Source organism: Equus quagga, chromosome 7 (genome assembly GCF_021613505.1).
Source record: "Equus quagga isolate Etosha38 chromosome 7, UCLA_HA_Equagga_1.0, whole genome shotgun sequence".
NCBI classification, from domain to species: domain Eukaryota; kingdom Metazoa; phylum Chordata; class Mammalia; order Perissodactyla; family Equidae; genus Equus; species Equus quagga.
The window spans coordinates 59,183,274-59,471,631 of NC_060273.1; positions in this window are offsets into that span (position 1 = coordinate 59,183,274).

Below are 288,358 nucleotides of genomic sequence, written 5' to 3' on the forward strand. Positions count from 1 at the left end.
GAAACTGAATTAGCCAACCTGGAAAAGCTGAAACTAAAGGCTGCATGGATGATGCCAATGTGAGAAAAGAAACATTACATCCTAGAATCTAGAAAGGCTTAGGAATTGGAGATACTAGAGAGCTTTAAAATTGGAGCGGGGCATGAGGTGAAAAACCAGGATTTGTTAGATTTTTGTATAAAAAGCACTTAGAGCCCCAACTCACCTCTCTCACCCTTCCTAACCTGGAAACTGTTCCTGGTCTCTCCTGGTAGCAACTGGGAGGATCACACTGGAGATATTTGACAGCTGGAGATCACAGGGAGATGCTGAATGTCTGCAACTCGAATGTGAGATCCTCTGTCCCTATTCTCCTAAAATGCTTTCAGAATACTGACAGTCAGGCTCATACCCCGAGACAGGAGGGATCCACAAATGCTGACAGTTGGACGCTCCCCAACCAAATGGCCCTGTCTCTACCAAACCATCTGATTGTGACTTTAAAGCCACGTGGATGTATTACTTTGCTAAAATTAGGAAAATGTTAAGTAAAAAAGAATAACTCATAGCTTGTTAAACCATCTGCTTCTAACAAGAAGAAAAAAATTGAGGAGGGAGTGGGGGCTCTAAGGCCCATAGAAAGGATTTTTCCCAGGGTATCCCATAACAGATGGGAATCCCTGGGTTACAAATATGTACGTAAAGAGAGCCATTACAGAGATTGACTACTGTACCTCAGAGAATGGTCTGATTAATTAGACTGGGGGAAATGCAGTCAGCTGCATAGATACCTTAGTTGAGATTTTTCAAAACAAATGCCATAAGAGACAAAAGTCTGTGCTTGTCAGAGTCTTTCTCACTGCTTCTTTGTTACTTTGTCCATTCTTTCCCCAGGTTGCAGTGGCACTTCTAAAAGCTACATATACATGGCATATATTTGTTCATTCGTTCATTCATTCATTTATTCAAGAAATACTTTCTGTGCTGTTATATTGCGTTGGGCACTATTTTGGCAGTGAGAATACAAAACAAAGTCCCTAACCACATGTTGCTTACGTTCAAGAGGAAGAGATTCACATAAGCAAACACTAGACTTTTTCTTTCTTTCCTTTTATGGATTGACATTCCTCCTCTTTCAGGGTCAAAAGCAGAGAAGGGAGAGATTTATATTTTAACATTTTTCTTTTGATTGGGACATTGGATTAGAAATCAAAATAAGAAATACAGACGGGATCTTTTCTACAGAAGAATTAGCCCTGAGGTGATAGTGGAAAACTAAGTGTTAGGGGAAACAGGGAAATTGGAGGATCTAGATAAACCAATGGGCCAGCGGGGTTTAATGTAAGCTACGAGCAAACAGCTCTGAAAGAAAAGCACATAAATGTCATTAATATATGCACAACTCTTCTTTGAAGTCATTTTGTTCAATTTCTGGGAGATTTACTCACTTTCTTCATTCATCTATTCCATTGAGTTACACCCCCCACACACCCATATACACGTATATATCCACATACGCATAAGTGTATGTATGTATATTGTTATTGTTCCCAATAGCTCTTTTTTGTTCTGTTCTTTCTTTCTTTTCTTTTTCCCCTCCCTCTGCCTTCTCCTCTTCCTCCTTCTCCTTTTAAGAGTACCTGTTCTTATTTCATGTATATTAGGGCTTGTCTAATCTTTTGAGTACAGCAGAGATAGATCGTTTGAAGTTTTATTCTCTTTGCAAAGACCTGTGTCCTCCAAGTTGCTTTTATTTCTTTCAAACCCTATTGTTCATGTTTGAGGCTTTTTTTTTTCTGATGTTGGTGATCCTTTAAGAGTGGGGCAATAAACAGTTGACAGGAAGCTCCTGAGAGCATGTTTGGGGCTTCTGGACTGTGGGCTCCATTGGAATTTGATCTCAGTGGGTCCTTTCATTGAGCAAATTACTGCTGGAGAATCCATTTTTTCCATATATTATAATATATGGAAAAATATGTAATATAATAATTATATACAATATATGTATATTATTCCATGTATATTATATCTCCACTCTTAACTGTGTCTTTTGTTCTCCTATCTAGAGAGTGAAGAGTAAATCTATCTTATTTCCTCTGGAGTAAAAGCCTCTTTTATCTTCTTGGGACAGAGGAGATACATAGACTGGCTGTATGGGGTGGGGAAGGGGTAGAGATGTAACTGAGTCTAAAAATTCTCTGACTACTTCTTTAATAGTCTTTCAAACAATCCTCTTGTTTTTAATTTCACTTCCAGATCTATTCCCAGAGGACCTGATGTTGCCAATTTCAGAGCCATTGTAGATTCTGCCAAGCATGTTGGATTTCTTCTTGGCTTCTTCCACTGCTGGTTTAAGATTGAGCTTTCTTTAGATTCTTTTACTTTCGACTCTACCACTCATCCAGCTTTCATAATTTTGCTGTAGTTGTCTGTTTTCCTTTGTCCTTGGGGTTTTGTGCCCTCTAAAAAATTCTTTCCTGATGTTTTAGTGTAGTTTTCGGAGGGAGTAAAATAAATGGAAATTTACCCCAAAATCTCCATTGTTTTCTTCAGTATTTTAAGAATTACAACAATTCAAAAATACATGAATTTAGGATTCAAACAATCCATCACTACAGCAAATAAAATGTGGCCATTTGCCTTCTTCCCCCCATTCCATTCACTTCTCCCGAGGTGAATGATGTTAATTATGATGATTATCTTTCCAGTCCTTTCCCTACACATTTGTATATACTTACTTACGCATGTACACAATTCAAAAGATAATGGGCATCGTACCAAACGTATGGTTATATGAGTCATTTTGTTTGCCTGTTTTTTTAACTTGGTGATCTTTCCACAAGAGTGCATGCAATTCTTTCCCTTTCTTTCAAAGCTGTATAGTATTGTAGAATAGTGATGCCATGTTTTATTTAATCTCTTTTCTGTTTAGGAACATTTAGTTTGTTTTCAGTTTTTCTGTATTATAACAATACTGCAGTGAACATATTTGAACAAACATTTCTTTTGCACATGTACAAGTATTTATTTAAGAAAATGTTTAGTGCCTCCTAGCCTAGGCCTGTGTTTTCCAAACAGAATTCATTTGCATTCCGTTTCTTGATTTTTGCTGTATATGCATTACACATGTACTATTATATACTTAATAATTTTCCCTTAAATTGACTAATTTTAATTTTATTTTAAATAGAAGCTTTAGATTATTTCTACTTATTTATATAAATAGGAAATGAGTATCACGTGCCATAAATAGATGGTAACTATAAAAGTAAATGTAAATTTAATAAAAACAATGTCATCGAATTCTAAGTGGATATGATTGCCTGCTCTCTTTGTTAAAAGGGATATTAACAAAGTGTTAGAGAGCTGTTAAAGTCATGTTAGTACCAAACCGAAAGCTTTCTCCTTCAAGTCTTCCAAAAATTGAAATTAAAATAGTATATATATTTCACAGCATAATTCAATATTATTTAATCCCATATAAAATAGTATATATATTTCACAGCATAATTCAATATTATTTAATCCCATATTCATGCACCATCTCAAATCATTTCATACACCATCAGTGGATAAACTCTCTTTCTAGTCCAATGTATATACCACAGTGTTAAATTACAATATGTATAGACAGTATTATCTTCCCTCAGTGTTTCACCATGTCACCTCTCTGCCTAAAGATTGTTTAGATCTTCATTTCCTGGAGAATAAATATCTTAAGACTTCAGACGTATCACCAGATCTCAACCAGCCTCAGTATGTGCTGTTCCTGTGTCTTTTTGCTCTTTGCGTTTCTAAGGATTACTAGGTACACACGTTTGCTTTGTTGTGACATTCCAGCTTTATATCTCCTCTTGCAATCTGGTTGTTGTGGTTTCTTTAATATACTATTACCTCTTTTGGGCAAGACCTGTGTGTTTCATCTTACACTTTTTTTATGTCCTTCCTGGTGCCTAACACAGTGCCCTATACATGGTCGATGCTCCATTGATGTAGGGTAATTATTTACTTCTAGGCTTTATTTGTTACCACAGTTAAAGATTCATTACACAAAAGCTTGGTAGAGATAATTCAGTTATCAAGCCATCTAAATTCTCATGATAACACAATTATGAGATTCTTCTTTATAATACTACAACATTAGAAAACACAATAGAAGGAGGACATTCTAGTGGCAACACTTTTCTACATCATACTTGTTTCATTAATTTGAAAGCCTTAAGCTCCCATAACTTTTTAGGAACTAGCTGATTTCCATGTTTCTGAGTCGCTCTTGGAGCACATTTTATCTTAATAAGAATAACCCATCAAGCAAGAAAGTCGGCAGGTTCCTCATTATCATGCTCTGTCTATGGGAGTTTATCTTTTGGCTGCCAAAGCTGAATTCCACACTGTCCGACTTTAGAAAATGGATTGTTTTCAATGGGTGAGTTTGAGTGACAAAGGCAGACAGCAAGCCAGTGGCCTCTCCTCTCAGTTGATAGGATTAGGTCTGAATGAATAAAGACATGTGATGGGCTGCAGACTCTAGGGGAAAGTCTGCAGTGCACACTGGCACTTCTGAGCAGCATTAGCATTCTCCGTGTACTCACTCTTTAAAATGCATTTGCATTAACGATGGTATAATTGACATTGCTCTCTGAGGAGCTCAGAGGATTGTGGGGAGGTGGAATCAAAGGAAATTTATCTCTTCTGAAGGTTCTCCTCTAGCCATAAAATGCAGAGAGACAAGGACTCTTGTTACTGGGTGGTGTCATATTAACAAAAAACAAACACACATAAAAATCTATGCATCATCACAATTTTCCTGGTAGCCTTTTTATCTCATTCTACATTATCTTTCTAACTGGCATTCATCAGCATTTGTCTGCTTGGTATTCTTTTTTTTGCACTAAATACGTTAAGATTCTTTAGGATACATTTTCTCCCATTGATCTCTCTTTAAAAAGTTAATTTTTGTAGTTCCAGCAATAGCTTCATGCCTCAAACACCATGAACCTGTCTGAGAGAGGAGGCTTGGCCAGGAGACTCAGTATTCAGCCTCTACTATGACTGAACAGGGTTGAAATCACTGTGAATGAACATGACCTTTGGGGGGGTTAAAGAACAACTATAGCATGTGGAAACCATAATAGAGAAAGACACATACATAGATAGGAATAAGGGTTTAAATGAAACTGCCAGACTTTCAACAAGGTCAGCTATGATGTATTTTTTTTCTTTCTGCTTTTTCTTCCCCAAATCCCACAGTACATAGTTGTATATATTTTAGTTGTGGGTCGCTTTAGTTGTGGCATGTAGGACTCCACCTCACTGTGGCCTGATGAGCGGTGCCAGGTCTGCGCCCAGTGAAACCGTCAGCTGCTGAAGCAGAGCGTGCAAACTTAACCACTCGGCCATGGGGCTGGCCCCCTAGTTGTGATGTATTACTTCCTAGATTTGGGCTGGATCAGTGTATATTAGCAAAATTTTGATAAGTGTTTTGTGAACAATAGGTTAAGTAGAGGAAATGAATGATTTCTAGCTATCATTTTATAAGACTTATGTTAGAAATAAGTGATGTCTTATAGCACTTTATGAAAGTTAAATCAGACAAAAGACCATAGGTAACCAAAGTGGAACGCAATCTATAGTCCTAATAATGGCTTCTCACTCAGCAAAGGATAGTTTTTTCTGTTTGTTTGTTTGTTTTGGGAAAAATGCTAGTAAAATCTATTTTTCTCCCTTTAATATTTATACCAAATGGAAAATATCTTATAATAATATGTGGCGTTAGAAAACATAACCCAAAAGCATTGGATCGTTCTGAAGGGCCTTCTCAAACGTCCAGGAAAGATGGAAGTATGTTTGGTCATATTTTGAGATTATTCCCTGAATTGTATTATAATTTTGAATTGTTAGTCCGTATGTATTCTATATATCTTAGAGCATATTTGATTGCAAGGAAAAGAGAGCTATTCAAATTGGCATCAGGAATTACTGTAAATAATATAGGGGAATCACAGAGAAGTCAGTTTTTGGTGGTACAGCTAGACCTCAAGGTGAGTATAAGAGGCAGAAACTCAACTCAAGCTGGCTAAAGCAAAAGAAGGATTGTTTCAGAAACCTAAAAAGTGTGAGTAAGGGGCCGGCCTGGTGGCATAGTGGTTAAGTTCACACGCTCCGCTTTGGTGGCCTGGGGTTTGTGGGTTTGGATCTTGGGTGCAGAACTATACACTGTTCATCAAGCCATGTTGTGGCAGCATCCCACCTACAAAATAGAGGAAGATTGGCAATAGATGTTAGCTCAGGGCCAATCTTCCCCACCAAAAAAAAGAAAAAAAAAAACTGAAAAAAGAAAAAGCATGGGTAAATCAGTATGTTTGTATCCAGGTGCAGAGACAATGTCAGGAATTTGTCACTGTTCCTAAACTGAGTTGACTCCATTCTTAGGTAGGCTTCTTCCTCTTGGCGGTAAAGTTGCAACTTCACTATAGATCTTAGCAACCCTGGTGAGACAGATATTTCCTCTCCTAGTACTTCTTGCAAATTTTCTGGATCTGGCCCTCACTGTTCCACATTGGGTCATGAGCTGGTGCCTAAATCCATAATTACGATACTATTTGAGGAGGCCTGTCTCATGTCGATTGATCACTGGAGTAGGAGTGGAGGGAATAGAGTCAACCCCACCGGAACAAGTTGAGAGTAGGGGAGGAGTGGTTCCCTAAATGAATACTATGGTTGGTTAGCAGAAGAAGAAGGTAGATGCTGATGGTGCCCCTCCCAGATCCTTTACCAAGCTGGGGTATCCATCACTGAGTTGCTGTGAGTGTTCGCTGCTAACAGCTCAAAGCTGCTCCCTTCTCCAGATAATTACCTTCAGCCAAAGGTAGCTTATGGGAAAGTAACCCACCCCTTCCTCCAGCAGCTTCCATCTAGTGACTGATTCAATGGGACAAAGGGCTGCCCCTTGTCTCCAGGAGGGAATAAGTTAATGTACATCATGCTTCAAAGCTGAGGAGAGACCACATCCTTGATTAGCTTTTTCCTCTGCCTCATCCTTCTTCCCTTGCTCCCCTTTTCTTGATAGCACAGCCTCAATAAATAACCCCTTCTCAGGCTCTGCCTCTAGGGAGCCTAAGCTAAGACATTAGGAATGGATGTTGGACAGGGAAAATAATTAATGTCCTTTCTAGACAAGAAACTGAGATCTTTTTCTCCATTTCTCAAGGGGTCCTTCAATCTTTCCTTTCTCTGAAAGTCTGTCTCTCTATTCTCTTGGAAGACAGCTCCCTTAACTTGTACAGCCTCTGGTTCTCAGTTTTCTTGCTGATTCCTCTGCCTTTTCCTGACCTGTAAATATCGAGATACTGGAATGCTCAGTTAGTCCTCTTCTTTTTAATCTATCCTCATATCCTACATAATTCACTTAGTTGCATGGTTTCAAATAGCCATCACTGATAATTTCTAAATTTACATCTTCAATGCCATCTGTCCCAGACTAATATGTCCAACTGCCTCCTTGACCTTTCTACCTAGATATCGAACAAGTATCTCACACTTAATACAAATCTTGATCCCACTCTCCAAACCCATCTCTCTCTGAGTCTTTCCCATGAATAGAGGCAAAGTTTCCAGCTGATCAAATATTCTGGCTGTTAGAGTGACTCATATCACAGCAAATCTGGTGGCCCCAATCTGCCTTCCCATCTTCTGTGAGACTCAAACTGTCACGTTCAAAGCCGTATTGGTACCACATGTACAAACAGGACCTCCTGCTTCTCATGCAGATAAAACTTACCAGTGCAAGTTAAGGTGGAAAATTTAAGAAGATCCTGCCTGATTTTCTTATTTCATGAGATGGGAAGTAGAACTAAGCAAGAGGAAGGAAGAACATGTGGCAGGGCTATGCAGAAGCAGAGTTCTCCATCTGGTGTAGCAATCTGGGCATTATTAACATTTTGGGTTGGATAGTTCTTTGTTGTGGGAGGCTGTCCTATGTGTTGTAGGGTGCTTAGCAGCATCCCTGGCCTCTACCCATTAGGTGCCGGTAGTACCCTCCCCCCACCAAAGTCATGGCAATAAAATAAAACGTCTCCACACATTGCCAAATGTCCCCTGGCAGTCAAAATTGCCCCTAATTGAGAGCTTCAGGATAGGAAAGTAAATATATGGATATCAGACTGTCACCAAACTCTCCATTTTTGGCACTTCTTCCTGTGGTAACAATCCAATTAGGAGTGAGAGAAGTGTGGAAGTCTTTTGTCCAGCTTTTCCTAGAGAAAGCTGAAGTTCTGATCAAAGTTTCTTTTTTATGAGACAAGTTGAGACTGCAAGGGGCAAAGAGTGTAAGAAGATGATCCCAAGAGACTTTAATGTATACCATCTTTTCACAGCACGTTGAGGAATCGTTGATCCATTTACGTCTACATTACATTAAATATGTGTTCAGTTAGGCTCATCTTTCCAAAGCGACTTGTTAAAAAATTTAGATCTAAAACCCTATGCTATTCTTTTAAAGTATCAGGTAAATATGGCAAACAAGCTGTCAGTTAATATGACAGTTTTTAGTGTTTCAGGAAACAAAATAATTCTTTTTTTATTCACCTGATTTTTTCTTTAGTTGTAGAAGACGTCTCTGTCTGTTAAGAGATGCAGGGTACATGTGGAATTTAGGAGTAGTAACCAGCTCTGCTCAATATTCCTTCCTTGTTTTGCTTTGTTCGCATTTTGGCGTGGTAGGTATTTACCTTTGGTTCAAAGAAAAGCCAAGCCAAACCTAACATAGCTCCTTGCCCAGTTTTCACAATATTGTCAATTCTCTTCTTTAATACTTTCATTGATTCTTTTAATCTTCAATTGAACTTTAATTTCATTGATTTATTTTAGTCAATTATATTTGCACATCATTGTGCTGTTTTTTCTTCTCAGTCTACCTCACATTTGATTTTCTGCTCTTCTTTCATGAAGGCTAGATGCTGTGGCATAGTGCTGAGCAGTGCTGTAAAATATGTAATGTTTTTTCCTTTATTTCTGCTAATAAATCACCTTCAGAGTCATGATCTTCTTCTTATGATTCTTCAGTGTGATAGTCCCTTCTTAATGTTCTGCATATATCAATCATTCTTTGAGGATCTCTGTCTATCAATCTATCTGTCTGCCTATCTATCTATCTATCTATCTATCTATCATCCCCAAATTAGGAGAGATTTACCCAGATTTAATGTTAGACACAGAACACTTCCCCTGTGTTCATTTCTCATGGTTCTTCCCTGCTTGTTAAATTCTTGTATTAAACCAACCATAAAAAAGCATCCGTTTCCCAATGTGTTACCGATTTAAATACAGGGATTTTTAAATCCTGCTTCCTGGAACCTTAACAGTTTGAACTGATTCCACAGACCTACTCCAGTATATACTTCTTTTAGGCTCTTCCTTTCTTAGCTTTTCTAAGACCACATTCTTTTCTTGCAGAGACTACACCTTCTAGAGAAGATATAGCTCTGCTCCCCCTCCTTCTATTTCTCCTATTTATATTTTTGAGAGTTGTCCTTCCCAAATAATAAACACTGATTCTGGCTATCTTAAGCCAAAAGGGATTTAATATTTTGGAAGAAATTACAGAATTGCACAAGTATTGGGATACTAGAGGGGCATCATTGCTGCATTTGGGAATGAAATTTCAATGTCTTTCACCTTTGTGTCACTTGTATCTGGAGTGGGAGCATCCAGTTGACTGGAATCAGGTCATGTGCCTAGTTGGAAAGAGGGATAATTTGACATCTTCTCCTGCAGTACAGGGCAGCAGGACACTGTTTTGTACTAGAACACATGTGTTGTAGGTTGAATTGTGTCCCCTCAAAAGATACATTGAAGCCCTAGCCCTCAGAATCTGTGGTGACCTTATTTGGAAATAGGGTCTGATGTAATCCAGTTAAAGGGAGGTCAAACTGGGTTAGAGTAGACCCTAATCCAATGACTGGTGTCCTGATGAGAAGAGGGAAATTTGGACACAGATCCACAGGGAGAACACCATGTGAAGAGGGAGGCAGGGGTTGGAGTGTCGTAGCTGCAAACCAGGTAACATCATGGATTGCCAGCATCTACCAGAAGCCAGGAAAAGGTAAGAAAGATTCTCCCTCTAGAGCCTTCAGACAGAGCATGGTCTTGCCGACACCTTGATTTCAGACTCCAGAAGAGAGTTATTCTAAACTACCTGGTTTGTTTTAATTTGTTATTGCAGTCCTAGGAAATGAATACAACACACAATGGAATTCTTCTGGAATTGTAAAGGGGGCAGATGGGCAATAGCAGAAATCCAATGATCATGTCGAGAGAGGGTGGAAGGAGACAGTATTCTGTCCTTCTCCAAGGAGCATTCTCTTAGTAGATGAATGCCCATCCCGTTTCCTTATTGGTACAGATCCTGGAACTCTTAGGTATTGGATTAGAGTAGAAGAGTAATAAAATGTCTTCCTATCTTCTCTCTGGGTTGCTGTTTCTGATGAACCAAAACATAGGTAAGAGACTTTTTTTTTTTTTCTGAAGTAGATTTACCCTGAGTTAATAGCTGCTGTCAATCCTCCTGTTTTTTTTGCTTGAGGAAGATTAGCCCTGAGCTAACATCTGCACCAATCCTCTGCTATTTTTTTGTATGTGGGATGCCTCCTCTTTAAATCTCTTCGTTACTTTTTCTATCTTTTAAATTAAAGCTTAAATGAAGAAGGTTAGGGAATAAGGGCAAAATTGGCATCAAGCAAGACATCATGTCACATTATGGTATCTAAAATTTTGTCAGCTTTTTGTTTTCTTTCTCCTATAATATGGGACAATTTCCCTATTTCTAGAGACTTCTACCTTATCTAGAGCTATCTTATGTGAGTACTACAGTCTTAGTTAACAAATTTGAGAACTGGAGATTTTCCCTTCCATAATGTCTTGGTTTGTTAGTCTTTGAATTATGTAATATGTACATAGCATTAAGCCAATTTGAAGAAGTTTAAAAGTAAAATTATGCATTAAAATACCAAGCCACCAGAACCAGTTAAGAGTCAAAAGAATGTAGTTGCTTTTGAATAATAATTTAGATGATTTGATGGAGATAAACTCCTAAACAAGTGTAAGAGGATAAAGACAGGTGCCGGCCCCATGGCCGAGTGGTTGAGTTCGCGCACTCCGCTTTGGCGGCCCAGGGTTTTGCCGGTTCGGATCCTGGGTGCGGACATGGCACTGCTCATCAGGCCATGCTGAGGCGGCATCCCACATGCCACGACCAGAGGCACTCACAACTAGAATATACAAGTATGGACTGGGGGGCTTTGGGGAGAAGAAGAAGAAGAAAAGAAAAAAGGTTGGCAACACTTGTTAGCTCAGATGCCAATCTTTAAAAAAAAAGAGGATAAAGACATAATCTTGGACTTTGAAACACTTCTGAGAGCATTTTGACCAGTAATTTGTTAGCTTGACGTTTATTTCAAATGTCTATCCCAAGAACGTAATTGAAGAAAACCTGTCTAGTCTAATTTAGAACTTTATCTTCTATTTTAAACTTTGAATAAGTTTTAAAAAAATAAGCTTTTCAGGGACATAAAGAAAGATTTTCAAAAATCTCAAATCTTCCCCTATTTTACTTATGTTGAAGTTATGTTTTTTGATTAAAAAGCAGAGAAAGCTACGCTTTTCTTTAGCAAATTTCAAGGCATCTGTTCTCATAGTAGGGTATTTACAAATAAAGACTATCCAAGATAATTTAAAAAGCAGTGAGAGTTGATGAGGGGAAATGGGTATTTTATTTTTGTACTTTTGGTACTGTCAATCAACTCTGCAGAGAAAAACAGAGAAGAAAGAAACAGCAAAAGGACAAAGTCATGTACCTTTAAATGCTGAAAAGGTGCAGGTGGTATCTGTGCGATGGTTTGCAAATGAAAGGATTTTTCTTCTTCCTACTCGTTTTTTTTAGACCTGCCTGAACAAGGGGAAAAAAGTAATTTAGATAGAAAATTCAGAGTCAATGAAAATTGGTTTGTGTGGGAGCTTGTAAAATTAATTTTAGTTGCTAGGCCTTTTCATATCAGGGTGTGTCCTATGCCCTGTGCCCTCTTAAATAATCCTTTTATGTGGCTCAGGGCTGATATATTTTGAAAGTGGAACCTCTATTAACCTTAGCTGTGTACCTCTCAGAGAAGAAAATTACTGGAATTGTGTTTTGAATGCTACCCATGCTGAACAATTGCCACAGAACATTAGCTTGAAATCTCAATGGAGTCTTGACTATTCTTCTCAGGGAGGAGAGAAACAGGCAGTGAAGAAAAACAAAAATGCTTCTCCCTCTGAATTTCTATTATGATATTGTGATGGTACATAAGAGGATCTAGAGAAAAAAAGGATCAAAACAAGAAATTTTTAAGGCGGAGAGAATTATCTATAGAAGTCACAGTGCCAGGCCACTAGATGACAGTAACTGTTTATTGAGTGCTTATGGATCAGCACAGCACTAAATGCATCACATTCTTTAGCTCGTATTTCCTCCCAACAACTCTTACATTATCACCTTCATTTTATAGGTAAGAAAACTGAGGCATAGAGAAGTTTGAAACTTGGCTGAATTCTCACTACTACGAAATGGCAGAACTAAGATTTGATCCTGCAGTTTACCTCCCTAGGTCTTGCTCTCCTGCCTCCCTTGTAATATCTCTTCCATCTCATCCCATTTATATGTGTACAGGGTGTAGATTTTGTTGAATACGTGGAGTGATTATTTATAAATTTCCAAATGTGTGATATTGTTTCAGCAAAATGATGATGGACTCTGGTGGCCTTTGTTGATTTTCTCTGCTCAGCATCTCCTCTCTCTTATGTCAGTATCAGGGTCCTGATACTGTTTAGGGAAGCTATCCTTCCCTCATCATTTTGTTTTGGTGCCCTGCCTTCCCTTGGCTAAGGAGTAGATAAGGGATGTAAGCTACTGGGATCAGATGCTCTGTCCCTAGATTTTGAATCTTAAGGGGAATGAGAAAGACAGAAAATGTTTGCCATTCCTTCATCCTGATGAGAGCATCTGGAGGAGATTGATGGGAGTTCTTGCAGTGAATCATGATTCCTGAAGCTGCTCTAGCTGGACCCTCTCAGAAGTCGGGCCTGTTAGCTTTTCCTTCAATTCTGTGAGCTCTCCCGTGTCCCTCCGAGACATTTCTTTCTGGCTTAAGATAACCAGATTCTATTTATTTTGTTTCGAACCAAAGAACCTTAATGTCTCCACTGGCAGCTGTGCCTTTTTCATCAGACTGATGTAGCGGCGTCGTGGGAGGGCCGCCCTCAGTTCAGATTGGAGCACCATGACTGGTGTTGGCGGCTTGAAGGAAAGGTGGAAAGGAGTTTCAGGCCTGTTGCTTTCTTGCTGTCTGAATTGATGGGGACTTTGTTCTTCCTTGTGAACAGACATTTGCCATTTTGTGTCAGAATAGCTAAAATTTTTTGGTAGAGATGAATTTTTGGTAGAAATGAATTCTGTTTTCACTCAGAAGCTTCTGTTGTCCCGTAGAATGTGTTGTAAGCAAAAGACAATTGAGTTCTCGTATTCACTTGCTGAGATAAAAACTCTATTATATTAAATTCTTCTTATCACATTTGATTTATCTTTTAAATGAAGACAAAATAGTCTTTGTTGACAGATGTGAAAGAGCTTAAAAATGGTTAGAATTATTATTACGTCCTAGGGGAGAGCAAGTAGACCCAAATCAGCCCCTGCTTCCTTCTCTCCTCTGCTTGCCTCTTAATAACCAGCAACGCTCATTGCCCCACAGTTTCTTGAAATGACTCGACTCTTTCAAATATCTCATGTGATTCCCTTGCTCAGAATGCCCTTCTCCAATCTGGCCATCCAGCAAATATCTGTTGGTCTTCCAAGACCGAACTCTAGCACCTTCTCTGTGATATAGCCTTCCTCTACTCTTCTGTGTTTGGTTAGTCCCTTCATTCCATCGTGCTAATCTATGTGATCTTATCTTATTAAAACATGTACTACACATCGTTTCAATTATTTAACTCTTATGTTTGTTTCCACCGTTAGACTGTGAACTTCCATAGGGCAGCCCCTTGTGTTTTTGCATCTCTGGTATATTTTGTGATATTGAAAATGCTTAGTAAATATTGAGCACGCCTTGAAAAAATTCCCAAGAAAACGTTCCACTTAAAGGAACTCTGTTACTGAGGCTCTGTACATTTGAAACTTCTTGGAAAATGCTAAATCATCCCACAGATGGTACATTTTATAAGTCATTTTTTTCTTCATTATTAATACATTTTTGGATTATGTTACTAAGTGTCTTACTCCATTCGGGCTGTGATGACAAAAATACTGCTGACTGGGTGACTCATAAACAACAGAAATTTGTGTCTCATAGTTCTGGAGACTGGAAGTCCAAGAGAGGGTGCCAGCACGGTCAGGTTCTGGTGAACACCCACTTCTGGGTTGCAGACTGCTGTCTTCTTATTGCTCTGACATGGCGGAGAGCAGAGAGAGGAAGCCAACTCTCTCATGACACTTACAGGGGCATTCACCCCATTTATGAGGGCTCCTCTCATGACCTCACCTAATCCTAATCGCCTCCCAAAGGCCCCCTCTCCTAATACAATCACTTTGTGGGATAGGGTTCAACATATGAGTTTTGCGGGGACACACATTCAGTCCTTAAGACTAAGTTTTTAAAAGTTGCAGCTCAATCTTGGGAAACCGTGTCTGCTTCCTGCACAGCTCATGTCTAGAGGTCTTAATGACTGTAACTTTTCCTATGGGCCTTTCTGTATCTCTTACCTCTGAATCCTCAGAAACGTCATTAGCCGCATGTTTGAAATAGACAATGCCGTATCAAGTCAGAGTAGCAAGGGGGAAGAAGAAATTCTCAGCACATTTTGTACAAAGCATCTGAAAAACGGACTAGAGGTTGCTGGGGGCTATGTATCTATTAAAAGATGTGATTGACAATGGCAACTGTATTATTAAAGCTGTTGGAATTTCTAACTTCATATCAAACTAACTTTATTCCATTTTGGGGGACCACGATCATCCTCTACAGTCCTTATAGTCTAACTTACCTTGATTTTAGGAGACACAGGAATATCTCAAGTAGCAGAATGGAAGACAGTAATGAGAGAGTGCTTTTGTGGAAAAGCTTTACATTTACATGTGGTTAGAGACCTGCCAGTAAGTATCTACTCTTGGAATAGATTTTCCCTTTTATCCATTCCCTGCCTCCCACTATATACACAAATATTTTCCATTTTGGGAAACATTACTTTCTGTAAGTATTAATTGGTGCTAAAGGGAGGAGAAAAAAGTTTGTTGAAGTTAAATAAATTTGGAAAGCAGTGGGTTAAACAGGTGGAACCAGTTTCTTCACTGTCACACATGTTAATTGCAGAGGAAGATGAGGCATTTAGCCCAAACCTACTAGCTCGTGGAACCCTCTCAGAGAATGTTCCATGGAGTACGCATAGGCAAACACTGCTGGGATAAAATGGCCTGATTCTTTCTGCTAAAAGAACAAACTCAGGCTCATGGTTGTTGAATATTTTGTAGGATTGCTAGCACATATTTACTTGGTTTGTTGTTTTAGCCCCCAGAGAGCCTGAGAATTAATTTGTTGTTTTCTGTTCTTCTGTGATGAATAGGTTTTGCTCAGTTTTTTGCTTGATTACCTTTTTCTAGGTACTTAGGATCCTCTGCCTTTATGTCTTTGCTATTTTTTTTTTTAATGGCTGACACTAATGCCAAAGCATTTTCCTCTACAGAACCAAACAAAATAAAACAAAGAAACAAAATATAAATGCTAATAGTTCTTAATGTCTGCCATAGGAAATTAGCCAAATTCCGTGGGATGAGTTCCAGAGTTATAACTCAGGCCTGGTGAGTTGTGGACCTAGTGCTGCTCTAAATTTGCTGACTAGGTGAATCTCATTGTCTTTGTAAAATGATGGAGGCTCGTAGGCCTCCTGAGTGAGTTTTTCACGAATTCAACACAATAATTAATTCAACCCATATTTATTAAGCATCTTCTCTTGGTCCCAGGGGCACGATGAATGAACCATGTGTGACCCTTCCATGGAGGTTTCTATCTGATGGGCTTGAGAGAAGAAAAGAGACAGCTACAATATGGGTTGATGGGTAACAGCATCATGTGAAATTTTGAGGAAATATACAGAAAGGCCATCTATTTATCTGAAAGATAAGTTGTCCACAAAAAAAGAAGTGAGAGGGGAAGGGTATTGCAGGCATGGAAGAAACGTATGAATACAGTTTTTTATTGAGCATCTAATTTGTGTCCCACTGATCTAGGCATTGAAGATAACACAGTCCCAGTTTATGTGGGCGCATACATAGATAAGTGGGTATTTACAATGAAGCTTGTGAAGTTTTAAAAGAGATTTAGGAACGTGTTTCTCTTGGGAGGACAGAAGAGGGAAATATCTTGTGGCTAGGATATTACAAGATTGACACATGATGGCTGAGAATTATTTAGTTATCCGGTGCTACTTTCAAGCGTCCCTAAAATAGGTTGAGATATATTTACAAGGCAGGAATTCTCTGGGACACAATTGTTTTCCCAAAGTAGCTGTGACGTTCACCACCTACAGCTCAATTCTGTGCAAGAAACCTGTTACTACTGTGCTGTCTCAAAGATTCTGTGCTCCCTTGTTCATTGTCTCATTGAGTAATTCAAAGACTAGGCAGTGGTTTTTGTCATGCTCCTTCTGTGGTTCAAATTTGACCCACTTGTTCTTTATAGTCATGCCCCACATAATGATGTCCACATATGTGATGGTGATCCCATAAGATTGGTACCAGATAGCCCAGGTTTGTAATATGCTATACCATCTGGGTTTGTGTAAGTACACTCTGTGATGTTCACACAACCACGAAATCACTAATGACACATTTCTCAGAATGTATCCCCATCGTTAAGCGACATGTATCTATATATGTTTAACAGTGACCCTCTTTCTCCTGAACATTCTGCTTCTGTGGACATTCTGTCTCTGGTCCTCGAATGTGCCAAATATTTTGCACTTTCTGGCCTTCTCACACATTGTTCTGTCCTCTTGAGATGCTTCCTGCTCTCTTTGGTTGAATAACTCATCCTATTCATTGTTTAGGTCTCAGCTTGAAGGAGCTTTTCTTAGTTTTTTTCCCCTTCCCTAGAATGTGTTAGGCCCTTCTGTACTTTTTCTTCATGCACTTATTACCATAAATGAACAGCATATATAGTTATTCATTTGATGTATATTTTTTACTTGACTAAAGGATTGATGAGGGCAGGCACTGTGTTTGTATCTCTCTTGCTCCTTGCTGCATCTCCACTGCCTGCCACAGAGGCTGATATCCTAGTAGGCATCCAGTAAAATAATTTTTGAATGAATGAATTAATGAAGAATAAGACAGACTTTTTTTTTTTTTTTGGCTTGCTTCTACAGAGGATCAGAGATGGTAGAATACCAGGATGGAATGAAATGTCAAGTCTGAAACTCAGATAATAATAATAACTATAATTTTTGAGCATATGTGATGTGCCAATGAGTCAGGCTTTAAAAATTATTGTAAATCTAGACAATAACTCTACCAGAATAACACTGAAACTCAGAGGTGAAGCAACTTGCTGAGAGTCATACAGCAGTTTGTGGAGGAGCAGACATGGACCCAGGTCTGTCTGACTCTAAAACTTTCTTCCACCGTGTCATGTACTCAGTTACTTAATTTTTCTTTTACTTTCCACTTGATATAAATGTGTACTGCCCATTTGTCTTTTCAGTCGTAAATTGGCTAAATTTCTTTTCCTGTTGGAGAAATGGCAAGCCCAATTTTAAATGCCTCACATTGTTTTAATAAAACATATGAGTGCTGTGCTTAGTCTTGCTTCTATTTTACAGAGGGTCTTCTTAGAGTATTTATATATATTTACATATGACATTTACATATTAGATTGTGAATATATGTAAATATTTACATATGTACATCTTAGAATTCTTCTTAGAATATATTTGTATATATATATGTGTGTCTATCTATCTATCTATAGTCATGTGTTGCTTAATGATGGGGATCCGTTCTGAGAAACGTATTGTTAGGCAATTTTGTTGTGTGACCATCATAGAGTGTACTTACACAAACCTACATTGTATAGCCTCCTACACACCTAGGCTATATAGTACAAATCTTATGGGATCACTGTCACATATATGGTCTGTCATTGATTGAAAAGTCGTTATGTGTTGCATGACTGTTTATATACACATATATGTGTGTGTTTATGTATTTTTTACATAGCTTGTTAGTTGTCATAAATTGATCCATATGGAGTTTTTCCAGATGCATGTTTGATTTACTGTCAATTTATTTTTCTATGTTTTTGTGTTATTTGAAAAAAATAGTTTTCCAATGAGATTGCCGTATATCTGAAAATAAAAATCAGTGCCATCTGATTTGTTTGTTGGTTTTTCTCACATAGGCAAGTTGGTTGCCCTTGGGATGTGGCCTTCTGGTTTATTTTCTGCCCTGGAGTGTTTGGAACATTCCTGCCTGCTTTTCCAGAGTTTCCTGCCACATCTTGTCCTAGGCTCACAGGGATCTGGGTGCAGTGAAGGCTTCCTGGATCACTGGTTACACTTCAGTGTTTCTTTCTGTGACTCTCAAGCTGATCACCTCAAATAGAGTCTTATTTTAATTTGCTCAAAAGCAGAGACATCGTAGGATGATGCTCTATAGTGAAAATAACCAAAAGTAAGACAAAACAAATAATAACAACAAACACCATCTCAAATTAGAAATCATAAAATAAAACAATTTGGAAAATTTTGCATCTGCAGTGTTTTCTGTGCAAGGACAGTTATGTCTTGCTTACAACTTTTTTTCAGTTAAAAATGGACATTGGATGATGTTTTAATTTCCCTATAGCTCTTCAGCACTTTTTTAGAGATAATAAAAAGCTGCAGAATATTATTTTTTCATAAGTGTGAAAAATATTTTGTACTTTGGAAAGACTGTGTGTGAATCTTTCAAGTCAATTCTCCTTCATCAGCCTTCTTCTCTTTAGAGTGTTTGTATTTATAACCTTAATATGTTACTATCTTTATTACCATCATCGTCATCATCACCATCTGTTTTTTTTTTTGGTGAGGAAGATTGTCCCTGAGCTAACATCTATTACCAATCTTCTTCTTTTTTTGCTTGAAGAAGATTGTCCCTGAGCTAACATCTGTGCCAATCTTCCTCCACTTTGTATGTGGGATGCCACCACAGCATGGCACTGGGCCAGCCTCCATCATCATCATTCATTTTGTTCTTTTAACCAAAGGCAGCTATAGTTTGTAAAAGATTATCATCCCTACATTTTATAGTTAATTTCTCTTTACAAGAGAAGTCCCATTCTTTAACTTAATTTACATTTACAGGAAGTCTCCCAAATAAATTTATGTGCTTGCAGAGATCAGCTCTCAAAAATTGACCATGTAATGTAGTGAAAAGAGCAGAAGACTAATAATTCAGAGTCACAGAATATGATCCAAGCTCTCGCACTAACTATCCTTTGATTATTTTGGGTGACTTCCTTCCTTTCTTCCTTCCTTCCTTCCTTCCTTCCTAATTTCTTGAGTGAGAATGAATGGAAGATTTCTGTGGAAACCTCTCAGCTTGAGCGACGAAGTGGTAGTCACTGCAAGAACAAGCCCACTCAGGAAGCTCTCCACTTCTCTGAGCTCATCAGCTAGTAAGTGAGTATTACTGAGTCTCTGTAATGTGCCCAGTGCTGTGTGGGTGAAAAGGATGTGTTAAAAGAACAATTAGAAGGGAAATGGCTCCTAAGGGCCTTAGCCTCTACTCGGAGAGACAGTATATAAATCTAAACAAAAATAAATGAATATCTCAGTGCCTGGTTAACATGCTCTATCACAAAATGAAACAATTTCAAAACAACTGCAACAGATAATATTGGATATTCATGGGGCAGGTCTGGCAGTGTGTGCAAAAGGAGTGCGAGATCGCTATGGCTGGAGTCATCAGGGAGTAGCCTTATGACTTTTTCCATATCTTTCTTATCATCTTTCCCTCATACATTTATTTAACCTTTGTTGGGCACTCAGTGGGTACCAGGAGCTGTACTAGGTGCTATGGGTAAAAAATGAGTAAGACACGGTTTCTAGAAGAGGTGTGTTGCTTTACCAAAACTTCAGCAGTTCCTTCTCATTTGTTTCCAGAAAACTTTGCATTCCTACTTTTCTGAACACCATTAAGTATTTTTCTGTTTGCCATGTCCTAGGAATAAGCCCTAAGAAAAGGCAATAACCAAGGCACAGGAGTCTTCTAAGAAATGGCTCTCCCCCACGTCATCGCCAGGCAGTGCATGTGCCAGAGCTTTATTTTAGAGCATCTTAGGGGAAGCAAGCAATTTGCGGGGGAGGAGGGCAGTAGGGATTTGTCTTAAAACTATGTTTGCATAGCAAGCACACTGATTTTAGTTAGATCTTGTATTTGAATTGGTTTGGGGGAAGAGGGAGAGAAGATGGAGAATACTGGGAAAAACTGAAGATTTCCCCAAGCCACCCGTTGGTGCTGGCATTGTTGGTAGGACTGTGGTAGTTTGTGGTAGTTTCTATAGCTGAGTGTCTTAAAAGCTGCGAGAGCCACCTTGCAAACTTAAGAAAAAGCAGTTTCTATAGCAACATTCAAATCATTTGAAGGAAGACTAAAGAATCTTTTCTTATAACCAAGGAAGCAGAGATGGAGATTTATTAAAGGTATATTTCTGACTAATACATATTCAGGGTAAGTATATTCCTTCCATGTCATGTCATACATCTGACTTAAATCACAGAATATTAAGTACTGTTGTATCTCAATGGCTTAATTAGTTTTCCAGGACATATTTAGACTGCTAGGAGCGTTAACATCGTAATTAAGGACACATTGTGGAGCCTGACTGCCTAGGTATGTATCCTGGCTTGGACGGTTATTATACTCTCAATTTTAGTTTATTGCCATATCTGCTTCTTGGTTTCTCATCTTTAAAGTGGAAACAAACATCATATCTACTTATAGAGTTTTTGTAAGCTTTAAAGAAATGAATTAGATATAGGCAGCTTAGACCAGTGCCTGGTAAATAATAACAGTTAAACAAATATTAACTATTATAATTAAGAAGTTTTTCAGAGACCACGTAGCTTTCTCTGTTCACAGGTACAATTGAAATTCATAGTACATGTAAATAAATTCAAGTAAATTCAATTAACATTTTCTGGCCACCTACTTTACATAAGGCATCGTACTTGACACTGTGGGTAATGAGAAATGAATACTATATGATTTCTGCCCTTAAGTTGTTTGTTATTCAGTGGGAGAAGGGGAAGGAGACATACAACTCTTTATAACCTAGATTCCACTGGCAGAAGGGCTTCATAGAGGCTCGTATTCTCAGGCTCTCTCCTCTTCTCCAGACACTGTAGTCTACTTTTGGTTTCTGGAATACATCAAGCTTATTCCTGCCTCAGGACCTTTGCACTTGCTGTTCATTTGCTGAAATGTTCTGTCTTAGTTCTTAGAAGGGCTGGTTCCTTCTGGTCATTCAGGAATCGCTGCCTATGTCACCTTCTTGGACAGGTCGTCTTGGAACACTCTTTCAAAAGTTGGCTCCTCCTGGTCATTTTCTATCAGAGCAGACTGTTTTGTTTCTTTATGTTTATCCCTAGCAGTTTAACAGTTTATAATTATTCATTTTAATTAATTTGTTTAATTGCCTGTCTCATTGACTAGATTGAATTTTCATGAGAGAAAGGACTATTTGTTTTATTCAAAGGTCTATCCCCAGTTCCTTTCACAGTGTCCAGTGTCTAGTAGGTACCTATTGAATGAATGAATGAATGAAGGAATGAATGAATATAGTGAATGGGAACATGGAGGGGGAATTAATAGTTTTGACTAGGCACTCCACCAAGTGTTTAAGGGAAAGGTGGAAGATGTAGGCTAGGCATTGTAGAGCTTAAGAGCACCATGAGCAAAGACATGGAGAATTTTTATGCCCTCAGTTGCCTTTTATGGAGAATCCACGTGACCTTTAACACATAACTGCAAGGTCAGGTTTCACGTTTCCTGTGTATCCTCAGAAGCTTCTGCTCCTTACCGCACCCCTGTTATTGTGTAACTTTTCCTTTCACAGTCTTCTCTTTCCAATCTTGTTATCCATCTACTTAAAGGAATGTACCAGAATAGAGTGCCATCTTGTTGCTCTGAAGCAGGAGATTTTGCTAAAACGTTCACACCCACGCTCATATTATGCATTCACCAGGGACTGCATAGATAGTGCACTCATGTATATGCAGCTGAGAGCAAGAGGAGATCAGGTGACTGGTGGACATCGCTTAGCTAAGAGCCCTGGGCTTCCATTAACTGTGATAACCACAGACTAATTTCACTGCTGAACGAGGGCTGTAAGATAATTAGGAAAAGTGTGTGCCAGAATGCCAGTGCATATTTCTTCTAAATTAATAGAGCCTCGTCAAATAAGTTATATTAAAAACAGATACCATATGCTACAAGATCATTGATTGGCTTAATTAATAAGAGTCAACAGGCAGAGTCAAGGCCTGTGTTAACCTCGGCAGCAGTTGGGGATTTGGGGAAGGTAAGTGAACAAGAGTTATTTGTAGGGGAATCAATCCGTGCTTATGAAACAGCTTCTGAAATGGAGTCTGGCTGTGCGCTGACGCAGCTGCTGTGATCCGCACATGGGTCTTTCTCCCAAAGGATCTCTGCTGGGAGGACCCACTAGGGTGGCATTCCAGAGCAAGACATGGAACCTTCCCGTCGAGAGACAGATGTGGAAAGCTACGAGATGAGTCAATAACATACAAAACTTCAAGACTTTTTAATTCTGCTAGCAAAAAGGACTCCAGAAATTAATGCACAGGGACACAGTGATTATGTGCAAAAAGATAAAGACTTGGAAGTAACATTGTCCACACTGTTCAGTAATACAGGAATCTCTTCTCCAGCATTCCTGAGAAAGTGGCTTATCTGGTGAGCTGTTAGCTGAAAAGGCCTGCATTCCATTTGTGGAGATTTTGGCGACTCTTACCTCCTAGATCAGGGAGAAACTTTTTCTCTGGTTTGAGTGATATTCTAGGAAATCTCCAGTTACTTCTACTGAATTCATTTTCAGGATGCCAGATTTAGGAAATAAAAATAGGAGACCTCCAGTTAAATTTGAATTTCAGATAAACACGCAGTATTTGGGACATACTTATTCCTAAAAAACTTTGTTTTCTGAAATCCAAATTTAACTCGGTGTCCTGTATTTTATCTGACAACCACACGTTGTTTAAATTCATTTTATTTTTAAGCGAAATATCTCTGCCTCTGTAGGGAGGAAGGAGATCAAAATATGTTTCAAAAAAATCAGCATATCTGTACCTAGCATCTTCTGAGTTAACTGGTGGGAATATAAAAATGCGTAAGATTGATTCCTGCCTTCAAAGTGTTCAGTATATACTAGGAGAAACAGAATTCAAATATCATCCTACAATTGTTTAATATGTGCTATATTATGTATTAGTAAATCCAAGATAAAGTGAGGTCACAAAGGAAGGAATGACACCAAAATAGACACCCAACTAAGGGATAATACCATCTCATATTAATCAGATACTTTGTGCTCTTCTCTCACTACCAGTTTATCTTCACAAAGATAAGTTCTTAAGAGAATACAGGAGAATGAATTAATTTGTGGGAATCAACATTTAAGTAATAATAATAACATTTTCACTGATCTTTTTTGAACGTTCAGAAAGCAAGCTTAAAATTTGTAAAATTTGGTGGTTTGGTAGAAATGGTTAAATAATTGCAGACTATTAGATAATTGTAGCACTGATCCAGCGTTGAGGCTGTCTTAACGTATATGGATCACCCGTGTACTGAGTGAGACAAATAGGACAGCTCTGACAAGCTAATTTTGAAGCTGCTGAAAGACACTTCACATTATTTAAGAAAAAGGATATGCTAGAAAGTGAATCAGCATGTTCCCTGTGTTCTTAATATGTGATGATTTTACTCTTGACTTTTAAAGAATTTTTTGGGGACTTGACCTTGCATCAGCAGTGCCCCCTTGAGACCAACTTTTCTTGTCCCATTGAAGCCAAAGAAATGCATATTTTCAAAATTTGTCCTTCAAGATTGACTGTTATTGATTATATTTAGAATTGGCAGGGGTTCAGAGAAAATAGTACTTCCACATATTGGTGGTGCCTAGTTTATATTAAATGTTCAAGAAATATTTGTTGACTGAATATTGGTTGAATGAATACCCTCTTATGTAGCAATTTTATTTTTAGAAATATAAACGAAGAAAATAATGATGTGACAATGATTTAGCAATAAGTCCAGAATTTTTATAATAGTTAAAAAAGAGGGAAAAAAACTAAATAAGCAGTGGTAGGTTACTGAACAATAAATTTATGGCTACATAATTCAGTGATATTAACCAGACATTAAAAATTATTATACAGATGCACATTTATTGAAATATACAGACATTCATAATGTATTATTAAAGGAAAAAACATTTTTACCAGCAGCAGGCACTCCAGTATCCTATGTAGTGTGTGTGCGTGTGTGTGTGTGTGTGTGTGTGTGTGTGTTTATGTAAATGGAAAAAAGCCTAGAAGAGTCCACATCAACTTGATTATCTCTGGATGGCAGGATTCTTGATGATATTTTCTGCAGCAATTTCTTTTTCCTCTCTTTCTGGAACTCCAGTCACATGTTAGGTCTTTTGATATTGTCCCACAGGTTGGAGGCTCTGTTTATTTATTTTTCCAGGCTTTTTCTTTCTGTTCTTTAGATTGCATCCTTTTTATTTCTCTACCATCCATTTCCTTGGCTCTTTCCTCTTTCATCTCCATCTGCTAGTGAGCCCATCCAATGAATTTTTAAAATTTAAGTTATTCTATTTTTCAGTTCTAAAATTTACATTTGGTCCCTTTTTTTTTACAGGTTTAATTTTGCTTGTGAGAATTTTCATCTTTCCGTTAATTTCAATAGTGTTCACCTTTACCTCCTGCAAGATTGTTGTAATAGCTACTTTAAAGTCTTCATCTGATAATTCCAACATCTGGGTCATCTCAGGCTTGCTATCTGTTGATTATCTATTCTCTTAAGTATTGGTCAGATAATTTGTGTTCTTCGTATGTTGAATAATTTTGTATTGTATCCTGAGTGTTTTGAATATTATGTTGATAGATTCTGAGTCCTGTTAAATCCTCTGCAGAATGTTATTTTTTGTTTAAGCGAGCAACCAACCTAATTAAATTCACACCAAGAGTTGTGATTCTCCTTCTGAGGGTGATGTTTCCTATGTCAGTTCAGTTACCAAACCTTTTCTCTGCTGTTTGGATCAGCCCGGCACGTGAGCCTCTCTGGGGTTAGTCCTGGACCCGGGCAGTGGTTGATACGATAGTTCACTTTTGAAGACTTTGCTCTTTCCTTTGGGTCTGCTCTGTGTGCACACAGCTTAGAGAGAAGCCCAGGATTTATGTCATTTCATATGCAAAATTAGAAAACTCCTCTTCTGTGGCTCTCTCCTCTCTGGAATTTTCTCCATACTCTCCAGCTCCCAAGGGTCTCTTTTCCCAGTACCTCTGGTCGAAAAGATTTATTTCCCTCAGGCCTTTAGTGTCCTCTACTGTTAGGAAGTTCCTCCTGACTGGATCCTCCCACTTTGCTGGTCGTTATTTAAATTCTGATTTTAGTTCTCAGTCTACCTGCTATTTTTTTTTACTTTTCAGAATCCTCAAGTAATGCATTTTGCATTCTGTTCAGATTTTTGGTTGTAATCAGTGGAAGAGAGAACATGTATCAGCTTCTCCATCTTGGCTGTCTCTGGAAGTCCCTTAATATTTTATTTTCCCATAAGTATTTATTTATTTTCTAAATCTTCTACCATGAACATATACTATTTGTAAGGGTAAATATTTTTTTAATTTTTAAATGTAAAAGGAATAATTATTGTGAGGAATACCATGATTTTTTGGTAAACATTGTAATGATTAATTGTTTTTCGTTGATCAGATAATTAAACATGAAAATGATTGATAACCAATTTGAATGCAGGTATGGGATAATAGGCAGTCTCCCATTATGACAGTGGTATGCAAATCAGTACAGTCTTTTTCATAGTCAATATGGCTATCTTGGTAAATTTAAAATGTACATTTCCTTTGACCTAGAACTTCAAATTTCAGGAGTTCGTTCTATGGAAACACACAAATACATTAAATAAGTAAATGTGTGTTCTTTATAGCATCATTAAATGTGTGAAAATTGAAAAGACCTTAAACTCTCACCAACATGGCAATAGTTTAGTATATTACAGTACTTTCATCCAATAAACTCTTGTGTAGCCTCTAAAAAGAACATGACATCTATATTTATTTACAGAAAAAGGTATCTACAATTAATACTTGAGTGAACAAGTGAGTTACAGAAGATTATACATATAAAAACTTCCATTTATGTTTATATATGTGTTAATAAATAATTACAGGATTAGTAGACAAGAATACACATGAAACTTGTAAGAATAATTTGCTATTTCATTGTCTCTATTGCTTAAAGTTTTTGGAAATTAGTAAATATTAATATAATTTTTAAAATTGAAAAAATATTTAAAAATGTTCCCAGAAAGGAATTTCAGACTGTTTGAGAAGTCTAGATTTTTATTTTCTCCATAGACGATAATTAAATAATCTCTGCTAAACCTGGGGTATGTGGTGTGATGGCAGATATGACTTAACTTCAGGCTGCTTTCCTGGAAATTGCATAGTGGTGCTCTAAGTGGGAATGAAGAAAATCTTCTGGACAACTAATTAGAAAGAGATAGTATTTACCATATGGAAAGCACCATGTGACATGAGGGAGCCCAGAGGGACACTAACTTTGAGACAGTGAACACACAGATTCATCCGGAAAATCTTCCCTTGTAGAATATTTGAAGATTCGGTTACAGAGCAACAAAGGGTAGAGTGACTGGGGTGCTAGGAATCCTGTAGAAATCTGGAGCAGAGTTTACGTGCACCTGATTTCTACTTGCTGGGTTGACAATCTCAGCAGAGTAGCTGTTTCTTCTCAAGTACCAGGTCTTTGAATCAAGACTTTTGCAGAATCATGAAATGATGGCGTTGCTAGATCAAAGTTCAAGGCTAAACGGAGCCTTTGGGAGAGTATCTCTGAGTTCTACTGTCCTAAGTGTCCAGACAGCTCACACTGGCACCTAGTCACCTACTGTCTTAAAGGATTTGCAGAATTTTTTCATGCCTGTGAGACATTTCTAGACTGTATGTTTCTTGAGGGAGTGGCTCCTTACTATGCTTTATTTTTCTCGAGGACTTATACTACTTGATATTTTTCTATGACATTTTAATTGTTTTGTTGTTTATCATCTGTTTCCTCCACTACAGTATCGGCTCTCTGGTGGATTTGCTCCCCTTGTTCTGTGCTCTAGGCCCAGTACTGAAACGGCGCCCATCCCGGGATGGAGATGTAATAAATATTGTTGACGAAAGAATGGTGCCTAAGCGCCAGACATAGGCTTTCTACTTTTGCTCTCTCTTTCCTCATATTCTCTTCCCACCTCAATTTCCCCTATTTCTGTGCCTAGTAGTGTTAGGACTTTGACATCAATCAAATGGAGTATTTGAAAACCAAGAGAGGATTTAAAATTGCCCTTTCTATCCATCTTTGAAGCATTCTTGGCCGCATGGGTAGAGTGGGTTTTAAAACAGAAATTCCACAGTGTTCATCTTCCTACTTCAAACCTTACAGGGAGTGCTTCTGAAACAGGGACCACAATTAATACATTTCAACTTGCCCTGTTCCAGATTCAGTTAATCCCTTACATTACTATTTTCACTGTTTCAGATTTTATTTTATTTTACTTTTTAATATATCTGAAATATGAATGTCTCTTACTATCATTGGCATCTTAGCAATGTGTCATAGTTCAATTTATAATGTTTGATGTATCATATAAATGATGGATTTTGGATTTTGTGAAATATGGTATTTGGGTTTCTCATACTTCCATTTCAGCCCTTTATGGAATTAAATGGAAATTAGTGTGGTATAAAGTGGACTTGAGCTGTAAACAAAAGAACTGAATTTAGTTCTGCTAATTATGTGTGCGACGTTGCGCAGGAACTTCGCCCTTGAGGGTCTCTCTCTGTTCTATAAAATAGTATTGGAATACGGTACTGGTCTAATATTTTAGTGAGGGATTATTTGGTTGTTAGAAACCATACTTTAAAGGTGAAAGAAGTGACCATAAAGAATCATGTGTAGGCGTGGAAACTAAAAGCATAAGATAGAGTTGGTTTCATGAATTACTAATACCTGGAACTGGAAAGTGATCAGGGTCTGAGGAAGCTTCCTTTTTTCTCTCTTCCTATCCTCTCTCATTCCACGTGTTTTCCTAAATTTTCTGTCTGTTTTCTTTTTCTCTAATACTGTAAACTCCTTTCCCCAAGCACGTGATCCAAGATGTTTTTTCCAGCTTCTAGTTTAACTCCAGAGGCTATTAGCATGTTTGAGGCTCAAGTCTAATCTGATTCTCCCACCTTTGTTCAGGAATCCATACTTGGGACCAGGTAGGGAAGAGTCATTTGTTACAAATATGCCTTGAGATCTACTCCAGTACTTAGAAGGAATTAATTCTCAGAGAAGCAGGAACCAAAAGCTAGGCAGATTCTGCAGTAGCTAGATAATCTCTGTGTCTCTTCTCTCTCTAAAATTGGATGAGCCATGATGTGGGGAGAAATTGCGTTTTTAATGTAATCCAGAACTTTTCTGCTAAAGAATAATCTTGGTGAGGGATTTCAGGAAGTGACTAGCACTTCCTTTATATTGTCTCAGTAATGAACATCTTACTTATAACTCCTGGACTATGTTCTTATTTTATAAAAGGGCCTATGTAGATGTGGCTGTTTTCCAAATATGACATGAAGCCAGAGAGGAGAGGACTTTAAAAGGCATTTATATCATAACTTTTAATTTTTTCAATTGACATAATTAGCCCAAGGGTAATTATTTGTCATTGTGAGGTATTGTTTTATCATCAAAGAGATAGCAACAGTCAAGCATCTTTCAGTAGAGTTTATATTTATTCTCTTATTTCTGTTGAGTGGAACACTTTAATCTTATCCATGGCTATACTTCCAGTTGCAAAACTGTGTGTGTGTGTGTGTGTGTGTGTGAGAAAGAGAGAGAGAGTGTATGTGTGTGTGTGAGAGAGAGAGAGAAGGAAGATGAAAGCTAGAGCAAGGAAGAGTTTGGCATTTATTGTTACTTTTCCACCTACAGCAATACTTCCATTAGATTCTTGGAGATAACCATGCTCCAGGCTCATTCTTCTAGGATGGTAAATTTCTCATGTTTGGGGCAAGTGGAAAAACCAATTTACTAAAAGTTGAGATGACTGGGGATGATTAATCATGGTGGGAAAATGGCCTAAGAGATCTAGTTTCCTTGGAAGGAAAGCTAGTACTACATGCACGTATGCTTTGTACTAGATTCTTTTTATGTAGTAACATTAATACTCATGACAGTTTGGAAAACTATTATTATCCCCAACTCATTGAAGAGAAAACTGAGGTATAGCAATGATGGGTAACTTGATCTAGGTTATGTGTGTTGGAGCTGGGGTTTGAATGTGGACATGTCTGATTCCAGATTCTGTGCTCTTTCACCATATCTTCCTGTTTACTCTTCAGGAATGGGATTCAATGCACGAGTTCTAGTTCTAGCACTTGTGAGGTTGCTCTGAGATCTTAGGCAAGTCCCTTAACATTTCTATGCTTCGTTTTCATCAGGCATAATGTCTGTCAAATAGAAATTGCTCAAAACATATTTGTTGAATTGGGTTGAATACTCATCTACATACAGGGTTATTGTGAGGGTTGCTGGGGGTGACATGTGTGTAGTACAGAGGGGTTAAAAGTTTGGGCTTGCTGGTCCACCTATGTGACTCTGGGCTTATTTAGTTTCTTTAAGCTTTGTTTTTCTCAATGATTAAACTAAGAAAACTAAATCATATGGTTATTATGAGGATTAGAAAATATTAAAAAATATTTATCAGGAAGATAGGCACATAGCAATTGTTTTATAAATTTCAGCTATTCAGTACTATAAAGGAAATTTTAACTGGAAAAGGACTTGGAAACATTGGGTCTTGAAAAAACAGAAATTTGGACTTCTTTTAGTCCTTCCTCTGGTACCATGGTAATCCCATTTCAGGGTCTTTGGGACACACAAAACTCACATTTCTCTGTGGCAACTTCTGATTCCAGGATTGTAAACAGCCTAAAGGTAAAAAGATAAGAATTCTGGGCATCATTAGAAGGCATGTAGAAACTTTCTAGGGTATAACACATACGTTTAATTTTTTGATTTTCCTACCCTAGACACAGTTCTGTACCCCTGAATATCCATGACTTCCTTTCACTAAGACTCAGACATCTGAGAATTTGGTTGAGCCAAGAAGAAAACAACAGGGAGAAAATTAGCAACAAATTTACTCTTACGATTGGATTTTGAAAGATTCAGTATCTGTATATGTATTTGCTTATAATCCACATCTACTGATATCTTTTAATGGAGAAAAATGACTGATTTCCCTCCTACATGCCATAATTTGTAAAGAAGTGGGTGCTTTGTACTTTCCTTAATGGATTGTTATAAAATATGTGGTGGAAGAAAGATTATTCCACTCTGTTATGTAATTATATAAACTGCTTTAGAATTCAACCTAGATTTGGGGGTTTCATTCTGAGACATTATGGGCATATCTTTTGGTAGTTTGCTTTTCATTTTTGTTTTTAGAGACTAATATTCCTTACCACTACCCATTGGTAGATATTAATCTTCAAGGCCTATCTAGTGTCCCTTCGTAGAATTGAATTTTACTTTCCTTTGTTCAGATGAAATTTCCTCCAAAAACTGGCTTATGTTTACTGGGACATTCAGAAACTGCTGGCAATTTGTGAATAGTTCTTCTGGGTAAGAATTAACCTTTTCATTTATTACAAGACCATAAGTTCAATAGAGTGACACCATAGAAGAATTGGAATGAAAAAGCTTATCAGACTCTGCTGCTACCATAAAGAAAATGACATCAAGACATGCTTCCCGAAGAATTTAAAGAAAATATAATACATCTTTTATCTTGTCTATTTAATACCAATATAGCACATCATAAGACTCTTACCTTTCATTTTGCCTATGGACAGTAGATAAATATTCTGGACTGACATATTTAAAAGTGAAAGGTTGTATCGTTTAAATTTTATGAGAAGAGATTATATTCCAGATCTGCTTTTTGAGGACTCAGACAGCAGCATTTTGGAAAAATTCCTCTTCCATCTGAGAGCTGAAGGTGGAGCCCTTGTGCTGTGTCCAAGAGATGTTCTCGGCATTAAGGCTTTGCAACTTGTTTATGCGGTTCTAGAAAGGACACAGTTTAGCAAAAAATATTGTGGCTGTTTTTTTAACACCTGGATTGCCGCCTTGGATAGTTTGTGGAGGAGACTAGATTAACTGGATTTTGTGGGACTTGGGAAAACCAGCAAAAAGCTCTGTTGAGGTTTGGAGTATGAGGTTTTTCAAGACTTGTGGTTTTGACAGTTTCAGGAGGATGGGAGGAAACTGTCATTGTTCATCCTCGTCTTCTTGGGATGTTCCTCTGGCAACGTCCCTGAAGAGCCTCAGTTTACTATTTTTTAAACAAATGGGTTCTATTAGCTATTTCCTGTGCTCCTTTCCCCTCACAACATTCTGCCAGTTTAAGGTGTTTTTAAAGTATTTCCCATCCAGATCCGCTTGCCCTTGGAAGAAACGTAAGTGCCCACACTCCAGGCGTGAGGGCAAGAAGAAGAGAGAGACAAAAAGGTCATATCTGTCAGATCTCTACTCTGGGCCCAGGACTTCACAAATGTTGTCTCATTTTCTTTCTAACAAGCACCCTGTTAGGAGATATTACTAGCATTTTTTTACAGATGGAGATGCTCAAGCTGGGTAATGTTAAGTAATTTATGCAGAAACATATTGAAGAACAGGCAGAACTGAATTTTGGACCCAGCTCAGTTCAACTCCAATTTTGGGGATATTTCCACTGTAATCAAAGCTTTGATTTGATACCTGCAACAGAAAATATGGAAAGTAGTCTTTTTTTTCTTGAAGTGAATACAGAGAGTTTGAATTAAAAATAAATTGTGTGAAAGTATTATTTTTCATCTATCAGTATGGCAGAAAAAACTAGCATATTGTTTTGACAAAGGTGTTATAGAAGAGGCACTCTCATGCTGTGGGCAGACTCTTCCTATATTTCACATATTTGAAAAATTTAGACATTATGTATAATATTAGTTGTAAATATCTTTTCCTAGTTTGTCTCTTATCCAGTTTTCCTTTTAGATGTTGTGTCATAGTTAGATATATCTTCCCCACTTTGAGGTTCTAAAATAATTTGCAATGGTTTCATTTAACACTTTTATGTGTCGTAAAATCCTTCATCTTTTCTGTAATTTATTTAGGTATAAGATGGATTCAATTTTCCAATGGCTATCCAGTTGTCCTTATTGCATAAGCTACCTTTTTCTTAATGATTTAAGATGCTCTTTAACATATACTAAATTTTTATATGTATTTGGGTCCATTTTTGCACTTTCCTTTCTAGACCATGGATGATCTCTTCATGTGCTGCTACACACGGCTTTAGTTATTATGGCTTTATCGTGTTGGAAGGCCTCTTTGGGCCAATTCCTTTTAATTCTCTGATTTTTATCTTGACTATTCTTGTTTGATTGTTGTTCCATATAAATTTTGGAGTTAAGATTACCTTACGTTTATAGATTAATTTAAGGAAAAATAACACTTCTATAATGTTTAATCTTCCTGTCTAAGAACATAGTATGCTTTTATTTGTTTACTTTTTAGATCCCTCAACAGCATTTAAAATTTTTCTTCATTTAGATCTTGTGAATTTCTTGCAATATTTATTCTTAGATATTGTATATTTTGTTGCTATTGCTTTTACAATATTTTATCCCATTATTCTTTCCAAGCAGTTATTATTTGCAAATATGAAAGCCATCAACTTTTGTACATAAATGTTATTCAAGCCTACTTCTTTGTATTTTATCTTTTTGGTGATAGTTTTTCAGTTGAAATCAGACTTTTCTGGTATACATTCATATCATCTTTAAATACAGTCATGTGCCACATAATGACATTTTGGTCAATGACGGACTCCATATGCAATGGTGGTTTCATAAAATTACAAGGGAGCTGAAGAATTCCCGTGGCCTAGTGATGTTGTAGCTGTCATAACATCATAATGCAGTGTGTAGCTTGCGTGTTTGTGATGCTGGTGTAAACAAACCTACTGTGCTACCAGTCATATAAAAGTATAGCACATACAATTATGTACAGTATGTAATACTTGATAATGATAATAAACGACTATGTTACTGGTTTATGTATTTACTGTACTACACTTTTTATTGTTATTTTAGAGTGTGCTCTTTCTATTTATTGAAAAAAGTTTACTGTAAAACAGTATGCCATGTTACGCTGGCGGTAGCCTCATACATCTTGTGTTTACTACATCTCTTGATTGCATCATTTTCTCTTGTGCTTGATTTAATCCTGTGTTGTTTCCTGCAGCATGGCCCTTAAGCATACAAAATTCACTGCTAATGTTGCCAGTAAGAGGGCATGTCGAGTGATTGACCTGTAAATTAAATTAAAAGTGATTAAGGACTACGAAGGTAGAAAATCAGTGATGGTTATTACTTGCCAGTCAGGCATGTCCCATTCCACCATAGCTACCTTCTTGAAGAACAAGAACAAAGTGATGGAAGCTGTTAAAAGATCTGCTTTATTGAAAGCAGCAGACTGACAAAAATTTGAGAAAGGTCTATATCATACATAGAAAAACTTTTAATAACATAGATTGAAGACTAGACCCAGAAGCAGACCCCTCTCAGCACCATGATCATTGTGGCCAAGGCAAAAAAATTGCAATATTGAAAGAGAAAAGACTGGATCCAATTACAACGTTGAATTTACTGCTAGCTCTCAGTGGTTTAAACAAGTCAAGAATTCTTATTCATTGCATAATGTGAAAGTGAGTGGTGAGTCTGTGAGTGCTGATGTGAAAGCTGCTGAAGAATTTTTGGAAACTCTAGATCAGCTGACTGTGGAGGAAAATTACTTGCTAGGGCAAATATTCAATATGGATGAAACCTGCCTATTCTTGAAACAGATGCATGAAAGGATTTTCATCCATAAGGAGGCCAAGCCAATGCCAGGTTTCAAAGCTTTTAAAGAAAGGATAACAGCCTTTCGTGGGAGCAGTGTTGCGGGCTGCAAATTGAAACCCTTTGTGATCTGGCACGGTGAGAACCCCAGGACCTTCAAGCATATCAATAAGTAAACACTGCCAGTGTATTACAGGAGCAAGAAGAAGTCATGGATGACCCAACTCTTCTTCCAAGATGCTTTCCTGAATTGCTATGCCTGTGAAATGGAGAAGTAGTATTTGGAGAATAGCCCACTTTGGAAGATTTTGCTTATTGTTGATAATGCTCCCAGACTTCTTCTTTTACTGGTGATCTTCATCCAAATATCAAAGCAATGTTTCTCCCTCCAAACACCACCTTTTTGATCCAACCAATGGATCAAAGAGTTATAGCAGCTCTTAAGGCTTACTACCTGAGGAGGACCCTTGCCCAGGCTATTGCTGCAACTGAGGAAGACACTGAGAAGACACTGATGCAATTCTGGAAGGATTACAACATCAATGACTACCTCAAGAACCTTGCTTGGGCTTAAGGTGATGTCACCAAGGAGTTTATAAATGGTATCTGGAAGAAGACATTCAAGAGGTTTATCGATGACTTCAAAGGATTTGCCAAGGATGAGGATGTTGGAAAAATCAATGAGACTTGGTTGAGATGGCAAACAACTTGAACCTGAGAATGGATGAGGATGACATCGAGGAGCTTCTAGAGATGGTTACTGAGGAATTAACTAATGAGGAGTTGTTGGAACTGGAACAGGAATGCTGAAGAAGAGGCAGGAGAAAAGGAAACTACAACAGCAGAAAAAGGAGAACTTCCAAGAAAATTCACAGTGAAGGGTTTAGCAAAAGCTTTTGCAGACCTCAACAGGCTCCTTAAAAAGTTTGAAAACATGAACCCCAACACTGAAAGGTTTTCATTAATAGAGAGGAACGTTCATGGTGCATTATCTGCTTACAAGCAAATCTATGAGAAAAAAGGAAACGAACCAAGCAAACCACCATGGATATGTTTCTGGAAAGAGTGACACCTCCTCAAGAAGAGCCTCAGGCATGTCCTTCAGGAGGCATTCCAGAAGAAGGCACTGTTATCATAGGAATGATGGCTCCATGTGTTATTGCCCCTGAAGACCTTCTAGTGGGACAAGATGTGGAGGTGGAAGACGGTGGTATTGATGATCTCGACCCTGTGTTGGCCTAGGCTAATGTCTGTGTTTGTGTCTCAGCTTTTCACCAAGAAGTTTAAAAAGTAAAAAAGAATAAAAAATTTTGAAAATAGAAAAAAGCTTATAGAATAAGGATGTAAAGAAAGAAAATATTTTTATACAACTGTACAATGGGTTTTGTTTTAAGTTGTGTTATTACAAAAGAATCAAAAAGTTAAAAAAATTAATAAGTTTATAAAGTAAAAATGTTACAGTAAGCTAAGATTAATTTATTACTGAAAAAAGGAAAATATTATTTTATAAATTAAGTGTAGACTAAGTGTACAGTGTTTATAAAGTCCACCAGCAGTATACAGTAGTGTCCTAGGCATTCACATTCAATCACCACTCACTCACTGACTCACCCAGAGCAACTTCAGTCCTACAAGCTCCATTTGTGGTAAGTGGCCAATACAGGTGTACCATTTTTTATCTTTCATCCCATATTTTTACTGTACTTTTTCTATGTTTAGATATGTTTAGATGCACAAATACTTACCATTGTCTTATAGTTGCCTACGGTATTCAGTACAGTAACATGCCGTAGGGGCTGGTAGCCTAGGAGCAATAGGCTGTACTGTATAGCTTGGTGTGTAGTAGGCTATACCATCTAGGTTTGTGTAAGTACACTCCATCATGTTTGCACAATGGCAAAATTGCCTAATGATGCATTTCTCAGAACGTATCCCTGTCATTAAGCAATGCATGACTGTGTTAAAAAACTTTACATTTTATTTGTACTAACTAGAATCTCCAGAACAATATTAAATAATTGAAATGAGAGAGAATATCCTTCTTTTTTTTATATAAATAATTTTCTAATGTTCAACCACCTCTGCATTTCTGGATGTATTCCAATTGGTTATTTTAAACTATTTTAAAATATTGCTGGATTTTTTGCTAATGATTTTTTTATCCTCACGGTGAAACTGGTTTATAATTTTCTTTTTATTACAGTTTTATTGGGTTTCATATCAAAATGATTATTGCTTCATTAAATGAACTGTGAAGTTTTTCATCTTTTTCTGTGGTCTGAAACTGTTTATAACAAAGGAATTATCTGTTCCCTGAAGGTTTGGGAAAATGTGTCCCTATATCATGGGGGTTTCATTAATTACTTTTTCAATTTCCTGTATGGTAATTAGTCTATGAAAGTTTCTTACTTATTTAAGACTCAATTTTTAAAATACGTGTTCCAAGAGAACAGTTCATTTTATTTAGAGTTGTTGATTTATTGGTATAAGGCTGTACAGAATATTCTCTGATGATTTTTTGATGATAGAATATCACCATTTTTCATCCCTAATGAATTAACTGATCTAGGCAATGATTATCAATGGCTCGTCTATCACAAAAAACAGAGAATCAGATCTTTATGGAAGTATACAATGTCACCTATGAAGTAAGTTGTCTTATCAAATAATGGAACAGATTTGTCTTATAATCTTATGAAGATTATCAAATAAATCTTATGAAGCTTGTGGATCTGACTGCCAATTTTCAGCAAATGAGGAGTACAAAGGAGTGTATTAAATGATACCACAGGATGTAATCCAGACAAAATCCAGGCTGTAGGCAAACCACAGACAAAAGAGAGTTTCTTCAACAAAAAAATTACAGGGAAAAGGAGAGAGATAAAAAGAGAAGGGGAACATGCGTTAAAAATACAGAAAAGATGTATCAACCAATAGCAATATATGGATCTCATTTGCATTCTGGTTCAAACAAACTACAAAAATTATAAGATGACTGGGAAATAGGCAAACTGAAATATGAATATGGAAAGTATGATGATGATATAGTGGCTGCCTTTAAACAGAGATACTACCTTTTAGTGATACATACTGAATATTTACAGATGAAATCATTTGATGTCTAAGATTTGCTTTAAAGTCGTCTGGGCTGAGGGGCGTGGGCAGGGGATACAGATGAAACAAAACTAGCCATGAGTTAGTAATTGCAGAAGTGGCTGATGGGTACATTGAGATTCATTATTCTGTTTTTTCTACCTTTGAACCTATTTGAAATCTTCCAGAACCTGAAAAATGTCTTTGTATTTCTATGTATGTTCTCCTTTTCATGACTAATATTGGCTATTTGAAGTTTTTCTTTATTTTTTCCTGAAAGCTTTCCAGAAGTTTGTCTATTTTATTAATCTTTCCAAAGAGCTAGTCTTTTTTTGGATTATCAGTCTACATCTTTAAAATTGGCTTTATTTTCTAATAATTTCTAATTCATCCCATTTTTCTGCTTTCTTCAGCTTTATTCTAGCCGTATCCCTAGATGCTGCCTGAGAGAGGAGTGGGGTTTGAATGGTTTTCCTGAAGCATTCTGGTCCATAGCTTTAGGCTGGACTGTGTGGATTAGTCCCATCATGCCAACATCCCTGTTTACCTCAGTCTCCACTAGATGATAAAGTCTTCCTGAGCATTCACGATCACTCCCATTTTTGTGATTTGTGTACTGCCCTGTACATCGCCAGCTCCGCGTTCCTGGACTCACAAAGCCTCTGCTGTGTCCTCTGGGACCTGCAGTGTTGATTAATAAACTGCCCTGTCTCTCCTCCCCTCTCTGCATCGTGTTCTCTTCTTATTGTAACTGGAACTTAGGTGTCTTCAATGGGTTCCATGCTCTCAAAAAGGCTGTATTTTTTGTTTCCTTGTGCCCTGTGTACCTTAAGGGCAGATCCTAGGGTAGGTATTCTTGTTTTCTATTGCCTCTTCTAGACCAGAACTCTCTCCTTGAAAAAACTCTGCTCCTTCTAGAATTATCTAATCCCGTTCTCCATAATGTCCCTACAACGTCACATAGTCTTCCTTGTGCCTTCAATGCTGATTATCATTCTTGGGAAATCCAGTTGCCACCCTTCAACATCTGGCTGCTTCATTCCTGGAACTTATTATTAATGATTTTTTCCTTTACTCCACCAGCCTTTCAGTTCATGGACACACTCAGAATGACTTAAAAAGTGGTATGTCATCTGTAATCTCAAATGTCAACATGCGAACTTGGACACAACCTGCTATCTCAATCTACAACCGTTCTCCCGTTTCTCAAGTACTTTCTCCCAGTAAAACACTTTGACTCCGTCATCACCTAAAACTATCATTACCATAAATTTAACCTTATCCTATAGTTTTTGATATTTGGCATAGTTTACTTCTAAATTTTCCTTAATTTCAGTTTTTCTAATGTTTTATTAGGAACCTTCAGCAATTATGAAACAATTTTGGAGGGAAGACCCATATACCCACCACCTAGATTCTACCATTACTCTATTATTCTCCTGTTTACCACATATCTATTCACCTACCCATTGCTCTATCTATGCATTAATTCATTCTATTCTTTTGGATACATTTCGATGTAAATTGTGGACTTCAAAGTAAATTGTGAACCCTGGGCCGCCGAAGCAGAGCGTGTGGACTTAACCATTGCACCACTGGGCCAGCCCCGAGATCAAGTTTTTTTGCAGACTGTCTCTCAATTTGGGTTTATTTGAAGTTTTTCTCCTGATTAGCACATGGTGGTGGAAGGAAGATCACAGCGGTGAACTGCTATTTCATTATATCATACCAAGAGAATACACCATCAACATAACTTATCACTGATCGTGTTAACCTTGATCACCTGGCCGAGGTAATGCTTGTCAGGATCTCCACTGTAGAGTTCCATTTTTCCTTCTTCCATACTCTTACTCTTTGGAAGCAAGTCACTAAGCACAGCTCATACTCAGGGGTGGAGAGTTAAGCTCCCCCTCCTTGAGGGGGCAGTATCTACATAAATTATTTGAAATTCTTGTGTATGGGAGATCTATCTTTTTTATGGGATTTTTTTCTTTACTATACTGTAAAAAGTTTTGATTTCTAATTGTATTATAGTGTCATCAGTTACATGGCCAAGTGGTCTCTACTTCTTGCCCTCTCTCTCTCTTTCTCTCCAGTGCAAATCGGAAGTTCAGTTATACTGGTGAGCAAACTTTCTCTAATCAGTTTTGTTGGTTGATATAAACACTGTGGTATTTGGGAGAACTCGTTGCCATTTGTTTCCTTCTCAATGTGAGGCTACTGGTCACTAAATTAAAAGATAACTTATTAGCATGTGTCTCTGGAAGGACATCAATTCTTCCGAATTCCAGTACAGAAGTTACAAGGCTGTACAGTGTACAATATCATAATGCCTCTTACTCATAAGACATTCTGAGATGGGGATATTGAGTGTTCATGATGTTCAAACATTTATTGAGCTTGTAGAGTGTCGTGATCATACTGTATTTGATGTGGGTGGAAGAGAGTAATACTACCTTTGAATCATAGTATAACAATAAGGCTTTTAAAGAGAAGGAATGAGAACAGTGGGTGCTATTTTGGCTCTGAACAAAAATACCCAGTGAACTCTGTCTGTTTCCGTCACAAAGGCATCTGGTGAGAAACACCTGCTGCTCCTCTTTTCTGTCGTTAAGGAACTTGATGTCAGGAAATAAAACTCTTCCAATGGCTCATTCTGAAAAGAGGGTACAAAATCTTATATACTTAAGAAGCTTGTAATGATTTTGAGATGAAGGCTTATATCAACTGTGCTTTGCCTCAGGATAATAATGGTGTGGATATTTCTAATGATGTAGTTCGTGAAGTATGCTTTCATGTGAACTCCCTGCCACCCTTCAGAAATAAATAGTATTAATATTTTGGTTGATACTCTTTCAAAATATTTTCCATGCCTATACACAAGTATATGTGTACTTTCACAAAGCTATAATCATACTAAACATATTATTTTAGGACATGTAAATACCATGAAGATTTCTTCATGTTATTAAATATTCTTTCACAACATCACTTTTAGTGACTGCAGCGTTCCAATGATTGGATGCGCTGTAATTTAATGAGCCGTATATTATTAAACTGTCACAAACACTGCTGTGGTGAACACATCTGGATAGTCATCTTTGACGTATCACTGATTATTTCCTTAGAGCACAATTTCTCAAACTTGGCATTATAGAAATTTTGGGAAGGATCATTTTTTTGTTGTACAAGTCTGTCCTGTTGACTTTAGGCTGTTTAGCAGCATCCCTGGCATCTACTTACTAGATCCCAGTAGTATCCTCACTCCCAGTGTGACAACCCCAACTCTCCAGACATTGCCAAATGTCCCCCGGGAGCCAAAATTTCTACCCCGTTGAGAATCACTACCCCAGAGTAAATTCTTTGAAGTAGAATTCGTCACATAAATTGTATGCATAATTTAAAGTTTTAAGAAAAATTTATGTGAGGTTTTCTTTACAATTTGAAGAAAGTAATATGAAGATATAAAGAAACAAAAATTTTGAAAAAAAATTTCTCGTAAACCTTTCCTGCCAAAATTCTTAGAGTTTAGTGTGCCTGGTGAAAAATACAGTGGGGTCCTATTTCATCTTTAGTTACAGGAGAATCTCTCTGTGTAGCAGTAGAGTACTATAGCTCAGAGGCTGGAAGAGAAGACCTAAATCTCAAATTGCTTTTCATCTTTTTGACTATATAACATTTTGTGATTTCACATTCTATACCCACATTTACACATTTTTAACCCCTAATGTTCTCCTTTTCTGTGCACTAAATAGAAGTGATTAAGTGTTTATCTTACCACTTTCTAACTAGCTGATCTGGGGCCACTTTAATCCTCCGTTTCTGTATTTGTAAAATGGGCATAACAAGATCTACCATAAAGTGTTGTTGGGAAAATTAAACATGTTTTAAGGCTCTTAGCAGTGCTTGGGACCAGAAAACACTCATTAAATATTACCCACCCCCTCACCGAAAGAAAAATAGTTTATTTTCTCAATTTTTTCTTTTGAGGAAGATTAGGCCTGAGCTAACATCTGCCGCTAATCCTCCTCTTTTTGCTGAGGAAGACTGGCCCTGAGCTAACATCCGTGCCCTTCTTCCTCTACTTTATACGTGGGACTCCTGCCACAGCATGGCTTGACAGGTGGTGCTAGGTCCATACCCGGAATCCGAACCAGAGAACAACGGGCCACGGAAGCAGAATGTGCAAACTTAACCACTGTACCACCGGGCCGGTCCCCTATTTTCTCGATTTAATTCTATACCCCTAGGCTGTGTAAGGAGGCATTTCAGCAGCAAGAGTTGTCCTGAAACTGTTTTTGGCATAATAACTCAAGTTGTGATATTTTAGGGATGTAAATTTTATAATTGTATGTGAGACACCGTGATAGTTGCTATTTGAGTTATTTGGAACTGTGTCCGATCGGGTGAGTGTGGGAAGAAAATCTTAGAAGCTTGATTTTCCATATATTTTAAATCTCATCCATTTTAATTTCTATTTTTATATTTGCTAATTTTCATAAGATATTAGTACAATGGTGATGTATATGATTTGTAAAGAAATAAAAATATGTTAAGGATGTTTGCTCAAAATTTCTTTACTGCCGGGGTGTGACATCAGCATCTCTTTTGGAGATCATTGACCTGGAGGGTAGCTTATTACTTGTTCTGTGATTTGGGATGGAGGAAAGGAGTCGTAAATCTCACTTCTTGTCAGAATCCACACTATCTAATGAGTATTATTTCAACATCAGTATGCATGAAGTTTCATCATTCTTGTGGTTTTCAATAACAGCAAAAGTATATTTTACGTGTTTGCACCCCAGTGTTTGTCTCAAGGTTGATTGAAGCAGGGAGCCAGAGAAAGCGTTCTCCTGTGTCACTGATAGTACCTGGGGAGATTTTATTTCCCTCTGTTTGGGAAATGGAAAATAAAATATAGAAGCCTAAATTTCTCTTTTGAAAAGCCTAAGCTAGGTGTTAGGGGACAACAATGTCTGAATTAACTCTTCTTCTGGCCCCTTCCTTTAATCCTCCCCAGAAATAAGGATATCTAGAAGATAATGAAGACACACCATGAGGACGGAGGCATGTAAAATGATGTCAGGGTTCAGAATGTGTTGGAAGTGTGTGTGTGTGTGTGTGTGTGTGTGCGCATGTGCACGCTCATGTTTAAATAGGAGAACCAGCACTCACTGGATTCCTAGTGTCTGACAGGTTCCTTGCACTGGACATTTATACCATCCTTTTTCACCCTCAGACAGGCAAGATAAGGAAGAAGAGACTTTCTTACCCCTCTCATGGCAAAGTTTTTTTTTTTTTTTTAAAGGAAGATCAGCCCTGAGCTAACGTCTTCTGCCAATCCTCCTCTTTTTGCTGAGGAAGGCTGGCCCTGAGCTAAATCCGTGCCCATATTCCTCTACTTTATATGTGGGATGCCTACCACAGCATGGCTTGCCAAGCGGTGCCATGTCCACACCCGGGATCCAAACTGGCAAATCCCAGGCTGCCGAAGCGGAACGGGCGCACTTAACTGCTGCACCACCGGGCGGCCCCTCATTTTTGTAAAGTTTTTTAACAAGCAAAAAAAAAGATAAAGTGCAAAGTTAAGGTCCTATTGTATCCCATGTTGGCCCTTCTCCGACTCCTCAGATTATCAGTATTTTGTGAGAAGTTCCAGAAATTTCTATGTATACAAGGAAAAAATATATACACGCTCTTTTCACAAATGAGAATTATAACGTGCAAAGGGGAATCATATTATAGATATTGTTATCCAAACTGCTTTTCTTCGCTTTGCAATATAAATGAGATATTTTCCATGTCGGTATGTATATATATATATAGACTTACCTTATTCTTTCTAGAGGCTTCATGGCATGCCGTTGCATGGATTTACTGTACTAAATTTAGCTACTTCCTTATTCAGCACTGTAATACCTTCTGTACGTATCTTTGAACACGTTTCTAGGGATACATTTATAGCAATGGAATTACTGGTTTTACATGTTGAAAATTTAAATCCAAGAAAAGTGCATCAATTTATCCTCCCACAAGTGAGAAATTTTCATTTTTTTAAAAAATTTATATTGTTTTAGTTTTATGGGCAAAAAAGGGATTAATTTTCAATTTTTTCTTTTAAATAATAATGATATTGCTCATCTTAAAGAGGTTTTTTTTTTCTTTTTTTTGAGGAAGATCAGCCCTGAGCTAACATCTGCTGCCAATCTTCCTCTTCTTGCTGAGGAAGACTGGCCCTGAGCTAACATCCATGCCCATCTTCCTCTACTTTATATGTAGGACGCCTACCACAGCATGGCTTGCCAAGCGATGCCATGTCCACACTCGGGATCTGAATCAGCAAACCCTGGGCCGCCAAAGCGGAAGGTGTGCTCTTAACCGCTACACCACTGGGCCGGCCCCAAGAGGTTGTTTTATACACATTACTGAGGTTAGGGCTCTTTGCATTGTATTGGTTGCATCCTAAACTGTTTCCATACTTAGGGTCGCCAAAGAAGCCAGACTGGAGACGGCAGAGAGTATGGGTTTGCATGAACTGTGGCTGCTCCATCAAGCAGGCTGATTACTGAGGAAACATCATCACAAACTTCGCCCGGGTGACTCATCACCCAGATCCCACAGAGGTAATATAGTAACTTACATTACACAGCCTTTTGGCTATTTAGTCGGCTGTGCGAGATCAATGGTGCCCACTTTCTTTGCTGGATTTTGCTTTGGGAAAGAGATTTATTGGTTAGACCTCACATTACAATGCAGTCAGGGGCTTTGGGACTTGATTCTCAATACTCAGAAGCCTAGAGAAAAATTATTTAACATCTTGGCCTCAGGTAACAATATCTACTTCACGGAGTTGGATCAGGCATCAAATTCTATGGGGATATACTACTGTCCACTGCTTTAACTATCCTTCATGTCATTTATTTATTTTCTGAGGCTTTACTTGGTATTGGATGGTGAAAAGCTTGTGGCTGGAGATAAACCAAAGTGGCAATTTTAAGAGGCATGTGAAATGTAAATGTAACTGATCATGCATGTGGATTATTAGATGTAAAATGTATAATATAGCTTTATATATGTACTGTTACCTGGATTGGGCTCATGTGCTATAATTAGGATTTTAAAATTTATTACTATCATATTCATGAACTTCAGATAGTCTGACTAGTTTATATTCTCTAAACAGTTCTTGTTTTACTCTTTTATCAGATTCCACTCTTAAAATTCACTGCATGGTCTCTGCAGACAAGAAGCAAAGGTTCTGTACTGCCACAGCCTTTCAGTGAAAACACAGAGAATCTACATTTTGCCTCATTTTTCTCTTAGACTGCCAGTATGTTTTATAGTCTCCCACAGACTTTTCTTCTTCAAAGATATTTTCAAGTTTAATAATTTATTTTTAAGAAGTCAGATAATTTTCAGGTAATAAAATTCTGGATTCCTACAGACTTTAAAAGAAATACAAATAATTTGAAACAAATCTCATATGTAGAGCCATTTACCACATCTATCTAAAAATTACAGCTACCCATTTGCTGGTTGCATTATTATGGAATTGCTAATATTACCTACTTTTCAAAAGCATTAAGACAGTCTTGTTTGGACTTGATGTTATTTGCTAAAAAACAATAGGGCATGTATCTCGTTATGGTGGTTTAAAAATGAAGTATATTTTATGGAAAATGGGGCATTTTAAAAATTAATCTTAACAGAGAAGTCATTTCTCATATAAATATCTTATAACTTCACACTGTGTAGTGTTGGAGTTTTTCCTGGTAATTTATGGTTTTGAGATCTATAAGTCTTAGTTAAATGCACTGATCTGAAGATTTCTTAGCTTTCATTATAAGGATACACAGACCAAAAAATATCACGTGTCTTATGGTATTCTATGTAGTGCATTTAGTCTGGTCAAATGGAATCATCTACTTCAAAAGCCATTGTGAAAGAAAACTAAAAAAGAATAAATTGCATGTAATTGTGGTAAAGAATACGATTTTACTGATCAGTTAGAAAATACCAAAGGGATACTTACTCTCTGTGCCTGTGTAATCAATGGTGGGTTAGTAATATTATCTTGTATAAGAAAGAATATTTTAAAAATGTATTAAATTGTTCTTTACAGAAGGGCGTAAGATCATTGTGTAACATCTCTTAATTCCTGCTGGAGAGAGACTGTTCCTGGGCAGAACCATTTCTATAGTCTATGCATGTATTCAGCCAGCATTTGTTGAAGCTGTGTTCTTCATATGCTCTCTGCTAGGTAGAATTTGAGGTGGACCATGTTAGTGGTAAAAAGATCAGTAAAGCTTAAGGATTTTACAAGCTTGAGGATGAGAAATAACAGAGAGGCAATCGTGTAAGCAATATGTGACAATACAGAGAAGAATGAGAAGCAGTCATCAAAGGTAAAAATGACACAATAATAAGTGCTAATATTAGCATAGCATTTCTGATTCCCCCTTATTAGCTAAGGAATTGTCTCCCAGTGGGTGTTAGGTCATCTCCCCAACATCCATTACCCTCTCGTTTCCCATCTCACACTTACTGTGCAGTTTATGGATAGAAAGTGGTTTTCCAGGGTTGGTAATTCCCTCTCCTGTGCTCTAGTGATTGGTTCATTTGAGCAGGTCCGAGCCGATGAGGAATTCCTCTGCTCCAGGCAATGGTTCGGGTACGGGCTTGTTATCCATATCTGGACAATGGGGCATGAGAGGTTTTCTGATAATGTCTGGAAAAGTTCTCCTTCACTATTCTGGGAGAGATTTTTGAAGCAATCATTTTGTCCCCTCTTTGTCTTGGTTAAGGAAACCTATAACCCAATGATAGCTTCTCATAACCATGAGGGAAAACCAGCTTAAACTGAATCTGACACCTTAGAAGGCAGAGCTGAAGGAGAGGGAAAGAAATTAGATCCTTGATCCTGTGGTTGAACTACTGAATCAAACCAAGCCTGAAGCCTACTTTTCCTCTGGACTTCGAGATAAGTGAGCCAATAAAACACTTTTGTTTTATATGTCAGAAGAAGTTGGCTTTTCTCTTACCTTCAACCAGTCTAAATTGTACCCAGGAGTTATCTTTTTAAATCTTCATAGCAACTCTATGAAATAGATTATATTGTTGTCGTCATTTTATGGATGAGGAGGCTGAGGCCTAGAATAGGTAAATCGTTTGACCTGAACCACAAAAGCAGTAAGTGGTAAAGCCAGGACTTTACCTAAGTAGTTCAATCCAGAAACCTTATTCCTAAGCACTATATCCTACTGCATGCTGTGCAGTGGGGATGCAGAGAGAATGTCACTCAAGTTGTAGGAAAATTATCACAATGCTGGGAGAGTTGGATCTGGGCCTGTAGGTGGAACACAAATCAACGATAGAGGGAAATGAAGCAACAGCTTTGGAGTGGAGGAGATAAAGTACCTGTGGCTGAGGTCTAGTTCCTGTGTAGTCCCTCAGGGGGATACGGGGAGACTGGACCAATAGGAAAGCTTGGGGGTCTCCCAGAGTTTAGAAGACAAAGAGCAAGATCAGAAGAGAATGGCATAACCAGACAGAGGAAGTTAAAGGAGGGAGGAGTCCTGGAAAGGAAATGGTGAAACAGTGGAAGAAGCAGAAATATTGCGATTGATACAGACCTACCTCTAGTTCCTAAAATATTGGGATGATGGGACTACAAATGGGTTATGGGGGAACAAAAGAGATGACATCACCAGGATCTGTGTACCCATAAGACTTCAGTATTGTCATTATCAGGGAAAGCTAGGTTTCAGCTTAGGACAGAAACTAGAGGAAGTATTGCCAGAAAGCTTGAGTGAGAATGTGTCCCCAGGTGTTCAGAAGACCACAGCGAAGGATTGCTAGGGGAAGGGAGGGGGGACGGGGAGCATGATCGAGCTGGGAAGAACGCAAGTTGGAGAGGGCCGGTGGGCTGGAAGCAGGTGCGTTTTGGTCAATGCATCAAAATGAACTAGATGGGGAATTGTGGGATGGAAGAGGCTGTTTCCACATTGAACTGCTTCCCAGCTTGCATTTATATAGGTGGACTCCTTTACAGTTCTGACTGCCAGTGCATCACGGCCTGCTGGCAGAAGGGAACTAAGTGGCTATGGCAACCTGACAAACCTCAAACAGTATTAATATTCACAAACATATGGAGGCTGCAATCCTTTAAAGACAGCAATAACATCAGCAGTGGCAGCAGCAATAACAACCACCACAGTAATTTGTAACTCTCACCTCTGGAGAAGCACAGAGCTGCGTATATTATTTTTTAATAATCAATCACAAATTAACCAATTGCTACAATCCTTAAACCTGTTTTTCCCTGTAGCTTGTCATTATCTGTAGACGTCAAAACAAGTAAAATAAATGGACTAGATTTACTGAAGATGTTTGTTGATAATAATTGTTCCCCTAAAAAAATTAAAAACTGTATGAGTCTGACAGCAAAAGCTCTTTTCTAGGCTGTTACTTTAAAATATCTTTTTTATCTTTGAATATCGGTAGAGATTTTTAAACTCTGCCTTGCTCCTTTTCTGATTCATCAAATTCAGTGCTTCACCTGGAGAACTGGTTAAAATTTGCTGGGGGGGGGGGGGTGGTGCAAGTAAAAATGCATATTCCCGGGTCCTACCTTAGAGATGTGGATTCCTCAGGGCTGGAGTAGGGCCCAGGAATCTGCAGGTTAAGTGATCTACCCAAGTGATTCTGATGCTGGGGTGCTAGGTAAGGCTGTGACAAATAGCTCAAGTCTTCTTGGTAGCCTGGAGGCTGGAGCTTAGGATAGGGAGGTGTATATCTATGCTCTGAAAGTTGTTTTAGTTCTTTTCTCTAACCCTCATTTCTTTCCTCTTCATCACAAACCTTTAGTCCTTGAGATAGAATGTTATGGAAAGAATGCAGGGAACTGGAATGAGATCTGGATTTACTAAAGGTGAACTCTTGACAGAGGCAGGTAAATTCGTTGTGAGTCTCAGTTTCTCCATCTGTGAAATGGCCCTAGGAATCTTCCTCAGAATTCTGGAGATGATGTTCAGAGAGTGCTGTATTTAAAACCTAGTACATGGTAAATGCTTAAACATTACTTTTATGATGACCTTGATTTCTACTTTGCACTAACTTGTTGTACCTGCCTGTGGGGTTGCCAGCTCCGAAGTGTTTGTTTATGGAGGATTGCGTGGGCTTGTATGCACACTAGGGGAATTTTTCTGTTCTTTTACTCCCCGTTTTCCCTTTCCCTTTGGCTCTGAATTAAGGCACATCAGTGAGGAGCTAAGCCCCGTCATGAGTGTAGAAAGGGCAGTGTTATTAGACTGACAGCCCAGCGAAGACCAGGCAGGCAGTGAGATTCTTGGAAACCCCTGATCCTGTGCAGGGTGCTAAGCAGGAAGAGCAAATGGCAGAATAAGGGTATGGTGTCTGTCTGCATTTGTGTTGTCTGTTGGGGGCACTCAGCAGGAGAAGCAGACACTGTTAGCTGTTTCATATCTGCCTTTCCTTCCTGAAAGTCAGCAAGGTGGGGTCCGGTTAGGGACAGAGGTTAGAAAAGGGTTTTCCTGTTACGTTGTCCTTTCTGTGCTCTGTGTCCCCTCTGTGTACTATAGACACAGAGACTTGGTGAAATGCTGGAGAGTTAAGTCACGCTCTAAGTTCTGTATGTACTGCGGTGAATTCTACAAAACCTGTTACCTATCCAGTGTTTTGTCATGGTGGGGGCTTCTAGTTTCAGAATTATCATTGAACAGGGATCCCTGGTTCGGAGTAGATACTTGAACTCTTGGCTTGTGTTGGAGGAGGTCACTGAGAGGACGTGACTGCCGGTTGACCCACGAGCTGGACCAGGCAACTGGAGGCTCCTCGCTTCCTCCTCTGTCCTTGCGATGTGCATTGCGCCCACCGTTCCCACAGCTGGAGCTGTTCCAAGGACAGTAATGTGTTGTTGAGACCATTTGGATGATATACGTGACTGAACCCGGTTAAGTTCTCTTTATCAACCTTTCAGTGTCTGGCGGGCAGGTATGGAGTGCTACTCATCTTGCAGCTGCCTGAACAAGCCTCGTATGTAAGTTCCCTTGCTTATTAAACTGGCCACCTACAATCTGGAGTGGTCTCCATCTTTCTTTGGTCTCTCCTTGCCCTCCCTGTGTGGGGGCCAGTTTGTGAACCAACAGCTCGGATCATGGATCCCCAAAAGAGAATTTCTTGGAAATTCTTAGTGTATTTCTTAATGCAGCAATGCCAAGGGGCTTTAACTGTTTTGCCAGAGATTGCAAACTGGCAGCTATGGGCCAAATTCATTCTTTTAAAATGTTTACTTCTTAGCAGCACTGTATTTAGAAAAAGGAATGTCACCAATGCAACCAAACAAACAAAACAACCAGGATATTTCACCTAAAAGTCCATATTTATGGCTTTTCTTGAAAAATCGAAACACAGGGCAATATTGGCCAAGAAGCAGGGAGCAAATGCACCAATTTGGCACAGCTCCTATCTGGCCATTCCTGCTTGGCCTGGACTTCAGCGGCGTTGGGGTTTATGACCTCAGACTTAAGAACACAGCTCTAGACTCAGACTGCCTGGGTGTGAGTACTCACTCTTCCTGTTATCCCGTGTAACTCTCGGTGAGCTAGTTAATCCTCTTTGTGTTGTTTTCTCCCCTGCAAAATAGAGATGATGATAATAATATCTACATTATTGGATTGTTAAGAGAGTTACCTTAAAAGAGGTGAGAGTGTTAAGGTACACATAAAGACTGTAGAACATGGTTAGTGCCAAGGTAGTTAGCTCCTATCATCATCATCATTGTTATTGTTACATCACTGGGTTAGTCAGTTGCTTCGTTAACAGCCTGGCTGATATCTGTGGAGTGATCTCAGACACGCATAGAGAGGATAAATTTTCACCAATTAAATGATTAAAGATTTTATGACTATTTTTTTCTGCTACATAGGAGGATATTCAAAAAATATTCCTACTGAGTGTTACTGCTTATTGAATGAAGAAAAGAGTGAAATGAAAGAGAATAAAGTAGTATATTAGTGCTTTTATTATGAAAAACTTCAAAAATCCAAAAGATTAAAAAAATACTCAGACATTTGTATAACCTCAACCTAGATTCACCAATTAACATTATATTACATTTACTTTCTTTCTCTCTCTTTCAGTGTTTTTCTATTATTTAACTTGCAGGAATCAACTCTTCACCCAAAATTCTTTTGTGTACATCTAAGAAAAAATTTCCCTATAATACTGTTGTTATACCTATGGAAAAAATTCCCAAAATTGCACATATCTTATGTAATTTGTATGTAAATTTCTTCAGTTGTCTTAAAATAATCTTATGTGATTTTTTAAAGAAAAGTCCAATGAATGATCACACATTGTAATGATGGTTAGTCTTTTTTAATCTAGAGGAGTCTATTTCTCTTTTTTTTTTTTTTGCTGAGGAAGATCAACCCTAAGCTAACATCTGTTGTCAATCTTCCTCTATTTTGTATTGGGTCACCACCACAGCGTGGCTGCTGACAAGTGGTGTAGGTCCAGGCCTGGGAACTGAACCCCAGGCCATTGAAGCTGAGTGCCAAACTCAACCACTAGGCCACAGGCCCAGCCCCATAGAGGAATCTATTTTTTTAACATTAAGGTATAATTGACATAAAACTACATGTATTTAATATGTGCAATTTGATAAGTATACAATTTGACATGTATACACTGTGAAACTGTCACCACAATCAAGACAATGAACACATACATCACCCCCAAAAGTTCTTTGTTCCTCTTTCTAATCTTTCCCTTCTTTCCCCTTGCTACTTGCCTCCCCCATCCCCAGGCAACTACTGATTTTCCCGTCTCTGGAGATGTTTTCCTTTTCTAGAATTTCATATACATGGAATCATGCACTATGTACTATTTTGTGTCTGACTTCTTTCCTTCTGCATTGTTATTTTGAGATTCCTTGTTTTTTGTGCATATCAATAGTGCGTTGTTGTATTGCTGTGTAGTATTCCATTTTGTGTATATACCACCATTTGTTTACCCATTTACCTGTTCATGGACATCTGGGTTGTTTCTATTTTTTGGCTATTACAATTAAAGCTGCTTTGCATATTTGTGTGCAAATATATATACGCTTTTGTTTATCTTGAGTATACTTCTAGGATTGGAATGGTGGATTCATATAGTAAGTCTATGTTTAACCTTTTAAGAAATTGCAGAACTGTTTTCCAAAGTGGTTATATTATTTTTCTTTTGCGATAGCAGTGTGAGAATTCCAGTTCCTTCTTGCTAAAAGTTGGTAAAATAAGCTTTTATAAATTTTAGCCCTTTTAATAGTTGTGCTCCTATTTTATTTATTTAAATTTTTTTGGACGTGTGTGTTTGTTTATGTTTCTCGTGACATTGACTGATGAAGAGTTCAAAAAAGTCATCCTGTAGAACACTCCACCTTCAGGAGTTTTTGAAAGTGCTTTCTAGGGTACTACATTGGGCCCTTTTATTTCAGAACCTTTGGTGGCAGTCACTTTATTAGTTCTCTGGTTGTTAACTCCAGGTGAGAATGGATATAAGGTATGAAATATTTTCCCATGGCATGATACTGGGAATTTGTCTTATGAACTTTTATTCTGGGAAAATCCATAGTAAATCCTTTTTTGTTCTGATCCTTAGGAAAGCTCAGATTCCATCCAGCCTTAGACTTCAGTGAGGAATTGAAATATCTTGACTATCATGCCAACTTTGCTTGAGTTGTGTTTTTGTGTGATGGCCTTTACTCCTTTAAGCTAGTATAACAACGATTAATTTCTATAGCAAAAATAATTGTTTTCTTGTCTTAAGACTTCTCTCTCCTTTCCAAAGAAAATTAACAAAACAGAAAAATATTTAAAAGGGCTGGAGTTTCATTTGCTTAATTCCTTACAGTTTGGGTCCTGATTGGGGGAAAAAAAGTGAATTGTGAAATGTTTGCGTGAACTTTCCTGCTTTTGACTAGTTCATTCAGAAAGGATGACCAACTATGTGGTATGAACGCACTTCAGAAACATTGCCTCGTGTGGTAGGCTGTTTAGGAGTATGCCCCCTGCTCATTTAAAAATATGCTTTGGAGTTATGAAAGAAATACCTATCATAAAACTCAGAAACCTCAAAACATGAATAAGAATTTCTTCATTTGTTCACTTTTTACTTTATCTTTCTTTAAAGTTATAAACTCCACAGTTAAAATGAATCCTTGAAGCAAATTAGTAGATATTTAGAGTTCAATATTTAAAACCTGATCTCCAGTCTCTTTAAGCTATTTAGGGTAAAATTCACCCTAATTTTATATATTCTAGACAGTGATGAGTCAGAAATCAGAAAAAGCTTTTTTGCTTAGTGGTATGGAAGTATTTAATAAGCCAGTTATCTTTATGAGCAAACCCACATGGGGTAACCTTGAAAACTGAAAACTGTCAAATCTTTTTGGGATACAACTGTTTACAGGAAAGCTGTAAACTAAAAGAGTGGTCATATAGCAATAAGAATAACCCCTTTCTGTTGTAGGATGAGCCAAATTTTCTAAATGGCAATGGTCATAATATTCTACAACTAGAATGGATATCAGATATCATAATAATAGACTAACGATGATGAGTGCTCCTCTATGTATCAGGATCTAAGCTTTGCTTCCCTTGTTTCATTTAATTCTCTCAGCAGCCCTCGCCCTATGTACTATGATTTCCCCCATTTTAATGAGGAATCTAAAAACGAGAGAGGTTAAGGAACTTGATCAAGGTCATATAACTCATTTGTTTAACATTCTCGTCTTGGAAATATGGGCTGATTAGGTATCTTTCAAGGTCATGTGTAAGTAGCAATTTATTAGAAATTATTTTTTTTTTTCCTTGTTGTTTTTTTTTTAATTGAGATATTTTTGACAAGAAAAACATTATATTAATTTCAGGTGTACAGTATAATAATTCGATATTTGTGTATATTGCAAAATGATCACCACAATAAGTCTAGTTAACATCCATCACTACACAGTTATAAATTTTTTGGCTGTGATAAGAACTTTTAAGATCTACTCTCTTAACTTTGTAATGTGCCGTAAAGTATTAACTATAGTCACCATGCTGTACATGACATCCCCATGACTTATTTATTTTATAACTGGAAGTTTGTACTTTTTTACCACCTTCACCCATTTTGCCCACCCCCAAGCCTTCACCTCTGGCAGCCACCAATTTGTTGTCTGTATCTATGAGTTCAGTTTTTTGTTATTTTAAGTTCCACATATAAGTGAGATCATACAGTATTTATCTTTCTCTGTCTGACTTACTTCACTTAGCGTAATGCCCCCGAGATCCATCCAATTTTCGCAAATGGCAAGATTTCCTTCTTTTTTATGACTAAATAATATTCCACTTTTATTTATATACCACTTTTATTAGAAATTATTTTTGGACATTGGATTTAAAAAGCTAAAGATTCCTGTTGCATAACCTTGTTGCATAAATTGTTGGTTTTCAGACTTTTCATGATTTAATCTGCCTGCTGAGAAATCCTTTTCCTATTGCAAAGGCTTATAATATGTGTAGACTTCAGAGCCTGGCTTGACTACCCTGTAAGATGATTATTGACTGAGCCATAGAAAATTCTGTGTTATTAAAGAAAAATTAAGTGATGTGTTGTGTGAATAACTCTTATGTTGTTGCTGAGGTAGGAGCTAATGCTTGTTAGTATTTTTCTGGTCTCTGTATAGGTCACGTCTATGTCTGATGTGGCAGCAGGCAAGAAAAGGGATAAAGAGAGAATGTACAGGCAGAACAAATAATTTGTCAAACAACTTCCTCTAAGCATAAAAAAGTAATTAATTAAAGTAAATTATCTCAAGTGTCTTGCATTTAATATGAGAACTTCATTAATGGTAATAAGGCTTTGATTAGCTTCCCCTCTAAAGAGACTATTCTGTAGGCAAATGCAGGATGCCTCCTGGCCTTAGTTCATGGTTGCTTTTGGAGCCTGTTGATGTGTACTAATCCCTTCTTTTTAATGTAAAAATCCCATAGGCTATGCAGGTTGTGAGGACTAGCATCCATGGATATGCTCAAGTATTAAAAAGCTTCCCAAAATGCAATATCACAAAAGGATTTTTGGTAAGAGAGTAATAGTAATAATTAATAGTAACAGTAATAGGTTTCTCGTTTTACTCTGGGCTGTTACGGCAATCCTGTAGTGACTTCACTGGTTATAAAGCAAATGGTGTTTCTTATTTGACAGGTGAGGAACATGAACATTAGCGAAGCGACTTGGCCTGGTGACTCTGCTGCCGTGTGCAGAGATGGGATTAAACCCCAGGTCTGCCTCAACCTCCAGGCCCATTCTCTAAATGATTATGCTATACTGTGTCTTCTTCTTCACAATAAAACATAAATGGTAGATTTACCTAAAAATTTTGCCTTTTTAAACAAAAGTTTGTTCTAATTTTCTAAGTTGTAATTAAACTGTCATGCATGCAGGAAATTATAAGTTGGAGAGAAATTATAGGTGCAAACTAATGTGAATTAAAAATACATATTTTGCATTAGTAAGGACCTCAGCAGGAAAGAGATGGCATACTTCTATTGAGTAATTAGAGAAGAGTTTAATAAGGGATTATTATAAGAGTAGAGGTGAGTGTCTTAGTTTGCCCAGGCTGCTGTAACAAAACACCATAGACTGAGTGGCTTAAACAGCAGAAATTTATTTTCTCCCAGTTCTGGAGGCTGGAAGTCTGAGGGCAGGGTGCCAGCATAGTCAGGTTGTGGTGAGGGCTCTCTTCTCGGCTTGCAGAGGACTGCCTTCTCACTATGTCCTCACAGTTGACTTTTAGAGAGACTCAATTCAGTCCTTAGCATTTAGGGAAACCACAGCGGATAGTGAGTGCCCCGAGGCTAGAAACATTGGGGAGTTACCCCTCTTAGGCCTGAAGAAACTGGGGAAGATTTGGCCACTGCTCTGGAGAGAGAGAATGCATCTGGTGAGGGCTACCTGACAGGAGCTCTAAGCATCGTTGGGGAATGCAGCCAGCCAGCAGCAATCCTCTCCCAGAAGGATGCAGGACTTCACTCTTATGCTTCCCTCTGATTTCACCCTATGCTTCCCAGTAACGGAAATAACTGGAAGCTGGAGGGAAAGGAAGTCCATTGATGGAGTCCATACATGTGTAGGGAAGGAAAAATAATTTTTCCTCTACTCTTCTGATTTTTTAGCTGAGACCCTTGTAGTAAAAGACAGATTTACAAGGGAAAAACAAACTGAAGTTTGTTGATGTATATACCTCACGTATACAGGGGAGACACCCAGGGAAAAATGGGGAGCTCCCTGAGGCGGCTTGGAATTCAGACTTAAATACCATCTTAATAGAGAAAAGGGAGGGCAGGTGATAGGCCTCTGAGGGGAGAGTAAATGATTTTTAGGAAAGATGGCTGGGCCCTTAGAAGAAGAGATGGGAGGTATGATTGTTTGTGACAGTTTGTCTGGGTGTGGTATCCACGTCTAGTCTCTTCTCCTGTGGTAAGAGTCAATCTCCTCTAGTTGATGAAACTCCAGGGAGGGGATTTCTGACAATTGAGCTCCTTTTGGAGGATCTGTCTCTAGGCAGTTAAGGGGAGTTCAGAGAAAACCTTTCCCTATATTTGCTGTTTTTGAAGTACCTACAGCTCAAAATAATATACCAAAGTGGCATATTTTGGGGTGGCGTGTCCTGAACTCCTACAGTCAGATTTTGAGGAAGCATATTTTGCTACCCTTCCCATGTCAACTTCTCAAGGCACAGAGCAGAGTGGAAGAGGAAGGAGAGTGGACCTGGAAGGGCAGAGCGAAGATAGCAGGATGTACCTATGGTCTACCTTATCTTCTTATAATTAACCACCTTATCTATGAAACAGACCTTTTTATTCATCAGTCTTCCCTCACATTACTCTCTATGATGTCATTTGTTAATTCCTCCATCTCACTTACTACATGGGAAATTACCTCTTTTATTTATTGTATATGTTGTATTTGTATGACTCCTTTCACTAAGAAGTTTCTAAGGGCAGGGACTGTTGATGTTGTGATCACTGCTCTGGTAGTCATCTTCTTTTCCTTCAGGTCCCAGGGGAGATTGCATTTCCTTGCTTATTGTAGTTGAGTGGGGTTATATGGCTTGTTTCAGCCAATGAGTTATGAGAGAAGTGAGGGAGTCACTTCTAGGCAGAAACAGTTAATCTCTGGTGCAACACACTCTAGAGCTACTTTTTCTCCGTTGTCAGAGTGACCAGCAATGTTTTGGCTGATTGCTGCTCCGTCAGCTGTCACCAGGAGTGAAAAGACCTGAACGGCAGCTATGTGGTATGAAGGAGAAATAGACCTTTGTTTTAACAAGTTAGTAACATTTTGGGATTGTTTGTTAGCAGAATGTAACATAGCCCTATTCTGACAGATCTTTGATTGTGGAAAGAATGAATAAACTTGTCCTTTTAATTTGATCATAAGATTTGTAGAGCCTATGATTTTCCAAGTAGCTAATTTACATAGTTTAGAAACTTTAACTTGTCAATATGTCCTTGTCATGACCTTAAAATTCACAAGTTTAATATTATAGCCTATCTCACAGTAGAAGGATTTCTAAATATAACTCTCATTAGTGTCAACGCTCCTTTGCATATTGGAATGACACTCTAGCCCTTGAAAGTGTAAGTTTGAATGAGAAATACACATGAAAGACAGATCAGAATCAGGCAGGCAGTCTCTCCTGGGAGGACAGGAACTAATTTGAGTTTTGAATTTCTCCTTTTGATGTTCTATTATTCGTAACAACAGTCAGTAATTTGAAGATGGAGAATTGAAGCTGCCTAGGCTTGTTCTATTCTCTTATGTCTGGTCCACTCTTGTTATTCAAATGTGACTTTCATTCATTACTTTTATTTCTTGACAAATAGGTCTATAGACGTGTGCATTGCTTCGTCCTGAATGTTAAGCAGGAAAAAGGTTCTTAGCACAGCAAATTTACAGAAAGTGTGAAAAATTTGAAGTTGAGTCGTGAAAAGCCAAGACCATGCTTTAATTGCTTATTTTACTTCATCTTGCTTTGGGTAAGGTTATTTTTTATTTTATGGATTTAAAGTCGAATCACACTAATAAAAATAGGAACCAACTACAGCTGTTAACCAATGTCTTTTGGAGGGAGAGGGAGGGGATTCTTTATTCATAATAAAGGTACATCCTTCATCTGTCAGTTTCAGTGAAAAACTTACAAACCCACACTTATTCCAGAGATGGGAAAAGTGGGTACAGACATGAGTATGGACTGATAATTTCTCTATTTTGTCCAATGTGTCCAAAGACCACTGTTTAAGTACCCAGCTCAAGAATCATATATACAAGTAGCCAGTGCTTTTCAGAATAAGCTCTATGATATATGAAATATCAAAAGAATTTTCTAAGTGAAGTATTACTGAAGATTAGTGGATATATGCCCCCAAAAGGATTAATAGTAATTAGAATCATATGCATTCCTGGGAATAAGATAATCAAATGAAATTGGGGTGGAAGAGTTGTCAATCATGTAAGGAGAAGTCTGGGTGCTGCATAAAAGATGGACTCATGGTCTAGTAAAGAGAAAGACTTCAGATTTGTTTTGTTTGGTGAAGTTAGGGGAAGAGGCCTTTGAAGGAGGTGTTGTTGTAAGGGTTTCATACATTGGAAACTCAATCCAGTAGGTTCCTGTGAATTAACTTCCATTACATCCAAACCTGGCTGGTTAGACTCCATATATTCTTATTCCTGCTTCACAGAAAGTCACCCCAACTTTTTCTTTTCTACCTCAGTCCCAGCCATCCTTGCAGATGCTCTATTAGGAAGATGGAGCCAGTTATTACGTTAGCACAGATGAATGGGCCAGGGACTAGGAACTGTAAATGCGATGATTATGACGGGAATCTGTTACTTTGCAGGTAGCTCTGGATTAGAAGTGAGTAGATAGGTAGGGGGTTTGATACAAACTTTTCATATTGAAAGACATCAATCAAATCCTCACTATTGCGAAGTACAAATGCTGGGCAAAGGAAGATAATTAAGGTCTTTTAGTTCAAGTTTGTCACGTCTTTCCAGACCAGACAGCTATTTGCAATTATTACTAAAGCATACTGAATATCCTGTAGCCGGGAGGACCAAAGCCAGCATGACTATACTATAACAAGTAATTTCACCTACTTTATCATATTATGAATATGTGTAATAAGATTTGTTATTCCAGGTAACAGAGAGATGTTTCTCTTCGTGACCTGAAGCACCTGATTGGCTGGACTTGTACATGTTCTTTATCAATATGTATTACATCCATTTAATGGAGGACTCAATTTTTCCATCTCTTTTTTTAATTTCCTGGGCACTTTTTCTTGTCTTTTCTTTTCAATTGTTTTATTGAGGTCATAATTGTTTATAACATTGTGTAATTTCAAGTGTACATTATTATTTATCAGTTTCTATATAGACTGCATTGTGCTCACCACCAATAGTCTAAATTTTTATCCATCACCATATACATACATGCCCCTTTATCGTTTTTGTCCATCCCCCAACCCCCTTCCCCTCTGGTAACCACTAAACTGTTCTTATTTTCCATGTGTTTGTTTATCTTCCAAGTATGAATTAAGTCATTTGGTGTTTGTCTTTCTCTGTCTGGTTTATTTCACTTAACATAATTCCCTCAAGGTCCATCCATGTTGCAAATGGGACCATTTTGTATTTTTTTATAGCTGAGTAGTATTCCATTGTATATATATACCATACCTTCTTTATCCAATCATCATTGGATGGGCCCTTAGGTGCTTCCACATCTTGGTGATTGTGAATAATGCTGCGTCGAACACAGGAGTGCATAAATCTCTTTGAATTGTTGATTTCAAGTTCTTTGGATAAATACCCAGTAGTGGGATAGCTGGATTGTATGGTATTTCTATTTTTAATTTTTTTAGAAATCTCCATACTGTTTTCCATAGTTGCTGCACCAGTTTGCATTCCTGCCAGCAGTGTATGAGGGTTCCCTTTCCTCCACATCCTTTCCAACACACGTTATCTCTTATCTTCTTGATTATAGCCATTATGACAGGTGTAAGGTGGTATCTCATGGTAGTTTTGATTTGCATTTCCCTAATAATTAGTGATGTTGAACATCTTCTCATGTATCTGTTGGCCATCTGTATATCTTCTCTGGAAGAATGGCTATTCATTTCCTCTGTGTGTTTTTTGCTTAGGTTGTTTGTTTTCCTGTTGTTGAGTTGTATGAGATCTTTGTATATTTTGGAAATTAACCCCTTGTCAGATATATGATTTGCAAATATATTCTCCCAGTTGGTAGGTTGTCTTTTCATTTTGTCCATGGTTTCTTTTGCCTTGTAGAAGCTTTCTAGTCTGATGCAATCCCATTTGTTTACTTTTTCTTGTATTTTGCTTTCCCGAGTAGACATTATTTTCAAAAAGATGCTGCTAAGATTGATGTCAAAGAGTGTACTGCCTATATTTTCTTCTAGGAGTTTTATGGTTTCAGGTCTTACTTTCAAGTCTTTAATCCATTTTGAGTTAATTTTTGTGCCTAGTGTAAGATAATGGTTTACTATTACTCTTTTGCTTGTGGCTGTCCAGTTTTCCCAGCACCATTTATTGAAGAGACTTTTGCTTCTCCGTTGTATGTTCTTGGCTCTTTGTTGAAGATTAGCTGTCCATAGATATGTGGTTTTATTTCTGGCCTTTCAGTTCTGTTGCCTTGATCTACGTGTCTATTTTTGTGGCAGTACCATGCTGTTTTGATTATTATAATTTTGTAGCATATTTTGAAGTCAGGCATTGTGATTACTCCAGCTTTGTTCTTTTTTCTCAGGATTGCTTTGGCTATTTGAGGTCTTTTATTGTTCTATATAAATTTTAGGATTCTTTATTCTATTTCTGTGAAGAATGTACCTAGGATTCTGATTGGGATTGCGTTGAATCTGCAGATTGCTTTGCTTAACATGGACATTTTAACTATGTTTATTCATCCAATCCATGAGCATGGAATATCTTTCTATTTCTTTATGTCATTATAGATTTCTTTCAATAATGTTTTATAGTTTTCAATGTATAGGTCTTTCATCTCCTTGGTTAAATTTATTCCTAGATATTTTGTTCTTTTTGTTACGATTATAAATGAGATTGTATTCTTGACTTCTCTTTCTGCTAGTTCATTGTTAGTGTATAGTAATGCAACTGATTTTTGTAAGTTGATTTTGTACCTTGAAACTTTGATGTAGTTGTTAGTTATTTCTAATAGTTTTCTGGTGTATTCTTTAGGATTTTCTATATATAGGATCACTTCATCCACAAACAGTGAGAGTTTCACTTCTTCCTTTTCAATTTGGATACCTTTTATTTCTTTTTCTTGCCTAATTGCTCTGGCCAAACCCTCCAGTATTATGCTGAATAGGAGTGGTGAGTGTGGGCACCCTTGTCTTGTTTCTGTTCTCAGTGGGATGGCTTTCAATTTTTCACCATTAAGTATGATGTTGGCTGTGGATTTGTCAGATATGGCCTTGATTATGTTGAGCCACTTTCTTTCTATACCCATTTTATTGAGAGCGTTTATCATAAATGGATGTTGGATCTTGTCTAATGCTTTCTCTGCATCTATTGAGATGATCATGTGATTTTTTATTCCTCATTTTGTTAATGTGGTATATCACATTGATTGATTTGCAGATGTTGAACCATCTCCCTGTGTCCCTGGTATAAATCCATCTCTCTCTTTTTTTTGGTGAGGAAGAGAGGCCCTGAGCTAACATCTGTCACCAGTCTTCCTCTGTTTTGTACCTGAGACTCCTCCACAGCATGGCTTAGTGAGTGGTGTATAGGTACGTCCCTGGGACTTGAACCCACAAACACCAAGCTGCCAAAGCACAGCATGCAAATCCAACCACTACACCACTAGGCTGGCCCCTCTATCTCCTATTTAGAAGATGAAAAATATGCAGATCTACTCTCTGATTTGCACAAGACAGACTAACATTTACCACCTCCATTTATAGTATAATATTATTATTGCTGATCAAAATCTTCTGAAAGTCTTATAAGACCCTGAGGCACTAAGAAAGATTAACTTAAATATAAATATTTAACTCTGCAGCTATAGATAGATAGATAAAGATATAGTATGTGTGTATTCAGAAATTGTTGAATTAAAGGATCTTCTGCCTTAATATTTAGCTAACTAGACCATTCAATTAACCATAGGTTCTCAATATTTGAGCTTCCTGTAAAATGTGAAATGTTTAGATTAGCTGATAAAATATCCACTTAAAATACGAAATGAAATTCAAGACTGTAGCACAAAAAGTGTTTATCTAACCAATTAATTATCATTAAAACTGTATTTAAAAATAGTTGTTAAAATATACTTTCCTGATCAATTTTAATTCTTGTGTAATGAGACAGCTAATGTAGCCATTTATTTAATATAGTGAAAACAGCCTTGAAATATTGACCAAAAAAGAACATAATCTTGAATCTCTGAGTGTGTTAGTGTTATAGGCTGAATGTTTATGTCCCCCCCCCCCCCCCCCCCACTGCCCAATTCATGTATTGAAGCTATGTCTCCCAATGTGATGGTATTTGGAGGCAGGGCCTTTGACAGGTAACTAGTTTTAGATGAGGTCATGAGGGTGGGGTCCCCATCATGGGATTAGTGTCCATTTAAGAAGAGGAAGAGAGACCAAAGCTCTCTCATTATCTCATCATCTCCCCCTCCCCCAAGAAAGTGAGGCAGTAGTGGTATTTTTAAAAATTATGTAGCTCATGGAACTCTAAGAATAGAAGTGAAATTAACTGTTTTTTGTTTTCCTTTTTGCTCCTTTTGTGGTAGATCTATGGTGTGGCACCTAAATTCCCTACCTGCCCTCCCCTCTCTCCCCAGCATCCTCTACCTTTAGTATTCAAGGCACCCATTCACTCAGCTGTTATTTTAGAAGTTAAGGTTTATAGTACACATGTTTAATTTGTTATAGTCTACCTTATTGACAGCTCACAGCTGAGTGCCTACCAAGGCATTACTTTCAGCAAAGGAGAATCTTCTTGCCCGAGATTATACCCTTCCATAGAAAAAGCTCACCTGCAAACATGTGGGGCATAAGGGCTTTGTCCTCTTGCTTGTTTTGGGGACATCCCAGCTTCAGAGCTCCCCTTGAGATCATCTGAGGCCTCTGTTGCAACTACATCAAGTTCAAGTTCTGCCATTCAGTCCTATATCCCTCTTTTTACTCATATAGGATTTTATCTTGAAAGAATCTTCTCATAAACTGCTTGAATGCAAATCCCAATCTCAGAGTTTGTTTCCTAGGGAGCCTGACTTGAGGCAGTTGGAACCAGCAGACTCTAAATAAGAAGCAGACTCTAAAATGAGATTTTGGTGCTGATTGCCTGCTGGTTGGCTGGCAATAAGGATTCTATCATTGGTGGTAGGTGGAGTATAGATATCCCATGGTATTATGTATCAGTGCAATTATTCAAACATCTATTGGTGTTGAACCAAGATCAGATGCTGGTGGAAGGAAATACAGTAGAAGATTCAATATTTCAGATATTTGAAAGGCTTAGGGAAAGGAGTAGTCATAAGGTCTATGGAATTGGTTATCTCTTGCTGAGTACCATGGATGCATTGAAGACAGATGATGAAAGGCTGCAGGAGACTGATCACTGACTTAAATATGAAAGTAAAAGAACCTCATTAGTCAGATATAAAGAAATTCATCTCTCAAAGCCAGAGAAAAGAAAACACTGATATTAGGATCAGAACTGGGATCCCTAAGAGCAAAGCAGTAGAGAATTTGAATTCTCAAGGCCAGCAATTCTGCTCTGTAAGGTAAAGATCCTAGTTGGGAAGGGGTGGAATGCTGAGTCATGGGATGAGGACATTTAAGGTAAGATACCTGAGAAACTTGAAACTTATGATCTCCCTGAATCCTCTGGGCCTGTGAAAGTGAGCACTCCATCATATTAAAAGCTAGATGTGCAAAAATTAATATACTTAACACGGATTCCTTTTGATTAGTGTTAGCAAAGTATATCTTTTTCCATCTATTTAATTTTCATGTATTTGTGTTTATGTATTTAAAGTTCATTTCTTGTAAGCAGCATATAGTTGGGTCTTGCTTCCCCCCCCCCCCCCAAATCTCTGCCTTCTTAGCATTTTAGATCATTTACATTTAATGTGATTGTTTATGATTAGGGTAAGTCTGTCCTCTTGTTATTCATTGCCTACATGCCCCATCTGTTCTTTGTTTGCTTCTCCTCTTTTTAGGGCTTCACTTGAATTAATTGTAGTTTTTATGATTCCTTTTTACCTCTTTTGTTAGTTTATTATCTATAATTTTCTGTTCTTTTAGTGGTTGATTAAGAATTTGAATTACACTTGTTTAACTTATCACAGTCTACATTCAAGTGGTATTATACCACTTCATCTATAGTGTAAATCATGTGAGAACCTTATGATAGTATCCTTCAGTTTTTCTCCTTCCAACTTTATACTATTGTTTCATACTTTTTACTTATACTTATGTTACGAATCCCACAATACATTGGTATTCTTTTTGTGCAGTCAATTATTTTAATGATATTTAGATGACAAGGACAAAATCACATATATTTACCCACATAGTTACCATTTCTGCTGGCCATAATTCCTTTGTGTGGATCCATGTTTTCATCTGTTGTCATTTTTCTGCTGCCTCAAGGACTTCCTTTACCACTTCTTGTAGTGCAGATCTGCTGTTGATGAATTCTTTCAGCTTTTGTATGTCTGAAAATGCCTTTATTTCATCTTGAGTTTTGAAAGATATTGTCACTGGGTATATAATTTTGAGTTTGTAATCAAAAGTTTGGTCCCTGAACCTGATGCCAATCCAAATAACGAGAACAGAGTCTTGAGTGGAAAAGGAAAGTTTTTGCTATGCCAGGCACAAGGAGCAAAGCAAGGGCTCATGCCTCAAAATTGCTAGCTCCCCGATAAGGAACGGGTAGGGGTTTTTATTTGGGGTTTTGAGTAGAGGAGGGAGCGCACATAGCTGTGCAGGCTGGCGTTTTCCCATCAGCCTGCGTTTGGCCTTTAGAGGCTGCTTGTAGTAAGGGCAGGTGGGGGGAGTGGGGGAGTGGTGGATGGTGAGATAGGCCTCCTGAGTGCTGGGAGTCAGGAGTCCAGGAGTTGAGGTTTGGGAAGCCTCTGCTCTTTGATATTCTTGAGACAGCAGCTTTCCTGGCAAACTTCAAGGACAGATGATTAGCTAAACTTTAGAGTGCCTCCAACTCCAGGCCACCTGGGCTTTTAACAATTTGTAACTTCTATTTAGTTGTAGAGCTCAAGGAGTCAAAGGTTAAGGAAACAGGTATTTACATATGAGTGGAGCCAGAGAAGCAGGAAAGCGGGTGGTGGGTTTTAGTTTTAACCCCATATATACTGGGTTCAATGTAGGGAACTGATATCAGGGCTGTAAGAGCCTGTAACAGGTTGACAGCTTCCTTTTCTACATATGTTAAAGATGGACTCTAAACTGCATCTCCTTAGCCCAAGGTATCAATGTCCTTTGTTGCCTGATGTCTACTGTATTGAAACTGTGGTTTCATATATTTTATCTGTTTTTTTCAGTTGTTTCAGGTGAGAGTGTAAACTCATTCTCTAACTTCTTTCTTGTCTGAAAGATTTTGTATTATATATTAATATCCACCAGAAAACACGTGTAGAGAAGTGGCTCTAAACAACTAAGTAGATAACAGTGATTTGACCAGTCTTGGTTATCAGCCATCGCAGTTCTGGGAGTAGCCATAGTGGCAAGGATAGGGGCTATTCCTAAGCCCAAGCTTGGGCTTTAAATCGCCAAGGTTAATCCAACTCTGCTGCTGTTTAGTGTCTAAACTGCCAGCAACAGAGATGCTGCTGAGCCCTTGATATGGTACCATTCCTTGAGGAGAACAACTAGCTACTTGGTAATCTTTACAATAAATTGATTATATTGGACCCCTTCCACTTTGGAATGAGAAGAGATTAATATTGACTGGGATCAGAATATAGTTTGGGTATGATTTTGATTTTCCTGCCCACCAGGTTTCAGCGGTCTCCATTATCCAAGAGTTTAGTAGTGTTTGATCTATGGATATAGGGTTCCACATAAATTACACCAGATCAAGGGACATACTTTACAGCAAAGGAGGTGCAACTGTGCGCATATGGCCATGTTATTCACTGTTTTATCCTATACAGCAACACCCAAAACATGCTAGTCTGCCAGAAAATGAAATGATGAATGAACAGCTTTTAAAGGGACACCTTTAACAGAATAGAACACTGTATACACTCTTAATCAATAACCATTATATGATGCTGTGTCTCCAGTAAGTAGACGATGTAGCTCTGGGAACCAAGCAGTGGTAGTAGGAGTTGACCAGCTTCCTATTACTCCCAATGACCCTGGAATTTGTTTTTCTTATTCCCACAACTCTGGGCTCTGTGAATCTAGAGATCATGGTTCTCAGAGGGAGAATCCTTCCACCAGGGGACACAGCAAGAGTCCTATTAAATTCTAAGGTATGGATAAGGGTCCAGTCACTTTGGTATCCTTGTGCCAAGAAGCTAGAAGGCAGGTAAAGGAGGCACCATCCTGGCAAGTATTATTGATGCTCATCATCAGGAGAAGGTAGGATTGCTGTTATACAATGAACAGACCCAGATAATCCACTGGGTGTCTCTTGGTACCCCTGTCCAATTTTGACCATAAATGGACAAATACAGCAACCACAGTCTGAGAAAGTCATAATCAACAGAGCCTTAAAGCCTGGGGCTTAGAATGGCAGAAGTGCTAGCTGAGGGGGAGGGGCATCTAGAATTGGTAGCAGAGGAAGGAGATGATGGATATCAGTTAAGGCTTTGAGAACAATTGCAGTGGTGAAGGGGTTATAGCTCATCCCATTAACTTTCCACTTGCAGATTTCTCCAGGAAAAGACACCAACCAGAATCCTGGAGGAAGTGTTTTCAAATGAGGTGAACTTATTTACTACCAATGAATCTGGGTAGCCCAAGTGGGAAACCCATAAATGTTTTGGTGTGCCGCTTAGATCACCATCATCAGTGTCAAGGCACTTGTTCCTCCAGCTTTTGGTAGTGTTATTTGCTGAGAGGGCACAGCTGAGGCTCTCCAAGGAACTGCCCTCAGTGGAAAGCCATTGTCTCACCCAAGGTTATGTGCCCTCCCCAGGAGCAGCCTACATCCAATTACTGGACAATATGGGAGTACAAAGACCTGGTCCCTCTGCCTCAATTCAGGGCAACTCTGAAGACCATACCAGCTTCAGAGTTCCCTGTGGGGTTGGCTGAGATCAACTTTTTCAGAATTCAACTTTTTCCACTTCTCAATACTGCTTCCTTCACTCACTTACAGGTGTTGATGAATGCATGTCCCAAAGAACTTCATGCATGCAATCTTCCTTTCAGTCTGCTTCCCAGGTAACCTGATCTATAGCAGCTTTCCTTACCTTTATGTAGCTTTATGGCATAAAACCAACACTCAGCCTTCAGGTGATATAAAATTGAGCTTGGGGTTTAATATAAGACCTGTATGGAACTGTCATGAATGACTATTGTTTCTGACTTTCAGAATCTTTTAAGCTTTCTTTTGGCAACTGTATACTGATTTTCCTGTGGGAATACACTTTATTCCTTCTCATTCTGTTTGCTTTGCATGACATTGACTCACCCCCAGCTTAAGGGATTAATTTGAGATTTACATCTAATCATTCAAAGTATCACTTTTCTCTGGTCAAAGTTCAGGAATAAGTATGTCATTCAATGAGAGCCAATGAGGGAAAACAAAACTTAATTGAGCCCCTAAGGAAAAGGTGTGTGCACTTTTCCTGCTTGATTTGAACCTGGAAGCCTGTGGTCTGGAACTGCTGGTGATTATTTTTCCCCCTGAGACTGAAGCTAACATTGAGGAGAGCAGAACCAGTAGAAGGAAAGAGTCTGGGTCCTTAAGTCATTATTTGAGCCCCTGGATCAAGACTTACCTGAAGCAGAAATATTTGGAATTTACATGATTTGATTCCAATACCTTTTCTTTTTAAAATAAACTATTTTGCTCTGAAGTTCCTGAAAGCCTCATGGTTGATGTAGTATCTTAGTGACCTAAGTCATGGAAATGGAAAATTAAATGACTAAAAGTGCTTGGTATGGAAGCAACAACTGCATGGAGGGAACCTAGATCTGAAAAGAATATGGTGCCATTTTCAGCATTTCTAGAAGTTCTGAGGAAAGTTTAGACTGATATTTTCCTCTTTTATTACAGTATGTTCTATTCTTGTTACCATGATAATTACTGTAATCATATCAGCATGGTATAAAAAGGGCCTGCTGTTAATTATGGAGAAAACAGGAGCGCTTTGTTATATTTTCTCTAATTATTGTATTTGCAAATCCAGAATCTTCCTCTGGATAAAGAAAAATACCCCAATTTTTTGCAAAATGTCATCTGGCTATGGCCAGTATTATAACTTCTGTAAACCTCCATTCTCTAATCTGTACAATGGCAAAATTCCTCCCCCCAACACTGAAATTGTAAGGATGAAATGAAATGATGTCCATGTAGGTACTTTGTAAACTATAAATGACTTAATAATTACCCATGGCTATTATTGGTAGGAACACGGCAAGAAATAAATAATTGATATAACCCTGAATCTTTGAATTTGTTCGTAGTAAGCTAAAATGTAGCATGGTGTTGACATGCATATTTTCTTTTCTACTCCTTAGGTTAAATAATGTACTGAAAAGATTAAGGCCGCTGTGGCCTATTCAGTGTGTTGTTCTTGTTTTTTAAAATTGGGCTTATTTGCAATCAGATGGATAAGGGTCTGAGTTCCTAGAGATTAATTGCTTGGAGTCTAGCAACAAACATTATCTAGACTTCCTTTCTGGGACTCCTCATTACTGTTCTTATAGCCTCTCAATGCTTCAATCACTGTGTTTATCTCAGGATATTGAAAGAATCTGCCTCTGTGCCAAAGTAAACTGAGAACTCCTTGAGACCAGGGCCTTTATCTGTTTTAACAATCTCTGAGTGCCAAGCAACTCACAGTGATTGACACATTGCTAGTACTAAATGATTGTTTGTTGAATTTAAATTGAGGCTATTCATTTCTTGCTCCTTATATTTTCTTAACATATTTATTGTTCTTTCCTTTCCTTTTGAAAGTTAGCACTGATTTTTCTACCTAATTTATTTTGATAGAAGTCTTGATTATTAAATCAAGCTTCTAGGTCTGTATCTGGATTAAATTAAAACGAAAGATATCAAATCTATTAGTAATGATTCAAAATACTTTCAGTCACAAAAGTAATATATAGTTGATGGAAATTTCAAATAATTTAAAAATAATTAGTAAGTACAGTGTAAAAACTGTTAACTCCCCTTACCCATCTTCTCCCAACCCCATTTCTTTTCCCAGAGAGAACCCCTATAATCTATTTGGTATACATCTTTCTACATATTTTTCTTTGCATTTGGAATCATGTGTGTGCATATGTGTACACAGATGCATCCTATCTACATGAAAAATATTTACATAAATAATATCACACTATGAAGATTGTTCTGGAATTTGCTTTTTTTCACCCTTTTCGATTAACAGTATATCTGGAACCACTTTCCAAATCAGCATATAGAAATTGTTTCACATCATTGACAACAATGGATATGTATTATTTGTTTTTACTTTTTACCAACTGATGTGTGAAAAATGTTATCTCGTTATTTTATTTGCATTTCCTTAATTACCAGTGAAATTTTCTTGAAGGATGAAAATTCTTTTAACTTTATCAACAAGCCTATGTGCTCTGATCCTTCTATTAATATTTGAGTCATAATTTTAAAAAATGCAGGCATTATCAAATTGCATTATTTTTCTAGTAGAGGATGGTAAGAAGAGTGACTTTTTAGTCATTTAAATCTTTGAATTGACTCCGTAACTTACTGAACATCTAAAAGATATTCCTAAGCACTTTCTCCATTTTCAAGCCAATTTCCATCTTCTAGACGTTCTGCTCTCTGGGACTCTGGTTGGCCATTATGGTATGGTGCATTTAAAGCAAGGTGGTTCTTTCTGCTAGAAGATTTTGAGAGCTGGATGTAAAAGTAGGGGAAATTAATAAGCATGATCATTTATTGAGCTCCTGTTAAATTGTAAACACTTAGCAATCATTATTGCGTTTTAGTTTCCCAAAGTCTCATAATTAGTAGGTGTCTGACTCCGGAGCTTTGAGGATTCTGTGGTTTCTTTATAATCTCTCATCCTAGTCTATCTGTCTCTAATCCACGTCCCATAGACATTTCTTAATGGTCAAAGCTTAGGACAGAGTGCAGGGTATTTATAGGTCTTGTCAAGAAAATGTGACTAAATTATAGTCCCTCTACATCCCAGCTTTTGTCTACTAGGATTCTATGAGAAAATTAAGGCATATAGAACATAATTGAGCTGCTCTTTCCTCGATTCTCCCAAGGATAGTACACTAGAGCCATTCTAGATGCAAAGGAGACAAGTTAATTTATTATATATGATGGATGTCTTGGGCCATCAGGTCTTAATGCTCTTACAGCATCCTGGTTGAGAGAGGCTGATAGACTGTCATCTTCCATGAGTCTCTGTCACTTAAGCAGAGACTTGAGTTAATTGTTTAAACTTTAAAAACAGACACACATGAAAAATGACTCAGTGCCCATGAGATAACATTTCTGTGACTTTTTGGTACCTAGCTGGCACTCAGCTAACAAGTCTACTTAGGAATAAACTTGCTCTTCTACAAATTGTCAGAGTGTTGACAATTTCAGATGGCAAATATGTTAAGAAAGCTTTATTTTACTTTCAACTCCCCTTCCCTGAGTCAGAATGTAGGATTTCTGAGAAACTCCACTGGACTATAACGATGCCATATGCTTCTGAAATTTTTGTCAGAGACTGGGTAGTTAATAGCCAGAGCTTACTTATTTGGTTTTTTCCCTACTCATAATTTCTTTTCTTAGTTGATTAAGTTTGAATGATTACGCTTGAAATGACCTACAATTTATATGGGTTCTGATATTGGTTTTGCTGTATGCGCCTGTATAACGTGCTCTAGTATTAGGAGTTGTAGGTAAACTTTCTCTGTAAAGGGCCAGATAGTAAATATTTTTGCCTTTACGGGCCATCCAGTTTCTGTCACAGCTACCTGCCTCTGCCTTTGCGGAGCAGAAGCAGCCACAGACAAATGTCTGTGACTGGATATGCTGCCTCCTAATAAGACTTTATTTACAGACTCAGGTGGTAGACTGGTTGTCCTCTGGGCAATAGTTTGCTGACCCGTGCTTCGGTAGAAGAGACATTAAGAACTGGAAAATTCTCAAAGTGATGCAGTTTTCTACAGCTTTAATTTTTCCATAACACATAAACTGAATTTCAGGAGCCAGGCCATCCCTAAGATTAAATACTCAGATTTGATATTGAAAATGTCCCCTTATTTGTCTTATCGAATGTACCCCCTCAGTCAGGCTCTATCATAAATAGTTTATATATACCATTTCTTTAAACCATCTCTCCAGCCCTCTAGATAAGCATTGTTGTCACTATCCTCCAGAGACTCAGAGAGATTAAGGAAATTGCCCAGTGTTCATAGCTGGTTAGTGACAAAGTCTAGACTTCTATTTGTCTATTGACCTCAAAGCTCTTGCACTAGAACCTTTTTTTTTCCCTAAGTAGCCAAAAAGATAAAGACAAATGTGAATACTTTATTGTCTTTTTAATGATGGCTAGCTTTATGTTTTGAGAAGGAACCACTCGAAAGCAATAATCACATCAACATCTAAAAAGTAAATAAATGAAAACACCAGGCTGTAATCTGCTATAGTGAAAAAAATAAGTAAATCATTTCCGAATGTTCCTGAAAATACAGACTTGATGTAGTCTAGAAAAGCACTCAGTGAACAGGGAGGTTTGCACCTCTTGTGATAAGAGGAGACACTCTTATTGAGAGATATGAAGTCTTTATAAGAGAGGCCCACGGATGCTCCCTCCAAGCTTTTGGCTGCTTATGTCATTGATGATGCAGCTTTGAGCTCTGTACCTTTAAGATGTAGAACAGCAAATCAGGAGGGTTTGTTTTACTCCATTTTTAGAGTTATTTTAAAAGTTTACTCTGTGCTGGCAGCCCCATTTATTTTGAACTTGATGATAACAACAGGAGATCAGGCTGGTTTTAGGCATAATTCAGAGAAGAAAGGTTTTATAAAGAGTTTGTAGATGAGCTCCTGCCCATTATGACAATATTTCCCAGTCTCCTAATTTTCCTCATCCTTCCTCTAGTTTCCATAACAACCCACAAACCATGAGCAACAGGAGTTGCTAATAAGGAGGCAGTTTCCACTGGCTTCTATTTATTTTTCAGGGAACATTTGCTCCTGTTGATATTCTGTCATCTACAACACTGCCAATTAAATTTTAGTGTCCAAGCATAATAATATAATAATATTTAAAGTTTTTGTGGTTGTAACTCCAGTATCAATAAATATCAATCAGTAAAAACATCCTTATTTTCTTTGAATGCATGTAGAGTATAAGAGAAACATACTTTCTTCAGCTTTCTTCAGTCCTTAGGAAGAAGAAAAAAATTCATATTTTTCTTCTTGAGGTAAGACATTATTGCAAATGTGGGAAAGGCATTCCTGTAGTACTTTACCTGGGAAAACAACGATTTCAAAAGCCTCACAGTTTGTCAGTTTTTTGGTTGGAACAGAGAGAAAGATGCAAAGTGTGAATATTTAAGTTTTCTGATTTTAGAACCTTTCACTCAAGATTCTTTTTAGTGTTAACATTAGGACTTGAAGATATCAGCATTCATGGTTTCATCCATTTATCATCTGCTTTACATGTTATTTATATGGTGTGACATGAAGTTTAATACTCGGTGACCTATCTGTGATCTTTATCTTCTTATTACATCATACATTGTGACATAGTTTTTCAGTTACTCTTTAAAACTTCTTACCTCACTTGTCTTATTTATTCGGTTCAGCTCCCAAATCGCCTCCAAGTCATGAATTAAAATTGACAGAGGACTGATTGAACCTTCTCTTACTGTCAAGAATATCAAGGAATGATAGAAATTGTTTTAGCTTCCTGTATGTAATTTCAATGCATATTATTTGCAAGTGGCATGAATTCTACTTCCAGGCACTTAATTTTTTTTGTTTGTCTCTCCATTCATTTCAGTTTCATTTAAGTAGAATTTACATACCATAAAATTCACGTGTTTTAAGTGTAAAATTTAATGGTTTTAATAAATTTATTGAGTTGTGCAGTCATCACTAGAATTCAGTTTTAGAATGTTTTTATCACCTCAAAAAGATCCCTCATGCCTGTTTTTTTAATTTTAATTTTTATAGCAGTAACATTGGATTATAACATTATATAGCTTTAAGATGCACTTCATAATATATTCCAAATTCTGTGTAGATTACATCATGTTCACCACCCAAAGACTAATTATAATCCATCACCACACATGTGTGCCTAATCACCCCCTTTTCCCTCCTCCTTTCCCCCTTCTCCTCTGGTAACCATCAATCCAGTCTCTGTTTCTATGTGTTTGTTTGCCGTTGTTTTTATCTTCTACTTATGAGTGAGATCATACGGTATTTGACTTTCTCCATCTGACTTATTTCACTCAGCATAATACCCTCAAGGTCTATCCATGTTGTCACAAATGGCCGGATTTCATCATTTCTTATGGCTGAGTAGTATTCCATTGTGTATATATACCACATCTTCTTTATCCGTTCGTCCCCTGATGGGCACCTGGGTTGCTTCCAAGTCTTGGCTATTGTGTATAATGCTGCAATGAACCTCATGCCAGTTTGCAGTCAATTTCTGCTCCCATCTCCAGTATCAGGCAACCACTTATCTATTTCTGCAATTTTCCTCTTCTGAACATTTTATATAAATGGACTTGTACAATAGGTAATCTTTTTTTTTTGAGGAAGATTAGCCCTGAGCTAACATCTGCTGCCAATCCTCCTCTTTTTGCTGAGGAAGATTGGCCTGAGCTAACATCCGTGCCCATCTTCCTCTACTTTATATGTGGGACGCCTGCCACAGCATGGCCTGATGAGCGGTGCGTAGGTCTCCACCTGGGATCTGAACCAGCAAACCCCAGGCCCCCGAAGAGGAAGGTGTAAATTTAACCACTGCGGCACTGGGCTGGCTCCTACAATACATAATCTTTTGCATAATGTTTTTGAGGTTCATCCATATTGTAGCATGTATGAGTAGTTAGCTCCTTTTTGTCACTGAATAGTGTTCCACTGAGGAGATATGCTGCAGTTTCTTTATCCCTTCTCCAGGTGCTAGGCATTTGGACTGTTTCCGGTTTTTGGCTACTGTGAATAATACTGCTCTGAACATCTGTGTATAAGTCTTTGTGTGGACATGTTTTTGTTTCTCATAGGTAGGAATAAAATTGTTGGGTCATATGGTAATTTTATTGTTTAACTTTTCAGAAAACTTCCAAACTGTTTCGAAAGTGGCTGTATCATTCTCCATTCTCACCAGCAATGCATCAGAGTTCCAGTTTCTCTACATATTTGCCAACACTTTGATTGTCTACTTCGGAGTATAGTCGTTCTAGTGCTTATAAAGTGGTATCTTGCAGTTTTAATTTGCATTTCCATAATGATTAGCAATATTGAGCACATTTTCATGTAATTATTAGCCATTTGTATGTCTTGTTAGTGAAATATCTATTCAAATCTTTTGCCCAGTTTTTGTTTGGTTGTTTGCATTTTTGAGTTGTAAGAGTTTTTTTTCTCTTTTTTAACATAGTCCAGATACAAAAGCTTAATCAGATATATGAATATTTTTTCTCAGTTGGTGGCTTTTTTAAAAACAATTTTCTTAATGATGTCTTTTTTTTTTTTTTTAAAGATTTTATTATTTTCCTTTTTCTCCCCAAAGCCCCCAGGTACATAGCTGTGTATTCTTAGTTGTGGGTCCTTCTAGTTGGGGCATGTGGGATGCCACCTCAGCATGGCTCAATGAGTGGTGCCATGTCTGTGCCCAGGATTCGATCCGACGAAACCCTGGGCCATCTGCAGCGGAGTGCGCAAACTTAACCACTCAGCCATGGGGCCGGCCCCTTAATGATGTCTTTTGAAGTGCAAAAGTTTTACATTTTGATGAAATCTAATTAATTTTTTCTTTTATGGATCATGCTTTTGGTGTTGTATCTGAGAACATTTTGCTGAAACTGATGTCACAATGATTTTCTCCTGTGCTTTGTAATGTAAGTTTTACAATTTTAGCTGCTACATTTAGATCTATGATCCATTCTGAGTTAATTTTTTTTTTTTTAAAGATTGGCACCTGGGCTAACAACTGTTGCCAATCTTTTTTTTTTTTCTTCTTTATCTCCCCAAATCCCCCCTGTACACAGTTGTATAGCTTAATTGCACGTCCTTCCAGTTGTGGGATGTAGGACGCCGCCTCAGTGTGGCCTAATGAGCGGTGCCATGTCCGTGCCCAGGATCCGAACCCTGGGCTGCTGCAGCAGAGCGTGCAAACTTAACCACTCGGCCACGGAGCTGGCCCCCTGAGTTAATTTTTGTGTTTGGTATGATAAAGGTTCTAAATTCATCATTTTGCTTATTGATATCCAGTTGTGCCAGCATTATCCTTTCCTAATTCTTGACACCATTATTGAAAATCAATTTGCCATAAATGTAAAAGTTTGTTTCTTGACTCTCAATTCTATCCCTTTGATCTATGTGTCTGTCCTTCCGTCAGTACCACACAGTCTTGATTGCTATAGTTTTATTGTATGTTTTGAAATTAGAGTGAGTTAGTCCTCCAACTTACATTCCTTTTCCAGATTGTTTTGGCTCTTCTGGGTCCATTGCTTTTCCCTAAATTTTTGGGGTCAACTTGTCAATTTCTGCAAAAAACCCCTGCTGAAATGTTGATAGGGATTGCTTTAAATCTAAAGATCAATTTGGGAGAAATTACCATCTTAACACAATTGAATCTTTCAATCCATTCAAGTAGAATGTCTCTCCATTTATTTCAATCTTTAATTTTCCCAGCATTGTTTTGTAGTTTTCACTATAGTGGTCTTACACTTCTTTTGTTAAATTTATTCCTGAGTATTTTATCTTCTTTGATGCTCTTGTGAGTAGAATTTCTGTCTTAGTTTCCTTTTCTTATTGCTCATTATTAATGTATAAGCCGCAATAAATGTTTACATATCAATCTTGTATTCTGTGAGCTTGCTGACCTTGTTTATTTGTTCTGGCAGTGTTTTTAGGATTCTTTAGGATTTTTTATTTTATTGTATACAGATGAAGAAAGTTTTATAGTTTTACTTCTTTCTTCTTTACTTCTTCCTTTCCAATCTATTATCAGTATTATTGTTATTATTGTTATTTGCCTACTGCACCGGCTAGAACCTGCAGGACAGTGTTGAATAGAAGTGGTGACAGCAGAGTAGACAGTGGCAGTCTTGCCTGTTCCCAAACTTAGGGGGAACGCAAAGTCTAGTTTGTTGTTAGCTGTAGATTTTCTTAAATGCTTCTGATCAGGTTGAGGAAGGTTCCCTTCTTTTCCTACTTTGTTGAGAGTTTAAATCATGAAATAGGTGTTGAATTCTTGTCAGATGCCTTTTCTGCATTTATTGAGATAGTCATAGGATTTTTGTCCTTTGTTCTAACAAGCATATTACATTAATTGATCTTCAGATGTTAAACCAACTTTACATGTCTGGAATAAATCCCACTTGGTCATGGTGTATAATTATTATTATTATACATTACTGGATTTGGTTTGATAATATTTTGTTGAGGAATTTTTGCATCTATGTTCATGAGGGATATAGGTCCGTAATTTATTTTCTTGTTATGTCTTTAGTCTGGCTTTGGTAATACTGGCCTCATGGGATAAATTTTATGGAGAAGTTAATGAAAGAATATTATTTCCCTTTTATATTGAGTAAGCCTTAGTACTTAAGTCAGTTATTGTCTTTGCAACTCCAGAATTTTCATGTGTTCTATAAATTTCTTTCTATTGAGATTTCTATTTAATATGTCATTGTCATCGTAATTTCCTTTAATTCTTTAAACGTGGTTCTTTTTATACTGGGAACATATTTATGATAGTTGTTTTGTAGTCTTTCTCTGCCAAGTCCAACATCTGGGAAGCCTCAACAGTTACAATTGCCCCTCTCCCCTCACAGGAATCAAACTTTCCTATTTCTTTTCATGTCTCATTTTGTTGTTGTTGTTGAAAACTGGACATTTTTTACATATTGTAGCAACTCTGGCTTCTGATTTTTCCCTTATGGGTTTTTTTTTGCTGCTGTTTTGTTTGTTTGTAAGTTGCCTGGACTAATTCTGTGGAGTCTATATCCCCCGTGATGTGTAGCCACTGATGTCTCTGTTCAGTGTTTTGGTTGTTTTGTTCTTAATTCTTGTTTTTATTTTAAAATCTGGCTTCCTAGGGCTTACCCTTGAGTCAGTGTAACTTGGACTTCAGGGAATGATTGCTCAGACATTGTGTTTGTAGAGGAGGAAAAACTTTCCCTCTATCCATCTTAGGTTCTTCGCTGGGGTTCTCTAAAAACAGATTAACAAGAGAAAAACAAGCGGAAATTTATTAACATCATGTACTTGATGTATATATGTGGAACGCAGGAAAGAGTAACTCAAAGAGGTGGCTTAGAATTCAGGCTTATCTAGTATCTTCAACAGAGAACAATAAATTTATAGAGAAATGACAGGAAAAAGGAAAGCGATTTTAGGCTACTGAGAGCAGCAAACCATGGGAAGGTAAATATGATGGAAACTAATGGTAGATAGAGGCTACCAGACTGATGGGTCTAGTCTTGTCTCCAGCGATTTTTTTCCTTCTTAGTAGAGAGTGGAGGAGGGATGCCTTTGAAACTTTATGTCCTGCTTTTAGGCAATAGGGAAAAGGCAGAGAGCTTTTCTTGTATCTGCTTCTCAATTGCTTTCAGCTAAAAATAATCTTTATGCCGAAGTGGCATATTTGGGGGTGATGTATTCTGATTTCCTTCATATTCAAACATCTCAAGCTGGTAATGTGTCCACCGTTTGCCAAGGGATGTATGTGTGGTTTGGGGAATGCATTCAAAGTTCCATTAGTTTACAAGTCTTCCCTGACTTTTCCTTTCTGCTCAGTCCTCTTATTTCACCTCTGCATGTGCGCGTGGCCTCATATTCAGCCAGGGATGTGTGAATTGCTCTCTAGTTTCGCTTGGTGCTTATGTGCAGCATCTCAGACTACCAGGGATATGTAGTTGCTTATCGAGGTCCAATATGTATGTCTCATTCTGTGGATCTCCCTGTTAAATTTCTAGCTGCCAGTTTGTCACTAGACCCAACCACCATCATCACCTCAGGCCAGCTGTGACCTTAGTTTCCTCATTCTTTTAACATCAAGATGGCTACTGTTTCTGACAGTGCCCAGGAGCATGGGCTTTTTCTGACCTTTCCTCCAGATCAAGACATCCCTCTCAGGCAATAAAACTGCTGGTTTTCACAGCTTGCCTGCCTTGGTAGAGCTAAGAAGCTGATGGTGCTGGCTAGGGGGTTGAAAACAGCTCCAGGCTAAAAACCCAAGGAATTCCACTGTCATTACTCAAGATTTAGGATTTACTTCTTGAACAAACATGTCTCAATTTGTTGTATGTCTTTGGTCCATTTCCAAAGAAACTGTACCTTTGGTTCATTCCAAAATTCTGACATGTTAGTTTTTTACAATTTTGTTCAGTTTTATCATTGCTTTTAAGAGAGGATCTATTGAGCTCCTTACTCGATTATTCCAAAAGTCCGGCTTAATCCAGTCTATCATTTAACACAATTGGTTTATTAACTTTCTAGGCATTTGTCACATAATTGCCTACTAATAATCATTTTGTCTTTGTTTACAATTTGCTTGCAGTTACTCAAAACAGTTGTGTGGTGTGATGACAATTTATTTCACGTTTTCCTTATCAACTGCTAACTTAGAAACCTTACATTGGTTAGTAAACTGAGCATTTCCATTGAATTCTAGTATTTCGTTCTCCCTCTGACATACATCTACCCCACTCTTTACTTTGTAGATAATTTCATGCTGCCCTTCTGGGACTCAGAGGTTATTAAGCGAACGTTCTCTGCGACTCTCTTTTGCTTTTCCACTCATCTCTGTGGTTAATGGCTTTCCTGAGTCTCCTATCTCAACGACATCTTTTCAACCAGTTTCAGACTCCGATCTGGACACCTGTGTTCAGTCCTGCCTCTTACATCTTCTTTTTTCTTATGTGTATTCTTCTCCTCTCTGTGGTTGAGAGAACTAATACTGTCTTGAAAATAACTTTTAAATCTTTAAAAATCTCTTGTGTAAGTGGAATGGTAGAATAGAAGTTGAGGCTTAGAAAGGATGGCCTCTGATTCTGCTCATCTGTAAAATGAAGGTGCTGGACTAGTTTAATTCTAGGATTACCTCTGGCTCTATAGCTCTGTGATTCTGTGGATTTGAATTCCTCTATTAACCATGAAATATGCCTATTTGATAGAGTCATTCTTACACATTAAAACCCAGTTAACATATCTGTGCAACTAATAAGAAAGCGAGGTATGTATTAATTAATTGCTCATTTAATAAAATTGTCCTGGGAGGTGAGGTGAAATTTAAGGATTGAAATAAACCTTCTTCCTGTTTCGTGCTATGTTCTCAAGCACAAATTATCTTTTGGAGGTGATTTGGGCCCAGCAACGTCCTCTTTTGCAGATGAGGAGAGCATCGAGAAGTTAATGGACTGACAGGCAAAGTCACAGAGGAGGTTGGTGTGAGAGCCAGAAATAGGATTTCAAACCTTAAATAACCTTCCATTCCCTAATCATCCACAAGCCTTTATGCCGCTTTCTCCTAGTTCTGTTTTTAGAAACACATTTAGCCCATTTTGAGTTGTGCTAATTATTCACTGTGTATTAAATATCAATGTGAATATTGAGACTGAAAAAGTTTGCCACCTATTTATTGCAACTACACACTCTGAGCACATGCTTGGTTTGTAAATGAGTCACTGTAATACTTCACCATATAACAATACATTGATACTTATGTAAATATAATTGCTCTTTTATAAGTTTATGCTAATTTCTATTTGAAATATTTCAAAGCAAATATGGTCATTTATTTACTTTCTGTTGTCTCTTTTCAACTCTCTGCCTCTTTCTGGTTGAGATTTAGAATTAATCTTGGCTGCTTTGTGTGACCCAAATAATAAGAACTATTCTTTCCTGAACATCTAGTATATGGCAGGCCCCATGCTAGGTGCTTTGCAAAGAGGATATCTAATTCTTGAAGTAATCTACAAGTTAGGACTTGCCTTGCAGGTGAGAAGACAGGCTTAGAGAGGCGAGTGACTCATGCACTCACTGCTTGTAGGTGGTAGGAACAGTTTGCAAAGACAGAACTCTGGCTCCAAAGCTTGCATCCTTTTCATTACCCACACAGATCCTCCCTGCCTACCACTCCTATTGGCTCTTTTAAGGGATATTTGTAGATGTTGGCCATTTTATTTTATTCTATCTATTTTTTTGTCTGTTCTGCATCTGTTCTTTTGGGGAAGGCTTTTTTTCCATACCCTGAAATCCTGAAAGGGTTCTTAATTATTTGGCCCCGAGTGCCCTGCCAAAAGCATGGGTGTATAACCTCCATAGGGGTGGCACAATCAAGAGGCTGACAGACACTCAGGGGTGCTCTTTTTGCTGAGTTTGCAGCCTCTGAGGACCACATACGTTATTTCTGCCTTAATACAGTGAAGGTTATCTGGGAGAGCAGAGATTAGGGAAGGAGCAAGAGATGTGATGGCGTTGCTTGAACTCCTCAGCCATCTGTGCCTGACGCCAGTCCACTCGCCTGTAATTTCCAGGTTAACGATACATTTCTGCTGTTCCTTAAACCAGCTTCGGTTGGGTTTCTGATACTTGCAACCAACACTCCTAATTGAGAATTCCTGACACATACTGACACTTAGAGGACTTGAATAGTATTGTGAGGCTTGCCGCTGATAACCTTATCCCATATATACTGACTATTTGGTGGTTGCATGGCTGTTACAGGTGGCAGGCCCAAGCTCCTCAGCCTGAAGCCCCAGAGAAGGCAACCATTTGCCTCCCACTCAGGTGAGTGAAATTCATGCTGACTGGGTAGAGATGCCCAGTCATCTTCCGCTATCGGGAAGGGAAGTCTCGGGGGAAAAGATGCAAAAGACTTACAAATGATAAGCTCTTCTTAAGGTTATGTTTAATTCGATGTGCTCAAGCTTCTGTTCTTGGTGCTGAATATTCATGTTTAGTGAGGAGTCCCAGAGGCTTCCCAACAGTGTCATTTTCTGCAATTTCAAAGTGAAGAGAAATGTGCTTTTTGCTGATAATGTACCTGAGGAGTGATGAAGGTGAGCTGCGGAATCTTTTTAACCATTTACGTTCTGACAAGTCATTTTTATAAAAAGGTCACAGTTCAGAAAATATTAAGAGTACTATGAGGGCTTTTGCTCGATTCCTGGTACACTTGTTTTTAAATGAGGATACGTGAAGGGCAAAAAGGCATAAGTGACCCATCTTTTAATAAACCCTGATTAAACTCAGTATGAGGTGCATGCATTATTTCAAAGTTAACTTCTCGCCTCAGTTTGAATTGCCATAAATTATATCTATGCCAGCAACTCAGCCACCCTCTCTCCCAAGTAGTGCAAAATGTCTTGGGATGATAACAGAGTTAGAAGTAAATTGAAGCCAGAATGAAATCTTAATTCATGCAAGTTGCTAGGATTCCTTATCACTACTCACTGTTAGAATGAAAAGACCTATTGTCTTTTTACTTGCCAGGAGTTTTAGTCATGCTATAGAGAGATTTCTTAATAAACACTATTCTGAGGGGTTTGCCTTGGGGAAAGCAGAGTGAGTAACTGGAGAAAGATATGTGATTAGATTAGAAAAATAGAAGCAGGCCTCTTACCTGAGGCAGTTAGGAACAATGGGTGGTGGGTTAATTGAAAAATTCATTTAGAGAGGGAATCATAAAAAGATGAAACACATGCACTTAAGTTAAATATTTTATTTTAACGTAAAACATTTAAATATACGTTCATTTGCCAATCTCACTAACACAGTCTGAGGCCTTCCTTTGAGAGGAGCTCCACTGCTTGGAGATCTGTATCTTTTTTCTTGACTAAACTACACCATGGGGCTGTGTCTCTCATATTCTCTTTTCAGGTTCCATTTCTTTAAAAAGAGTCAGAGTTTAAAAATATTTGTGAAGCTCTCTACTTCTAGACTCCATCTAGATGTTTATGATTCCCCCATCTCATTCACACCTAATTCAATAGTAACTTTTGATAATGGTCCTATTTAGAACAACTTTTCAAAACATTCAACTTGATTTTCATAGAAAAACACCTTTTGTTCTTTTTGAACTCATAGCTCAGTGGTTTTCACAATAGTTCATTAAATGCTTTAATTACATTAACAAGTTCAGCTGGTATAAACAGGGTAGGAACAAACAAACGCAGTTGATTCTTGGTGAAAGTACAGCCAGCTGGGGGCCCGTAACTGGGTAGAGTACTAGAAAGATGTCTATAAGTTTATCACCCTGTGGATAGTAGTCAGTCTGTTGAGTTCATCAGAGCGAATGGACACAAGTGTGTTAATCTAGCAAATAGTTTCAATGAAGGTTAATTAGAGACTTTCTGTAGTAAAATGTTCTCACAGAAGGAACTGGATTGGACCTTGAACTCATTAACATATATATTTTTTTAAATTGCTGAGCTTCACCTTAATGAGCAGGGAAAAACCAAACAAACAAACAAAGAACTTGTACTATTGAAAGTGGACTCTTTCTATGTGTTTCTCTCAGAGTGAAGAAGCCAACTAGATATGCCCTCTGGTTTCCAGTGTAGCCACCCTCAGTGGCATGGGAAGGTGGTAGGTGGATCTCTGCTTCTGCTGAGACAAATGCAGGTAACAGACTATCAAAAGGCTGGGATGGCTAAGACTCCTCTAATACACACTCCTCTAAATTCTGCTTTTGATGCTGGCCTCGTATCAGTTCTCCTACATTAAACCCAGCATATATGGGGTTAAAACCAAACGACTCTTTCCCTGCTTACTCCCTGGTTCCAGAGTCCACTGTCTGCCATGGAGACTGACATAGCCAAGGACAGCCACCTGGATTCCTTATCATCTCCTCCTCCTCCCAAGGCCGAATGCAGGCTAGTGGGAAAGTTCCGACCAGCAAGGCCACTGACTCCCCTGCCTCTCTACAAGCAGCCACATTCCTCACAAACCTTTAAAACCCCTTGCCTCCCCTCTTTTGGGGAGACGAGATGAAATGAGACAAATTTGAGGGCTTACTCTCGTCTCCCGGCTGATATCATCCAAAATAAAACTCCTTTCCTTGCCATAAAACTGGCATTCCAGTTTTTATTTGGCCCCTCTTGTGTGGCAGGTAAAGAACCTATGTTTGCAGGCAGTAACACTTTGAGACCTGAATCAATCCCAAATACCGTCTCCAGTGAACTTGTTATCTCACAGATGTCATTGCCTTACTCCCTGTGGCCTTATGGGGAGGAATGTTGCAGTGATAGACTGGAAAGCGCCTGCTGCCCTTGACCGTCTACTGTAAACATGTATCCAGCATTCTCTCATCAATCAAAATCCTGTAGCACTTGTAATAGGGTTCCATACCCGTATTCTAGCAAGGGAACCTGAAAAATGACAGGATTGCAATCATAAATGTTTGGTGGCTTGGAGTAGGCTATAGATCTTCAATCATAAGGGCTTTTTCCTACTAAACTACGTTGCCATTAAAATTTATAAAAAGCAGTTTTTAATGCATTACTGACTAGTGGGGGATAATACAGTTATACTTTATCATGAAAAATACTGTCTGGGTGTACCTGGGTCTACAGAATTATTGAATATGTTACCTATTGAATATCTGTAGGCTATAACCTTACTGGAGTGTAGAGAAGAAAGCAAGAGGAGAAAGAATTATGTTCACATTTTGGTAGATGCTAAGCAGCATCTTGTTCCTGCTTTTTCTGCCACGTGTGAACCATCACCAGGGCTCACTACAATTGACACTACAAGCTGCTGTCGGTACTCATACTGCAAATGGAAGCTCAAAAGCATTTTCATTTATCCTGCTTTTTGAATGTTGCCTTAATAGGAACACAAATCATAAATAATGAAATGTAAGCCGTGCAGTCCTCAGGAGCTGTGGGATGGAGTCCTCCAGATGGAAAAGGCATATTCCAGATAAAAGCGCGCTGTTCTGATGTGTGATCAGTGCTGAGCACCCTCCATGCACGCCCCAACCACAGACAGGATGTGAGGAATAAAGTGGGTCTGAACCCAGAAGAAATGCTTCTGGAATTAGTGAAAGGCTTTTGACTTAAGCTATGAGCTTTACATGTACAGTATTAGGTGACATTATGGAGACAGAATTGTTTTCTATTAATGTGGATAAGAAAATTAGGTACTTTTCTTTCAGTAACTTTTTTCAAAGACTTGCTGACTCATTTCCCTCCTCACTGTCTTTTGAGTTCTAGCTCTGACTCACCTATGAAATTTCCAGTTAGGAAAAAAGTGGAAAACAGCTAGATTTGGTCCCATGGGTGGAAAACTATGGTTAGAAACATTTACGTATTTGTATTACTAAATTTTACATGTGGAATTATATATCAGCTAATTATAGTGGGCATTAATATATTTTCAGTTATTTCTGCTGCAGTTCCTTATGACACAAGTATTTAAAAATGCTAAGATGTTCTTTTCTGACCTCTATGGAGATTAATAAAAATAAACTGGTTAATGTTACTAAACCTACTTTGCTGTGCACTTGGTCTTTAGCATTGAAACGTGGTTGTGGGCACATACATAAAATGAGATATTCTAATTTAGGTAAACAGAAGTGGTATTGTAACCACTAAAAAGACTATTATAAATCTTCTCACGATGCCTTCAGTGGAAAATAAAAATTGTGTCCTAAATAATTGAAGAAATAATGATTCGTACAGGTTAGATCACTTGAAATTCTTAACTTGTTCTTTAAGACACCATCTCTCCTGATTGTCAGGTGCTTATTTCTTTCAAATATCTCCTGTGCTTTTCCAGCGACATGTACCTTGTGCAGATTTGTGTATTTGTTAAGAACTCAGCAAGTAATGTACCAAAAGGTGACAATATTGCATATTACGTAATGGCATTTCTCCTTTTCGGAGCTAAGTATGTTATATTCTCATTTAACCATGGTAAAGGATAGGTAACTACATAGGTAAAGTTAGGTCCAATTTATAAGAGCTTCCAATATTTGACAGTTAAACAATTTAATTGTTTATTGCCAAAAGGAAGAATTGGTCTGATTTTAGGGTGACTCTGAGACTGCTAATTTGGAAAGAGACAGAAGTGATATAACACTGAGATCAGAGGCAGAAGAATGACTGATTCCCAACAACTAATGGAAATAAAGTGATTGTAGGCTTTGGCTCAGCCACAATTTTTGGATCAAATGTGAAAAATTTCTGGTGCTATATGTAAATATCAGATATTCTCAAATAGAGCAAAGATGTGTTTGCATTTCGCAGTGCTATTATTAAGCTACTGAATATTGAAAATATGCTGCACATACTGGTGGTCTGTGGAAAAATCAGCTTAAAGTTTACGACAGTGCAGTTTCACTATTCTGTTTTTTTGTTGGCTCATCAGGATGAGAAATGCAAACCTCAATTGTTCTCAAGAACTTAAGGGCCAATCTTGTTCAACTTTTCCTATGTCATTGATTTATTTTGGATGTTGATCAAGTCCGACCCTGATCCAAGAACTGATGCTTCAGCATTCCAGGGACTTTGGCCTGAAGTAGGGTAGCAGACAAAGCTAATCACCTTTTGGAGCCTATCCAAATGTGCATCATTTCAGTGTATTATATATTTCTACAGGCTTTTATAATATCATCTCAATATCAAATTTACCATAATCCAGGGACTCCTAAGTCAAATTGTATGGGAAAGTTGAAATCATTGACTAAGTCAGGCCACAATTGATTCCCTCATCCTATAGCAACCATAAAGACTATCAATCATAGTCAGGACGACCAATCATAGTCAGACGGAAATGACACATTATTGAGCTATGTTATTATTAGTCATATGATTAACATTAAAAATAGTAAGAGAAGCATAGTTAAGTAGAAGAAAGCTTTCAAACTTTGCTCCCTCCTTCATTTATTATTTGGAGACAAGATATTTTCAATTGACTATACCTCTGAATATTGCTTTTTGGTACTTTTCTATTTCAGCTAATTGAGTTAGAACACCTCTGTAAACCTACCTTCATTCAGAATTTGGATCTAATTAAAATCTTCTAATAAAGACTATTGGTGGAAAAACAGAATAGTGACCCATCTTTCCTTCTTGTCAAATGAAAAGTGGATTTTGGGGATGTTTGAGGTCTGGTATAGAGTATGAGTCGATGCTACCACATGTATGAGCCTGTATGTGTTTGTATCCACTTATCCTGCCTTCCTTTCTGTTACTATGGAAAAACTATCTGTTCTACTTATGACCAACGCTTCCCCTGGTCCACGGGATCCCATTTTCCTGTGCTTTTTCAAGAACATCATGCCAGCAATTCTCCTTTTTCCTGTAATCAATTTTCTCACTCTAATTTTTCATCAGCATAATAGTATGATGGAATATTATTTGCTAAAAAAAAACATCTTGGTTATACTTCCTCTTCTAGCTCCCATCCCATTCCTTAGCTCTTCCAAAGCAAAACTTCTAGAAAAACTGTCTGTATCACATGTGACCAGTTTCTCTCCTTTCATTTTCTCTTGGCGTTTTTCCTCTCATTCCATCAGAATTGTGCATGTCAAAGTCATTAGTGACTTTCCTTTTGCTCATCTAATGACCAATCTTATCTTATTTGACCTTTCAGATTATTTCACACAGGTGCTCATTCCCTAATTTTCAACTTGCCTTTGAGGACACCATTCTTTCTTGATTCTTCTACCTCACTGGGCACTTTTTCTCGGTCTTTGCTAGTTCCTTCCCATCTCCCTCACTTCTGTGAGTTGCCTCAGGGCTACATCCTTAGGGATGTGTTTTTCTTTATCCATACTCCCTCACTTTGTGATTTCATCAGCTCTCATGGCCTTAATACCTCCTAAATATTAACAACTCCAAAATTTCTGTCTCCAACCTTGACCCTCTTCCCTCAACTCCAAACTCATAGATTCAAATACCTACTTGTCATTTCCACTTCATTGTTGCATCAAACTTAATATTGTATGTCCCAAACCATACTCTGACTTCTGCCCTTTTCTCCCCAACATTGCTCTTGCAAGAATCTTCCCTATATTATAAACAGAAACTCCTTCCTCGCAGCTGCTCAGACAAAAACTAAAAAAAAAAGCTAAACAAAAGAACAAAAACCAAAACCATGGAGTTATCCTTCATTCTTCTATTTTCCCCCAACCCCATTTCTAATCCTTCAGGAAATCCTGTTGGCTCTGCTGTCAAAACACATACAGAATTGATCCATTTTTTATCATGTTCATTATGATCACCATAGTTCAACCTGCCAAATATTTTGCCCACATTACTTCCTTGGTCATCTAACAGGTCTCTCTTCTTCCACACTTGCACCTCCTGTGGTCTACAGTCAACACAACAGGCAGGGTAATTTTTTTAAAACGTAAGTTAGATTATGCCCTTCTCCTCAAAATCATCAACTGGCCTCCCATTTCATTCAATATAAATACCAAACACTTTTTAATGGCCGAATGGGCTTTCAAGGTTGGCCCCTCCACTACTTCTCTAGCCTCATTTCCTACTCTTTTCCCTAAAGCTCAACTTCCCAGTCACACTGGTCTCCGCTGAAGCCCCCTCTCCAGGGCCTTGCCTTATCCCTCATCCCTCATCCTGGAACACTCTTTTCCCAGGTGTCCCCGTGACTCCCTCCCTCCCTTTCTTCAGATCTTGTGCAAATGCCACTTTATTAGTGGGACTTTCCTGGTTACTGGATATAAAATAGCACCACCTGCTCTAAATTGGTACTACCGTGATTCATTTTTCTGTACAACACTTAGCGTTGTTTGTCATACTATGTTTATTTGTTAATTTATTTGTTAATTTGTTTATTGTCTACCTTCTCCCACCTGGAAAATATATGTTCCAAGAGGGCAACGTTAATGAACATATGACTAAATATCCGTGTAACACAGATCGGTGCTTCCTAGACCTGAGGGATCATCACAGTCATCTGAATAGCCTGTTAAAAACGAAAACTTCCAGATGTTTTTGCTTAGTCACTGCAGTATCCAAAAGGCTGGTAGAATAATATTTGCTGCATAGCAAATGCTCAATAAATATTTGTTAAATGAATGAAGGACAGAATGTGTGAATGATCATAGAGATTCACTCCTCACTCTTCAGGGGGTGAAATGTTTGATTTTATTTCGCTTTTTATAATGCATTTCTTACTATGTGTAACATTTGGTATGAGACAGCAAAACAAATAGAAGGTAGATTGTCATTCAAATTTTTTTTCTAGTTAATTAAAGGGAATGTTGTCATGGCTGATAAAATTCAGACTGTCTATTTACCACAATGCCACAGAGCAATCTTCCCCAATCTTCAACCATTTGAGTTCCACCTCTACCCTTTTGCGATAGTATTTTTGTCTAAATTAACATTATGTATAGTAAATAGAAGGTAAATATAAAAATAAGTTCCAAGGAATTCTTGGTGTCTAATGGAACAAAGTGATTCTCACAGAGCTCTTTTCTTTTATTTAATTTTCTATAGATGATTTTACCCCCAGTACCTCTGAAAGCCTGCTTTGAAATTAGATTTCAGGCTGTATCTTTAAGATAAGCATACCATATTCATTCATTTCATATACTGTGCCACCTAAAATAATCTCTAGACCTGCCATGGACTTGGGCTGTGCTTTAAGTAGTACTACCTCAGAAAAAGACAGAAGATATACCAGAAAAATGAAAATGTATCACTTAAGGCTAAGTTTCTGCCCTCTAGAACCTTACGAATCTATCTGGTTCTGGGATTAGATAATGAACTAACTATCAATGCAGTGTGGACCACTGCTTCCTGAATTTAGAGGATTACGACAATTATTCGAGTGGCTTATTAAAAATGCAAATTTCCACATTTCTTTCTTTCAGAGATTTATTTAGTATATCTGAAGTAGAGGTTGGGAAGCTGAATGTTGCAGAAGTTCCACAAATGATTCTGATGGCAGCGAGCTGTTTGAACCACTGCTGTAGACAATAAAGGTTAGTGAACTAGAGCAGGGTTGTCATTCCCTGGAATGAGATTGTCAAGTGTTGAAAATTTCATTGAACTTTGAATAATATAGGTCAGCCTCTGGTAGACAAACGTAAGTTGGAGTGGAGAAGAGCAAATTTATGCAATGGTATAATTAGATGTAACAGTTCTGGTGCTCTCCTCTCTAAGTAACAATACACAACTAAAAGAATCTGAAGCCGTAAGGATGTTTATTAGCCATTTAACAAGAATTCTGGATGTGGGGCGTATTTTAGGCTTAGCTAATTCAGGAGCTTGATGATGCCATCAAAGGAGGATGCTTTTCTAGACTTGAGCGAACCACCATTCTTGATGGTTTGACTTTCACTGTTAGGATTACCCTGTCATGGTTGCTGCATGGCTGCTGAGCTCCAGACATCATGTGCTCATACAGTTACATCCATGAAATATATGTAAGAGGAAATATGAGGAGTTTCCCCTTACACGTCTTTTGATTAGGAAGGAAAACTATTCCCAAAGCCTCTTAGCAGAATTCCCCAGGACTGTGTCACATGTCCAAGTCTGATATTCAAAATTGTCTGATGAGATAAAGTATCTGATGCTTTCAGCTTTTATAATGCAGGGTAAACTGTGCCAGAAAATAAGAAAACAGGGATAATTCCTGGTTAGATGGGCAGCCAAAAGTGTCAGAATAAAAATGGTGATTCCTTAGTGTAAAGCTACAGGAGCGCACATTTTAAATTTAAAGTTGTGAACACTGCTCTCCCCTTCACCTTTCTTGCCAAGACAAAGCCTTTTTCTGGCCCTCAGGAGTATAGTGAAACATTTTTGTGAGTAAAAGAATGAAGATAAGAAAGTGGATTTGAGGAGTAGTTGCTTTAGTATCACTATCTTTATATGAATTTTACTCACCTTTTTCTTTCATACCTATTTGGAAGTGTTGTAGAGGGAGGGTTTTGATGATATATGTAGGATCTTATTCATGAGTGGCCACTGAAAATGTTTAGTTCTTTTTGAAATAAACTTTTAGCTTTAGAATAGTTTCAGATTTACAGGAAGATTGTGAAGATAGTATAGAGTTCCTGTACACCCTACACTGTTTCTCCTGATGTTAATATCTTGTATATTTAACCCATTTAAGTATATAATTATAGTCACGTGTCACATAAGTCATATAAGACATATTTGTCACAATTCATGAGTTAGTACTTTATTCAAATTTCCTTCATTTTGACCTAATGTCTTTTTTGTTGTCGTTGTCCCAGGATCCCATCCAGGGTCCTACATGAGTTGTTATGTCCCCTCAGGTACTTCTGTCTGTTAAAGTTTCTCAGACTTTCCTTGCTTTGAATGTTCTTGACAGTTGTGAGGAGTACTTGTCAGGTGCTTTGTAGAAATCCCTCAAGTGGGATCTGTCTGATGTTTTTCTCATGATTAGCCTGGAATAATGTGTTTTTGGGAGGACGACCATAGAGGTAAAGTTTGCTTCTCATCACATCCTATCAAGGGAGCACACTAGCAACATGAGTTATCATTGTTGATATTGACCTTGATTACCTGGCAGAGTCAGTGTCTGTCAGGTCTCTCCCTGTAAAGTTACTCTTTTTCCCTCTTCTCATACTCTGCTCTTTGGGAAAAGGCCACTAGGAGCAGCCGATTCTTAAGGAGTGGGGAGTTATGCTCCATCTCCTTGAGGGAGGATCTATATAAACTATCTGGAATTCTTTTGGACAGATTAGCCTGCGCTCCCCCATTTATTTATTCAATCACTTATTAATATCAGTCTGAACTGATGAATATGCATTTTATACTTTGAGTTATAGTCCACTATTACTTTATTCTCTTGCTCAAATTGTTCGAGCTTTGGCCACTGGGAGCTCTTTCAGTTGGTTATCTTCTCTTTGACATAACCCCATTATTGTGTATGTGTGTGTGTGTCTATGTGGATGTTTTAAAACTTGCTTCCTGGCACTACAAGGTGCTTCGGGCTCATCTTGTATATTTCTTGCCATATTCCTAAAGTGAGCCGTTCCTTCAAGGAGCCTTGGTTCCTGTCATTGGCGAATGGTGTTAGCAAGATCTGGGTGCTAGGTGCCATGGCCTCCAGGCCCTCTCAGCTGACAAACCAAGGAAATACACGTCTGTATGTGATTGGCCCTCTGTATCCATGGGTTCTGCATCTGTGGATTCAACCAACTGCAGATCCAAAGGCCTCCGATGCTTGTGTCTGTACTGAATGTGTACAGGCTTTTTTTTTTGTCATTATTCACTAAACAATACAGTATAACAACTATTTACATAGCATTTATGTTGTATTAGTTATTCTAAGTAATCTAGAGATGATTTAAAGTACACGGGAAGATGTGTATAGGTTATATGGAAACACTATACCATTTTATATAAGGGACTAGAGTGTCCTCAGATTTTGGTGTCTATGGGGGATCCTGGAACCAATCCCCAGCAGATACCAAGGGACAACTGTATACACACAGCTATAAATATTTATATATTGTATATATCTGTATCTCTATTAAGCTAAATGTGAGTTCATATGATATCTCCAACTCTAGTCCATCACTACATGGATCATTCTAACCTGTCTCTTTGCTTGTCTCTAACATCCCATTCCAACAATGAGAAACCTGGCTCCTACCGTCCACCATCCATTTACTTAATTTTTCAGTTACAGTATCATTTCAAAATTGTTAACCTATACCCTTGACCCTTGTAGGCAGCTACTTTATCAGCTGGGGTACAGTGCTTATGTACAGTTCCCTGTGCCTTTAGTATTTCAAATTCCACTTATTTCTAAAGTTCTAGAGTCAGCATCTTTTACCCAATCCCTTTTGTGAAGTTGTTTCATATATTTGTATAATTGTTGGATTCTTTTGTCACGTTCTGCTTTCCATCCTGTGATCCCTGACCTCCTAAATGATTTTTTTTGTTTGCATATGTTAAGGTTCATACTTGGTGCTGCAAAGTTCTGTGGGTTCTGACAAATGCGTTGAGTCATATATCTACCTTTACAGTATCATACAGAATAGTTCCACTGCCCTAACAATACTCCATGCCCCGCCCATTCATTTCTCCCTCCTCCCTCCCCTCAAAACCTCTGGCAACTATTGATTTTTTTTTTTAACTGCTATTTTTTTTTTTTTACTGTACCTATAGTTTTGCCTTTACCAGGATGTCACATAGTTGGAATCATATAGCATGTAGCCTTTTCAGACTGGCTTCTTTCAATGAGAAGTATGCATTTAAGATCTATCCATGTCTTCTCATGTCTTGATAGTTCATTCTTTTTTATTGCCTGAAAGTGTTCTGTTGTATGGGTGGGATAACAAATAGTTTTGCTTATTCATTCACCTTTTGAAAACATCTCGGTTGCTTCAAGTTTTGGCAATTAATGAATAAAGTTGCTATATATATTTATGTACTATTTTTGATGTGTGGACATATGTTTTCAAATCAGTTGGATAGATACCTAGAAGTGTGTTTGCTGGATTGTATTATTCAGCTGAGTATATGTTCGGCTTTATAAGAAACTGGCAAACCATCTTCCAAAGTGGCTAACCATTTTGCATTTCCACCAACAGTGAATAAAAGTTCCTGTTACTCTGTGATTGGGTTTATCAGGTTTTTGGATTTGGGCTATGTAGTGGTACATCATTGTTTTAATTTGTATTTTCCAAAGTAGAGTATCTTTTCATATGTTTATTTGCTTATGTGTATATCTTCTTTGGTGAGGTGCATGATCAGATCATTTGTGTTTTAAAAATTTGGATTGTTTTTCTCTTATTGGTGATTTTAAAAGTTCTTTGTATATTTTGGGTATAAGTCCTTTATGTGTCTTTTTTCCCCAACATTTTAAGTATTTCATTCCACTCTCTTCATGCTTATATGATTTCTGATGAGAAGTCTGCTGCAATTCCTATTTTTGTTACCTCTACAGGTAAGATATTTTTTCCCCTCTAGCTTCTTTCAAGATTTTGTTTGCCTCTGCCTTTCTGTAGTTTGAATACAACATGCCTAAGTATGGATATTTTATTTTCTGTCTTTGTTTATTTTTGTTTTTATTTTATTTTCATTTTTTTATTTTGATACTTATCCTGCTCATTATTCTGTGAGTTTCCTGGATATGCAGTTTGGTGTCTGTCATTAATTTTGGAAAATTCTTGGTCATTATTATTTCAATATTTTGAATATTGAATATTCAGAATTTTCTTTAGGTTTTTTCTTGAGTTTTCGTCTCTCTCTTACATTCCCCATCTTTTCTTATGTGTGCTCTATTCTTCCATTAAACCCTTAATATATTAATCATAGTTATTTTAAACTCTCTGTCTGATAATTCCAACAGTTCTGTCCTATCTGGGTCTGGCTCAGATGAGTGCTTTGTCTCTTCAGTCTGTGTTTTTTCTAGCTTAAGCATGCTTGCAATATTTTGTTGAAAGCTATTGTGTTAGGCAATAGAAACTGAGGTAAATAGGCCTTTGGTATAAGGATTTATAGTAGTCTGCCTAGGGCTTGGGCTGTGTTTATTGATTGCTATAGCTGTAGGTTCCAGAGACTTCCAGTTCCTCTGGGTCTTTGCTGTTGTCTCCTCTCTTGACTTTGAGCTTCTTTAAGTACTCCTTCTCAAAGAGAGTCTGTCATGTAGCTCTTTCAGCTGTAATCCGTGGTTAGTATACCAGAGCTTTTTTTTATGTAGTGGTAAGGTATGGGGATATTCTAACTAAATTTCAGTTTTTTAGTGGCCCTGTGTCTTGGAGCGATGACCTTCACAATTGTTACTCCACTGGTATACCTTTTATCCTCCTTGTCTCCTACTTTTTTTCCCTGGCTGCAGCCTTCCCAATTAATTTCCTTGAAGCCTTGAGCCCTGTTGACTATGATTTCTTTCCCCCTTAGGTGAGACAAGAAGGCTTGAGGGGACTGGAGAAGGAGGAATGCCCAACTAGGATAAGGCTCTGGAAAAGTCTTTTTCTCTGGAGAGAAGGTCTATGTTATGGAGAAGGCTCTGGGTGTATTTCACATCGATTACTCTTCCTCTTCTGTGCCAGAGCCAAGAGGGGATCTTTCTTAGATCTTCACAGTGAGCACCTGGTGGGATTCCTGGAGATAAAGCCTATGAAAGCATCTTGTTCCCTTAAGACTGTAGCCTTAGGTGTTTCTCACTGTTACACCAGACCACACTCAGTCTCCAGCAACTTGTCAAAATTACCGTATGTAGCAGATTGAATTGTGTCCCTGCAAAAAGATATGTTCAATTTCTTGAGGAGTCCACCTCCTGGCCAAAAGCCTATGTGTGATTTTTCAGGCCCAACCGTAGGCTTTATTTGCCAAGCCTCACCAGGAAAAGCTGACCTACACCAGACTTGGTGGGACAGTCAATGAACTATCTCTGAAGGAAGCCACAGTCAAGGTCTCAGACCCTTTTGGTCAACCATCCTGCTACACATATCTGCATTCTTAACCTAGGCACCTGCATTTGAAAGCCTTTTTACTGGGGCCTTCCACTGGCACATCTGTCAAGGCCTCCTCACTTGGGGGAAGGTCCTTTGAAAACATTTTTTCTCCACTCTGACTCAGTACTCAGTACTTTTCCACTTCTAGTCCTTCCGCTCATCTTCCTTCCGTCTCCTAGGTCCAAAAAAAACACAGGTGCTTTTTGTTGGGGCCGTCCTCGGCAGTGAGAAAACTTCCTATATCTGTGCTGACCCATCTAGCCCTCTACAAGCACCATTCCATGGGGAAAAATAGGGCAGAGGAGGGTCGGTGCTCTCTGTGGTTTAGGCCTTTGCTTTTACTATGGCAGTAAGTGAGTAAAGGCTTGACTGTTACTTTGATTGGCCTGTTGTTTAATTGATTACTCTAAAACTTGGCAACTCAGCTGTCTCCTGCCCACCTCACCTTTTTCGAGTCCTAAGCCCTGTAGTTGTGAATGAGACTTTATTTGGAAATAAGGTCTTTGCATATGTAATCGAGTTAAGATGAGATCATACTCAATGAGGGTAGGCCATAAACCCAATTACTAGTGTCTTTTTCAGAGAAAGGAGAGGGAGATTTGAACACAGAGACACAAACACACACAAAGGGAAGACAGCCATGTGATGATAGAGGCAAAAATTGGAGTGATGCAGCTACATGCTAAAAAATGCCAAGAATTTCCTGCAACTACCAGAAAGTAGGAAGAGAAAAGGAAAGAATCATTTCCAGAGCTTTCAGAGGGAATATGGGCCTGCCTACACCTTGAATTTGGATTTCTAGCCTCCAGAACTGTAAGAGAATAAATCTTTGTTGTTTTACGCTACCAGTTTATAATAATTTTTTATGGCAGCCATAGGAAGCTAGTACAGATTTTGGTACTGGTGAGTGGGGTGCTGCTGTAACAAATATGTGAAAATGTGGAAGTGGCTTTGGGATTTGGTAGTGGTAGACGCTGGAAGAATTTTGAGGCACGTGATAGAAAAAGCCTATTGTACCTTGAAGAGATTGTTGATGGAAACATGGAGGTTAAAGGTGTTTCTACTGGGGTCTCAGGTGGAAATGAGGAACATGGTATTGGAAACTGGAGGAAAAGTAATCCTTATTGTAAAATAGTAGGAAACTTGGATGAACTGTGTTCTACTGTTTGTGGAAAATAGAACGTGTAAGCAATGAGTTGGGATATTTTGCCTAGGAGATTTCCACACAAAGTATTGAAGGCCTGGTCTGATTTATCCTTGATGATTATAGTAAAATGTGAGAAGAAAGAGATAAATTAAGGAGGGAATTTTTAATCAACAGCAGAACTTGATGATTTAGAAAAATCTCAGCCTACCTATATTCCAAAACATGCTAAAACATATTCTGCAGTGAGCACCAAGGATGTAGCTGGGCCACCTTCTGCTGGAGAGATTAGGTGTGTGATTCATGGTTCCAATCAACCATCTCAGCAAAAGTGAGGAATAGAGATGTGGTTATCCAGGAGGACCTGTGGAGAACCCTCATGTCTAACGGTGGGGATGTCCTTGAAATCCTTGGAAGACCCATAGGGTTTTGAGAATGTTGTGCTACCAAAACCACTGCCAGTTTGGATTAAAAGGGAGAAAGATGGGATGAAATGAAGGAAGACTGTCAGATTTCTGGGATTCTCCAGGCAGGAAGAGGGCCAGTGAAGCTACTTAATTACAAAAAGGTGTTTTCCTTCAAGAAATGGAAAGAATGACTCAAATGACAGTGCTGCCAGCTGAGAGAGAGGGGGCACCCCTGCAGAGGCAGGAGAGGATGGGGCCACTGCCATGGGCCATGAGCACAGAGGATAGAGCATAGAGCCACAGAAGATTGTTCTCAGACCTTGAAACTTGATGGAATTTGTCCTGGTGGGTTTCAGACTTGGGACCTGTGACCCCTCTCTTCCGTCCAGCTTCTCCCTTTTGGAATGGGAATGACTTTCTTATTCCTATCCCACCAGTGTATTTTGGAGGCAGATAATTTGTGTTCTAATTTCACATGTCCGCAGATAGAGAGGAATTTTGCCCCAGGGGGAAATATTCCCAGAGTCTCACACATGCCTGATTTAGATGATGAAATTTGGGACTTTTGGAGTTGATCATATTTAAAAGAGATTTTGGACTTACAGTTAATATTGAAATGGGTTAAGTCTTTTGGGGTTATTGGAATGGGGTAAATGTATTTGCCTGTAGGAAGAACATGAATTTTGGGGGTCAGAGGGCAGTTTGTAGTGGGTTGAATCGTGTTCTCCCAAAAAGATACGTTCACGTCCTAACCCCCAGGACATGTGAAAGTGATCTTATTTGGAAATAGGATCTTTGCAGATGTAATCAAGTTAGATGAGGTTATACTGGATCAGAATGACTGGTGTCTTTATCAGAGAAAGGAGAGGGAGATTTCTGATTATAATAAAATGTGAGAGAAAAGAGATAAATTGAGAAAGGAATGATTAAGCAAAATGGAACTGGAATTTGATGATTTGGAAAAATATCAGCCTATTTATATTGCACAGAGAGGCAAGACACAGAGGGAAGACCCAGAGATACACAGAGAGGAAACAGCACATGAAGGCAGAGGCAGAAATTGGAATGATGTGGCTACAAGTCAAGGAATGTCAAGATTTGCGGGCACCCACCAGAAAGTAGGAAGAGGCAAGAAAGGATTCTTCTCTAGAGCCTTCACAGGGAGAATGGCCCTGGCCACACCTTGATTTTGAACTTCTGACCTCCAGAACTGTGAGAGAGTAAATTTCTGTTATTTTGAGCCACCCAATTTGTGGTAATTTATTATGGCAGTCTTAGGAAAGAATACACCGTTTAAATTTGGGCTCTAGCAGCTTCTATCCAGAAGACAAAGCAAATCTTAGCTTTGTCTCTCCAGATGAGCCTATCTCTCCAGATTTCAGGCTGGTAGTTTACTCTGCAAACTCAGTTCTCTGATAAGTCCAAGAAAAGTCATTGATTTTTGTTTATGCATATGTCCATTGTTTTTTGCAAGGTTGGGAATGATGATTTCTGAACTCTTTATATGTCAGAGCTGAAACTGAAGCTTTCTCTAATAGGTTATTTTTGAACTATATTCCTATTTTTTCCCATTTGACATTTCTTTCTACCTTTTGACAAATGTTCTATGCAATATGTGAGTTTGTTTACTGAAAGGTCTCTATCATGGAATGCTTTCTTACTCTTTCAGCTTCTGACAATATTATACTTATTTGTCAAGTCCCAGGTCAGAATGTCAGCTACTCCATGAAATTTTAGGGACATTCCTTTATTATAGTGCACATTAAATTATATTTCATCATTCAAAAATAAATGTCCTTTGTATCTTTTATGTATTGGATGCTCTTATCTCAGTTATAATTGAACAATTGTTTTTTAATTTGTTGTTTAATATTTGTTTTTCACTTTAGAATGCTATTTTCATAAGTGAAAGAGATGTGTTCTTATTGTTCAACATGTATCTCCATTCATTCATTGAGCAAATTTTTTTTTAAAGATTGGCACCTGAGCTAACATCTGTTGCCAATCTTCTTTTTTTTCCTTCTCCCCAAAGCCCCCAGTACATAGTTGTATATTCTAGTTATGAGTGCCTCTGGTTGTGCTATGTGGGGCGCTGCCTCAACATGACCTGATGAGCAGTGCCATGTCCGCGCCCAGGATCTGAACCAGCAAAACCCTGGGCTGCCGAAGTGGAGACCACTTAACCACTCAGCCATGGGGCGGGCCCCTGAACAAATATTTTTGAGTGTTTACTAAGTGCTAGGCATTAGACTAGGAACCGGGGATATTAGTAACAGGAAAATTGTATTCCCAGACCTCTTTCAGTGAAGTAGTGGAGGAAATAAACACACACACACACACAAACACACATACTCTCTCTCCTTCTCTCTCTAAATGACTATGTAAATAGTAATAAGCACCATGAAGGAAATAAATGGGATGCTGGGAATTAAGACTAACTGTATGTGTCATGGGCCAGTCAGGACAGGCTTCTCTTCAGAGGTGACATTTAGGCTGAGATCTGAAGGATGAGAAGGAATGAGACACCAGAGAATTGTAGAATTGTGTCCAGCTTTCCAGACTGAGAAATCACATGTATGGCACTAGGTGGAAAGGAATTGGACTTTTTTTCATGCTATGAACTCCTGAGTCAACAACTATACCCCACATCTTTGTGTTCATAACAGATAGCAGCACATGGTAGGAGAGTTTGGCACCAGGGAAGGAAGAGGAGTTGGTGAGTAGGTTGACATTTGTTAGTTGCCTGGTAGCTGTAAACACTATATTGGACTCACATGTTATTTAATTTAATTTCACAATATCCTTGAAAGGCATTATCATTTTTTATGTGGAAGAGGAAACAGAGCCTCAGAAGAGCCAAGTTTCTAATCCAAGACCATAGAAATAGTAAGTGGGAAAAGGCAGGATATGAACCCAGGAGTATATGATACCCAATTTCTTACCCTATTCACCGTATTTTGTTGCTTCCTGACAACAAATGACTGTTGAGTAAATTAATAAATTAAGGCTGGAAAACCTTCTGAATACAGACGTTTAAATCATCATCATGCTATAGTGGATTTAAAATTTTATCTTAAATATTCTTGATTGGATATTTAAGTTATCTAAATTCCATGTGGATATATTGTTCTATCCTGGTTTTGTAATACACTGCTTATTGCTATGACAACCATTTGTAATGAACCAATGTTTACTAGGCCTCCATAGAAGCTCAGGTTTCCAATCTGGATATTTATGTCTTAGAAGCAGGAGTGAAAATGTCAACTTGTGGACAATCATTAAGCAGTGGGGTTTATAACCTCACCCAATATAGAATGTGTAGCATTCAAATGAACAAAACAAATGCATTTTGGGCAAAGTTTGGAGACATTTTGTATTCAGTGGGTTCTAACATTTAAGACCCTTTTCACCTATAGCCTCTGCAGCTGATAGCCTTCTGTTCACCAGCGTGGAAAAATATGTTTCGTATTAAGTGGTGGCAGAAGCATCTGTTTCTGTCATTTCAACTGCACATCAACTTCATTGCACATATGCAGATGATGTAAGCTGTTAAAAATGAGCCCTGTGGTGTAATTGACTTTCCATTAAGGATCGTGAAACTTGTTACTCTCCTAGACCTCCGTTTAGCCCGTGGGTAAGCTTTGAGTGCAGTTCATGGCCAGAGCCTTGGAATATCTGAACTCTTTAGGGAAGGCCAACGCCAGGTTGCAGGTGTGTAGGAAGATCCTAGGTATATTTTTGACGTCAGTTGGGAGAGAGAGTTAATTAAGTGGACAGAGCCCTGGGCGACAGTCAGAGAATCTGATTCCAAGTGTTAGTCTGCCCTGAACAGCTGTGTGAACCTGGGCAAACTGATTTTATTCCTCATAGAGTGAGATGTGTGAAGGGCTTAGCCATCTAGTGGGATAGACATTGGGCATCGCAATGTGTGAAAAAACAACTGCTCTGATGGTTTTAAGTAGTATGATGACATGGTATTTAACAACTTGGAATCTTGAAAGCAAAAAAGTTTTTTCTCATTTTAGTTTTCTCTTGATTAGTTTAATTTCCTCAGAAGAAAGTCTGGGCTTGGTGCTGATGAGTCCCTATGACCTCTCTAATACTTTGTAATCTCCTTTTTTCACAGAGGGAGGCCCAAATTCAGTCTTTGACTATAAATAGCTAACTGAAATGCAATAATGCTATTTTGTTTTCAATATATCCATTTTTCTGATTACTTTCTATTTGTGGCAAATGCTACTGTTAGTTACTTTCAACTTTTTTCATCGGAAATACCTCCACATGGGTAACAAAGGCATTGAGTTTAAGTAAAACAATAGGAAAGGTGGTATATAAACATGGCAAGTATCCTTCATTCATTCAAGTATTGAGTATCTGCTGATTCCAGTCTCTGTGCTAGACATCGGAGGACATAGTAGAAATGATCCCCTTTTGCAACTGTACAACTTAGAGGGAGAAGCAAATAATAAAAAAATAAATTAATGAGTATAAAATATATCATGTTGTGATAAATTTTATGAAAACAAAGCAGAGTAAGGGGATGGAAAGTGAAAGTGTGTATGTGTGTGTGAGTGTGTGTGATATTTTAAATATAGGATACTCAGGAAGGAAATGTTTTAAGAGGACTGGAGTAAATTGAAGTAATAAACTATGCAAAGATCTCCTAGATGGCTTAGGTAGAAAGAGCGGCAACTATAAAGTCCTGAGGCAGAATAAGTTTTGTGTGCTAGAGAAACAGCAAGAAAACCACATGGTTAGGCGAGAGTGAGTATGGCAGATAATACAAAGAGACAAAGTAAAGGAGGAGGAGGAGTGATATTATGCAGGGACTTGTTGGCCATGGTTATGAGTTCGCGTTGTATTCTGGGTGTGACGGGCAGTCACTGGAGATCTTAGGTCAGAGTGTGCCAAGATCTGCTATGTTAAAGAAAAATTCTTCATGCTACTTGTTAAAGATGATAAGGAAGGCTTTATTCAAGAAGGGGTTTTGCCGTAGGGGGAGAGATCAAGCTCAACTCCCAAATGACAAGGACAAGTAAGGATTTATAGCCAAGGAGTAGGATGGGAGCCAGGGGATGGAAAATTACTAAGAGGAAACATCAGAGGTAAGGGAGTTTCTGGCTAATCTGACTTGACAAGATTCTTGCTTAAGGCAGGCCAGAGTGATAATATATCAAGGATGATCAGATACCAAAGGTGGGGGGTGAGGAATTTGATAAGATATCGAGGGTGGGGGATTCTGACTAAACTGACCCAGGAGGATTCTTGGTAAAAATGGACTCAGCAGGTCAAGGACAGACCTGAGCCTGGGTCTCATGGAAAAGAGAGCTCAGAGGAACTGGACTCAAGTTTGGTCCAGGAGAAAATCCTTATCAGATTTACAATTTAGAAATGCCACTGTGGAAGTTTTATGTAGAAATGAATGTAGTGGGACGCCAGTTGAAGTGCGGAGGTGAATATGAAGTGATTGCAGTGTTCTAGGTGAGAGACACAGATAGCTTGGACTCAGGGCCACCAAGTACAGTCATGCAGGTTGAGGATCAAGTAAGGGCTGAAATACATTTAGAGCTCCACTTTTTGAGGTTTGTGCGCTGGCACAGGATTGTTTTTACCTAAAGGAAGGAGAGCCTTTTTCTAATCCTTGCAAAATCACCTCCTGCCAAACTATGTGCCCACAGAAGGGACATATTTTTCTAAATCTCACAGATGCTCCGTTTTGCCATCCAGCTGTTTCCCTGTCCAAAGTGGGTAGATTTAAAAACCTAGCACAGTGACAGATTTAGGTCAGTAGATCCTTGCTTCAACTAGGGTTGTGATGATGGAGGTGGTGAGAAGAGAATAGATTCAGGATAAGTGTCAAAACTTAATCTATAGGATTTGCAAATGGATTGGATATGTGGGTTGAAAAGAGAGAAGTCAGGGATGTCTCCAATGCTTTTCACCTGAATGACTGGGTGAGAGGTGTTGCCATTTACTGAGATGGGAAAGCGTAAAGGAAGAGGAAATTTGGAGATTTTAAAGAGGGCGGATTTTGTTAAAGGGCTTTGTTTTGGACATGTTAAAGCTGAGATGCCCCTTAGACTTCCAAGTGGCGATGTTTAATAAGAAGTAGTGTATACGAACCTGGAGTGCAAATTAAAGGTTACCTATGGATATATGCATGAGGGTCTATGTATAGATGACGTTTAAAGTTGAATATGTGACTCGTGAATGAATGTAGATTGAAAGAAATGGGCTGAGGATTGAGCCCTGGAGCACTCCAACTTTTAGAGTTCAGAAAAAGAAGAAACCAGCAAGAAGACTGTGAAGGAGCAGCCAGTGATGTAGGAGACAAACTCGAATAGTGTGGTATCCTAGAAGTCAGGTTAAGTATGTATTTCAAGAAGGAGAATGTGATCAACTATGTTAAATGCTGCTAATGGGGTCAGTCAAATGAGAACTAAGAATTAGGCATTAGATTTGGTAAAATGGTGATGATTTATTACCTTGACAAACATAGTTTACTAGGGTGCAGGAAACAAACTGTCTGATTAGAATGGGTTAAGCAAAAACATGGAAGTAAAGAAATGGATTCAGAGAGAAAGGAAAAAACTTTTTGAGCAGCCTTGCCATAAAGGGTATCAGAAAAATGGAGTGATCGTGAAAGGTGACGTGACATCTAGCTGATGGTGGTATTACTATTTATTTATATGCTGAGGGAATGATTCAGTAGGTGAATCATGAAGACGGGACGTGAACAAGTGTTGAGGGATTTTTTCCTATTCTAATATTCCTCTATTTGTAGATAGAAATCTTGCATTCCAGGAGCTTAAATGAGTTATCCAAGATCACACAAATAGGGATAAGCTTTCTGATTCCTGGTCCAGCACTACCCTTGTCACCTACATTGTCTGAGTGTGTCTAATCTCTGGGCTAGGATTCTTGGGAAAGGATATAGAATTCACATGATCTATTTCCATATTGTCTTTAAGGAGCTTAAAGATGGGATAATTTTGAGAAAACCACTAAAGCACCATGCCAAAATGTTGAAACTTTTGGAATAGACATGAAGTTTTGTAGGCATACAAAGAAAAGAATAGTGATGACTGAGACATTGGTGGAAAGTATTTTAGGTAAAAAGTAAAACATAAAAGGCAGACATTCAAGAATGATCCTCATATCTTCACAAGACAGTAAAGTGGGCAAATTGATGAGAAACAGGACAAAGGGTCAGTAGCAATTGAAAATGAAGTTGGTAGATAAGACGATTCCAACCTGTTTTTAAAGGATGCTAAAGGAGTAGCATTTTCAGACAGTTGTGGTAGGAAATGGGGAGTTATTGAAGATTTATGAGGAGGGGAGTTGAATGACATCCCACTAATTTTATTTGTGGAAAGGGATGGGAGAATCCCTAAAAATCTGAAAGTTTTCAAGTCAGAGTGGGCTACCTAGGTGATAGCAACAGGAATTAGTGAAAGAGAAAAAGATCGTATAAGATGTTAAGTTCAGTCTGAATTATGGCCAAATATACAACAAGAAATGGTCAAGAGACATTTGGAATCACAACTTGGAGCCTGGATAAATGGGAGGAATTAAAAATAGAATTTTCTGAGGCCATCGCATAAAGTTGAGTGTTGAATCTATGATGATATAGTAAAGACTTCTCTTGGGTAATGGAAGAACAGGGGCTCAAGACAGTGTTATTGAGACTGTTCACATCTAAGGTCTTTGTGCCTCCATTTCTCTTACTCTGAACCATGGTTAATATTACCCCCCCCAACATATCATATTCACAGTGGTTGTGAGGCTTTCATGAAGTGAGAGATGTGAACATTCTTTGAAAAAATGTGGTGTTATTTCAGATTAGTGAAATTTCAATGACAAATGATATAAGCATATCAAAAAGGATGGAATTTTAAGTTATTTTAAAAAATAATGAAACTGAGAAAAGGTGAAATTCTGTATCTGTCAAAGTGGCGTTAGTATGTTTAGTTGAGACTGGCTGTTGGATCTTTCTGGACATATGAGTATGAGTTCCCAATGTTCAATTCAAAACTTGAATTTGAAAATGCAACTGTTAAAGAACATTTTTTTTTTTTAAATTCAAGTTGAGAGAAAGCAAGTCCTGTAATGTTGCTTTAAGGAAGCAGCTGGTAGTGTACATCAGGACAATTTGCAGCTATCACCTCTTTAAGGTACTGAGAAAATTGAATTGCTGACTAATGTAGTTGGGGTGAAGGTCACCTTTCAAGCACCCAGTGAATGCAGTATGATCCTACATTAAAAATCCATCTTGCAAAGTTGCATTTAGAAAAGAGCTTTCCACTTACAACAAGTTACATTTTACATTAAAGACACACTATGTAAATATGTATGTGTATATATATATATATATATACACACACATATATCTACATGGTATAAATTTGTATAAGTGGAAGAAAAGCCCGTCCTCCTCACCCTCTTCTGTTCCCCTTCTGCCTATAGAAACCAGTGGGGGGATGTGGGGGGTGGGGGGAGGGCAATTTGGACAATGGTAAAAGGGAAAAAAATATAATTTCAAGATTTTGTTTTTAAGTCATTTTGTTCCTAGAAGTGGAGATGTGAGGCAGGTGCTTCTGTTGTTTGTACAAGCTCTGTTATCTGCTAGTCTCTTAGGTAAAGATAGAGCCTGACTTGGTGTGAATAAGAGAGTGCTCATATAGGAACTCCAACTGCTCTGCATTAAAATGTAAAATGCTATCTGCACTTTAGGCAGGAGAAACTTTGGCAGGTAAATTTACACTTGGGAAAATATTGTTTTTCCATGAGAATGTGTTTGCACGTATGTGTGTGTATGTACTGTGTTCTGATAGTTCAAAGTATGAAGGGGCACGTCTTCACCTTGCATTGGTGGTGACCCTTCAACTTGCACAGTGCCTGGCATGTAGTAGGAATACAATAAATATTACGTGTTTGGTATCTTAGTCAGTTTGGGCTGCTATAACAAATACCGTAACCTGGGTGGCTTATCAACAACAGAAATTTATTTCTCACGGTTCTGGAGGCTGGAAGTCCAAGATCAGGGTGCTAGCATGTCACATGGCACCCTCACAACGGCAGAGAGGAGAGAGAGAGAGAAAGCAAGCTCTCTTGTGTATAAGTGCTCTAATCCTATTCATGAAGGCTCCACCCTCATGACCTAATTCCCTCCCAAAGGCCCCACCTTTTAATACAATCACATTAGGGGTTAGGATTTCAACATGTGAATATATATATGTATTTTAGGAAGGTTAGCCCTGAGTTAACATCCACCACCAATCCTCCTCTTTTTGCTCAGGAATATTGGCCCTGAGCTAACAAGTGTGCCCATCTTCTTCTATTTTATGTATGGGGCACCTGCCACAGCATGGCTTGACAAAAGCTGGGTAGGTCTGTGCCGGGGATCCAAAGCTGCGAACTCCAGGCCGCCAAAGCAGAGCATGCGAACTTAACTGCTATACCACTAGGCAGGCCCCTTCAACATGTGAATTCTGAAGGGTCATCAGCATTCAGTTCATAGCATTTGGAGAACTGTCTAATGAAAGAACCCAATGTATTAAAAGCCATAGAGATCAACTAGATTTGAAGTCTCAAACTGTCTCCCAATGTGCAGTGTTTTGCTGGAGCCCTCCGCCCCCTTTTTCTGGAATGTGTCATCTTCAGAAAATGTACTGGAGTGCATAGTTGTGTTTCACTGGGAGCCTTGGATAGGGGAAGGCAGTGGACTCAATGACAATAATGAGCATTTTTTCAAAATGAAGGTGGAGATTTACACTTTGAAGGGACTCATCTTTGAGGGGGGAGAGAACAGGAAGGAGTTAGAGAGAGACAAAGCTAGACACTGTGGATCATCCTTTAAGAGAACCCATGTATATAGCTAAATTTTTATTTAAAATTCTTTCCCTTAGACTCTGAGAAAAATTGTATTGAGTATCTAAGTCTAACTTTCTTTTTCTTTACTGTAACTTACTTTAGTCGTCTCCAGAACTGCAGAAAATCTGATGAAAACATACACACATGTGTTAGAGTTGTGTTAGGGCATGTGGATGCGGTGGTGATGGGGGTGTATAGAGAGCCCCTGGACCTTCTAGCATGATTAGTTCTGCTACCATCTTGTTGGCTTTTTTTTTTTTTTTGAAATAAAAGGCAGCTCAACAGTTAGGAAAAGAAAAACATAAACAGAGTTTTCCAGCAACATGTCAGACAAATTGACTTTGCTAAAACCCCTTGTATGTTAGGATTTTGGCTTTGACCTTAATATTTTGGAGACATAAGGACATTTCATGTTTAATAAAAAGCCAAACTCATGGTATCATTTGACTGGTATAATGATTAATTTTATGTGCCCACTTGACTGGGCCACAGGGTGCCCAGATATTTGGTCAAAAATGATTCTGGGTGTTTCTGTGAGGGTATTTTTGGATGAGGTTAACATTTAAATCAGTAGACTGAGTAAAGCAGATTGCCCTCCATGATGTGGGTGGGCCTCATATAATCAGTTGAAGCCCTGAATAGAGCAAAAAGGCTGACCCTCCCCAGAGTAAGAGAGAATTCTTTCCGCCTGATGGCCTTTGAACTGGGGTGTTGGCTCCCTGGTTCTTGGACCTTTGCTCTTGGACTGGAACTAAACCATCAGTTCTCCAGGGTCTCAAGGTTGTCAATTCACCCTGCAGATCTTGGGATTTGCTAGCCTTCATAATCACATGAGCCAATTCCTTATAATAAATCTCTCTCTCTTTCTCTATCCTATTGCTTCTGTTTCCCTGGAGAACCCTGCTACTACAGCTGCAATTATTAGTTGATCTTTTAATATACTTGTTTCCTTCATTGGTGAGTTCTCCAAAAATACTATATTTACTGTTTCTCTACTATATATATGCCAAAGACTTTGCTAGCTGCTGAACATTCAGTAGACAGCACCCTAGACATTGCCTCTGCTTCTATTGAAGCTCATAGACTAATTAGAGAGAGATTGACAACACAAAAAATATACAAAGAGTCTTATATTTACAAGATGGAAAAAGGAGAAGGAAACTAACAGACACACTTAATCTGGTCCAGAACATGGAGAGAAGGCTTCCCAGAGACAGAGGCATTTCAATTAGGTCTTAAGAGATAAGTAGGAGTCACCCTGTGAAGGTGTTTGAGGATTAGGGTGGAAAAAGAGTGTTTGCAAAGGCCCTGCACTCTCATGGGTCTTTGTGTGTTTAAGGCACTGGTATGTCTGGAGTGGAGGGAGGGAAAGGAAAGGGGTAATTGAAAGGCACCAGACTGTGCTCGTTCTTTAGGCTACATTAAGAATGTGAGATTAGATTCTAAGAGCAAAGGTAAACTGTGTAAAGCCTTTCCTCAGGAATGTGACACCATCAAACACTGTTCCTTGAAAGAAAAAAGAAATCATTCTGGCTGCCGTATGGAGAATGGATGCTAGGAGGACAAAGGTGGCTGTGGAAGACCATTTGGGGTGACAGAGTTGTCTAGACAAGATAGAACAGTTGCTTTGACTGGGGTGTGGTCAGGGAAAATAGGAGGAAGTAGATAGTAGCATCATTTACTTAAGTCAAGGAAAATTGGAGTGGAGCGGATTTTTGCAGGATGATCAAGGGCTCTGCATTACAGGTGATACAGTTAGGTGGCTGAGATAGCCACACTGGGATGTGAAGAAGGCAGGTAGAGCTTGGAAGATGAAAATTTCAGAGTCATCAGAGTATACAAATTAATTGAAGTCATGTGGGTGGACAAGGTTGCTAAGGGCAGAGGGGCTATAGAAGGGAAAGAAAAGAGGACCCAGGACTGAACCCAAGGGACCCCAACATTGTCAGTCTGAGAATCCTGGAGCATGACTTAACCAGGGGTGCTCACTCTGTCAAGAGGGGTAGCTTTTCTAGATTTGTACCTTAGGATGATTTGTGATGGTTGATTAGAACACTTATCCAAAGTGACCACTGACAACCTTCCCCTCTACACTTTGCCCTTCACCTTGAAGTTCCTTCTCTCTCTCCCTTCTCCTTCTCAGTATTGCAAACTCATCTTATCATCCTCTTCTGCCTTTAGATCAGAATAAACATTTCTTCCTTACTCTCCAGGCAGGTGTTAGATTATCTGACTTTAGTCAACCTCTCCCCACTCTGTAATTTAGCACCCAACTTCAATGTCTGCTGGATTTTTTCTAGGCCAGGTAAGCCCCCAAGGCGCCTTTAGAAACAACTGGGAGTTGCTCAAAGCTCCTAACGAAGCTTTGCTTTAGGTTGCTGGTTATTGGTCCAGGAGTTGAGTCAGGATCCCAAAGGAGAGAAATACTAACCCTTTCAGGACCTGTAAGTCTAGGCAGTCTATGAAATATCCATGAACATAACTTTACAAGTAGTTCAGTGCACTCACCCACACTGGGAAAGTACATTTCAAGGGGAAAAGAATTAAGGCTGTTTTTTACGACAATCAGAGTCCTATTATCAAGGTGAAGCCAATTTTAAAATAGAAGGATTTTTAGATATAGTAACCCCCAGAATTTTTTTATTTGAATCCTTTCTGTTCCTTACCCTTCTGGCTTTGAAGATAACCTTCAGAATGTAAATTGATGCAGCAAGGGTTGGAGCCCAGAACCAAAAATTCTGATGCAATATCTCAAAGAATGTCACAGCCTTTCTTCTATTCTGATTGCTAAGAACACTGTCCATACTTAAAATGGAATCGCAGTCAGGTTTTGTTAGACATTAACTCAGTACCTGCCTTCAGAGTTTAAGCTCCTTGACTGGTTAAAAGAAACTGTGCAGCCTGTTTTATGGTGAACAGCTGCCTCTTTTCTTCCGGCATTTGACTGAAGGTTTCAGAGGGCCATATATCTTACTCACTTCAACTACATAGAGCAGAATAGAGAGCTACATTGCTCTGCATCCTGGACGGAATAATGGATCTGTAGGAATTTTTTGGTTGAGTTCCATTTACAAACAATTGTTTAAGACCTAATTTGTACCAAGACCTGGATGAAATATGAAAATATAAGACAAAATCACTGTCCTCAAGGGGCTACTGTCCAGTGAGAGTTGGTAGGACAGGTATGGAAAACAATGACCATATGTATTACAAAAGCAGTATAAAATATAAACAGAGTAGGAATGGCCCTGTGGTTATTTATTTTTTTTAATAATGAATTCCTTCTCAACAATGGCTACCATTGACTGCATATTTTTTGTGTGTCTGTACTGTCCGAAGTTCTTTACACATTTTATCTCAGTTAATCCACACAACAACCATGAGGTAGTGTAGGGGAGGAAGACATTTCCTCTACCCTCTCTGGGTTCTTCTGGCTGGAGAACGAATTAAATTCACATGAGACAGAATAGCAGGAGAAAAGTAAACAAAGCTTTATAACATGTATACATGGGAGGCTCAGGCAACCTGAGCAACTCACCAAAATGGCTGATGCCCCCACCTTAAATATCATATCCAGCTAAAGACAAAGGAGGATGTTGAGGGTGGGGGGAGTCAGTTACAGGAGGTTACCAGAAACAGGAATAAGATTATTAGGCAGATTTAAGTCCTTGCATTCTGTATTGATAGGAGTTTCTAGAGATAAGGTCATCCACGTTCTTCCTGGTACAGAGAGGGAGGGACCTTTACAGATGGAGATTTCCTTACAGATGTTAACGTCTCTTACAAAGGGTAAGTAGATTCTACTTTTCAGTTGCTTTCCTGTCTGCAAAGTACCCAGCCCCAAATAATCATCATGCCAAAGAGACATATCTTGGGGTGGCCAATTCCAGGCCCCCACAGTAGACACCCATTTATAGATGGAGAAACAGGCTGAGAGGAGTTAAGTGATTTGTCCCAGGTCTCACAGCCAGTAAGTAGGGGAGGAGGAATTCACCTGTTACTCTGTCTGATTTTAAACTCCTTGCCTTGACTACTTTGTAAAATTGCTTCCCCAGAAAGATGAATGTTGGTATAGGATCTGGGAGATGTAAATTCCAGAAAGACAGTCCCAGAAATCTCAAGGAACTGTACATGATGCATTTTCTGGGGGATTCTTACGAATTTTTCTTTTTTATTTCATGCACTAGAGTTTTCATGGCAACAGGCTTATATCCACAACTAATGACCCCAAACTGACAAAATTAAGGGAAGATTTAAGATTTAAATGAAGTGTTATGTCACTGTAGTCTATTGATAACTACCCACCCCAAGTAGGAGTATAAACTTCTATATACATAGTTGTAAAAATAAATAGAAAACATTTGGCAGATTTTCTACTGCTAGATGGTCTAAAAGTTGCTGTATAATGAATTAAATCAGTTTGTTTTTCCCTCTTTGGGAAGGTGCTGTTGTAAATAGCATTTGCCTTTTCTTGGTAGTTGGTTAATTTTAAATGGACTATTGAAAAGGAACATATCCCAGAATTACACATTTCTGTGTGGTTGATTCAAATGACTCAAATCTAATGGAAAATGTGTTCATTTCCATTTTTTTTAATATCAACAGATTAGTAGCAAAAGGAAAATATAGCCAAAACAATAAAATAACCCTACTTTTACTGTTAGTGAATCTTTAGAAGCTGAGACTATAATATATACTGTATTGTTGTTTTTGAAATAACATATTTATTTAAATAGATATTACCTATTATTTTTTATTAACTCCAATATGAATTTCATATATATATATAAATATGAATATATTTTAATATCAGAGATTCTTACATCTGGTGAGATTTAAAAGTTCTTTACTTTTATTATCCCTTAAAACTTCAACTTTTACTATTTATAACTGTTACTTTCCTAATTCATAAGATAAGGTATTTTTAGTAAACTTGCTTTAAAATGGATGAATGCTATTCTTGTTTTATAACAGATCATCTCATTCTTTACCATTTTCCTTAAATGTTAACTTGGTTTTGGCCTGACAAATAGAATCAAATTCTCATGATTAAAGCCTTACTTTCTTACTTATTTCCATTTGTGTTACTCTCTTGTAGTTGTGGCGAATTGCAGAGTTAAGTTTGGTATTAAAGAGGTCAATAATGTCTACTTTGCCTTCATAATGAGTGTCAGGAGACCTGCCCCAGCGCAAGCTCCAGATTTATCACTGAACTCTTCAGTTTCTGAATACAATGACACCTCCCTTCCTTTTTGTCCCTAAGGCAGTTTTAGTTGTTCTGTCACATGCAGCTCATAATATTGTCCAAAATACCCTGTGAAAATTACCTAGGAAACAGAAGACCTGGAATCTGCCTATAAATAATTTGCCATAAGTAAGATAAAGAAGATTTAACAGGCATGTAATCACTAGAAAACAGTATAAAATGTATTATTAAATGTCAGACTATGAAATAGTCTAGAAATTTCTCATGAGATACTGATTGTAAAGACAGTGTAGAATCTCTATTCAACATGTAGACTCTCTATTCAATCTGCAATAACCTATTTGTTATTTGAAAGTTCTGCCCCATCTTCATAGTCAACAGATATGAAGACAAAGTACCTGGAATGTGTCAAGTAAGCACTTGTATTTTGCATCAGACAAAGATCATAAGAAAATCTGAAGAAAAATCATAAGAAAAGCATTTGCATTTTACTTTGGACAAAATAGATATACTAAGGAATCATAAGAAAAACAAGCAAGAAAACACTTCCACCAACAGCAACAAATAAAGCAAAAACTAAACCAAACAAACACAAACTGGAGAGAAGAAAGATGTCTTTTTTTTTACCCCCTCAGGAAGATTGGCCCTGAGCTAACATCTGCCAATCTTCCTCTTTTTGCTGAGCAAGACTGGGGCCCTGAGCTAACATCATGCCCATCTTCCTCTACTTTATATGTGGGATGCCTACCACAGCATGGCTTGCCACATGGTGCCATGTCCGCACTCAGGATCCGAACCCTGGGAACCCCAGGACGCCGAAGCAGAACTGGTGCACTTCCCTGCGCCACCAGGCTGGCCCCAAAAGATGTCTTTAAAATTGGTTAAGGTTTTCCTTGATTCTTAATTGCCACTGGGAATTCCCTCATCTATTTTATCATCTACCATCTCTGACGTGGAAACTAAATAAATTTCAATTCTCACAAATAGCATACTTTATCCATTTTTGTGTACACAGGGAGGCTGGTGTGGCAGACATGGAAACAGCACAGAAACAAGCCTCATCAAACGCAGGGATTTCTAAGAGGTTCAGGAATGGGCTTCAGGTGCATCTGTGATTCTCAAAAAATCATCAAAATTTGTGTGAATGTGCACTTTTTTTTTTGCCCCAGGAGAATCTATAACTTTCATCAGTCTTTCAAAGGGATCTATGACCTAGAAGATGTTATAATTTCCTGTCAATTTACGCCATTTATAAGAAATTATTTATCTTAGCCACATATTAATATATGCTAACATATTAAGGTTGAGTTATTGGCATTTTGAAGTAAACTACGGACAATGCTAAATGTCCTAAGTAAACCTTAAATACATTTTTCCTACATAAAATATACCCATACAGACCTCAGTCTATCAGTCAAGTAATAATTGTTTCAGAATATTTAACTTAAAAATGTATAGCAATTATTATCTGTATCTAAATTATATTTTGATCAATTCACATTTTTAACTATCTCTGCTTCTTTGTGGATGTGAGCTTTATTCTCCTTGACTACCTTCCTCCATTTTCCAGGGACAGGTCTTCACATAGCTCTTGCCTTTTACATTTCTCAGCTTTTTCACTGGTAAATGTCTGTCTCTTTTTACAATTCCCAGTTTGAAAAATCCCGGGGGAAATATTTGGTCGGTCTCGCATACTCCTGTCTCCCTGTGGCTTGGGAAGTGGTTACTATGGTTAGCAGATCCTATTAGAACATCTTTGGAGTGAGGAGTGGGTATAAAAGAGTCCCATCCCCTACCCCCCACCAAGAGCCTGTTATTCCCAGGAGATACGAGGGATGACAGGAAAATAAAAATAAATATTGGCTAGAGATGTGTATTCCAGGAAGTGATGTGAAATATGGCACAAATATTTGAAAAAGCATGGAAATGTGCGAGTTCAACTAGAACAGTAACATTCACTCTAGAATGTAAGAGGTAGAAATTATAGAACTAGGCAAGGGCCAGATTAGGAGGACTGTGTATGGTGTGATGAGGGATTGAAATTTTATCTCACAGGCCAGTATTTGTGAAACTATTGCAGTGGTGTCATAAGATGGAGGGAGATTTGTTAAAATACAGATTCACAAACTCAACACTGGAGACAAAGAATTCAAATCACTGGGGCCTGGGAACCTGCATTTTTAAAAAGCACCCCAGATGATGCTTATGCCCACTGAACACTGAGAGCCACTGCCAGGGAGAATAGAAGACCAGTGAAGAAAGAAAATGGCACACGTACAACATCTGTTAATATGGCTGCAGACCCCAGATTAATTAGGTTTTGTGCTATATGGCAAATGCATGTGCCTGGGGCATGTGAAGGGTGCATCTCCTGTGTATACATCTCAGAGTGATTTTACTCTGGCTAAACATTTCAAGGAAAAGAACTTGCAGTGGCATGACATTTCAAAAACGAAGAATGGTGAAATATCCCTACCTTAACCTGCTCAAAGGAAGCTTTAAAACCCTAGAGAATCTTGGGTCCCTGTAAGCATGAAAAGTTCTTTGTCTTTCAGAGAAGACACAGAGATTCTAAATGACACATTAGTGAAGGGGCTGTAACCAGAGATGACTGACTAGAGAGATGCTGTTAAATCAGTGCGTTGTCTTCAATCGGGAAAAATTCAAGTGTTAAGTAAGTATCCAGTTTGCTTAGGTGTTCTGACTACTTCCATTAGTCAATTTTATTTCTCAGCATCTATTAAATTAAGAAAAGGTTTTTGCTACAGTGATTCTTGCCTACCAATGCAGGGAAGATGGATGGGGCCCAAGGAACAGGACAAAGAATTGCATCAGGGTTTTTGGAAATTAGCTTCATTATTCTGTGGTGGATTGGGGAGGGTTTCTTAGCAAACTCTTCTCTCTTCCAATCTAATCAAAGTGATTCTGCTAATCTTTTCAGGCAATCTCCTTTGCCAGTTGCAATCCAGCAGGAGAATAATATTTCTCTGAGTAGTAAACACACACACACACATACATACACACACACAGCATCCTCTGTTGTTTGCCAGAATAAGCATATATGATTAATGGTTAAATAGCTAAAGCTTGACTTATGGAAGGATAGCATAGATATGTGGCTTCTTTATTGTGGGCAAGGACTAATTCAATTTTTATCTTTATTAAAGTTATTTTTATTTTTTAAAATCTAATTTAAAGACTCAAAGTTCTACAAGGCTGTTGGAAGAATATCTGTCCCCAGTTTCTTCTGCCCATTTCTTGCATTCCAGAGGCAACCATTTTCAGCGGCCTCTATGGAAAGCACCTCCCCCTTTCTGAATAATGGACTGCTCATTGATTTTTTGGTTTTAACCATTATCTACTACCTTCTCATCATGGAAGAGGAAAATTTACCTCTCTTTCATCAACCCTCCCATCGTCGGCATGCAAAAAAACATAATCTTCCATTCAGCCAACATAGTTACATAATTATTTTGGTTGACGAATATTCAGCCTTTATATTTACTAGGATCATGTAAATCCAAGGCTCATGGAGCCATGTGGTATATTCTGACCACTTTTCCTTTGTTGCATAACTTCCTGTTTCTGTTTAATTGCTAATTGTCCTTTTTAAAATTAAAAAAACATATATATATATATTTTCAAGCAATTCTCTTACATTTGTCTGTCTCCTTTCAACATGTTCAAACACAGCAGGTATTCTATTACTTTTATCTTCTTGACAATATGTCTCTCCCACTTGCTTCAGTCTGTTTAGTTATATGGCTGTCAGCTGGAGATCTGTCTCCACTATCATCTTCGGCATTCCTTTCATCTCTCACTTGGATTGGCTACTCTGTTTCCTGGATGCTATATGGCTTTCTTATTTTGCTGGAGTATCTCCTCTAGTGAGTTTTTTGAGAAATGTTGTGTAGGATATTTTTGGAGACCTTCCATGTCTAAAAATATTTTCATCTACCAACAGTTGATAATTCGGTTTGGAATAAAATTTTAGATTGGAAATAATTTTCTCTCAGAATTTTGAAGGCATTGTTCCACTGTCTCCTTGCTTTTCAGTATTGATTTTGAGAAGTCTGAAGTAATTCTTAAACACGATGCTTAATAAGTTTCAGTCTTTGTTTCGTCCTTGTCCTTGTTTTTGTCTCCTCTCTGGAAGCTTTTAGTATCTTTTCTTTGTCACTAGTGTTCTGAAATTTCAAAGAAATGTGCCTATATTTGTGTTTTTTCTACTTTTTTTTTCTGAACAGTTGATGGGCTCTTTTGATTTGAGACTCAAATCTTTCAGTTTTGGAAAATTTTCTTGAATTACTTTTTTCATATTATTGCTTTATTATCTTTATTCTCCTCTTCTCCATTTTCCTTATTTGAATGTTAGATTTTGTGGATTTATTTTTTAATTTTTAAAAATCTTTTTTCGTCAGCTTTCTGCCTATGGGAGATCTCATCAGAATTACTGTTTAACTGTTTATTGAGCCTTTCACTTCTTTTATTATATTTTTAATTTCCAAGAGTTCTTTCTTGGTCTTTGTTTTTTTTTTAAAAATTGCCTCCTGTTCTTGTTCATGGATACAATATCTTTTTATCTCTCTGAGGATGTTAATGAGAGTTTTCTGAAGTGTTTATTTTTCTGCACATTTTCGTTTCCTTAACATAGCCCTTTTTCAGTTATGTGCTTTGGTTCCTATATTTCATATCTGAAACTTTCCTCAGATGTTTGATGATTTTTCCTTTCTGTTCACATTTAAGAGTGGAACATTAAAGCACTGATTGGATGTGTGTGTGTGTATGTGTGTGTGTGTGGTCAGATGTGAGCTTCATTATAAGGTGATATATGTGGGCCATTTAGTTGAGGGAAACCTCATGTTTATAACTTTAGGTCTTGTTTCTTGGACTGGTTGGGTGATGCAGTGAAGGATCCCCCTGTTTTCTGTCCCTATGATGTAAACCTGGCTGCCAGTATTCTGGAAGTTACATAGTTGGAGAGGTGATTGTACATTTTAGTGTTCCCATGAAAACTTTAATCCATTGGTTTTCCTTATTCTTGCATTTAATTATGATCTGTGCCTACCAGTTCAGAAGCTCAGTTTTACCTTTCCATGAGTAAGCTTCCATTTCTTTTGTAAGGTTGGGGAGAGAATCTGAAGTTTAATTTCTTCCTAAGCAGACTTTATACATATTCTCCAATTTTTAGCCTTATTTTTTTACATTTACTTCTAGAAGTAATATGTGCAAACAACATATATGTCTTTTGAGGGGTTCCACAGTTCAAATAGGGTTGCATCTCAGCTTTTTCACTATTGGATTTGGATTCAGTTTTCTTTTCTTTTCTTTTTTTGAGGAAGATTAGCCCTGAGCTAACATCTGCTGCCAATCCTCCTCTTTTTGCTGAGGAAGACTGGCCCTGAGCTAACATGTGTGCCCATCTTCCTCTACTTTATATGTGGGATGCCTGCCACAGCATGGCTTGACAAGTGGTGTGTAGGTCCGCACCCGGGATCTGAACCAGTGACCTCTGGGCTGCCGAAGTAGAATGTGCGAACTTAACTGATATGCCACTGGGCCGGCCCAGGATTCAGTTTTCTTGTGAATGTCGTTCACACTTCTGCTCTCCAGTTTCTAGAATTTTTACTACCATCCTTTTTATTTTTTATCCTTCTGGGTTTGTATTTTTAAAATTTTCTGTACTTCCATTTTTATTTAATGGGAGATGGGGAGGAAGAAGTAATGCAGGTTTTCAGTTTATAGTCTTTTTCTAGAAGGTTTTCGATATGTTTTATCAGCTGGAATGTCACAAAATGAACACTGAATTTGGTAACGGGAGAACTAGGTTCAAATTCCAGTTCAAATAACAGTATGACTTTAGACAGGTGACTTCTCTCAGTCTCAGCCCTCATTGGTAAAGTGAGCTAATTGATCTAATTTGATCTAATTTATTAGTTGGAAGACTTTGGTTGCAAGTAATAGAAACTATTGGTAACTCAAGCTAAAGGCATTCATTGAAAGTCTACCTAGAGGTCAGGAAATCAAACGGAAAGCTGGAGAATGGCTGGGAGCAAAGCCTCTTCTGAAGGCTGGAAAGTACAGAACTCATCTGATAACAGGAACAGTCTAGTGAAGGCCACACAATTGTGATGAATAACATCCAACCACTCTTTTCCTTCAATTCTTGCATTAAAGATTAAAATTTTGTGAGAGAGCATTTATTGGGCCATGTTTAGGTCATAAATTCAGCTGATGGACAATGTGGAATAATCCAGTCCATTTAGGTTCTAGTGGCAGACAGACACCTGGATTTATAATCCTATCCAGACTACACACGGTAGGAGACAGATAACTTCCTAAAGGAGGTAAGGGTGTGGTTAGGAGGGTGGAAATGAGGCAGAATATCCCCCAAAAGATAAATGTTCACTTTGGTTATCTCCTCAGGTGTGAGGAGTTAATGAGACAATGTATGTAAATATAACCTGTGAAGTGTGAAATGATATTAATAGTTCCTGAGATTATAGCCCTAGGACAGCTGATTATGGTGTCTTGTGGTCATCAGAAAAGGTTGGCCAAGGCAGGGAGTGAAAGCAGACAGGAATTTAGGATACAAGACACTTGGCAATAGCAAGTTTTCTGTAGACACCTAGCCATGCCACTCTCTGTCAAACTAATGTGTTATGTTTCTATCATAAAAAAGTACCTTCCTTAGAAATGTTCTTATTTGTTTACATTTTTGTTAACTATTTACCCCACTAGAATGAAGTTCCATTAGTTCAAGGATCTTCTCTGTCTCGTTTACTACTCTGTTCTTTGTGTCAAGGACAACGCCTAGAATATTGTAAGTGTTCAGTTAATATTTTTTTGAATAAATATTGAATACTTTATTTATTTTTTTTGAGGAAGATCAGCCCTGAGCTAACATCTGCTGCCAATCCTCTTTTTGCTGAGGAAGACTGGCCCTGAGCTAACATCCCTGCCCATCTTCCTCTACTTTATAATGTGGGATGCCTACCACAGCATGGCTTGCCAAGTGGTGCCATGTCCGCACCCAGGATCCGAACCAGTGAACCTTGAGCCACCGAAGTGGAATGTGCGCACTCCGGGCTGGCCCCTGAATACTTTAATTATGACCTGATTTTGGCCCAGTGGAAATAAATGGCTCCCTAGGAAAAGCAGACATGGGTTTCACTCTAGCTTCTTTCTAGTAGGGGCCCAGTGCTTTGTACTAACTTCATTCGCTCCTCCTTATTCCTAATTGAATGACTAAACACTGGCATTTCATTTAGACATTTTACTAATTTATACACATCTTGAGGTTCAAAGAATCCACAGAAAAATGTTTGACCCATATATTCCTTTGGATTCTTGACTCTTGTGCTTATTATGTTTAGATAATTCTTATATTTTTTTCTAGGAAATGTATTAATATTCTCATAATCTAAGCAGTGTGTTTAAGTATATCTCTCTAAGAGTGCCTCCAAGTTGGTCTTTTTTTCCTTGGAGGTCTTTCCTTTTATTTTGGAAAAATAATATGTGACATGTCATTGAACAGTGGATGGCATACTGAGGCAATCACCTCATGGATTTAACTAGCCGATATTACTTAAAGAATTTTTGATTGATTCAGTCAATAGATATTTTAACCTTGTTTTGAAGAGTTCTTTATGTGGTGGCATTTTAGAAGCTGTAACTTGCTAGGAAAAGGATCTTCAGTCTAGTGCCTTTTAGGAGTAAGAACAAATCATTATTTGGGTTGCAGGGTCACAATCTCAAATGACAACAGAGGCCACTTGATATAAGGCATTGGTGCTAAGCTGCTTGTATTGTGGCCACACATGACGCCTGCCTAATTGTGGGACTGTCTTTGCCTGCTTGGGCCACTATAACAGAATATCCTAGACTGAGTGGCGAAAACAACACTCATATATTTCTCACAGTTCTGGTGTGTGGAAGTCCAAGATCAGGGTGCCAACCTGGTTGGGTTTTTGGTGAGGCTCCTTTTCCTAGTTATGTCCTCACATGGCTTTCCTTGGTGTGCGCCCTACGAAAGATCCCGTGTCTCATCCTCTTTATATAAAGGCATTAATCCCATCATGAGGCACTCCCCATCATGACCTAATCTAACTCTAATTACTTTATTACCAAATCACCTAACTACCTAATTACCAGAAGACCCCCACATCCAAATACCATCATGTTGGAGGTTAAGGTTTCAACATCTGAATTTTGAGGGCACACAAACATTCAGTCCATAGCAATGACCTTTGCTTTATTTCTTATTTAAGCTATGCAATAGGCCTTTGTTTTAATTAAAACTTCAACATGCACCCAATCAAAATTAACTTCCTCCTCAAAGAAAATATCTAACTCACATTTCTGCCAAATACTTAAGTAATTTGTTGCATCGCCCTTTATAACAGTGTCTGGGCTAAGCAACAAATGTCCTGAAGATTTTGCTCATGGGTTCTCAGTGATTGACCCATGATTTAGGCTGAGTAGACTTAAGAGGATTACATGAAAATTGTTTCAGCTTTTTTCTTCTTTGAAACTAAATAAATCTGAAGATTGGGTTCATTTATCCTTAGATCAGAAGATTCAGGTTCTTGCCTCAAACCTCCTGCTGAATAATTGTGTGTTCTTGAGAAGCTATTTATTCTTTTAAAGTTTTGTCTGTAAAATTGGGATAATGCCATCCTGCTTGTTCCCACCAGACAATGAGAGTCAAATAAATGATATAATGGAAAAACTACTGAAATATATAATCTGCTTTGTAAAGGCAATGAGTTATTATTTAAAAGAAAGTCAGTTATATAAAATTAAGTGTAAAATAGATCATTGCTTCTAGGAGTTTAAAATCTAACACAATATATAGGCAGGAAGATAAGAGCTCCCTTCAAATGCTATTGTGACTGGGAAAAATTGTGAAATCTGGACATAAAGTAATTGTCAAGGTTCTGGAAATGTGCCCACTTACAGCGAGCTGTTGACATCAAGTAGAATAATGATTTCATTTAAAATTTTGATAACTGCTATTACCTGTCTCTCATTTTTTTGGAGGGTATTATTTCCTGCCCTTTCTGCTCTTTCATACAAGGCAGATAGCAAAATTTGAAAGTAGGTGTGCACCTGTGTGAATCCGTAAATGAAATGAAGCCTTCAGAAAGAGATTTGCTCTTTCAAAGCCTTTCTTTGAGTTTTTCTGATGTGATCTGTTCTCAGTGTTTAGAGCTTAGTCCCAACAAGCTGCCTTTGGTTGAGTGGCCTCTGCAGCGTGGCCCTCATTCTGCTCTTCAGTCAGTTATCCCGTTGCTTCATGCTGCCCTTACATCCATCTTGTTTGGCAGCTTTATTATACTTACCCTTGAGTCTTATTGGCTCCTTTGCAGACAAGAATATCTGGATAGAATTATTGCTACTTTGGTGGAGTAATTTGGCCAGCTATTCCTCAAACCTAGTGAAATATTAAATAAACAAGAGAAAGAGGGTCTTCAGTTTAAGGATTTATTTTCAGAAGATATCAATGGCTCTGGTGCACAATTCAGTTCAGAGTGTTGGCATAGATGCATAGCTCGTGAGTGTATTTATTACAGTTTCTTAGATCAGGATCTTGTACACTTATCCATGCCAATCAACGGGGCATTGTCTGTCCAGGTGTCCTACATTTGAGATTCTTTAAAATGGCCTAAATATTTGGGGTGGGGGAGGAATGGCCTATCCTCTCATAACTTCTGAGACGTGTAGGACTGTGGTCAGCTTGATAGTGTGTCTATGTGTGTGTGTTTTGTGTGTGTATTTGTGGTTATGTAACCTGACAGGAGCACCCCTTAACAGAAGAACTAATATGAGAGACCCATGGTCTCTCCTCCCTAATATGTGCTTGTAGCTTCAGATCGTCCCATAGAGCTGAGATTGGCAGCAGTCCTTCAGCAGGATTGGGCAATGCTTGGTAAAACTCCTGATCATTTCAAGTCTTTACTTTCCCTCCAAAGCATAGCTATGGAATCAGACAAGTCTTGGATTCAAAATTGAGTGCCATTTGCAGCTGTGTCACCTTGCATATATTACTTAACCTCTCCATAAATTGGGGACAGTAACTTCTCATAGATTTCTTGTAAGGTTTAAATGTATAATATATAAAAGGCCCCAAATAGTGCCTGACATGTGTTCATTCATTGTGATGACATGAGACATATCTGTTCATATTTTCCATTGGCCAATATTTTACTTTAGAGGATTTTGCAGTCTCAATTTCTTAAGAAGCTTTTCGTTTTTGTACTTCTTCCGTATGCATCTTGGTAAATCTCTAAACAACTCTGATTAGTAACCTTAATAAAAAATAAGCTAAATTAAATCAATCAAACTCCTAGCTCTTTTAATAAGACTTTCTGGATTATGGTAAGAGTTACTTGAAGGTAAAGTATTAATTTGTTTTTAATTCAGTCCACTGCATATTATTAAACTCAACTTTCCTCTGACTTGGGGGCAAAACTAAACCACAATCAAATAGTGAGGTCATGTACCACAGCAACACACACGCTGAAGAGCTTTGCAGATGCTGCAAATTTGGGATAAACTTTTATTTAACCAATTGGGGCAAGGCTGGGTATTTAATGTACATTAAAACATCATAGGTGAGTGACATTAAGTTCATTGTTTGCTTTGAATTATTTCAAGGTGCTCAGCACATTAAAATAATTTATCTTCTGTGGTTTTCTGAGGATAAGCTCTATGATTTGAAACTCCTTTTAAAAAAGGAGAGAAAAAGAGGGATTTGGTAGTAAGACAGCTGGATTTCAGAGGTCCATTTTACGGAAGATTGAAAATTGCATAGGCAACAGAGAGAGACTTTTAGACGGTCAAAATGCTGGCTGGCATTAGTAGTGTTTGTGTGGTCTCCCTTCCTTCTTTGCTCACAGTGTGGAACATATAACCGATGTGACCATGCTAGTCTATTAAAACACTTTTACTATCTTTTCATCACTGAGTGCAGGAGTAAAAGACTCACGTGCCTTCCAGGGTCTAGCAGGAAACAAAATGAGGAAGTGGGCCGGGCAGGGTCCATGGCCCCCTGGATCACGTGTGCCTCTGAAGGCCTCTGCACCTCGCTTCTGTGATTATTGCCACGTCTGAATTTTCAAGAAAAAGCAAAAATATGGATTTGTATGTAAAGAAATCTTCCTATTAAGTAATCTACTGGAAATTAAAAATAAGTCCTTTTAGGGAGCAAATTTGAGCTACGTGGGCCTGTGGCCTGTCGGACCCTTTAACCTGGCGCAAAAGGCTGTATCCAGTCTGGGTTTAACTTTCGTTTTGTCTGATCTCTCTACTTCTGTCCCTGCCACACCCTGCTCCCACCTTTTACACACACAGAGCACTTGCACTCCAGTTATGCCAAATTGTTTATCTTTTCCAGAGTGCATCAGTCACCCTCCTACTTCCCTGCTCTTCCATCGGCATGGGTGCTCTCTTCGTGGCTCCCCACTTCCACACATCAGCTTGATGAACTCTCTATATCGTCCTCCATGTATCAGCACATGACAAGCCTCCTGAGTTTTCTGTCAGCACCCTATCCCAGGACAGAGGTGAATTTATTGCTTACTACTCCATATTTCCATATTACATCGTAATACATTGAAATACATAGTGTTTCCGTATTACATTGCACTAGACTTAATTATTTGCATGTCTGGCTCATTAATACTCTTCCATCTCCATTGTTGCAGGGAAGAGAAAGACAATGGCTGTAGACAAAGTGTACATAGCTAGATTCAGCAACCAGAGAGCCTGCCTGATTTGTATCAGGGCACAATTGCCACCATTCCTCTTTGGGATAAGGCTCTCTCACGGGGACATGAGCCAGGCTCACAAGCTGCCCACCTGGGCTGTGGACATTTGGAATTTCTGAGTCAGCCTGCATGGGACAGAGGACCCGTAGTTCTTTGTTTTCTCAGGCTGGTTTCATGATCTAGTTGCAATGCAGGCCTGGATAATCGTGTCTGCCTCGCTCCGGTCTCCCAGCCTTGGCACTCACAGAGAGAACTTTAATCAGGGAGGCAGGGGAAGGGAGACCTTTCCTGATGTAACTTTGATAAGTAACTTGAGCTGCAGAGCGTTTATTTTCCATGATCTCTACAAACAACTCATTCTCAGCTCTCATCACTGCTCATTGTGGTTGCCCCAGAAACCAGTTTTTAAGTTTCTCATTCCAGCCATATTGGGAGCTCTTCATGAGGCAGGAGCTGTATCTTACTAACCTTTGTATCCTTAATGCCTATCAAACAGAAAGAGCTCAAATACTCGTTAAAAGAACAGTCTAGAGGGAAGAATGAGCATAAAGACAGTGTAAGAGCTTGTTTTTCATTTATGGCTAACATTTTGTGACCTAGGTTGCCAAATGTACCACGGGCTCCTTGCCCAATCTCACATTTACTAAACAAATAAAATGCAGACTAATAGGACACCACATTTGCACTTTCTTCACATTTTAGACAGATGGAGCAAACAGAGCTTGCTGTGGTTTTATTTTATTTTCTCTCAGCCCTCGTTGAACTTGGAGTTTAGCCAGTGTTTGCTCAGCCCAGTCAGGGGTCTTGTCAGGATCAGGGGCTGCTCTCACCACAGTTGCCTTGCTTCATGTTTAGAGATTATAAGTTTTAAAAGAAGATTTCATTCTGAGGCTAGAAAGTTGAGTAAGTATGAAAGTGGTTGAAGGTATTTCTTCTGGTTTTGTCTAAAGACACTTAAAAAATAAGATAATATATTAAAATGATAATCAGGTTTGTAAAAATAGCAGTCATTTATTGAACTACAAAATGTGAGAGTCTGTGTTTGCCAGAGAAAAATCTGCTTATATAAGACAATTTTTCTAAAAGTTTAAGGCAATAATGTGAATTTTTCTAATAGTGACTGTGACTTTTTGTAACTGCAAACAGATATTTAAGCAATTATGATAAAGTCACCTCTCTGAGGTGCTTACAGGGCAAAGTTTTCCAGTGACTTTATGCTCCAGCCTAAATGTAAGAATCCTTGGCAAGTGTCATATTTGATGTCGCACGTTACGCCAATAAGGAATTTGTCCCAATCAGTAGATACTTTTTCTCCTCTTGTCTAGCCTAATTTACTTCTAGAAATACTTGAAAGAATTTTTTTCTCTCATGGAGAGGACTTCCCTTTAATCAAGGATAATAATTGCTGTATGAGAGAAACATAAGCCTTGATCTACTGGGAAGAAACATAAAGGCTTGTATTGTGGAGATGTCAATTAACTGCAATATTCATAAAACTTCCCAGAATTAAAATTATCTCACCTCTCAAATTCCCCAGATTTCCTTTCAATATTAAAAAATTGATGATTTCCAAAGCCCCGATGCAAAGACATATGATGAGCATATTATACTAATGTCGATGCAGTAGTTCTGTCCTTGGGAAAGGTATGGGAAACTTGGCAAGAAGTGGAGGGTACCTTTAAGATGACCTTTGACTAGTAACAACAGAGAATAAATTGATTCTAGTTGTCATCAAGCTGACCTTTACTGAAAACTCAAAAAGGGAAAATGTAGCAGCAAGGAATTGCGTATATTTTAAGTAAGATTTTATTTGATCTCCTGGAATCATTTTATTTCTTTGTTTTTTTTTTTGATTTGTTTGTTTCTTTCCCCAAAGCTCTTAAGGATATTTTATTTCTTAGATTAAGCCTAATCTCTTTTAGAAGTGTCCTTTCAGATCTTAAGACTACTTTTAGGTAAAAGGCGTATTGGATGAATGCAAAAAGTTGACCTGGAAGTTAAATAGTAATTTAGTTAACTTGTATATCACTCCTGAAATGCAAGTAATAGTAATAACAGAAAGATATTTCAATCTGTCATGAAGCATTTAATTTCAACTTAATGAGGGGGAAAAGAAACAAAGTGTGAAAATTAGTGTGCTCAGCAACTCAACATATCCTGGCAAAAAAGTGGGTTAATAAGTTTTCAGAAAGATTTTCAAAATATGACAAGATATATCAATTATCTATTGCCATAAAATGCTATGTAACAAATCACCCTGAAACAAAGAGATTTAAAACACACACATTTATTATTTCTCATGAGTCTATTGGCTGGGTGGTTTTATGCTGATATAGGCTGCGTTGGTCTGAGCTGGGCTATCGCATGCATCTGTGGTCAGATGGCAGATTAGCAGAGAGCTGTCTTGACTAGGATGGCTTTAGCTTGGACACCTTGGCTTTAGTCTGTAAACCTCTCATATCCCTTCATCAGACAAGCCTAGGCATGTTCACTTGGTGGTGGTAAGGGTCCAAAAGTGAGCCAGCCCAGTCACACAAGCGAGCAAGCAGAAACATACATGTCCTTTTCAAGACTCTGCTCATAGCACATCGGCTAGTATCCCACTGGTTAAAATAAGTCAGATGGCAGAGTCAGAGTGAGAGAGGACCACACAGTTCAGGGCAAAGACCATGGGGTAGGGAGGCATTATTTGGGATCATTATTGTAACCAGTCTCCCACACTAGACTGGTTTGTGTTTTGTTTGAATAGTGTAATGAGAATAAGCGCTGTTCTCTGAGTACTTCAGGTAACTTTGGTTGTCTTGTTACTAATTGGCTGCAGAATTATCAAGCTAGTTTGTATGTAAACTAGTTTGCTTGTTTTTTTCAGATGATAATTATGGTATTCTCAGACCTGATTCCAATTTTCTTTTTAATTTTGGGAAGTTTTATGAATATTGCAGTTAATTGACATCTCCACAATACAAGCCTTTATGTTTCTTCCCAGTAGATCAAGGCTTATGTTTCTCTCATACAGCAATTATTATCCTTGATTAAAGGGAAGTCCTCTCCATGAGAGAAAAAAATTCTTTCAAGTATTTCTAGAAGTAAATTAGGCTAGACAAGAGGAGAAAAAGTATCTACTGATTGGGACAAATTCCTTATTGGTGTAATGTGTGACATCAAATATGACACTTGCCAAAGATTCTTACATTTAGGCTGGAGCATAAAGTCACTGGAAAACTTTGCCCTGTAAGCACCTCAGAGAGGTGACTTTATCATAATTGCTTAAATATCTGTTTGCAGTTACAAAAAGTCACAGTCACTATTAGAGAAATTTACATTATTGCCTTAAACTTTTAGAAAAATTGTCTTATATAAGCAGATTTTTCTCTGGCAAACACTGACTCTCACATTTTGTAGTTGAAGAAGTGGGTGGAATGTTTTCCCAAGGCAACCTGAGTTTGCCTTGGCCTATGTTGAAAATTACATATGCCTCTGAACCACACTTAGTTGTTACTAACTTATTCTAATCTTGCTACTATAAAGTGGAAAAGTCCAGACTAAAGTTTCAACATAAAAATTTCAACTTAAACACAAAAAGGAATAAAAGTGAAGAACCACGGCAATTATTTTCTAAGATAGAAAGAAAATGCAAATGAGCCCTGTTTGGGAACTTATGAAAGACATATGAAACAGGATAAAGCAGCCATCTGTTAAAATAATTCAAAAGCAAAAATTTGGTTAGTTATTGACTGGTCTTAATAAGATTGAATGTTATTAGTTCACCTGCAAAGAATTTCAGTCTGAAGTCAACTCTTCATTATTTTCCAATCAGCATTCCAGGAGCAGTGTCAGATCAACGTAGCTCATGCACAGCAGCAGGTGGACCAGATGCTGAACATTACATTGGCAAAATAACAAGGCAAAATTCTCCTTGCAAGCTCCTTTCCCTCCTTGTCTTCCTCCCACACATAAAAATTGGTGATAACAGAAAAAGAGAGAGAGGCTGGGACAGACTACAGTTATGTGACACTACGTTGTTGTTTAATGTATTTGACCTCGTTTTGTTTATGTATTAACTTCTGTTACAGCATTATATGTGGTAAATAGCTGGCAGTAGGTGTCTCCATGACGTCTCTAAAGGTTATTTATACTTTCTCAAGACTAGATCACTTGACAAATAAACTCTTTTCATAACTCAGATGCTGCTGCTTCTCTTTAAAAGAGAATTTTCTGGGTTCTCTCTTTTCTATTCTAGCCACTCCACAATTTATATATATCCATCTCTTTTCAAAATGGCTGTTGGCCTAGTTACAGACATGGTCAGGAAGGAAAGTTGTTAGTCTTTTATGAATGGCAAATAGTTTATGTGTAGATACTGAGAAGTTAGGTCTTTCACTGCAGTTCAGCCATCTACCCCTAGAAGCTAATCAATCTGACCTTCATGCTGCATGGGTGAAGTTCAGCTGCTTTCCTATTGTTAATGAGTATACTCTCTGTTGAAAATAACAAAAATAGGGCAGAAACATGCATGTTACTATTCCCAGAGCAACTATAGCTCTTCCCTAAAGAAACCAAGGTTTCTATACGTCCTGGATCACTTAGCAGCAGACGGATACCAGGTGAGCTAAAATTGTACTCTTGACTCTTGACAGATCTCGCTAAAATTACAGGAATAAAAAGCCAACTTTTCCCAAGAAAGATAGTTGTGCATTTATAGGCATTACATTATTTATGATTTCTGTCAAATTATAAGAAAATAAAAACTGCTGGTGGGAATGTAAGTTGGTGCAGCCACAATGGAAAACAGTATAGTGATTCCTCAAAAAATTAAAAATAGAAATACCATATGATCCAGCTATCTCACTTCTGGTTATGTATCCAAAGAACACAAAAACTAATTCAAAAAGATATATGCACTCCTATGTTCATTGCAGCATTATTCACAATACCCAAGACTTGGAAGCACCCTAAGTGCCCATCGACGGATGAATAGATAAAGAAGATATGGTACACACACACCCACACACACACACACAATGGAATACTACTCAGCCATAAAAAAAGATGAAATCCTGCCATTTGTGATGACAAGGATGGACCTTGAGGGTATTGTGCTAAGTGAAATAAGTCCGATGGAGAAAGATAATTACCATTATGGCTTCACTCATATGTGGAAGATAAACAAACAAACACATAGGTATGGAGAACAGATAGGTGGTTACCAGAGGGGAAGGGGTCGGGGGAGAGAGAAAGGGGTCAAGGGGCACATGTGTATGGTGATGGATGGCAACTAGACTTTTGGTGGGGAACATGATGCAGTCTATACAGAAGTTGAAATACAATGATGTACACCTGAAATTTATATGATGTTATAAACCAGTGTGACCTCAAAAAAAAAGTTGTAGTTGCATTGGTGGTTGCAGTTGAAATAAGCTTTACAAAAACAATTAAATATTTAAGGTAATAACACCATGGAATACATGTTTTTACTGTTACAATAAGTGCAAAACAGTTTATAGTGTTGCTACTAAGAATATATGTTATTATCTTGATTAAAATAAATTCGACTAGTATTTTATTTTATTTAATTAATTATTTTTTTCTTTCTGCTTTTTCTCCCCAAATCCCCCCAGTATGTAGTTGTATATTTGAGTTGTGGGTCCTTCTAATTGTGGCACGTGGGACACCGCCTCAGCATGGCCTGATGAGTGGTGCCCTGTCCGCACCCAGGATCTCAACCAGCAAAGCCCTGGGCCGCCGCAGCGGAGCTCGCGGCCTTAACCAATTGGCCACGGGGCCTGCCCTCGACTAGTATTTTAAAAATGCAATAAACATTGCTGCTATATGTGGCCATGGTGATTAAAGAAGACTAAGATTATAACAATCTTTTCGAAAAACACTAGTGTTGTTTCCCATGCCGCTGATGGTAACACAACAGGTGAAAACTCTACAAGATGAAGCTTTGTACGGCATAAAATATGAGACTATTTCAGAGGGCAACAAAGTATCCAGTCCCATGGAGAATTTTTGAGCAGCCTAGCTGAAGACATAACCCGAGGGCCCTTGTATCTGGAGCACTGCTTGTGCTTGAGATAAAGTGTGCTAGGTTCCCCAGCACAAGCAAGGTCCCCTTAATGCTTGAGCAGGAAGGATAGGCTTAACTGTTGGCTTGTAAGAGAAGTGGATGGATTTAGTTTCATGATTGTGATGGATAACTTTCTGCTATAGAAATAAAAATATGAATGTATTTGGCAGGAGTGCTATTGTGAGAACACTGCTTTTCCAAACAAAATTCTGAAAGCCATATTGAATGGATTTCCTTGAAGTTAGTGAGTTTCACAAAGACAATTTTATGAACTCCAAGACTTCTCTGATCATGTTTTCATTCTCTAGAACAGGGGTCAGCAAACGATAGCCCATATGCCAGATCTGACTCATTGCCTGTTTTTGTTTTGTTTTGTTTTTCTAGAGCAGTTTTAGGTTTATAAAAAAATTGAACAGAAAGTATATACTCTCATCCCACCCACAGTTTCCCCTTTTATTAACATCTTGCATTAATGTGGTACATTTGTTAAAACTGATTAGCCAATATTGATACATTATTATTAACTAAAGTCCATAGTTTACAATAGGGTTTGCTCTTTGTGTTGTACATTCTATAAGTTTGGCCAAATGCATAATATCATGTATCCACCGTTACAGATCATACAGAATGGTTAGTTTCACCATCCTAAAAATCCCTGGTGCTCCACCTGTTTATCTTCACTCCCCCACCAAGTCTCGACTACTACTGGTCTTTTTATTGTTTCCATAAGTTTGCCTTTTCCCGAATATCATATAGTTGGAAACATACAGAATGTAGCTTCTTTCATTCAGCAATATGCATTTAAGGTTCCTTCATGTCTTTCATGACTTGATAGCTCATTTCTTTGAATTACTGAATAACATTCCGATGTATGGATGTGCCACAGTTTGTTTAGCATTCACCTACTCAAAGACATCTTAGTTGCTTTGAATTATTGGCAATTATGAATAAAGCAGCTATAAACATTCGTGTTCAGGTTTTTGTGTGGACATAAATGTTCAACTCATTTGAGTAAATGCCAAGGTACATAATTGCCGGTATGTATGATAAGAGTATGTTTACTTTTCTAAGAAACCACCAACCTGTCTTCCAAAGTGGCTGTACCATTTTGTTTCCCACCGGCAACAAATGAGAATTCCTGTTGCTCCGCATTCTTGACAACAGTTGGTGTTGCCAGTGTTTTGGATTTTGGCCATTCTAATAGGTGTTGTTAATTGCCTGTTTTTGTAAATAGAATTTTATTGGAAATAGATGTGTTCATTCATTTACATATTGTCTGTGGCTGCTTTCATGCTGTAGTGGCAGAGTTGAGTAGTTGCGACAGACACCAGATGGCTCACAAAACCTAAACTATTTACTATCTGGCTTTTCATGGAAAAAGTTTGTGGAGACTTGCTTTAGAATATTTTTTCTAGCACATTCCCTGACAACTTTTTTAGAATTTATATGAAATTTCTATGAGATGTTTGTGTTTTGTTCATTAGAATAATCATGAGCCTGCAAGTTCTTTTATTAGAGGAGTGGAGTAAATCTATTACTAAGGCAATAATTGAACAGGCTCATCCTGCAAAGAACTTGGCAAAAATGAGACTTTTGTGTTCCTTTCTTTGTTGAACAAAACATCTTCGGGAGGGCATTGAATAAAAAGAGGTTGCTGAAAGCCAATAAAATATCATCACAAACCACATGACTACAAATAGAACAATCTTGAAACTATAAATGAACTTTGTAGCATGAGTATATATGTATGTGTATATATGCACATATACGTGTAACTATTTACTAATCAAGAATAATTTTCATGGATGAAAAATCTCACTTGTGATCAGGATTGCTCCCTCCTTCCCAATCTTCCTCTTATACTCAGCAATAAAAAGGAACATACCACTGATACACACTATAACACGGTTCAACTTAAAACATACTACACAGAAAAGAATACGTGGTTTTCATACATGCTTAGTATCAACATTAATGTAATTATCTTGAAGGACAGAAATTGGTTACTTGCGAAAGAATATGGCTTAGAATGTATTTAAACATGTAAGCTATTATGGCATGTAAGGATAAAGACTAATCTATTTTCATGGATTCACTGTGAACTATTTATTTCTCCAAAAACCCTTGGAGCAATGTTTTCCAAATCTCGTTGCTACAGATTTCCAAGGCTGATTCCAGCCAGCCAGATTTATAGTTTGAATTATGGATCATCCAAGGTGATTCTAGTAGAGTTGTCCCAAAGACTATCACTTTCAAACTGTAAGATTTTTGTACAGTTCAAAATGTTTTGGAGTTTGAGAACCAATATTCGCCATGCAAGTGATGCTTGGGAATTTAGTCTATTTTGATTGGCAATTTGTTCATCATTAAATAAAATTTCTTTTGATGATGTGTGCATGTCCAATCACTTTCAGAAATATTTTATTCTTTGAAATTGAAATGTGGAATTAGCAGATCACCCTAAACTCGATCTTGCTAATGAAGTAGCCAAAATTTTGACTCACCTCTCATCCTATGCAGTCACCCAGCCATCTGTTTTAACTTTCTGATTACATGGCCACAGGCTGGGCTTGGAGATAATGCCTTTACAAACTGTCACAGCCACTAAAAGCGTCAGCAATTGTATGACATTGAACTGCTGAGTCACTAAAGTCATCTCTGTTTAATGAAGCACTGTATACTTCATTCTCATAGTGCTTTTATCTTTCAAATTGTAATGTCCAATTCATCCTAAAACATTCATTCTTTAATTCCTGACCAGAAACCTACATGAGCATTAGGTGATGTGTTGGGAAGAGAACACCAGATCTGTCCTCTGAGGCAGTAGAATTGTTTTCTGGGGCTGATTCTGTCACTACCTAATTTTAAATTATTTAACAAGGAGGCCATCAGATTGAAGTGGCCTTAATGCGCTGGTGGCCTAGTAAGTGAACCAAAATCTAAGCCTATAAATGCCTCGAGGTTATAAAACCAAAACACTAAGGACATCCGGTCACAAACAGCCAACTAGGTTTTAAGCTATAGCCCATCAAATAATTTCCTTTCTTTGCTTCTACCTTTTCTCTATATAAGTCTTTCCCCTGCCTCTATCGGTGGAGTGCTCCTAATCACTTCCGGTTTGGTGCTGCCTGATTCTAACTCATTTTTTCTCAAATAAACTCTTAAAATCTTTAATATGCCTCAGTTTATCTTTTAACACTAGATATGGTAAAAGACAAAAAAGTCACAATTTTTTTCTCTTGGCTTCTTCCTCTTTATACTCTGAATAATAACTCATTCATCCGATGTCACATTATGATGTGACATCATGATGTAAGTAAAAGCACTATAAAGGGTGAGACAAATCCATCTCTTTCCAACCCACTGTTTCACCTCGCTGGTTTGGTTTGGCATCTCTTGCCTAGAGTATAATGAAAGATTCCTCACTTCTCTCCTGCTCTGTAGCCAGCCTCCCTGCAGTTCACTCTGGACTGTTTGGTTAAAACACTGTTTGGTTAAATCTTCCTAAATCATGAGTGTGAGAGCATTTGTTCTCTGCTTTTAAAACTTTCTAGTTTCTGGCAGGGCACTGTTTACAATCTTTTATTTAGCATTTAAAGCCCTTAAACTGGGTCCAATGTGAACCTCCATTAGTCAATCTGAGTTTATGGCTGCTCCTCTGTGTAAAGGAATTTTTACCCTGCGCATTTAGGTGTGCTGTTTCATCTGCCTGGAATGCATTTCTTACCCACCATTTCCACTTGCCTGGAATGCATTTTTTACCGATCATTTCCATTATAAACTTTCTGTCTTTTTTTAAAGCTGAGCTGAATTGTTAACGTCATCTGGATTTTGCTCACTCCTCTGACCCAGTAGTAGTATCTCTTTCCTTTGTGCTACTGTAACACACAGTATTTCAAAAATCATCTTTGACACTTACCTTATGCTTCTTCTCAGTGTAGATATTTATGTACCTGATTTTATATATTAAGGTATTCTTTTCTTTCAAATTTTAATGTTTCTGAAATTGGAGTTTATCTTAAAAACTCTATGTATATTTAATGATTTTCTTTTTTCCTATAAAGTTGTGTTTTTTTTAGATTAAGTATTGCATTATTTTTATTTTTATCTTTTTGTTCTCTATTTTTTAAAATTTATTATTTTTTTAATTGCAGTAACATGGGTTTATAACATTATATAACTTTCAGGTGGACATCATAATATATTTTGAATTCTGTGTAGATTACATGGTGTTCTCCACCCAGAGACTAATTACAACCCATCCCCACACACATGTGCCTAATCACCCCTTTTGCCTTCCTCCCTCTCCCCTTTCCCTCTGGTAACCACTAATCCAATCTCTGATGCTACGTGTTTGTTTGTCGTCGTTTTATCTTCTACTTATGAGTGAGATCATAAGGTATTTGACTTTCGCCCTCTGACATTTCACTCAGCATAATACCCTCAAGCTCCATCCATGTTGTCATAAATGGCCAGTTTTCATCATTTCTTATGGCTGAGTAGTAGTCCATTGGGTATATATACTACATCTTCTTTGCCCATTCGTCCCTTGATGGACACCTATGTTGTTTCCAAGTCTTGGCTGCTGTGAATAACGCTGCGATGAACGTAGGGGTGCATGTATCTGGATTTATTTGTGTTTTCAAGTTCTTTGGATAAATGCCCAGCAGTGGAATACCTTGCAATGGAATGCAATAGCAGTGGAATGTTATATAGTAGATCTATTCTTAATTTTCTGAGAAAACTCCATACTGTTTTCCATAGTGGCTGCACCAGTTTGCACTCCCACCAGTAGTGTACCAGGGTTCCCTTCTCTCCACATCCTCTCCAACACTTGTTATTTCTTGTCTTGTTAATTATAGCCATTCTGACTGGAGTGAGGTGATGTCTCATTGTAGTTTTGGTTTGCATTTCCCTGATAGTTAATGATGTTGAATATCATTACATGTGCCTGTTTGCCATCCGTATATCTTCTTTGGAGAAATCTCTGTTCAGATCTTTTGCCCATTTTTTACTTGATTTGGTAGTTTTTTTTGTTGTTGAGATGTATGAGTTCTTTGTACATTTTGGATATTAACCCCTTATCTGATATATGGTTTGCAAATATCTTCTCCCAATTGTTAGGTTGTCTTTTTCAATTTCTTGATGGTCTCCTTTGCTGTGCAGAAGCTTTTTGATGTAGTGCCATTTGTTTATTTTTTCTATTGTTTCCCTTGCCCGGTCACACATAGTACTTGAAAATATGCTGCTAAGACTGATGTTGAATAGCATACTGCCTATGTTTTCTTCTAGAAGTTTCATCATTTTGGATCTTACATTCCAGTTTCTAATCCATTCTGAGTTGATTTTTGTGCATGGTGTAAGATAATTGTCTACTTTCATTCTTTTGCATGTGGCTGTCCAGTTTTCCCAACACCAGTTATTGAATGGACTCTCCTTTCTCCATTGTATGTTCTTGGCTCTCTCGAAAATTAGCTGTCCATGTATGTGAGGGTTTATTTTTGGGCTCTCAATTCTGTTCCATTGATCTGTGTGTCTCTTTTTGTGCCAGTACCATGCTGTTTTGGTTACTATAGCTTTGTAGTATATTTTGAAGTCAAGGAGTGTGATACCTTCAGCTTTGTTCTTTTTTCTCAGGATTCCTTTGGCTATTCAGGGTCTTTTGTTGTTCCATATAAATTTTAGGATTCTTTGTTCTATTTCTGTGAAAAATGTTGTTGGAAGATTGATAGGGATTGCGTTGAATCTGTAGATTGCTTTAGGAAGTATGGACATTTTAACTATGTTAATTCTTCCAAGCCAAGAGCATGGAATGTTTTTCCATTTCTTTGTGTCTTCAATTTCTTTCAACAATGTTTTATAGTTTTTGGTGTACAGATCTTTCAACTCTTTGGTTAAGTTTATTCCTAGGTATTTTATTCTTTTTGTTGCAATTGTAAATGGGATTGTATTCTTAATTTCTCTTTTTGCTGCTTTGTTTTTAGTGTGTAGAAATGCCACTGATTTTTGTATGTTGATTTTGTATCCTGCAACTTGCCTGTATCCATTTATTATTTCTAAAAGTTTTTGGGTGGATTCTTTAGGGTTTTTTAGATATAAAATCATGTTGTCTGCAAATAGTGACAGTTTCACTTCTTTTTTTCCAATTTGGATCCCTTTTATTTCTTTTTCTTGCCTGATTGTTCTGGCTAGGACTTCCAACACCACGTTAAATGAGAGTGTTGAAAGTTTGCATCCTTGTCTGGTTCATGTTCTTAGAGGGATAGCTTTCAGTTTTTCTCCATTGAAAATGATATTAGCTGTGGGTTTGTCACGTATGGCCTTTATTATGTTGAGGTACTTTCCTTCTATACCCATTTTATTCAGAGATTTTATCATAAATGGATATTGGATCTAGTCAAATGCGTTCTCTGCATCTACTGAGATGATCATGTGACTTTTAGTCTTCATTTTGTTAATGTGGTGTATCATGTTGATTGATTTGTGAATGTTGAACCATCCCTGCATCCCTGGAATAAATCCCACTTGATCATGGTGTGTGATCTTTTTAATGTATTGTTGTACTCGATTTGCTAGTATTTTGTTGAGGATTTTTGCATCAATGTTCATCAGTGATATTGGTGTAATTTTCTTTTTTGTGTTGTCCTTGTCTGATTTTGCCATCAGCATAATTTTGACTTCATAGAATGAGTTAGGAAGATTCCCCTCCTCTTCAATTTTTTGGAACAGTTGGAGAAGGATAGATATTAAATCTTTGAATCTTTGGTAGAATTCACCAGGGAAGCTGTCTGGGCCTGGACTTTTATTTTTTGGGAGGTTTTTGATTACTGTTTTGATCTCCTTAATGGCAGTGGGTCTATTCAAATTCTCTGCTTCTTCTTGATCCTGTTTTGGAAGGTTGTATGATTCTAAGAATTTATCAATTTCTTCTAGATTATCCACTTTGTTGGCATATAGCTTTTCATAGTATTCACTTATAATCTTTTGTATTTCTGAGGTGTTTTTTGCAATTTCTCCTCTTTCATTTCTGATTTTATTTATTTGAGCCTTCTTTCTTTTTTTCCTGGTGAATCTAGCTAAATGTTTATCATTTGTTTATCTTTTCAAAGAACCAGCTCTTGGTTTCATTGATTTCTTTCTATTCTTTTTTAAGTCTCTATTTTGTTTATTTCTCCTCTGATTTTTATTATTTCCTTTCTCTGCTGATTTTGGGTTTTGTTTATTTCTCCTTTTCCAGTTCCTTTAGGTGTACTGTTAGATTGTTTATCTTGAAGTTTTCTTGTTTGTTGAGGTAGGCCTGTATTGCTATAAACTTCCCTCTTAGAACCACTCTTGCTGTATTTCATAGATTTTGGCATGTTTTATTTTCATTTTCATTTGTCTCCAGGTATTTTTTGATTTCTCCTTTGATTTCTTCATTGACCCAATTGTTGTTCAGTAGCATTTTTTTTTAATCTACACATATTTGTGGTTTTTCTGGTTTTCTTCCTTAGTTGATTTCTAGTTTCATACCTTTGTGGTCAGAAAAGATGCTTGGTATTATTTCAATCTTCTTAAATTTATTGAGACTTGTTTTGTTGCCCAGTATGTGATCAGTCCTGGAGAATTTTATGTAAGCATTTGAAAAGAATGAGTACTCTGCAGTTTTTGCATGGAATGTTCTGTATATATCTACTAAGTCCATCTGGTCTAATGTGTCATTTAAGACCAACGTTTCCTTATTGATCTTCTGTTTGGATGATCTATCCATTGGTGTAAGTGGAGTGTTAAAGTCCTCTACCATTATTGTGTTACTGTCTATTTCTCCTTTTATGTCTGTTAATAATTGCTTTATATATTTAGGTGCTGCTATGTTGGGTGCATAAATATTTTCAAGTGTTATATCCTCTTGTTGGATTGTTCCCTTTATCATTATGTAGTGCCCTCCTTTGTCTCGTGTTACAATTTTTGTTTTAAAGTCTATTTTCTCTGATATAAATATTGCTACCCCCCACTTTCTTTTATTTGCCGTTTGTGTGGAGTATCTTTTTCCATCTCTTCACTTTCAGTTTTTGCCTGTCTTTAGGTCTGAAGTGTGCTGCTTGTATGCAGCGTATATATGGGTCTTTTTTAAATCCAATCAGCCACCCCGTGTCTTTTGATTGGAGCATTTAGTCCATTGACATTTAAAGTAGCTCTTGATAAATATGTATGTATTGCCATTTTGTTACTGTTTTTCCAGGTGCGTTAGTAGTTCTTCTCTGTTCCTTTCTTCTCTTCTCTTGTGCTTTCATGGCTTTCTTTAGTACTATGTTTCCTTTCTCTTACTTCTTTGTTTATTTATTATAGGTTTCTTCTTTGTGATTACCATGAGGTTCACATATAACATTCCATATATATAGCAATCTATATTGAGTTAATAATCTCTTTAGTTTGATCTCCTTCTAAAAGCTCTCTTCTTTTACTCACCTCCTCCCACATTTATTTATGTTTTTGAAATCATATCTACTCTCTTATTTTATCTGCGTTTTTCCATTACTGTTTTATCATTGAAATAGGTGATTTTAGTACTTTTGTCTTTTAACCTTCATATTTTCTTCATAGGTGGTTGATCTGCTACATTTACTGTATTTTTGCCTTTACAGTGATTTTATTGCCTGGTTTTTGTTGGGGTTTTTTTGGATGATTTTCTTATTCCTATTTGTGGTCTTCTCTTTCTCACTTACATTTAAGTCTCTTCAACATTTCTTGTAGACCTGGTGTCTTAGTGATAAACTGCTTTAATTTTGCTTGTCTAGGAAACTCTTTATCTCTCCTTCCATTCTGAATGATAATCTTGCTGGGTAGAGTATTCTTGGCTGTAGGTTTTTTCCATTCAGAATTTTAAATATGTCATTCCACTCTCTTCTAGTCTGTAATGTTATGGCTGAGAAGTCCACTGATAGTCTTATGGACTTTCCTTTGTATGCCATTTGTTGCCTTTCTCTTGCAGCTTTTAGGATTCTTTCTTTATCTTTAATTTTGGACATTTTAATTATAATGTATCTTGGTGTAGGCATGTTTAGGTTTATCTTATTTGGTGCTCTCTGTGCTTCCTGTACTCGGGTGTCTATTTTCTTCCTTAGGTTAGGAAAGTTTTCAGCTATTATTTTTTTCACATAGATTCTCTACCCCTTTGTCTCTCCCTTCTCCTTCTGGGACACCTATAACAGGAATGTTAGCATGGTTGATATTGTCCTAGAGTTCCTTCAGACTTTTCTCATTATTTTTAATTCTTTTTTCTTTTATCTGTTCTGCTTGGGTAATTTCCTCTAGTCTTTCGTCCAGCTCGCTGATCCATTCTTCTGTATTATCTACTCTGCTACTGAGTCCCTCCAGTGAATTTTTCATTTCCAGTATTGTATTCTTCATTTCTGATTGGTTCTTTTTTATGTTTTCCAATTCTTTGTCGATGTTCTCACTGTGTTCATCCAGTCTTCTCCCAAGATCAATGAGCCTCCTCATGAGTTTTTGTTTGAACTCTTTGTCAGGTAGATTGCTTATTTCTGTTTCATTTGCTTCTTTTTTCTGGAGTTTTGTCCTGTTCCCTTGCTTGGAACGTATTCCTTTGCTTCCTCATTATGCCTCTATCTCTGTGTTTATATCTATGTTTTAGGTGAGTCAGCTATGTCTCCTGATCTTGGAGAAGTGACCTTATGTAAGAGACACCTTTTGAGGCCCAGCAGTGTGCTTCCCTTCGCTCACCAGTCAAAATGGTCCAGGAATGACCTCTGTGTGGGCTACATGTGACCTTCTGCTGCAACAGGGTTGCTCTTACTGCAGGTACTTGGGGAGTCTAGGCTTTCCCTAACTTACCAGTTGTTTGTAAATCGGGTTTGGGGAGCCCCAGCGCCAGTGGCTGCAAGGTCTAATAGCACACTCCTGTTGCAATTGTCCTGTTAAGTGAGTAGGCACCCTCTGTGGCTTGTTGCTATGCTCAGGGGCATACAATTTTTGTAGGCCTCAGGCCTGCAAGGCTGTTGTCAGCTCTCTTAGGATTGCAACTGAGTGAGGCTGTCCACAGGCACAAGAGCCACCAATTATTTCAGGCTTTGGAAGGCAGGGCAGATCCCCTTTGTGGCTATTTGTGAAGCACAGGTCTTCTGCTAGTGATAAGCTCTATCCCCCACACGTCCACCAACACTGTCAACACAATCCTGGCCTGCACTTCCTGACCCCCTGAAGTGTACTCAGTCACCCCACTGTAGAGGCCCCCAGACTCTCCACCAGTGCCCCCTACAGTTCACCTGCACCCCACACAGGCCCTGACCCACAGAGGCAGACACACTCACCTGCTTGCAGAGGATTGAGGCACCCAGTCTATGCAGGCCAACAAGTAGCCTGAGGGCTTGCTGTTGGGTGGGACCAGTCCCTAGGATGGGCTGCCTGCCATGACTGAGTTGGATTAAATCTGTGCTCCAGTGGGTGTGGCAGACCCCTGAGCTAATAGCCCAGGGGAAGAACTCCAATGGCATCTGTCAGCGTCTGTGTCAGCATACCTGTACTACATCACAATGGCTACTGTCAATGTCTCAGTCTCCAAAAGATCTCACCTCTCACTGAGATGTACCCAGAGCATACCAGGTGAGTCTTTTTTCACCAAAGGACTGTGCCCCTTTCTTTCTACTGATTTTAGGTTGCTTCCTGAGACAGGTGAATTTGTGCATGGACCCTTTAAGAGCCAGCTTTTTTTTTTTTTTTTTGGCTTATGTCTGATAGCTTTTCTGAGAGTATTCCCCATTGTAGTTAATAGCCAGTGAAGGGAGATATTACAACACTCATCTCAGTTGCACTGAGTCCAAAGTATGCTTATAGCAGTAACATTCCCATGCTCAGGTCCCTGTTCCTCTAGGGAAGGCTGCGTACCTTAGAGTTGCTCCTGCCTGGCTGTGAAGCTCTGTGGCTCAGGAGGGTGGCTTTTTTTCTCTCCAGAAGGACTTTATGCCTCTTCTGCCTCAGTCAGGACTGTCCCTTGTTGTGGGATTTCTTTTCATCCAGTTTTCAGTTCTCTCTCTGGGGTAATTTTTCAAAGAATAGTTGTAACTTGGTTGTGTTTGTGGGAGGAGGTGAGTTCAGAGTCCACCTATCCTGCCATCTTGATGAGATCTCTCAAAGTTATTACTTTGATTTAACTTAAATGGATGGTTTCTTATATTCAATGAAATATAGTCTGTGCCTTGTGTCCCTTTGCTGTAATGTGAGTTTCTTAGGTGGCAAGGAGCATGTCTTACACAATTTTCTATTTTCCACAGCTCCTTGCACATAATAGGTAATAAATAAATGCTTTTTAAATGAATGAAATACATAAAATGATATAAAAATGAAAGATGCGTATAAAAATGAAAGATGCAATAGACTAGTTCTTGGACTGTGTGTGAAATGAGATCCTGCACTTTGTCAGTTCTCTGGGATTCAGATCATAAATCCTTCTCCCTTCTTTATGTCATTTATGCCTATTGTACACCTGTCATGATTTACAGAGAGAGATATAATTTACTTTGCTACTCATGATGTTTTGAGTGTGATCTGTTTATTTTTTCTATGAAGTCCAGCTACCACATTAATTTTTATGCCAGACTGCTTAAGTAGGCAATAATACCTTTTACTTTGCTTTATTTTATTTCAGTAATCTTGCTCAGCCAGCAGGGAGGCCTGTTAGTAGCTTTCTTGGAGTCTATTTACAACAAATCCTTTCCATTTATTGACCATAACTCTTTGCCGAAAGTCATCCAGTTTTTGATGCTTCTTCTTGGCTCTAAATGGGAAGAAACATCAATTCAAATAGATTTCCAATTATTTCTTTGCTTAGAGCATTTGGAGATTTACCTGGAAAATTTAATACCCCCCGTTTTGTATTTTAGGTTTTTCCTCCATTTTTTTAAGCACTTAACTGTTTCAGAAATTATCTTCATTTGATCTTTGAACCAAAGCATCTCTTTATTATTTCTCTTTCACTCCTTGACATGTTATTCTGATTTTTGAAGGCTAAAGACAAAATAAAAAGAACGCATAACCCATGCAATGGCTTTCATTTTTGATTATGATTTTCTAATCTCCATCTAGAAAACAAAGATAATTATAGCAGCTAGTATTTTATGTTTACCTTTTGCCATGTATCATGAGAAGCCTTTTAAATCAGTTATCTCACTTCATCTTTACAGCGAACCTACAAGGAAGAATTATTATTCCTGTCAAATCTAAGCTAGATGATATCACTTCTCAACATCCTCTAATAGCTTCTTATTCTCTCTTAAGTCTCTTGCTATGAACTCAAAGGCCTTCATGGTCTGTTCCCCAGCTCTGACCCCATTACTTCCTTGATCTTATCTCCTACTACTCTACACTTCACCTCTCTGCTCCAGCTCTTCTTATTTCTTTTCTTGTCAGGCATGGTCTTGCCTCAGGGCCTTTGCACTTGCCACTCATGGAATGCTTTTTCTTTCCATAAATATCTGCACAACTTGTTCCATCACTTTCTTTGAGTTATCTTCTTGGTGACATCTTACTTGGCCCTAACTAAAATATCTATCTAATATATATCTAATTCACCCCACCCAAACAGTTTCCATTCTCTATTTTATTTCTCTAACATTTATCATGTTCTAATATACTACATATTTGTCTTCAGTCCTCTTTTTTGCCTCCCTCATTTCAAAATGTGAAGGCAGGGATTGTAGCCTCTTTTGTTGACATCTGTATTCCCAAACTCTAGAACAGGGTCTGACACATAAACAGGAACACAGTAAACATCTGTTGAATGAATAAATGTATGAATGAGAGACATTAAAGGATTTAAGATCGTTTAACTAGTAATTGATGGAGCTAAGATTTAACATGGACCATTTTATTTTTTTGCATTTAAGTTTTGAATATATTTTGGGAATTTGTTATATAAAGAAATGGAAGATTGCCTATAGCTTCTCCATAGGTAATTCATCTACATTGTATTGTTTGCCAAAGTAGACCAAGATTCTGTTCAGAGTTGACTTCGTGGATTCCTAAATGTCTTTCGGAAGCATTGTTAGATACATAATGCATACAAATTGTTGTCTCTGAATTTATCGTTTCATTGAAATGTGTCCATAATCTTCTCATCTCTGAACTGCCAAATTATACTGCAGTCTGTTGATCAATATTGATTCTGAGCATGTGGGACACATTTTAAACAAGAAAGAATCTTGTTTGTTGCTTTTAATGTGATGGCTAATGCACTGGAAACAGATTTCATGGACATTAAACTTCTGTCCATACATCTATGTCCAACAACCCAAACAGAAAATGGCTGCCTTGATGATTGCTTTTGCTGAAGAGGTGCAAACTGCCATGCCTCCGACTTTTTGGTATTCTTGTTCTTTTCTTAAAAATATTTAACTTGAATGTAAACACTGGCAAAGAAATTGTGTCCTTTTAATATACATTTTGGGAGACTAGTTTGGTCATATGTTTCTAGAACAGAAGCTAGAGTATAATCAGTCTGCTAATAGGAGCAGAAAGTCATTTCTTAAAATGATCCTACAGCCACCTTGTTAATGTCAAGGATGATTTGAGCTGACTGAGTTGATTGCCACTTTCTTCCTAAAAGAGGTCTCAATGCATGAAATGCCTTGCATGTATAATTTAGGTTTCCATGATTTCCAGCGACCTAATGATGCACAGAAAACTGAAATAAAATTCCCACTTTTTCCCAGATAGAATGTGCACATGCTCACTCTTTAAACATCTGTCTTTTAGAGACAGAAGGATTTTGTGGTTGATGGAGAGATGATAGCTTAATGCTTGTTTGGTGGTTTGGTTTTTCTAATGAATTGTTTCAAAATTGTCCTGCTAGTCCTCTGGGGACCCATCCACATCATTGTATGTAGCTTCCGGCTAGAAAGGGGGTAGGAGAGGCAGCTTAGCTTAGTGTTCCAGACAATACATCCTATACTATACTCTGCTGTACTTCACTTTAAGCTCATACTTCCTGACAAATATTTTAGTGATTTATATTTGCATCACAGCTCTGTAATTCAACAACACTTTATAAAATCCCCTTTCCTCTTTCAGTTTTTCACATCCCATCGTAGTCCCTGATCTTCTCATTCTCTCCTTTTACTTCCTGTCTTACCAAGCCCCAGACCATGTGTCCATTGTTTTTTGAAGCATCCGCTTTCCTCCAATCACTATCACTACACCTCTTCTCCAGATTCAGAATGATAAAGTCCTGGGAACTAGGCTTACCAAAACAACTCCCCTTGAAAGAGAACAGAGAAGAGATAAGGGAGAGGGCTAGCAAAAAGGATCGAACTCTTTGTAACTGGAGGTTAGGATCAGTCAAATGTCAAGTTTCTTTTGTCTTCATCAGAGTAACTTTTATGGAGGATCAGACCTATTAATATGAGCGGCTCCATAATGGTCAAGCCAGATAAAAACAGCATGCCTGTCACCCATAGTGTGTTCATGAGAGATTCGGAGATATGAAAAATAGACATTTGAGAAGTTATAATTTTGACTTTCACACATGAGAATCAAGATATTAGAACAGTAATTAATTCTTTAGTCAATCTGAAGGTAAAATTTAAAGTTTGCCTTTGGTTTGGACTTATTACTGAAAACATAATTGGGATGATGGACGTTTTTCTTTCTTTTGGAGAATCTCCACCTCCCTTTCTATTATTACCTCTAAGTTCCTGAAAGACAGTACACATGGAGTTTTTGAACAAGCAGTCTTCCTTCCTAACTTGGTGAGCTGAACTGGATGACTTAGAAGAAACATAAAAGTTTCTTTTTAATTTTCTTCCTAGAGTTACTAGCTGGTTATAGAGGATTGACTCCCTCCTTCTTAACCTCTAAGCCCAGCCTGATCCACCTTGGTTCCCACTATATACTTAGGGGTACACACTGAGCTCCTATGATGCTCCAACCCCTGTACTAGGTTAAGGTTATATCCATGATGTGTTCATGCCAGAATTTCACCTTTAGACTCAAGGTCAGTGTTGAGCAGAATGTACCCTTAACTCACACTTGCCCTGATAAAATATGCTTGTCCAAGTCTTTATCTTCAAAATTCTCCTAAGAGCAGGGAAAATGGTAATTAAAGGGAAACCGTCTTCTCCCACCTTCTTCAACCTATAATATCTGCATTTGTGAAAAAGTGTCTGTCATGTTCTTTGCTCCCAGGGTGTGTGGTAAATTTTACCTCCATGTTTATTTTTGTTTTGCAAGTCGGTATCATTTTCTTGATTGCATATGCATGATTCCTGCTGAAGTTCTTCCTGATTTTGGGCAAAGAGCCTGAGTCTGTGGATCAGTGATGTGGTAAAGGACAAAATCATAATTTAATTTGAAGATTTACTTGCACAATGAGATTAATCTGTTCTTGTTAGTCTGTTTGGGTCCCCCGGGAAGCTGATCCTGAGACAAATCAAGGACTTGAGTACAAGTAGTTTGCTTGGCAGGTGCAGGAAACATGAGCAGGGAGTTGAGGAAGAGCGACAAGGAAGGCGAGGTGGCCAGTGTGGGAAGCAATATCAAGGCAGCCACTGCTATTGGTGACTAGATCTTAACACCTCTGGGAAAACCTGAAAAAATGGTGTAAAACACACATCTTGCCTGTGGAGTGAGCAAGCTGCTCATTTATATAACAATTCGATTCAGCCGTTGGGTTGGGCTACTCCCTGGGGTGGGCGCGTTAGTTTCCTGGCACCTTAGGCTTGTTGGGTGCAGACACGGCAGCCTGCGACAGCTTCAGAGACTCTTGGGGAGAGAGGCAGATTATGGCCTTTGGTATCAGGGCAGGAGCAAATGAAGTAACAAAAGCTAAGGGATATGGGCAGGGAACCAATAGCATCCACTATCGACCGATAGTCCACAATTTTTATTTTCATGATTTCCAGTTATTTGGCACATGTAAAACACCCAGCACATATTTTGTGGCTCATTTTAGGTACTTAAAATTTTACTTCCTTTTTATTCTTTTAGGTAAATAAAATTTATGTGTTGCAAAATTGCTTTTGACATAATTAACCCTCACATCTGAAACTTAATGTATCAATGACAGGGTTATTTAAAAACTAGTCTTATCAAGTAATACTTCAGAGTGTCGTGTATTTGATCAAAACTATTTTAGTAAGGTCTGTTATAGCCTGGCTATTTGTGATTGGGATTTCTTTATATGTTTTTAATCCTTAGAATAGACATATGTTAACCAGACTAGAGAATTATAAAATGCTGGAGATAAAAATAATCTTACGCATTATGTAATGAGGCCCATTGCCACCCGGTAGCTATTTAGCAGATGAGGGAACTAAGGTTCAGTGAAAACCACTTGCCCAAAGTTGTGAAAATAGTCTTTTTTCCCCCCCATAACTCTACATAAAACTGGAAAGAACTCTGGATCCATGGTTAAATGTTTTTCTGGGACTGGGGATTAGATTATAAACTTCTAGAACTAATACAAAGGTCTCTGACCTAGAGTTGTTGGCCATGTCTTGGAAGTTAAGCCACTTGTTCCTGGAGTTTCCTTTATCCTTGAGGCAGAGGTCCCACAGTATTCTGATGCCTCCTACATATTGTTCAGATGGTTTACTTATTTTTTTTCAACATCGGCTAGATTTTCATCACCTGCGTCCTCCTTGCACCCAGTGTGCTGGCCCCATTTTACATTGAACACTCTGCCCTGATACCTGAGTTCTTATTAAATTTTACTTCCAAAAAATTCGCTGGGCTGGCTTTTATTATAAAGATATGTTATCAAAACTGAGTGGAGTAAAGTATATAAGCAGGTGGAAATACTTTAAATTCTCCCCATCCTGATTCCTACCAGGTATTTTTTTTTTCCTTTTTCTCCCCAAAGCCCCCTGGTACATAGTTGTATATTCTACGTTCTGGGTCCCTCTAGTTGTGGCATGTGGGATGCTGCCTCAGCGTGGTTTGATGAGCAGTGCCATGTCCACGCCCAGGATTCAAACCAACGAAACACTGGGCCTCTTGCAGCGGAGCATGCAGACTTAACCACTGGGCCATGGGGCCAGCCCCCCTACCAGGTATTTTAAATTTATAATAAAGCAACGTAGAATGAATGCCCAGACATTCAAATATAAACATTCTTTTGATTTTACTCATTGTTCTGTGCTTCTCAGCATTGCAGCTACAGGGCCTATGAAAATTTTGTTGGTGGGGCTGACGCGGTGGCACAGCAGTTAAGTGCACACCTTCCGCTTTGCTGGCCCTGGGTTCGCTGGTTTGGATCCCAGGGCCGGACATGGCACCGCTTGGCAAGCCATGCTGTGGCAGGCATCCCACATACAAAGTCGAGGAAGATAGGCACAGATGTTAGCTCAGGGCCAGTCTTCTTCAGCAAAAAGAGGAGGATTGGCAGCAGATGTTAGCTCAGGGCTAATCCTCCTCAAAAAAACCCCCAACATATCAGGATGGCTTTGTAAAGAAAATCGTCAAAAAAAAAGACTAGAGAAGATCAATAAATACTAATTTGATTCTTTGAAAATGCCAGTGAAATTGGTTAACCACTTAGAGTCTATTAATGAAAATGATGGAGTAAAATTATGGCAACTAACCAAAGAGTAGCACAGATATATTTGTTGAATCATGAATTTGTAGATTGGGAACTGTGTGCTGGGCATTGTACTAAGCACCTTATTTCATTTAATCTTCAGAAAAGCCCTTTGAGATGGGCATAACTTTCATCCTCATTTTACATGTGAAGAAGCTGAGGCTTCAAGAGATTAGAGAGAGTGAGTAATGTGCATTTTAACTCCAGCATCTTCATTCCTAACAATTGGATGGAGATAGTGGTTCATATTTTCTTTGTTGTAGTTCTAATAGAAAATCCTAGTATGGGTTCTATAGATCTCCCTTCTGAGAATTCTAGTGTGAAGTTTAAAGTACTTTAGTTAAAGACAGTTTTAAGTTAAAGAAATTTTCCAGGAACACTCCTACTGGATGGCATCAAACTTTTTAAAAGTTTGTTGTTTCTGATGCATAGAAGCATTTTGTGGATAATCTCTGACTGCAAATGTGGGAAATTTAGTATCTGATAGGGGTGGTGACCTTGAACTCTTTCAGACCCAAGATTCTGTGCTTCCTCTGGTTAAGAGAAGGAACTTTGTACGAGGGAATACACTCTCTCACCTTTAGAGTCTGGCTGTGACTCAGAGGGATGTTAACAACTGGTGGGAATTTCAGTAACATGAAGTTTTCAAAATCAGATTTTTTCCTTCCTTTACTGAGCAGTCTTTTTAGGACTATAGAGCAGACTAAAATTTAGTGAGAAAAAAAAAAATCCCACAGCCATGGATGAGAGTTTAAATTAGAAAGACTTTTTGCTAAAACTACATTACTTTTCTCTTCACACTTAATATGCTCATTGCCTTGAACACGCACAGTTTCCAAATCTATTCAGTTGTCTGCTTTTTTTCTTGTTAATACGGACCATGAATATAGTATCTGAATCTAATTTAACAATTTGAACTTCCATTAACACCACAAATAGAACTGATAAACTCTCTCAGCACAACATATGAATCCTATCGGGAGAAGGTATTGTGCTTGAAATTATGCAGGCACAAATTCTTGATATTTAAATAAAAATATTCTCTCCAGTCCAAGCATTTCAGAACACTCTGATAAGAGAAGGGGTGTTATATTGTAGAAATAAAGTCAAATACTTTTGGAAGGTACACAGAATCTTTTCCTTGGTTGGGTACCAGTGGCCATCTTGCCTCAATGAAGGGAAATATCCAAAAGAACAATGTTGGAGGTGGTAAAACATATAAAGCAAAAGAGGAAAATGCATTAATCAGTTGTTAAAGGATAGGAAATAACATGGGTGTGAAGTAAAATATCTGATTAAGCAATTATTGAGTTAGCAAAAAATACTTAAGCCATCTTTTTAGGGATACACTTTCACTGTAACGTAAACTACTTATGTCAACTCCTTGTCTTGATTTTCCTTACGTACTTGAAGTACTTGGCAAGAACTGGCACATAGTAGGTTCTCAAATATTTGCTTGAAGGAAGAAAAGACTATTTACTTAGACTAGTGGAATATATTAATGCAGAGCAAAATTTTAGAGCTAAGGCAGAAAGAATTTTCTCTATTTGTTTGTATCTGCTGTGGACTAAAGCATGTAATAAAATTAGTTGGTTTTCTCAGGACTCTGAGTGGCTCTGTGGAAAGGCACAGATAAAATCATGGGTTAGAACTTCTTTGCAACAGTAATGAAGACAATAAATTTCGAAGATTAAAAGAGATTTACTTCTAATGAATTACAGTGGACTTTGTTAATTAAATTATATAAATCTAATCTATTCTAAGTCTAGTTGCAAAAGGCTTCTTTTTATGAGGTTGTCTTGGAAAATTCTCATTTAGACCGCTATGACAGATTAGGTTACAGAAGTATTTCTTTCTTTTTTTTTTTTTAAAGATTTTATTTTTTTCCTTTTTCTCCCCAAAGCCCCCCTGTACATAGTTGTATATTCTTCATTGTGAGTCCTTCTAGTTGTGGCATGTGGGACGCTGCCTCAGTGTGGTTTGATGAGCAGTGCCATGTCCACGCCCAGGATTCGAACCCACGAAACACTGGGCCGCTTGCAGCGGAGCATGTGAACTTAACCACTCGGCCACAGGGCCAGCCCCTGGAAGTATTTCTTTTAGTCTTGGGGAAATTTTAAATCTAGGTTCCTTTCAGTGGAATATAGATTTTTTTAAGGACAAGTAAATATTCTTAATTTTCCAGCAAAATACAAAAATCAAATCACCTGGGAATTACTCACTGGAGAGTCACTTCAGTTACAACCTTAAAGTTGTCCCTTGGAAAAAGAATGTGTGGAGAGGGGGACTAAAGTTTTGGAATCCTAAGTATCACATTGCAGACAATTAATTCAAAATATTTTTAGCTGAGTTCTCCATAATCAGAGCTCATCAGACTATTGACTATATTCAAGAGCTAAGTAATTAAAAGGAAGAAGTCAACATCATGAGTTAAATTTATGTAATCTCTGTCATTATTCTGGCCCATGGTGTTAGCTTTTGTGACTTCCTGAGATGTAACTTTTGGACCTCATAGTCATGTACTTGTTGGCTTTATAGCTCTTTTCAAGTAAATGTATTTTCCAACTAACTTCAGATATCAATAGGCTCAATCTCAGGTGATAATATTGGAATATTTTGTCCTTGAAAGGAAACTCTTAGCCAAAAAAAACTAATAATTCAACATTTAACTTAATTTGACCTGAAAAATGGTATTTCAATGAATGATTAGGGTTTTAAACAAGAAACTATTGTTTCTACACACATAATTTATAATTTAAAACACAATTTATAATTTTAAACAATGGAGAATACTACTCAGCAATAAAAAAGATGAAATTGTGCCATTTGAGACAATATGGATGCACCTTGAGGGTATTATGCTAAGCAAGATAAGTCAGACAGAGAAAGACAAATATCACTGATTTCCCTCATATGTGGAAGATAAACAAACAAACAAACACATAGATGCAGAGAACAGATTTGTGGTTAACCAGAGGGCAAGGGGGTGGGGAGAGGGCAAAAGGGGTAAAGGGGTACATATATATGGTGATGAATGGAAACTAGACTTTTGGTGGTGAACATGATGCAGTCTATACAGAAGCTGAAGTATAATGATGTATGGCTAAAGTTTACACAATGTTATAAACCAATGTGACCTCAATAAAATAATATAAAATTTAAAAATCCAAAAAACACAATGGAAAGAAGGACTGGAATAAAGTACCAGTGGACAAAATTTCCACGTTTTGTAAACCATGCATAAAGTTGTATTATAGATGTTGGCATCTACGTAATTTGCTTTCAGTGACTGTAATCTCTCCAGAGGGTCCAATGGATGGGTCTCAACTTTAACTAAAAAGGTAGTTTGGAGAAAATAATCCAGAGGAGTTGTACTTTTTAGCTCCTTCATGCAAATCCAAGAATCCTTGCTCTGACCAATCTACCTATTTAAATATTTTGTGTAATGAAGGGTTATGCCAGGGTTCTCACTAACTAGATCTTAAGGCCAATTAAGACTTGGTGAAAGGAAGCTTCTCTTCGCAATTGATGCCCAATTAGTTTGGAGTTTGTTTGATCTAGGTCAGGTGAAAATCTATGTTCAGCAACTAATTTTTCTTTAATTTATTATTTAAATGTTCTTTTTTTAAAATTAAGAAAGTAACATATGCTCACTGTTTCCAGTGGAAAATGAAACAAAGATGCATGAAGAGAGAGATTATTTCTCCCATTCTACTCCTTTCCTACCTTAATCAATGTCAACAGCATCAGAAGTACCATCCCACAACTTTCTGCTTTCTCATACAAAAGTATGAGTACATGGCAAGAAAGTGTATGCCTTATGGATGTTCATTTTTATAAAAATGAATCATTAAATTTATTACTCTGAAATCTAATTTTCTCACTTAACAATATGAATAGACTTCTCAAGACAATTGATAGAGATCTTACCGTATATCAGAAACACCTGGATTACTTGTTAAGACAGATTATTGTTAAGACAGATTATTGGAATCAGAGATTCTGATTCAGTAGGACTAGGGTTGGGCCTGATAATATGCATTTCTTGCAAGTTCCTGGGTGATGCTGACGCTGCTGGTCCAAGGGGCAGACTTTGAGAACCACTGGTCTAGCCTACTCTTTTTGATTACTATGGACTGTTGCATGGAGCAGATGTGTTGTGATTTATCCAATTATTTCCTCTATTGTAGCCCTGTATTTTTTTTTTTTTATTTTGCCATTGTAAACTGCTGTTGCCACAGATGTCTTTGTTCATATAACACAAGGATTTTTATTTCTTTAGGACAGATTCCCAAATTGAGATTAGTAGGTCAAAGGTGGTAAGCATTTACAATTTTAATAGCCATTGCCTGATTACTTTCCAAAAGGGGGATCATTGTAATTTGCAAGTTATTACATATCAGAGGTTACATATTCATGTTTCCTCATCAGTGCTGTATTCTCACTGTATGAGATGAATGAAAAAAGGACATCTTATTATTGTTTTAACTTGCATTTCGCTAAGCCTTAGAGAGATTAAGAGAATTCTTGTCTATTCGTCACTAGGATTTCCTCTTCTGTCTTTTCCTCTTTATCCATTTTCCCTTCAGTTACTTTTCTTTTTCTTGATTATTTCTCAAGATCTTTTTATGTAAGGAATATAAACCTTTTATCTGACATAGGCATTGAAATTATTTTCCCCAGTCTCCCATTTTTCTTTTAACTCTGCTTATGTTTGCCATGAATGAAGCTAAATTTTTATGTAATGAAATATTACATAGGTTCTTTAGGTTTTCTTAAGAAGATGTTGTATAACTCAGGTTATACAAATATTTTCAAAAAGTTTCTTATAATGTTTTAACTATTTTAAATTTTGTATTTAAATCATTATTTAATCTGGAATTAATTTTAAAATATCATGTGAAATTAGGGTACAAGTGGCATTCCTCTCGCCACTTCAGGGACTGGGGGCATTTTTCCCCACTGTGTAATTCCTTCCAGGTTTTCTGGAAGGTGCCTGCTGTACCACATGCAGTGAATAGACACGTATAGTGTTTCTGGAAGATGAGCCCAGGCATCTACCTGCTGATTTTCCTCAGGGAACCAAGAAACCTGTCATCATCGGAGACCCCAAACATTGGTAAGCCCTCTCCCCTGGATCTGACCTCTTGGCTTAGGACAAACAGCAAAGAGAATAGTTTTTAGTTGATTCTTGGTTTCTAAAGACATCTGAGAAATATCCTATTTCCTGCTCACAGTGCCTCCCATCCAAATATGGAATTACTTAGAAAGGGTATTTGAGTGAATTAGGAATCTGTGTTCAAGCTGCCCTCTTCTCAGAATACAAACACTACACAATTGATACATGTTTATACTCACTGGGGAAAAATTGGTAAACAGAGAGGAGCAAAAAGAAGGCAGGAAAAATCACCCATATTTCAGCCACCCACGGTTAGACACTCCTAGTCTCTTGGTGTGTATATTTTCAGATTTTATAAATAAATAACAAATAAATAAATACATAAATTTAAAAAGTACTCTCCATGCTGTTTTTAATCTACTCCCCTATTTTTTGGACATTTAGGTTGCTGCCAGTTCTATGTTCTCATATATACATTGAGATAAACCTCACTCTAGTTACATTTTTGTGAAGATTTATTTGTTTAATATAAATTCCTAGAATGGTACTTGCCTGATCAAGGTGTATGCTCATGTCTAAAATCTTTCCAGATTTCCCTTCAGGGAAATTCTAGAGTTTACCCTTCCACCAGCCATGCATGAGAATGCTCATCAGTCCATCACTCTGCAGAAAAGTTTGTGTGATCAAACGCAAACCCGGTTTCTCTTTAAAAACCATTTATGACTTCTATGGCAGATATTTTATTTTTATTGTTTGGCTACCTAGGACTGATTTTTCCTTTCATGGGTAGAAAGCAGTGTGACTTTTTACTCTCAGCAGTGTGTTTCACATTGAGGTGAACTACTTCCTCCTGTTCCGGGACTGGACATGTGAATCACATGAACACATCAGTGTATGTTACATTCTCATCCTCTAAGACTCAGCAAGTAACCCAAGCCATGTTTGTGCCAATTTTGAGATTTTTACTGCAGTGATAGAAAAGAAATACTCTCTCTCCCAATCTCTTTCTCCCTTTTCTCAGGATTTCGAAAACAATACAGACAATTAGAGCAGAGAAATGGAAGGAGAAAGAGGAAATGGGGGAGAGAGGAAGAAAGGGATGGGGGCAAAGTGTGGGACGGGTAGATCCAGCTGCATCTGAAGCAAGAACTACTGCTGGACCCTTGCTAAAAGTCCATCACTTCCATTGGTGAGTGTATCTTCCTTTTGCTCCCTTTCAAAGGCATTGATCCAGCTATTTTTTTTCTATTTTATAATCATTGTTCAATCATTTAGAGTGTACTCTTAAGCTTTAAAAATAAAATAATTCTTAGTCGTCACAAATAATTTGGAACCAAATAAACACTTGTCATTTTCTTAGCATATACTATTATAAAATGTTTATTACAAACAGATTGACACAAGCTAGGTTGTCTGTCTCCTTGATAAAGTAGAGAGCAGAGATAAGAGAAGACTTTTGTTCTCATTCCTTCCCCACCTTTGAGATTTGGCTATTGTATTAAACAGTCTAATGGTGACAAGTGATTTGGGTTCCCTGGTCACCTCATTAATCACATTAATGGTGTCAGACACCAAAAGAAAGGTAGAGAAATCACTTCCCTGTCATCTAATGTCTTTCAATTAGAGACCCAGTCAAGAGGTTTTAAAGACATTGACATTGACAGGTAATAGACATATTCATTAATTGATACTGATAGCAGTAATGAAGCAGCCAGATTCCAAACAATCTAGCAGTAACCTGGTGGGACCTCAAATGAGAAGGCGTTGGAATCTTTTAAAATTCAACTTACTTTTTGCTTAGATGGAATTAATTTAAAGCAGGGGTTGTGAGAGTGGGCAGAGGTTGGGGATGAGGTGGATTAGGTTTCAACCATTTATCAATGTTTAAATTATTTTCCAGGGGAGCTCCCTAGCAGGTTGGATGACAAGATTATTGTTTGAAAAGATAACCACTAACTCTGGGATAATATTTATTTGCACAACTCATTCCTAGGCTTGATGGGGCTCCCAAATTTATTATCAAACCTAATTTTAAAAGAAGGTCTCTAGTGGGAGTAGCCAAGGGTCACATCCTGGGAGAAGAGAAACAGCTAATGTTGAAGAGAAGTTGAAAACCGTGCTGTAACATAGGCCGTCTTCTCTGATGGATTCCAACAAGGGATAATAAACTTTGGATCAGTGCAGTGTTTGGCTAAGGTATAGACTTGGCTTAATTTGATTAGAGACAGATGAGTACAAAAATCTAGAATATTCCTCAGTATAGCATTAAATGAAGTGCTGGGAGTCAGTTGTCGACAAAGGTATACAACCCTCATTGAAAAATGTAAACATATACTGCATGTGACTTTGATTTTATTCATGCCACATGGATAGCAATAACACATTAAGGAAACTGGAGGTATTTTAACCTCTTGTTGATTGTGGTGTTTATGATATGTACCAAGTACTGAGCTAGACACATACCAGTACTGAAGCAACAAAATCTTTCTTTAATTTTTCTTTCTTGGAAAACCACTGTACTCTTAATTTATTAATTCCTTAACAAATATTCTAGATATTTTTGTAGAAAATAGGACTCCAGCAATAAACATGATATAAAAGTTTCCTATCCCCATGGAATTTATATTCTTGTAGAAACAAAGAAGACAATGAACCAATAAAGTAGATAATTTCAGATAGGAATAAGAACCATGAAAAACATAGAGTTACCTAGGGTATGACGTTATTTTAGATTAGTCAGTTAAGAACATTTCCCTGAAAAGGTAACATTTGAGCTGAAACCCAAGTAAGGAGGAGTTAACTCTGCAAAGACAGAGTGAAGGAAGAGCATTTCATGTGGAGGAAAGTGAGTGCAAAGTCGGAAGGGGCTGAAGTTTTGAGGCGTGGTCATAGGATATGAGCCTTAAGAGAGAGGCAGGTCTAGTTCATGCAGAGTCTTCTAGAAGATGGTAAGGAGATTGTACTTGATTCTTAGCATAATTTATCTACTTCATGATAGTCCTCTTCTTTTTTTAAAAAATAGAGCTAATACTATAACAGAACAAAGAGCCTAATATTGTTCCTATAATAGTTGTGTCAGGTTGTATTTTCAGCTGAGAAATTTAGGAACATCCACACATTTGGTACATCACTGGTCCTAGCCATTGTGGATGGATCTAGTTATATCCTGTATCACATCACAGAGGGAATATGCCATTATAGTATTGGTAATACAACTTAATCATCAATCAACAGCCAAACAGTTGTTTACATTCATTAACATTATTTATCTCTTTCAGACATTTAACCATCTATCGAAAGTCACTTAAAACCAGCATATGTAGGCTAACTCAAAGGACTTTGGGAGAACATTCTGCTCCATTAAAATTTTGGGGAAGAATTTTGGATTCTGCGAATTTCTGGAAAATTCCTCAAAATTATTTTTGTTTCCAGACTTCACCTCAGGATTCTTTCCTAACTTTTACTTTTCTTGTTTGCTGAGGAAGGTTCACCTTGAGCCAACATCTGTTTCCAATTTTCTTCTTTTTCCTTGAAGAAGATTCATGTTGAGCTAACCTCTGTGCCATTCTTCCTCTATTTTGTATGTGGGTTGCTGCCACAACATGGCTGGTGATGAGTGGTATAGGTCCGTGCCTGGGAACCAAATACAGGCCAAAAAAGTAGAGCACACTGAACTTAACCACTAGGCCATGGGGCCAGACCCCTTTCCTAACTCTTTAAGATGGATTAAGAAATAAGAGAGGGGATCCTGAAATCCTCTCCCAAGTCTTTAGAAAAGCCAGCCCAGGCACTCTTTCTTTCTGAATGCCATGTTTTTCAACATCTAGTCCCAGCATAGATCTTGTGCACATACGGTACAAGTAAATCACAAGTTTTAATATCTTGCACATTCCTTTAAAAGGTTAGGTTGCCCCTGGCAAAACCAACCAATCGACACGCTTTGTAAGGCTTCCTTAGGTGCTCAGTGGTGCTTAGTTTGGGGAGGTCACGACCTTCCATTGTTGACATGTTCTTTTGAAGCGATGATTTATGTGGTGTATTGTCAGGATTTGAATGCTCCAGGGTTAGAGTTTTGGGTTTTTTGTTCTCTTTGTTAGAAGTAACGCAAAAACTAGTTGGTGTTGGCTGCACAGCTTGAACTGCTCGCCTCCTAGGAAGAATTTAAATGTTTAAAGTATTGGATTGGTTGGTAGTGCTTTTAAAATCTGTATAAGTGTTCGGCTCTGCCTGTGTCTCAGGGATTAGCAGCTGGCTTTAAATGAAAAGTCTAATGCTTTTGTGGCTCGCACTGTAACATCCTGTGGGAATCCTCATTAGTCCCTTTAACAGAGGCTTTTATGTCATTCAGTGTGGTCGGTTGCCCTATTTCCCAGGCCAGAAAGATGACCTAGCCTGCATCTGGGAGCCTAAGATTGCCACGCAAGGGTTTCCAGATGCTCTTCAAGTGCTCTGCAGATAACAAGGGATAAGGGTGGGGCTACGTGGTAAAATACTTTTACTTCCCTGAGTTGGTAGAACATAGATGTAGCAGGTGCTGCTACTAGATAATGTCTATACTTGAATATCCATTACTCCTCATGAATCGTGAGTGAATAGTGCTGGCGTATGGGAGGAGAACCTACGGGATTAATGCAGGGAACTGTACCTTGATAATTCCCATTGTAGGGAAGCCTAGTATATGGGAATCCTTGCTACAGCCTTTGCCCAAGAAGTGATGCTAGGCCTATAGGAAAGCTAGTTCTAGTAGTGGAAGTAGATAGTTTCCCTGTAGCCTGACCTAGTAGCTTGGGCAAACTCTGTTAAGCCCTCCACATTCCTAGGCTCTTTAAGTAATATCTGCACAATTGTATTTATGGTTAGAAGTGGAGAGACAGAAAAGATAACAGCCCACCTCTCCCAGGTCCTCCAGTTTGAACACACTCCCTCTAGGTGTGTGGCTAATAATGTCAAGAATAATTCGTCTTTTGGATTATCTGAGATTTTGTTCCAGAGAAAAATCTAGAAGTAAAGTTGTGTCTAGAAGATCAATCAAAATATGTTTTCTTTTGTGTTTCTTTCTTCCTTTTGCAATTTTTTCTAAGATGGGCGTAGACTACATTTCAAATAAAAAAACATTATATTTAAAATTATGTCCAGCATTTTCTAGCAACAAATTTCAGCTTCTGTTTCTTGCTCTACTCCCTTCCGAAAGGATTGAGTCCAGGCAGGATGCAAGGATTTCAATACCTTATCTACTCATTTAAAAAGATCCTTGAGATCCATCACAAGTAGCAGCTGTTATAAGAACTTTCTCCTCCCTTAAACACCTAATCCCCAGGGACACATTCCGTTCATCCTTCTTTTGTGGAGACTGCAGCTTTAGCTGCCCCATGTGGTGAGACTTGCTGATTTTATTTCATTGCTTGGATTGCTGCTTTTAGATTGCTTGAAAAATGAATGTATTCTATAATGCTCAGCTTGTCATGTTCCTCCTTTCTCAAGTTGCTGTTCTAAAGTATCCTCTGGTGTCTAAGATAACTCTTTGTCTACTCCATATAGTTCTTGTCTTTTGCTCTGTACCTGCCAACCATTTTATATTGGTAATTTGTGCAGGTCTATGTTAAGAGCTTCTTTGAAGAGCAAGTCAATTACGACTGCTTTGAACTCCCTCTAATCAAAACTTACTGTTTGAAATTCTGCCTGTGATTTCACTTCTGCTAAACCATGGACAGCTTTGGCATAGTTGTCTTTATTCTTTCGGCCTAATGAAAATTTGGGTTTAAATGAGTGATGTTTTTACTTTCCGTTTCTAAAGATGCATTTATTTAACTGATCAAAATGATCATGGAGTTTTGGAGTATCAGATTTACGAGGGACCTCGGTGACCATCTGGTGCAACCCTCTCATTTGTCAGCTTGAGAAAAAGAGCCTCAGACCTCAAACACAGGGTGACCAAATTGAAATAATAATCCAGATCTCAGGTCTTCAAGTCCAGTGCCTTTTTAAAATGTCTTTTTACTTTTATTTTTTGGTGAGGAAGATTAGCCCTGAGCTGACATCTGTTGCCAAGACTCCTCTATCTTTAATGTGGGTTGCTGCCACAGCATGGCTTGATGAGTGGTGTAGGTCTGTGCCTGGAATCTGAACCCATGAACCCTGGGTGGCTCAAGTGGAGCACGTGAACTTAACCACTATGCCAGTGGGCCAGCCTCCCAGTGCCTTTTTTCCTACTATATATGGTCTACTTTAGTCTCAGTGGAAAGTGTGATTTCATTTCCTAATTTTCAAAACAAAAAAATGTAAGGAATGCAGATTTGATTCATCAGAGGGACTTTGTTTGCAAAGGACAGAAACTGACTCTGGCCATTTTAGGCAAAAGGGAATTTGCTGAAAGGTCATGAGAGTCTCACTTAATTCCTCAGCACAAATTTTCAAAGTGGGATGTAATTAGGAGAACTCAGAAGGAAAAACAGCATGTTCATTGACCAAGATGGCTTCATTGACTAAACATTAGGTAGGTTTCTTCCTCACAATAGGCCTCTGGGATCCCTTTTCTTAGAGTATTTACTTTGGAAACTTACAACTATAAATTCTTTCTCTGGCCCTTTGAGATATAAATCTTCTCCCAGCCTCCTGCTAGTTTGACAACCCAGGAATGTTTCGAAGGCCAAGGACCTGGGAGACATCTCTTTGGAATGTAACCATCAAAAGAGATAGGGCCCCTGTCTCCCAGTCTCTGAAGGAGTGTAGGAGCCTAACTTCAAAGAGTGCCAATTAGTAAACACAGATGGCCTTCAAGATTGTCTGAATCAGGTCAAGGAGCCAGGCACTTTCCATCTTTTTGTTCTACTGTCCTTGACCTGTTTATTTTTCATCCTGAAACTTACTAATGGCTACCAATGGCTGCAAGTGTCCATGTATCACATTTCCACTCAGAACTAGGAAGCAAGGCAGTGGCCAGGGTAGCTACAGAACTACTTGTTTTCTGTGGTCTGAGAAGGATAGATTGCTGTTCCAGAAGCCCCCAGCATATTTCCCCATATATTTTATTTGCTAGGCATAATTCACATGCCTCTAATTAATGACAAAGACATGGAATTAGAAAAAAAAATAATGATTTATCAGCTAACAATGGATTAGAAAAATACTCACCCCTTGCCCTCAGGGTTGGAAGAGAAGCCTAATTTCTTCAAGTACATTGCTGTCAATCTGATCAATCTGATCCCCAAATGAAAGAGTGTCATTGTTAGCCAGGGAGAAGGGTGAGAAAGGCAATTATGTAGAGCATCTTTATCACAGCATTGTTTATAATTATGTAGGCCTGGAAACAGGTAAAATATACATTGGTAGAGAGTTGTATGAATAAATCAAAAGTTCCTGTTTTTGAAGGATATTTAATTAATTGAAGGATATTAAATGCTTCTGTGGAAAAAAGCAGTTTCCAAAAGGATATGGGGGGTGCTGGGGGGAAATGAAAATGTTTGGGATTATCATTTTTACATGGTAGAATTGTATGGATCTTTTATGTTATTCTTTATACTTTTGGGTCTTTTCCAAAATTTGTATAATACATATGAAACAAATTTTGTAAAGATATCCCTTCAGTTTTGCCTAGGATAGAATTGGAATCAATGTTGATTTCAGAGGCCAAATCTGAAGGTCACCCATTGAAGTTTGTTTAACAGTCTGTATAGAATTTAAGTTACATGTAATAACTGCGGATTTACAGCTCACGGTCTGAGGATGAGGAAACTGAGGCCAAATAGGGCAAGTAACTTGTTCCCAGTGCTGAGAAAGGGCACCATCACTTCTCACTTGGAAGACTATTACTAAACTAGGACTCCCTGTTCATTCTGCCCCACCTACTGTTAGTTTCCCATCCAGGAGTTAGACTGAGCTTTTCAAAACCTAAGTCACATGAGGACACACACACTCAAACCTTCCAGAAGCTTCCCATCGCACTCAGTAACACCCATGCCCCTCTTGCCTACCTCATCTTCTACATGGCTAATTTAGTCTAGTCACAATGGTTTCCTCTTGTTCCTTAGACTGCCAAGCTTGTCCCTCTTTAGGACATTTGTGCTTGCTGCTTCCTCTTCTGGGAATCCTCTCCTGTTAGATCTTCAAATGGCTTACTTCCTCACCTTCATTCGTGTCTGTTCACATGTCTTCTCTTTGAAGAGGCCTTCCTTGACTACTATATAACATAGTCCTATCTATCTCCATCACTCCTCCTTTTTTATTGTGGAGCCACATCATTTTTTTTTAATAACAAAGGATGCTCTACTCTGCAATCATTTGTTTGTCTGTCCTCCCTACTAGCGTATAAGCCTTGTAAGGTGGGGATACTTTGTCTTGCTTCCTGCTGTATGCCTAGTGCCTAGAAGAATGACTGGCACACAGTTTGAGCTCAATAAAATCTGTTGACTGAATGTATCAATGATAGAGCCCATGTTTTCTCACCTCAAATCACATGCTCTTTCATTATACCTTAATCAGAATATTTGTATGGTTATAGATTATTTTAAACATTTATCAATCATTAATAATTAGAATTTTTTCATAATTTTTCATTAAAACTAGAACATCAAACTGTTATTCTTTCTAAAACAGTTGTGCATCTGGAAAGAAGAAAGTAAAGATTCATATATGTGAATCTTCTGGGAAGTTTGTTTTCTGAGTTTACTTAAAGAGGAGGGAACATTTATCCTCACTAGAAAGTCAGTTTAACTTGTCTATGAAGATATATTACAATTTATTTTTGCCCACTGCTTAAGCCCTGCTATAAACTAAAATAGGTAATTAGATAATATGCTATTTATAGTGTATTATAGCTATTTGTAAGCTGTAAGTATTCAAAGCATCATTAGTATCAAAGTGCATAGAGATGGAAAAGTTTAGTGTGCCATTTACAGTAATTATGCAACTCTTTAAAGCAAAACAAATATTTCGGTAATGTGTTAATGATTCCCAGGTATAATGTCAAGTGGTAGGTGGGCAGTGAGAAATGAGTTTGAAGCTGATGAATTCTTAATGATGTTATCTCTTTATCTTTTACTCTTTTATTTGCTCTTAATGTTCAAAATTCAATTTGACTTATCTCCTTAGGTTAACTGATAAACTTCATCTCATTTCTCCAAGATATATATTCCACTTACATAGTTCTTAAGTTTCAATTCCTAAACTGTTACTAATAAAACAATGCTATCTACCATTTAGAGAACATTATAATATGTCAGATATTATGCTAAATTCTTTGCATCATTATTACATATAATCTCTCAGCAAGCTTTTTTTCTTCTGTTTTTCTTTAGACTTCATTTTGAAATAGTTTATGACTCGCTGGATGTTGTAAAATAGTATAGAGAGTTCCTGTGTACCCATCACCCAGCTTCCCCCAATGTAATATCTTACATAACAGTACATTGTCAAAACCAGAAAACTGACATTGGGAGAATATTATTAACATGACTTCAGACTATATTCAGATTACATCAGTTTTACATACTTTTTTTGGTGTACATAGTTCCATGAAATTTTACCACATGCATTTTTCATGTAACTGTCATTGCAATCAAGATGCAGAACTGTTCCATTGCCAGAAAGAAATTCTTTCATGTCGTTCCTCAGTAGTCACATACCGCCACCTTAATGCCTGAGAACCACTGATCTCTTTTCAATTGCTATAATTTTATTACATTGAGCATGTTATGTAAATGGAGTCTCAGCAACCTGTTGAAGCAGATAGAGTTATTTTCTCTACTTTAACCAAGGACACCGAGGCACCAAGACTCTGGGAGGATGCCTTGCTGAAAATGAGCCAGCCAGTAAGAAATGGGTTGAGACTGGGACACAGGCTTGTTTGACTCCAAAGGCCATTCTCTTATCTCTGCTGCTATCTTTTCTTCTACTGCTTCATAAGCGATAAATGCCTAGGTCCTAATGACATTAAAATTATTATTTCCAGGAGCTACACAAGTTTCCCTTTGAAAAATTCTGGTATTTTTTCAAGTGAAATAGTCTTTAATGAATTCTTTTAGATATTTCTATTTGAGTAGAATAGGACGTTATAGAATGTGTGAGAGTAAATGAATCTCTTCAGTGGAATAAAGCTCATCTTGGAGGACATCATCTACTCACTACTATTACCTGGCCCTTTCTTACTGTTGTTATATGCAAAGGAAATTTTGACTATTCTGATGTTATTTATACCTTCCAGTTAAAGGATTTACTAAATTGGAGGATTCACAGAGGACCATAAAGAGAAATAAATCAAAAATAGTTACAAATGCAACAATATTAGGATGAGACGCTAAGTACAAACTTTTGAAAAACAGAATAGACACTTATTTATCCTAGGTAGTTTAAATCAGATTGTAAGCTGGTGGATTGTGTAATGAGTCTGACCTGCAGGTATTTTTATTTGGTCTGTGCACTGTTTGAAAAAGATTGTTTTGAATAGTTACAAATATCTAACAATAGGAAGCTTTAATACAAACTCTGAGTTTCTGGCTTCTTTTGGAAAATCAAATAATCTGGCATGTTGGTTCTGCATTAGAGCTGAAGATTAGTCATTACTTTCTCCCCTATGCTGGATATATATGCTTTTCAGTGTGCCATAGTCCCCACTGAGCCCAAATGAACCATTTATGTTATCTGCCAGATATCATATGCATTTGAGTTTGTGACATCTCGTCAAGAGGCTGAGTGAGATGAACTCTTGAGATTCCTTCTGGTTCTGCAATTTAAAAATTCTTAAATTAGAATCAATCACTCTCTCTAGAAAAGCATTTTCTATACTGCACTCTGTAGAACAATGCTTCTACAAGGTGGTAACAGATGATAAGGACTTCAGGGTCAAATAAAATTGGAAATTCTGAGTACTTTATCCCACTTTAGAAATTCATAATCATATTCACATGTTAATAAAGACTCTGAGAAGATCAACAATTATGAGGCCTATTTAATATTATTAAACTCAGTATTTCCTATACTTATTTGACTATATAAAAACCTTCTATGTAGATAGGTATGTGTGTCTGTTTGTATAACACATTATCACTTCTTGGAACAACTGTTTTTCTTAGAAAAGTCTCTTGGTAAATGCTGATTGAGAAAGATTACAACTGTTTGAGCCTTCAGTTTCTTACAACATCCAAAATAATTGACTTTCTGGAAATAAATGTCTTAAATTTTCATTTCACTGCTCTGAAATCAAAATGGCATACCCATTAACACTGATGAAACAAACATTCATTTTAAACCAGGAAAAAGGTTAAAAATAAAATCCAAGATCTAAGAAGAGCTGTGAAATTGGAGACGTCAATGAAACACTCTATGGTTAGAATATTTCAAATGAGAGAGAGAATCATCTTTTCACAGCAAAAACTGCCAGATTGTGGTTTCGGTTTTTGCTTCTTTACTCATAGCGGGTTCTGAATTCAGTAGATTATCAGTGTTAGTTCACAAACTCGCTCCTAAACAAGGAGGGCAAGGAAAGACAGAGCAAGAGGCAGACTACTCCAGGTTGGTAGGTGGCAGGTTTAATAAGCAAGGGAACTTACTTCGGAGACTTGTCTCGGGCGGCCACAAGACGAGCGGATCTCTGCACCCCCTCGCCAGAATCTTACACGTTTGTATAAAGGCCTTAACTGGGTTCAGTCATAGATACCATCCAGATGGTCTCAACAACACATTGCTCTCTCAAGGCTGTGTTCTTGAAAACAGCTCCAGCTGTGGGAATAGTGGGTGGAACATACAGTCCAAGGACTGGGAGGAGGGTCAGGAACCTTCAATTGCGGGTCCAGCTCCCTGGTCAACCAGAGGTCACATCCTCTCCATGACCTCCTCCAACAATCAGCCAGGCTGACCTTTGATTCTCCAATCATGACCTTTGGCCATGATTCTCCAAGGAGGAGCATTTACCACTTCACTGCATCATTCATTCATTCAGCAAATACAGATCTAGTGCTTCCAATGTTTCATATGCTGAGTATAAATCAGTGAATAAAACAAAGTGCAGCCCTCACAGAGCTCGTATCTTGTGGGGAAAATAAGGAATAAGCAAGTAAACAAGGCAATCAACATCTAATTACCTCCTGTGCTATGAAGAAAGCAAAGACCAGGCTGCTGGGTGGAAAAGAGTGTGGGGAGGGGATGTTTCTCTTCAAGTTGGGTGACTCTAGAAGGACTCTTGGAGAAGATGACATTTATACTGAGTCCACAAAGATTAAAAGGAACAATCAAGGATAAGCAGAAAAAGAAAATTCCAGGCAAAAGAGGCAGCACATGCAGAAATCCCAAAGTGGGAAAGACCTCAGTGTATTTGACCATCTTCTGACTTGGCCGTGATCTGGGTGACAGTGAGCACAGTGGCAAGTGATGATTGGGGTCAGTGGAAGAGGTGGCCAGAGCTCAGTCTTGCAGGAATTTATCTTTGACCATGAAAAAGGATTTGGGTTTATCTGAAGTTCCTCTGGATGTTAGTGAAGGGTCTTCAGCTGGGAACTGACGTGATCAGGTTTATGTTTTTCTAATATCACTATGGCTACCATCAATTTGAATGGGGGTATGTGTGGAAGCAGGGAGATCGCACAGGGGCTAAGGCAGCTGTGCAGAAGAGGATTGGTGGTGGTTTTGACAAAGCTGGTGGTAGCTGAGTTGGAAACTACTGTATTGTATGGATTTCATTCGTATTTTGCATATGGTAACAATAGGATTTGCTGATAAATTTTATGTGGGGTGTGAAGGAGTAGGATGACTCTCATATTTCTGACTTAGGCAACTGGGTGGCTTGAACACAATTTAATGTCATAGGGAAAGCTGAGGGGGGACAGATTTGGAGGGAGAAGATAGCAATCCACAATAGAGTTTTAGAGCTTTGAGTGGAATGACCTAGTAGAGAAGTCAATATGGAGTAGGTATGAGTCTGGAAGTCAGAGGGGAGAGAGAACCTGGAGCTTTTCATTTGGGGGCACCTCTACATTTGATTAAATGCTTGGGAAAATGTAATAAATAGAATCTAATCACATAGGAAATATTTTCTACTAAGTTTTGGTTTTCTGAAGGTAAGTCCATTTGTATATCTCATTTTACTTATACGTCAGATTTTAAAAATTGTGTTTTCCTCATTCATGTCCAATAGTATTTCTAAAATCTAAAATTAAGTGAGTTTGATTCTTGACACTTCATGTCTGTAGTTCCAGAAGCCGGGCAAAGAGCTAGTGCCATGCTCCTCACCGCTGGGCAGTTCGTTACCCAGTCTTGGTTGAAAGTCAAATCACCCTGAATAACTAAAGGCTGCTATGGCCTAATGAACCGATTCACCCTTGGCTGTAACTCTGTGGGCCCACTTTTTCTTAGTTTCCTTTTTCAATTCACTGATAAGCAATAAAATTCAAACATAAACTTTACATATAAATGTATTTCACGTCTCTTGCTTGTTTACAATAATGACCCTTGGGTTAATCTGCATGATAGAGCAGACTTGTTTTAATAGAGGCACTCACAAGGAGGTAAAAATGAAGCAGTGTGGTTTGATGAAGAGTCCTGGTCTAACACACACCCTGATCCGAATCCCAGATCTGATCTTTATGATTCGAGGGATATCACTTACCCTCATTTATATTTATTTTCTCCCCAATAGTATATGGGGCTTAAACAAACATTCAAGGAAAATCTAAACTCAAGTAATCTGGAACTGAAGTTCCTATTTATTTGGCTTTGTTTCCAATGCTGTAAATATCATTTCATCACTGTTTTTCTGCTTGGCTTGTTTACAGGATCCCAGAGATCAAATGCATTTAGGTATATTTATGGTATTCTTATATATAAGATATAAACTATTTACTTGATGTGTAGGTTCTGTTTCTGTAAAAAAAGAAAAAAACTTTAGAAAGAGATTTTATTCTTTGCTTTATCGACCTACAATTAAGCCGTTGTTTTATTTCTTGGGTTCTATTGACAACTCTGTGCCTTCTTTCCATTTAATTTTATTTGCCATTATGGCCCACTAAGTAATTAACTCTGCATTTTACAAAATTTAGAGGCTAAAGAGAGCTATTTGAGAAGACTGTTGAATAGTTTTCTTATTTATAATGGCTCAAACTGTGTTAAGCTTTATCACAGACTTTTAAAATGTGAGACTCACTTGTGTGTTTGCGTCTGGATGGAAATTATGTCTGAGAGAAAAACAAAATTACTCTAAGAGACTGAGAAATCAAGACAATGTAAAAAACAAACCAAAGCAAAAAGGCAACATGGAAAACTACTCTTTGTGATTTATTTATATCAAAATAGCATGAATAGTTACATAAACTTTCAAAGGCAAAATTGATTTGTGGTTATACGTTAGTTTTAACTTGCGGACAGTCAAGTTTCTCAAGGGTCTCTTCTTAGACTAAATTCTCTCCCCAGGCAATCTCAAGTATGGCCAGAGCCTCATTATCAAATATATGTGACCATCCCAGACTGACATCTCCAGACCAGACCCTCCTGTGAGCTACAGACTTGCTGTTCCAAATGCTGACTTAGCCTCTCCACTAGGATGTCTCCAAGGCACGTCCCAAGTGAAGCCATCTTCCTTCATCTAAATTTGCTTCTTCCCTGACGTTTATCCAAGTATATAGGTAGAGATATAAATATATATATGTCATATATATAGTATATGTATTTACTATATATAATATATGTAACATGTATAAAAATATTTATATCTCTCTCTATATTTCTATGTCTATATTTTCTTTCATGATCCAGGAACTAATAGCTATGTTCGTTACTGAAGTAATAGCAATGCACAAGGCAAGGTGTCTCCCAAAGTGACTCCACTGAGGAAAAGCCAGAAGTGGCAGTACAAGTATCTTCATGCTGTCTCTCTCTTATTCAAGTTTTGCCAATTTTATATCAGCTCATCTACTTTTTAACTCGACGACTATCTATTCCAAATTACCATTTTTCCTCCACTTTGTTACTTATGGCCTTAAGTGTACTTCTTGCATCTGCTCTTCTCTTTTCTAAATGAATCGCTGCGAGATGCGCATGGCAATCTTTTTAAAACACACGTAGTTTTCTTGCCACACACATACCCTCCATCTTAAGACTTTTCAATGGCTTTTCATTGCTCTCATTTTAAGGGCTACAGTTTTTAACATGACACTTAAGGCCCTGAATGGCCTGGCCCCTGTCTGCCTCTTTAGCTTTACCTCCTGCTACCCTTCCCCTTTTCTCTCTGCACTCCATTCATGTTTTCCTTTTTAAATTTATTGGAGGTATTTCTTAGTACACTCTTATTTATCTTTCATTCCTCATCTCAAACCTTGCTTTTCCATGAAGTTTTCCTTAATCTCCCAGACACAACCAAATCATTAAATGCATTTATTACTTCCTGAACTTCATAAGATGTGCTCTATATATTTGTATAATATTTTAATATCTATCATTTTACCTGGTCTGCAAGTTTCATAGTGGCAGATATTTTAATCTGTTATTTTCAACTGCGTATCTTTTATATCTAGAACAATAGCTGGCAGATAGCAGATACGCAATAGATAAATAATGATACCCTAGCAGCATATCATGGATGCGTATCAGGAGCTGTAGTAGATGCTGTCAGTCATACCCCCTCAACTTGCCCTAGGACAACCACACACAGCTCCCTTATATGCCTGCAGCCTTCTGTGTTTCTTTGCCCAAGGACATTCTCTGGCTGCAGAAGTGTGGCCCCCAAGGGGAAGGCCAGAAGTGCTGCAGGGTTAGTGTTTGTGGAATGGCTTTCAACCAGTGAGGGATGGGAATCTTAGTGTGTACTCCACAAGGACTTCCAGAGGGTCCTCAGCAGGATTGATAACCAGTTGCCTACAGCGGTAACTTGCTTATTTATATACTCTTTATTAACTTTCCCTTTCCTCTCTCACTTTTCTACTTCTTCACAATGTTTCCTGGTATCAGCTCCCAAATAAAATACTTGCACCTATATCATTGTTTATGGAGAAACCCTAACTAGGACAAGGCCAGACCATTGCAAAACTGTGGGGGCACTATTCACATTGTATTCTGTCCTTCAAAGGGTGACATTTACATTAGAATATCTAGATGAAAACCATGGAAGAAATAGGTAAGGAAAAGACTTTGATAATAACTAGGTTAAAAATTTTCACTTAGGGTCGATTGAATGCTTTCTGGATTCTAGGAGTAGAAGAGAGGTAAGGATGGAAGAAAATGAAATGGTATGATTTGACCTCATTGAATTTATTGTTTATTGAACACAAAACCATTTGGAATACATTATTAAACTTTCTATATCAAAGGGCTGGTTTTGCCTAAAAGATTCTGATCTGTTTCTAATCACATTTCTGACACCAAAATGTGTTTTCCCCCCCACAGCAACCAATTCTCCAACTCTCCAGACACCAACTGAATGTCTTACAATTCAATTCAATTCTGACACTAAGTAACTAGAATTTTTACAAACCCCACAGGTTAAGGGCTCAGTCCCACAAGGCTACCCCCTACTTTACATGCCAATGGCAAGTTCTAGGCCTCTCATATATTTGGCCAACTGGCTATAAATCGAGGGTTCCCACGACTCCCTCCTCAGGTCGAATAATTTGCTAGAATGGATCACAAAATTCAGGAAGATACTTTATTTACTATCACTAGTTTATTATAAAAGGTCAAAAAGGAACAGCCACATGAAGGGGTACACAGGGTGAGGTCCAGAAGGGTCCTGAGTACAGGAGCTTCTGTCCCTGTGAAGTTGGAGGGCATTGCCCTCCTGGCATATGGTTGTGTTCTATAACCTGGAAGCAATATGAACTCTGTCATTTGGGGGTTTTTATATAAGTTTCTTTATGTAGACATGATTGATTAAATCATTGGCCATTGGTGATTAACTCAATTTCTAGCCCCTCTCCCTTCCCCAGAGATGGGGTGGGGAGGGGACTGAAAGTTATAACCCCCAATCATGCCTTGGTCTTTCTGGCAACCAGCTCCCATCCTGAAGATTGAAGGGCCCTCAGCCACTAGTCATCTCATTAGCACACAAAGACAGTCATCACTCTGGAGATCCTGAGGGTTTTAGGAGCTGTGTGCCAGGAATCAGAGACAAAGACCAAATATGTTTCCTGCTGTGCCAAAAAGATGAGTGAGTGTGACTTGATAGACTCAGACCAGAGGTTGGGGGAGTTTGTCTACTTGAAGCATTGTTTGGTGGAATCTGTGAGTGAAAGTTAGGCAAAATTTTGATCAAGCAGGATGTAGAACTCCTTAATTCCATTTCATCCTAAGCCACATAAGCAGGAATATATAATGTAACTTTTTAGTGTCATTTATTGTGTCTTGCCACAGTCAAGAGTACCATTCAATTAAGAATCACACAATATAGCCTAATTAAGAGATCACCACCAGTATTTATCAAGGCTTCTGATTCTTCTTGCCTTCTTCTTATTTTGAATTTTCCTGTTATTCTTCAGTCTTCCATTTCATTCAGTTTAACCAATATTTATTGAGCAGCAAGTATGTACTAGTACTGGTGCTAGGCACTTTAGAGAATTCAAAGACACCTTTGAAATATGCACAGTTTAGTGAGGGAGATGGATAACTAATTATTTTGACACTAGGTGTATATTTGAAATAACTAAGTTTAAAAAAATGGAGAGGAAGAACATGGTTTTGAGGAGAAATAGGGAGGTCTTCCTAGAGAAAAAACATTCCAGCTAGGCATTGAAGAAGGTGATGCAGCATGTTGACAGCAATAATTGAGGATAGATACATGGTCTCTATGTGAAGGAGGCACTAGTAAAAGTGAGGCACAGATAAGAAAGTGCAAGTAGGAGTGGAGTGGCCAAAACATATCAAGTGTGGGGTTTGCAGAATGGAAAGAGAGAGTGGAAAGATAGGTAGGGATCTGGAGTGAATGCCAAACTCCTTGGGATCACTGTTATTCTATACTCAAAGGAATTGGGCCACATCAAAGGCCTTTGGGCAAGAGAATTCTGATGGTGTGGGGGAGTGGAATTGGCTACCCCAAGGTATGTCTCTTTGGCATGAGGATTATTTTGGGCTGGTTACTTTTAAAAACTGCAGACAGGAAAGAAACTCTGAAAAGCAGAGTTTACTTATCCTTTGTTAAGAGATATTTACATTGTAAAGGAAATCTCCATCTGCAAATGTGTCTCCCTCACTGTACAGAAAGAAGGGGGATGAACTTATCTCTAGAAACTCTTTCAATGCAGAAGGCAAGGACTTAAATCTGCACAATAACCTGACCCTTGTTTACTGTACTTGTCTGGTAATCTCTCGTAACTGACTCCCCCCACTCCCAACATCCTCCTTTGTCTTTAGCTGAAGATGATATTTAAGGTGGTGGCTTCAGCCATTTTGGTGAGTTGCTCAGGTTGCCTGAGCCTCTCCCATGTATACATGTTATAAAGCTTTGTGTAATTTTCTCCTGTTATTCTGTCTCATGTGAATTTAATTTATTCTCCAGCCAGAAGAACCCAGAGCAGGTAGAGGAAATGTCTTCCTCCCCTACAATAGCAGGAATGTTTTGATTGAATGTGATAGAAACTTAACCCCAACTGGTTTGAGCAAAGGGAACATGTTAGAGGTAGGCATGGCTGTGCCCAGGTGCTCAGATGATGCTATTGGGAATCTTTCTCCACGTCTGGGCTTGCCTTTCCTCCAGGTTGTTTTCATTCTTAAGCAGCTCCAGGCTTTTATCTTCACAGCTCTCAGTGGAGAGAGAGCTTCTGTATCTCTTTGCTCTAGGAAAACACACACACAAAAATATGGATTTAAGACGCATTGGCCTGGATTAATTCATCTTCCCAATCTGAACCAATCATGGTGGCAAGGAGGCAGGCCTAGCTACGCATTTTGCAGAGCCCCTTACAAAATGAAATTGTGAGGGCCCTTGTTCAAAAAGTAGGAAAAGAGTGCTGTTAAAGGTACTAACATATAAAGCTTATTTCTTTCTTCCAAGATTGCTGTCTTGACTTGTCATGCTGTTTTTTATTTGCTATTTAATGTCATTTAAATAAAGAGAAGTTAAATTTTTAAATTATCAGTATGGATTTTTCATATTGTGCAATGCCAGTTTTAAATGGCATTTAACTCATATGCATAATCATTGAAATTATACATTTGTATTTGTGTTTCATAGCTTGTCCACACATATGAATTTCATTCTTACCAAAACAGTGGAGATGCTGCATCAGACTAATTTCACTTCATGATATGTGCACGTCTATCAATACTCTCTCTCTTCAGATTACTTTTGAGTAAAGAAGGACCAAAAGGAAAAGGAAGCATAAGTTGCCCAATCTTTCCTTTTCCTTCTGTGTCATCATTTTCAGCATAATGGTTGCCTAATTCAGGAAAGTAACTCTAGAAAGAATGGTTATGCTAGGGTTCTCTGGTCGTTTGTATTTCTTAGAATGCCATTGCCTTCTTTCTCCATTGAAGCAAGTTCTGGTTGAAATGGAAAGTGACATGACATTCCTATGCCCCTTCTCTGTTTATTTTTCTCCAAAGGACTAGTCATCATCTGCTATAGAATGCATATTACTAATTTTTATGTGTCTGTCTCTGGACACTAGAAGTCCAAGAGAGTAAGGGCTTGTTCTGTCTTATTGACCACTATATATTGAGCACCTAGAGTAGTTCCTGGGATATATTACGCCTAATAAATATTTGTTAATGATGTTGCCATTGGATTGGAAAAGTTCATGGCCCACCGTGAAGACTGTGGCAGCCCACAGTGGGCCATGGGCCGCACTTTTAGAATAACTGTCTGATAAGACACCAGTTTATTAGTACATTGAAAAACATTTTTCTGAGGCCTCACAGATTTGATTCTTTTTTCTCTTTCCTTTAGATTTTGCAAGATTCTCTCTGTCATTGAAGATAATCTGATCAGTCACTCTCACATGGGACTGCCAGGACACATGTTGGTCTTTTTCTGGCTCACAGTCATTTCAGTAATGAAATTAGGACTGAATGGGTCAGAATCTGTTGAAAATAAAATTATATTAAGAGACTTAATTGTGACAGAATAGAGTATTCCTAAGCACTACTTAAAAAATCGTACTTTTCCTTTATAATTCAACTCCAGTTTCAACTTAAGTTAAATTTAACTTCTGATTTGTTCTAATTTTTCCTTTTATCGTATCTTCACATGTCCAAGGTGATGTAAGTTGAAATCAATTTAACCTTACAGAGCTGGGCATAGAATAATGAAAATGCACAAATACCCACTGGAATGTGAAAGGCACCAATGGCTTAGCTAAGGATAGTTCATGAAGCAAAACAACAGGTTGAAGGGGTGATTTCTACCAATAACTAACAGGCATTGAACATTTACTCTATGTAGTGTCCTACGTGCATATATATGTATTTTGTCAGTAAATTCACACAAAAATCTTATGAGATTATTCTTCTTTTCATTTAACTAGAGAGAAACTGAGGCTCATGGAGATTAAATTGCTCACAAACAGCTAGTGATTATTGAAATCTGGCATTCAATTCCATGTCTACCTGGACACAAAGTTCATGCTCAACCTACCACCTGTTGGACTGCTGTAGGAATTTTAAATTTTCTAGCAGTATAAAGAAATAGAATTCATTGACTGGTTAATTTTCCAGTTAGGTAGTTGAAGCCACCTATGTTTACATTTATTTAGTGCTTTGTACTTTTCAAAATGTTTCCATAGTCTCTCATTGTCTCTCCATCTCTCTCTCTGCATCTCTGTCTCTCTGTGTTTCTGTCTATCTCTGTGTCTCCGCATCTCTCTCTATTTTTTTCTCTGCCTTTTTTTTCTAGAAGCCATTTGTTTGTTTGATTTTGATGACTGAGGAGACCGAGGTATAATTGCTTTCTGAGCTATAGTTGGAATGAATGGATGAATGGATTCTTTTCCTGTCTGTCTCTTTTCTCTTGACTGTAAATTGGTTGAAATGAGACAGCATTACTTTATTAATAAAAATTTGGTGGTAATTGGGGCAGTAGCCGGGCTATGTTAAAATGAAAAATACCTTTTGATATGCAAATGCTTTCTTTCTTAGGAAAATTAATCACATACATTTGATTCCAGGGGAATATTTAAATGACTTTAGGCAGTAGTCTTCAAGGACCTCTAAGGCCTTTACATACTTAGTTCTGAAAGCATACCATTAAACAGCTGAATAGGCCCTCAGTGAACATTAGGTTCGACTTTATTTTGCAGATTTGAAAACTGAAGCACAGAAAGCTGACTTGTGCAAGATCACAGTTAAAAAGTGGCTGAGTGAGATTTGAACCCAAACTGCTGGTTTTTTTTGTCTAGACATCATTCTTTCAAATCACCTGGAAATAAAATACACAAACAATACTTGCAAATCCATATATTGTTCTACAAAACAGCATGACAGCTGAATTGAATTATTGCATCTAATTCTAAGCATTAATGTCGTATTTCTCTTATGGTTCGCATGGTCTAGAACTTCCCCTGATTTGGGTGGTACTCTACCCGTGTATTGTTTTAAAGGTGGGGAGTTAGTTTACTGCCTCTACTACTAGTGCTGCTATGGCTGTTACTGATACCGAACCTCTTAATCTCAAATTCATGTGCCTAATGCCCAGCAAGCCAAACACCAAGACATCTGAGCTTGGAGATGGAGAAAGATTTATTCGAATTGGCCAAAATGAGTAGATGTGAGCCTGAGTTTGCTCAAATCCACCTCCCCAAGAGCAGACAGCATGGGGGTTTATAGAGCTAAGGGCCTTGGAAGGAGGAGCTTCAGGGCAATGAAGGGGTCACTCTTGATAAGCCCCTGGGCAATCTGACTTCTGGGCTTCAACGCTGCTGAAGGCCGGCCATTCAGGTGATTGCAACCTCCCCAAAGGCATTCTTTTCTTTCTCTAAAACAAGCTCATAAATCCTCGAGACCCCTGAGTCACCCCTCAAGTTAAACAGGAAAACAGGGGCTGGCCCCGTGGCCAAGTGGTTAAGTTGGTGCACTCTGCTTTGGTGGCCCAGGGTTTCACTGGTTCAAATCCTCTGCATGGACATGGCACCACTCATCAAGCCATGCTGAGGCAGCATCCCACATGCCACAACTAGAAGGACCAACAAGTAAAAATACACAACTATGTACCGGGGGGCTTTGGGGAGAAAAAGGAAAAAAAAAATCTTTAAGAAAACCCCAAATAACCAGGAAAGCAGCAAATTGGTTTAATATCTATAGTATCCCTCGAGTTACCTTTATTGAGTGCCTACTGTGTACTAGGTACTATCATGAATACTTTATATGTTTCATCAGTCAGGTCAGTGAGGAAAACAGATGCCACTAAGTATTTTGAGAAGAAAAGAATTTAATATAGGGGTTTAGGTGCTTGTGAAATCATTGAAGGAGCTCAAAGAGTGAAAGTCATGAAAAGCTGTCACTGACTTTCTATTTGCTGTAGATTTTTTTTTTTTTGAGTAAGATTAGCCCTGAGCTAAAATCTGCTGCCAATCCTCCTCTTTTTGCTGAGGAAGACTGGCCCTGAGCTAACATCCATGTCCATCTTCCTCCACTTTATGTGTGGGATGCCTACCACAGCATGGCTTGCCAAGCGGTGCCATGTCCGCACCCAGGATCCAAACCGGTGACCCCCGGGCCGCTGAAGCAGCACATGTACAGTTAACCACTGCACCACCAGCCGGTCCCTACTATAGATTTTTAGAGTATCAGGAAGTTGCCATTTTTGCCATGTTAGGAAAACACAGAAAATTTGAAGCAGGAGGATGGGTAAGTCGGGGGAAATACCCTGAGGCCGCTGTGAAACTTCCTGTCTGCCAAAGGTCATGTGATTGCCTGTCACTGCCAGAAGAAGAGTAATAAGCTTCTGACTATCTTCTGTCTTCCACAACTCAGCCCAATTGGTAGAACCTAAGCTGTATCTAGAATCATATTGGCAAAGGAGTCTGAGAGATATAGTTTCTAGGATCCTAGTCTCTGTTCTAAAGGGAGAAGCCTTGAAAAAGCTGCCAAATCTCTCCAGTCAACACACAGCAGAATATTTACAATCTTTAATTGGAGAAGAATTACGAGGAAACCTGAGACTTAGAGAGTTTAAGGAACTCGTGTAAGAAGTCCATGGATTACATAACAGGCTGGCTGACACATGTTTAATACAGCAGAGATGCCCCCTAAAAGATGAAAGTAATAAAATAATGTATTTGATATTTCAAAAAGAAGCACCGAGGCAGCAATTATGGAAAACACACCAGAGACTTTACTATTTTGTTTCGTTGTCTTTTCTGTTTGAACTATAAAAGTGATGAGGATGTGGGAGGAGCATTGTGCCTAAGGCCACACGGCCAATCAGTGGGAAAAGCAGGAGTTAAAGTCTGGAAGTCGGACTCCAGTGCCCGTCTCTTCACTAAAACAACGGTGTTGAGTCATTGAGGAGCTCCACTTTTTTTGATTATCTTTAGTCAGCATTCACTTTCATAGCTTCTCTTTTGCTTATCCTGGCTCTGAAAAATATATTTTACTTACTGTCACCCTATTTTGGGAGGAGAAGAATAAAAGTTGTATTATATTTTAGACCTGTTCCTTCAAGAAAGAAAGCAAAAGTCAAGTCTTGTGGTCTAGGAGGAAATAAAGATCCCAAAGTAAGTAGTATTGACTTTTAGGGTGAAGTGGAACCGTGAAAACACAGATGAGGATAAGGGAGTGCATGTTTCATATTACATAAGTGATGGCGGCCACCCAGCTCTGAAGAGAAGAAAGTGAGAGGGCTGCGCGTTATTCTGGAAAGTGGTGGCGAGCATTGAGTGGGCAGGCAGCACCCTTGCGATCTCATCCCAACTCCCCTCCTCCCTTCTGGAAAAATCACTCCAACTCTGTGGGTATGTCGCGCAGATGTGAAATATGGAATTTGGATTAGGTGGTTGTGGAGATTTCTTTCTGCTCTGAAATTCATATTTTAAGGTTTGTGAAGCATTACCATAAAATAAAGTTTACTCTTGCTTTGCCGTCAACTGCTGACATTCTCCTTCCACCTTTGAGCTTTTAAAAGTTTGAGTTTATAAGTTCAAAATTCATGGTCAAATGATGTAGTTTTGAGGGAGCTTCTTTAAGCACAGATTTTTCACATTTCTAAGTATATTTTAGTTAGGCAAAATTTTCATTTTTAAACATTTCTATATCTGTTGCTTGTATTTTTAGTCCCAGAAGACAACTCACAAGTTATTTAAAGGAAAAGATTTTTACAGATAATTGCTAAATTTGCAAGTTTATTGGATGCATATCAGCCTGAGACCAAAGAAACCTAATTAGAACCTAAGCTGGGAAAATAGCTGTGTCTGCTCAATATCTGATTATTTTGAAGTTCAAAGCTGTACTTTTATTTAAATTGAACTGATTTTTTCCTTTTCTCCATTTTAGTTTTAAAATTGATGGGCTAGACAACCTAACCATTTTAACCAACTCCTATTGGAGTGATTGATTCGAGGTACAGTTTATTTTCATCCAAATTAAATTAATATAGTAGAAGAAGTGGATCACTTTTTTGTTGATTACTTTTAATTGGTTCCAGTTTAATAAGCAAACATTAATGAAGTTTCTGAGTTTATTATGGTTGTTCACTCCAGTTCCAATATTAGCTTGTCACCTTAGGGCATAGCTGCTTTATACTAGTACAACTTCTTATCTTTCAGGGATGGTACATAAGTTTACTCTTCTATGTTGATTCTTATCCTGAGTAGGAGATGCATGGGTACTTTGCAGATGACCATTTTAACCTCCGTCTGCTCAATGAGAAAGTGTGTTGTGATGACAAGCACTGTCTGTCATGAGGGAGAGAATGAGAGTGTGTGTTGGGAAAGGAATGACTGTTATGAAGTAACAGCTAGCGGTTATTCACCATCCCTGGTATTATATGTTGGAAAAAGCATGGCCCTGGAGTTAGAGGAAAATTGCTCTAGAATCAATTGAGTCACCAGCTACATCTATTTTATAGGACACAATGCCTCATCTGTCTGGATCTCATCTTCCTCACGTAAAAAATGAGGGAGTGACCCTGGTGATTTTGCCAGCTCTGAGATTCCATCATCCTCAATTGCTGTGAAAATCGACTGTAGTCAGTTCAGTCCTTGGTAGTTCATTTAAGGCCTATCTTTTTGAATGTTTTGGTAAAAAAAACAAGAAAGAGCTTTCCTAGCAATTGAGCGAGAGTCATTCAGGGGACAATCGTATTCTTTAATAATACCAATTCCATCCACTTCAGGAAAGTCAGATTAGTTTGTCCTGCAACTCTTTGCTTGAGTTATTTATGTTTTCCAGAAGTCCTACATCTTGGAATTTGCTAAGAAGTTGCTCTAGTCTCATAATATTCTTATATATTGAGACTAAGTGTTCATCTTTCCCGTGTATGAGCTTTTAGGGTACTTATCCACTTAATATTTGGAAGTACATATTCGAAAGATGCTATTTTTCTTTTTAAAAAGCTCATAAATGTAAAAATATTCTATTTTCTGTCCTACATTCTTTAAATTCTTTTTATTTATTGTGATAGATATTTATTTTTAATAAACTTTAAATTTTAGAATAGTTATAGATTTACACAAAAATTATGAAGATAATATGGAGAGTTCCCACATACCCCACACCTGGTTTCCACTATTATTAATAACTTACTTTAGTGTGATATATTTAGCTCAATTAATGAACCAACATTGATACATTCTTACCAACTAAAGTCCAGATTTTACTCAGATATCCTTAGTTTTTGTCTGATGTCCTTTTTCTGTTCTAGAATCCCATCCAGGACACTATGTAACATTTAGTTGTCATGTTCTTTAGGCTCTTCTTGGCTGTGACAACTTTTCAGACCTTCCTTGTTTTTGGTGACCTTGATAGATAGTTTTGAGGAATATTGTTGATGCATTATGTAGAATGTTCTTCAAGTTAGATTAATATATGGTTTTCTAATGATTAGACTAGTGTTACTAGTACTTAGGAGGAAGACCACAGAGGTAAAGTTCCATTGTCATCATGTCATATCTAGGGTACATAGTATCAACGTGAGTTGTCACTGTGGGCGTTAACCTTGGGCACCTGCCTGAGGTAGTGTTTGTTAGGTTTCTCCACTGTAAAGTTATCCTTCCCCCCTCTCTTCCCATACTTTACTCTTCGGAAGGAAGCCACAATGCATAATATACACTGTAGGCATAGGCAGTTGTGTTTCACCTTCTTGAAGGTGGAGTGTCTTCATAAATTATCTGGAATTCTGCCTAAGAGGTATCTAAATTCTCCCTCATCTATTTACTTATTCAATCAGTTATTTATATTAATATAGATTTTTGGATATTTGTTTTATCCTTTCAGTTATAATCTGATACAGCTCTATCATTTCTTGCTCAAATCGTTCCAGCTTTGTCCTTTGGGAGCTCTTGAGGTCGACTCCTGTGCCATTTAGACATACCTTCACTAATTTAGGTTTTAGTTTTTTATTTTTGTATACAAGATGTTCCATACTCATCTTGTATACATAATGCCCCAGTCCTAGAATCAGATGTTTCTCCAAGTGACTTGATTGTTTTTATTGAGAAGGGTATTAGAAACCAAGATCTGGGGTTTAGGTGTGCTTGCTGATACTGGTATGTTTGTTTCTTTCAGGCCTTCACAACTGACAAAACAAGGAGATAAATGTGTTTTTATCAACCTGTGCATATGCAATTATCTATAAATATTTCTATACGTTTCCATCTGTCTCTATATTAAGCTAAACATGAGTGTAGTATGAGTAATAGATATCGCTAACTCTAATCTTTTACTTCATGGATCATCCCAGCCTTGTCCCCTTGCTTGTCTGTTATCTCCCACTCCAATAGTGAGAAACCTGCTCCCACCATCCACTATCCATTACAGTATTGTACAGTGATTTTTTATCCTGAAACTTTACTGAAATTATTTAGAAGGTCTAACAGTTTTTTTGGTGGATTCTTTTGGATTCTCTACATACAAGATCATTTCATCAGTAAACTGAGAAAATTTTACTTCTTTTCACATTTGACTGCCTTTTTTTCCTCTACCTTGCCTAATTGCTATTGCTAGGACTCGTATACTGTGTGGCATAGGAATGGTGAGTTTGGCACGCTTGTCTTGTTCCTAATCTTAGAGGGAAGGCTTTTAACCTTTCCCCGTTGAATACGATAGCCATGGGCTTGTCATATGTGGATTTTCTTATACTGACGTACATTCATTCTACACTGAGGTACGATTTGTTGAAAGATTTTATCATGAAGGAATGTTGAATTTTGTCAAACGCTTTCTCTGCATCTGTTGAGAGGATCATATATATTTTATCTTTCATTTTATTAATGTGGTATATCATGTTTATTGATTTGCATATATTGAGCTGTCCTTGCATCTCAGGGATAAGTCCCACTTGATCATGGTGTAAGATCCTTTTAATGTGATGTTGAATGTGGTCACCTAGTATTTTCTTGAGAATTTTTGCATCTATATTCATCAGGATTATTGGCCTGTAGTTTTCTTTTCTTGTAGTATCCTCAGCTGGCTTTGGTATCAAGATAATGCTAGCCTCACAAAATGAATTTGAGGGTATTTCCTCCTTTTCAATTTTTTGGAAGAGTTTGAGAAGGATTGGCATTAATTCTTCTCTAAATGTTTGGTAGAATTCACCAGTGAAACCATCTGGTCATGGGATTTTCTTCACTGGAAAGTTTTTGATTACTGATTCAATCTCCTTACTAATAATGCTCTGTTCATATTTTCTATTTCTTCATGATTCGGTCTTGGTAGGTTGTATGTTTCTAGGAATTTATTCATGTCTTCTAGGTTGTCCAATTTGTTGGTATATAATCCGTTCCTAGTAGTCTCTTATGATCCTTTGTATTTGTGTGCTATTAGTTGTAATGTTAGTTTTTCATTTATAATTTTATTTATTTGAGTCTTCTTTCTTTCTTTCATAGTAAGTCTAGATAAAGATTTGCCCATTTTGTTTATCTTTTCAAAAAACCAACTCAGGGGGCTGGCCCTGTGGCTGAGTGATTAAGTTCGTGCACTCCGCTGCAGGCGGCCCAGTGTTTCGTTGGTTTGAATCCTGGGCACGGACATGGCACTGCTCATCAAACCACACTGAGGCAGCATCCCACATGCCACAACTAGAAGGACCCACAACGAAGAATATACAACTATGTACCAGGGGGCTTTAGGGAGAAAAAGGAAGAAATAAAATCTTAAAAAAAAAAAACCAACTCAGTTTCATTGCTCTTTTCTATTTTTTTATATTTTCTATTTTATTTATTTCTGTTCTGATCTTTGTTATGTCCTTCCTTCTGCTAACTTTGGGCTTAGTTCTTGTTTTTCTGGTTTCTTGAGGTGTAAAGTTAGGTTGTTTGTTTGAGATCTTTCTTCTTTTCTTAATGTAGGCATTTACTGCTATAAACTTCCCTCTTAGTACTGCTTTTGCTGCATTCCACAAGTTTTGGTATACTGTGTTTATATTTATATTTGTTTCAAGATATTTTTTGGTTTCCCTTTTGATTTCTTCTTTGACCCATTAGTTGTTCAGTAGCATGTTGTTTAGTTTCCACATATTTGTGAATTTTCTGGTTTTCCTCCTGTTATTGATTTCTAGTTTCATTTCATTATAGTCAGAAAATATACTTGGTATAATTTTAATCTTTTAAAATTTTCTGAGACTTATTTTGTTACCTGACATATGATCTATCCTGGATAATGTTTCATGCAGGTTTGAGACAAGTGTGTGTTCTGCTGCTATTGCATAGAATGTTCTGTTAGGTCCATTTTATCTAAAGGATAGTTCAAGTCCAATATTTTCTTATTGATTTTCTGTCTGGATTATCTATCCATTGTTGAAGTGAGGTATTAAAGTCCCTACTATTATTATTATATTATTGTCTATTACTCCCTTCAGATTTGTTAGCATTTGCTTAATATATTTGGGTATTTTGATGTTGGGTGCATATATATTTACAATTGTTATATCCTCTTAATGAATTGACCCTTTATCATTATATAATGACCTTATTTGTCTTGTCACCATTTTTGGCTTAAAGTCTGTTTATTTTGTCTGATATGAATATAGCTACCTTTGTTCTCTTTTGGTGTCCATTTGTCTAGGATATCTTTTTATATTTCTTCACTTTGAGCCTATATATGTCCTTGAAGCTGAAGTGAGTCTCTTGTGGGCAACATATGGTTGGGTCCTGTTTTATTCCATTCAACTACTCTATGCCTTTTGATTGGAGCTTTTACCCCATTTACATTTAAAGTGATTATTGATAGGTAAGGACTTACTATTGCGATCTTTTTTTTTTTTTTTTTTTGAGGAAGGTTAGCCCTGAGCTAACTACTGCCAATCCTCCTATTTTTGCTAACATCCATGCCCATCTTCCTCTACTTTATATGTGGGACGCCCACCACTGCATCGCTTTTGCCAAGTGGTACCATGTCTGCACCTGGGATCCGAACCAGCGAACCCCAGGACGCCGGGAAGTGGAATGTGCAAAATTAACTGCCATCTTGTTAGTTGTTTTCTTGCTATTTTGTGGTTCCTTTGTTTTTTTCTTCCTCTCTGTGGTCTTCCTTTATGAATTGATGATTTTCAAGAGAGCTATACTTTGATTCCCTTTTCTTTATCTTGTGTGTATCTACTAGAGGTGTCTACTCTGAGGCTTACTTGAAATAGGTTGCAGATATAACAGTCTATTTTAAGCTGATAACAACTTAACTTTAATCGCATATAAAATTCTACCTTTTTATTCCCCTCTCCATGTTTTTTCTTTTTGTTGTCACTCTTTACACCTTTTTATATTGTGTATCCATTAACAAACTATTGTAGTTATAGCAATTTTTGTTTCTTTTGTGCTTCAAGCTTTATACTAGAGTTAAGTTGTTAATGCACCACTATATTACAGTATTAGAGTATTCTGCATTTAACTGCTCACTTGCCTTTACCAGTGTTGTTTATTTTCATTGTTTTCATGTTACTAGCTGGCATCCTTTCATTTCAGCTTGAAGAATTCCTTTCAGCATTTCTTGTAAAGCAGATCTTGTGGTGATCTTCTTCAGCTTTTGTTTTTTGAGAAAGTCTTTATCTCATCTTCATTTTTGAAGGATAACTTTGCTTGGTAAAGTATTCTTGCTTGGCATTTTTTTTCTTTTACCACTTGGAATATATTATGCCATTCTCTCTTGGTCTGCAAGGTCTCTGATGAGAAATCCACTAATAACACTATGGAGGTTCTTTTATATGAAACAAATTTGTTTTACTTGCTGATTTTAAAATCTCTCTTTGTCTTTGTTTTTAGACAGTTTTATTATAATGTGTCTTGGAGAATATCATTTGGAATTGAAATTTTGGCATGACCTATTAGCTTCATGAACTTGGATGTCAAAATGTCTCACCAGGTTTGGGAAGTTTTCGGCCATTATTTCTTTCTTAGCCCTTTTTTCCTTCCCATCTTCCCCTCCCTGCCTGAGAGGAAAAGGCAATAGAATCCTGTGGTAAGTCCGCAATTTTTTATACTTGAATGTACCTCCTAGGATGTCACTGCCTGCATTGCATTATGATTATTTGTTTACATATCTGTCTTATTCTCCACTAGGCTATAAGCTCTTCCTGACCTGGAATTAAATTGTCATCTCTCTAGTGTCTGGTATGATGCTTGTGAAGTAGTAAGTGCTAATAAAATGTTTGAATCAATGAGTCTTTGAGTCTTATGTGAGCAGAATTACAATTGTCATAGTGTACCAGGCTTGCATAGTTGGATTGCCTTTAAACAGAAAGTCAAGCTGTCTTTGGGGTGTTTACATGAAACATTTGACCTAAAACGTAGTGTAATGTCCAAGAGTATGGTCTCTGGAATCAGAATGCCTAGTAATGAATCTTGGCTCTACCACTTACAAGTTGTGTGACCTTGGGAAGATTATTCAACTGCTTTATCCCTCATTTTCCTCTTCTGCAAAGTGTGAGTAATAATCAAGCTCATAGCATTGCTGTTGGTTGAATGAGAATATACTTGTAAAAGGACAGGGCACATTGCCTAGCACACACTGCTTTAAAAAGGTAGGCACTGTTGCTATTGAATTACTTTAATAGAATTTTATTCCTAGTTGGCATATCTAAAATATTCCTTCTCCTTTTTCTTTCCCTCAACTAGAATATTTTTAAACTTAGTGCTCTTCCTTTATGTCTATAGATTTGATTATTTTCCTCCTAATATTTGTGTTTGTATGTCCTTTTCTCAAGCAGTGAGCAAAATGATTATTTCTCAGAGAACACATCCCTAGCTTGGCTCCTGGCTTGAGAAGTAATTATTTTGGCATTATCTTCCATTGCCCTGAATTTGCCATCTGTTGGCAACATCACTAAAATGATCCAAGTCTTCTGTAATCTGGAAGTATTTTATCTTTTTATTGGCTTTACCTCCAACTTCAATTCTATCTCCCAAATGGGGAATTTGGCTAGTTTCTGAAAGAGGCCTGAATATTTTGGGTTTTTATAAAACATCTGTAGTTTGAAATTTGGAAAGATATCTATTTTACTTTTTAAAATCCTATTAAATATGAGAAAAAAGAATAACTTAAAAAGAAAAGAATGGCAGAATGCTGTGTTAATTTCGGTTTATGCTATTATTTCTATTCACTCAGAACTATTGAAAGAGTGCCCCCTTTTGGTAATTTCTATATTGGGAATGGCCATGATCTTTGAACAATGAGAAATGTTTAGGATAATCTGTGCCTTATAGTACTTCAGCATGCAGACTGTCAAGTTTTGGATTTTAAGCCAATTTCCCCGTTGGTCTTTGAAGTGCTTGATGTTCTTTTAAAATGTCATTCTCAAGGACTATTCAACAGGCTAAGTTCGCATCCCCAGAATCACTGTTCCTGGGGGTCTTCCATGTCACATGAAGGATGTCTTTACCCCTGCCACAGCCCTCCTTCCCCACACATTTGTATTTATCTTTCATGTGGATCTATGCCCAAGCCTCCTGTAAATCGTAGCAGAGTGCCTCTTAGTTTCTGAATTCTCTTCATCTGTCATGGAATCACATTCTTGAAAGGACTCCAGGAGGGCAGTTATAATGAGTGATCCTCTCATTTTCCTCATTCCTTCTTTCAGACTTGCCTGAGAAACTGCTTATTCCAGAAGAATGGTGATGGCTGAAAGATGCTTTCTTGAAATGGAGGGGTTACTGTCTCAGACAGGTTCCCTTGATGATGTGTATTATTTGCATTTTAGTTATGAGAGCTAAAAAGTACAAGCATGAACTGTGGAGGGCATTAACTCTGATGGTGATTAATACTATCAACAAAAATAAAGCAGGATAAGGGGAGATAAGAAAATCTGCTTCTTTGGGGGATATCTGTTATTTATTTTATGTAGAGCGGTCAGGAAAGGCCCCACCGTGAAGGTGACATTTGAGAAGAGATCTGAAGGAAGTAAGAGAAAGGAGGACATGTTGCTACCTGAACAAAAAGAGTCGAGGGTACAACAAATGCAAGAATTCTAAAGTGGAGACTTGCTTATTGAATTCAAGGACTAATGTGGAGGCCAGAGTGATTTTTGCAAGCATTGATAATTGATAATAGTCATCTTATTATTCAAATTTCTAAAATTTTTATGTTTTAAAATCTATCAGCTCTTTTTAGTTTTGGACTTAAAAAACATTTTTAGAATGACCTTCCATGTGCTGACAATTAAGAGAAAAGTAGTTTCTTCTTTTAAGCACCTTTTTTGTTCATCTTTTAAGCTAATCACTTTTTTCATGTTTTATGCTAATAAGTGTGTTCACACGTAGAGCTTTTTGAAAGTAGATGTTGATTAAAGAGCAGGTGGTGATTGGACATCACTACACTGTATATCCTAAGATCGTCTCTGTTTATGTTGACAGCTTATTTGACCAAACTTTAGTTAGGCTCCTCCCGAACATTCTCCTGGGTCCACCTTGTGTGCTTCCTTGTAAAATCCAGTTTTAGCAAGAACTCTGCCAAGTCAATTTAGCGAGTCCCCCACCCTCGATATCTGATCACTCTCAATAGCTATCTGATCAGGTTCCTCATCCTCCACCATCCCCCAGGCGATGTCTGGGCACCTTGGCCTGCCTTCAGCAAGAATCCTATTAGGTCCATTTAGCCAGAACCCCCCCATCACTATTTCCTCTTAGAATTTTCCATCCCCTGCCCCCCACCCTTCTCCTTGGCTACAAGTTCCCACTTGCCCATGCTGCATTTGGAGTTGAGCCTGGGTTGATATTGAGTCTTTTACCCCCTATGGGAATAGTCCTCAATAAGATCTGTTTTTAGGTCTCTAACTACTCTCCAGCTCTGGTTTTTATTTGACAATATTTAGTCTACAATTGAACATCTGAATCACTCTAGATTCTTGTAGGTATGTTAGTATTAAGAAGATTACTAGCTATTGTAAATTTAGAAATCTTTTCAAGAGTAGATGATTATGTTGATTTTTTTCCTGCGTTAGTATGAATAATCATTTCACTATGGCTATAATAGCATATAACTCATTTAATGTCTTTTCTGAGAAAATATTAATGATGAGTTGTTATGATGGATCAGTCTTGGATGGTATTATTTTCTGTGGTTATCTTAAATACATATGCCTGTCAATTATAATGCAAAAGATTTTGTGAAAAAATTTGACTATACTGTACCTAGTGATGAATGGAAAATACACTAAATGTTTAGGTTAAACAAGAATTTTTTGCTTTCTTCAAGATTTCAGTTACCAAAACTTGCAAACATGATACTAGATTATTTTCTTTTTCTGTCTTGGTCTAGATACACATGGAGTTCTCTTTTTGGAAGGTAAGTCATGTATGACTTGCTTTAAGGAAAAGATGCTCATTAATGTTAGAATTTGTATATAAACAGTTAAATGTTAGACTATTGATGAATTACATATCTTTTATTGTTACTAACCATATTGCCCTTAGAACCTTTGAAAGATGTGTTTATAACTTCCATTTCTAACAGGAATCATGGTCTTCATAGGGCCTCAGCTGAAGGGACACTAATATATATGTATACTGGAGATGCATTCAATTGTGGAACTGTGTGAACCGTGATATCTAATCATTCAAACATAGTACTTGCTCATATACTGCCTTAAACTGGATTCTGGGGTCCTTCTATGTACACTGGTCTAATTTCTCCAATGACGCAGAAGCTTCTTGAGGGGATGACACACGGGAAAATAGCATAGCATTGTTTTAAAGTGCAATAGGGAGGTAAATATTACAATTTTGATCCATAATTTCAGAGTAAAACGTCATCATTATCAGCAAGCTAGCTATCATGTTTTCCCCTTTCTGGTTAATTCAGATGTCCACTGTTTCTCTAAACTGTGAAGAAAAGTAGTTCAAGAGTCTGTACATGACTTGTTCTCTTGTCTAGTATAAAGAAACATGCAGTGGAAAATGCTGATTAAAACAAGTCTGGTTATTTAAACAATGCATTATTCAAGAAAGATCTCTAATATTTAATGTTAATTTTCTTTCTTGGATGTCAACAATCATTGTGACTTTTTGTTATTAAAATTAATAAATGATTAATCAAAAGAACAAATGAACATAGGAGTCTTAAAATCTAATATCAACCTGAAACTAAGATATACAACTATGTACTAGGGGGATTTGGGGAGATAAAGCCGGAAAAAAATAAATCTAATATCATTGTTCATAAAAACACTTTGGTAATGGATCCTATAAGACATATCAAATATTTATTGTTTTACAAAACCTGTTGGTAACATTCTCCATGTTGCCTATGGGTAGCAATTCTTCAGCTGAATGTTTTTATTGTGAGAATATTTTTTGGTTCTTGTTGTGGTGTACATTAAGGTTAAGATAACTTGTGTTCTTAATGCAATGCCCTTAAAAGGAAATGTAGTAAGCTAGCAGTTCATCTTCAAACCCAATGGCCAAAGGCAGCTCTCTTATTTCTTCAAAGTGATTTTTATGAAGTATCAATTTCATTTTGATTCACTATAATGCCTAAAAATACATACATATTCTCTGGGAAGGCATACAAGACACTATTCAAACATTGTCCTTTGTTAGAATGCAAAGCATTCATGTCTGTCTTTGAAAACTATCTTTAAGTTCATTTGGAGATAGCCAAGTTTTAATTAAATAAAAGTGTTAGAAATAATGAATAAAAATAGAAAAATGAGATAAAAATGTATTAACCTGGCAGAGCTTGCTGATTTGGTGTTAAGGGAGTGGTATTTAAGATCTAATTTTAACAACATTCTTTATAGGGTGACCCAATAAAGGAAAATTCTTCACTGACTAGTTTCCTTCTAATTTGCTAAATAACGCACTACTAATTTGCTAAAATAGCAGCCAGTGAAATGTGGGAATAATGCTGCTGTTTCATTTTAGAGTTACTCAGAGTATTTTCATTAGCATTCCCATTTCATGATATGCTTTTTTTCCCAGAGCTACTACCATGATGTAGAAAATCTAAAAATTTTTGAGTGAGATTCTCACTGGTGTTAACATCGTTAATAACTCTGCCAAGGTGCAAAAAATGCTGTTGTTTTAGTAGAAATATTGACTTACCTGAAAGAAGAAAAATCAAATGATGTCTATAAGTGGACATCTGTTTTCTGGCTAACCAGAATCTATTTATTCCTTATCTAACCATGTTTCTGATCTCTCTGATATGTTATTATTTTTCCGCTTGCAGTTCACATGCTTCTAAGGCATTGACACTATCCTGGACTCCAGGAAGAAACATGTGCCTCAGGTCTGTCCAAATATAACATTCCTTTGGCCCCAGTGTTTGGATTAGGGATGGCACGTGGCCCTGTTAGAACCAACAAGAAACAATGTAAGGAAACTATACAAGGTGAACTGTAAGGAAATTTTCCTTTTCTTCTTCTCTTCCTCCTCTTCCTTCTCAAAGAAAATGCTCTTGACTAGGTCCAAGAATGACGGTGAGCTTTTGGTTTAACTAGAGCGTCTATAAAGCTGTTATTTCAGGATGCTTTTCTTCCAATAGTTGTAAATTATGCTTTGGACATTTATTTTTGGTAGTGACCTTGAAAGCCTTTTGATTCTCTGTACAACAGGTAATTAAAGGCAAGCAAAAGAAGATGCTTTAAGATTAAAAAAAAAAATAAAACTTGTAGTAGTATTTACTCTTGAAACTTTCATTTTTAAAACTCTTAGATGTTAACCTAGACGTAAACTAGATGTTAACCAGGGTTTTATTGACCTATAAGATTTCAATAAGACTGCTAGAAACTTCATTTCTTACTCTACTAACAGTATGACCATCTCTGCAAAATTTTCTTGGTTCCCAAGGGGCTTAGCTTCTCAAAATCACTGCTGCCTTTAAGATTCTTCATTCATTCATTTGCTCATCTATTCCTTCAACCAACAAGTATTTATTGAACACTACATGCCAGACACTATTTTAGGTCCTTGAGATGAGTGAAATAACCTCTGATGAATAAGGTCAGTTTGGGGGCTGTCTGTCCATTCTGCCTCAGTCTGTTTCATGCCGCAGGACCCAGAGGCAGAATTTAGCCTTTCTCCTCACTTTTCACCAAACCACTTATTTAAGGGATTTTCATGTCTAGGTTTTTCTGAACTTTTGGATAAACGGAGAGTTTTACACTGAAGTAACACATATAAATTAAAATTCACTGTAAGGAATTCCCGTTTTTAGAAGTCCTGTAGCTATTTCCCTAAGTTGAGCTCCAGGCTTCCCGGCTGTGTTTGGAGCCCTCTTTGCCCCTCATTCTATCTTCTTTGTTCTCTCCCTTTTCTCACTTTTGATCCTCTGTATAACAGGAAATTAAAAGCAAGAAAAGAGGCTATTTTATTTTTATTTTTGTTTAGGGATTTATTTTCAGTGCAGAGAATTTTAGTTATTTCTTCTGTTGTCTTTGCTTTCGCCAACCTTTACCCACTCACACTTTCCCCTAACTCACTTTCTTGTCAGTGCATTTTCCTATGCAAAATTGGTTCCCTCCACAGAAACAAACCTGGTGCTGTTTTTTAAAGAAATAATTTTCACACTGCTCTGAGTATTTCTTTCCTAGAAGTGAGAGGTGCTGTGATACATTGATGACTAACATCCGACAAACTGGTTGGACTAGTGGTGAAAGCAGTTAAGATTATTCGCTGTGCAGCCACATATATAATCTGGAAATCTTTATTTACCAGTGGACTAGGAATACCTCATGACAGTAACGCAGTCCAAGAAGGCTATTATTTCCAGATAAATTTTTTTCAATCTACATTTTTTAATTTAAACACAAAAATGGGCTCTTTTCAATCTGTTTTCTGTTTCTTAGCATGGCAGTTCCATCCAGACCACAGTTAATCTTAGTATTAGAATCATTATTCTGTAAAAAGGCTAGGTATAAATCATAACTTTTTATGTGAGGAAAAGAACAGGGAGAATAGTGAGATTGAGAAATGTATATTTTGGGAAAAGTCATCCTGAAATCTTTGCTCATTTTTCTTCTTTTATTTTTTCTTGATTTAGATTTGCAAAGATTCTTTAATTTGTAGGGGGTACAATTATGGAATCAATCTCTTTGAAAGTTATGAAAACACAATCTTTTCAATTTCAAGTTAGAAGTATAAGGCACAGTTTATCATACTATTCTTGTTAACCCTAAACAAACAAACAAAAAACTCTTTTTTCCTCAATTAATTTATTGAGATCATAATGGTTTATAACATTGTATAATTTCAGGTGTTCATTATTATTTACCAATTTTTGTATAAACTTTTAAAGATATAGATTCTAATGAATTTGGTTTCCCTATCACGTGAACCATATGTTTTTGATATTACATTGCTTACCACTTCTGTTGGCAATATTCTGCTGTTGAAGTTGGCAGAGACAGAATCAGAGAACAATATAAATTTTTTTAAAAAATCTGAAAACCTTGAAAAAGAGTTGCCTTTGACAAAATACAAGTTCTAGTAATTAAGTCACTCCTTTTCCTTCCCCTTCTTTCTCTTCCTTTCCCATCCCGTTTTCCCCTGTTTTCCCCTCTCCTTTCTCTTCTCATCTAAGTTGGAGAACTTGCAAATATCAAGCAAAACGAAATGGCTGTGTAGGATCATAGCATGTGTTCAGGCAGACAGAGAGATTATTATCTCTTTCTTTCCCCAAATAGGGATCCATCAATTTTCTTCTCTTAGAAGTACTTAGAGAATGTAGATCTGACTTAAAAATTACTCTAATTATGTTTTATCAGTCTACATTTTCTCTAAAAGGCTTTGCAGTTTGACCTGTCCATTTGTTCTGAACTGCTCAAAGAAAACAGAAATATGAGTAGAGAAATATGGATTCCAGTTACAATTAACTTTAAAGTTTGATGTTAATCGTGCTGTTTATGCTACTCAGGAAACATTTTATTTATCTATCAAATATATATATTGTATCAGCTGCTGTCTAAGATTTCTTCTGGCTTTTAAGTTTTAAGAGTCCATGATACTAAGTATCACTTTGTTTTGTATTAAAGAATGAGATTATCTAATGTAAAATTATCACTCACCATAATTGGTGCAGTCCATGGCTATCTCAATACCACCTGGTAATAAAATTTACTGCTTCTATTACACTTCAATTCTTCAAACAAACAAAATTTTAAAACCAGTATAGTGGACATTTGATGATATCTTGTTTGATAACCCTCTTCTAAATCTCTTTTCCAAACACTTGCTAGTTTCTATTTGGGTATCTTGTGGTGGAGCCAAAAACCTAGGCTAAACCAATCAGAGCAATTCATTTCCTTGGTTATGTACTTTGGTTCAGGGGTTGCCATCCCATTCTTATGTCATCTAATCTGGCCCAATCAAGGTGAAATTCAGGGTTTCGCTAAGAATTCTGGAGTAAAGATGATCTCCTTTCCTGCTAGATGTGAATTAGAAAGCACATATCCCAAGGTATTAGCAGCCATCTTGGGATCACAAAATAAGTCAGTTTTAGGAATATAGAAACATCTTGGAAGGCAGAGAGAAATATGGAACATGCACGCACACATGCACACAACTTTTGTGTCAAAATTGAGTCTAAACTTTTTAGATAGGTGAGCTAATAAAGTCCCTTCATCTTGTAAGCCAGATTGAGTCAGGCTTTCCTTTATTGGTGACCAAAGCCAATGCTTAGCTTTCTGAGTGTGCTAGAGAAAGGAAGTTCATGAGATTAATCATAATTATAGGGTGGTCAAAGCAACTATATGATGAAACAAAACTATAAGAGATCCCCAAAACACCATGATGAGTCCTCAGCTTGTTAAGCAAAATGGTGATATAATGGAAAAAGGATGGGCTTTGGAGTAAGGTGAACTTTAGTTTAAATCCTGACTCATTTACTTAGTATAAGTATTAGCTAACATCTATTGACCAGTTGCTGTGTGCTGAGTGCTTCACATTCATTATCACATGTAATCCTTTTAATGACCCTGTTACTGATACTATTTTTATCTCTATTTTACAAGTGAGAAAACTAAGGGTTGGAGAAGCTAAGTACATAGTCATTATGTGGCTTAGCTAGGTTTCAACCCAGATGTGCACTATCCAGTGTCTTCATTTTTACTTGCTTTATCTTTGAAAAACGGTGGTCCACAGGTGTATTTTATTTAGCCTGTGTATTATATTTGTAAAATATCTGAGCCAGCATTTAAAAATTGGAGAATTTGATGTAAAGATCTAGACTTGCATCTTTCCTTGGAAAATGAGGTCTGGCCACTCTGTGTCTGCATTCCCAGGAGCACTGTCGGCTGGAGGGTTACTATGTCTGCTCCGTTTAGTCAAGACATGCCGTCCACAGTTAACCATAGTTTCTATCCTTCCATATTGCCCTGACTCCAAAGCTGTGTTAGTAACCAGTGATCTTTTCTTTCACGTTATTGCTTTTCTCATAATAGAGAAATATTTATCTGTCCCTATGAAGATTAAGGATGATCTGCAGGGTGGGTATTTTCAGAGAAAAGGAGTGTCCTCTTTTTTTTCTTTCAGATTTATTGAGATATAACTGACATATAACATTGTGTAAGCTTAATGTGCACAACATGTTGATTTGATACATTTGTACATTGCAAAATGATTACCATGATAGTGTTAGCTAACACCTCCATCATGTCACATAATTACTATTTCTTTTTTTGTGGTCAGCACATTTAAGATATAGATAATAATCCTTGAAATTTGCTAGGAGGGAGTGCATTCTTTTTTTTTTTTTTTTTTTAAGATTTTATTTTTTCCTTTTTCTCCCCAAAGCCCCCCGGTACATAGTTGTATATTCTCTGGTGTGGGTCCTTCTAGTTGTAGCATGTGGGACGCTGCCTCAGCGTGGTCTGATGAGCAGCGCCATGTCCACGCCCAGGATTCGAACCAACGAAACACTGGGCCGCCTGCAGCAGAGCGCGTGAACTTAACCACTCAGCCACGAGGCCAGCCTGGTGGGAGTGTATTCTTAATTGTAGAGGTGGGGAACATTTCTTGTTGTTTAATGTGCAAGTGCCATGCCTAATTTATTCATTTATTTTACCTGCTTGGCTTCTGTGAGCATTTGACTTTATGAAAGTTACACTAAACAATACTTTTTTTCTGTGTAATTTTGGGAAATCGATGTCACTTTTCTGAGGCTCCTTTTCCTCATTTTAAAAATGGAGATTTTTATTACAAGATTAAATGAGATAATGTATTTAAACAACTGAGCCTATTACTTGGTATCTAGTAGTTGCTCAGAAAGAGAATGCTTGGTTCCTTTAATCGTTATTTTTCATGTATGGATCTAGCTTACAGTACTGTTGTACAATTGTTAATATACTATTTTATTCACTTGACATTAGTGAGTTTGCTGTCTATATCATTTGCAGACTATTAACTCTTGGCCTCCTGCTTTGTGGACCTGTGGGTAGTGCCTTTCAAATTTGAGGGCTGTTTAGGGAACAGTCATTAGTACCATGTGGATGAGGTTTCAGTGGGCTGAAACTTCCCATGGTATGAGAGAAATGAAGCAGCTGTTTCCTCAAACTGCCATCCAGGAGAGGAGATTTATGACAGAAAGAGCCCAAATTGCACCTCTAGAATAAAATGGGTACTGACTGGCAGGAAGAAGAGGCACTTTAATTGGTGATGGTGCTGTCAACCTTTGCCAGAAGCTGTCACCATGGGAGTGACCCCTCCCAAGGAATGTTAGGTTAAATGAGGGGAGGAAAATACATCCTTCTCAGTTGCCCTTGTGGAGCCATGCAGGATATCAGGTAAAATAAGAGTTTCATGATATGAAAGTCAGTCTCAACATCGATCTTTCTTTAACTTTGGAGAACAAAATAAAGTCTCCTTTTTAGTGTCTCTCTAAGCAAGGGATTCATGTTTGAGCCTAGTCATTCATTGTTGCATCGTAGAATTGCAGCATTAGATAAGGGATCTGGAAGAAAATGCACAGATTAAGAAGACAAGGAAGGAAATTTTTATTTATGTCCATCATTGTATCATGGAATTTAACCCATCATTGAAAGAATTGAATTTTAAAGCTTTAAAGCAACAAAAATAATACTATTTGATTTAACCCTTTTACTGTATAGTGACTTCTCTGAATTTTCCCAGCTGTCTAACTAGATACTGGAAACCAGGTCTTTTAGCTTTCGTAGTGGAGGCCTTTCACTATGCTATACCTTCCTGTTGTGGTTCTTTTTTGAGCCGATGCTTGAAGATCAGACTAACTAACATTTATAAAATATAGTCAGAATTGATGCCTATTCATGGTCTTCCCGGCCACCTTAACTTATGGAAGGAAGACTGCTTCCTTTTTGGGAGTAGGTAACTCCTCTCTCCATCTACATGGGTCAGAGGGAGCTGCTATGTTTGTGCAATATGACCCTCATGCTGTGACCTCAAGTGATTTGTTGAATGGTGGGTATATAAACCAAAGCAGTCAAATCCTTTCTTTCCAGGAGAATTTGCAATTGAGATTGAAAAGTAAGATCAGCCACTTTCTGATTGACTGAATATGTAACATATGAACTCAGTAGCTGTTGGCTGCCACGCAAACTGAAAAACAGAGAAAGCTGGTTGCAAGGAAGGAGATGAATTAAATTCACTGCAGAGAAAACAATGAGAGAGGGAGAGGGAGGATTCCCCGAGTCTATTTCTAGTCTTGGGTTCCATGAGATACCACTATCGTCTTCTAATGGATTCCTTCTTTTGTTGAAAGTAGTTTCAGAGGGTTCTTTCTTTCTTTCTTTCTTTCTTTTTTAATCTTTCTTTCATTTTTTTTGTAATCAACTGAGTCCAAAATTCTCATTTGATGTTTCCTATCTGTATATTTGATGTTTTCTTAATGGCAAGTTGCATCTTGTTTCTTCTCATCGGGGGACTATATATAATACAATATATTATTTTCAAAGTCCTTTCTGTGTGCCAGGCACTGTAGCAGGCACAATACGTACATTATCCCTAACTCTTAGCCTGCAAAGAAGGAAATAATATTGGCATTTTAAAAGTGCCCTTCAGAAAGGTTAAGTAACTTGTCCAATGCTCCCCATTTCATAAATTACAGAGCAAATTTTATACCCGTTTCTTAATTTATTCCTTGCACAAAATTTCATTAAATGCCCACTATCCTCTGAGTATTATTCCATGGTTAGTGAAGATGCACAAATGAGCAAGACAGGCAAGGTCTCAGTTCTCATGGTTCTATATTCTAGTGGATGATATGGGCAATAAACAAACTAGTATATGTAAGTACAAAGCAATGGTGAAGGATATATAAAATAGAATTTGATACAGGATTTAAAAAACAATGAGTGGGGCTGGCCCGGTGGCACAGTAGTTAAATTTGCACATTTTGCTTCTGCAGCTCAGTGTTTGCTGGTTGGAATCCCGGGTGCAGACATGGCACCACTTGTCATGCCATGCTGTGGCAGGCATCCCACATAAAATGGAGGAAAATGGGCACAGATGTTAGCTCAGGGCCAGTCTTCCTCAGCCAAAGAAAAGAAAGAGAGGAGGATTGGTGGCAGATGTTAGCTCGGGGCTGATCCTCCTCCTCCTCCGCAAAAAAAAAAATCAATGGGAGATTGGGGGCTGTTTTAGGTTAAAATTTTCAGAAAAGTATCCTTTCAGAAAAGACCTAAATAGAGGGAAAAGTGAGCCAAGCAAAGACCTGCAGGAGATGCTTTTCTACTAGGTAGTATTAACTTCGTTTCTCAAGTGTAGAGGCAATAGCAGGTGCAAAAAGATCTTGCTGACAGATAAACCAATCATTGGAGTGTTAGAAATCCTAGAAATATATCTGCATATCGAAATATTTCATATATATACATATGTATACACACAATATATTTCAGACAACTAGACAAAGCGTGGACTTAGCAATGAAAAGGTTCTTGGACACATGTTTGTTTATATGAAAAGATATGAAATTGAATTCCACTTCATTTCCATAGACCCACACACAAACATCAGTTCCTGGTGACACTAAATATCAAAGATGTAATTTTATATTTTTAGAGAAACGTATCTTTGTTATATTCTTAAGCAAGACAAAAAATCTTAAAGGAGAAAATTAATGACTATATTAAAGGTAAGAAGTTACATTTATTAAAAGATACTATAAATCATGAAAATGCCAACAAAAAATAATAATATATTTGTAATACTTATAACTGACTTAGGATTAATATCCAGACTGTATAAAACACTCATATAAATCAATAAAAATGATGTCAATAAAAATGTGATCAAGACATAGCAAGCATTCCACAGAAAAGAAAATATGAATGTCCAAAAAACATAGAGGCCTGCTATCAAGGTATGCAGAAGGATGCAAATTGTAACCACCAAGAGACTTCACTGTACATGTACCAGATTGGCAAAAGTTTTAAAAGGTATGAAATTATAAAGTGTTGACAAGGATGTGGAGCAACAGGAACTCTGATGGTGGAAATATGAAATTGATATAAATACTTGAGAAACCAAGTTAGAATTATCTAATAGAAAAGCACATGCATGAAAGCTAAAAGCCAGCAATTCTACACCCAGAAATGTAACCTGGAGAAACTCTTACACTTGTCTAAGGTATGCATATTTATCACAGCATTTTTCTTAATAGAGGAAACAACCCAACGTCCATCACTACAAAAAAAATGTATAGTTAAATTCTGGTTTGTGTATACAGTAGTTTCCTATTTAGTAATGAAACATAGATGATTTCAAAAACACAATACTGAGAAATAAATTAATTAAATTAAATAAAAGCAAGTTGTGGACATGTCTATCTCTCTAAACCTTAAGAAAAACCTAAGCAAGCTTTTTGAATGGGGACACGTCCATGTGTAGAACAAATCCAAGGAAAATCAAATGATTAAAAGAAATTTAGTATAGCAGTTACCTCTCAGGGTATGCAGGGGCTCTGCTCAAGGAGGAGCATCCTGGGGTCTTCAAAATATCTGTAAGGCTGTCTTCTTTGAGCTTCGTTCTGAGTACCAGCTGCTTGTTTTATTATGGTTTAAACCATGCATCTAACAAACTTTAAACATTATATATGCTATTTTCTATGTAGAAAATAGTTAACAGCTGAAAAAGAATTAAAACAAGATTCTCTTGCTTGTACCGTCATGCTACACTTCCAAAATGCAGAGAGAAAGCAGTCATTATTTTCCCACCTTGGTACAATTCAAGTTGATTCTATTTCTTTATTTCTTCCTTTGAGCATCCCTAAAATCCTTTTACAGGAAAGCAGTTTATTCCTCATTTATCATTTTGTATACTGTTTTAAGCCTTTAAAATTGCGTGAAAGAAATACCAATTTCATGTTTGTATATGGATAATTGACTGTGCAGCTAAGTAAGTAAAATTTAAATCGTTACTGTCAAATACCATTTACGGACTTTATTTACTAAAGGAAACTATTCTTCTCTTATTAGATGCTTTAAAAGCCCTTCAGAACATTGACAAATGACATTCTATAGAGAATATTTTGAGCTTTTCGTTTATTTTTTCTATGGAGATGAGCTAGAAATTTTTTTATTATAATTGTGTAAAATTGATGGTCGGGAGAAGAGATGTGTAGTAAATAAATGCAATAGAAATTTATGTATATAACATTGGATTTTTTTCCTAAATAGTCTTCCTTGCTTTTCATGGCTGTCTTCTTATTCTTTGGTAATACTACCCAAACATTTTGATCCATTAAGCAGGAAGAAACTTCTGACTCCACCTACTCAAAGGGAGTGACCTTCAACCAATGCCACTTTTAATTTCCCAATAATTATAATTTAGAGCTGATAGGGGCAGAAGAGCAAAAATGAGGACCATTTAGGGAAAGGGCTTATTTTTGTGTCTCTCTGAAAAGTGTCATATATGATATAAAGAGTGGTGAGGATTAAAACTAGCTGGGCTCTAGGAACAAAGTTAGTTCTACTGAGTATCTTTTCCCCCTCTTATTTTTTATTGTGGTTCAGGTCAGGGTATCTAATTCTTTTCAGTAATAAATCCTCTGCTTAAAAATATTTAAAAAATTGTAGTTTAGAAACAGTGGTATATTGATTCAAATCTTTAAATTGTCTTAACTGCGTAAGACAACTTCTAAGGTTAATGCATTAAAAATATCTGTGTGGCAAGACATGAAACTGATGTGCAGAGGCTCTGAGTTATAAGTCAGGCTTTTAGAGAGATGTAGCACTTTTTCTGGAGAGCCAACCTATATTTTTGTTTCAAGAATTGAGAAGGACTATCTTCCCACCATTTGCTTTAGAAGCACAACACCTAGGGACGTACAGGGACTTTGGGGACTCCTGCTGTTATCACATTTGGTCTTGACTCTTCATATCAATTATGGTTCTTTAGTTGCAAGGAAATAGAATGGACTTTACTAGGCCTAAGCCAAGTAGACCTTTGTTGGAAGGAATATTGAATAGTTCAGAGAATTGAACAAAAGTATGAAGATGTAAACTTTAGAAAGGATCAAATAGCCACTCTGCAAATTCAAGTAGCAGAAATAGATGGTCTTTATAGGGCACTTTTGTTGGACGAGTCAATTTGAATTTCTTTTAACCTGTGGGTCTTTAGGCTTAAGATTCAAGTTCTGGGGAACAGAGCATCTTGCCTCCTGCCCTCCCATGGCCAGGAGTTGAGGGGGCTTTGATTTATTTTCCCACTAAATTTACATCCAAAGAAAAATCAAAGTCCTGTGACAAGAATGAAACAAAATACAAAAGAAATAAAAGAAAAGGAATTGATGCTGGGATAGCAATAAACTAGAAAGTAAACAAATTGTAAAAATGTCATATTGTTGCATCATTATTGCAAGGATGCATTGCCTGGCAAAGCTCTCCTGCTTCTCTCCTACTTTTAAAATAACAATTTCTGTGGTCATCCTATTTACAATATTAAAAATGAATGATGTTAGGAACTTTCCAATTAAAATAGGTTGAAAAGGAGACAAGAGTGGAAGAACTATGATCAGACTGGAAAGCATTGTGAGTATAGCAATCTGCGTTAGAGGGATTCTTAGAATTAAATGAGTGAGCCTACAGTTTGTTCTTCGTTAAATGGATGTTTATGCCAAGGGAATGGTTGTTTCACTATATTTTCTTACGCTCCACTATTCTCTCAAATTAATAAGTTGCTTTGCCTCTGTTGCCCAGAAAGCACACATATAATTTGGTGGACTCAGGTAAAGAATGTGCCCTAGGATACAGTGTGGTGAAATTAACAGCAGGTTAGGGAACTGAGATATCCGTGTTGTTCTATAAATGAATGGCTCCCTCAGATTTCTCATCTGGTAGCAGAGAACTAAAGGGGCGAGCTGCTAATAGCAAGACAGCGTTGCCTCTGTCTGGGACTTGGGCTGATAAATCTTTTCTCCTGGAGAAATTGGGAATACATATTGCCCCTTTGTAGTGTAGCGGCTCTACTTTATGGTATCATTATCTTCTAAAATATGGGCACTTGTACTCAATAAATTACTGCTTAATGTTTATTGTCCAATCAAAGCTGGATGAGATTAAAACTGAATTGATTTTCATTTTAATTTGTAGGAGGCCTTATCAAGATTTTTCCTGGAAAGTTTCTTAAAAAAACAGTGAATTGCTCTAGAGTTTGAGTTTTGACTTTGCAGTCTCAAGAACCCATTGATATTCTTTTATGGTAAAGATTGCAAATTGGCTGCTTAATATCCGTTTCTCTTTTTTTGTTAGCAATAGTCCCATGAGTTGTGGAGATAAGGAAGGGAAGCAATGTGTCTTGCTCAAAACAAAAACTCCTGTGATTCCTGGCCTCTCCTGCGGGTAAAAATGACTAATGACGTGTAAGCAGAAGTCATTAGGTAGAGATTCCAGGAACTATCTGTAAAGGGAACAACCTGGCAGGGAGATGCCCCCCATCAGTCCTTCTCTTCTTCCTACCTGCTATGGGGACATGATGGCTGCAGCTGCGGCTGCTCTGCTGTCATTGAGACAACCTTGAGAATGAAAGCCACATGTTAAAGAAGACGGGACAGTAAGATGGAAGAAGCTTAGGACAATGAGATCATTGTAGATCTTCCACATCAGCCCTGATTGGCTTACCTCTTCTGGACGTCCATAATAAGAGAAGATAAAACTTGATCTTGCTCAAGCAACTGCTACTCCAGGTCTCTGTTTTAGTAGCTGAGTGCAATTCCAAATTCACATGATACTCTTAAGAGTTTGTTGCGTGTTTTTGATTGGCTTCCCACCGAACCATCTTATGCCCATGGGAATATGGTGGGAAGGCCAAACCACACAGAGCAAAATTGAGAGTTAGTGTGGTATAGAAATAACGAGACAAAGAAATGCAGAGCAAGGACAAAAATTATGAGAACAATTCAGAATTTTAAGAGTTCCTTCTGGAAGCCTCTACTTTCATTAGTACAATAACTAAATGAGCACCCCTCTTAGCAAATGTTAAGTATACAATCCAGTATTGTTAGCTGTAGGCACTGTGCTATATCATAGATCTCCAGGACTTTTTATCTTGCATGACTGAAACTTTGTAACCTTTGACCATCACCTTCTCATCTCCCCCTCCTCCCAGCCCCTGGCAACTACCATTATACTCTCTGCTTCTATGAGTTTGACTGCTTTAGATTCCATATGTAAGTGATATCACATAGTATTTGTCTTTCTATGTCTAGCTTATTTCACTTAACATAATGTCCTCCAGGTCTATCCATGTATATCTTATATTGAGTGTTCTTACCACACAGGGAAAATAAAAATAGTAATAATAATATTAATAAAGGGAGTGGGAGGCAAGTTTGGGAGGTGATGGATATGTTGATGGCCTTAATGGTGGTGATGGTTTCACGGGTATATCCCCAAATTCATAGAGTTGTATACATTAAAATACGTACAGATTTTTATATGTCAATCATACCTTAATAAAGTGGTTTAAAAAAATAAAGCAAATATCTAAATTTTTCCCTAAATATATCTAGATGAAAAAAATGTCCATTGTAATGTGAACAACTCATCTCTTTTGTTTGTGTGTGGGTGTCTTAATACCAGACATTTGGTCTTAAATCATTCTTGGAACAAAGAAAGATACCAATAAATATATAAATAAATACCTAAAAAATAACTAAATGAACATATACAAAGTGTCTTGTAAAAGACATTTCTTGTTTTTGTCATGCCAGTGTCTAATTTCCCCTCTTTTAGTATCTGTGGCCTCATTTTGAGAGGTAACCACCCCTTCCACATTCTGAGGTTTGGATAAGACTGACCTCACATCTTGGCACCACAGTAAGGCAGACATCCCAGGTCTGGCTATATTTCATCCCCTTCCACAATGCCTGGTGCAGGAATCAGCCTTGTGACACAAATCAGACCAACAGGATATAATCTAGGAAAGGCTGGGACAGAGGAGCTCATGTTTTGCCGACTGTGAGGAGCATAGAAACTTGGAGCTGCCTGTGGCGTCTCAGGAGAGAGCCTGCCTGAAGATGATGCCAACACAGGAAAGCAGACTTGGGAGACAGAGGAAGAGATTTCTGACTATGTCACTTGAAACAAGTTCTCTAAGGGATTTTGTGCAGGTGGTCCGAGACCCCACTTTTGAAAACCTTGTTTCATACTTCAGCCTTACTAAAGAGGCTACCCAGAGAAATACCCTGAAAGAGTGAGAGACCTATTTTACTAACATCCCCTGTTATTTGCTTATTTCTTGTGTACATTGAACTCATATTTCCCTTGGTTGAAGTTTCTCATGCTTGGATTCTCCCCTTTCCTGATACATTGGTCTAGGTGTTGATAACCTCGTTTGTCTTCTCCTTCTACCTTTGGGGAAAGGGCCAAAGCTGGTGAGATTGGGATCTGGTGCTAGTGACTGGATGAGAAATGTTCAGGAGTCGCCTTTTCTTAGAATCTATCACCTGGTTGTTGCACTCTAAACTAGACTTTTCTTCCTAGAAAACACACAAAAAGCTTTTGCCACACGCATGGAAACCCCCAATTCCAAAACACCATCCAGAAATCCCCAAAGTACTATAATCAATATTCAACTAACATGCAGAAACATTCTCTGTTTCCCTAGATGAACATTCTGTGGCAATGTTTCCTCAAAAACTGTACCTCAGTGGGCCATTCTGCCCTGTCACTTTAGCTATTGAGCCTACAATATGGCTTTGTTAGCACCAAAATATGTCTTCATATCCTAATCATTGCTGTGACAAATGGGCTAACTGAGGATGTCTATTGAGTAAGGCTCTGCTAGGCCCACAGGTGTTGTATATTATGTAAAAAACAAACATGAATTCAAGACTGAAAAACGTAAAACTTCCTTTTACAGCAGCAATATGCCAACCTGAAAATACAAACGTAGGTGTTTTCCACAATCAAAAGTCTAATCTATGATTATTCCAGTTTCCTAAATAGAAGTGTTTCTTCTGTGTAGGTTGATTCAGAAGATACCCTTTTGTCCTGTAGAGGAATCACAATCCCATGCTTTCTGTGGAATAGTATGAAACTCATATCCTAGTGTGTGCCCCTATTTTAAGGGCATTTGTGATTTCCTTTAAGATACTCTAAGTTTTTAAATGTATACATTGTGCTAATTTAGTAGCATCCTGGGTAAGTAGGCTAATAAAATATTGGGGACTAGAAATTAAGAAATGCAAGTTCATAAAGTTAAGAATTTAGTTGCCATTTGTTTTTAATTTTCCTACCCGAGAAAATAGCAGTATTGGCTATTATCTAGCACAAAATGACACTTCAGATTAAATTTAACATTTCTACATAAAATTATTGGAAGTTGTCAGAATATATTCCATTAGGAAAAGCAACACGGTAAATTATGTGAGTGAGTAAATATCATGCAGATATCCTCCTTTCTGCTTTGTTTTCTTTTAGTTCAAGGAAAATCCCCAGAGTACAAGACAACCCTCAAACCACTACCTACATCTCCACTTGTCTTCTGTTTATTCAATCAGTCATCCAGTTACACAGCAAGTACTTGAGGATCTGCTTGATTTACCCTTATTTATTTATTTATTTATTTTGGTGAGAATATTTAAGTTCTACTCTCTTATTCCTTGTAGTTTTGATTTGCATTTCCTTGATGACTAGTGACATTGAGCACCTTTTCATGTACCTGTTGGCTATTTGTTTTCTTCTTTGGAAAAAGATCTTTTCAGTTCCTCTACCCATTTTTTAACTGGATTGTTTGTTTTCTTGCTATTTATTGAGTTGTATGTGTTCTTTATATATTTTGGATATTAACCCTTTATCAAATATATGACTTGCAAATATTTTATCCCTTTTGGTAGGTTGTCTTTTCATTTTCTTGATGGTTTCCTTTGCTGTGCAGAAACTTTTTAAATTTCATGTAGTCCCACTTACTGATTTTTGCTTTTGTTGCCTTTGCTTTTGGTGTCAAATCCAAAAAATCATTGCCAAGACCTATGTCAAAGAGTTTACCACCTATGTTTTCTTCTAGGGATTTTGTGGCTTCAGGTCTTATGTTTAAGTCTGTAATCCATTTAGAGTTGATTTTTGTGTATGGTGTAATATAGGGGTTCGATTTCATTCTTTCGCATACGAAACTCTACTTTAGAATGCATCATTATTCCTCAAGTGCATGTTATAGATGCAGATTATTGGGCCTCACTCTCTGAACGTCTATCTTGGTAGGTCAAGGACAGGCTGTAAAACATCCTCAATTTCACCAAGTTTTGCAGGTACTTATGATTCAGGACTATAAACTACACTTAAGAAAATATCGCCTTCCTATATGCTACACATCCTAATGTCAAACGTGGCTGAAATTATCAAACTACTTAAACCAGGGCTGGGTGCATCAAGAAAGGTACAAAATTTACGGAGGCGCTCATTCTCAGCCCTCACCTTGCTCTCGAACTTTTGATTCAGCCAACCTAACAATTTTATTTATTGAATTGTTTAACCCTCATCCCCCTCCCCCCCCCCCCCCCCCCCCCCCCCCACTTCCCAGGCTGGGGCTTGTATTCCTTCATGGCTTTGGCTCTTTGTGTTCTCAGAGAAAGCTAATACAGTTCAGCTGCTTGTCACATAGATGCACAGGATATAACTTTCTCTCTCTAATACCAGATTTACTTTCAGATCATCAGTGAGTTAATTGAACAAATGGCAAAGATCTTGCCAAAATCTGAGGACTCGTCCTCTGACCTTGCAAGTAGTTTTAAGTGTAATCTCATTTAGATAGCCCAAAAGCTTTTAGATAAATGCGACTTGGCAGGTAAATCGTATTTAGGGAGGGGAAGAACAGAAACTGTATGAAAAAGCCAAGTGAAGTGAATAAATTTTTTTCTCATATATATGTCATTAATTTGTATTTTTCAAAAGTGTTGCTATTCACACTAGCATTTACCTATCTGTTGAGATGTTTACATTTATCTAACACCTGTTCTTCTTTATAGTATGTTGTTTCTGGATGTATGCAAAACTTCATGGTGATGTGGCTGTAAACAGAGGGGCCTTGGATGTGACCAAATGGAATAGTGACATGTTTCTTCTACAGATGACATTACAGTTATTAATTACTGAATGCATTAGAATATGTGTGCACCTCATACTTCAGGGGTGCTTGTTTTTCATGCTTGAAGTTCTTCAGTCCAAAAAAGGTCAAAGATCTATTCCCTGACAAAAGAGGGTCAGCCATCTTCAGGTTTGCTCTCTATGTACTAAATTTTAATCTTCCTGTTATAATAGGCTCATTGGGAAGAGACCTACACTCAAATCGCTGATGCCAAGACTTCTTAACTGTTTTTGAGGATGTTGTCTACTTCTCAGCATTTCAGTTCTTGCTAATCTTATTTCAGCATCCCACATAATTAGAATTGCTACAAATTCTAACTGTTCAATCACCCCTTTCTTCCCTCATGAAAGGTGCTAACAGAGTATGAAATGGAAGTGGGCTCCCTGGGTTCTTGCTTTGAGTCTAAAGGAAGTTAAATATAAAAACTCAGGAAGTGTCTGAACGCACCTACATTTCAATGTGATCCTCAGTCAGTATATTTCCCTTGAGGTTGGCAGAGAAATGTGAATACAATTTTTTTAACCTAGCCAATTTCAACTTAAAATTTCACTTCTTGAAATTTTCCTCTACTCGTCAAACTGGGTGCCCTAGATTATAGAGGAATAGAAAGAGAGAGGGGAAAAAAAACCTTGGCTGAATCATTTATTATCTTGTGATACTTCATATCATATGCTGCTAGTCTCACCAGAAATGAGTGTATGTTAATTTAAATTTCCAGATCTAAGAAGAGGGCATGAAATGGGACCAATTAAATTAGATTGAAGACACATACAGCAATGTTGAGCTTTTGAAAACATCTGGGTTTTGGAGTACTTGTTCAGACATGTCTGCTTTCAGAGGGTGTCTCATAGGTGTGATGAAGAAAACTTTTGATGTGATTTTTTATTATTTTCTAATTCAGCAGAGGAGTAAAATTCATTTCCCTAGTCTAACTCAAACCTTAGAATTTGGCTTTAAAATGTAGCCCAATTATATACATTTGTGAACTTGACTTTTTCTAGAGTTTTGGAAGTACAGGTAAATAGAGAAGCTTGAGCTTATGAACTCTTGATTGTAAATGGCATCTTCTCTCTTTTCTTCACATTTAAGGATTTTCTGACATCAATTAAGACACTGTCTCCATAAATGATCTGTTAAAATGTAAGTCATTTTCTGGGGCTGGCCTGGTGGCGCAGCAGTTAGGTGTGCACATTCCGCTTCTTGGCAGCGCAGGGTTCGCCAGTTCGGATCCTGGGTGTGGACATGGCACCGTTTGGCAAAAGCCATGCTGTGGTAGGCATCCCACATATAAAGGAGAGGAAGATGGGCACGGATGTTAGCTCAGGGCCAGTTTTCCTCAACAAAAAGAGGAGGATTAGCAGTAGTTAGCTCAGGGCTAATCTTTCTTAAAAAAAAAAAAAAAGTCATTTTCCAGTGAGGCATTGAACATTAACACACTTAGTTCTTTATGCTTATAGCAGAGACAAGGTTTTAATAGAATATGGGAAAAAGTCTTGATCTTTGAGAACTGCTGGGAAAGGAGGGAAAACTACTTGCTGTGCAGGGGGATCCTCAGTACCTTAAGCACAGGCAGAATAAGGACCCCAAATTCAAAGAGAGGAGAAGGAGAACCACCTCAGATAGTGTTGATTTTAGTTTTTCTTTGGGCTGCCAACACAAAGTTTTCAGTCAGTGACTCATCAAATTGCGTTACCGTGGACTCTGATGGCACCTGGTGAAACCTGTAGGCCCCTTTGTTGAATAACGTTATTAAAAGTATAAAATAAAATACTTAACATTAAAGGAAACGTGTTATGGTTAAATACGATTCTTGAAATATAGTAAAAACAAACTTGTGACATAGTAATATATATACTTCTTCAACACCTTTAATAATAGGATCTGTTATTACCTAATTACAATTTTAAGTGGTGGTGAACATAAATGGTATTTTGAACTATTTGCAACAACTTCCACGTAATATGGAAATATCTTGATTTCTGCTTATGGCAAAGCCACAGATTCTGCTAAAAGTGCTGGAATTTGTTGTCTATATTCATAATTGAAGGAAGAGCTAAATCACTTACAGGTTAGTGGGAAAACAAGGATATAATTTTATTCATCCACATTCATGGACCTCCTGAATTCCATCCATGGTCTCCTTGTTCGTGGATCTCCTGAATTCCATCCATGGTCTCCTTGTTCATGGATCTCCTGAATTCTATCCGTGGTCTTCTTGTTCGTGGACCTCCTGAATTCCATCCATGGTCTCCTTGTTCGTGGATCTCCTGAATTCTATCCGTGGTCACCTTGTGCGTGGACCTCCTGAATTCCATCCATGGTCTCCTTGCTGGCCTGTGGTTCCCCAGGTTACAAATTCTTGCTACATAGATTAAGACAAATAAAATAAATTAGATTTCTTCTTACATGTCAAAGAATAGTTTTGATATATTTCTCATGACATAAGTTTTAACAGCTAAAAATTTATCTTTGAAATGATATTTTTGTGGGGAAATTAGGACCAGGTTTTATTCTTTTTCTTTTGATTTTTTTTTCATTATGAAACAAAGTGTTCCGTTAGCATATTCGCCTCAGTTACACGCATTTAATAAAATCCCTGTGGTATTTGTATTCTCTGACATTGCTGGGAAAAGGTGTCTATTTATGAAAATAATGTTGTTAGACTCAAAAATTAAATAAAAGGATCTGATTAGTTAGAAATAAATTTCCATGGGAATAAGACTTTTTTTTTTAAAGAGTAAATTAATAGCATTTTGCCTTAAGATGTTGTTAATTTCTCTCAGTCATGGCCAAAACAGCAAGGTATTTCAAATTGATCATGGGACGAAAATTGGCACTAAGTTCCCTTGGCTTCTACTTGAACATGCTTTATGGCTCATTTCATGAGTAATGAAACTAATGATGATAATGACAACTGTGAGAATACAGTCCAAAGCATAGTAGAAAATTAAATCAAAAGGGAAAGACCATAATTGTTTCTAGTACTGAGTTTAAAATTCTTGAGCTTGACTTTTCATAGTAAAATAAAACCATCTTCAATAGCAAACTAGGCATAATATCCAAATCATGTTTTGTTTCTGTTTTCTGCAAATTTTCGTTTCCAAGGAACACAAGGAGAAGAAACCAGTGGAAGGTATAATTTCCAGATGAGGGTTCCAACTATAATGTTGACAGAAGCTGGACAGGAAACACTGAGGCCTACACTTGGCAAGGGGTAAAACAGAGGAAGGGCAAATAGATGACCACAGGTCACAAGGAGTAAAGTTAAGTGAAAAGGAAATTGTGTAGCCAGTAAGAATTTCACAGTCTGTCTAACTGGGAGGAAGACTGTCATGCCCGGATTCCTAAATTTCTGGGTCTTACATAGGTTCAAACCAATGCCCTTGGTTCTTTGCTTTCTCAGCCTAGGGAGTCTTAGAAAGAAATTTCTGGAGCTAGGCACACTGGCCATGGTTGGACAGAGTGGATGGAGACAGGAAAGCATACTTCCTCAAAAACACAGAATTCCGTTTTTCCATCTCCATTCCACTGGTCTATTTCACTGTATTCTGGCAATCTTGACCTAATTGATCTTTCCTTTTGGTACATTCTTACCACTGACACTTATCCCTTTACTTATTATTTAGTGCTAGACTTTTACACAATAATTTGCTCTTTGGTTTGCCCCCAATAGATTGTGTATAATTTATCCGTTTTCCACAATAATGCTGAAAAATAAACAAAAAATAACCATGTATTTAGCCACGAGTCTGTAGGGTTTCTCTGATTTGAACTGGGCTCGGCTGATTGGCTATGCTTGGTTGATCTTAGCTGGGCTCACTTATGCCTCCGCAGTCAGAGTGGGTCAGCGGGGTAGCTCTGCTCACCTTGCCTGGGCTCACTCACGTATATGAGGATCAGCTGCCCGTTACCTAATCTAGGATGGCCTCATTTGGGATGACTTAAGCGTCAGCATTTTTCCTCATGTCGCCTCTTCCAATAGGCAAACGTGAGAATGTTCTTCCCATGTTGTTGGCAGAGGGCAAGAAACAAGCATATTCATTTTTTCAAGCTTGTTCTTGAGTTGCTGTGCTAATATTCATTCAGCAAAGTTAGTCACAAAGCCAGTCAGATTCGAGAGTAAGGGAATAAATTAAAATCATAATGAGATACCACTTTATACCCATTAGGATGGCTATAATCAGAAAAGTAGAAAATAACAAGTATTGCTAAGGATGTGCATAGTTGGCAGGAATATAAAATGGTGCATCCACTGTGGAAAATAGTATGGTGAGCCCTAAAAAAATTAAGCATAAAATTATTGTATGATCTAGCAAGTCCACCTCTGGGTATGTAGCCAAAAACATTGAAAGCAGGATCTCAAAGAGACACCCATGTTCAGCATTATTCACAATACCTAAAAGATGGAAGCAACCCAAGTGTCCATCGACGGATGAGTGGATAAACAAAATGTGGGGTGTGTGTGTGTTGTCTGTGTGTGTATAAAATGGAATGTTATTCAGTCTTTTAAGGAAGGAAGTTTTGACATGCTACAACATTGATGAACCTTGCAGATATGCTGAGTAAAATAAGCCACTCATAAAAGGGCAAATATTCTAAGATTCCACTTATATGAGGTTCCCAGAATAGTAAAATTCATAGAGACAGAAAATAGAAGGATGGTTGCAGGGACTGGGGAAATAGAGGAATGGGGAGTTAGTGTTCAATGAGTACAGAGTTTCAGTTTGGGAAGATGAAAAATTTCTGGAGATGCATGATGGTGATAGTTACACAACAATGTGAAGGTATGTAGTGTCACTAAACCATACACTTAAAAATGGTTACAATGGTAAATTTTATTTTATATGCATTTTACCACAATAAAAAAGTGAAAAAGAGTAAGGGAATAGATTGGACCTCATTAGTAATTATTACTGCAATGTCATGTAGCAAAATAGACATGGGTGCACAGAGAAGCAAATTGGGGACATTCAAGCAATCCGTCTACTACAGAGGATGTTTTTAAAGACAGTAACATTTTTTCCAAAGCACAATGAATCATTGCAAAATTTAATTTTATTCAAATGACTTTGACATTTATAACACATTTAAAAAATTGTAGTGAGGTGTTACATCTATCTTAGCATAGCATGCCGTATGTAACAGGGACTTGAATTTGGGAATTGGGTTAAAGAATACCAGTGATGGGAAACCAAGCCCCCTTACCACACAAAATGCTAGTTACAGTGATAAGATTGAGTTATAAGGAACAAGTCAAACCCCATTTATTATGCTTTTCATGTAGCATACAGTCTACTAAAGAATTAAATTCTTATGTAACAAATGGATAGCACAAGATATCTGAAAAAATCAGGCGCCAAACACTTCATTCAACTTCACTTACTTTTCAGAAGTTATATAAAGATAGATATCTGGAATTGCCACCATAGCTTTGTTTGTTACATGTCATTGTGGTTTGAACTTGGAGTATTTTAATATTCATTAAAGTTGTGTACCATTATTCATAATTTTCTTCTTAATCTGTGTGATTTCCAATTTTCTGGTAATGAAAATGCTTGTGGTACTCACAGCTGAGGCATCTGTCCAATATTTACACACAAGCATCATTAAATATTTACAATTTATTAAAATTCCTGTGCATGTTCTTTTTGAAATATTGGCTGACTCAATTCCTAGCGGACATTACTGTGAGTTCTAATTTCACTTAGAGAAAACTGAATATCCCATAGTATATTTTTTAAAACCAATGCAGTACAAGTAGTAGCAGTAAAAGAAGTAGTATTAGTTACAGTATTAGTCATCCTTTTTGATGATTTATGTTTTTATTATTTATTTTGAGGGATAAAAATCATGAAAGTAGATTGAAGTCATTCTTTATAATGTGAAATATATATTGAATTATTTTTAAATGTATTATTTTTATAACTTTTTGAGGCAGATAAAATAGATTTTATGCCCATGTCACAGGTGACAAAATGATGCAGTTTAAGTGATGTTTTTTAAAGTTACTAAGTTCTTTAGTGACGGAGACAGAACAAGGGGCCCAAACCACTACCTCCTAGACTTGTGGTGTGCAACACAGCTGCCGCCTGCCACATGTGGCTCTTGAGCACTTGAAGTGTGGAAACTCTGAGTTGAGATGTGTTGAGAGATTAAAATACACACTTGAGTTCAAAGACAGTACTAGAAAAGGAATGAAAAATATCTCATTAATAATTTTATATTGATTGCATGTTGAAATGATGACTTTGAATATATTAGGTTAAATAAAATATATTATTAAATTAATTTCACTCTTTAAAATTTATTTTAATGTGGCCACTAGAAAACTGAAGTTTTATACGTAGCTCTCATTATATTTCTCATGGACAGTGCTGTTCCGGAACTGTTTATTTTTTCTACTGCTTTGGGCTAAGGAGCTGAGTGTGGAGTATGAATTATACGCATAAGTTCATACAGTGTGATTCACACTTTAAGAATCGGTTACGGTTTGACATGATTATTCCTATGTCAGTATAATCATCATTACTAGGTACTATTCAATGACTTCATAATTGTCATAACAAAATAGTTAAATGTATTGCCTATGAAGTTATAAATCCTAATGAATAGGGTTCCCTGCTTTTTATCCCAGATTTGTTAACATCCTGATTTTTTATCATCTTTAATATGTAATGGTGTTTAGTAGTATTCAGAATTTTTGAAAAAAAGCTTACCTATGAGAAAGAGCATTCTGATTCCCTGCCACTTGGCTTTTCTCAAATGATTAGCTCAAAGCAGTAGAGAAAAATAAAGTTCTAGGATAGCACTGCCCACCAGAATATGAAAGCCACAAACAAAATTTTAAATTTTCTATATATACCATATCTTCTTTATCCCTTCATCTTTTGATGGGCATTTAGGTTGCTTCTAAGTCTTGGCTATTTTGAATAATGCTGCAGTGAACACAGGGGTGCACCAATGTGACCTCAATAAAAAAAATTTAAAAATTTATAGTAATCACATTGAAAAAGTAAAAAAAAGTGAAATTAATTTAACAATGCGTATTTTATGTAATCCAATATATCTAAAGCAACCAGAGTAGCAATCTCTTAAGCAAACCTGTTCATGTCTCCCACTTCTGATAACCCATCCATGCCTTTCTAGTGTCCTTAGGGCAATTAAAAGTTTTGCCATGATTTGTCCAGCCTTATGTGCTCACTCTCTCTCAATCTCTCTCTCCATTCCCTTCCATGACAGGGCTCCACTGTCTGCTTTCATGTCCTCTAGCACTCCAGTGTCCTCTCACTCAGCCCAGGGGCCTGTGTGTTGCTTCCTCCCTCTGGAACACTGTTCTCATTTTGCCTAGTTAATTCCTATTAATCCTCCAGATCCCAGCACAAGACAGTAATTTCCTTGTGGACTACTTCCTTGACTTCCAAATGTAGGTCAATCATTTTTCATTATATGTGCTCTTAATACCCCATTTCTTTACTTTGTATTAGTTATTTGAATTTAGAATGATATATTCATTAATGTGATTATTTCAGTCATATCTCTATGCCCCAGTGGATTCTGAGATCCATGAAGGCAGGTTCCGTTTTTGTTCAGTATTCTATCCCCAGTGCCTAGTACTTGACACATAGTAGGTACTCAATAAATGCTAGTTTAATGAAGTAACAAACAAATGCATATATCTATAAATGAACTAATAGACAGACATTCTTTGATGTAATGCATAATGCTCCATTTAAAGTCGGACTCTTGATATTTAATTTCAAGGAGTACCTTGACATTTTAATAGCTTTCTTATCTTCTCTGTTTGTTTTGCAAAGTATTTAAATTTCCACTAAAAATCAAATTCACTATTGTAGTATATACTTGAACATTTGAGCATTGTTAACAATATTGTTTAACAAAAACCATGATTAGTTACTTGTTTCACACAACATCCTTAAGAGGGAAATACTAATATTTCCACTTTGGGGAAGAAATTTAAGTTATAGAAAATGTAGGTCACTGTTCAAATTTAAGGGGATAATAATAGATATGTAAATAAATTTGGAAATGATGTTTTGTGTGTAGAGAGAAAGAAGGAGAGAAAGAGAGACAAACCAAGACCAAAGCTAGATTTTGAAATACGGCCATTTTTGGTGTCAATTTTCACATTTGTGTGGGAGTTTCATGCTTACTAAATGCTACTGTTGCATGTAAAAATATATACAATATAATCTTAATTGGCAGAATGATTTTACCCTTAAGAAAATAGGAAAATCATAGCAAAACAGTCTGATGGTAATTTTAACTGCAGATTACCAAGGGAACCTCTGAGACACTATATGCTGCGGTTGCAAAAGCATATATGCTGGTCATCTCTTTTATTTAGAATTCTGAAAAATGAGAACTGATGTCCAAGTGATGACTTAAAGGCCCAGAGAGATCCCTTATAAAGAAACATTAAACTGTGTGTGGTAGTGTTCTGAAGTAAAATGTAGACCTCTCTGTTTTAGAAGGGTTTGAATCAGAAAGTTAAAGTGTTTAAAATTATTCATGGCAAATTTTCTATTTGATCATAAAATATACTTAATTGGATCAATGGTGTTCAAAGTATCATACCTAACCAGGAGCTTAGGCATCACCCAGGACCTTGTTAAAAATGCAAATTCTTGAGCCCCCACCCAAATCCACAGAATCAGAAATTCTCAGAGTAAGGCCCAGGAATTTGCATTTCAACAAGTTCTCTAAGCAATTCTGATGCACTTTTATATTTGAGAACTGACCTGGGTTGAGATCAACTGATCTGGGTTTGAGATCAACTGATCTGATCTGAGTTGAGAACAACTTTTATATTTTTAGTGAGAATTCTCATTAATAGCCTTAAAAATATTTAGTGAATATCAAAACATTATTGAGCTGTGTTATAACAAAGGGAAAATTATAAATCTTAGATGTCTGTTCTTTAAAAAGCAAAAATATGCCTAATTTTTCATTTGAAAAGTCCTCTTTAAAATTTCTATTTCAAGTGCTGTATTAGCCAACATTTTCACAAGAGTACGGGTCCTTAACTATAGTAAATATGTGGAACATGTATAATTAGTGATAGCAAATTGGCAAATTTGTTGGGAAATTGGCTCTCTGAGAAAAAGATGCCCAAATTTGTAGCATTTTCTGATTTCCATGGGGTGCATTCTCTCAGCATGGCCAATTTCTAGCTTCTAACATACTGTCAGTGAAAATAGAGTTGAGAAAAGATGCTCAGAATAGGTGTTCTATTTTTTTGAGGGAGGGGAGACATTCTTTAGAAAGGTCTGTTTTTGTCCAATCCACTCACTTTGTAGAATATTTCTCTTTACCTCATATTCTTTTCTGCTTTGTAAGAAAGAAGTCACACACATTCTAAGATTCTTCACATTGTGTTCTTATATAGGAATAATGTTTTTTTTTCTTTTAAGTGGACTACCAGACACTTGATTACAATATCCTTTCTCATAAGTGATGTGCTGAATTCTCAACAGTTTATGCGTGCAGAAGTGTCCTTTACAATGGGAAACATTTGGAACATATGCAATTCAGGTCAGATTTTAGGTAATTATCTTATTTATTCTATTTTACTTAGAGACTTTTTTGGTAACCAGAGTCAATTCTCAATAATTTCATACTACAACAAAACCAAGATCTTTTGGGTACTTAAGAATCAACATTTCAATTATTCAAAATATTATTGAACATAATTATCATTGTAAATGGTTCCAGTGAGTAAAACCAAACATTGAAAATAAGGGCATATTTTCATAGCTGGTAAGAAACAAATCTGGTGTGTTGTTATTGGTGATGAGGACTTCTTAAACAAATCTGGCTAGTTATTATTTCTAGTGTAGGCTGCTGTCCTGGATTTCAAAATATTTCAATACCTCTTTGGATCTTTTGCTCTTTTTTCTCTTTTTAAATTCCGTACTCCTGCCAGATTAATGTTAGTAAAAGTCTGTTTTGAATCTGCTGCTCCTGTGCTTAGAAAATTTTGATACCGCCCACTGCCTACAGTATAAAGCACAACACTTGAACTTAATACTCAAATTCTTTGACGTTTGGCCCCATCCTAACTTTCCATCTTAATTTTCTAATACTGCTGTATATGAACTTATGCACTTTGCCATCCCTGCAATATCAGGCCTTCCCTGATACCCACAATATGCTCTCTCTGCCCATGATATTCCTTTTCTTTCTCATAACAGGAAATACTATGTATACTTTATGTACTAGTGCACATCTCATGTTCCTTCCAAATTTTTGTTATTCTTTCTACTATTGTGGGTGTGCAGTGGGGTACAATACAGTCACACACTGTGTAATAGCATTGTGGTCAATGATGGACTGTATATATAATGGTGGTCTCATAAGATTAGTACCATATAGCCTAGGTGTGTAGTAGGCTGTACCATCTAGGTTTGTGTAAGTACTGTAGGCGAGGGAGAAATTTTTCTCTACCTTTTAAGTTCTTCTGGCAAGTCTAGGAATTAAATAGACACAAGATAGATTAACAGGAGAAAAACAAATAAAAGTATAATAACATGTATACGTGGGAGAATCCCAGCAAAACTGAGTAACTCACCAAAATGACCAAAGCCCTCTCCTAAAATGTCATCCTCAGCTAGAGACAAAAGAGGATGTTGAGGGTGGGGAGAGTGAGGGACTTCAACGGGAAGGAAGGCAATTCACAGGTAGGTGGAAAGGAGCAAACATTAGGAAAACAAGTGTTTGGCCACCCAGAAATGGGGAAGAACACAGAGGGGAGCCCAACAAATAGACTTTTCTAGGTTCCTCCCTGTCTACCACCTACTTCATGCCTTGAACTAAGGCAATAGCTTGCTTTCTAAGACAGGTTTTTTAAAATCTGAATTCTTTTAGACAGTTAAGGGGGAGGTAACAACAACAACAAAAAACCTTTCTGAGTCTTTCGTTTCTTGAAAATAATCAGCCTGAAATAATCCTTATGTTAAAGACTTGTTGGGCCATCCCTGGTGGCCTAGTGGTTAAGTTCACTGTGCTCCACTTCAGTGGCCCAGGTTCAGTTCCTGGGCATGGACCTACACTGCTCCGTTAGTGGCCATGCTGTGCTGGTGGCTCACATACTAAAAAAATAGAGGAAGATTGGTACAGATGTTAGCTCAGGGTGATCTTCCTCAGCAAAGAAAAAAAAACAACTTTGCATTTTGGGGTGGATTAGCAAATTTTGTTCCCTCTTAATACACTCTGAGATGTTCCCACAACAACAAAATGGCCTAATGATGCATTTGAGAACATATCCTCATTGTTAAGGGACACATGATGGTATTTGAAGTCACTGCCTGGGTTTGAACATTTGGCAGCTATGTTATCTTGTACATATTACTCAACTGCTCTGTAGCATGTCCTCATCTTTAGAGTGGTTTAAATAATAACTGTTTTGTAGAATTTGACTGTAAGGATTAAATGAGAGAAGACCTGTGAAGTATTTAGCAAAGTCCCTGGCAAGAAATAATATCTGTGACTTTTTTTCTCTTTGGAACTCAAAAGCTACATCTAACCACTAGTTTGGTCCTTATATGCTTTCTTGTATTATGGCTTTTGTGTACATATTATTACATTCTAAACATATTTTAAGAACCTTGGTCATGAGAACCAGGATTTCTGCCATCTCTATACAACCTACAATATGCCTTGCAAATAGTGGGTGCTATCAGAAAGAGGCTATCAGAAAATGGACTATCTCATCTATGAGATCTTTTATACAAGCCTTATGGTGACCACTAAGAAAAGAATCAGAATAGGGTCACAAATCATAAGTAAAGAGGAAACTGGGAAAACCATCACAGAAAACCACCAAACTGAAATGGCAGTCAGAAATACAAGGGAGGAGAAGCAATGGAAATATAGAACAATGGGAAAATAAGAGATAAAATGACAATATTAAGCCCTTATATATCAGTAATCACTCTAAATGTAGATGGATTGAATTCTCCAATCAAAAGACACAGAATGGCTGAATGGATTTAAAAATCAAGACTCAACAATATGCTGCCTCCAGGAAACACATCTCAGCTCTAAAGACAAACATAGGCTCAGAGCAAAAGGATGGAAGACAATATTCCAAGAAAATGGAAAGCAAAAGAAAGCAGGTGTTGCTATACTTATATCACACAAAGCAGACTTCAATATTAAAAAGACAATGAGAGACAAAGAAGGGCAGTATATAATGATAAAAGGGACATCCCACCAAGAGGACATAACTCTTATGAATACATATTTTTCTAACACAGGGGCACCAAAGTATATAAACAAGTATTAACAGACCTAAAGGGAGAAATTGACAGCAACACAATAATAGTGGGGTACTTCAACCACTCCACTCACATCAGTAGATAGATTATCCAGACAGAAAGTCAACAAGGAAATTGTTGCCTTAGATGAAACACTAGACCAGATGGACTTAATAGATATATATATATATAGAACATTCCATCCCCAAACAAAATAATCCACATTCTTCTCAAGTGCACATGGACCATTCTCAAAGATAACCTATGTGTTTTGAAACAAGGTAAGCTTCAATAAATTTAAGAAGATTGAAATCATATCAAGCACCTTTTCCAACTGCAATGCCATGAAACTAGAAATCAAATGCAAGAAAAAAGCCAGGAAAGCCACCAATATGTAGAGACAAAGCAATGTGATACTGAACAACCATTGGATCAATGAAGAAATTAAAGGAGAACTCAAAAAATACCTGGTGACAGGTGAAAATGAAATACATCATACCAACTCTTATGTGGTGCAGCAAAAGCAGTTCTAAGAGGGAAGTTCATAGCAATAGAGGCCCACCCCAACAAAAAAGAAAAATCTCAAATAAATAATCTTAAACTACACTTAACAGAACTAGAAAAAGAAGAAAAACAAAGTCTAAAGTAAATAGAAGGAGGGAAGTAATAAAAATCAGAGCAGAAATAAGTGAAATAGAGACTAAAAATATAATACAGGATCAATGAAACTGAGAGCTGTTTCTTTGAGAAGATAAACAAAATTGACAAGCCCTTAGCCAGACTCACTAAGAAAAAAAGAGAGAAGTCTCAAATAAAATTAAAAGTGAAAGGGGAGAAATTACAATTATACTACAGAAATACAAAGAATTATAAGAGAATACTATGAAAAACTATATGCCCACAAATTAGATAACCTAGAATAAATGGATAAATTGTTAAACTCATGCAACTAACCAAAACTGAGTCAATAAGAAATAGAGAATCTGAATAGACTAATCACAAGAAAAGATATTGAAACAGTAATAAAAAAAAAAACACTCCCTCCAAAAAAGCCCAGGACCAGATGGCTTCTCTGGAGAATTCTACCAAGTATTCAAAGAAGATTTAATATCTATTCTTCTCAAACTGTTTCAAAAATTTGAAGAAGATGGAGTGCTTCCTAACTCATTCTATGAGGCCAGCATCACTAACCTTGCCTGATACCAAAACCAGACGAGGACAACACACAGAACGAATATCACAGGCCAGTATCACTGATAAACATAGAAGTGAAACTTCTAAATTAATACCGACAAACTGAATACAGCAATACATTAAAACGATCATACACCATGATCAAGTGGGATTTATACCAAGGAAGGAAGGGATGATTCAACATCTGCAAATCAATCAATGTGATACACGACATTAACAAAATGATGAATAAAAATCATGTGATCATCTCAATAGATGCAGTGAAAGCATTTGACCAGATCTAACATCCATTTATGATAAAAACTCTCAATAAAATGAGTATAGAAGCAAAGTACCTCAACATAGTGAAGCCATATATGACAAAAACCATATTTGACAAACTCACAGTCAACATCATACTTAATGCTGAAAAACTGAAAGCCATCCCTCTGAGAACAGGAACAAAACAAGGGTGCCCACTCTTGTGACTCTTATTCAACATAGTCTTAGAGATTTGGGCCAGAGCAATTAGGCAGGAAAAAGAAATAAAAGGTATCCAAATTGGCAAGGCAGAAGTGAAACTCTTGCTGTTGTGGATGACATGATGCTGTGGAGAAAACCCTAAAGAATCCATCAGAAACTATTATAAATAAGCAACAACTACTGCAAAGTTGCAGGGTACAAAGTCAACTTACAAAAATCAGTTGCATTTGTATACACTAACAACAAACTAGCAGAAAGGGAGCTCAAGAATACAATACCATTCCCAATCACAACAAAAAGTAAAATATCTAGGAATAAACTTTTTGTGTGTGTGTGTGTGAAGAATATTGGCCCTGAACTAACATTTGTTGCCAATCTTCCTGTTCTTACAAGTGGTGGCAGGTCTGCACCTGGGATCTGAACCTGTAAACCTCAGGCTACTGAAGTGGAGTGTGCAAACCTAAATACTATGCCACTGGGCCAGCCCCTATCTAGGAGTAAAGCCAACCAAGGAGGTGATAGACCTATACACTGAAAACTATAAGACATTATTGAAACAAATTGAAGATGATATAAAAAAATAGAAAGATATTCCATGCTCATGGATTGGAAGAATAAATACAGTTAAGATGTCCATATTACCTAAAGCAATCTACAGATTCAATGCAATCCCATCAGAATCCCAATGATATTCTTCATGGAAATAGAACAAAGAATGTTAAAATTCATATGGAACAAGAAAAGACCCCAAATAACTAAAGCAATCCTGAGAAAAAAGAACAAAGCTGGAGGCATCACAATCCCTGACTTCAAGCTATACTACAAAGCTATACCAATCAAAACAGTATGGTACTGGCCCAAAAATAGACACACAGATCAAGGCAACAGAGTTGAAAGGCCAGAAATGAAACTACACATCTATGGACATCTAGTCTTTGACACAGGAGCCAAGAACATACAGTAGAGAAAGGAAAATCTTTTCAATAAGTGGTGTTGTGAAAACTGAATGGCCACATGTAAAAGAATGAATGTAGACCATGATGTTACATCATAGACAAAAATTAACTCAAAATGAATTAAAGACTTGAATGTAAGACCTGAAACCATAAAACTCCTAGAAGAAAATATAGACAGTACGCTCTCTGACATTGGTCTTAGCAGCACTTTCTGAAGACTATGTCTACTCAGATAAGTGTAACAAAAGAAAAAATAAACAAATGGGATTACATCAGACTAAAAAGCTTCTGCAAAGCAAAATAAATCATGAACAAAATGAAAAGACAAGCCAAAAACTTGGAGAAAATATTTTCAAATCATATATCTGACAAGGAGATAATTTCCAAAATATATAAAAAATTCATACAACTCAACATCAAAAAAACAAACAAGCTGATCAAAAAATGGGCAGAGGATATGAAGAGACATTTTTCCAAAGAAAATGTACAGCTAGCCAAAAGGCACATGAAAAAATGTTCAACATCGCTCATTATCAGGGAAATGCAAATCAAAACTGCAATGAGATGTCATTTCATGGCTGTCAGAATAGCTATGATTATTAACAAGACAGGAAATAACAAGTGCAGGAGAGGCTGTGGAGAAAAGGGAACCCTCATAAATGCTGGTGGGAATGCAAACTGGTGCAGCCACTATGGAAAACAGGATGTAGATTTCTCATGAAATTAAAAACTGAGATGCCATATGACTCAGCTATCCTACTACTGGGTATTTATCCAAAAAACTTGAAATCAACAATTCACAGAGATTTATGCACTCCTATGTTTGTTGCAGCATTATTCACAATAGCCAAGAGGTAGAAGCACCCCAAGCACCTGTGAACTGATGATTGGATAAAGAAGATGTGCTATATATATTCAATGGAATACTACTCAGCCACAAAAAAGAGAGAATTGTCCCATTTGCAACAACATGGATGAACCTTGAGGGTATTATGTTCAGTGATAAAGACAAAGAAAGACAAATACCATGTGATTTCACTCACATGGAAGATAAACACATGGATAAAGAGAACAGATTAGTCTTTATCAGAAGGTAAAAGGGTAGGAGTAGGGCAAAAGGGGCAAAGGGGCATATATATATGGTGACATAAAAATTAGACTATTGGTGGTGAGCACAATGCAGTTTATTCAGAAACTTATATATGAGAAAGTACAGCTGAAATTACACAATGTTATAAACCAATATGACTTCAATAAAATAATTGAAAAAAATAAATAAATGATTCTTTTGTTTCTGCCTTGGAAAATGTCTCTTGTGCCTTTCCATGTCTCAGTATCTCTGCTGGTGTGCTAGTTGAGGCTACCATCATGTCTCTTTTGGATTATTGCAATAACTTTTAAATTAATTTTTTCTCATCTATTTTTGAGTCTTGAGTTAGACTCACTCCTTCTGAGCTTGTTTATTTACTTAAGCAAGTTTGAAGTGTGTTTTGCTACTTGCAATCAGAATAGTCCTTTTAATAAATGAATCAGACTTTTGAAAAGTAACATCCACAGTTTTAAAAGCTGAAATGAATTTTAGAATGGACTTATCTAATCCACTCACTTTATAGAAAATTTCTCTTTAGTTCAGATTTCTTTGAGTTGTTACAAAATAGTCACATAAAATATAGATTTCTTCAGTGCCTTTATTTTCCTCTCTCAACAACCACCTATGTTTTTTTTCTTCCTCTTCAAGGACCAGTCGCATTCAATGTGCAACTTTCCATCATACCAATCCAGTTTTTATAATTTTTTATCATTTTAGTGGACTATGGGACAAAAGTAGGAAGGTCCTCACCATATGTCCTGCAATAAATTAGCTAGTGATTTCAGTTCCTCATTATATCTATGAATCAGATCATTAGGTGGCCAAATTAATTGGGTTATCAAATGAAATAATTTTTTCTCACCCATGTCTTTGAAGAATTATTCTATCTTAATCTGAACATTAGGAAGAAAACTAAAATGCCTAGGCAAATACTGGTTGAACTGCTTTCAAAATATGGACTATCAGCACATTTGTAAATGTTTAAGAAATCTCATTTATAGTTTCATTTCAATGTGTATGGCAACAAGTATTAACTCACTCTATACTACTCCAAAGCATTATCAAGACTAACACAACAAAACATGCAGTATTTCTATAGAATTGCCATCTATATGGAAATACAAGGAATGGTATTTTAAATGTCTACGGCTATCGAAAGATGTCGTGTCTGCCTCCTCCACTGTACATTATTTTTAGTTAGTTTATTTGGTCATGGAGAAGATTCTTTGATTTTCCTTTAAGAAAGCAGCTGAGAAACTATCATAGTCCAAAATTCTGAGGGAATTAAGTATTTTTAGATCATTTAGAAAAATTCCTTAAATTATTTAGAATTCTCTAATAATTGGCTCTTTTCTAAGAAAGCCATCTCAGGGTCCAATGTTTCTTTCTCCATTCAGTTTATATTAGACATTATTTTATATTGGTCACTAATTTAATGTTGATCATTCCTCTTGCCTCTTTAATATGGTACTTAATTTTTTCCATATGTGTTTGCATTTTATTTTCAACATGTCATGCATTCTTTAGGTCAGGTATTTTGTTAGACAACACCTATAGAAAACACACTGGAGCCATAGTCAGAAATCACAGGTTCAAGTCCCAATTCTATCCTTGTCTATATGAACTTGGGCAAGTAGCAAACTCCCTTGGATCTGTTTTCCAAGGAGTTACCTCACTATATTATTATGTGGGTTAAGTGAATTGTAGTGAAACACCATTTGCAGGTCACATCGAAATGTAGAGATATAAGGTATGTTTATTCTTTTGTATACCACTCAACATAGCATAGAAAATAGAAAAAGTGCTTATATATTTATTTAATGAACACAGATTTCTTTGGGGCTTGAAAATAGAATAGAATTAACTCTATTCCAGAGGATCCACTGAGTTCCAAAAATACTCAAAGATATTACTTAAACTAATTAATTTCCCCATCAAGTGATGATAGAGCATGGACAATGAGAATAGAATGTGGTTAGGCTTCAGGGTATTAAATTTTCCTCACAGAATTTCAACATCTGTTCCCAAACCCTGTCTAGGTTGTCATGCAGTCTTCATTGAAATATCAGGTAACTGTTACATTTTTCTCTTCATACAGGAATATGATTGTAATGTTATATATTTGTGGTCTAAAATGAGCCATAACACAATATATACAATGTTATACGTTTCATACAAATAAAAATTGTTTAGCCATCTCTTCTGAAAAATGGAATTAATTAAAAGAAAATAATTTTCCCGGGACATTTACTCAAAGGCACAAGTCATATCCATTTAAATATTTATTTATCTTCCTGATTTGAGGAATTCAGCCAAAATAATTTCCATCCAGGGCTCAAGAGGACATTGCTAACTGAATTTAGAGCTCTATAATAAGAATGTAGCTAAGTAACAACAAAACAAAAAAGAGCTGAGATGTATTATTTTTATATCATAGTGAATAATAATCCTGTTAAATATTGAAAATAAATGCAAGTTATTCCAACTTCAGAAACCAACTCATCTTTGAACCTAGGTAGGGCACATAGAAATAATACATTTAGTAATTCTGGCGTGAAATACCTTTCCTATGATGCACTTTCTATCTATACATCACATTTGTTAGCTTATGTTGAAACTGTGCTTTGAGACTTCATATAGACTAAAATGTACTATCCAAGGGAGAAATCTGAAAAGAAATCATCACATTATTTTTATGTAGAATTAACTTTATTATAAAAACACAGTAGGGGTATAGCATATGTTTCCTTAATACAGAGGTGAAATATTGTTTTGTAATCTAAACAGATTTTCAAAATATTTAAAACAATAATTGCTTACTAATGTCATATTACGGAAAACCTAAATAGTGCATGCAAAATAAAACCTTCTTTAAAGTATGACTCAGTATTGCTTGACCGATTAGTCAGTCAAAACGATTTTGATTCTGTGCTGGTTTGTGCTCAATGCGATTTGAGAAGCTGAAACTAAGTAATTAGACAGTGCCTTATCTCACTAAGCCAGTGGGAGAGGTTCATTACGAATCCAACAACAAACTTATGGGTCTGTGATCATGCATCAAAAAGAAGAGCTGAGATTGTGTTTAGACCTTCACAAAATTTAATCATCCATCTTTGGAGTTTCAGCACCATGGACAGTACACCTTTCCCCCAGTGGTTGGGGAAGGGGCTCAAAAATTTAATTAGAGCTGTAGTTATCTTTAAAGGAATCTTTCTTCTATATTATCAAATTAATGTAATGGAGGGTGAGTTAAAATGTAGAAAAAGCCATCGGATTAGCAATTAGATGATATTCAAGCTTGCTTTAGGATCTTGACACTAATGTAGACTTGGTTTGTAAACAACTTTTTAACTTAGTAGCCATTATCCAACTCTTTTCCACTTTCCCACTTTCCCAACTTCTGCTAATTTTCTGTTTGTTGGAATGTCCTTGTAATATTGAGCAAAAGAAAGGTAAAAACAGTCTACTGACAGCCATGAGGGGAAAAAAGACTTTGCTTGTGGATATATTAGTTATTGATATAAATGAGTGTTCAGCCATGTATTTGTTTTCATCTCTTTCTATTTATCATATGTCCAGAGGTAGAATTTCTATTGAAATCATGTTTCTAAGGTCAGTAAAGATTAGTGTCAATTCTTATTCGTGTGGTCATTCATTCATTTATTCAATGAATATTTATTAGGCCTCAATTTTATACTAAGCACTCTTCTGTGTACTGGGGTTAAAAGAGGTGAATAAAACTGATGCAGTCCCTGTACTCATGGGCAAGTCTAGCAGAGGAGCAGGTATTTAAAAAAGTATAGCACAAAAATTATACATTCACAGTTGTGATAAGTATGATGAAGGAAAAATGCACAATGTTAGAATACCTAGTAGTGGGGATAAATATTTTATCAGGGAAGACTTACACAAAGATGTGCCTTGATTTCTTGCCTAAATGTCGGCAATAACCTCTAAAATGGACTTCACACACTCACTCTATTTCCTCTCCAAACTATGCCCCACACTGTTGCCAGAGTGATCTTTGTCAGGTGTAAATATGACCGGGCTTGTCTCCTGATTGATTCTCTTCAATGGCTTCATGACCTCCAATTCCTCTTAAGACAAAGACCAAATCCTTGCTAGGAATGATCAGGAACTTCAATGCCTGCATTTATTTATCCTTGAGATCTCATTTCTTCTGTATTGGCTGCATCTTTCACGCATACTCTCACCATGTGGGGGCAAAAGTAGTCCACATGAAGCTTTATATTTATGCCATCCTAATGGTTCTCAATCTCAGTTCCCCCAATTATGTGGTGTAGGGGAGAGGAAGCTTCTAAAAGAAAAAGATGAATAATGGATATAATAACACATATCCTCTCCAGTCATATAATTAAAATAAAATTATTCTGCATATAGTCTGATTTTCCAACTTTCAACTAATGCTTCCTATATTTAAAACTATATTTAAACAAGTATATAAAGTAATTTGCTATGGTAAATTCCCACAGAGTGAGATAATTTCAAGAGCCTCTTGGAGATATTTGGAATGAGATTGGAAGTATGTGAGGTAAATTATTTTATGCTGTATATTCTGGTTCTAAGAAATGAGTGAATTTAACTGTTGATATTTTGACTCATTTGGCAATATTAAATATCATTAATATTATTGATTATTACTATATCCCAAGTACTTTGTTAGCTTGAGTTTCTTTCCATTACTTCCTTACTTCTGTTTTCTTGCTCTTTAATTTGGATGGACCTAGGGAGAATTTCAAGCTTTCCAAGAGATAATATAAAGCATTTCTTTCTAAAGCATGTGAGTTTTTGTATATTGTTAATGGAATATTGTAGAAAAAGGTATATTTGGCAAACTCTATGACAGAGCTGCTTTTTCCTTCATCTTGTATAGCTTCTATGTAGTTCTTTCCTTAGTGTCCAGGAGGGAAAACAAGGTCAAAATCATATTTCTGATGTCACCATCACGTGGGAAACAGACTGCGCATGGGAAAGTGTAAATCATTTGAAGGCTACAGGCTTAGCTACCCACTGGAAACAATAAATTACATGTTTGTATTGGGCCATTGGTGCATAATTGGACAAAGTATGAAGTTGGTTTCAAGCTGAAAGAGTTATGGATCAAAGGCTATTAATGCTCTAGCATGGACAGGGACACTGGGATAGATATCTTGGGATTACTGAGTAGGTAGTATGTTCCCTATTAGAGTAGGTAGGTATGTTCCCCAAGAAATTTTCATTGAGAGGTTCAGGGATCCATTCAGTTATTCACCTCTAAATTATATATGGCTTATATTAAATTGACAATTACATTATTTTTTGTTTTATTGGGTTTTATTTAGATGCATAAATTTGTAATTTCCAGCAAAAATTATGTCACTTTTCATGTCTTCATTATCTTTTATATTTATATTTATTTCTTTAGATGGGATTTTGAAATACTGAAATTGGCCATCCAGCAATTGAAGTTGTATATTAATAAAACTATGGAAATCCTGTGTAACTGCGACTTCATTCTTTGTGATGAAGTTTTCTCTTGATATCAACAAAATACCCTGATTTAGAATCAGCATGAGGTAGTACACAAGCTTTTCTCCTGTCTTTCAGCATCTTAATAGCTTAAAGTGATTTCTTACTGAAAGTCAAAATTTCCAAAAGAAGGGGCAATTTAAATATAGAAAATTCCTAGAATTTCCTTCTCTCAATCAAGTTTCATCTTGTGACACTTTCATAGGTTAGCTTGGAGCAAGGTCACTATTACCTACATTTATTGAGTGTTAAGCTGTTAATGTCCTAAATATTTTGATATGAGCTATTTACTTTAACTTTTACAATAACCCCCTGAGCTAAGTACAATATTGTTTTTAGGTGAAGTATGTGAATCCGGATTCCACAATAGAAGAATTTGTTAAAATAGAGCTGAGACTCAAAACTTGTTGTCTCTGACCAGACTTCATGCTCTTAATACTGAATTGCAACTCAGAGAACCACCCATTTTAAGAGGCCCAAAGCTACTCTTAGATATTATATAGCAATACTGGATTTTTATTCAAATTTTGCTTGGTTGTTGAGTCTCATTTGCTAAACTGCCAAGTACACCAAATTTCCCATAGTACATTGTATAGTAACATTTCTTGTTAGTTTAATTATAGATAAAATTCTCAAAGGCTGTCTTGGAATCCTCCAGAATGTCAGTGCGGATTTGGGATTATACTGGAAGGAATGACTAACAAGTTTCTTTTCAGTGGCCCTCACGAATATGTTCCTGGGATAAGGAAGTCAAATAGACATGTTAGAAATACAAAGTTTCTAAAGTTTTTGCCAGTTTTCAAATTCATTGACTTATTTGGAGTTTTTAATGAGATTTGAATATGTTTTTCTGTGAATTTAAGATGATTCTTTTTTGATCTATATTGGAGTTTCTCAACCTCAGTCCTACTGTCCTTTCGGACAGATAATTATCTGCTGTGGGAGGCTGTGTGCTGCACTGTAGGATGTTTCACAGCATTTCTGGCCTCTACCCACCAGATGCCAATAGCAGCAATCAGATGTGACAAAAAATGTCTCCAAGCCTTGCCAAATATTGCCTGAGAGGAGACAAAATTACTCCTAACTGAGAACCACTGATCTACATGTATATACTTCTCAGAGATGCAAAGTTTCCTCATTTTATGGAATGCAAACAAATAGCCAGTCTTTTTTTGAGTAATGAGTATCCTAATTTCATTGTTGTTAAAGGGAACTTCTGAGTGACCACTATTCTGTGCTTTTAATTATTGTTAGATATATTAATTCCATTACTCTCTCAAGCCAATTATTATCATTTAAAATCCTCAGAAGGCCTTTTCTGTGTGGGTCTTCCAAGTGTTCACCATCTGAAATGAAACAGCAAATCGTTTTATCTGAGAACTCAATAAATAAAATATTTCAGAGCAAGCAGCAGCTACAAGCTATTTTTCCCATTAAATGTACCCTCCCCTACAGTCTCATATATTCTTGTGCTGAGGTAGAGTTGCCAGATTAAAGACTCATATTTCAAGGTAATTTTATTTCCTTGTCTTACCCATGGGTCTTGGTTCAAGCTGTTCTGGGCCACAACTCCAGATTTCCTAAATACAAATCTCAAAGATCAGGATTTCATTCCTTCCTCCAAAAGATTGTAACCTCATTACATCTATTAGTGCATTCATTCTGAGAAGTAGACTTGGGATATCAAGGAATGAAGCAGATTTGCTAAGGCACTCAAGAACATAACAACTGGCACCCACTTCTTTATATTGGCATAACTAAGTGAGGCATTTGAATAACCTTTTGCAGAACCAAAATCATCTTCAAGGTGACTTTTCATCCATTTTCATATAATAAAATAGATATTAACTTCTCTCTCCAAAAGCCAACTAATCCCTTAAGCTAAATGGTGAGGCATTTTAGATGTCAGGTTTTGTACCATAGAGTAATGCAATGTCCTTGCAAAAGGAATCTACTTTTCTGATCAATTCCAAAGTTCAGTGGCCACAGATGGAGAACGGGGCAGGGAAGAAAACGCCACAGATGTAGTTGTCCTTGTTTGAGGATGTTATTAAGAAGCCCATTCTGGTTCATGGCAAGATACTTCTTGACCGCCTTTGTGGAGGGCTAATCCACTTGTTTGTGTTTGGTGATACAAAGAGCTATTTTTGTTGTTGTGAACAATTGCCTCCATTTGGAAGTACTTAAGCACACACTCTTTCTGCAAAGCCATTCCATTTTCATTTTATTAAATGATTTATTGGATAGCTCCCAAAATAATTATCTAGAAATGTCAGGTAAAGGTTAATTCAATACCATGGGGCAGAGAGGTATAAGACTTGTGTGGCATGAGGTTGATAATACCATTTGCTTTGGGAAAGGAAAGGAAATAATTTAGTGTAATGCCATGGGTACCTGACATTATTTTTCAATTTACCTGTTGATAAAGAAATACATTTCTGAGTGTCTTTTCCACCTTAGAAAAAGTGTGAATGCTTTTGAAAAAATTGACTCACTTTGTTCTTTGAAAATGTGTTAGAATAATTTAGGTTATTTTTATTTCTGCTAAACCACTATCTGCAAATAAGTTTATACTATGGAAGAAAGAAGCAGCATGATATGGGGAACAAGGTGAAGTAAATTTTTGTAGGCATATTATTGTATAGTATATGAGCACACAGAAGCTCTGAGTCAGGAAAAGTGGGCTTGATTCCTGGCTTCATCATCTATTTACTAAATATATGACATTGGGAAAATTACTCAACTTCTTAAGGTTTAGTTTCCTCATCTATAACATGAATAATGCAAAGCACACTTCTTTGCACACAAATATGCTCACTTTACCTATTCCCTTATTGAAGAAATAGTTATGGAGCATCAACTGTGTGCCAGGAATGTTTTTTCCCCAGTTTTTTGAGATATAATTGACATATTCTTTATCCATTTATCCATAGATGGACACTTAAGTTTCTTCTATATCTTGGCTATGTGATAATGCTGTAGTGAACATGGGAGTGTGGATATCTCTTCAAGAGAGTGATTTCATCTGCTTTGGAAATATACCCAGAAGTAGGATTGCTGGATCATATGGCATTTCTATTTTTAATTTTTTGAAAAAGCCCCATACTGTTTTCCATAGTGGCTGTGCCAATTTACATTCCCACCCACAGTACACCCTTTCTCTACGTTCTCTCAAAACTTGTTATTGCTCATCTTTTTTTGTTGTTGTTTTGTATTGCAGTAACATCGGTTTATAACATTATATAGATTTCAGGTGTACACCATTATATTTTGACTTTTGTGTAGATTACTTGATGTTCACCACCAAAATGGTAATTACAGTCCACCACCATACACATTTGCCTAATCACCCCTTTCACCCTCCTCCCTCTCCCCTTCCCCTCTGGTAACCACCAATCCAATCTCTGTCTCTATGTGTTTGTTTGTTGTTGTTTTTATCTTCTATTTATGAGTGAGATCACACAGTATTTGACTTTCTCCCTCTGACTAATTTCTCTTAGCGTAATACTCTCAAGATCCATCCACGTTGTCACAAATGGCCAAATTTCATCCTATTTTATGGCTGAGTAGTATTCCACTGGGTATATATACCTCATCTTCTTTACCCTTTCATCTCTTGATGGGCACCTAGGTTGCTTCCAAGTTTTGAATATTGTGAATAATGCTGCAATGAACATAGGGGTGCATATATCTTTACACATTCGTGTTTTCATGTTCTGTAGATAAATGCCCAGCAGTGGAATAGCTGGATCGTATGGTAGTTCTATTCTTAACTTTTTGAGGAATTTCCATAGTTTTCCGTAGTGGCTGCACCAGTTTGCACTCCTACCAGCAGTGTATAAGAGTTCCCTTTTCTCTACATCCTCCCCAATGCTTGTTATTTCCTCTCTTGTTAATTATAGTCATTCTGATAGGTATGAGATGATATCTCATTGGAGTTTTGAATTGCATTTCCCTGATAATTAGTAATGTTGAACATCTTTTCATGTCCCTGTTGGCCATATGTATATCTTCTTTGGAGAAATGTCTGTTCAGATCTTTTGCCCATTTTTTAATTGCTTTGTTAGATTTTTTGTTGTTAAGATGTATAAGTTCTTTATATATATTGAATATTGGATATTAACCTCTTATCAGACATATGGTTTGCAAATATCTTCTGCCAATTGTTAGGTCGTCTTTTTGTTTTGTTTACGGTTTCCTTTGCTGTGCAGAACATTTTTAGTTTGATGTAGTCCAATTTGTTTATTTTTTCTATTGTTTCTCTTGCCAGGTCAGGCATAACTTAAAAATATGCTGCTAAGATCGATGTCGAAAACATACTGCCTATGTTTTCTTCTAGAAGTGTCAGGGTTTCAGGTCTTACATTCAATTCTTGAATCCATTTTGAGTTAATTTTTGTGTATGGCATAAGACAATGGTCTACTTTAATTCTTTTGCATGTGGCTGTCCTGTTTTACCAACACCATTTATTGAATAGACTTTCCTTTGTCCATTATATGTTCTGGGATCTCTTGTAAAAAATTAGCTGTACGTGGATGTGTGGGTTTATTTTAGCACTCTTGACGCTGTTCCACTAGTCTGTGTGTATGATTTTTGTGCCAGTACCGTGGTGTTTTGATTACTATAGCTTCGTAGTATATTTTGAAATCAGGGAGTATGATACCTCCAGCTTTGTTCTTTTAGCTTAGAAATCCTTTGGCTATTTGGGATCTTTTGTTGTTCCATATAAATTTTAGGATTCTTTGTTCTATTTCTGTGGAAAATGTCATTGAAACTTTGATAGGGATTGCATTGAATCTATCGATTGCTTTAGGAAGTATAGACATTTTAACTAAGTTAATTCTTCCTATTAAGAGCATGGAATATCTTTCCATTTCTTTGTGTCTTCTTCAATTTCTTTCAACGTTTTATAGTTTTCAGTGTACAGTTCTTTCACCTCTTTGGTTAAGTTTATTCCTAGGTATTTTATTCTTTTTGTTGCAATTGTAAATGAGATTGTATTCTTAATTTCTCTTCCTGCTACTTCATTGTTAGTGTATAGAAATGCAATTTATTTTTTATGTTGATTTTGTATCCTGCAACTTTACTGTATTCATTCTTTATTTCTAAAATGTTTTTGGTGGATTCTTTATGGTTTTCTATATATAGAATCATGTCATCTGCAAATAGTGAGTTTCACTTCTTTGTTTCCAATTTGGATCCGTTTTGTTTCTTTTTCTTGCCTGACTGCTCTGGCTAGGATTTATACTACTATGTTAAATAAGAGTAGTGAAAGTGGGCTTCCTTGTCTGGTTACTGTTCTTAGAGGGATAGCTTTCAGTTTTTCTCCATTGAGAATGATATTAGCTGTGGGTTTGTCATATATGGCCTTTATTATGTTTAGGTACTTTCCTTCTATACCCATTTTATTCAGTTTTTATCATAAATGGATATTAGATCTTGTCAATTGCTTTCTCTGTATCTATTAAGATGATCATGTGACTTTTATTTTTTATTTTGTTAATGTGGTGTATCACATTGATTGACTTGTGAATGTTGAACCATCTCTGCTTCCCTGGAATAAATCCCATTCGATCATGGTGTATGATCTTTTAAATGTATTATTGTACTCAATTTGATAGTATTTTGTTGAGGATTTTTGCATCGATGTTCATCAGTGGTATTGGCTGGTAATTTTCTTTTTTTGTGTTGTCCTTCTCTGGTTTTGGTCTCAGGGTAATTTTGGCTTCAAGGAATGAGTTAGGAAGCTTTCCCTCCCCTTTGATTTTTTGGAAGAGTTTGAGAAGGATAGGTTTTAACTCTTCTTCTCTTGTATGGTAGAATTCACCAGGGAAGCTGTCTGGTCCTGGACTCTTATTTTTAGGGAGATTTTTGATTACTGTTTAGATCTCCTTACTGGTGATTGGTCTATTCAATTCCTCTATTTCTTCTTGATTCAGTTTGGGAAGATTGCTTGTTTTTAAGAACTTATCCATTCTTTGTAGATTATCCAATGTGTTGGCGTATAGCTTTTGTAGTATTCACTTATAATCTTTTGAATTTCTCAGGTGTCCATTGTAATTTCTTCTCTTTCATTTCTGATTTTATTTGTTTGAGCATTAGCTCTTTGATTCTTGGTAAGTCTAGCTAGAGGTTTGCCAAGTTTGTTTGTCTTTTCGCAGAACCAGCTCTTCATTTCATTGATTTTTCTATTGGTTTTTTAGTCTCTATTTCATTTATTTCTGATGTAATTTTTTATTATTTCCTTCCTTTTACTGATTTGGGGCTTTATTTGTTCTTTTTTTCCAGTTCGTTTAGGTGCACTGTTAGATTGTTTGAGAGTTTTCTTGTTTATTGAAGTAGGTCTGTATTGCTATAAATATCCTTCTTAGAACAACTTTTGCTGTATCCCATGAATTTTGGTATGTTTTATTTTCATTTTCATTTGTTTCCAGGTATTTTTTGATTCCTTTATTGATCCAAGTTTTATTTTCATTGCTATTTGCATGGAGTATCTTTTTCCATCCCTTCTCTTTCAGTTTGTGAGTGTCTTTAGGTCTGAAGTGTGTCTCTTGTATGCAGCATATATATGGGTCTTGTTTTTTTATCCAATTGGTCACCCTATGCCTTTTGATTGGAGCATTTGGTCCATTGACATTTAAAGTACCTATTGATAAGAATGAACTTATTGCCATTTGCTTAGTTTTTTCGTGGTATTTTAATAGTTCTTCTCTGTTCCTCTCTTCTTTTCTTTCTCTCTTCTCTTGTGGTTTGAAAGCTTTCTTTAGTATTATCTTTGGGTTCCTTTCTCTTAATTTTTTTGTGTGTTTATTATAGGTTTCTGTTTTGTGATTACCATCAGGTTCGTATTTACCAACCTATGTATATAGCAATCTATATTAAGTCGATGGTCTCTTTAGTTTGACCTCTAGTTAAAAGCTGTACTCTTTTATTCACCTGCTCCCAGATTTTGTTTTTGATATCATATCTAACCTTTTTTTATCAGTGTGTATCCTTTACCTCCTTATCATAGAAATAGATAATTTTAGTACTTTTGTCTTTTGACCTTCATGTTAGCTTCATAAGTGGTTGGTCTGATACCTTTACTGTAAATTTGCCTTTACCAGTGATTTTACTTATTTATTTATTTTTGGGTAATTTTCTTATTCCTATTTGTGATCATTTCTTTTCCACTTAAATAAGCCCCTTTAGCATTTCTTGTAAGGCCTGCTTATTGGCACTAAACTCCTTTGATTTTTGCTTATCTGGAAAACTCTTTATCTCTCCTTCCATTCTGAATGATAGCCTTGCCAGGTAGAGTATTCCTGGCTGTAGGTTTTTCCTTTTCAGCAGTTTAACTATATCATGCCACTCCCTTTTAGCCTGTAAGGTTTCTGCTGAGAAGTCTGCTGATAGCCTTATGGGGTTTCCTTTGTATGTAACTTGTTGCCTTTCTCTTGCAGCTTTTAGGATTCTCTCTTTGTCTTTAGTTCTTGACATTTTACTTATAATGTATCTTGGTGTGGGTCTCTTTTGGTTTATCTTGTTTGGTGCTCTCTGTGCTTCCTGTTCCTGGATGTCTGTTTCCTTCATTAGGTTAGGAAAGTTTTTAGCTATTATTTCTTCAAATAGATCCTCTGCTCCTTTGTCTGTCTCTTCTCCTTCTGGGACACCTATAATACAGAGGTTTGTGTGCTTGATGTTGTCCCAGTGGTCCTGTAGACTGTCCTCATTCTTTTTAATTGTTTTTTCTTTTATCTGTTCAGCTTCAGTCATTTCCTTTAGTCTTTCATGCAGCTTGCTGACCCATTCTTCTGTATCAGCTACTTTGCTATTGAGTCACTCTAGTGGATTTTTCATTTCCTGTATTGTATTCTTCATTTCTGATTGGTTCTTTATTATATTTTCCATTTTTTTTTTTGGAGTGCTCACTGAGTTCTCCATTCTTCTCCCAAGATCACTGACCATCCTTGTGACTATTAGTTTGCACTCTTTGTCAGGTAGATTGTTTCTCTCTAACAATCTGCTTTGTTTAGTTCTTTTTCTGGGTTTTTGTCCTCTTCCCTTACTTGGAGTGCATTCCTTTGTTTCCTAATTTTGCCTCTTTCTCTGTGCTTATATCTGTGTATTAGGTACATCTGCTATGTCTCCTGATCTTGGAGTGGTGGCCTTATGTAAGAGATGCATTATGAGACCCAGCAGTATGCTTCCCTCTCATCACCAGATCCAAATGTTCCAGGAGTGATCCCTGTGTGGGATCTGTTTGTCTTTCTGTTGTGGCAGGACTGCTTTTGATACAGGTGCCTGTGGAGGCTGGCCTGTTCGCATGGCCAGCTAGTTGTAATGTCCCCCTGCATGTGGCTGCTGTGGTCCCTTCAGTCAGTTTATTGGGCATAGGGAACACTAGTACAGTTGGCTGTAAGGTCTTATAGCACATTCCTGTTGCACTTTTTCTGCTAAGTGAGTAGGCCCCCAGAATGGCTGGTTGATACGCTGTGGGGCTTACAATTGCTGTAGGCCTCTGGCCTGCAAGGCTTTTGTCACCTTTCTCAGGATTGAAGCTGAATGTGGCCAGCCCCAGGCATAGGAACACCCAATTGTTAAGGCTTTGGAAGGTGGGGCAATTCTCTATATGGCTGTTTGAGAAGCACAAGTCTGATGCAGCTGACAAGCCCCACCTCCCACAGCATCACACACCCTGTCAACACAGTCCTTTCATGTGCACATGCCCTGACTCACTGAAAGGGACCCAGTCCCTCTGCTGCAGAGGCCCCACACAGTCCACCATTGCAGGCCCACTCCTCATGCACACCCTGCTTGTAAGAGGTAGACCCATTTTCCCGGCTGCTGAGGTTCCTGGCACCCTGCCTATTTGGGTCCACAAGTTGCCTGAAGGCTTGCTTTTGAGTGGGGCCAGTCCATAGAGCTGGCTGCCTGCCCTGGCTGAGCTGGATTAAATTTATGCTCTAGTAGGTGGGGCAGACTCCTGTGCTAACAGGCTGGGGAAAAACTCCAATGCTGTCTGCTAGCATCTGTGTCAGCAGCCCTGTACTAGATCACAATAATGGCTGCTGCTCATGTCAGTCCTTGGGTAGGTGGTCACAGCCTGGGGAGGTCTCACTTCTCACTGAGATGCTCCCAGAGCCTATTTCTATTTCAAGTGTGTCTCTTTCCACCCAAAGACTGTGCACCTTTCTTTCTGGTGGTTTTAGGTTGCTTTCCAAATGGGTGTATTTGTGTGTGGGCCCTTTAAGAGCATGTTTTTCTTTCGCTTATGTCTGACAGCTTTTCTGGGGTTATTTCTCATTGTCATTAATAGCCAGCAAAGCCATCTATCATGACACTTGTCTTGGTTGTGCTGAGTCCAAAAGCTAGTTATTGTGGTAACACTTCCCTGCTCAGATCCCCACTCCTCCAGGGAAGGCTGCATACCTTAAGGTTTCTCCCAGGTAGCCATAAAATGCCACAGCTAGAAGGTGGCTTTTTTCTCTCCAGAAAGGAATTTCTGCCTCTTCCACCTCAGTCAGCACAGTCCCTTATTGCAGGGGTTCTTTTTATCCAGTTTTCAGTTCTCTCCCAGGGGTCTTTACTCCAAGAGTCATTGTAAATTTGTTGTATCTGTGGGAGTAGGTGAGTTCAGAATCTGCCTACACTGCCATCTTGGCTCCGTCTCCTACTTGTCTTTTTGATAGTAGCCATTCTTACAGGTGTAGCCTCATTGGTTAAATTTATTCCTAAGTATTTTATTGCTTTTGATGCTATTGTGAACAGGATTGTTTTCTTTATTTTTCCTCCAGATATTTTGTTAGTGTTTAGAAACAAATCATTCCTGTATGTTGATTTTCTATCCTGCAAATTTGCTGAAATTGTTTATTAGTTCTAAAGGTTTTTGGTGGAGTCTTTAGGATTTTTCTATATTATATCATATATCATATCATCTGCAAAGACATACTACTTCTTCCTTTCCAATTTGAGTGCCTTTTATTGAGTTTTCATGCCTGATTAGCCTGGTGAGGACGTTTAGTAATGCACTGAGTAGGAGTGGTGACACACAACCTTGTCTTATTCCTGGTCTTAGAGGAAAAACTTTCAACCTTCCACCATCAAGTATGATGTTAGCTGTCGGTTTGTCATATTTGACCTTTATTATGTTGAGGTACGTTTCTTTTATACTCACTCTTTTGAGAGTTTTTGTCATGAACAGATGTTGAATTTTGTCAAGTGCTTTTTGCATCTACAGAGATGATCATGTGATTTTTTGTTTTTATTTCTGTTAGTGTGGTGTATCACCTTTATTGATTTGCACATGTTGAGCCATTCTTGCATCTCTGGAATCAATCCCACTTGATCATGGTGTGTGATCTTTTTAATGTGATGTTGAATGAAGTTTGCTAATATTTGGTTGAGAATTTTTGCATCTGCATTCATCAGGACTATTGAACTGTAGGTTTCTTTTCTTGTAGTGTCCTTATCTGGCTTTGGTGTCAGGGAATTCTGGCTTCATAAAATGAGTTTTGGAGTGTTCTCTCCTCTTAAATTTTTTGGAAGACTTTGAGAAGAATTGGTGTTAATTCTTTAAATGTTTGGTAGAATTCATCAAGAAAGCCTTCTGGTTCTGGGCTTTTCTTTGTTGAGAGATTTTAAATTCTTGATTCAATTTCCTTATTTATTATTCACTGTTCATATTTTGCATTTCTTTATGATTCAGTTATGGTAGGTTGTATGTTTCTAGGAATTTATTCATTTATTCTAGGTTGTCAAATTTGTTGACTTATAGTTGTCCATCATATTCTCTTAGGATCTCTGGTATTTCTGTGGTATGAATTTTAACCTTTCCTCTTGCATTTCTGATTTTATGTATTTGAGTTCTTTCACTTTCCTTCATCATGTGTCTAACGATTTTTCAGTTATGTTTATCTTTTCAAAAAATCAGCTCTCAGTTTCATTGATCTATTCTCTTAGTCTCTATTATTTCTCCTCTGATCTTCGTTATTTCCTTCCTTCTAACTTTGGGCTTTGTTTGTTTTTCTTTTTCTAGTTCCTTGAGGTGTAATGTTAGGTTTTTTTATTTGAAATCTATTTTGTTTCTTAAGGTAGGCATTTATCACTATAGACTTCCCTCTTAGTACTACTTTTGTTACATCTCATGTATTTGGTATGTTGTGTTTCTATTTTCATTTGTTTAAAGATATTTTTTGATTTCTCCTTTGATTTCTTCTTTGACTTCTATTGTCAAGGAGTGTATTATTGAATTGCCACATATTTGCGAATTTTCCAACTTTCCTCCCATTATTGATTTCTTGTTTAATACTTTTATGATTGGTAAAGATACTTTGTGTGATATCAGTCTTCTTAAATTTGATAAAACTTGTTTTGTGACCCATCATATGATCTATCCTGAAAAATGTTCCATGTGCACTTGAGAAGAATGTGTATTCTGCTGCCATTGGATGCAGTGTTCTGTGTGTGTCTGTTAGGTGCACTTGGTCTAAAGTATAGTTCAAGTCCAAGCTTTCCATCTTGATTTTCTGTCTGGGTGGCCTATCCATTGTTGAAACTATGGTATTGAAGTCCACTACTATTATTGTATTGTTGTATCTTCCTCCCTTCAGATCTAGTATTTGCTTGCAATACTAGATATTTGCTATATTTAGGCATTCTGATGTTGTAATATTTGTGATTGTTATATCCTCCTGATGAATTAACTTCTTTGTCATTACATAATGACCTTCATTGTCTCTTGTTACAGCTTTTGGTTGAAAGTCTACTTTGATATATGTATAACTTTTCCTGCTCTCTTTTGGCTTCCACTTGCATGGAATATCTTTTTCCATCCCTCCACTTTGAGCCTATGTGTGTCCTTAAACTGAAATGAGTCTCTTCTAAGCAGCATATAGTTGAGTCTTGTTTTTTATCCATTCAGCCACTCTATGCCTTTTGTTTGGAGAATTTAATCCATTTACATTGATTAATTACTGATAGATAAAGACTTACTAAAGTCATCTTATTAATTGTTTTCTGGAGGTTTTGTAGCTCCCTTTTTCCTCTCTCCCTTTCAAATTGCTTTCCTTTGTGAATTGATGATTTTCCATAATGATGTGCTTTGATTCCCTCCTCTTTATCTTTTGTGTATGTACCGTAGGTTTTTGCTTTGTGGTTAACATGAGTTTTACATAAAACATCTTATAGATATAACAGTATATTTTATCTGATAACAACTTAACTTTGATCACATATAAAAACTCTACTCTTTTGCTCCCCCTTTCATTTTATTTTATTTTATTTTTTGGAGGAAGATTAGTCCTGAGCTAACATCTGCCACAAATACTCCTCATTTTTGTTGAGGAAGACTGGCCCTGAGCTAACATGTGTGCCCATCTTCCTCTACTTTATATGTGGGACACCTGCCACAGCATGGCTTGACAAGTGGTGTGGAGGTCTGCACCTGGGATCCAAACTGGCAAGCGCTGGGCCTCTGAATCAGAATGTGTGAACTTAACCAATGCTCTACCAGGCCAGCCCCCATTTTATGTTTTTGATGCCACAATTTACCTCTTTTTATATTGTGTATTCATTAGCAAATTATTGTAGCTATAGTTATTTTGAATACTCTTGCCCTTTAACCTTTATGCTAGAGTTAAGTGGTTAACATACCACAATATTATGGTATTAGACTATTCTGAATTTGATTGTATACTTATCTTTACCAATGTGTTTTATACTTTCATATGTTTTCATGTTACTAGTTAACATCCTTTCATTTCAGCTTGAAGAGCTCCTTTCAGCATTTCTTGTAAGGCAAATCTAGTCGTGATGAACTAACTCCTTCAGCTTTTGTTTGTCCGAGAAAGCCATCTCTTCTTCATTTTATTTTTTTTGTGATGAAGATTTGTCTTGAGCTAACATCCATTGCCAATCTTCCTCTTTTTTTGCCTGAGGAAGATTAGGCCTGAGCTAACATCTGTGCCAATATTCCTCTTCTTTTTGTATGTAGGATACCTCCACAGCATGACTGATGAGTGGAGTAGGTCCTCACCTGGGATCCAAACCCATGAACCCGGGCCACTGAAGTGGAGGACATGGAACTTTAAGCACTTAGCCATGGGGCTGTCCCCCATCTTCTTCATTTCTTTTTTTTTTTTCATTTTCTTTTTTCCAAGAAAGGCCCCTTTGATTATAAGCAACAAAGAGTTAAATATATGCATACAAGATTTTTCTTTTTAAAGACTGGCACCTGAGCTAGCATCTGTTGCCAATCTTCTTCTTCTTTCTTCTTCTTCTTCTTTCTTCTTCTTCTTCCTCCTTCTTCCTTCTTCTTCTCCCTTCTTCTTCTTCCTTCTTCTTCTCCTTCTCCTCCTCCTCCTCCTTCTCCTCCTCCTCCTTCTTCTCCTCCTCCTTTTCCTCCTCCTCCTTCCTCTCCTTCTTCTCCTTCTCCTTCTTCTCTTCCTCCTCCTCCTCCTCTTCCTCCTCGTTCTTCTTCTTCTTCACCTTCTTCTTCTTCTCAAAGCCCCCCAGTACATAGTTGTATATTCTAGTTGTAGGTTTTTCTGGCTGTGCTATGTGGGATGCCACCTCAGCATGGCTTGATGAGTGGCCATGTCAGTGCCCAGGACCCAAACTGGCGAAACCCTGGGCCACTGAAGTGAAGCACGTGAATTAAGCACTTGGCCATGGGGCAGACACCTTCTTTATTTCTTAACAGCATTTCTGGATAACATAGTTTTCTTTGGCTGTTTTTTTCTTTCAGCGTTTTGAATATATCATCTCATTCTTTCCTGGACTGTCAGACTTTTACTGAGAAAACCACCGATAACCTATTGGGATTTCCCTTATAAATTACACTTCTTTTTTCTTACTGCTTTTAAGATTCTCTCTTTGTCTTTGATATTTGACAGTTTTATTATAATGTGTCTTGGAGAAACTCTCTTTAAGTTGAGTTTGTTTGGTGGTCTATGACTTTTGTGAACTTGAGTATTCAAATCTCTCCTCAGATTTGGGAAGTTCTCAGCCATTATTTTTTTAATAAGCTTTCTGCCTCTTTCTCCTTCTTGGATTCAGTAATTCACAGATTTTTTTTTTTGATGGTATTTCATAGATCACATAGCTTTTCTTCATTTCTTTTCCTTCTTTTTCTTTATTTCTCTCTCACTGGATGATTTCAAAGTCTTGTCTTCTAATTCACAGATTGTTTTTTCTGCTTGATCCATTCTGCTTTTGATTCTCTCTATTGCATTTTTCATTTAATTCATTGGAATACAATGAATTCAATTCCAGAATTTTTATTTGGTCCTTATCTATGATTTCTATCTTTTTGTTAAACTTTTCATTTTGTTTGTGTATTGTTTTCCTGATCTTGTTGAATTGTCTTTCTATGTTTCCTTGTAGCTCACTGAGCTTCCTTCAGATAGCTATTTTGAATTTTTGTGGGATTATTTTCAGATCTTCGAGTCTTTGGCATTTGTTACTGGATGATTATTATGATTCTTTGGCAATGTCATGTTTCCTTGATTTTTCATGTTTCTTGAAGTCTTCTGTTGCTGTCTTCATATTTTCATAGCAGTCACCTTCTCCAGTTTTTACTAACTACCTTTGGGAGAGAAATACCTTCCCTCGGCCCTACTAAAGAGACCTGAGGCTTTCTCAGACCTTCTATGGGTCTACCTGCTCTGTGCTTCTTGCTCCCTATTGTGACAAAATTCTTAAGCTTGTATGCTTCCTCTCAGTCCTGCAAAACTCTTCCTTTTTCTTTCCCAAGGGTGGAGCTAAAGTTCAATTTGTGGTTTCTTTTTGGCCCACCGATTCAGGCTGACTTTCTGGGTGTGCTCACTAGCCATCTGGCCAAAACTCACTCTGCTGCCATCTTAAGCATGCACAGAGTGCTGGCCACAGAATGGCTATGTGTGTTGTTGAGGCACCTAGATCACTAGGGGTGCTTGTGGGCCAGTTGGGGGTATCTGTGGGCAAGGAATAACCAGTGGCTCATGGACAGGTTTCTTGATGGAGCTGAAATGCAGATGGTAGGATCTGCATCTTTTTAATGCCCTCTGAGAGTCCTATCTGCAGCTCTCCCAGCCTTTTTCCACCCCAAGTCAAGCAGCTCATGACTCAGCACTCTGGATGGGGCAAGAGAGAAATGGGCCTTTTGGCAACATCTCATACAGCTGGGGAAGCTGGCACTCACTTACGTTGGGCTCGTTTTTTCTCATGGGAGAAATTACAGGTCTAGAAGGTCTTGCTTGACACTGAGCTATACCTCCTTGGGGGAGGCATGATAGGGGTAAAGTCAAACTTTTCCTCTATCCCTCTCCAATGCATTCAAACTCATATTTTTTGCTCCAACAGTGTGCTGGAACTTCTCTGCTAGAAACCTGAACTTCCAAAAAGGCTCTCTCACCCATGGGTGATTGTCTAAGACAGTGTTCTCCAGGGACTCGTAGACCATGACTGATTGGGGCTGAAGCTAGTTCATAGGCCACTTCAGGGTCCACAGCTAGGATCAAGGTCTGTATGCCTATTACTCAATGTATGGGTGGGCAAGACTCCTCCTCCTGGCTCCCTTGGCGTATGGTGCTGGATTGCCCAGCTCCCACAAAGAAACTTTTGTCTGTGGATGGATGCTAAATTGTTGTTGTTGAGGAGGGGATACAATGAGGGATGTCTTATTCAGCTGTGTTGCAGATGTCACCTGCCCAGGAATGATTTTAAGTTCTAGGAATAGAACAGTGAGCCAAAACACGCTCATTCTGCCTTCATGGAGCCTATGAGTTAGGGAGATTGTGAGCTTCATTGGGAAGACAGCTTTGAATCAAGTAATCACACAAATATGTATAAAATTTTAACTGTGACAAGTGCTATGAAATAAAGCAATACAGTGTTATAACTTTGAGTTAATAAATGAGTCTGAAAGATCAGGGAAATTTTCTTGAGAAGGTAACATTAGAGCTAGATCTCAAAGATCAGGAGAAGTTAGCTAAGGGAAGATGGGGAGAGATGGAGGAGAAGTTTCATCCTTTGGAGAGTAAGACATGCAGAGGCCCAGTATCAGCAGGGAGCAGGGAGTTTCTGAGGAATGGAGTGCAGGCCCCTGGGGCTGGAGGCCAGGGAATGAGAGCAAAGAGTGACGTGTGATGAAGCTTGAAACACTATCAAGGGTCAGAACATACAGGACTTTTTAGACCATGTTATAGAGTCTGATTTTTGTTACATTGAGATTTTTGAGAAACCACTAAAGAGGTTTAAGAAAGATAGCATGTTGGTGGTGGTAAGACGAGGATGTTAGCATTTTGAACTCTGGTTACAATGTGAAGAAGATAGGAGAGGGTAGGAATGGATGCTGAGAGACCTAAGTGAGGAGACTTCTGTTATAGGCCAGGTGAGGGCTGATGGCACTTTGAGTTACGGAGATAGTTGTGGAGAGGGCAAGAAGTTCATGGCTTTGAGAATCTAAACTCAATACATATTAGCCCATGATTATTGTTGTTATTGTTTTTCTGCAATATGATCAGATCATTGATGTTCTTCCTTTTGAGTTAGAGCCAATGGTTTTTTCTTGATTAGAAAAAATTGATGACAATGGGAAACTTTGTATGTTTATTCTTTGATAACCATTACCTTTAAGGGAAAGTTTTCACCCAGTACAATGAGACCTTTTGGTAGACTCTGAGAGGTCCAATAGCAGATCTCAAGTTACTCCTAGCACCTCATTCTTTTGTGGATTCTGGACTTTCCAATAGGAACAGTGGGCCTCTGCCAGAGAGGATGCAGGATTAGCCTTTTGGCCTGTGTAACCATCTGTTCTGTTAACCTTGACGTATTTTAGATCCAGATTCCCTATCATTTTGGGTGCAGAAGTGTGAATCTTAAATTTCTCATTTTCTCCTGTTTTACTCAAAGAGTAAAAAAATTATATTCTTTCAATTGAGCTGTGAACCTAAAACTGCTCTAAAAAATAAAGTCTCAGAAATAAAAAAAATTGTATTCCACAGATTCTGCAATCTGGTGAATGGCAATAACTAATCCTTTATTCTTGAATACCTGAATCCTTTTAATCCCCATTTTTAGTACTGAAAGTTAGTATATGAACTTGAACTCATCTCTTTTTCCTACTCGTACTCAAGTTTTTGTATGAAAAAGATGAGGATAGAAGTATCTCGACATTCACAAAGATATTGTGAAGTTAAAATGTTATATTCATTTCCATAAACACTTGAGTGCCAAATATTTATTTATTCAACAAATATTTATTAAGCACATACGAAGTGCCTGGAACTATTTGATGAAGAAAAGACAAAAAACAATTAGACCTGCTCTTGTGGCAGTTGCATTCTGACTGGGATGGGTTAGGGGTGGGGTTTAGACTGCAATCCTTCCCTGAAATTCAGACAAACAGGCCCCTGTGCTGGGCCTTACATGTAAGAGAACACACTTTGGCCCTATCCAGCACACCCCTCCCCACTGGCCAGGGAGTCTGAATGCCAAGGAAGCTGCCCACTTGACTCTCTTTTAAGATCATAATCAAGGTAACTGTCACCTTGAATGCCCTTCCCAAATCACCCTGGGCCCACTTCTGGAGAGTGCCTGAACCTATTCGTGGATCCATTCTCATAAAGACAAAGTATGCTGCTGTTGTATTTGCTTCTATTTCTGAGGAGTGGCCAGGGCATGGTTGTTGGCTTGGGGAGGAGGAACTGTAGATGGGACATGGATGAATGGACTGGTGTGTCTTATGTGTCAACATGAGGCTCTTTTCTTGGTGGGAAAATGTCAAGGGGTGGGAAGGGAAAAGGATCAGTTCATGGGTCAGGGTTTGACACTTTGTCCTATGCTGTCATATTCTGGCTCTTAACATCAAGGAGTCCAAGAATTCTAAATTTGAACTTGGCCTTTCATTATCAAGCCATTTTTATCAAAGGTAGGAAGATAGACTGTATTTTATTTAGCAGTTTTATAGCTTGATTTATACCTTCTAAATATTTAAACATACATTAGCGGGCATTGCAAATCATAGGCGTGGGCTTGTTGAACAGACAGCTAGTCAATAGGTAATCAAATGCTTGAAGATAATCATGTTAGATAGTGACAAATGTATGACTCAAATAAGACAGGGAGATGAGATAGTGACTTCCAGGAGTAGCAGCTTCTTTAGATTGGTTGTTGATGGTAGTCCTCTTCCAACATGGAACACAGAACTGAGATGAATAAGAAGGCATTCTTTAGAAAAACTTTGAGGCAGGACATTCTGCCAAAGGGAAAAAAGCAGATACCAAGGCTCTAAGGAAGAGAGGCTCTTGGTGAATCCAAGGATTAGAAAGAAGGCTGGTGTGGATGGCATACATTGGAGCCAGGTACGTAGTACGAGTGGGCATTGGAGAGGTCTGCAGGGGTCAGATCCTAAATAAGGCCTTGAAAATTATAGTTTGAATATGGATTAATTCCAAATGCAGTGAAAGCATTGGAACATTTTACACAAGGAGCTACATGATCTGATCTAAGTTTTACGAAGATAACTTTGGCCAGTCAGTAGTGAATGAACTGTAGAAGCACAGGAATGGAAGCAGAAAAACCATATAAAAGCTACTGCAGGGGTCTAAGTTAATGGTAATGGTGGCTTGAATAACATTTCAGACACTGTGCTAGGCATTCAGTGTGAAGATACTCTAGCTGAACATGTGCTGAGAGCTATTTTGAGTTCTATAAAAGCTTCCAGCAACTAAACACTTTTTGAATTCCTTTTGAGGCAAATCCCTTTGTGAGATTGCTCAGCAAAGTTGCTATTCTTTCAATGGCCTTCCTGTTTCAGATGGAACCCCCTATGATACTAAGAGCATCAGAAAATAAAACCAAATTACTTCGAATACCCCTTGAAGAGGAAATATAGAGAAATGCAGTGGGAGCTCACCCTGGCTTCTCTGATGGCTCACGTGTTAACAGCTGATGATGGAAAATGATTAGAAAGGGACAGGAAAGAATATGAGGAAATAGAACAGTTAAATTGACTCCAATTTCATGTCAGATGGCATTAGAGCTGAAATACTTGGCTTATTAATAAACCTATATTGTAGCATGTGCAGTCTTTGCATAATTAATGACTAAGCACTGTTTTCAGCTCAGCTATTGAATTATTAAAACTTATAGTGGAGTTTACAAAGGCCAGAAAGTTCAGTTTATCCGACAAGTATTTTCTGAAGTCCTGCTGTGTGCAAACACTGGACAAGGGACCTCAGAGGAAACTCTGGCTTTTGACTTCCAGAAGGCCACTGCTTGGTAACGATTTTGAGTTTTACATTTTTCTAACCTGCTTCTTATAGTTTTAGAAAATGCAGTTTGTAAAAAATTTGCCCACTTTATCTTACTTAATATTATTTTCTTCGGATTGCAAACTTTCAGAAAAGGGAGGCTTTATGCATTTTACTAGTCTTTTTTTTTTTTTTTAAGATTTTATTTTTTCCTTTTTCTCCCCAAAGCCCCCCAGTACATAGTTGTGTATTCTTCGTTGTGGGTTCTTCTAGTCGTGGCATGTGGGACGCTGCCTCAGTGTGGTCTGATGAGCAGTGCCATGTCCGCGCCCAGGATTCGAACTAACGAAACACTGGGCCGCCTGCTGCGGAATGCGCGAACTTAACCACTCGGCCACAGGGCCAGCCCCTTACTAGTCTTTTCTTTAACACAGCCCCATTCCCATGGATGTCTTTCATAGTTAGTGAAAATGTTATTAGCCTTCTGATTCTTTGTCCTGAGAGTAAATTGTTCCTTAGTTATTTTAATGTTCCAATCCCTGTGAAATGCAATTAACCTACCTCTTGCTTTTCTTTTGTTCAAAGTAGCCAGTTTCCATTAAAGTAGATTTTGATTCTGTGCTTAGATAGCAAAGCACTTTCTCAGATAAGAAGAATGATGTCTGCCTCAGTAGGTGTCATTTTAAAATAACAAAATACGTTTTTTTTGCATAGTATCAAATCCGTTGAATTTTTGGTATCCCAGTTAGAAACCGTGATTCTGATTGCCTTGAAATCATTTTTTGCTTGACTTTTTTAGACTTCCACAAGGTTCGCATTTGCAAATTGCTTTTACAAAAGCAAGCTCCTGAAGCCCACAATGTCACTAATACTATTAATAATAATTAAGACTTAATCAATATTTTATGCCAGTGAAAGGATTTATAGACATCATTTTATGTAATCTTCATGACAACCTCTAATGTAAGTATAACAGTTTTTTAAAAATGCAGATTTTACAAAACTGACATCGTTAGTTCATTCCCATTTTAAAAAATTCCCACAAGAATGTTCGCTCTAGGAAACCAGGGATTATTTCTGCCTGTTTCTCTATTATATTTCTGTAGCTCGCGTGATGCCTGATCCATAACTAATGCTCAATAAATATGTAACTGCCTTTCTAAATCTATGACACTCAGAGGTTAAGTGGCTTGCCTGAGGTCACACAAATAGCATAGCCCTCTTCCTCCAAATAATGTATTCTTAGTAAGCTTGATATAGTTTCAAGGCGTTCATAGCCCTGCTGGGGTTGGATGTTAGGAATTCCTTATGGCATTTAGATTTATCTAATAAAAAGATCTGCCACACTTTATAATAGCTCCTTTGGGAGAATTTTATTCGATAAATAGCATCATGCTCTTATTAAACACTAATGGCCCACTCTGAAGCTTTTCCTTCTTACCATAGTAACATTTTATCATCATGTCGCAATTTAGTCCTAAAGGAAGTAACTGAACAATGAATGTACAGTTCCTCTTTCTCACATTACCTATATACTATAAAGTTATTAAGTTTTTCTCATGCTGTCTGATTCAAGTCCTCCTATCCCACCCTCAGTGAGTTTAGAAATAGCAAATTCTCCTTTCCAGGGAAATTATTAACCCTGACATCATTGTTCTAATAGCGAACTTTGGGTGATTTCACAGTTCCTGCTAAATTGAGTTCCAGCTTCTCTTCTGGGCATTTAAAGTACTTCCTTTTCTCACACACTTTTCCAAACCTTGAAATTCAATTATATCTTCTGGTCTCACTCCCAGAAAATTCTACTGATACCCTATAATGTAGGGAGACTGGAGGGCTGGCTCTGTCTTTTACATATCCTGGGATCCTCCAAATCTGTATCTTTGTGCTGGCATTACTTCCATGATGTCTTTCTTCCTGCATCTGTGCTTATAGGCAGCTTGCTCTTTCGCTTCAGCAGAACAGAGGCAACCTCCCCTTTTGCAATTGTGTCTCCCTTATGGCTCTCTCCTGCAGCCTAGAGTTGTGGTGTGTAATACCCTCCCTCGTAGTATGGGCCTTTCGGGGTAGGGACCGAGGCTCGATGTCTTTGAGGGCCCAAAGTCATGCCTGCTTCATAGCCAGAACAGAATGGTGTGTGGCAGAAGGGTTCTGTTGCGTCCCTCACTTCTTTCTTTCCTTTGATCTTTCTCTGAGACACATTCTATCCTGAAGGGTCAGGATGCTGGGCACCAACTGAGAAGGTTTTAGATTTTTTGGATTTGAGCATATAAACAAAAATCAAAATTTATCTTGCCTGGGGACGGCCCAGTTGCACAGTGGTTAAGTTCGCATGTTCTGCTTCGGCGGCCCGGGGATCGCTGGTTTGGATCCCATGTGCAGACATGGCACTGCTTGATAAGCCATGCTGTGGCAGGTGTCCCACATATAAAAAGTGGAAGGAGATGGGCACTGATGTTAGCTCAGGGCCAGTCTTCCTCAGCAAAAAGAGGAGGATTGGCGGTAGATGTTAGCTCAGGGCTAATCTTCCTCAAAAAAAAAAAATTGATCTTGCCAGTACTGATCATCCATTTACCTTCCTCCATGAAAAGGTCAGGGGAAGGAAATAAGTTCTTCAAATGTAAACTCTGTGGTTATTTTTATAATGTGTGTGTAACAACAATAATGTGATACGGTCTATTACCCAAAACAAAAGGGTACCTGTCAATTATTTATTTTTTTCATTAAATAATTTGTCGGTCCATCTCGGATAGGCACCACAGACTTCCCTTCTTTGTCTGATACTACTCCCTTTTATTTCAGTCCCTCATCATTTTGTCCTTCCCGCTCTGTGATGGGGAAGGCAATTTAGGTCCCTGATATTCCTTAGGGTGAACATAAAGACAAACCTTTTCTTTGATAATAGAATTATATTATGGACAAGGGACTTGTTTTTCATAAAATTATATTGAGGAAAGATCTAGAAGGTAAGATCCATGAAAATACATGCCGTGTGGGCAGGCCTCTGGTAGCTCATTGTGGAATTCCCAGCACTTAGTAGGTGCTCAGGAACTATTTGTTAAATGTATGAATAAATAAATGTGCTGTTATTCTAAGACATAGTCTCTGCCCCTCTGGTCTGTTTACCAATACTTCATGCGGGGAGAGGGGGGAAGGGGATGCAGAACAAGGAAGTTGGGAGAGGAAGAGAAATTCTCATCTTGCTGCAAATAAAAGTGAGAGGAACTGAAGTTTTAATGCTTCTTCAGTGTTAGGGACCTCTCTTATTATTCCTTCAAATAGAGCATGAGGAATTTAACCTGTCACAATGTCATTTTGAAATGCTTTGCTTTTTGAGTACATGGAACTCAAGCCTTGTCTCCTGTCTGTTTTGTTTAGGGTAAATTTAAAAGCACAATATAAGCAGCACCACAGAGACTTACTTGTGGGCGGTTTTAACTGTCTGATCACCCTTCTTGGTTACTTTTTCATTCAGAGAACTTTCCATAAGCATTTTCTCTTCTCGTGTTGAGGTCCATGAAAGTTTTTTCTTTGGGCTTCTTGAAATCATAGTGGAAAGCTTTGCAAATGTAAAATATTTCCATTACTTTTGGTATTATGTAATTTGGGTTTTTAGAAGCAATTGCAATTTCCCTGCCTAACTTTGCTTTAAAGCCATAGCTCAGACTGTTTTAATGACAAAGTGTATTGTGCAGATGTTGTCGCATGACAGAAAGGGAGCTTTCAAACTGTTCTCAGCACATGTGGAGGGAAACAGAAGTTGGACCTTTCACCAGTAGGAGCTAAAATCAACCAATCCATCCAACTTCCCGTGTATCTTTGAAGAGCTTTTCTCAGTTTCCCTAATACTTTTACCCACTTCTTACTTTTTGTTGAAGCTATTACATAGTTGGTTTGCAGTTAAAATATTCCTTCCAAGAAGTAATGACTGATCCCATTCCATTCTTGCCTCCTCTGAGTCTTATTGTCTGCCCCATCTTGTGACTTTTGCTGTGTCCTGGCTGTATATGAACTTGAGATAATTTTTTTCTATGTTTTACCTTTCCTACCATGTTCCAAGGTGCTTAAGAATGGAGTATAATTCTTTTACAGTTTTTAAATTTCTCCAGTACATATATATTGAGGGCTCATTAAATATTTTTTCTGAGCCTAATCTGGGTGACTCAGCACACCAACGGATGCAGGGCTAGGTGTTCGAAAATGTGCCATGAGAAGGGGAGTCTTAGTTGAGGCTATAAATTTACCAGGATTAGAGATCTAAGCCTACTGGTTCAGGGGCTTTGACTCAAAGAATTACCTCATTTAAACTCAGGACCTTTCCCTGTCCCCAAACTAGGGGGCATTGTATAATATTGCTGAGCCTGCTCTCTCTCTCAGAGCACTAAGTTGGTGATGTTTGTGTGTGTGTTGGTATGTGTATTGTGTTGTGCTGGAGTATTTGAAACAGCCATGTCCAGGCAGGGCAGGAGTGAGACTCACAGCTGGCCAGACCCATTAGCTATTAGATGCTCTTCCTAAATAGGCTGTGAATAGCTCTAGAACTCTACTCTGGCCCTGCATTTCAAATTATAGGAACATTCTTAACATAGCCCAGAAGGGCTTTCATCATTTGGCTGTTATTTACCACTTCACCTGTACCTTGGACCAGTTATTCTCCAGTACACTGTAACGCAGAAATACTGGTTTTCCTTCTGTTCCTGGGCACATCAAGTATTTCCCACTCTGAGTCTTCCTGTGGGCCTGAGATCTTTTCCAGTTACTGCTGCCCATTCCCTGCTCGCCATCTTGCTTGTGTTTCTTCTGATTCACTTCTCTATGTCTTTTTGATCTCAATTCAAATATTATTCCTCAGCCAGGATATCCTTGCCACCCCAACCTAAATGATATAAATTTGGTTCTACCTATTATCCCCATTTATAGTTTTTTCCTTTCTTTTATACTTTCATAATTTATAAAACTATGCCTATTTATTTTAGATAAAATGCTTCATTAAGGGCAAGAACTGAGGTTTACTGCTGTATTGACAATGCCCTGCATGATGTCTGGTACACAGTAAATCTCAGCAAATATTTTTTAAATGGATGAACTGCCAAGGAAGACTAAGGAAAGTTTGGGGCCTAAACTACATGGGCTGGAGGAAGGGGTTGTTTGTTCTTGGTGTAAAATTTACATGATGCATCTAAAAGAAATTTATGCAGAGAGTTTTCTTTTCTCTATAAATATCAATGTGTGTTCTTTACAGAGAATGGGTGGTAATTTAAACATGATGAGTGTGCCTCCAGCTTTTCTGCATGCTGTTTATTCACTTTGTCTCGTGTGCTATCCCTGCCACTGTCACTTCCCTTTTTCCTCCCTCTTCACATACCCTATCTTTTAATTAGGTAACTTCCATTTATCTTCCAGATCACAGTTTAAACTTGCATCCTGGGGAGACCTGCCCTGATCCCTAAATTAGGCTAAATCCCTTGCCATATGTTCTTAAACACTCTGACCTTCTCCTTTTGTAAAATTCTTCACTTTTTATTCACTCAGTATTCCATAAACATCTAGGTGCTGTAAACGATTGACTCATCAGGCTTGGAATGTTCAAACTTTGCATATTCCAAAGAAAACACTGGCCCTTGACTGGTCCCTGAAAGATAATATCTAAGCTCTTGAAATATCCTCCCTGATAAGAGTATCTTTGTATACCTAGGCCTTGGGACAAAGCAGGCAGTTTATGCTGACACAGTGATTTATGGGGGGGCCTTGAGCAGTGCTGTATCAGTTTGATCTTCAAAGGGGCTGGAGACTGAGTAACAATATCAGTCACATTAGTGTTTCATACCTCTGTGATTGACCCCCAATAAAAGCCCTGGCCACGAGGCTCAGGTGGTTGGTAATATTTAATGCCTGTTGTCACACATCAGTGATACAAGAATTAAGCGCTGTCCATCTGACTCTGCTGGGAGAGGACAACTGAAATCTTGTGCCTGGTCTCTCCTTGACTCTGCCATATGTGTCTTTTTCCCTTGTTGATATTAATCTGTATCCTTTTGCTGTAATAAGCCATAAACATGAGTATAATAGCTTTTCTGAATTCTGTGAGCCTTTCTAGTGGATCACTGAACCCGAGGGTGGTATAGGGAACCCTCAACACAATCTATTACATGTCCAACATGCTAGACACCTGTTAGGGGCAGGATATACAGTAATAAATGAAGATAAATTTACCATTTATATTCAAACTGAAATAGGCTCCTGGCAGAGAATTGATGTTCCATAAATTCTTGTTAACTTAAATCAAATACTGACTCCCTTTCCCATAGCTGTCCTTTACTTCTCTGAAATTTTCCTGAACAAAGTGAATGGAATTTAGGATGGTAAAATGTGCAGGGCACAGCTAGATGCATGTTAAACTTGGTGTGTGTTTGTGAATTTCCTCTCATAGATAGAAAGCTCAGGTGGCTTTTGAGAATGAAAAGCTTCTCTGCTTTGCTTATTTGGGTTTTGAAAATTTTCCTGTTGCTTCTGACTACTCATAAGTAAGTAACTTTATATTGAAAGCTGTTTATCTGATATAAGAATAAATGGAATATGCGGATAGATGCAAGTGCTTTATGGCATGTTTTATCATGTTAAACATGCAAAATAGTTATTGCACTTTGAGGATTACATATGGCAGCATCAGATTTGGCTTTGAATCCTAATATTTAGTATGCAGTCTATATTGAGTAATTTCTACATTTTAAACTCTTTATTAAGAGATGATTTTATGAAATCATCATCTTTTTAACAGCTTGGAACATCCCGCCTCTTTATTCCTCTAAGAATTTTTCTGGCACTGGTCTCTGGATGCTCCCATCTGTGTTTGTTGTGTGCATTTCAGAGCCGAGGCAAGTGCAAACAGCGATCATGTTTGTTTATCAATTGTTTCTCAAGGAACTAGACTTTACCATGCTCCTTTGAACATCCTTCTGTGATATTGGGCCATGTTAGAAGTTACCAAATAAATGGTGTCATGAAGAAATTTAAATATTGTAACAGTAGCGACATAATGTGTTGTTTGGCAGTTGAAATATTATGACTGCACATTCTCCATGGTTGTGTTGCTTGACTGGAGATAAATCTTTCCTTTTTAGAGGTGCTAACACTAAATGCAAGCATGTGTGATGGAGGTGGTGGTGATGGTCATGTGTGTCTGTCAAAGAACATTTGTGGTGGATTAACCAGAAGTGCCTGGGAGCTTTTTTTTTTCTTTTGAGGAAGATTAGCCCTGGAGCTAACATCCGCCACCAATCCTCCTCTTTCTTACTGAGGAGGATTGGCTCTGAGCTAACATCTATGTCCATCTTCTTCTATTTTATATGTGGGATGCCTGCCACAGCACAGCTTGGTAAGCTGTGCATAGGTCCGCTCCCAGGATCTCAACCAGCACACCCTGGGCCACTGAAGCAGAGCATGTAAACTTACTGCTATGCCACGGGGCTGGCCCCCACTGAGAGCTTTTTAATGAGCTGTTCGCTTATAATCGTGGGTCGATGTGCTGGGAGTAATGACAATTATTTCTAAGAAAAATTATTTCTTTGTTATTATGTCCTTCTTAAAGTGAACATATTAATTATTTTCATTGTATATACTTCACATTTGAAGGGAGTTAAATGATTGCCATATGGGATAATAGGAAGAGTGTGAGCTTTGGATTCAAACAGCCAAAAGTTCTAAACCTCAGCTTTAGCATTTCATAATTGTACGAAATTAGGAAAACAACTTTATTCTTTGGTCCAAGTTTCCTCATCTATAAAACAGTACAGTGTGATCTGATAGCAGAAAATAAGGAGACTTAGCTTAATGTAAAGGTCCAATTTTGTATTTGTAAAGTACTTGATATTTTTCATAACACTTTCATATTTTTTTTCCACATGCTGTTTTAGTCAGCTCCTATTCACCTTGTTTATGACAGAGAGATTCTGCCATAGGGCTAGGGGATGCCTGAACACTACGCCCAGCACTGGACAGATGAGATTGACAGAAGTTAATTAGTCACACATATTCACAGCCTGGGGGAGGAGAACGCTGTGCTGTGCAGGGCCACACAGGGGTTGTATTCAGGAACAGAGTGAACAACCAGGGGCTGTGGGCAGTAGGACTTGTAGTATCAAGAGGCTGAGGCAACCTCTGGTTCCTATGGGAGGATGTGATTGGCTTGTTTGAATAATTTCATGGGCTGCCAGGGAATGGAAACCTACTACTCAGGACTGAGCAGGGACTGTTCCTGGGCCCCTTGATAAGGAAGGCTGTTTGGCCAGGGGACCTTAGCCACAGGAGCAGAGTGGGGAGGGAAACTTGCACTTGGGCCAGATGAAGCCCTCCTGGTTTCCCTAGATGTCAAGGTAGTACGTAATATTGGGCTTTAATTTTAGGCCTTAAACCATACATGCCTGATTCCAATTGTTAATCAAAATGAGACTGTGAAGTAGGTGGTGGTGCAAAAGTTTGAAAATCATGAAAGTGATCACATGTTGTTATGTTAGAGAAGTGAATCATAAGATGAGAGGTAAGATTATCCATGTCTGAAATATCATGTGTGAATACATGTAAATTTAAATATTTACATGTAAATCTCTAGTAAAATGGGAAAATATTTATTCTCACAATTCCTTGAGATTAAGAGTCTTGATAAAGTGAAGTCTTGGTAAAATGAAGGTAGACTTTGACCAAAAAAATCTTAACAACTCCTACCAAAACCCTAAGTCTTCTCATACCAAACCCACTCTTGCTTAAAAAACTTTCATCATTTTCCTCTGTTCTTGGCATAAAGACGAAAATCTTAACATAGTCTCGTTGACTTCATATGGTAAAAGCTTTCCTTCACTTTCTTCACTCCATTCACGCTGACCTTCCTTCAGCCGTGTCTGCTTTCTGCGCTCACTCCAAGCACAGAGCTTCGTCTATATTTCCCCCTATGCCTAGGATGCTTTCTCTCCTTCCACCTACCTCCAGTTCTCCTAGTTAACTTAATCTCATCCTTTAAGTCTGCTAAAATGAAATTTCGTGTGGGAATATTTACTTGATGTCTAGATTGAGCTAGATCTCCCTGTTTAAGCCTCTAAAGCACTTCGTATCTTTTCTTTGTAAGATTTATCACAACATTACATTCATTTATTTGTATGATATTTTAAGTAATTACTGATTTCTTTGTAAGCTAATCTTTGAAGAAAGGAAAATTATCTCTTTTTTTCTCTATACTCTATTCCTACTGCCTGAAATAAGATCCCTTATATAGTAGGTATTAAATACGTATTTGTTAATTTAATTAATAAATTTAACATATTCACAGTATGGTTCAAAGGGAACAGAGTGGGAATTTGAGTCACAATGATATGGCTTCAAAACTAGACTCCTCCAGGGTTAAGATCATGATCTGATCATGAGTTTCTTCATTTACAAAACAAGGATTGCCATATATTGCAATATTGAAAAATACCAAATAAGAAATATAAAGCATGCAGCATACTTCCTAGCATATCGTTGAAGGGCAAAATATAACATTTTTATTTTAACTATTACAGAAAATTGAAAAAAAGCCTTAGCAAACTGTCATACAGTAGATAATAAACAAGATAATATTAATGAGGCTGCTATTATTACTCTTACCTCAAATAGTAGGTATAAACAATAAATATGCATTTTTCAGACATGGTTCAAATATTTTTTTCAATCTTATTACCAATAAGCAAGTGTTTTTATTCTTTTCTTTCTGAGAAGAGTAAGAAGAGACAAATATAATTTGAAAATATCATGTGGCTCGTGCTTAGCAGAGCCTGGAGTAGAATAAAGTCTCCTAGGGTAGCCAGAATACTGCACGTTCTATTTGATACTTTCTTTTATGTCAGTGACACTTCTACAGTTGGAATCTATAAAAAGTATAAGAAAGGCAGCTATATGGATCTTTGAAAACAAATAATAATGTTATAAAGACTGCATAAATTACCCATGCTTCAAATGATACTATTTTCTCTTAAGTATTAAACAGAATAATATTTCCTGGTGAATAACAGTTAGAGGTTTACCAAGAATAGATATATAAAATGTTATGCTAATACTTATGGGTATGAGCAAGTGAGTAAGAAGGCCCTAAAATATCTGGCAAAAAATTCGAGACACTTAATTATAATATTTGATTTCACAGCTGTATAATTGATGGATATGTAAGTTTTTATGCTAAGACTATTAGGAAAAGAAAAATGGTCTGGTGACTAAGGAGAAAGTGTTGCTTCTATTGATGAGCCAAGTTATGTTGCAATAGAAATGCTGTTTATGTTTTTACTTGTCAGGATTTCGCAGAAAGATCAGTCTCTTAGATATTTCTCATGTACCAAAGAGTCTTTCTGTAATACATTGTCATAGCTGGACTTCTTTGGCCTCCAAAATTAAGGTGTTAGTAAATACAGTCATGCACTGCATGAGGACCTCTTGGTCAATGACAGACTGCATATGTGATGGTGGTCACATAAGATTGGTACATACAGCCTAGGTATGTAGTAGGCTATACCATCTAGGTTTGTGTAAGTATATTCCATGATGTTCACATAATGATGAAACCACCTAACAATGTATCTCTCAGAATGTATCTTCATTGTTAGGCAATGCATGACTGTATTTTAATTACAAGTAAAGAGAATGTAAAGTAAAATTAAAGCCTCAGGGGATAAGTTGAGCTATTGGATCATGGGTTGTTTCTAGAGGATCACATTAGCTAGTCAATTTAGGAGAAGAAAAAGTCCATCAACAATTTGTAGAAATGGTCATATGGCTTTTTACAATTAACTGGTCACTTCCGATAGATACTTGGAAGGCCATATCAGTAGCCTCTACCAACTCAGCGTGGTTAGGAATGGCAAGTGTAACAGTTTTGAGATTATGAAATGAACTGACTTAGCCTGGGTTTCCACACAGCACTCAAGAGAGGTTAAGTCCCTTGCACTTTCTGATTGTGTCTCTGTTGAGGAGGAACAAGTTCCTGCATGAATCCCAGCCTAGGACATCAGAGAAGCCTGGGCAGGAAGTGAGAGGGTCCCAGTCCGGTCTGGAGGTGAGGAGCCAGGGCTGCATCTGTGGCTGAACTAAGAAGTGAGGAAGAGAGGACTGAAGCAATGCACACGTCCAGCTTTGATCCTACAGTGATTTTTTAGAAAAGAACAAGTAGTTTTCCTTCCTCTGTGGCTTGATGCCAATTTGCCATGAGGCAGCGGGTCTGCCAATCTTTAACACCAAAATAGAAATGTAAGCTTTGTACGTTTTACAAATTGAAATACTGCTTTGTTTTCAGAATTTCTTACTAAACTTTTGAATACTATGAAAAAGACATTATATGTTGCTTGGAAGGAAATAAAAAATAAACGATTGAAAATATTCTCTCATATATTTAAACCAGTAAATATAGAGAATGCAATAGAGTATAGAATTTATTGTAGGTATTGGGGAGAGCTTTAAAATAGAAAAAAGCAAATCAAACCAAAATATAAATAAATAGGACAATTCCTAGTCTTTATACATCAGCATTATTTTGATTGCTGGACTAGAAACCCAGCAAAGACTAGTTTAACTAAGAAAAGGAGATATGTTGTGTTATATATCTGCAAAGTCAAGGATGTGGGAATGATTTAAGCACATTTTAGCCCAAGGGCTTAACAAATATCATTAGCATTTTTCTTTTCCTTCCTCCCTCTCTCAATTTTAATACCTTGTATATGTTGGCCACATTCTCCACTTTCCAAATGGTCTTTCTTTATGCAGCCAGGGAAAATTGCGGTCAACAGCTCTAGCTTCATGTTGGCCTTAATGCTGTTGTTTCACGTAACATTTACTTTATTTCTTAATAAGACAAAATATTTGCTATCAAAGCTAGACAAATTAAGTCCAGCTACAACTGAGTATTTAACGATAGAAATAAAATTCTCTCTCCCAATGTTCACACATTAACCATAAGAACTCTTTTTCCATGCTACTCTGGACTTATACCTGTGACTTGAAGCATAATGATTGACAGACCTGGGTCACATGAACACTCTGAGTTCACAGTTTCATGCAAATCACATAGACTAAGGGAGGGATGGTGAGATAAAACCACCTATTTAAACTATAAGGGTCATGTTTTAGGAAGTTTAGGGCATACTAGGAGAGAAAACATATGCCTAGTGAGTGTGCTTTGTTTGATTAATGGAAAAAATTAAAGTTCACTTACATGGGAATGAAGTTATATAGTATTGATCTAACCAAGGCTGTAAGGACTATATTAGGAATACTTCCTATAATATCATAAAAATACTAAATGTTAAAGTACAAAGAGAAGCTATTCTAATGCCTTCATTTTACAGAGAAGAAAAACTGAGATTTAGGGAAAAGAAGTAACTTTCCTAAGGGTATGTATAAGATATCTTTGGGATGCATGTTGAAGAGGGGTGGGAAAGCATGGAGGTAGGAGGAGACAGTAAGCAAATTTGTGGAACTGAGTGAGATTAACTTTGCATTTCATGAGGCTTGTAAATTGGGGAAAGACTAATTGATAAAGTATATACTTAATGCTTGAAAGCTACAAAACCTCAGCATCAAGCTTTTAAAAATACTTGCTTGAAATAATGTTTGTTTGTTTGTTTGTTTGTTTGTTTTTGGTAAGGAAGATTGTCCCTGAGCTAACATCGAGTCAATCTTCCTCTATTTTGTATGTGGGATACTGCCACAGCTTGGCTTGATGAGCAGTGTCTAGGTCCATACCAGGGTTGTAAACCCATGACCCCCAGGCTGCTGAAGCAGAGCACATGAACTTAACCACTATGCCACTGGGCCAGCCCTGAAATAATGTTTTTCTCATTGTGAAAACAGTAAAGACATGCTACATAAAGTTATAAAACCTGAATATTTAGATGAGCAAAAGTGAAAGACATCTACAACCATAGGTTCCAGGTTATTTCCTTCTTGGTATATATCATTAGACCCAGTTGTAGTGAGTGAATTATATATACCTATTGTATAGTATATTATATATAAATATAGAGACTTAGATATATGCACAACATATGAATATATTTTCCCACTAGTTATTTTTTCCAGTTTGTTTGCTCTTCTAAACAATATTTCAATAAGTAACTCTTTGTGCAAGTTCTTAATTATCACTTAAGAAAAATCTATGGAAGTAGAATTTCTAAGACAAAGAGGATCTAATTATTCAAAGGTCTTCTTTTTATTTTTAAGTACAATTGGAAGTAGATAAAATATCTTCATAAGCTTTTTTGTGAAAAGCAAAGAAAAAGAAAAACTAGTTCATTCCATTCCATATTATTTCAAAAACAAGCCATCTCTTTAGCAACAATGGTCTTGTAACATTAATGTCTTCCTCTAGGGTAATCAACTGAAAAGTATGTCTCTGAAATTAATTAATATCCTATTGTGAACACATTTCATAGCGGGTAAGGATTTCAATGTGGCTAATGACCTTTTACATTTGTCAAAATTTATGATTTTGAAAAGTCAAAACATTCAGTCATACATTCAACCAATAAAACAATAAAACTAGAATTTAATAGATAATGAGCAAGAGGCTGAAATCTTCTGTAAACGTGGATTCTTCAGATTGCTATGCAGTTGTCACTTCAGTTGATATTTTGAATAACTGTATTTAAAACAATTGCCGAATGTTGGAATGTTTTAAAAATTCAGTGCCTGGCACATTGCTTTATACATAATCGATTTTTATTACTTAGAATGAATGAGTGAGTGAAAGAATGATGGATCTCTCTCAATTTTACATTAACAAATCATATAAATCGTATATTATATAATTCTTATTCAAAATTCATAGGTTGGGGGACTCAGTTCAAATATAATAGATTTAAAGCTCTGTAAATATTGATTAGTCTGATAGCAAATAATGAACGAGGCATTTGAGCTGTGGTGTATTTGAATCTACTGCTTCTTAGCAGCAAATGTGTGTATATGTATATATACAAGTGTACGTATAAGAGCCTGTATAGGTCCTGTGGAAAGTGACCTGACCTGGGAGAGTACTCTTACACCAGTTCTTACTGTTTGGAAAACAGGCGCAGTTACTTCAAGGAGAATGAAAGAATCCTTGGGAGACGTGAATTTATCTCTTTCACTTGAGTCTATTTTCAGGCCTAATACCTTATCTTTAGAAATGTTTTTAAATGCCAATTAGCTTTATTCAATTGGCATATGGCTTCTGGGTGTCTGAGAAGAGAAATGAGCTAAAACTGCCAGAGAAGTTTACCAAGAGAGCTCTCTTGTTTCAGGACCATGCACAACGCATACTCCCAACCAGCCACCTTACAAATGTTTTCTCTTGTTTGTAAAGGAGGGCACATAAGGTTGTGTGGTCAGAGTATTATCAATTCTCTAAGTGAAGAGAAATGCTTCATGGTTGGTGTTCTGTCCACATTTGATTGACACAGTATCTGCATACATTTTGGGCAGAACATATTTTGACTATCGTGAGACATTTTAATACATTTATATTACACAATGAAACATCATACATTCAACAAATATTTGCCAAGCACTCACTGAATGGAAGGCATGGAGATAAGCAGAGAGGATGAAATAGATTTGGCCACTTCCATCATGCCTTAACTACTGAGTACTATATTATTTTTCACTTGACTGTATCTTATCTCTCTCTCAAGACATAATGTTTCTTAAAGGCAGAGAGTCTGCTCTACAATATTTAGTCCTTTATAATATTTGCAGTATTGGAATGCTCTGTAAATGTATTAAAATAGACTATAAACATATAAAAGTAATATTCTACAGTCAAAAGCCCAAGCTTTTCAGCCAGACTTAAGTTCAAATTAGCTTCTACTCCTTGGTAACTATGTGACTTTGGGAATAATACTTATTCTCTCTGAACCTTAACTTCCACACCTGTAAAATGGAGGTAATATGTTTATCTTGAAGTGTTCCCTTTTCACTTAACAATGTAACTTGGAAAATTTTCCTATTTATATAAAATGTTGTTTCATAGCTGATTTATGTCCTACAGTGTGGAAGTTATTCGTATATTCCTCTATTGGAGATTAGAGAGTTTTCCTTTGCTATTTCAAGTGCTGCTGCTCTACATCATAATCAAATCATATTAAATACTTCTCCATTTTGTCAAAACAAAATCAAGTCACTGAAGCCTGGGGATGGGTGGGAATGTGTCTTTAAGGTGCTAATGCTGATGACCATGATATTAACATCATCCTTATTTTCAGCAATGACCATTAGAGTTAATGATGTTGCTGAATTACAATGAGTTTTTGGTAGATGAATGCATACACAAGTAGATAGCTTAATCAGTACCTGGAGTTTATTAATCAAACTCATATACACTACTTTGAAAATTAATGACAAAATTCAGACTTTTAATTCTTAAGGACATCATTAAACACAGTTGTTTGGAAAAGAGTGTTGATGAATGCTCTTTATTAGTTGAGTTCATTTAAAGGTACATATGCACAAGTATATTATAATTACCGTCATATTAAGTGACATAAATGCAATCAATGTCAAAGATTAAAATCCAGTTGATTCATATTTTTATGTATTATGTATGCTCTAACATTTTTATTTGTCTTGTTTCGTCTTTTAGTTTCATAATGTGTCATTCTCTTCCAAAAACTAAACCCATAAGGGGATAGGCCTTTGCAATTAGATCTTGGTAGTCAAAGAGCACATTTTATAATAGGTGTGAGGTGTTTTAATGAACTAAATAATTTTATATATTTCTCAAATATTTGAAATCCTGAAAAGGTAAAATTTGTAGCATTTTAATATAAAATTAAATCAATGCTGCTGTTAAAAAATAAAACTATTTGAATTTAATTGGAACTAGACAAGCGTGTCTATGATCAACATTATTATTCATTGCCTTAAAAGTTCTTGAAAATTCAGAATTTTGCATAGACACCAGAAAAGCTAGAATAAAATGCTCTTTTTTGTTGATGGATTATATTTCTATAAAATGTAAGAAACCAAGAAAAAGTTGTAAAGACTTCTAGAATTCAACAAAAAATTGAGTGATATGAATGGAGAGAAGAAATAGAAATATAAATCAACCCACTTTTTCCTATTGTAGAAATCCTTAGAAAAATATAAGTAAATCTGTAGTGGAAATAATTAACTATAGCAAAAATAAACTGAAAAGTACTTAGCAGTAAATTCAGGAAAAAATGACGTAAGATTTATGTGAGAAAATCTTTTTGAAAATCATGAAACAAAATCTGAGTAAATGGATAAGAAAATCACATCCTTAGCTGGGAAGAGTTTTTATAAAAAGATCAATTGTCCCAAAATTTACATAAATTTATTGCAATTCCAATTAGAATACCATGTGGATTTTTACTTGTGTAAGATGATCTTATTGTATGAAACCATAGATGCTGGGAGGTACCTGTGGAGCAATGAAAGGATAATATAAAGTCATTGCAACCAATTCAATATGGTAGTAGTATGTGGAACAGGCAAATAAGTCAGTGGACAAGAATATATCCCAGAATATTTGAGAAAGGAAACATGATAAACTACCATATGATATAAATGGTAGTTTAATTCAGTATGGGAATAGGACAGTGGTGACGTCTTCAAAACAGCTCTAGAAGAAACTGATAGTGGACCCTTCATCTCCTATTACATTTAAAAGTGTGTTCTATATGGATTAAAACTTTAAATTGAAGCAATAGGACAATAAAAATCTTGCAAGAAAATAGAGACTATATCTACAACCTCAGGGTGGGAAGACCTTCTTAAACAAGGATAAAAACATAAAACTAAAGAACAACAACATGAAAAAAGTAAAAAATGTTTGTTTAAAATAGAAATGTTTTTGGTATTGTAAAATCATATAAATAAATTATTGTGGACAAATCATATAACAATAAAACTCAAAATTTAAATATTAAAATAAACATACAAAAACAGCTTCTTAAAATCTTAGTGATGGAATGGATGTGGGAAAAGGATACTTTGATATATTGCTGTTAAAATGTGAAAAACTATATCTTCTGTTCTTGGTAATATTTAATTAAGTCAAAAAATATTTAATTTTTGACCCAGCTATCCTGTTTTGGGGAGTCAATCTCACAGGTATATAGACATATTTTTAAGTAAGGACATATGTACAAGGATATAGCAGCATTATTCAAAATGGCAAAAAGTGAAAACAAATGTCCATTAGTAAGGGTATGGCTGAAAAAATTTTTAGTTGTTTAATGCAATGTTATGCACCATTAAAAAGAAGAAACCAAAGCCCTACCATGTGAATAGAAAAGATATTCAAATTATCATTTAATGAGAAAAAAAGGTGCAGAAAATGCATATTACATGATCTTATTTTAATAGCACAGTGACCAACACTGCCTCTTCCTTCATTTTGCATGCATGCATTTGTATTCATATTTGGGAACCCAGGTCATTTGTTTCATAAACCTATTTTCAGAGTCTACCATACACTACACATTTTTCTAGGGCCTGGGCTGAAGGCACAGTGGACAAAAAGTCTCTGCTCTCTTGGAGTTTATATTCAAGGGACAGAATGACAACAAAAAATAATAAATATAGAGGGTTCAAAACGTAAGGCTGAAATTAGAAGATAAAGGCCTTGTAGGTAAAGAGTATTGACTTTATTCTCAATGCAATGTGAAGTCACTGTAGGGTTTTGTTCAGCAGAGTGTCATGAATTGATTTATCGTTTTGAAAGATTACTCTGACTGGTATTTGGAAAGTGAATTTGGGAAGCGGCAAGAGTGAAAACAGTGATGTATTTCAGAGACTACTACAGTTTGCTGGGCAAGAGATGGTGGTTCGGGCGAGGTAGTAGTGTGGAGATGGAGAGAAGTGGGCACTTTGGAGTTATATATTTTACAGGCAGAACAAATAGGGCTTGCTGGAGGATTGCATGGAGAGGACGTGGGTAAGCAAGGAATCTGGGACGTCTCGTAGACTTTCTAATCTGTGCCACAGAGTAGATGGTGGCCTTTTATATGCCAATTGCAAAAAGTGGTAGAAGAGTGGTTTTTATCAATTGGCATAGTTGACTTTTGGAAGTATTAAGTTTAAAATGTTCATTAGGTATCTACCCAAGTGGAAAGATCAAATCAGCAGCTAAATGAATGGATGTGGAGTACAGTGCGGAGGACTAAGCTGGAGAAATAAACTTTAGAGATGACAACAACAGCACAGCACTGGTATTCAAAGATGTAGCACTAGGTGAGAGAAGCCAGGGGGAGAGTGTAGATAAAGAAAAAGACCCAAGCCTGAGATCTCTGTTGATATCACACCTAAGTTTGTTAAAACTTTAAACTTTGATGGTGTTGAATGTGGATGATTCATTCTATAAAAGGAGAGTTCAGTTAAAGTGCTTTAAGGTAGGCATATTAATTATTGATCAATTCCATGGAGATGATTACTTGGTCTTCTGAATAATTAAGAACACACTTTAGGGCACGTAATTCCTTTTAATGTTAAAACGAATGCTATAGTCCTATGGTATTATTCTTGGTGTTTCTCCATAATCAATGTATTAATTACTTTTGATGATAAAAGACCTGCAAAAATTTAATACATTGATACTTCCTAGCATGGATAAGTTTTAGAGGTTGCATTTTTTCAGGTCATATGACATTTAGAGAGATTTTGGGGTTTGGAAAATTTTTTGAAATTTTAGTGAGAAGACTCTTGAAGGTAGAAGATGCATTGTTTTCAATGGGGAATTGCTCAAAATGAAAAATGAAACTTTTTTTTTTTTTCCAGAGGAGCTGGACTGATTTTCTTTAGCAGGCATGAAAAATAAATGGACCTCTTTCCCTCTGGGTTGACAGCTCTCTTAGCCTAACGGTTGTGTCAGAGTTAAATTTGTTGTGCTGCTCACAGAGAAATTCTTCCCATGGAATCCAGAGAGAGCTTTTAGTCAGAGATTTAGGGATTTCCAAGAAGAGCGCTGTAATTGGAAAAGCCTTGGCTCTGGCTCTTGGGGGAAAAGCAAGCATAGGAGACAGGTTTGTAATATCAAGCAGAAATTTAAGTGAGACTGAAAATGTTCATCTGAGGAAGCTTCATGAAGAAAGGTTTTTGAGTACCTGAATTTTTTAAAGTGTGGCTATTCTTTTCCCAAAAGTGTTGCTTTTCTTTTAAATATATTTATTAATAAGTACAAACTTGAGTGGTAAGATGACTATATGATAATTTATTTTTTACTAGTGCAGAACTTCAGAGCTGGTGGTAATTTGAATTTACCTCAATTTAGAGAACTTTTTCTTTCTGAAGGTTGCTTGTGGACATAATGCTTAATCTTAAGGAACGATTTGTTTCAGGAATCTTAAAACCCTAAATTGGCACACATTTATCAACTGAAAATTAATAGAATAAATTTCAAATTATTCTTATCGCTTCACCAAGGAAGAGATAAGATCTCTACCAGGCAGTTCTTTTCTGTCTTAGTTGGTAGTAAGTACTGCAAATAAAAATTGTAATTATTTTTTAAAATTCTACATATGGACATTTTAAAATCAGAACCTTTAAAAACTCTACTTCAGAAACAATAAAAATCTCATCAAACAATTAATAAAATTCTTTTTGACAGAACAAACTTTGCAACTTTCTTCAAAAAGGTATTTCTAGAGATCATGACATTTGGAGGAGTCACTGTTTCTCTTTTTCTTGAATAAATGTTTATCTGTAAGTCCCTGCTGAAACTTCTGGGCAACAGGACTCGTTCCACTCTTTAGTATTTCAAGATTTAGCTTTCATTTTGAATTCTGACATTTCTAGGAACATTCAATCCTTTTGCAATGATGCAGAGCATGGAATCCCATATGTCATGTACCTGCGTGTAAGACCTGATAAGAATCTTATATCTGGCTAAATTCTGACAGGCCTAGTACACTTCATACCAATCCTCTCCCCTATATTGAACTCAGTTGTGAGGAATAAAATAAACTAAATTCCTCATTTGTTGGAAAATACCCAACTGAGAATGCAACTGATATATGGAGAGTTAACTTTGCTTAATTTCAATTCAACATATAGTTTATATATTTTGCCTAGGAATTTCTAGGATTTTGAAATAAAACTTAAATTAATGATGTTTTTGATAATATCAAAATACCCAACTGAGAATGCAACTGATATATGGAGAGTTAACTTTGCTTAATTTCAATTCAACATACAGTTTATATATTTTGCCTAGGAATTTCTAGGATTTTGAAATAAAACTTAAAGTAATGATGTTTTTGATAATATCTCGTGTAATCTGAGAAAAAAATATCTACCCTCTGTCCTCTCCACCACACCCAAAATAAATAAAAGTAAAGTTGATATTTTTGGCTAAAAAATGCTTTTTCTGAAGTTTCTTAAGAAATGTAGGGAGAAAAATATCTGTGAATCTTAAATGTTTAATCCAGGGTTCAGGTAATTTGAAATCTTAGGATTCAGAATCAATACTTTTAAACCTATGCTGTGATATAAACTATAAATCGTTCTCCTATGCAGACATTGCTAATCAATCATCACACTGGACACCTCTAGAACTCCCACAATCCTTTTGAACACAGTCCTGTAGGAAGCTACTCCAATATTAGACGTGACACATGAGATGAAATTTATTTGCCTATCCCTAAGGTATAGGCATAGGAAGAAATTTTTAGAAATGCATGAAAGTATAAAAATAAAAGTAATTGTTAAAAATAAAAATTATATCAGTGAAAAGGATTATAAAAGAAGATATAAAGGTAAATTACAGGCTTGATATAATATGACTAACAACTTCCTTAGGTGTCACTGAGAAGCTATATAATACTTTGCCTACTACTATTCTAGATTGTTAGGGATAGCAGAGATTTTAGACATTGTCCAGTTGAATTCTCATCAATTTAAAAGAGGAAAAAACTGGCACAGAGATGTTAAATGACTTCTAAAATGTCATAAAACCAGTTAACAGCAAACTTGATTCTAGCACCCAAGTATACAGAGTCGATTGCAGTATTTCCATTCTGTCCATTTTCCTACAGCTTGGTCTACATATCCCTCTTCAATCCTTGCCCTCCATCTCCCTTGAACACTTGAACACACAACCCAGAAAAGTTCAAAAACAAAATAGACATCAAGATAGACCCATAGTGAGAGTGTTGCCCAAACTATAGTAATTCACATACAACTACATGATATTTGTCATATCTGACTCTGTACTTCCTGACCACTAGACAAACGTTGACCAGGCTCATGACCTAAGCATAGTTCACAGATGCATTTTGTCTATGTTGGCATGATATTTTAGAAACATTTTCAAAATGTAAAAAATCATAAGGTTGGGCGGCTCTGGACCCACATTCTCAAAGGCAGCTATAAGATGGGACTGAGGAATAGCTCACGCCTTCCCTCTTGACTCTGACACCAATGCTGAATGTCATTTGCCAGTCATCATCATATTTATACAGTAGATAAATTTATCCCTACTGAATATCTATCAAAAATGGATAATAAAAATGTACCCCAAGATGACCATGTGATTTTTTCTCTGACTAGGCTCACTTTATTTTTTGACTTTATCTGTCTGGACCCTGAAACATTTGAGTTTACAATGCTTAGCCCCACTGTCTTACACCCACGCAGCAGCAGTATACATTAGAAACTAGATTTAAAAGCATAATACTACACACAATTTCTTAAATTGCCAATACAGAAGTAAATGAGAAATAACAAAATTGGTTAGCAATTTCCTTTACTCCTATTATTTCTGTCAGGTACATAATTATTTTCTGTGTACCATTTGCCCATAAGAAATGACTAAAAATACCTCTCCTTTTGAAGTTCAGTATTTAGTACAAATTTGGCAATCTTCATAACACTGCTAAATGTCAAAAGATTTAGAAACACACGGCAAAATAATTTCTCAGCAGCAGATGAATTCTACAGCCCCAAAATTAAAACTGCAATTAACCTTGTGATGGTTGGTGGTGCAGTTTTTCAGCAATAAAGGAAATTCTTGTCTAAATCATTTTGCCCTTCACCAGAGTGACCTGGCAGACTGTACTGTGGGCGTCAGACATTTCCTCTTTCTCCACCTGATTCTATTCTCGATGAAAATTTTCATGTGAATTCTGGACAACCTTTACAGCGATGGTTTGATAGCCCAGCTATGGTTTAATAAAACCATAAAGAACAACTCTGTGCTTCCTGTTACCTGACTTTTATATAACTTTGGTATTGATTTAAATGGTGTCTTATTTATTTCCAAGGAAATAATCTTATTGATTTTTTTTATATTTTAAGATCAAAAGATTATACCTTTACTTCCAATTATGAAGAAAGCTAATTACCAAACTGGTCAGCATCTCTTTTCAGCTCTTTTTAAAAAATGATAATGTAGCTTATCTCCTTATCTAATCATCCAGCCTTCACTGTGGCACATTTGACCTTTTCTATAAATTTTTCTCTGCCAAAGATTTCTGATATGAACCTCATTAAAAAAATCACAATGCTATAATTCTATCAGGAAAGAGAATCCCAGCACTCTTTTGAAAGTTAAGCAGTGAAGTATGAAGATGCTACCAGTAGAAATATGAATATATCCTCCCTATCCCCCATTTGGGGCAAAGATGAAAAGACAGCACACATTTTCCCATTTTCCTTTTGCTGCTTCTTTTTTCTACTGGGTGAGTGGGGAAAAAAAACAGGAATGATAACACATTTTGAAGTAAGTGTTTGGATTCTATTGTCAGCTGTCTTTGGCAGATTACAGACCATTCTTATTAAGAGGCACAGTTTGAAAGTTCTTCTCCTGCTTCCCTGTGCAGGATGAAATGCAAAGTAGACCTCTGTAAGGGCACACTACTGGGTGTGGGATTTTCTGTCTGTTATTGCCACACTCGCCCTTTCTAAGTGCTCCTTTACTCTTTTCTCCTCTTTTCTTTTTGTGCCTTAGTCCAGTCTTTTATTGTTTGCAACTTAGCTATCTTTGGTCCTTAGAGAATTAGCACATAATTATGCGTTTGAATCTCAGCCCCTCTGGTTATAGCTGACCTATGGTTATAGTGACCTATGGTAAATTATTTATTTTCTGTGAGTTTCTGATTTCTCATTTGAAAATAGGATGGATGATGCCTGGCATATAATACTCAATTCTAATATCTTATGTAATTATAAAATAGTCTTTTATGGACTTCTTTGAGTTAAGATGTTGGGGGATTGCTAAGTACTGAGGAAATATTCTCACTCCTATGAGAGAATTGTACCTGAAAGGAAAGTGTGCTTTCTTCAACTTTATTTCTGAAGAGGATTTTGGTCAGTTGATATATAGTTCTCTAACTTTCTGCTCATCTCAAATCTACCTTTAATCAGAATTCTGGTCAGCATAGTATTTTCAGAACTAGAAAAAAATAAAATGGGATGACTCAAGGACATGAAATAAATGCCCTGGGGGCATGCAGTACTCTTCTCTGACTTCCTTTGTTTCTGAATCTTTTGTACCTTAGAGACTTTTTTCCCCCAAGAAAGACAAGAATTTTACAAAAAACATTGAAAAAGATTAAAAATGACAATAGGTGAGAAATTGGATATCAAGAACTAAATCATCATAATGATCAAGTATGAACGCTACTTAATCTTTTCTTTTATTTATTTGTATTATCTGAATATTTTTGAGCCAACACTTAAAAGTCAGTATATTTTACATTGATATTTGGATTTTTGGTTAGTTTTAAAAATAAGATCTGATTTACCTTCTGAGACTGATAGGTACTCAATATAGATTTGTTAAACACCTTAAAGAATGATTTTGCTCAACAAAGATACGGAATGATTGTGATTAATGCTGATGGGCCTTTAGGATGCTAACAGAAGACAGGAGAGAAAGAGAGTGGAATGATTTTTTTCTCTTAAAATAGCTTTGCAAAATGATTAACATGTACTACTCGTTAAGAAATTCCTGTTGGACATCCTGGAAGATTTTTTTCCCTGAGATGTCATGTGGGAACACTAGAAGCTCCAGCCGTCTATCATCTTCGCCTTCCCTTGCTCTTCTCAGATTGCATTGTTGTAATTTCAAGTGGCATCCAGACAGTCAAATCCAATAATAGCGTCTCAACTCAGGCCCTTTCACTTTTCGTAATATTGGATACCTTTTGTCGTCCTATTCTTTATGTTTTCTCCCCACTGGAATGTTGCTAATATTTATTGACAATTTACTTTGTCCCGGGCACTGTTCTAGCCTTCAATAACTTATTTACTCTTTGTGAAAACCTCATGAAAGAAGTACTTATTATCTGTATCTTAAAGATGGGGAAATTTGCCTGTGGTCACTCAGCACGCGGGATAAGAGAATCTGATCCCAAGCACTAAGCCAGAGCCCACAGTCTTACCAGCGATGACCACACAATGACCAGGGCCTTCTCTGACCACTTTTCTGTGTCCTTTTGTCAGCTTGGCTGGTAGGTTCTGCTTTCACCATCTGCCCCTCTCCTTAAAAATGACAACAACTACAAAACAAAAGGGTGATTGTCCTCATTCCATTTCCTCCTTCCAAATTAGTGCTCTTGAATCATATGCCCTGAATTTTGAAATAAAGGATTATTCTTGCTGAATTTTTTTTCAACAATGGAAGTTTTTATTTACCTTTTGCTTCAGAAGAAGTTTAGGAGAGTGTTTTTGAATATCTCAAGGGCTGGATGTACTTTTTGCCTTTGATTTCTATTGCTTTTTAATTAGATTGTGGTCATTGACTGTGATTTGTACTCTTTCCTTTTTAAAGAGTTTATTGAGTTTTTCTTTGTGGCCAAATATATAATCAAAATTTGATTAGTGTTTCATAGGTATTTGAAAGAGGACTGAGTTCAGTGTCAATTCTTATTAATTTTCTTTTATTCAGCTCTCTTATGTCACTTTTGATTATTTTATTTGCATGAAGAATGAGAGCTGTGTTAAAACACCTTGTTGCTTGTCCCTATTTGTCCCCGCATGGCCAGATGTTTGACCGTATATATGTTGTTACTATGACATTCAGCCCATTTATAGTTGTATCTTCACTGTATGTTGTACCTTTCACCATTATAAAGATATGCTCTACTTCACACTTAATATTAATTTTAATTATTATTTCAACTTTAAAAACAATAGAGTACCTCCTGCATATTTAACCATGTGTATCATTATTATTTAATCCCAGTGGGAAGCTCCAAATGCCTGACACATAGTTGGTACTATAAATAGTATAGTATAGTTTGTTCTGTAAATAAATGAATACAAATTAGCTTACTGGGTTATGCACATGGTTCCTTCAGTCTATTGTTTCACCCATGGACAGGCACAAGGTCAAAATTATAGAAATACCTCACTCTGACTTTCACTTTTAGAAAGCATCTCTAAGATAACCCACAGTTTGTCACTAGAAGATAAGCTAAACTTCTCAAAAATCAATGTTTGAGTCAACATTTGTTCTGTTTTCACAGGTGATTTTTTCTTTTCTTGAGGAAGATTGGCCCTGAGCTAACATCTGCTGCCAATCTTCCTCTTTTTGCTGAGGAAGACTGGCCCTGAGCTCACATCCGTGCCCATCTTCCTCTGCTTTATATATGGGATGCCTGCCACAGCATGGCTTGATAAATGGTGCTAGGTCCATACCTGGGATCTGAACCGGCAAACTCTGGGCCACCAAAGCAGAACATATGAACTTAACTGCTGAAGTGGAATGTACGAACTTAACTGTTGTGCCACCGGGCTGGCCCCTTTCACAGATGATTTTTGTTGGAAGTATAATTTATTTTATCTTTCTGAATTCAACAAGCTTAAGGTGTTAAAATACTGAGTCTTGGATTATAATCAGTGTTCTATAATGTCCAATATTGTCCCAAGTGGGAGGCAAAGTCGATATTTGTATTGGACTTTACTTCTTTACATTCACAGTATGTTTTACTATTTATTTTTCATTTCTTCAATCAGTGTTGCTCTCATTTGTAATATTATTTGTCTAAGCACTTATTCAGTAACGTTCTAACAATCAAATATGCCTCATTCCGTAAACCTGGGAACATTTCTTATTGCTCAGCTTGATCAAGATATAGTTGATGTCCCCGCATATAGCTGTCAAATGTGAGGTATGTTTTTGAAGACTTAGGAAAAACAAAAGAAGACTCTTTTTACCTAATTTTCAAAAGAAAATGAAAAATCTCTTAGGATATTGTCCCTTTCTGGTTTTTGATATCATGATGTGTGTTTCTTATGCATTTTAGTTGAAATCAAATATTAAAATTATTGGATATAAATAGCTTTGATTTAAAATATAATTATAAATATTACGATTTTCTGAGAAATTTGATCATATGTTAAAACAAAACAAAAATCCCCCCACAAGTACTTACAATGGATTAGTTGACCCCCACACTTGTAATTACTTCTACATCTATAGTTATTTTTAATTTAAAATCTTTCCATTTAATCCAGGGATTGACATATCTGCTTTACCAACCAAGATGATCAAGAAGATGAGGTTAGACTCATTGAGGTTATGGATACAAGTTAGTAGTGAGAGCTTTAGTGGATGCGAGACTTGAGTGGACCTTAAAGGTCCTTCTTCTTGAGTTCAAACACCTGTCATAAATGGTCTTCCTTCCTGTTTCAGGGACTTCGTAACTCTCGCAAGGCTCAAACACTTGAATGAGTTCCAATTTATTTCTAGTCATTTCCCCTAAAACTGATATATGTTCAAATTGTTTTTTTTAAAGTTGGAATATGAAGGAATATTTTAATACTTCTTTTCAAATAATTATGGGTATTCTTCTTTTACACTATATCAAAACTCAACAAGTGATGATTTCTTAAAGGTTAGTTGGAGTAGAGAGTTTGAAGCCATACCAGTGAATTTTTGATATTCTCTTACATTGGTCCACTTTCTATTTTTTCCTCATCTTTATTGAGATATAATTCACATATAATATTGTATCAAAGTGTACAACATAATGATTTGCTATATGTATATATTGCAAAATTATCACCACAATAAGTTTAGTTAACATCCATCACCTCACATAGTTGCAAATGTTTTTTCTTGTGGTGAGAACTTGGAAGATCTACTCTTAGCAACTGTTAGATATACAGTACAGTATTGCCAGCTCTAGTCACCATGCTGTACAGCACATCCCCATCCGCTGCCTCTGGCAGCCACCAACCTGTTCTCTGTGTCTGACTTTGGTTTTTTAGATTCCACATACAAGTGAGATCATATAGTATTTGTCATTCTCTGTCTGACTTAGTTCACTTCAAATTGTTTTTAAGCGTCATTACACAATCTTGCTTATGGAATTCCAGTATAAATTGGGCCTGGTTTCGTTTGCTTAAACAGGAAGCTTCTGGTCAGTCTGGTTCCCTGTAGCCCCATTTTTTGTGTACATTCATTAATGATTAAGAAGCGTGATGTTGAATGTTACAGAGAAGTCTCCACACTCTCCTCCATACTGCCCTTCTGTTGGCACAGAAGCTACATTTTATTCTTATATTTGTGGAAGCATATTATATCTTTAAAATTCCTACAGGCATAGTTAACACTTTTTCTTCATAAAGTGTGCTCCGGGTTGACTCAAGGTTGTGATCCAGTGCTGACAATCCATATTTTTTTCACAAGGACCAAATTCATTTGAGAAAAGAGGATAATCACATTTAGGCCAAATATAATAGTTCAAATGCAATTTTCATGAAGAGGAGCTGTGGCCCAATTTCTTTTCTCCTAACTCAGGGAATTGAACCATGGGATGGGTTTGAAGATTTACGATATCTTTTCTGTCTGTCTTTATGTGTGTGTGTCAATAAATATACGTACATATATTGATGTGCATATATGCATGTATGCATATCAATTTATCTATATATCTAGAAATATGCATATATTTATATATATGTACATCTCTCTATGTAATATATACATACTTATTTTTCTGTATCTATCTATATAGATATCTAGATATATAGACTTATTTAACATCAAACGTATATAACAGATATAGATAAGTAAAATTTCTGGTAACTCTTCATCAAATGACAGTTTCATTAAATAATCCAGCAAGTGGAGTCTGAGTTTGGAGTATTGTAGAGTTGACTAATGCATTTTGCCACTGGTGATTTTTATTATTGGATTCTTATATCCCCTGTATTTACTCTTTTCCTTGCCTGCAAAGGAGCATTTTAATGTCTGCCTTGCTTTAATTTCATTTTGGCACATGAAGGACAGAATCATGCTTATAGCAAATGCTCAATGAATGTGGCTGCTATTATTCATATTCTCTTGATATTCCGGAATGTACCTAGAACACGGAACATGTATTTAAACTCCCCTTCCTCCTCTCAGCTTTCTGCTTCTTTGAGCCAGTGTCATCTCAAAATACTCTGGCTTCTGTCACTTTAAGTGACAATTGAACCAAAGAAGATTTGCTCTTTGTAAAATGGAGGCAAATTGTCACATTTTCTCTTTTCCACTTTTAATTTCACCCCAAATTTATAACTGAGACTGGAGTGATGTTCCCAGGGTGATATTCTCAGTTTGTACTCAGCAAAGTTGAATATTCAAACGTCCATGTTTGTTCTGGTCTGTGCTCCTCTTGGGTTTGAAGTGATCATTTTTGCATACAGAATCATCAAACTTGGGCATTGCTTGATCTCTTACCATGGGTCATTAGAAATTACCTGCTAGTGTTCTGTTCCATCTATAGTTACGAAAGGAATAAAACAAAACTAGCTTGGAAGAAGTGATCATCAAGGCTCCTTCTATCATTTGTCCAAAAGCTTCTCAGCCCGTACCCATGGGGGAAAGGATTTCAGGTCTGTCTTTGGTGCTTTGAAGTGACAGTAACATATTGAAAGCCCTACAGGATAGGCACCTACTGTTTCAGTTTTTCCCTTAGATTGTAGAATGTTGGGCTTAGACATGTAATGTCTATAAAATTGTTGGATCAGTGGAGGATATCACAGAAAGTATTTGAGCCAATGTTTCAGAAATAGGCTGAAATTTTAGATAATCCCTTACAATTTATAACACATAATACAAAAATGAGTTCCAATTTTACAATTTGTTATGGCTAAAATCTGAATCCTGGATAATATATTAAACTTACAGCTATGGATGCATAGTTAATGTGCTTTTGTAACAGTACAAACAGAAATCCACAGCACTGTTTTCATTAAATTTGAGCCTTTAAAGACTATGAAAGATTGACAGGAAGCGTGCAGCTCACAATGTTTGTTTGTTGTAACATAAGCCAGAACTGTCTGTAGAATGATACGCTCAGTTGGCATAAGCTAGAGTCATCTTTAAATCTATATTACACAAAACCTAGAAAGAGCTAAGGTATAATTCTCAAACATAAATATAAAAAAACTTACCTTTTAAACTATATAAGGAAATTCAGCTTCACAATATCCATTTCTAGTAGGGTCCTTGGCACTCAGATTATTATATTGAAATCTTAAAAGCAACATGGCACCTCACTTTCTAGATATTTCTGTTTTATTTATTTTTCTTTCTTTCTTTTTTTTTTTTTAAGGAAGATTAGCCCTGAGCTAACTGCTGCCAATCCTCGTCTTTTTGTTGTGGAAGACTGGCTCTGAGCTAACATCCATGCCCATCTTCCTCTACTTTATATGTGCGATGCCTACCACAGCATGGCTTTTACCAAGCAGTGGCATGTCTGCACCCTGGATCTGAACTGGCGAACCCCGGGCTGCCGAAGTGGAATGTGCGCGCTTAACCTCTGCACCACCGGGCTGGCCCCTATTTATTTATTTTTTAAATCTAATTATTTAATTAATTCATTTATATTTTTGGTGAGGAAGATTGGCCCTGAGCTAACATCTGTGCCAAGCCTTCTCCATTCCGCATGTGGGACGCCACTACAGCATGGCTTGACAAGCAGTTTGTAGGTCTGTGCCTGGGGTCCGAACCTATGAACCCCCGGCAGCTGAAGCAGAGTGCATGAACCCAACCACTATGACATCGCGCAGGCCCCTAGATATTTCTGTTTTAAATAGGCCACCTGCTTGTTCCATACCCTGGACATAGAAAGGTCTTTAACAATTTATTTCAGGAAAGATATTTAAACCCAATCTGCCTTTTCTCTATGATAAAGTGCTCTTTTAAATTCAATTAACAAGACCTAAACAGCACTTAAATGACTGACAAAAGAATTGTTAATCACATTTCAACAGCTAAAGGCATCATAGATTTCAGATGGGAACATTTTTAAAGCCGTTATCCAAGGCTTGATGCTCATATCATCTCATGTCATCGTTTTTTTTGCGGAGTCGAGGTAACAATTTTACTCAGAGTAGGAGGAAATTTGCTGGGGTTCACTTATAATGGATCAAGAACATCTGCAATATGGTGCAGCTAGATTGGTAAACCTGTAATTTAGAACTGAAAATATCGATTGCATTTTTCTCCTCTTGTACTTTCTGCTTCCCTTTCTCAGTAGTTTCTTACTCATTATCTTTAATTTAGGCAAGGTTACAGCCACTGAAGGATGGAGTAAACTGCTATCTTCAGAGACAGCATTCCCGCATGAACTCGTTTCCTCTCCACTGCAATTATTTATGTTTAAACAATATTTTGTCCTCCGGAAAGATTTCAAATTCATGCAAAGATAATTAGAAGTTATATGCATTCTGTTTTCTCCTTAAACTTTATCACTCAGAGATTTAGACTAAACCATTTTCAATTGCTTTGGGCTAGAACTCAGCTTTTAAATGTAGTCAAACCACCCAGAGACAATATTTTAAACATCTTTTAGCTTGAACTAGTAAAACATAAATGAGAGACATTTCTATGTATGATTAGGAGTGTATCTGATTAAAAGAAGGACAGAGAGGGAAATAAACATATCAAAGAGAGAAGAATTAAATGACTGAGTGAAGTCATATATGCAAAAATAAAACATGATTTGGCTGAGAATCAGGAGACTTAAAATTATAGCCTTATACTAGTGAATTTTTCTCTCTTGGTCTCAGTTTTCTCATGTGTAAAAGTCCAGATGAGGCAATTTTATTGCGTATTTCTAGCTACATTTCTATGATACCAAAAGGTAACCAGTGATAAAAGGAGTGGGTGCCCTGAAGGATTGTTTTTGTTCTTAGGAAAAAAACGCTGTTGAGCAAAAACATTTTTAGAGAAAAAGAGATATAGACCACTAACCATTCTGGTTTTGTATGTAATCTTACTATAGCATACAAGACAAGAGTTGTTATATGTGCTAAATTCTAAGACAATGGTTCTCAGAGTGGGATCCATGGACCCCTAGGGAACCCTGAGATTCTTTCAGACATCCACAAGGTCAAAACTATTTTTACGATAATACTAAGATATTATTTGCTATTTTGGTGTTTGAGACTTATCATAATGGTACAAAAGCAATAGCAGGTAAAATTGCTAGTGCCTTTGTACAAAGCAGTGCAGTGGCAGCAAACTATACTAGTTGTTGTTGTATTCTTGACTACTATGCATTCATGGTTTACAAATAAAAAATAGTCACCCATCCATCCTAACAACAAGTACAAAAGTCAACAAACTGAAACATCAACAACTCTTCTTGGACTCTTAAGAGAAGGGGAGACACAGGGCAGACCACTGTCCCCAAGTATGGAGTGACAGATAGGCAAATAGAGGGAGTCATGGCTTACTGGAGCAGACACTCAAGAGTAGAAGCCAGAACTGGGTAGGAAAACCAGAACTGTAATTGGTTAGTTGCTGGAGGTTCAGGGTGGACAACTCTGAGAGTTAAACACTCCAGGGAAACTCAGGCATAGGGTGGCCCCACAATGTTGTGAGATTTACTCCCATGAGCTGGATCAGGTTCTCACAGTAAACATTAGGGAAAAATCACCTCTGCTTCTGGCAGGGGGAGGGGAGAAGGAACATTTTTGAAATACACCAGAGTACTCTCTTCTTAACAAAGCCTGCCCTCAGGAGAAACTAATTAACCAGAGCCTGACCTGCTGGGGTCTCATCAGAGCCTAACTGAACTCAGGAAGGAAATACCCCACTCCAGCCCTCTCATGCTTTCTATAATGGAAGAAGGAAAATATCAAATGCAAGCCCACTCTAGCCATCCTTCCCCAGCTAAGAGAAGAGAAAAAAAAAACCAACCCGAGAAACACTTGTGATGTTCACAGTGTAGAAACATAGGCTTACTAAAAAGATTGAGACCTAATCATAGACCTACAGATTGCTTCCCATCTCCTGACACCTCATCACCACATTACTAAAGGCCTATTTATAGCAGTTCCTTTTACCTGGGACATCATGTCCAGCTATCAAGAAAAAATTACAAGGCAGACTAAAATGCGAAAAACACAATTTGAGGAGACAGCAAGCATCAGAACCAGATATGGCAGGGATGTCGGAATTATTAGACCAGGACCACACGTGAGTAAGTGTGTGTGAGGACACATCTTGTTAACATTCTGTGTGACAAATAGGAAACGTGCATAAAGTACTTCTGTTGCCTACAGAAGTCTGCTGGTTATCTGAGCTGCAAGCTAGCCATTCTTCACATGAAGTATCATTTTTCCAACTCCATTATCTGCATGAGGCTGAATTTTCTTTGTATACTTTAATCAGAACAACAAACCACAACAGACCGAATTCACAAGAAAATATTAGAATAGTGCTGCCTTCTCTCAAGCCAGACACGAAAGAGTTTTGCAAAAATATGACATGACGATATGGCTCTCACTAAATTATATTGCAATTGTTTTTGATTATTTTTTCATAAAAATATGTTATTCATGTGAACATTATTGCTTTATCACTATTATTTTAAATGAATTAACAAGCAAATATTTAAAAATTTCTCAGTTTTTATGTTCAAATCTTTTAAATATAGATAGATAAAACCCATGTAAAGAAAGGCTCTTAAATATTTTTTGAGGGTGTAAAGGGATTGTAAGACCAAAAAAACTTGAGAACAGCTCTTCTGTGTGGCCTCCTGAAAATTAATAGCAGCACATCTTATTTGCATTTTTTTCTGGAGATGCCTTGTCGGCAATAAATGTTTACCATATGTTTTCTGTCAGAACAGAATATAATAAAGAATCATCTTTTGCAAGGGCCAACCCATAACTTCTGTCAGAGTCCTGGAGCTGCACAAAGGCCAGTGTCTTAGGGACAATGCTAGTATTATGCCACTGATTTTGGAACAGATTGAGGCACTTAGACTCTCTCTTTCTTCCTTTGGTTTTATTTTTTACTTTTTCAGCTTGCTTGAAAATCATAAATCACCCTGGAGGTTTTTAGCAGGGTTATGCATAGTGAAAATGATTACTGCAAGGTGGCATTTTGGGAGGTAGCGATTATTTCCTTTGGTCCTTTAGCAATTCAAAGGAAGTTCAAGGAGGCCTCCGCAGGAAGCGTATGGGCCACTGGATGAATTTCTGTTAGCTCCTGAATTATTTTAGCTCCATCAATTTATCTTAGCTCCTGAAATAACATTGAAACAATAATAAAAGATAAAATCGACCAGTGGAAATAGGTGTAACGAATTGTGTAAATGAAGCATAGCGGATGCGTGAAATGCACTTAGGCCAGACCTTATTGCTAATTTACCAAATTATACTGCGGAGCCGAATGAAAGGCAGTAGATTAACAGACTGCTGTGAGCTGGGCTGGATGCAGGCAGTGAATGGTGATTTGTTGGTTTGCATGCCATTCCTTTCCTCCCGGGAGTAAATTCTGGTTAGGAGCACATCGTAAATTATAAACGTGTCCTGTCCGCAGCCAAAGCCTCATTTGTTAGTTTCTCTCTTCCTCTTTTGTTTTTACAGAGTAGTTTATGGCATGCTAAATTAAACTGCACTGACTGTTCCCTTGATGGAGCTAGAACAGCCCCTCACAAATATTCCCAGCATAACGGTGGAAGTAGATGAAAAGTCGATATGCAATATGCATGGAGCATTTCTGAATGGCAAGCTCTGAGCTAGGCTCTGTGGGGGAGACCGCAAGAAGCCCAAAGAAATGAGTTTTTCCTCTGCAGAGGGTTGCAGTGCATTAGGGTGTCAGTGACACAGCAAAGTGTTAGCAAACGTGGACTTTATAACTTCTTCTAAAGCAGAGTACACGGTATCAGAGGGGAAGTCACGGAGTAGTAATTGGTAGGCTGGGTGTAACACAAGACTAGAATGATATGTTTTTAAAAGAATCTTTAATATTTAAAAAATTTTGCAATATTTTAAATCTGTGAAGAAGCTCAGACAATAGTTTGATAGTCTTCTCTGTTATCACTGTGCGTATTTAACAAATGTTAATGTTTGGCTTTATTTTCTTCAAAATCTTGCTTCTCTCTGAGCATATGTTTTTGGTTCTTTGGTAAAAACAGGATCATACAGTACGTGATGACACCGTATGATCTCTTAGCCCCACGCCTGCTCTTTTTCAACTCTTTCCCGTCTTTGTGAATGCAGCACCTTCATCTACTAGATCCTAGTTATACAAGCAGAACACGGAATCAATTTTACCATCTCCTTTTTCCTCTCTCCCCATATCCAATCCACCCCAAGTCTTGAGATGATTTAATTGCCAAAATATCTCCCAGATTCAGCAAGTTATTTTCCACTGTACTATAAGTGTGATTATCAATAGTCAACTTACCATTGCCTTTCACCTGGATTTTACAATAACCCCCCACAACTGGTCTAATTCCCGTCCATACTTCTCCCTTCAAACTTTTCTCCACACTGTAGCCAGAGAGATCTTTGTGAACCACACATTTGATCCTTAAACCATTCAATGGCTTCCTATTACACTTCAGATGAAGACAAAGATTTTTATTGCAGATTTTCAGGCCCTGCAACATCTTACTTTTTCAGCATCCTCTTGCATCACACTGTAGCTAAAGGCTGCTATGCATGGTCATGTATGTTGCCCACTGCACAACTCAGGGGGCACTTGACACATTTTAGTCCATGTGAAGAAGCCCTCTAGCTTCTACAGTATCACAATTAACCACATCCATGTGAGGTAACACTGTTTCCCCACCCCTCTTTTTGCTGTCCTGGCCTTATTTTGTGTTCTCAAATATATCTTCCTTGGTGTACCATAAGGTCTTTTATTCTTGTTTTTTTTTCCTGAATGTTCTTCCATCCCTTCTTTACCAAGTTAACCACAATCCATCCTTCAAATCTCTATTTAGTCCTGGGACCTTCAATTGGGTCAAGTATCCTTATTACACTTAGTTATAGATCCATGTAGCTCTCCTTTATATCATGGAATTATTTGGCTATTCTTTGTCATTCTTACAAGAATGTGAAACGTGGGCAATATGTGTGATTTGCTCATCATCATATTACAAGTAGGTGGCATATAGAGGGAACCTGTTAAATATTATCAGTGGATGAACTTAGAATGTTTGGACTTCTTTTTTTTTCACATATTAATGTATTATGTATACTCTTCACAGTATGCTTTGCTACTTGCATATTAGTTCAAAAATACACATATTCCATGGCTATCTGATCTCATCGATTGGGTGTATTCATTGTTTCCAATTTTCCATTATTGCTCATATGCCCTCATTTCCTCTTATTAGTCATCAAGCGGTTTGGAAGAGAGGAATATATTCTGGATTTATGCAAAGATAAGAGAAATTTTCTTAGATGGCAAGAAAAGCATGTTGAAAGGCATAGTCAAGAGGTAGCAAGAGGTTAGCAAGGAGCTGGGCTTGGCAGAGTCAGAAGCAGCTTTGACGTGTAATCAGAAATAGGTTTCTTATGAAGAGGAAATAATGAGAAAAAGTATTAGCGGGAGCCTTGTAATTAGTAGTGAAGCATGTGGCTTCTGCCCTATTGATAAGTTCAACTAAATTGCTTGGTTTGGGATGAATATAAAGAGTACAGATGCTCCTGATTTAATTTTTTAAAAAAACAATATTTTAATCTTTCCCCCCCTAATTATATAATATCATCTTGCCTTTTCATCTCTAATTTCTTGTTATGTGCACTTTGGGGCTACAAACACATATTGAGAGCATCCAAAAAACAACTGTCACAGATATAGCCAACACAAAAGTGAAGTTTGGAATTCTATCAGCCAACCATCAAACACCAACACTGTTATTAGTAAGTGAAACCCTCTTAACGTGGTGAAGATCAGAGTTCTATCAGCTGGTCAAAGAGAATTCAAAGTGTCAGGATTTAATGACCACCTACAAACTTTGGATTAATGAAAATAGAGAAAGCAAGACTCCCTGGTGTTTAGTGGGAAAATATCAGAAGAAAATTTATGCCTTTGTGAGCTGAAAGCTAATGGTGAAGGCTACGGGGGGCTGACTCAGGACAGGGAAGCAGTCTCTTGCCAGCAATTGTTTCATTCTTTTAAACATATCTGTTATCACAGGAAAGAGTACATTGAATAACAGCGGTAATTAAAAGAACATTCTTTTGCAGGGGTGTCTGAATAAATTTGGCTATATGTTCAAAAAAAAACTCAACTACAACTGCTTTAATCAATAAGGAAATTTATTATCTGACGTAACTGGAAATCCTAAGGTAGGATAGGCTACAGGGGATGTTTGCTCAGCGGCTCAGTGATATCATCCAGGATCCCTTTTCTTTCTGTCTCTCGGTTCCACCATTCCCATTGCAAAATCGTGGCAACAATTTGAGGCCTTACATCTAGGCAGGATAAGGAGAGACAACGTATCTTCCTACAGCAGTCAGTAAGTAGAGAGGGAGTTCTTCCTAGAGGCCCACCCAACAAATGCCTACTCATATCGGAAGAGAATTATATTACCAGCCTATTCTTGAGCCAATTATCAGAAAAGGGATGGGCTTACCACTATTACCTTAGAAGAATCATTAGAGGTGGAGTTGATATGGGGTAGCCAACCACAATAAGCAATATAGTGACAGCATATGCTATTAAGATGATGCAAAGATGTCAAGTTATTGGAATTCTGACTAATGAAGATGAATTGTGGTAGGGTTGATAAGAATTCATATATGTAGATTCCTTTGTTCAAAGAGAGGTGGCCTGAATTTTTATGACTTTTCATCATATAGACATTTTGGCAGTGTTATTTTAATTATTTCCAAACTTTCTTTCTCAAAGTTTGTTCCTTCAAACCTGATCTACTTTTAAATCACAGAGAAAAGAGATTCTCATTTATTTATTTATTTATTTATTCTAGATTGGGGAGATGGAGTAATGTACCTGACAGAGAAAATTGTGTCTTCATAGAGTTTATACTTAGTGACAGGAGGTTGAAAATAAAAAGCAAAAAATATGTATCAAAAATATCATTTCAGGGGTCCAGCCCCGTGGCTGAGTGGTTAAGTTTGCACGCTCCACTGCGGCAGCCCAGGGTTTCACCGCTTTGAATCCTGGGTGCGGACACGGCACCGCTTGCCAGGCGATGCTGAGGTGGCATCCATATACCACAACTAGAAGGACCCACAACTAAGAATATACAACTGTGGACCTGGGGGCTTTGGGGAGAAAAAGGAAAAAAATAAAATCTAAAAAAAAAATATCATTTCAAATATTGATAGTTATCTTTAAACAACAATGAAGAATCACCGTATGACACAAGGCACTCAAGTAAGTACTACTTCTGACAAACATTTTCGGTAATAGTACATGTCAATTGTAATTAAAATAAGTGAAGACCTTGATCAACATTTGACTGATCAGACTTTGGCTGTGATTGGTCTTTGGCTGTGAAGAACTTGTGGCCCACCAGCATGCTCTGGCACGCGGATGGAGAACCAGGAGCTATGTGTCCTTGGGCTAATTATTTAACCTTTCTCTATGGTCCAGTTTCCTCATCTTTAAGGTAGGATAATACTACTTACTTAAAGGCATTTCTATGAGGATTAAATGAGATTGTACCTGTAAGGGGTTCAGAACAGTGCATGGCACGTGTAAGTAGAATATAAGTGTGTATAAAATAAAATTTAATAAAATAAATCCATCTTGTTAACCAGGAGGTGAGATGAGCCTCTGTCTTAATTTTCTTCTATTGTATATGGGGATTAGAGTGTATTTAGTTCAATGTTCTCTTATTTATGGGAGGAAATGGAGCTGAAGAGAGGGTAGTATTTCAGCCAGAATTAGACCTAAGTTCTTTCTTGTGTCTATGTCTTGCTCTTCCTAGTATTTTATTCCATGATTTCCATTCACACATGTTTTAGGTACATACATCCTCAGGAATACAGAACCCTGCCTCTGTCTGAGGGTCACTTCATAAAGAGCTGTAAATTCCTCTCTCCCGCTGTTGTAGGTACTACTTCACTTCTGCCCTGGGGTCTGGATATGGGGCTCATTTGTTAAGAAGTGGGTGTTTTTGGAGCCAAAATGCCACAATTACCTCGGTGAGCAGGTCACATAGTGTTGTTTTTGGTTAAAGTCCTAATTAGCCTTTTGTAGCTAACGAACTTGTGGGTTATAAATCTACTCATTATTATGAACGATAGGGCCAGTGCTTAAAATTTGCCAGTTTTGCACTAAGACGTAATTATTTATGAAAAGGCGTCACCCCAGAAGTGGAAATCATAATAATTAGATTTAATCTTTCTGTGGCTTATGTACTTTTTTTTCCAGGAAAACAGATGTCCAGAGTGTGCTAATTACTAGTAGTGGAAAGTTTCCTATGCAGACAAATCAGGAATTCAGGAGGCTAACCCCTGGAACTTTTAGCCACCACTTAGCCACGTGCCTTTAGAAAAGAAGCAATCCCCAGAGGTTTGTCTGTGGATGACAGATTTGTACCACATGATGTCACCAGCTGAGGATCCTTAGGAGTTGTTTCTTCAGAAAACAACGTATGTTTTTCAAAAATAGGTAAATATATATAACAAACTTGTTTCCAAAAGTTTATTAACTTGGTTAAAACTCAACCATGAATAATGTTCTATTGGGAAAAGAGTGTGGAAATTACCCCTTTTGGTCAGAACACTGAGCTTAACTGCCAAGCATGTACTGGCCCAGGGATCCTACAGCTAGTGGCACATCACAAACCAAAACACAAGTACTCAAGTCCTCAGGCTAGATCAAAATTGTGTCTATTCAATTTTCTTGAATTAAATAGTACAGCTTGCATTCATTAAACTTAATGAAAAATTTAATTAAAAAATCCTATTATGAGATGGAAAGATATTGATGGTGGTCTCTGTGCCTGAAGATGGTGTCTGGATTTTAATACAATTAAATTAGAACTGGGGCAATCTTCAGAGACCATTAGTATAAATTAATTTGATCTAGATGCTGGACCCAACTTCTCGTTTTACATGAGGACACCAAGGTAGTGTGATAGGTTATGTGAGGGTACAATGCTAGGCAGCTTGTTAGTGGCAGAGCTGGAACTACGGCACAGGTCTCCTGGCTTCACTGCCCCTAAAGAAAGAAGTGTTCGATACATAGGTCTATCTGCTTCTCAATTACACTCCAATCTTTCGTCTTTGGCATCGGAGCTAAATGGGTATGAGTTTGCCTTCTGAGGGCTGACTGCTTACGTTCAAGTGCCCTCATTTATAGTCTACTTTACCTTGAGGGAGCAGCTCTCTGTTCTAGTGTTCTCAACTGAAAAACACTCAGGTTATTTCAGCGCCTGGTACACTGTATGAACTCAGGAAATGATGGCTATTATTTTGTAGTATTAGGTGGAAACACATCAATGTATAAAATAATATGGGTTATAAATGTACTAAGTTTCCAAGTGCCATACATAAATAAGCCCTTACATTAATTAGAGTCATCAAGATAAGCCAAAATAGGACATTAACCCAGTTTTATAAATAATAGCACCAAGACCCAGAATAATTATGCCACTTGCTTAAAGCCACACAGCTAGTCACCAATGGCAGCTTCCATAACTCAGATTGTTGGTACATTTGATTGTCATATTTTGCTTCTCTATTGATCTGGATTCCAGAGGCCAGTGATTGCCCTCTAAATTTTCTAATTGCAAACCTTTGAAAAGTTTTTTTCTTAAAAAGAAAGAGAAAATCATAATTGATTGACAGTAGTGCTAGGTGAGTAGTTTATCTGGGGGCCTTCAAAAAGACTAAGGTTGCGTTGCCGCACAATGCAGAATGTCATTAAAATGCCTTGGTGGGTTCTAAAATTCAGAGGGGAGCACTTTATTTAGCCCTGGAACACACCTTGCCTGAGGGGTGGCAGGAGATAGGTATGAATTAAAAGGTCAATTGCCTGTACGTCCTGACTCAGGCAGCCCTTTAAGGCCCGCACCGACAGGGTTGCTCTCTAATAAAGATCACCCACAGAATGACACCATCTGGCAAATGTCAGAGGAGAAGGAACAGGAGAAACAGCTGCTGGCCTTCAGCTGCAGCCTTCTGCCTATGTTGCCAGGGACTTGAAAATGAATGGACAGGGAGGGTCCGTGTTTCCAGCTGAGTGAATCTGCTGTCATTCTCCAGCTCTGTCTTTTCTTAGATTTGCTATAGAAATACTACTCACCCCTTCAAAGATTCCTGGCATCCTCATGTATATTTTTGTCTGTAGATGTTACATTCATAGCTCTAACTCCAGATGTTCTGAAATTGAACTGCTGGTTTCTTCACCCCACTCCCTTTACTCCCCCAAACCAGATCATCTTCTGGGTTTTGTAGTTCAGCAAATGATACTCTAATTTATCAAGGTGGGCAAACCGGAAATGTATATGCTATCATTGCCAACTCCCTCTTCTTCCATCCATTATGACTCCTCAGACTGAGTCAGTTCCCTTATTTTATGCTCTCATTATACTGTGTGATTTTTCATTCATGGAATTTATTGATGTTTGTGATCATAGATTTATATTTGTGATTATTTCATAAACATATATATACACACATCACTTCATTGGCCTGCAAGCTCCATGAGAGTAGGGATCATGTCTGTGTTTGCTCATCAGTGCTTATATATTTGTCTTTGCTATAACTACAGTATTTATCACATAGTAAGGGCTCAAAAATTAATTGTTGAATGAATCTTCACTCTCCTTGCTACATTATTTTCAATGCCATGTCTTTAGAAAAGGAATTGCTAATAATGACAACTATCAAAAAGGAATGGACCAACCTTGGAAATGGTGAGATCTCTGTCACTGGTTTTCTCCAACAGCTGGATGGTCTTCGGTCATCTTGAATTTAGAGAAGTTTGGATTAGGTGATCTTTAAGTCCAGCCCCAACACCATGGCTTATTATTCTGTTGTGGTCATTAAGGCCTTATAGATTGTATAGTGAGAGCTTTGCACTGGGGTGCTAGGAGACCTGCATTTCCGTCCAGGTCTCAGTGACCTTGAACTACTCATTTCTATTATCCACAATCCTGTTTCTTCATCTTTAAAGCGGGGTGCATTGGTAAAGACGTATTAAGTTATCCAGAAGTAACAAGTAACCCTATTAACTCAGCGGTTTGACCCAACAAAGTTAACTTTTCACTCATTTTGCATGTCCCATGTGGGTGGGCAGAGGGCTCTGTTCCACATGGTCACTTAGGGACTGGAAAATGAAAGTTTCTCTCTTTTGGAGTTGAACTATTGTGAACATGAGTCTCCCTCATTTGCCATCTTGTCTCATCATTAGAAGAGAGAGACTGGAGAAGCGTGCATATGCTTTTTATTGCCTTATTGATATATATCATTGACATATATCACTTCTGCTCACATTTCATTGGCAAGAAACAATAAAAGAAACTGTAAGAGAGTTGAGAAATGCAGGGGGAGCAAATGGAATATTTGGTGAGTATGACTGTGTCTTCCACATGAGGGGATGTTGATTTTTTGCTTGTTTTCTTAGCCAGTAGAAATATTTCTTGTAATGAAATATATGAGTATATAAAACAAATAAGAGTGAAACTCCACTAATGGAAGCACGGCTGGAGAGGCCTGGGACTATTCTTCATAACAACCATGCCATTTAATTATAGCCAAGGCACCTCAATGGACCAGCTAGGGCTCCATTGTGCGTAGTGTGAAAACCACGTGGCTGGATTATCTCTGAGGTCAATTCTAATTTTTTAAATTTTATTTGTAAGTGATGAGTTCTTTGAATTTACTAAGCAACTGTATATATGTTAAAAGCCTTTTGCCAATTCTTAACGACTTTTCATAACACTTTTTTAATTGAAAACATTATATGCTGCTACTAAAACAGAAAAACAATCCACTCATAATCACTAACAAAATTAGTTTTTATTTGCCTTTAGGTCTTGTCCTTCTTCATATGTATATATTTTGCATAGTTGCAGTTTTGTGCAATTTTGTGTTTTTATTTCACATTTTATCATACATTTTTTCAATTCTGTTTGGCCTTTGTAATGATTATTTTTATAAATGGAATATTAACTAGAGCAACCCTAAATAAAATAATGTAAGTCTTTAACTCAGTATTTGGAAATGAGTTATTTCTCATAAAAAAGGCAATAATGATTAATAATAATAGCAGGTTAAATTTTTTATTCTTATTTTTTTTGTGAGGAAGATTTGCTCTGAGAAAACATCCATTGCCAATCTTCCTCTTTTTGCTTGTGGAAGATTGTCACTGAACTAACATCTGTGCCAGTCTTTCTTTACTTTATGTGGGATGCTGCCACAGCATGGCTTGATGGGCAGTGCTAGATCCGTGCCCAGGATCTGAACCTGTGAACCCTGGGCCACCAAAGCAGGGTATGCGAACTTAACCACTATGCCACTGGGTTGGCCCCACAGGTTGAATTTTTAAAAGGAAATTAGAAAAGAAATTAATAAATTAAAAGAGATTTTCCTGAAGGAAAATTAGTCAGCTGAGTAGCAGACTCTGTATGAACCAAACATATCTGAGCTAAAGACAGAATGACGTTACTATATTGCTGAGAGTGAACTAAGCATCGTGCATTCTCTAAGCACTTTCCATGAAGTGTCTCACTTAATCCTCTCAACAACCTATGAGAAATAGATAAAATTATTTTACAAATCATTTTACAGAGGAGAAAACTGAAGCTCAGGTTGTTTAGCAATATGTCCAGTTAGCTGACTAGATAGTGCCTTATCCTGGACTCAAATCCTGGTCTGTCTCCCAAACCTAGACCCTGGCTTCCCATTGAATGAGGGGATGCTTAAAGGCAACTGTCTATGTGAGGGCAAATTGGTCAAGAGGTATTGCAATTCTCTTGCCAGCCTTACCCAATCCCACTGTTTGTTTTTCTTTTCAAATTATCAGCATTTAAAAATTGCATTGAAATTTAGTTTGAAGATATAAAATATAAATAAAATGTTAAGGAAAGCTTTTAATGACATTATACTTTAATATGGGTCTATGGTTCATTTTGCCATAGAATTAATGAAAATACGCAAATGATAAATTACTTTGTGGGTTAATACTAATTCTGTCTCTTGACCCAGTAAAAAAAAAATCTAATAGATTATATAAATCAACCGAGCAAGAAAACAACTTATTTAAATTTCCTTCAAGCCACTGAACACAATAGTAATGACTCTAAATAGTGTTGCGGAAGATAGGTTATAAACAAATATTGATTATGAGTTATTCAAATATTAACAAAGTCTATGCTAAAGAAACTTGACCTTTATGTAGTATTAACAAATGCATGTAGGAGTGAAGACTGTAAAAGCAAATGTCCATTTTCTTTTTAATGATACATTTATCTTCATGCCACAACTTGAGAACATTCTATTTTAAAAGCTATAGCACGATACAATAATACACTGCTTAACAACAGGGCCATGTCCTGAAAAATACATCTTTAGGCGATTTCATTGTTATGCAAACATCATAGAGTGTACGTACACAAACCTAGATGGTATAGCGTATTACACACCTATGCTATATGGTACTAATCTTATGGGACCACAATTATATATGCGGTCTGTTGTTGACCAAAACATCGTTACATGGCGCATGACTGTACTGGTCTTGTCGATAACATCCATCTCCTCCAGTAGAGATCACAAATGTTGTCCCTGAGTCTAGACGTGGGCCACAGACAAGTTTTGTCTGGACTAAGTAGTGTTAATAACTATTTGTCAACATTTTAAATTTGGGATTTGATGGGCAGAATAGTGGCTCCCAAAAGATGTCCATTCCCTAATCCTTAGAATCCAAGAATATGTTTCATGACACAGCACAAAGGCCTTTGCAGATATAATTAAGTT